This window comes from Castor canadensis, chromosome 11 (assembly GCF_047511655.1).
Source record: "Castor canadensis chromosome 11, mCasCan1.hap1v2, whole genome shotgun sequence".
Lineage (NCBI taxonomy): Eukaryota > Metazoa > Chordata > Mammalia > Rodentia > Castoridae > Castor > Castor canadensis.
The window spans coordinates 77,042,221-77,330,578 of NC_133396.1; the positions used below are offsets into that span (position 1 = coordinate 77,042,221).

Genomic DNA, 288,358 nt, shown 5'->3' on the forward strand with positions numbered 1-288,358 from the left:
GAGGTTCTTATAATGTATCAAATATATCATACCCTCCAATGCTCTCCTTTATCCCCCCACACTACTGGAATAGTTTCAACAGGTATCAATTTTGCATTCACATATATGTGTACACATTGTTTGCTCTGTAATCACCCTCTTACTGAAGGGCAGACTGCAGGAGTTCCCAAAAGGTGATAATTAGCCAGAGAGACACTTCTCCTTCCCAGGAAACATCTGTTTGCACCAGAGAGACATCACCACTGTTGGGCAATTAAAAAAAAAGGCTATAAAACCCAATTTCCAAAAGGAACCCTCTTACACTGTTGGTGGGAATGTAAACTAGTACAACCACTCTGGAAAAAAATTTGGAGGCTACTTAAAAAGCTAGACATTGATCTACCATTTGATCAAGCAATACCACTCTTGGGGATATACCCAAAAGACTGTGACACAGGTTACTCCAGAGGCACCTGCACGCCCATGTTTATTGCGGCACTATTCACAATAGCCAAGTTATGGAAACAGCCAAGATGCCCCAGCACTGACGAATGGATTAAGAAAATGTGGTATCTATACACAATGGAATTTTATGCAGCCATGAAGAAGAACGAAATGTTAGTCGCTGGTGAATGGATGGAATTGGAGAACATCATTCTGAGTGAGGTTAGCCTGGCCCAAAAGACCAAAAATCATATGTTCTCCCTCATATGTGGACATTAGATCAAGGGCAAACACAACAATGGGATTGGACTTTGAGCACATGATAAAAGTGAGAGCACACAAGGGAGGGGTGAGGATAGGTAAGACACCTAAAAAATTAGCTAGCATTTGTTGCCCTTAACGCAGAGAAACTAAAGCAGATACCTTAAAAGCAACTGAGGCCAATAGGAAAAGGGGACCAGGAACTAGAGATAAGGTTAGATCAAAAAGAATTAACCTAGAAGGTAACACACACTCACAGGAAATCAATGTGAGTCAACTCCCTGTATAGCTAACCTTATCTCAACCAGCAAAAACCCTTGTTCCTTCCTATTATTGCTTATACTCTCTCTACAACAAAATTAGAAATAAGGGCAAAATAGTTTCTGCTGGGTATTGAGGGGGTAGGGGGGAGAGGGAGGGGGTGGAGTGGGTGGTAAGGGAGGGGGTGGGGGCAGGGGGGAGAAATGACCCAAACCTTGTATGCACATATGAATAATAAAATAAATAAATAAATAAAATAAAAAAACAGAATGTGATGAGAATTTGGAAAAAAAAAACCCAATTTCCAACCTGATGCATGGGACCACCAATTTCTGGTCCAGCTGCATGCCCCCATGCAGACTTTCTCATTTCTTCTCTACAAATAAAATCTTTCTGACCTCTGCTGCTGCTCAAGTCTGCTTTTGCTTTCGATCTCAGAGTGGACCATGAACCCTCAACACCCAAAAATTCCTGCATATCATCTGTATATCACTTGGCAACTAAGAAGGGACACTTCTTCACCTAAGGTCGGTAGAGGAAGTAACAACTGCAGGGAACTGCCTAAGACGTGGCCATGATCATCGGCACTCCAATGGAGTCTGTCCTCCAGGAGAGCCCCCTCACCAAGGCTTAGCTACAGTGGACCTTTCAAGCCGACTTTCTCTCTCACTCTCTCTCACTCTCTCTTTTGCTAAGCAGGGTTTCTTCCTGGGGAACCTGGGAAAAAGCTTCAAGTCCTCTACAGCTGTTAAGGCAGGCTAGCCTGGGGCTTATACCAACTGTCAATGCTATGTGAGTGGAGCTGAAACCTCAGTGCACCCAGGCTTTTTTTTTCCTCTCAACTCTCAGCTCCCTCCCTCCCTCCTTACACTCTCTCCCTTTCAGACCTGACCCACTAAGGAGGAGATCCAAAAACAGCTGGTGGAAAGGAAGGTTTCTCTTCAAGCTAAAGGGTGCTTTGGCTGGGGCAACTCCCCAGTGGGACCTGAAGGCTGAAGATGCAACTTCCTGACCTGCCTTGAGTCTCCAAAGGTGGCTGAGTATCGAACCCCTCATGTCTTCAGCAAATAGATAATCAGATCTCTACACTTTCTTCATGGTTCCTGTGGTCTGAGAGTGGAGGTCACTCCTCGCTTCCAGTGCTCCAGTACTGCCTCTGGCGGGATGGACCTGGGCAGCAGTGATGACTAATAATCCCTCATGCATTGAGCCTGAGAAATCTCCTTCCCCATATCTTCAGCTTCTCCTTCTTCTTTCCCAAGTAGATCAGGATGAATGGCCTCCCCCTTTTATCCTAGACAGAAGTGGGCTTCCTTTTTCAGGTGACTCTGGGAAAGAGCCCTACAACCCCCATTCAAGACCTAATCCTTAGACCATGTCCTCAAGAGTTCCTAGGTCTCTTCTGCAGCCCCCAAAAAGTACACCAAAAAGTGCTACTCTCTAACTTGGGTGTAACTGTTTTGGTTAGGCATCTGGTTGATCTGGTTAAGCAGGTTACCATAGTCTGCCCTCAGGGGAGAAAAGAGTTCTCAATAGTCTTCTCCATTTTTGTCCCATACCACAGCAAAAAAAAAAAAACAGTAAAAAAATGCCTTCAGATGCTCCCTCTCTTTTCATAGAAAATGTGTATGTCTCACAGGATATATAGGGGGACAAAGTCTACCTCATCAAAAGTCCCCATCCATGCCTCCACAGGGATCCTCCCTCTGGTCATCCAAGCTCTCTTGGTTACTTTAGAGCCCCTCACTAGTACAGTTGTTTTCAAATTACAAGCCTTCAGCTGGTAGAGGAGAACCAGCTTTGCCTGGGTTTCCAGGCAAAGAGGCAAAGCCAAACAAACAAGCAAAAAATTGATCAGGGTCACTCCAGCCAGGTGGCTGCAGCCAGATGTACCTAAATGTCTTCTCCACAACCATAGCCACAGGTGGTGGTGGCTGAAGAGCACAGGACAGAGGAACATCCTTTCCCACATGCAGGATCTCCTCACCTGGGGACGCCTAGGTAAAAGGAAAAAACCCTGTTGAGATGATCAATTTTCCCTTTTTAGATGGGGAATCAAGCTTCCAGGATTCTGGAAGGATTCCCCCCTTGCCTGCTTCCTAAAACATTGGAAAGACCTTGATCCAGAAAGTCTTCAATGGAAGCAACTCAAGTTTTACTACACCTAGGCCTGGCCACAATATCCTCTGGGAGATGGGGAAAAATGGCCAGAAAGAGGGAGCATTAATTATAATACCATCCTTCAATTAGGTATAGTCTGAAAAAGAGAGGAAAAACAAACTAAAGTACCATAGATTCAAGTTTTCTTTTTTCCTAAGAGACCATCCAGAATGGCTGAGCAAATGCAGGCTAGATACCCAGACTATACTGACCCTTTACAGAAAGTCCCCAAACTCCCTTGAGGAACCAGAAACTGAAAAACCACCTAATGCCTATGGGTCCCCAACAATGTCATGAGGGCCTCCCTATTTTATTTAGAAATGAACTCTCCAGGGGAGCCAGGGGATATATCCCACCCTGAGGAGATTGGTTGATGTCCCATCAGCTCTCTCTCTACCCCCTTACCCAGCTACCTCGCACCCCTGACATTCTTGAGTATCTAAGGAGAGCCAAGATAAAACCCCTTAATTACTCCCATGTCACAGCTGTACAGCAAGGACCCATAGAAACCCCAGTAGCTTTCCTACAGAGACTTCAGGATGCTTTACAAAAGCATACCAACATTGCACCAGAGTCACGGAATGAGGAAATCATCCTAAAAGATAAATTTCTAACAGTTAACCCCAGATATTCATAAAAAGCTTCAAAAGCTGGTGGCTGAAGGGAGCAGAGATCTAGACCAATTGGTCAGTGTACACTATACTATTGGTATACTATACAGATGCCACATCTGTATAGTATAATAGGCACTTAGAAAAACAAAAAATAGGATCTGGAGAGGGAAAAGAGAAAGGATAAATGGCAAGTCAGAAAATGCATTCCACCAGTTAAAAAGGCCCTTATGGCAGTTCCAGCACTGGGTCTCCCAGTACAAGACAAGTTTCAATTATATGTCTATGAAAAGGGAGGACTGGCCCTGGAAGTGGTGACTCAGCTCCAGGGCATCACTCCACACCCAGTGGACGACTTAAGCAAAGAGTTAGATCAGGTAGCCAGCAGTGGCCAGGATGTCTTTGAGCAGTCAGTGCAGTTAGCCTTCTAGTCAACTTGTCCTAAACTGGCCCCTGACAGTTTAGACCACACACAACCTTGGGAAAATTTTAAACTCAAAAGAGAGGTTACTCTAATAGTTTTAGGGATAACAGCATTAACTACAACCCTATCTAAAATAAGCTGTGGGGTGATTGCCAATCATGTAACTGCAAAAAACCTAACCAAAGTAGTAGAGGGCGCCTCAGACCAGGTAGACCTTGCCACTAAGGACATGCAAAGGTCTTTGTCGTATGGTCATGGACTACCACCTCGCCCTAGATTTTCTTTTGGCTGAACAAGGAGGGGTATGTGCCATCGCTGATACTTCCTGCTGCACATATATAAACATAAACACTTCAGGCATCATAGAGGAACATGCACACTACATTCTCTAAGCTAAGTGACTCCCAGAACAGTCCCTTGAAACTCAGATATCCACATAAGTATGGGACCAAATAAAATCCTGGTTCCCCTCCAGGACTTGGTTCCTACCCTTTCTGAGGCCTATATTATTCTCTTACTTGTGTTTAGGCCTTGCATTTTAAACTTACTTGTCAAGTTTGTTTCCTCTCACCTAGAATCCATCAAACTACAGATGCCCCTGATGGATATGAAAATGACCTATTATTGCGGTCCCCTCGATAACTCTTCTCGTGGTCTGTCCTGATGCTGCACACCCCTTCAACACCCCTTGCCAGCAGGAAGCAGTCACTGAATAGACTTTTTCATCCCTATTCCTAACAGCAGTTGGGGTGACCGTTGAGAGGAGGGATTTGAAGGGCAGACTGCAGGAGGTCCCAAAAGGTGATAATTAACCAGAGAGACACTTCTCCTTCTCAGAAAACATCTGTTTGCACCAGAGAGACATCTCAGCCCTCAGGAAAAAAAAAAAAAAAAGACTATAAAATGCAATTTCCAACCTGACCCATGGGACCACCAGTTTCTGGTCCCACTGCATGCCCCCATGCAGCCTTTCTCTTCTCTTCTCTACAAATAAAGTCTTTCTGACCTCTGCTGCTCAAGTCCACCTTTGCATTCTATCTCAAAGCAGACCAAGAACCTTAACACCCAAAAATTCCTGTGTATCATCTGCATATCACTACCCCCTTTCCCTGCCATCTTCCCTTTCCCATTGGTACTGACCTCCCCTCCCTCTGCCCTGGGCAGGAGGACCCCCTATTCTCTGATTTTGTTGAAGAAAAAAGAGAAAAGATAAAAAAGAAAACCATGAAATTTTTGCTTGTTTAAGGTAAAGGTAGCTACACAGGGAGTTTCCTTGTGATATTTCCATGTATATATGTATTGTAACCCCAATTGGTTTATCACCTCTAATTTTCTTCATTCTGCCTTAGTCCCTTTCTTATGGTGGTTTCAACTAGTTTAAGATTTCTATGTTCTGCCTGGAAGCGAGGCGGGTGGGTGAAGGGTGAGGGCGGGAGGCAGGAGAAGAGGTAGCTCAAACAATGTATATGAATAAATCTAAAAAGAATAAAAAATATTTCTGTGTTATTTCTTGTACTGAGAGTATATCAACAACATTCAAGTTCTCAGTTTCCCTCTACCCCTCCCATACATGACCTCTCCTTAATGTGAGCAGTATTCTCACATTAAGTTTATTGAGAAAGTCATTGCCTATGCCAATTACTTCAGTTTATTCCCTACTCTTTCCTATACTAGCTTCAAGCTTTCAGGTCTTATGTTAAAGCTCTTAATCCACTTTGAGTCGATATTTGTACAGGGTGACAAACACGGATCAAGTTTCAGTTTTTTGGAGGCAGATTAGGTAGGTGTAACTGTGTGGATTGATATCTGAGTCTTTTATTCTGTTCCACTGGTCTTCATATCTGTTTTTGTGCCAATACAGGCTGTTTTTATTGCTATGGCTCTGTAGTGTAGTTTGAAGTCTGGTATTGTGATACCTCCAGCATTGCTCCTTTTGGTCAGTATTGCCTTGGCTATTCATGGTCTTTTGTGTTTCCAAATGAATTTTAGGGTTGATTTTTCATTCTCTGTGATGGATTTCATTGGGATTTTGATGGGAATTGTGTTGAACATATAGATTGCTTTTGGTTGTATAACAACTTTTACTATGTTGATTCTACCAATCCATGATCATGGGAGATCTTTCCATCTTCTGTAGTCTTCTTTGATTTCTTTCTTCAATGATTTGTAGTTTAACTTGTTGAGGTCATTTACACCCTTTGTTAAGTTTATTCCTAGGTATTTGATTTTTCTGAGGCTATTGTAAGTGGAATTGTTTTCCTATATCTTTTCTCAATTTGTTCATTATTGGTGTATAGAAAGCATACTGATTTTGTATCCTGCTACTTTGCTGTAGCAGTTTATGGTGTCTAGGAGTCTTTTGGTAGAGTTTTTTTGGATCTTTTAGGCATAGGATCATGTTGCTTGTGAATAGGGATAGTTGCATTTCTTCCTTGACTATGTATAATCCTTTTATTTCTTTTTCCTGTTTCATTGCCCTGGCTAGGAATTCCAAGACTATGTTGAATAAGCAGTGTCTCATTCCTTATGGTAGGGAAAGTGGTTTCAGTTTTTCCCCATAGAGTATGATGTTAGCTATAGGTTTATCATAAATAACCTTTTATGTTGAGCACATTCCATGTATTCCTAGTTTTATCAGAGTTTTTATCATGAAAGGATGTTGAATTTTATCAAAGGCTTTTTCTAGATCTATTGAGATAATCATGCAATTTTTGTCTTTGCTTCTGTTAATATGCTGTATTACTTTTAATGATTTGCATATGTTGAACCATTCCTGCATCCCTGGGATGAAGGTGACTTGGTCATGGTGTGTGATATTTTTCATATGCCATTGAATTTGGTTTGCCATTTTATTTTATTAAGGATTTTTGCATGTATATTCATTAACCATATTGGCCTGTAATTTTCTTTTTTTGTTATGTTCTTCTCCAGTTTTGGGATGAGTGTAATACTGGCTTCATAGAATAAGTTTTGCAGTTTTTCTTTCCTTTCTATTTAGTGGAAAAAACTAAGGAGTGTTGGTATTTGTTCTTCTTTAAAGGTCTAGTAGAATTCAATGAAGAATCTGTCAGGTCCTAGACTTTCTTTTTGGGAGATTCTTTATTGCTGCTTTAATTTCATTATGTGTTATAGATCTCTTTAGGTGATTAATTTCCTCTTGGCTCAATTTCAGATGGTCATATGTATCTGGAAATTTGTCCATTTTTTCTCAATTTTCCAATTTATTTGAATATTGGTTTTCACTGTAGTCCCTGATGATGGCCTATATTTCCTTGGTATTTGTTATCTCCCCCTTTTCTGATTTTATTAATTTGGGTCTTTTCCCTCCTCATTTTAGTCAGATTTGTCAGGGTTTGTCAATCTTGTTTATTTTTTTCAAAGAATCAGCTTTTGTTTTGTTGAATATTTTATGGTTTTTATGGTCTCTATTTTATTTAGTTTGGTCCTTACTTTTCTTATTTTTCTTCTTCTGCTTATTTTGGGTTTAGCTTGTTCTTATATTTCTAGGAGTTCAAGATGCAGCCTTAGGTCATTTACTTAAGGTCATTCTGTGTTTTAAAAATATGCACTCATGGCTATAAATTGTCCCTTTAGGACTTCCTTTGCTGTATCCCATATGTTCTGATAGGTTGTGTTTTCATTCTCATTAAATTCCAGAAAGTTTTTCCTCTCTTATTTCTCCTATGATCCACTGATTATTGACCAATGTGTTATTCAACCTCCAATTGTTTGCATATTTTCTGCTGTTTCTTTTGTTGTTGAGTTACAGTTTTATTGCATTGTGATCAGATAAAATACAGGGGGTTATTTCAGTTTTCTTATATTTGTTGATACTTACTTTGTACTCTAATATATGGTCTATTTTAGAGAAAGTTCCATAGACACTAGGAAGAATGTATATTGTGCTGTTGCAGGATGGAATACTCTGTAGACATCTGTCAGGTCCTCTAGATCTAAGGTATCATACAATTCTAGACTTTCTTTGTTGATTTTTTTTTGCCTGGATGACCTATCTATTGGTGATAGAGGAGTGTTAAAGTCTCCCACTACCAGTGTGTTGGGATCTATCTGTGATTTTAAGTCCATTAATATATGTTTAATGAAGTTGGGTGCACCAACATTGGGCACACATAAGTTGATAACTGTTATTTCCTCTTAATGTATTGCTCCTTTTATTAGTATGAAATGACCTTTTTTGTCTCTTCTGACTAATTTAGATTTGAAGTCCACTTTATCTGATATAAGGATTACTACTCCTGCCTGTTTTAGGTGGCCATGAACTTGGCAAATCTTCTTCTACCCTCCTTTCATTCTAAGACAATGTTTGTTTCTGTCAATAAGGTGGGTTTCTTACACACAAAAGATTGTTGGGTCTTCATTTTTAATCCAGTTTGCCAAATGGTGTCTTTCGATGGGGGAGTTGAATCCATTAACATTTAGTGTTAATATTGAGAGATATGTGGTAATTCCTGTCATTTAGTTGTTTTTGTTGGTTAAGGATTTGTGTGTGTGCAGCCAATTCTATGCTACTCTTTGAGTACTTATCTGTTCTTCTCTTGAGGTTTAATATTTCCTATCCTTTTGTGGTTATGTTTGTTTTTATCTTCTGTGTATAGGATTCCTTTCAGAATCTTCTATAGTGGTGGCTTGGTGGTAATATATTGTTTTGGTTTCTGTTTATCATGGAAAACTTTTATTACTCCATCAATTTTGAATGATTGCTTTGCTGGGTAGACTATCCAAGGACAGAAATAGTTTTCTTTCAGTACTCAAACTACTTCACTCCAGGCCCTTTTTGCTTTTAAGGTTTCTATAGAGAAATCTACTTCTATTTTGATGAGTTTAGCTTTAAAAATTATTTAATTTTTCTCTCCTATAGACTTCAATATTCTTTCCTTGTTCTCTGTGCTAGTTGTTTTAATGATAATATGCATTAGAGAGGTTCTAATTTGTTGTGTCTGCTTGGTGTCCTGGAGTCTTTCTGTACCTGAGTGGGTACCTTGTTCTCTAAGTTTGGGGAATTTTCTGCTATTATTTTGTTGAATACATTGTGTATACTTTTGGCCTGCACCTCTTCTTCAATACCCATGATTTGCAGGCTTGGTCTTTTCATGAATTGCTGAGTTCTTGTATATTCCTTTTGCAGCTCTTGAGTCTTTTGTCTAAGAACTCTTCTGGTTTTTTCTTTAATATCTATTTTGTCTTTAAGCCCTGAAATTCTGTCTTCCACTTGTTCTAGTCTGCTGGAGTGACTTTCAACTATATTTTTTACTTGATTTAAGGAGCTTTTTATTTCCAGGATTTCTGTTTGATTCTTTTTTTCTGAGGTTTTTGACATCTTTGTTAAGCTCCTCTTTCGTATCTTGTACTGTCTTCTTTATTTCATGCATATCTTTTTTTATAATCTTCTGAGTTTCATTTTGGAGTTTGTTGAAGTCCTCTCTGAGTTCACTTAGTTGTTTCTTTGTGTTCTCAATCTCTTCATTTGTGTTGTCTTGATACTCTTTGAGTTGTTTTTGTATGTTCTCTTTAAGCTTCTTTTGAAGCTCCTCCATAATTCCCCCTTTGAGATCCTTTCTGAGCTCCTCTTTGAGAATCTCTTTATGGACCTCAGTGAGATTGTTGGACATATTTATCATCATTCCACTATGGTCAGCAACTGGATGTTCACTTCCTTCATGTTATACTCAATATTCTATTGAATTGTTAATCTTTTGAGGGGTTGTATTCCCCTGCCTTCTTCTCTCCATGTTTCTATTTGTGCCATGCTCCTATGTTATTTATTGGCTAGTTGGGAGTTTTAATCACCTGTTATCACCTTGACTTAATTACTGTGCTGTGACTGGCTTAGTCATTAGCTAGATTGATGTGCTATTTCTGTTCCCTGACCTGGAGGTATAAATTAACAATAACAAATTCACAGATTCAGTGCCAGACCAGTTATTTACATAATATAGAGAGAATCCCATGGTAATATTATCTATAAGCAGTGAGAATTGGTGGGGGCGGATAATTGTTGTTTGGATAGAGATAGATACTTAGGCAATTAAAAAGATGGCACTGGGGGGGCAGAAAGAGGGAGGATGGGATGAGGGGGGAAGGTGTGGGAGGTGTGAGAGCTGTAGGGTATCAGGGCTCTTTTGTATGTTAAAGTGCAGTTCAGTTGTTGTGGGGGAAAGTACTTGTGTCAGGGATGGGAGTAATGTGTAGGGTTGGTATGGTAGACTATGAACAAGTGGTGAGTGTGGAGGAGGCAGGGGCAGTGGAGTGAAAGTAGGGGGAGATAAGGAGAGAAAGGTGAAGATAGGAGGAGAGAATGGAAGAAATGGGCAGAAAAAATAGGAAGAAGAAGGGAAAATGTTGACATGAGGGGGCTAAATGGGTTGATATTTGGACAGAGAGGAAGAAGGAGATAGGTAATGATTGTAGCACAAGAAAGGGGGAGGAAAAAAAAGAGTAAGAATAAAGATAATAAAATAGTAGCAATAATATTAAAAATACTAAATAAAAGAGGGAAAAATAAAGAAAATCAGTTCACTGAAAGCTCTGGACTTATTCATTTGGTATCAAATGCACATACTAGTGCTTTTAACTGCGGCTTTCTCAGTGTCCCTGTCCCTTCTCAAGATTGATATGTTGAGCTGTATGGTGATAGATGTCCCTTTTTGTCAGACAGCTTAGGTGGGAGTCAGCTTGGGGTTTTTAAGTCCTGTGTTTCCTTGGGGTGATGAGCCATCTGGTACAGGAGAGATCTCTGAAGTGGTCTCACCAGGAGGTTGCTTTGTGAGCAGTTACTGGTCCCTTCTGCCCACAGGGCAAGTTGCAATTGAGCTCTATGATCACTAACTACCAGATTCTCCAAGGTGGTCAGATGTGTTTTTGTTTTCACCAGGCAGCAACTGAGTTACTCCACAGGTGCTTTGGCTCTGGCAGGTCAGCCACTCCCCCAAAAATATAGGACATTTCAGCATTGTGCCCCACCCACAGTCTTATGAGATACACTCAGTAATCTGTCCCACCCCACTCTGTGAAGTTGGCTCCTCACCCCATCCCCCATCTCAGAGGTTGATTCTGCATTCCACCCCTCCACCACCAGGCAGAAGTGAATTATGTTCTCTGTCTATGGCTTTCAGTTTTGTTCAGGGGGGTTAGGGGGCAGGTTTAAATCTGCCCATGAGCTGTGTTGTGGTTCCCTGGAGGGCGGATGGTATGTGGCACTCATCTGTTGGGGTTACAGATTCAATCCAGCAGAGTTAGGTCCAGGCCAGTGGGGTTTTCTGTGTCCTCGTGATACTGGTCTAATGTATCACAAAATCCATTTCAGTTTGATCCAGTCTACTGCTTTTTCCAAGAAAAATAAGGGAGAAACAGACAGTGGCTTTCCCCAAGGCAGACTGGTGGCTGGGCCAGGACTTCTTCCCTGGCTGCTATGCACAATTAAAAGTTGTTTCATAGGTGAGTCATTGAATTTTATGTGCACCCTATTTGTTGGCAGTAATTTAGTTGACTAAAAAGAATCAGAATTATCTAAATTCTGAGCTACCACAACTCTGAAGAGTTTTTCTGACATCATGGAGCTCAGGATTTCTGTTTTCCTCTGCTATCCAACATCTTAGATCTCCTTTCTGCCATCTTTATTACAAACCGGACATGCCAAAGATTGTTGCTATTCACCATTTTAACCTTTCAAGCAAGTGCTTCATGATCTTCAGTTAACATGCCCATAAATGTGTCATCATCTTTCCTTTTTGAACAATCTTTAAACTGTACATGTTCAGAGATGTGCTCACTCCTAAAGTGCTTGCCTACATGAGCATGGATTAGTTCTTTGAATAAAATGGTCACACTTCCTTTTGTCCAGGAGGCATTGCTTTGGAAATAATTTCCTTGATCTCTTTACCTGCTGCAGGTAATAAATCTTCACTCTGATTTCATGACTGTGCTTGTTGTTGGCTTTGCACTCACCAAGATGTGAACCCTTTGTGTTCAGTTACACAATTATAGAGTTGTTTATTAGCCTTATCTCATTATCAGTTCTGAGAGCTGATGAATCTTATCACTACTTCCATTGATGCTTTTATAATATATAGTATATAGCATTTTGCTTCTAGTAGGTATAACAAAAATGCTAATACCTGAACTAGGAACTAATTGGAGAAGAGCTAGATGACAAAGATCAGCAACTAAATTTCAAACAGGTTTTCTATTTCACCTGTGGAAATATAGAACATAATGTTGCTAGAGAGGCACAGTGGGAACAGACAGGTCATGTTCAACTCTATAGGGGAAATTTCACTGACAAAACAGTATTTCAACTAGATCTAGAAGAACAAGCCAGAAGAGAAAAAATGGTATAAAGGAATCATGAATGCAATTAATGACCAGAGTATGGTGAGGAGTATGCCAGAAGTTTAGGGTGAGTGGAGAAGAAGAAGGAAATCAGGTTGAAACATTGGCTAGGCAATGGGTATGAAGGGCCTCATAGCCCATTAAATACTTAGCCTCCATTTTCAATGTGGAGCTATTCTCCTTCTTATCCTTCTCATATCTTTACTCAGAATCAAGTAAGCAGAAGGTAGCTCAGACTAAAACATTAGGAGAAAGTGATTATTATTTTAAAAAACTGCTTAGTTTGGAACAGGTAATATATTTAGGAAGTGTAGACACAATTTACATTACTGGTTTTCAGCACACGTAATGCATAACATCCTGCCTAAAACATGTCCCTCTCTAGCCAATTGCCCAATCTGAAGTATCACCACCATAGTTTACTTCCCCAGATTAACAAGTATCCTCATTTTAAAAACTAACAGAACCACAGAATGGTGTAATAAGCATGGGAACAAGGAATGTATCTTGGGCTTTATTTCACTTTTGAACAAATCTATTTGGTAGAAACTTTTCCATATTTGGAATCATACTGTCTAACTCTGGAGCAAGCTTTGTCAGCTCCTGCTACTACTGAACTTAACTGGGGCTAACTGGGGGTGACGAGAGATGCAGAAAGGACACAGGATAGACAGACAGACAGAAAGTTGGGGCCAGGTGTGTTGGGCGCTCAGGTGGAGACACATAACAGCCTCATTGTTTCTTATCTAAGTCTTCTTTTCTATTCTTTAAAGTCTCTTTCCTTAGACTCACTGTCCCATGTTTTCTCTTAGTTGTTCTTTAGCATAATCTCTCTTAAAGTCTTTGCCCTCAGACCTACACTGTCCCATCAGACTTGCACTGTCCCATGTTCTCTCTTTTAGCTTTCTTAATGCCTCAGTGCTCAGACTTGCACTGTCCCATATTCTCTTTAGCTTGTCTTTAGCTTAGCTTTTCTAAAACTTATGTATAAAGTTCTTGGTGCAGACTTGCACTGTCCCATGTTCTCTCTAGCTTTAGCAATTCCCCTTTGCCAATTCTTCTTCAGCAATTCTTTTCCCTTCAGCAATCTTCCCTTCAGCAATTCTCCCTTCAGCAATTCATTTTCCCCCTTTAGCAATCTCCCTCTAGCAATTTCCCTTCAGCCAAAAACCCCCATCAAAAAGCCTTGCCCATCCAAAAGCCTCCCTTCATCCAAAAACCTTTGCATCCACCTTCAGTGAGTCTTTTATATCCAGTGGTAAACGAGGTAGAGCAACATTCTCAGGAAGAGACATGATATTGTGACAGGAGAAACCTGCATTAAACAACTTAGGAAAATCAGCTGAGCTGCATCTTGCCTTCTCACTCTCTTCTGCAGCTGGGGCTGTGCCAAATCTCAGCCTACAGATTATTTGACATAAACATCCTAGGAAAAGCAGCTGCTCTGAATCTTACTCTAGCCTTACTCTGTGGCTGGGGCTGTGCTGAACTCAGCCTACAGAACATTGAGTCCAATTGTGCTTCTCCTACTCTGCTCCCCACATAAAATTCTTCTTCCATGGGAAACTGAGCAGTGCTTTTTAATTCCTATGCCAATTCTGACCAGTAGCTGACCTGGGGCATTGAAATGAGCAGGAATCTGAAACCGCGTCCAGATTCTGCAATGAAGAGGACCTTATTCATTGGCCAACTGCCAGAAATCTGGAAGGGAATATGGAGTGTGCATAATATGTTTTCTATTCCAAATAAAACTATATAGAAACAACTATAATAATTCTACTTCTCTGTGTTTGAACACTTAGAATGATCTCAATGAATCTTTTAAATGAACTCAAAATATTGTTTCTAAGACACCTTGAATCACTTTTCCTTAAACATGCTAGATAATGCCTACCCTAAAGCTCTAATGCTATATGCATCTTGTCCTATTGCATTCTTGGCCTATTGGGTTTTAGTGCAGTGTTCTCCATTTGTTTTTGTTAAATTTAATCTTATTAGATTTAGCTTGTTGTAGCATGTGAAAAAATAACTTTTCAAAATACTTTGAAGTTTTAAGGCTTCTTAAACTTATATAAGTCAGTGGACCAATGCCAAAAACCCTAAAGTAAAATTAAAATGCATTGGAGGATATAGAATCCACAAGGAGGTAATAAGCTCATTTCAGAAGAGAAATAAGTTGGCTCCTAAATCCTACTTGAAATTCTACTCATCTTTTAAGTCTCAATCGAACAGCCAATTCTCCACGAAAACTTTCTTAATTACTCCAATTATAATGAGTAACTCGACAGCAATTTTATATATATAATTTGTGTCATTGTCACCTCAAGAGCTGTATTTTCTCCTGGCTTACTAATTTGTAAACTCTTTGAAACAAGAATCAGGTGTTGGCTGGGTACTGATGGCTAATGCCTATTAATTCTAGCTACTCAGCAGGCAAAGATCAGAAGGATTGCAGTTCAAAGCTAGCCCAGGGAAATAGTTTAAGAAACCCTATCTCAAAAAAAACCCATCATGGAATCTTGCTCCCATTTCCTGTGTGAGGAACAGAAAATGTTTTCCTCTTTCTCCCCCCTACGTTTTGTCTATACTTTATCCTGTTATACTAAAATAAATCCTTACTAAAAGTTAAAAAAAAAATCACAAAAAAGGGCTGGTGGAGTGGCTCTAGGTGTAGGGCTTGAGTTCAAACCCTAGTACCACAAAAAAAAAAAAAGACTCAGGTGTCTATCTTAGGTCAGCTTCTCTAGAAAAAGAAACCAAATTGGAGGTTTTTTTGTAAGTGAGGCTCACTCCAGTGAACCTGAAAAGGACAGAAAAAAGGATAATGCAGAGAGAGAGAAACTAGACAAAGAGCCCAGGTTAGTGGAAGTCCTACCTCAGCCTACTCCTACAGAAAACTCTCCAAAGAAGACATCAGAGAAAAGCCCCTATCTTGAGATAAGGAAGCCTTTTTACCCTCACCTCAGTTGGTCACTGGTCACAGGCTTTCCAAGAAGTCATAACCACCCAGCTGTAATCAACACCTGAGAGTTATTTTCAAAAGAATGTGGCTATGGGCTTTTAGCAATCAGTCCTCATAGCCAGGGGGATGGCTATGAGGGGATGTGTGCCAAGTGAAGGAGGCTAAGCAGAACATGGTGCTTGTACAGGTTCCTGCCAAAACCAAGCATGGTGTCTTGCACATGTGAGATACAGTAAATACTTACTGATCTGCACTGTTTAGAGCCCAACCAAAAAAAAAAAAACCCAACTCCTCTATTCACCATTTTTAAACTATTTGCTACTACTTTTGTTTTTTGCCTGTATAGCTAAGGGTGGTGATAATTGGATTTGTAATTTGGTATTAAAGTAATAGAAGGAATACAAAGCCACTAGAATGTTGTAAAACTCAATCTTTGAGTGATTTGGGAAAACTATTACAAAAATATTTTTTAAAATTCTGTGGAATTTTTAGCTGATGATTTATTTCTTAGGCTTTTTTTCAATATAGATAAATTAGCATGTGCATTGATCGACTGTATAAAGAGTTAAATGAAGAAATATGAAGAGAGCCACTGAGGGGAGGGGGAAATAAAGGAGAACAATAGAGGGGGTGAATTCAACCATGATATATTGTAAGAACTTTTGTAAATGTCACAATGTACCCGCAGTACAACAATAATAAAAGAAGAAAAGAAAGTCACTGATTTAAACTACTTTTTTTTTTTTTTTTTTTTTTTAAGGTTTGCCTAACTTAGCTGGGGCAAATAGCTTTTTATTTTTATTTTTTTTTCTTTTTTTTCATTTTTCTTTTATTATTCATATGTGCATACAAGGCTTGGTTTATTTCTCCCCCCTGCCCCCACCCCCTCCCTTACCACCCACTCCACCCCCTCCCGCTCCCCCCCTCAATACCCAGCAGAAACTATTTTGCCCTTATCTCTAATTTTGTTGTAGAGAGAGTATAAGCAATAATAGGAAGGAACAAGGGTTTTTGCTGGTTGAGATAAGGATAGCTATACAGGGCATTGACTCACATTGATTTCCTGTGCGTGGGTGTTACCTTCTAGGTTAATTCTTTTTGATCTAACCTTTTCTCTAGTTCCTGGTCCCCTTTTCCTATTGGCCTCAGTTGCTTTAAGGTATCTGCTTTAGTTTCTCTGCATTAAGGGCAACAAATGCTAGCTAGTTTTTTAGGTGTCTTACCTATCCTCACCCCTCCATTGTGTGCTCTCGCTTTTATCATGTGCTCTTAGTCCAATCCCCTTGTTGTGTTTGCCCTTGATCTAATGTCCACATATGAGGGAGAACATACGATTTTTGGTCTTTTGAGCCAGGCTAACCTCACTCAGAATGATGTTCTCCAATTCCATCCATTTACCATCGAATGATAACATTTCGTTCTTCTTCATGGCTGCATAAAATTCCATTGTGTATAGATACCACATTTTCTTAATCCATTCGTCAGTGCTGGGGCATCTTGGCTGTTTCCATAACTTGGCTATTGTGAATAGTGCCGCAATAAACATGGATGTGCAGGTGCCTCTGGAGTAACAGTCTTTTGGGTATATCCCCAAGAGTGGTATTGCTGGATCAAATGGTAGATCAATGTCCAGCTTTTTAAGTAGCCTCCAAATTTTTTTCCAGAGTGGTTGTACCAGTCTACATTCCCACCAACAGTGTAAGAGGGTTCCTTTTTCCCCGCATCCTCGCCAACACCTGTTGTTGGTGGTGTTGCTGATGATGGCTATTCTAACAGGGGTGAGGTGGAATCTTAGTGTGGTTTTAATTTGCATTTCCTTTATTGCTAGAGATGGTGAGCATTTTTTCATGTGTTTTCTGGCCATTTGAATTTCTTCTTTTGAGAAAGTTCTGTTTAGTTCACCTGCCCATTTCTTTATTGGTTCATTAGTTTTGGGAGAATTTAGTTTTTTAAGTTCCCTGTATATTCTGGTTATCAGTCCTTTGTCTGATGTATAGTTGGCAAATATTTTCTCCCACTCTGTGGGTGTTCTCTTCAGTTTAGAGACCATTTCTTTTGATGAACAGAAGCTTTTTAGTTTTATGAGGTCCCATTTATCTATGCTATCTCTTAGTTGCTGTGCTGCTGGGGTTTCATTGAGAAAGTTCTTACCTATACCTACTAACTCCAGAGTATTTCCTACTCTTTCTTGTATCAACTTAAGAGTTTGGGGTCTGATATTAAGATCCTTGATCCATTTTGAGTTAATCTTGGTATAGGGTGATATACATGGATCTAGTTTCAGTTTTTTGCAGACTGCTAACCAGTTTTCCCAGCAGTTTTTGTTGAAGAGGCTGCTATTTCTCCATCGTATATTTTTAGCTCCTTTGTCAAAGATAAGTTGCTTATAGTTGTGTGGCTTCATATCTGGATCCTCTATTCTGTTCCACTGGTCTTCATGTCTGTTTTTTAAACTACTTTTTTTGAGAAAATCTTCCAACTGAAATTCTATTGCCAAAATATTAAGAAATTTGTAATGTTCTGAAACAATGTCAAGCTTACAGAAAAATCTCAAATGCAATGTGAAAATATTTTCTCTTTTATGAGCCACTTAGATGTAGGTTGCCAGACCAGATATGGTGGTACATTTCTATAATTCCAATTACTTGAAAGGCTAAGATAAGAGGATCAAGATTTGAGGTCAGCCTAAGCAAAAAGACAGCACAACCCTATCTCAAAAACAAGTTGGGTGTGGTGGAACATGCCAGCTATCCAGGAAGCAGAGGGAGGGGTGTCACAGTCCATGGCCAGCCTATAGAAAAGCAGGAGACCCTATTTGAATAGAAAACAGCCATGGGGACATGGCTTAAATGGTACTGTGCATGACTTGCAAGAATGAGACCCTGAGCTCAATCCCCAGTACCACCAAAAAAAAAAAAAAGTGTATAGAAGGATACTCTTCTATATAACCACAATACAAATAACAAAACCAGGATATTAACATTAATATGTTGCCATGATCAAGTCCTCTAATCCCATTCAAGTTCCACAAAGTGTGCCATCCATGTTTTTTGTACATTTGTATTCACCACACAATCACCCATTGTTTTCAGTTGCCATGCCCCTGTAATCTCCAGTCTTCCCTTGACTTCTCTGTTCTTAATAGTTTTGACAATAGAATCACAGATGATTATGCTTAGCACTAACTCCAATTTGGGTTTTCTTGATACCTCTTCACAATTCTTTTCAGGGTATGCATCACAGAACCGATGTTGTTATTCCCATCACGTTATGTTAAATGGTGCAAGATTTCTGTTTGTCCCCTTCCTGGTGATGTTAATTTTGACTACTTTAGCCTGTCGGTTTTCTCTACTTTAGAATTATTCTTCTCCTCCTTGTAATTAAATATTTTGAAGAAGGAAGTGTTTAAAGGTGATGTAAATATCTGATTCCTCATTAATCTGTCAACTTTTCTACTTACAACAAAAGGCAGTATATTTTCCAACATTATTAGAAGGGTCACACTCCACTAAGTTCATTATTTTTAATGTTTAATTTGTCCCAAAAAGTAGCTGTCCCTGCAAGTTGGCTTCTGCATCTTTTTTGACATGCTCTTACTGTCATACGTCTTTGCTCTCAGCAAAGTAACATGATCTAGACTCATAATTTTCCTTTTCCAGTCCGGGTATCAGCCTCTCTCTAATGAGCCTAGGTTTCTTTTAGTAAACAGCAGGATTAAACACCAAGATATTGGAGTCAGGTCTGCTCCTCGCCACTGGGGTGTCACTGCTCCCAGGCCCTCTCACTAACATTCCTATGGAATGTGTCCTCACACCCGTATGTGCCCTTTCATCTCTATTTCTGTGTACTTCTACATACATTAGAAACCACGAACTCACACTCATACCTTCAACTTCAGTCTAATACCACAGAAACCTTCTGATTTTATTCCCATATTTTGAGCTCTATTCTCAGTGAGAAACCTGGATTCCATTACATTATTATATTTAATATTTTTAATTACGTGATCCATCATGCTGTATGTAACCAGTCTCCATTATAAGCTCAACTCCTTCCTCCCCAAGGATGCCCTCTTGACTGCTCAGGGTTTGATGACCCCTGTCATTCCTTACTGCACCATGACCACCACCAACCCCACCTATCAGTTTCCACTTCACCTAATGGGGATCGAACTCAGGGCCTTGTGCTTGCTAAGAAAATGTTCTACCACTTGAGCCACACCCCAATCCTTTTGCTTTTAGTTTGATTTTGAGATAGGGTCTCAGGCTTTTTCCCAGACTGTCCTTGAAATCTAATCCTCCTAACTGTACCTCTGAGCAGCTGAGGTTATTTGCATGTGCTGCTATGTCCCACCTAGAATTAAATTTTTTAGGTAGTAAGGGGAAAAAGGAAGAGAAAATTTTATTCCATAAAATTTTCAATGTGAGAATGAAAGTATTGTCAAAGTAAAATTTCACCTTTTAGAAGGAATGAAATTATAACATATACATACAAGGTTTTGCTTTATTGCTTACCAAAATTAAAAACAAAAAATAAAAATCTGAACTTGGTCAGCTTTTCATGGATGAGTACAAAGCAGGATCTCTGTCATGGGCATTAGCAAGAAGAACATTGGGGAGGCTGTGCCGATATCACAAAGGCAAAGAGTGAGCTCTGGTCACTGCATGGCATGCTGATTATATGGGGGAAGAGAGAGAACATCTCATTCTTTGGGACAGAGGAGGAAAGAAAATGTAAATGCACAGATTTAATTTTTCACGTGTGTTTTTTATCAAATCAGCTTTCTAGCAAACTCATAAATGAAAAAATTGGCAAAGCTGTACTAACCAAGAAGCCTGTTATTAAAGTGAATAAATTAAAAGCATGTCGATAAAGGAAAAAGCAAGGGCCTAGATGGTTCCAGTGTTAAAGCCAGGTGTCTTTCACGCGTTCATCTAGTTCATTTCCAGGGGACACTGATTGTGATATAAAGACCACAAGGTCAAGGGCAGAGGACACTGGTTCAGACATTAACACTGGTAATTTTGAGTAAGTTTCTTAACCTCTCTGTTCTTGTTACTTCACAGGGATATTTGGAAAGGCGAATTAAATATAAAGAGTATTGCCAAGTTTTAAACAAATGAATTAATTTTATGTCTTCCACTTTGTGTTGGGCACACCTGTCCCTTCCTGGTTCCAGAACACATTTGGTATTCCAGAAAACTTCAGGATATCTGCATTTTCTTCCCTTGGGTATTCATAGCTCTGGTTCCCTCAGTTTCTTCATGTTATGACTCTCCAAGACCCTATGTAAAACCACATAGCTCCAACATTTCCCACCCTTCTTTTTCCTTCTTTGATTTTCTCCTTAGCACTTAACACCCTCTGACAAGCTGGATGCATATCTGTTGTGTTTATCATTGGTCATCTCCACTTGTTAAGGTTTGGATATGAAGTATCTCACAAAAGGCTAGTTTATTGACAGGTTTGTACCCAGTTGGTGGTGCTATTTTGGGAAGCTCTGAAAAACTTTAGGAGGTGGACTGAGCTGGAGGAAGTAAGTCACTGGGGTGTGTCTTTGGGGGCTGTATCATGTGCTGGGTCCCTCTCTGCCTCTTTCTGTTTCCTGTACACCATGAGAGGAACCACCACCCTTTCCACAAGTTCCTGTCACCATGATGCTTTGCCCAGAAGAATGGAACTAAGCAACCAGGAACTAAACCCTTTAAAAGTGTGGACCAAAATAAAACTTTCCTCCTTTAAGTTGTTGATGGCGTGTATTTTGCCCAGTGATGAAAAAGTAAATAATATACTAAAGGGAAGAGTGCAGGAGGTCCCAAAAGGTGACAATTAACTAGGTAGACACGTCTCTTTCCCAAGAAACATCTGTTCATGCCAGAGAGATAAACTCTGCCCTGGAGCAATAAAAAAAAAAGCTATAAAACCCAATTTCCAACCTGACTCAGTGACCACCAGTTTCTGGGTCCCACTGCATAACCCCTTTCCTTTCTCTTCTCTGCAAATAAACTTTCTGACATTTGCTGCTCAAGTCCTCCTTTGATTTCCATCCAAAAGTGGACCAAGGATCCTGACCACCCAAAAATTCCTCCATATCATCTGCATATCATCTTGGTGACCATGAAGTGACACTTCTTCTTCACCTGAGGTTAGTACAGATTGCACCAAACTGGAGGGAACTGCCTAGGAAGAGGCCTTGATCATCTGGCACTCCAATGGAGTCTGTCCTCTAGGAGACCCCCCACCCCAAGGCTTAGCTACTGTGGATCTCTCAGGCCAACTTTCTCTCTCTCTCTCTCTCTCTCTCTCTCTCTCTCTCTCTCTCTCTCTTTCTTTCTCTGTCTCTCTCAAGAAGGGTTTCTCCTTTGGGAACCGGAGAAAAAGCTCCAAGCCCTCTACAGCTGTTAAGGCAGGCACCTCAAGAAATCAGGGACCGGCTAGGGGCTTATATCAGACTGCCAATGCTACATGGTGGAGCTAAAATGTCAGTGCACCAAGGCTTTTTTCCTCTCAACCCTTGGTTCCCTCCCTCCTTAAACTCTCTTCCTTTCAGATCTGACCCACTAAGGAAGAGGTCCAAAAACCACCAGTGGAAAGTAAAAGTAAAGTTTGTCTTCAAGTTACAAGGGTGCTCCACCTGGGGCAAGTCTTCGGTGAGACCCAAAGGATAAAGACGCAATTTCCTGACCTGCCCTGATCCAAAAGTGGCTAAGTATTGGAACCCCCCAGTTCTGTCCACAGCACACAATCAGATCTCTATACTTTCTTCACGGTTCCTGTGGCCTGAGAGTGGAGGTCACCTCTCGCTTCCAGTGCTCCAGTACTGCCTCTGGCGGGATTGACCCAGACAGCAGTGATGACTAATAATCCATCATGCATGGAGCCTTGGAACCCTCTTTCCCCCAATCCTCAGCTGCTCCTTCTTCTTTCCCAAGTAGATCAGAACGAGAGACCTACCCCTTTGTCCTAGATAGCAGTGAGCATCCTTCTTCAGGCAAGTCTGGGAGAGATCCCTACATCCTCCATTCAAAACCTAAACCTTAGACTATGTCCTCAGGAGCTCCCATGTCCCTTCTGCAGGCCCCATTTCAGTTGAGTACATCAAAAAGAGCTACTCTCTAACTTGGGCTTAACTTTTTTGTTTAGGCATCTGGTTGATCTGGTTAAGCAGGTTCCCATAGTCTGCCCTCAAGGGAGAAAAGAGAGCTTTACCTGAGAGCTTCCTGAGGAGATAGAGACCTCAATGGGTCTTCTCTGTTTTTGTCCCTTACCACAGAAAAAAAAACACTACATTCAAACATTCCCTCTCTTTTCATAGAACATGTATGACTCACAGGATATATAGGGGGACAAAAGTCTACCTCATCAAAAGTCCCCATCCATGCCTCCACAAGGGTCCCTCCTCTGGCCACGCAAGCCCTCTTGGTTACTTTAGAGCTCCTCACTGATAGAGTTATTTTTAAATTACAAGCCTTCAGCTGGTAGAGGAGAACCAGGCACCTGGGTCACCAGGCAAACAAACTAAGATAAACAGGCAAAAAAAAAATTGAGCAGGGTCACTACGGCTGGGCGGCTGCAGCTGGATATACCTAAATGTCTTACCCCATGACCTTAACCAGTGGCAGGAGAGCACAGGAGAGAGAACACCCTTTCCCATTTAGAGGATCTCCTCACTTGGGGATGCCTGGGTAAAAGGAGAAAATCCTGTTAAAATGATCAATTTTCCCTTGCTTCCCTTTTTAGATGGGGAATCAAACTTCCAGAATCCCAGAAGGATCCCCTCTTGCCTGCTTACTAAAACATTAGAAAGATCTTGATACAGAAAGTCTTCAATGGAAGCAACTCAAGTTTTACTACACCCAGGCCTGGCCACAATATCCTTTGGGAGATGGGGAAAAATGGCCAGAAAGAGGGAGCATTAGTTATAATACCATCCTTCAATTAGATAGAGTCTGTGAAAGAGAGGGAAAATGGACTAAAGTTCCATATATTCAACTTTTCTTTTTCCCAAGAGACCACCAAGAATGGGTGAGCAAATGCAGGCTTGATACCCAGACCATAGTGACCCTTGGCAAAAATCCCCCAAACTCCCTTGAGGAACCAGAACCTAAAAAACCATCTGATGCCCAAGGGCCCCCAATAATGTCAAAGAGGGCCTCCCCCATGACAGAAATGAAATATCCAGAGGAGCCACAGAGGATATATCCCACCCTGAGATTGGGTGATGCCCCATCAGCTCCCCCTCCACCCCATTACCCAGCTACCTTGCACCCCTGACATCATCCCACAGGACTCTACCCCTCCAGTTAATATCTGGAGGTGATAGAGCTCATGTTCCTTTTAGAGTGAGTGAACTTAAAGAAATAAAATAGGATTTAAGAAGTTATACAGAAAACCCAGATCAGTACATGCAGGTGTTCAGAGAAGTCAGCCAAAACTTTGAACTGAGCTGGAAGGATGTAATGCTACTGCTATCTCAGACTCTCACTTCCCTGGAGAAACAGCAAGTACTAGATCAGGCAACCAAGCAGCCGCAACTGGGGATGATTATCACTTAGATAAATGTGGCCCCACAAGCCTAGCTCAGACTGGGCCCTTACAGGAAGAGGAGGGGGAGGGGGAAGACAGAGACACTGGACACGTAAAAGGGAATCCTGATTCCCAATTCCAACAGGAGATCAGGCAGTGCCTGAATATGACCCTAAGTGGGACCCTGAGAATGACAAGGATGAATGGACCCATAACCACTTCATCCACTGCATTCTTGATGGTCTAAGGAGAGCCAAGATAAAACCCCTTAATTATTCCCAAGTCATGGCTGTACAGCAAGGACTCTTAGAAACCCCAGTATCCCTTAAGACCGAAATTAAGGAGGGACTACTCCCATAACCAAACTCTTAAAGAGACAGGGGCTGCTAATAGATTGCTCCAGCCCATATAATACTCCTATTCTTGGCGTCAGGAAGGGAACTAACAAATAGAGGCTAGTCCAAGATCTCTGCCTGATCATTGAAGCATGAGTGCCTCTCCATCCAGTAGCTCTAAATCCCTACACACTTTTAGCCCAAATACCCTCAGGTACTGCTTACTACTCTGTCCTGGACTTAAAGGATGCCTTCTTTTACATTTCCTTACACCCTAAAAGTCAACTTCTTTGCTTTTGAGGACCCCACATTAAAGGCTGGAGAGGTCACCTGGACTGTCCTCCCCCAGGGATTCAGAGACAGCCCCCATCTCTTTGGGTTAGCTCTAACCCAAGACTTGGCAGAGTGGCAATACCACAAGCTACTCTGCTACAATATGTAGATGACCTCCTGCTCTGCAGACTGAATGAGCCTTCATTTCATGAGCCACTGAGTCCTTCCTAAACTTAACAGACAGAGGTTATAAAATCTCTAAAGAAAAAGCCCAATTGTGTCAGTCTAGGGTTATATATTTAGGTCTTCTCCTGGAGAAAGGAGGGCTGGAGGAGAAGATAGAATCTGTCTGATCCTGACGTTTCCTCTACCTAAGACCCTAAAACAATTGAGGGCCTTTTGGGGGGTGACAGGATACTGTACAGTTTGGATCCTGGGATATGCAGTTATAGCTAGGCCTTATGTTAGATCCTTAAGGAAGCACAGAAGGGTCCCCAGTATTTTATTGAATGAGGTGACAAGTCAAAAAAATACATTATACCAATTAAAAAAGGCTCTATGACAGCACCAGCTTTGGGTCTCTCGGTACAAGACAAGTTTCAATTACATGTCTATGAAAAGGGAGGACTGGCTCTGTAAGTGGTGACTCAGGTCCAGGGCACCACTCCACCCCCAGTGGGCTACTTAAGTAAAAATTTAGATCAGGTAGTCAGGGGTGGCCAGGATGTCTTCGAGCAGTTGGTACAGTTAGCCTTCCATTCCCTGAAGGTCAAAAATTTGTCCTAAACTGGCCCCTGACAGTTTAGACCACACACAACCTAGGGAAAATTCTAAACTCAAAAGAGAGGTTACTCTAATAGTTTTAGGGATAACAGCATTAACTACAGCCCTATCTAAAATAAGCTGTGGGGTGATTGCCAATCATGTAACTGCAAAAAACCTAACCAAAGTAGTAGAAGGCACCTCAGACCAGGTAGACCTTGCCATTAAGGACATGCAAAGGACTTTATCTTACCTTGCCTGTATGGTCATGGACCACCTTACCCTGGATTTTGGCTAAACAAGGAGTGGTATATGCCATTGCCAATACTTCCTGATGCACATATATATATAAACTCTTCAGGCATTGTAGAGGAACATGCAGACTACATTCTCTAACAGGCTAAGTGGCTCAGAAAACAGTCCCTCGGAACTCAGATATCCACACAAGTATGGGATCATATAAAATCCTGGCTCCCCTCCAGGGCATGGTTCCTACCCTTTCTGGGGCCTAGAGTTACCATTATTCTCTTCCTTGTGCTTTGGCCTTACATTTTAAACTTCCTTGTCAAGTTTGTTTCCTCTCACCTAGAATCCATCAAACTAGAGATGCCCCTGATGGAGATGAAAATGACCTACTATCGTGGTCCCCTCTAACTCCTCTCTCATGGTCAGCCCTGATGCTGCGGGCCCCTTCATTACCCCCTATCAGCAGGAAGCAGTCACTGAATAGATTTCTTCGTCCCTATCCCTAACAGCAGTTAGGGTGACCACTGAGAGTGGGGACTTGAAGGATCGACTGCAGGAGGTCCTAAAAGGTGACAATTAACCAGGGAGACACTTCTTCCCACAAAACATCCATTCATGCCAAAGAGACACCTCCACCCTGGGACAATAAAAAAAGGCTATAAAACCCAATTTCCAGCCTGACTCAGTGGACCACTGGGTTCCAGGTTCCACTGCATGAGCCCATGCAGCCTTTCCTTTCTCTTCTCTGCAAACAAACTTTGTGACCTTTGTTGCTTGAGTCCACCTTTGATTTCCATCCAAGAGTAGACCAAAGATCCTCACCATCTGAAAATTTCTGCATATCATCTGCATATCAATACCACTAGGATGTCAGGTCCTCAAGGCAGGCACTTTTTGTTTACTTTGGGCCCCCAGACCCTCAGTGTGCCTGGGAGAGTGTAATAGACTCTCATTTGTCATTTGCATCAATCAATAAAAAAGCAAAGCACTTTGGAGTCTTCTCTTTTCCTTTATTACTTTTTAAAAATTTATTTGTTTTTGTCTTTCCTCCTAGGCAAAAATGTGAAAGGCAAGAGGGAACAAAAAGAACAATAGAGAGCTTAAAGAAAGGTAATTCCAGGAAAGAAGATTGGCAGAGAGCAAAAAAAGAAGACCTGAGGTTTGGAACATCAGTCGTGAATCATAGCAGTTCAACTGTGAATGAAATCACAGTTATGTAGTGCAGACTGTCTCCAGGACAAATCTGACACAGACCTTGCCACTCTTCTGGAGTGATCTCTGGAGTCAACTGCCCTGGCTGGTGAATAAGAGTCTAGGATATATATGAACAGAGTAAAATATTTCATTGGAAGTGGTTATATATTTTTATGCTTATTGGTTAACCATATACCACTGGCTGAATAAATTATATATTTTTTTTTAAAAAGAAAGAAAAAACACCATGATTTAAATGTAAAAGTTTCACATTCAAATTCAGGATTAATACCTTTTGTGTTCAAGAACAGTGAATCTGAAAATCCTTCACACCAACAGTATAATATCTCTTTAAAAAGAATAACAAAAACTCGATAATCTTATGTCAGTTTGCATATTGATGAATTTATTTCATACGTGTATATATGCATGTATAAATAAAAAGTAGTGTATCATGGCATGAATAAAGGTAGTCAGTGAAAAACATTCAGACATTGAGATTGAACTATTAAATATTTTTTAAAGAAAAAAACATTTTAAAAAACAGCACATATATGAAGGTTGGTAAGGAATGTTTAAAATACAGTATATATCCCTACTGTTTACATCAGGAAATTCATACTGACAGAAACTATTTTTAATTACATTGTTGCATAATGACGTCATTTATCCACCAAGCAAATTTGTAACAGTATTATTTTCATGTAGGTAAACAGCCACAACTCTTGAGCATTAGCCAGTCTCTTTTATGTTCAGTGCAATTACACTTTAAAATCCAGTTGTCATGGAATTTCAAATGACCTTAGCATCAGACATTGCTGTTCTTTCAGTACACAGACTATGCTGTGGGTTTACTTAGAAACTCCTTGTTGAAAAATCTTCTTGCCTCAACATTACTGAGGGAAACAGAGCAACGAGATGGATTCTGTCTTCTGTATTCAATGCTTTCAACTATGGCATCTTTTATCACCTGTAAATGGAGACAGAAGATACATGTGCTGCTATGAATCCCTGTGAACTCTTATTGGATGAAAACAAAAATCTGGTTATCTTTCTTTAGAGATTCTTTTTGAACTATATTGAGAGAAAACTGAGTCATGCATATAAAATACATTTTGAATTCAACATCCCACTTTCACACTCTTGTTAAGCATACATCCAGCTACTGTACCTTCCTCCACCAAAGAAGTGTTCTAGGAGTGTTCCAGATTTTGTGCTGATAAAGCTTGGAATAAGATGTCTGAAACATGTAAATTTATGTTTGATTCATCCTTCACAAGGAAGGTAGTAATATGGAAAAAACAAGTAATCACTAAATCCATAATTTGTGGGTTTTTTTACAGCTAGTGGACAAGAGAGAAGGAGAGACCCCCAAAGAAGTAAGGCTCCTCCTAATGAGGAGAAAAAGCATTGTGGAAAAATTACCCAACAAATACAGTTACAGAACATTAGTGTCCTCTTCACAGGAAACGCTGTAATTGTGTGATTTCATTGTTGGAAATGAAAAGCTATATTTTGCTCAGAATAATCTTTTATGTATAACCAAATTAATTGTGACCAGAAGAAAATATAGGCAGTGGTACAAACTGTGTCTGAAATTACATAGTTGGGAATTTTAGGAGAAAAGAGAAAAATTGGCATTTGGTCAGAGCAGTTATTGCAGAATGATGAGACTGGACCTTGGAAGCAGAGCCTGGACAGTAATCACGGCTCAGCTGCTCCCTATCAACCTCAGGAAGCCCCCATTCCCCAAGGACAGAACTGTAAGACTTCATGTTCACGACCAACGACACAGACTTTTCAGGGCACTAGAGACAGAGGCAAGTCACAGGGTATTCCACAATCCCTTTATTCTCTCTCCAAGGATTTGTTACAACATTAATGCACTGTCCATATGGTCCTCAGTCCTGTGTAATGGAAAGGAATGCTTGGCGAGCCTGAGCAGCTTCAGGGCCAATGACCTCCTCCCATTCAGAGCTCATGTGGCTTAGCTGCCTCAGAGCATGCGCCCAGGGCTTTCCTAGCTGGGAGCTTTCTGAACATGTGTGACTCATGTCCGGGGGAGAAAGACATGCGACCTCAGTGGTGCTAACACGTGATGGATGTTTTGTGACTTAGTATCAGGCCCAGGAGGGAGGACCTTTATTTTATCAGAGTATTTAACTTTAAGAAATAAACTGTCATATTCTGCAAAGAGGGACTTCTTGCAGAAATGTAATTCTTTTATATACTTTTAAAAAAATACGTGCAATTATCTTCTGGGGCAAGTGGGCTTAAATCTCACTGCTTGTAATAAAGCAGTATTTGCTGACTCCATCTGCCCATCAGTAAGGGAAACAATTCTCTTTTTTTTTATTTTATTGTTTTTACATTTACTCATATGTGTATACATTGTTTGGGCCACCTTCCTCTTCCCCCTCACTTCCAGGCAGACCTGTTCCACACTCTTGTATCTGATTTTGTTGAATAGAAAACATAAGAGATAATAGGAAAGACATGGCGTTTTTGCTAGTTTGAGATAAGGACAGCTATACAGAGAGACTCCTAGCATTGCTTCTATGCACATGTGTATTGCAACCCACATTGGTTCATCTCTACCAGACCCCTTTAGTCCCCTTCCCATAGTGGCCTCTGCCAGATTAAGTTTACTTTATTCTCTCCTCTACAGTGAGCACATCAACCACATTCAAATTTTAGGCTTCCCTATTCCTCCTGTGCCTGTTCTCCCCGTAGTGTGTGACTCATGTCCAAGAATATTACTGCATTTGTTTTAGGTCTAAAGTCCACATGTGAGGGAAAACATATGAGTTTTGGCCTTCTGAGCCTGGCTAACTTCACTTAAGATGATGTTCTCCAGAGGGAAACATAACTCGGCAGCAGGCAGTACTTCAGACCTATGAAAGAGGCATGGACCATAGGTTCTCCTAATACAATCAGTTCTTGATTGTGGGAGAGCAAGGACAATAAACCCTTAAACCTGTTTCCTCTTCTTTAAAATTGGAATAAAGTTATTAATTTTGGATTAGTGGGGATTGGAGATCATTTATATACAGTGCTTTAGACAATGTCTGGTACATGAAAAACCCTCCATAGCTAGCATTTATTAATGTTGTGGCCTTTAAATTATTTGTGATGAAAATTAACTCCAAATTAGAACTGAGGCTATAAAGTTTACAAGAAATAAACACGCCGTACACAGTCAAGAGTATGCTTGCTTATTATAGGGAGCTAGTGAGAAACTCAATTCTGCTATTCGAAGTGCCCTATTATACCTTTTCACCATCTGTCTTTCTAAAGGCTCGTCAGTTACTTTTGCTTTTGCCAATCGGCCAGAGAAATACCAAGCCTCCTTACAGAGAAGTACAAAGCTTCCTTGTAAAAAATCAACTCTTCAAGTGTTTAACTGCATCTGTGGTCTGTCTGCTGTAGTCTCAGCCCAGACCAGAGCCTGACCCTTCCTCAGTAGAATGGGCTGCAGAACGGCAGTGCAGGAGGCAGTCTCTCTCAGGCGTGTGTTTGGTGCCGTGGGAGTTGCCTTGTGTAGAGTAAGTTAGGTAAGCAGGGGGGAAAAGGTGCTGGAGCAGTTGACTGAAGTGCTGGCTGGCCACAAAGTCAGCAGAGGGAGAGGAGCAGGGCCAGCAGCTCAGCACTTGGACTTCATGTCTTCCATGCTGGGCAGTGCCAGTGGACATGTAGTCTACAGAGAAGACTCATTCCTCTCTGGTTGTTCCATGCTAAAACTGGAAAAAGTCTCACTTCTAGGAAGCCACTGTTGATTTCCATGTTGTGTGTGTGGGGGTGGTGGTGTCAGTACTCTCAGGCCCTTTATTTGTATATGCCTGATCTACTGCAACCTTCCTTAGGACAGGTATGAACCAATGTGAGCTAGTGACAACTGCTGTAACCTGCTGTTACTTGAAATGCATGTGCTATGTTGGGAGCACAGGAGTAGGAGGGTGAGGGCTTTGGTGTGAGGAACTAGGTAATTGGGTGACAGCTGGCCCTTAAAGGACTTTGGAATGATGACCTTGGCCTGGTCTCCCACTATGCCAAGATAAAGTGAATGTGATAGAAGAACCAGCCTCCTAGAAAAAAGGCTTTTTGAAGAGCTGCCCCTGTGGTTCCTGTTCCCTCCTTTCCTATTTTTCATTCAGCTGATTGTATAAGCCCCCTTTTGAAGTTGGGAGTGATATGGAGATAGCTGCATGTATCTCTCCAGGGCACATCTGGAAGAATTGGGAAGTCGGGGTGGTTAGAGCTCCCAGATTCTTAGATGTGAGAATCTGGTCAGAGTAGAGCCAAAAGTGCCCTGGGAGCCAGACTGCTCAGCCTTCACCCATGAGCCCCAGAAAAGCATGGCCTGCTTGATGCCCTTGTCTCAGCCAGAAGTGAGGATAAGGGGAACTTTTCTTCCCAAGGTAAGATCTTTCCTTTCCCTTAGCATTGAACCTAGAAATTAGTGGCTGCTTGAAAGAGAGATAAATAGAGATAGTGAAAGAGAGAGAGAGAGAGTGTTCGTTTTCATTTATAGAAGTCTTGCCACCAGTTGAGAATATCTCCACTGGATGGACAGGAATTTGTTTTCCTCTTTATGAGAATGACATGCCCCCTCTCAATAGTGGAGAAAGTTTTGAGTTAGGCATTTTCCCTATGGGAATCCTCTTGGTTTGGTTTGTAGGAAAGTGGAGAATTGATAAGTGGTTTTTATCTCTAGTTGTCAACACAGCTATCCTTATACTGAATTTGTACTACTGCATAGATGTAGCCATCTTTCTTTTCACTACAGCAGTGTTTATCAGTAGTTCTAAATGATTTATTTGCTCCTGGGGAATAAAACCTTTTTTATACAAAAAAAAGAAAAGTATGCCCTACCATAATAGCTTTAGGATTATTGAGCCAAAACAGTCCTCAAGTCCCCATGACATATCCTGTTTTGACATTGGAGCCCTCATGCTCAGCACAGAATGACAAAAGGCCTTGCACAAATGGAAAATAAGTTTTTGGAGAAGTGAGATGGGGTTGAATCACAGAGACAGTTACTGGGGACCCAGATACTGCAGTTAAGAAATAGAGGAATGAGTTGGATTTAGAAAATTGATTATCTAGTCTACCAGAGAAAGAGATCTTTCTTTACATGCAGATTTCCTGTCACCTTTGTCCTTTTTGTTTCTTCTTGGATGTCCTGGAGTAGGGGGTCACCTAGTTTTTTCCTACCTCCCTTCTTGTACTCTGCACATTTTCCCACTCTCATCTACTTCCCAGGAAGCCAGTCCTGCATGCTGAGTTTGTGACATGCCTTCACTGCCATTTCATTCAGCAGGTTTTCTAGGGTCCCTGGAACTACTCCCTTCCCCTTTCCTGTCCTTCCTCTGCAACGCTAGGAGGCATCTGGGGCAGGCAAAAGCAGCCAGCTGTGGCAGGAAGCCATCAAAATATGGTCACAGCTGGACTGTGATTGCAGTTCTCCTGGAGACAGAATATAAGGAAATAGGACACTCTTCATCAGAACCTACCCTGGGTAATAACCTAAGCGCATGCAGCCGTGCTCAGCTGCATTCTCAGCTCCCTAACCAGCTCAGGTGGAGCAGCAGGCTGGTTTGACCACTTAATCCCTGGTATTCCCTTGTGGGACAGACAGGATCCAGGCACTGCTCTGGGGGGCCTGTGATGCCCAAACTGGTGCTGCCTGTGGCACAGCCACTGCTATACATTTTTTGGTTGTTTTTAAGAAACTCCATGATGAGGGGGTGTCATTCTAGGCTCAGTGTGGTTACCACTTCCTCACCAGAAGGGGAGCCACACCCCCTGCAACCACACTGTACTGGTTAGCCACCATGCCCTCCAAGCCAAAGCGTGGCCTGGCTTTTGTCTTCCCATTTAGTTGTCCTCCTTTATTCTCCCTTTTTGTGCTTAATTTATTAAAATAGTTGCTGTATAATTTATTTTCATAAACTATAAAAAAATGGCTAAATGGTTAAAATAGACTTGCAGGCCAATCTTAAATGGGTTTGAGGGAGGGATGGGAAGAAGGAAAGATGTTTTGTTATAAACAAAATAAATGCACTTTGGATGTGTTTTGGGTGTATATGGGTGGGTGTTGGATGTCCCTGTAGATTAGTTCCAGAATAGGCATGTTGAAAATGGAGGTTAGTAGCTGCTGCAGGCCCTGCTTGGAAACCCTATGTACAATTCCCAGTTTTTTGTGTCAGTGCGGGAGACATTTGACTCTTGTGTTTATATCTCCTTTTTATGATTGCTGTACCGACCCATGTCTTTTGGGGGAGGGCTGAAAAGCTTTGAAATAAAAATGTTTAGAAATTTAACAAAATTTCAACTCCTTACTTCTCAAATACCTAAAAAGCTTTAGAATTGAAAAAGCCACAGGGGAAATAATACTGAGAATGACTCCTGTTGATTCATTTATAATGAATTCATGAGCACAAGAAAATAAGCAGTATCAGTAATACAAATTAATTTACCAAAATTGGACTTCAGCTGGCTTTCCTAGTAAATAAGCCATTCTTATGAAGGAAAAAGCATTTACACTTACAACTCAGAGAAAAAAACAAATTCTATGTAATCAGAATGTGCAAGTTGAACCACTAGGTGGCAGAATAACACCAGAAACCATTAAAACAGGGTTTTCTGATTACTGCAGAGTATATCAAGTTCCTGGGTGTTAGTAATTCTGTGATAGAAATCGAATAAGCTAAACTCAGTACTTACCAGTTGCTAAACTTAATATTTTGGCCAGGATACACTGTACAACTAAGTATATCTAAAAAGGCAATAGGTCAAATTTAAATCTAACTTATTATTTATACTAAGAGTAATTTTAAAGTATTTATATCTCTTTCCTCTTTTATTTCTCCTAAATGCATAAAGATACAAATCCTTCCTGTCAGCATTAGCCCAGCAATAGCCCTCATTTCTGCCTTCCCCGTTCCCACTGCCTATCCTATATCTGACTCATGCCATCATTTCCCTGTTCTAGTCAATGGCTTCCTAATTGTTAAAACAGGTCCTTTAATTCTTTAACAATAAGGTAGATAATAAGAAAAAAATCAAGATAAAAGAAACATGTAAAAAATGGTTTGTTCTAAAAAGGAACAAATTTGGAGATGTGAGATTGAGCAATTCAGAAGCAAATATTGAGTTCTCACAATACAAAATTAAAAAATGAGCCCAAGGGAGGAAGTTACAGTGTACTTCGAGAGAAAAGTAAAAAATTACAAATATAGAAGAATACAAGTAGACGTTTTGGTATAAACTGTTGTGAATTTGTTGGCTGCAGTCCCAACAAGATTGAAATGTAGTGAAAACAGAGGTCTTAGTCTTAACATTTTTAATCCTAGGACTTAGAACATGAAGGGGACATAACAAATACTTGTCAAATTAGTAAATGCATAAAAGGTGCTCACTGAAGCTGACTCACCCAGGATAAGGTTGAATTCATGGGGACTGCAGTTGAAGGACAAGTAGAGTTTCATAAGTACAGAGGATAGATAGCCTTCTCAGTGAAAACTGTACACAGAGGGTGAGGATGGAAGGTCATGGCATGCCAAGGCAAAACTTGGTAGCTGGCTGGCCTGGCAGACAGCCTTCCTGGAAAGGACACAGTGTTTGGGGAACACTAGGAAATAAGCCCGCTTGAGAAAGATGGTCCAGAAGTGGGAAAAAAACCTGTGACCTCATCTCAGCACCTCACGTAACTGATCTCCAGCAATCTGCCTAAATAACCCATGGCTCAATCCCCTCACCTATACATTCATTCACACACACACACACACACACACACACACACACTCATAGGCTAGTTTGAGTGTAAAATATTTATGGGGAAATATTTGCCTATCATAAGCACTCAAAAGTTTTCCTTGTTCTTTGTTTGTTTTTGTCTTCTTTTTTTAGGTAGGGCCTTGCTATGCAAGCTACTTGTTCTTTTTGTGTTGTGTATTGCTGCAACCCAAATAACCAAAATAGGACCTGGCATAATTGATAATAACTATGTGTCCAGTTAATGAATAAATGAGGTGGAAAGAGATCACATATAGCATTAAAGGTAGATGAGTTTGGAGCTGTTGGGCCTCAGAAAACAGTGTCCCCAAGTGAAGACCTCAGAAGAGCCTCAGAATCAAAGTCTTCTCCTATCTTCCTACTCCTGTTCTCTTCTCTCTGCCCCCCATACTCTTAGGCAAGTCATGGAAACTAGAATCACTCTTCCTTAAGGCAGGCTATAGAAACTACTTATTTTCCCAAAGGAAACCATTGGGCCTAAAAATATTGTGTTAATTTCCCAGCTTTTCTGCCTTAGAACTAGCCATAACAAAATTCTCTTCTTCTCTTGTAGTGGGACCACTTCTAAGACTCCTACTTCAGAAGAGGTCTTGCCCTATATCCAGAATGAATAAATACTTTAAAGAGGCCAAGAAGAACCTGGGCACACAGGTTGTGCTGGGTCTCCCAGCTCAGCTGTCAGCATTAAATCACACAGCTCCCCATGCCTCAGCAATCCTAAGAATACAAATGGATAGCTCACCCTGGGTCTTCAGTTATCTATTCTGATGGCCCTCATGCCATGTTAAACTATGATCAAACAAATTTATTATGCTTTTCTCTTGGTAACCTGTTGTTTGTTTTAGGGGAGTCAGCCATGACCTATATGATGGCCAAGAAAAGTTCACTTACTTTCTTCTCCTACAGGGGTTAGTAAAAGAGGTCCTAATATATCATAATAAACTTCCAAATTATTTTCAAAAAGACAAGAACCTTGACTTGTACCTAGACGCTGTTATCATGATGATAAACAATAATTAAATTAAGAATTAAGTACCAGTTCTTCTGGGTATGTACTTTCCCTCATTTTATTGACATCTACTATTTAACACTGCATAAAATTTTTGACAAAATGTTAAAGCACCTTATTATATACATTTTGGCATGTGCTGAATAAGACGGCACATAATATTTTCTGAAGATGCCAGAATGTGCCTACTGAGCTAGCAAATTGCATGTGAGACTGAGAAACAATATATTTTCCTATGATAGCTGAACCAATTGGTACTGAAAAAAGATCTCAAAAGGCAAATTGCCTCCAAATCAAAGTGTTGCTTATGAGTTGTGTGTGCAGCTGAGCTACATGTGAGGCATTCATATTGTAGAGCCCCAAGACCTCCGTCTCCAACAAGCAGGACCTTGTGTCCTTACTTGTTACATCGTGACATTTGCAAATCAATCAGGAGAAAGGCATTGCATGTCATGTTAGGTGACAGGGATGTTGATCAGTATCTCGAAGAAGCAAAGAAAGTAAGACATGTCACTGTTCAGAGTTTGTAATTTATAATTAAAAGCAGGAAAGAATATGAATGACATTATTCTATTAGCTTCTTCAATTTCTTCAGTATCTATTACATGCCAAGCCCTTCAGTTATATTATTTTACTTAAACTCCATCCTAATCCCATAAAATATGTGTCATTGTTTCCACTTACAGTTGAGAAAAAGTAAAATTTGGAAAGTTTAACCTAAATGACCAAGGTTACGTGGCTCAGAGGCAGCACAGTAAGGATCTGAACACCCAATTTGGTCTGACCCTGAAGCCTCTACATCCCCCACACACCGCCTACATACCAGCATAAGTCACTATACATTGTTTCTAATAAGGAAACAAAGAAATCCCACGAAACACCGTAATTCCATAATTGTAAAAGCATTGAGCCGATGTTCAGTGAAAAGGAATTTGGGAGGATTGAGTAAGTGCAGGAACCCAATGCTAATGAGAAACTCAGGCTGCTGTCACAAATGAGCAAAAACAGAGCTGAAGTCCGCTAAAGATAAACTAGAATTTAGTACCCACCACCAAGCAGGTCAGCCAGGATATCCTGGGACAATGGAGCAACAGGAGTGTGCAGCTGTTAGAGACAAGGTGGCCTTCTTAGAACAAAGTCATGTCAGAAGTTGAACTCAAGAGGAAACGGTGCCTAGAGCCACACTGGTCATGTCCCCAAAGTTGAAAACTGTCTTCATAAGGACTAGTGGATAAGCGACTTTATTGCAGTGTCTCCTATTTGTAAACAACTCCAACAGTCCATGTGCCCTGTTACTGAAGCAGAAATCAGTATTCTACTCTATTCAAACGCAGTGGGGAAGAGATTTCGCTAGCCTACTGAACTGTCCAGCATCCTAACTTCAGCACAAGTGTGGTGCTCTTTATGCCTCTTCTCTTATCAAGAAGTTTCGGTGATGGCAGAGTGGCTCAAGTGGTAGAGTGCCTGCCTATCAAGTGGGAGGTCCTGAGTTCAAACCCCAGTACCTCCAAAAGAACCCTAAACAAAACAACAACAAAAAGAAGCTTTGGTAATGGTGAAAATGAATTAATTATAATGCATGTGGGAACACACCAGGAGAGACAAAATGTCAGCAAAAATTTGAAGTTTTACCTGTATCACACCACACACACACAAACACACACACACACAAAGCACTTGAACATGAGTCTCAATAGTTATATAATTTAGGAGAAAGCCTGCCTATATTCACTCATTCAAAAAATATTTACTTGCTGCTTAGGCTGTCATTACCTGTACAAAAACGTCTACACTATGAATTCTATACATTTGCAAGGTCTTGGGTGTATTTACCATGGACCTTCAGGGACACAGGATATGGGCATGCATAGCTATTACTCCCATTTCTTAAGTATCTTCCATTTGCAGGGCATTATTCATAAATCACCTGATTACCTATTCACTACTGGTATTATTCATCATCCCTTTGAGATGAGGAAATCAAAGCTCCAAAGGTCTGAGTAGCTTATTCAAAGCACACAGTGGCCCATCTGGGATTTACAAATATTATAAAGCCCCATTCCTACAAAAAAAATGTTATAAAGTCCACAACCTTGCCTCTATATTCTGTGTCACAAATGCCAGTAAAAGAAGTTTGAAAAATGCTTAGTTAATGATTTGTGAAGAATCATATTTAATGATGTCAAGACAGAGATTTTGGAATTCAGTCTATTTTTGCTCAGGCTTTTAACTTTTTCACCTATGTGTCAAACAAGCTACCTTGAAGAATGCTTGTAAAATATATAACTGGAATCACATCATTCCTTACAGCAAATAGTTTAGCAGGCTTTATATAAACCAGAACCGAAAACAGCAAGAGAAACACAGTTGTATAAGATAAAAATGTAAGTGTATATGTCTTCGTGTTTATTCCCAAGTCTAATAGGGTATTTATGTATTCCTGTGATCTAGCTCTTTCCATTTAAGGATGACTTATAAGGTTTAATACACTTTATCCCAAGGAATGCATACTTTTGAGGTTATTGGCTTCATTCTGGACAAAAAGGATTATTGTGATAGTACTCCTTAGCTCTCTTCAGATTTAGAAACATGGAGCTTTACAAAAATTTCTCTCTCAACATCTTTAAATTTACACAGAAATAATATAGTGTGCTTTTTTTGTTGTTGTTATTGTTGTACTGGGGTTTGAACTCAGGGCCCCGCATTTGCTAGGTAGGTGCTTTTCCACTTGAATCACTCCACCAGCACTTTTTTTGGTTGGGTATTTTTCCAGATAGGTTCTCTTAAACTATTTGCCCAGGATGAGAAAATAAATATATTGAGAAAATGACATATATTTTTGATAAGTATGTTTTATATCAATCATCAAATATCTGCAAATGCAGTTTGAAAAGAAAAAATTTTAGGATTGTAGGAATTGATGCTTATTAGGAAAAGTTTCATGTTCATAAAGTGAATGATATCGATTAATAAACATTATGGTGCCACTATCATGACTGCACACAATTTATCACTAGTAGTCACAGAACAAATTAGACAAACAAGCAAACTGGATGTGCCATAGTTCTCTTAGCTCACGAAAATCTAGTTAAATTCCACAATAAACAGACCACATCACATACTGTGAGTTACTTCAAGCCACTCGTACAGTCTCCAAAATGACTGACAAAGCAGACATGATGTCTTTCTCTGTTTAATTTTCTTTCTTTTTTCCTTTATTCTTTTTCATAATATGCAAAATCAAAGTAGGCCAATGAACTTGAGCTTCCACAAGTGATAATCATTTGTCAGAAACTAGGACTGGGAACACAGCCTGCTGATCTTAATTACCCCACAGTGCTCCTCAATGGTGAGTGTGTGGCTAAGGAATCTCACACAGACACAGAATTTTAGCACCAGATGTTCCAGTGATAGGAAGAACTGATACTAGTGAGAATGACTAGTTTTAAAGTCTCTAAAGCAGAGAACATTGGGTATCTCAAGGACTAAAAAGGGGGAAGAGGGGCAGTGTGTTACCTTTGGCAGCACCCTCCAAGATACACAAATAATAAGACACTTGAAAGCATGATTGCTTTCAGTAAAAATCTCGCCATAGTATTTTTGCAGATTAACGACACTCCTGGTTACACTCCCCTTCCTGCTTTTATTTTCATCATTTCCTTCTTACTTATAATTTATTTTTTCATAGGATGAACATACTGGATACTTTGAGAAAGCAGCTGAGTACTAACCATCATCGAATCAAATAGTAATGTAAAATTGGGCTCGGCCAACTTGAAGGCATTAGTCTCATTATTTGTCAATTTTGTGACAAATAATAATATTGACAGATAATTTGTGAGAAGTAAAGCAGCATGTTTGCTGAGTTTGTGTGATGTGAAAGTCATTTGCTATTATTGACATCACAGGAGATACTTACATCGATATTGTTCAGAGTATTGAAGTACATAAGGTCATGTAGCCTTTTGAATGCTTGATTTGGATATTGAAAGTTGAAGGTTGAAAATGGTGATTCTGGGTCATCAAAAATGTCAAAGTCAGCTATTTCTTTCTCTTCTTTAGTTTCTCTTGGAACACCTAAGTACCAGAAAAGTCACCAATAGTGTTATTTTGAAAACTACAAGATAATCCTAAAACCCAGGGAACAAAATATTAAAAGAGCCATGATGCCACCATTAAGAGCACTCAGAGGCTATGCAATCTGTAATATCCCTGGATGTTATTTATCATTTCTGTGTGTCTGGATGCCTTCCAACCACCAGTATCTGTATCTCTGTGCTTGATGACTTTCTTTCTTCTCCCTCTCCCTGCAAGTGTAGAAGGCTGCTTTGCCCACTAGCATCAGGCAGGAAATACTGATAAATAACACTCTTTCCAACAAGCAGCAGTTAACCAGACTCTAGGGAGTTGTCACATAACAGCCCAACTCCCTAGCCTCGTGGTGCGTGGGTGAGAAGGATTCTGGAGCATAGGTTAGGTTCCACTTGGGGTAGCCTCTTAGGGTAGACAGTTTGTCTTCCCTCCCTTTATCACTTCCTCACTCCCTTACTAATAAACAATTTACACTTGAATCCTTTTCTGAGAATCTGCTTCTGGGCAAACCCAAACCAAAATATTACCTAATTGAATTCAGTCCACAGAAATCCCCCTACTACTCCATGAGCTTCTCCTTAAGAATTTACAGTGATGGAAAAATCTCTAGACTTCAGCGTTCTACTACTTGAAAAGTAAAAATTCCAGCCAATTCTTCCTTCTCCTGTCTCACAACCTCTACCTCTATTGTTCCTTTATCTTCCTAAGCAATTTAGAAAGAACATCTTCTTCTCTATATTCCCCTTTCCCATCTTCTCTATTTACTCATCTTTCCATTTACAAAATGGAAAACTACATTTTCTGGTCCTAAAATAATATGGGTTTTAGAGCCTTAAATACCCTGCCTGTCAATCTGTAGATGTCCAGTAGCTTCTAGGACATAGAGAAGTTCACAGACTCCTCCAGATGTGATAAAACAGAATTATCATGCCTTGAATTTGATTCTCATATGCTATGAAACACAACATGGCAACCTGAAAATGTTAGCCTGAAGTTTAATGATCACATTAATTTTGCAGTTAATTAAAATTTTCCAAATCTTTTGCATGATTTGTTCTGAAAAAAGAGCTGTCTTACAGTATAATGGTCAAAAAACTTAACATTCCCTATGACAAGGGCATCGACCAATCAAAACAAACCTAGTGGAAACTCTTGGAGTTAAGCCATGGAGATTTTTGCTGAGGTAGTTAATAACTTTTCAGTTTCTGAATTGAGACAACTCAGGGGACTTGGGGTGAAAAAGAAAGAAAGTAGTCAAGGTTACAAGATAACAGATATTTGTCAAGGTAAGGGAAACATTCAATGTTGTAATAGCTGGTGGAGTAGTGCCAGGGTGAAACAGCTTAATATCAGACTTGGTACCCTACCAGACCCCCATTTTATGGAACAGAACTTATTCCAAGCATACCTGGAGCTTTGTACTTTCTGAAGTTGATGTTGGCTAGAACAAAGTGGATGATAGTAGGACAATCATTCTCCACATCAGGATTCTTGGGTTTAAAGACATAGCACTCCTTCAGCCCTTCCCGATCAAACACATTAGGATCGATCTTTGGAAAGGGGAGCTTGTTCATCCTAGCCCATTTTTCTGCGAGTAGAAGTTCCTAAAGGAACAAGAAAAAGAGAAACGTGCACTTGGAAATTTTCATCTTCATTTGTGCAGTTAGTCTGACCATTATTCAATATTCATTAGGTGTTACTATCTACCAGCAGTGTGCTCTTTGCTGGGATAAACAACAGTCCGGGTCTCAAGGAACTCATAAATCTCAAAAATCTATGAAATTATTCTATAAACAAACCGAGTATCAGTGTGTCAATTCTTGGCACTGGTCTAGCTCCACAGCAGGCATTTGAAAAACTACTGATGAACAGAATTGAATGAAATTACATTGGAGAAATTGCTACAGGGGAAAAAATATTATGGGTGCAAAGTGTTTAAAACTAAATGAACGTGTTTTAACCCTTATCCGTTAAAAAATCTGATACTGCGGAATGAAGAACCCTCTGTCTTTGGTGGGTCATTTTATGTATGTAAAATATTTACATTTCTCTGAATTAGCTTTTTTTGGCTTCTGTTTATAAAAAAGAAGTTGAACTTTTGGCCTCAGTCTGCTGCTAATATATGTGTAATGCCAAGCATAAACCATACAGAGGTACCATGGACTTAGTTAACAAGCGTGGTAGAGTTTGATTACTTTGACATATTAACTCCCTTCCTAAGCAGAGGACTATTCATCCCCACCAGGAAGAGAAGGCAGAGCACCTCAGCTGATTGCAACTGGTGACATGTAACACAACCAAGAAATGCATGTCTGTTGCCAGCCACTAAGATCTGAACTTTATCTTTGCATCAAAGCTAACTAATCTAGTGCATAACTGCAAACGATTACATTTAAACTGGGAAACATAAGTCAATATACAGAGGCATAGGAGATAAACCTCATTTCCATTTATATACAGCTTCAGGGAGAGTTCAATAAATAAGGAGGAATTGCCTAGTGTGAAACACAGATGGGCCAGATGACAGACAGAACCCCAGTTCTGTGGCCTTAAGCATGTTCCTTAACATTTCTGTGCTCACTATCCTCAACTACAGAACATGGATGACAATGATCATACATGTTTCCTGGAAGTGCAATTAGAATTAAATTAATTAATATTTTATAGTATTTAGAACAATGCTTATCACATATTAAGTGCTTTACACATATTTGATAAATAGTGAGTCACAGAGGAAAACACATGGAAGAAAAAGGTAAGGAAAACAAAAGAGAAAAAGAAAAGAAAGACAGACAGGAATCATGTTAGGGAAATTCCTTAGAGACAGGAAGTTTTGGGTTAATCACCATCAAAATCTTGAGTTTCTAAAACTACTCATGTCATATTGATCTACTCAATGACAATCATTCATGGCTGATCTAAGTTTCATGCTGGGGCAAACAGTGAGCAGAACATTCATGGCTCTTATTATTATGGCATTTATAGCCTGGTGGGTGAGAGACAGCAATCGAATAACACTTCATGATGAAAACTGTCATAAATGCCATGAAGAAATCACAGGTTACCAGGAGATTTTGCAGTATACCTGGGGCGATTTCCTCAGAATATTTTTTAATTCTCTCAATAACTAATATCACCATGTCCTAGACATAAGACAGAGACTGTCCTTGACTCTTCAGAGTTTAGAAATCGATGGGAGAGATAGAAAGGTTACAGTACAGCAGGCTAGAAGTAGGGAAGGCAATGGATAGCCACATACCTGGGTTGTACAGCCTAACAGGCCCATCTCAGATAGGTGCCTTAATTCACTGATTAGAAAAGACAAGACAAATTCCTTAACCACCGTAGCTCAGCAGGAAAAAATTATTTGGAGGGGGAGCAAAAGTAAACAAAGACATACCCCTAATGGTACTGTGAGGGCTGATCATGGGGAACAAGAAACAAACAGGTCTAAAGTGTACTCTCTCCCTGAATAACTCCTAATCCCATGTCATCTACAGTTCAGCTGTTCCTTTTTTCTCAGCAACACACTCTCTGCTTCTACAGAACAAAGCTAATAGTACAACTTTCTTCCCAGGATGATTGTGAAGATTAAATGTGATAAGGAATAAAAACCTGAGTAATTTAGACTCATAGCAAACAAATATTTTAACATAGCACCTTAAATTCAGAGAAAAATATAATTTTCATCAAACCTTGACTGTGTTTGATGTTTTTTGGAATCCCATGAATTTTAAGTGGATCAGTCTTTCAATATCATTTACAAAGAAAAATCCAGGGAAACAAAGCATTTAATGGCTAGAATACATTTGCCTCATAAACTGCTATGCTGAATACAACTATGTTTTGTTAAAAATCCCATATATGTATGAATAATTTCCTGTTTTAAAACGTGAGAAAACTTTTATCACTAGTCCCTTTTTCCTTCTCCTGTTTGGCTGAATTAATCAGCTTATAATTTTATGTCTAGCACTGTTGATAGTTATTCATTACTGATTATTCAACATCAAGAGAAGACAAAAGTTCACACACAGTGAAAAAATTGCAATTGCGTGAGGACAAGGAAAAGAGGGAGCTTTCTAGTGTTTACAAACATGACTCAAGGCTATGACCAATGATGTGTGGATGTGTGGAGAAAGAGGAAAGGGAGACTCTATGAGGTAAAAGTCTGGCTATTTTTAGAGAGGTAATTTTACGGTAGAATCAGGAAGAGATGGAAACTTTCCCTTTCCTTCTATGATCCTGATGTGGAAAAGATTAAAAACTGATGACTGTAAAGTCAGTGATTACAAGACGGAAAAACCACCTCCTTCCTGATGTCTCCTTTCTCTCTATAAAGACAGAAACAATGACACAGACTATGAGTAAAGCTGTTAAGTTGAAAAAAAAGAAAAGTTTTATAAGAATGAAGTGAACAACAACAAAATATCCTGTTCCCCAAATGACAGCAGCATGCCAGACTGGGTTTTGTTAGAACCATCGACTGCTGTTTTGTTTGACACCTCGGATACTTCACATTTCCATAGACTGAGTTATAGTAAATTTGCAAAGTACTAACTAAAATAATTTTCTGCAGAAAAAAAATTGACAGAATATTTCAGTGATAATCTGTAAAAACATCTGTGCTTAGTTGTGAGTGCCCAAGTATGACTGAAAAGTTCTAAAAGAGAAGAGAAACAATCTAAATAACGGAAAAATATCCAAGCCATAGTGGGAAGGGCATACATGTCATTTAATTTATTTATACATAAAATATATTTATCTATATAAATACAGGTATAAACATAAGTGTTAAGTATATGATATACTGTAAATATGTAAAATATATTTATATTAACACATATATACAAATAATAAATAATTTTTACATTAGAGGAAATGAGATTTTTAACTCCGTGCAAACCTAGGATATGTTCTTATATTCTATGATGTCTCTCATTACTTAAAATCCATTTTTAAGATTGGGGAGAAAGAAGGCCTTATAAACATATAAATAATGTAATCTTTAAGATAATTCAATGATTAAAAAATAATAAAGCAGCTAATATAAGATACAACAGACAGGCCTGGTATCTATAATCCCAGCTCTCAGAAGACTGAGGATCATGAGTTCGGGACAGCCTGGGCTGCATAGCAAGTTTAAAGTCACCGGAGCTACATAGCAAGATTTTGTCCCAAGGGGGAAAAAAAAATCCTGGGCTGGCACAGTGGCTCCAAGTGGTAAGAGCACCTGCTTAGCAAGCATGAAGCCCTGAGTTCATACACCAGTGACCCTAAAAAAATCTTAATATAAGGTAGAACAAATAGAACAACCACTTAGAATTCATTATTTTGTAGTTATGGTTAGTCTCCCCTCCAATAAAAGGCTTGATGGTGTATTAGTAGTCTTCCAGAGCTTCATAGTACAAGAAACATGAAAATAATTTCCTACTGCTAATGTTGTGTAGAGTTCACATCAGCCTTTGCAGTTCTTCATTAAGAGATTACCAGAAAATCATGAAAATGCTCATGGACAAATTCATACTGGAAACATCTACTCATTACAAAACATCTGACCCTCAGTGCTTGTTACCCTCAGCATGGGCTGGAATGGTGGCCCCCTAAAAGATCTATGCTCTGTGAACATGACCCTATTGAAGGAAAGGATTATTTGCAAATACAATTAAGGAACTTGAGCTGAGATCATCCTGGATTATATGAGTGGGCTCAAAGTCCAGTGACACTTGTCTTATAAAAGATGAAAGAGAACACACACACACAGTGTAAGGCCATGTAAAAATTGAACCAGAAATTGGAACAATGCAAGGCAAGGAACACCTGGAGCATGGAAGATTGGAAAAGGCCAGGAAGAATCTATCCTATAGCTGCAGGGAGTGCAGCCCTGCTGACACCTCAACTTCTCTTTTGGCCTCCAGCACTACAAGAGAACACATTTAATAGTTTTAAGCCACCATGTTTGAGGTAATGTTTTACAGCAGCTCCAGGAAATTACTACAAGAAGTAAACCTGCAGGTACAATATTTGCTGCCACACAGTTCCCTTCATTAGCCCTGGAGCACTAGTGTTCACATGGAGACCGCTAAGACTGGCTTGGCCATGACGTGACCCAACCAAAGAATCACACTGAGTCATATGCAAGAGAACAAAACCAGGGGCCACGCCCTAATGCCAATAGGTAAATCAGGTTAATGTGGAAAAATACAGATTTATTTCCTTTTATTTGTAGATTGAAGTGGATCCTGAATGAAAAATAGGGAGATAAATTTAATCTAGATACATCACCTCTATTATTTGTAAAGGTTGTCTCATATCAAAATTTTCTTCCTTCTTTCTTCCTCCTCTCCTTCTTCATTGCCTCCTCTCCTTTTTGCTTTCTTTTAATTTTAGTGAATTGATCTATTCATTTTTTTGAGTATGAAAAAGGACGCCATTTTTTTTGTCATTAAGCATTTAAGACCAAGCTTATGGCCAATATATGGCCATATAATACCACACAGTTTAGGCTCCAAGAGTAAACTGAATTCTTCTATATTCTTAGTTTACTTTCCCCATAAAACTGAAAACATTCTTTTTTCCATAAATTTATTTTTTTCATGACCAACATTAACACAAATAACATTAGGATTTTTGTTAGATGGACCTTAATGGTAAACTAAATTTACATGTTATATAACTCTTCTTAAATTGTTTTAAAAAAGTTAAACTTGATAAATGAAACATGGGGATGCATTTTTTAGATACTAGGAATAATATTTAAAGTCTCAAGAGCATCTCAGGTTATTAGGGTGTGTGTTATGTAATCTGAAAGATACAGTATCACAATGACATTGCTAACTTTTTTGGGGGCGAGGGCAGCACTGGGGTTTGAACTCAAAGCTTCCTGAACCATTTGCCTGGGGCTGGCTTCAAACTGTGATCCTCCTGATCTCTTCCTCCTGAGTGGCTAGGATTGTAAGTGTGAGCCATGACTTTGTAGGCCAGTTACATCATACATGTGGTTTTCCTTTATCAGAAGCCATAATATTCATCTTTCTATATCTCTGAAAAAAATCTAAGATTTAACTACTTACAAAATGCTAGACTTATCAATAAATGAGATAGTTAATGGTTGTAATTTTACCAACATTTATGCTCTACTCTTTTACCAAAAAAAATGGTGTCCATATTTCACACTCAAAAAATAGAAAAATGGTTCAACATTTAATTTTCTTAATAAAGTCATATTGCATAGATCCAATTATTACATTGGTGCTTTTCCCTTCCTATCAAAAGAACTTCATGAAGACACCTCATCAATTTTCAAAGCTTACTATACTGTATCTAAAGTGACCGTTTTAGCGTTGCGTACCAATGGGAGATAACAGATAAATACAAAAACATAATAATATGTTATATGATAAGGCAATCATCACAAAATAATGTTGGGAAAAATGTCTAAGGGAGATTATGTTATTATACACCCAATATATTTAGAAAGATTACTGATTTAAAATACTTTAAACAACTATCCTAAAAAAATAAATTTACCCATATTTAACGTATGTTCGTGAGAAGTATGAATTTCAACAGCAAAATCAATGGAGAAATCACTACACAAATATTTGAAGCAGTAAATCAGCAGCAGCAACAAAAATCCCCAATGGAAAGGACATATTAGATCAGATTTTCAAAAATAATACAAACTTTAATATCCTGAAGACCTAGAAGAATGTTCCTTATGAATAGCAGCATTATTAATCCAATGGAAAGTAACACAAGCATGACAAATTATTTACTCTCACAAGCAAAGGAAGAAAACCAAAGCAAAAATGTGGAAGGTTTTCCCACCATATTGCAATTTTTTACTGTGTTTTTAATATTTTTTTCATGCTAACAAAGACATGTAAAACAGCGACTCACATATGCATCACATATAATGATATAAATTGGTTCATCTTTGCTAGAGAGCTATCTGGAAATATTTACTAAAAGGCATAAAACTAATAGATATCTAGGAGCCAAACTAAGAAAATAATAAAAGCTTCATTTAACATTCAGGCATAGGCATGAGGATTATTGGGAAAAAAGTGACAAAATAGCAATAATATAAAAATTTGAATATAGAGCAATGTTACAGTCCTGCATGTACATATTTAGAGATGGTATTTATTATCTTTTATATATAATCTCTCTTTTATATTTATCTTATTATATGTCTTTATGTTTTTTAAAATATTTAAATGGCATGGAAAATGTCACAGTATACTTTTAAGTAGAAAGAAGTAGAGGACAAAACTATATGACTGTTGGTCAAACACATACACCCATGCACACACATACACTTGCACACACACTCACACCTGCATGCACACACACACACATACTCACATACCCTAGAAGTGAGATTAGAAAAAGCACCAGCTATTGCCTAGAAGTACTTAGTCTATATTCCAAATTTTCATGTTTTACAAACATATCTTGTTCTTAATCACAAATAATGTGTTAACATTTTATGACTACTGTAAAGTATAATGCCTCTTTTTCAGCAGGGAATACTCTTGAAGCAATAGGTATAGGCAAGGACTTCCTCAATAGAACTCAAGTGACCCAGCAACTAAGAAAAAGGATGAACAAATGGGACTACATTAAAAAGCTTCTGCACAACAAAAGAAATGGTCTCTAAATTGAAGAGACCACCCACAGAGTGGGAGACAATCTTTGCTAGCTCCACAAAGACTGATAACCAGAATAAATGGGGAGCTCAAAAAACTAAACTCCCACAAAATGAATGAACCAATAGAGAAATGGGCAACTGAAGTAAACAGAAGTTTTTCAAAGGAAGAAGTCCAAATGGCCAAAAAACACATGAAAAAATGCTCCCCATCCCTGGACATAAAAGAAATGCAAATAAAAACTACACTAAGATTCCACTTCATTCATGTTAGAATAGCTATCATCAAGAATACCACCAAATGCACATATGAATAATAAAACAATAAAAATTAAAAAAAAAAAGGAACCCTCATACACTGCTGGTGGGAATGTAAGCTAGTACAACCACTTTGGAAAACAATAGGGAGGCTTCTTAAAAAACTACACATAAATCTGCCATGTAATTCAGCAATACCACTCTTAGGGATATGAAGAAATGTGACTCAGGTTCTTACAAAGGCACCTGTACACTCATGTTTATTGCAGCACTATTCACAATAGCCAAGGCTATGAAAACAGCCAAGATGCCCCACTACCAATGAATGGATTAAGAAAATGTGGTATTTATACACAATGGAATTTTATTCAGCCACAAAAAAGAATGAAATTTTGTCATTTGCAAGTAAATGGATGGAACTGGAGAACATCCTCCCTCTTGGGCTTCATGCATCATCAATTCTGGTCTTGTTCACAGTCATGCACTCTGGTGCAGGGCTTTTATACCCTATGCTGGGTCACAGCAAATTCCTCTTCATTGTAACCTTTTGTGCTCTATTCTCCAGCTCGTTTTACTTTCTACTCTCAGGTAAATCATCCTGAAATTCCAATTTCATGATGCCATTTGTCTACTGGAAAACCTCCACTAACACTCTACTTCCTATAATTTAATCTTCAGTTCTTCAGAAGCCTTCCTAGTCAGATCACTCCAGTGTCTCAGATGTGCTCATTGCCATTTCTGTACTGTTTTTATCCTATTTCACTTATTTCCCTGTTCATTGACTCTAGGAAGCACCAATTTGTCTATAAACTGATCTTCTGTAATACACATAATTCATCAATAAGATCTTAACTTACCAAAATTTGTTTCCTTATCTGAATATTACTAACAGCCTCAATAAAGATCAAATATGAATGCAATCTGAAAATGTGAACCTTTATGTATATTTAAGGGTATTATAGCAGAGAGAGGAGGATCACAGTTCGAGGCAGAGATAGGAAGATGATCACAGTAAGAGGCCAGTCTGGCAAAAATTAGCAAGACCCTATCTCAAGGAACAAGCTAGGTGGGGTGGCACACTTCTGAAATCCCAGCTACACAGGAGGTGTAGGTAGGAGGCTCATGGTCTGAGACTGGTCCCAGGTTAAAAGTGTGAAACCCTATCTAAAAAAATAACTAAAGCAAAAAGAGCTGGGGTATGATTCAACTGGTAGAGTACTTGCTTGGCAAGAGCTAGGACTTGAGTTCAACCCCAGTACCACAAAAAAAAAAAAAAAAGAGTTACTATTAGAACCAGTGTTAGTCCTGAGAGCAGACTGTTCATCACTGGATGGAAAGGAAACCAGACATGCTGTCAGAAAACCTGTGTTATCACTGACTCTTCCTCACTGGGAGATCATGAACTGTTTTACTTGAGCTTTAAGAGTTTCTGCTCATTAATCTATGGAATTAAGATAAGAACTACATTCCTTTCACAGAATTTCAGTCATTCACCTTTTAAAAATATCCTACATCCAATGTGGTTGGTACAGGAACTTAAAAAAAGAGAATGTCCTATATAATGACATTTTGACCCACACTTACAAAGCAATTATGACCAAATTATTAAACTAAAACTCATGCACTAGTATTGCAGTCCCCAAGAAATTCACAGACAGTGGAAATTCACAGACAGTGTAAAGTAAGAAACAAATACATAGAATACACTACACCAAGCACTGTGTTCAAAGAACTTGCAAAGTCCTGTGAACTTTAACTACATGTGTGGAAGTCAAGAGAGATCATTTTTTTGGTGCTAGAGATTGAACCCAGGGCCTTGTGCATGCTAAGTAAAATTTATACCATGAAAATACATGTCTGGCCCCAAGAAAGATAACATTTGAGATGAGTCTGAAGGACAGCTGGGGTTTTCCAGGCAGTGAGAACCAATAGCATCACAGTCTTGCTTGGGTGAAGCAAAATGCTGCCAAGCAATCTTTCCAGATTGTTCTGTTCAGAATTTTTCTCTCTTCTTCAGAGGCAGACTAATTCTGCCTCCACACTTACATTCTGACTCCACTACTTCCATTTTCTCCTTCTCAAAAAATGAGCTTGGCTCCTAATTCCTATAAAAGGTAGAAGTCATCCAGTGATTGCTTTACTTCCCTTCTCTGTGCCTAACAGTGACTCTCCACCCATAGCCATTGTTTCTTGCTTGTCTCTTACCCTAAATCTAGATACTTCTCTACTACTTCCCATCCGTATCCTCTCCCTCTCCCCACCCTTTATCCTTGCCACAAGTGTGATTCTACCATGTCTTGTCTCTGCATCTTCTTCATTAATGACTCCTAGTCAACAACATGGAAATATGTTAAGTTCCTTCTATCATGAGACAGATTTCCTCTTCCCAACATCTCCACAGGCAGACTATCTTCTTTGTGCCTGGATAGTCTATAGAATCATCTCCATTTTTTTTTAACTGTCACTCATCTCTCAAACTCCTCAAGTCTGATTTCTGCCCTCACATCCCCAGTGAAAATGTTCTGTCCAAGACTTCCTTGTTCCATATCTTTGACTGGTTTTAATAATTCTACACATTTCCTTTATTTTCTTCCTTTCCTTTTTATATTACTCTCCTTCAAAGTTCTAAGCTATGTTCACTTCTCTTCCTGGGGTTTACCCTCTTCCTGTAAGGTTTTAATTAGCTTTTCCCCCTAGTTCTCAAATATCAGCCTAGTTTTCCTCTAAAACTCAGATCCATTCTGTCATTCTTGTCCTGTTACAGACTCTGAACTTAACTGAGCTCATTGTATTCATTTTAACATTTCTTTATGTAGGGAGTTGATTGAACATATCTGCATCACAAAAAAACACTCATAAAATGTGGAACTATCCAGGCATGGTGGCACACACCTGTAGTCCCAGCACTTGGTAAGCTGAGATAGGAGATTTGAGAGTTCAAGGACAGCCTGGACTACACAGTGAGACCCTATCTCTAAAAATACATAAAATAGTTTAAAGGGATAAGAAAGTGGGATCAAGAGAAATGATAGATCTGTAGGACATGTAAGAGAATATGGCAGAAAGTAAATGCTACATAAAATCTTCTTACCTTGAATGGAGGACTGGTGTCACTTGGCCTTGCAGAAAAGTCAAAAGAGATGATGAGATCAACCCCCCTCTGGGGTCTCAGGATCAAGGGATATGGCAAGTTAAATGTAAGCCCACTGTCCACTACATGAATCTTTTTGCTTTTGACATCCAGTGGCTCATATATTTGCTCAAATTCATCGGGATCTTAAGAAAAAAAAGGCAGAACAGGAATGAATTAAATAATTATTTGACATTATTTAAGATATGAAAATCTTTATTGTAAATTTGAGACCAAATTTCATTGATGAGATCTTCCAGCTCTGGTGACAAATAGAACTAGGTATAAGTCTGACTTCAACAATCATAAGTTAATCATTACCTTTTAGTCTTAGTTGCTTCATCTGCAATATCAGGACTAAAGCAATTATCAAGTAATGTTACTGCGAGGATTAAATGGGACAATACATGGGAAGAACATAGCTTAGGTCCCGGTACTGATCTAAGCTGGATCTCTTTAATTGTATTATCTTCCAAACATAAGCCTTTTCTGGCTTAAAAAATTTTCTCAGTCATTATCTTGTTTAATTCTTATAACAGACAGGAAAGAAGTATGAACAAAACAAATTAAAAGACCTCTCTAAGGTGACATTACTAAGGAGTGGCAGAGTCCAAACAGACCCCATGCTGCCTCTAAGTTAATTGCTCATTCCACCATAAGGTGAAAGCCCAAGAAAGTAGTCCAGTCAACATACTTCGCAAAGCTCCACTGTTACTCTGTAACAATTGTTGGCATGAACAATTCAGATACAACTCTACTCTGATAGAGCTTACATTCTGAATACACTGCCAATAAGTCAGTATGCAAATATATTGACAAGACAGTTCAGACAGTGAAAAATCGCAGTGAAGAAAATAACAGAAGGCAATTACTAAGGAGTGACTATGGTTGGATGCCCAGGAGCAAACTCTCTGGGAGGGAAATCTTGAGCTGAAATAAGAAAAATAATATAGAACTGGCCCACTAAAATTTTGGGGGGCAGGGTGAGGAAGGAGAGTTCTAGGAAGAGGGAAATCCTAGGACAAAGACTTAAGACAGACTAAGGCAGAGAATGTCTGAGGCCCAGCAAGGAACCAACGAGGGAGACAAGATAGGGAGAAAATAGTATGAAATAACACAGGGTCTGAAAAATGGTAGACCCTACAGATGGTTAATAATTAGCAAAAAAGTAATATTGATAGCATGCTACCAGTCACATTCACGTGTGTGCTCCTGACTCACATACTGGGGGCAGGGGGGAATATAGCCAGAGTTGAGTTGGTTTGAATTGGATTGCATGAAATACCAGGCATCTTTTACTGTCTCCTCATCCCACCTCTCTGTTTAGGAGATGTGAAAAAAGCTGGCCAAGCTCAAAAGAGAGTCTGTTACTGTAGAACAGAGTGAAGAGTTTACATCAGGCACATGACATGATCTCTACTTCCATTTGGGAAGCATTTCACACGGGATACAGTAAAAAAATTAAAATAAAAAAAGATATTAGAGAGACTCGAGTTTATAGAATCACCTAGACCTGCAGTTAATATCTATCTCACAGAATTGTGAGATTATATTTAAAAAAATAATAAAAGTATCTAAGAAAATGGTGGACGTATAATAGGAACCCAGTGTTAATATCCTCGATATATATCCTAAGTAAAAATGACTAATTGTCTCACAGACAATTTTACTTATTATATTTTAGGAGTAAGAAATTAAAATAGTGCTTATCTTTAAATTGGTACTATCCAGTTAAATACATAATCTTTTAAAAACACCAATAAAACAAATTGACATGTTGTTTAGATTAGACATTGGTATAGTTACTTTAAAAAGCATAAATATCTAAGTTTCTAAAGTTTGGATTCATGTATTTTTTCATTAAAATGTCTCACCTCTACAATACTGAATAACAAATGAATGTTTCAAACATTCCCCTAATGATGTTTATGAGTAAAAAGGAAAAGATTTTATATCTGAGGCAAACATAATGTTAAGAATAATTGAAGGAAAGAGGGAAGGCATAAACACAGGAGGCAGGAGGGGGGACATGGAAGTGTGACACTATTTGAAGTACTTCATGTGCATGTTTCAAAATACAATAATGAAACCTGTTAAAATTTTTTTAAAGGAGGGGGAATAGGAATGAGTAATGGGTAAATTTGATCTAAGTACATTATATGCATGTATGGAAATATCACAATGAACCTCATTTGTACAATTAATACACTCTAATAAAACAGAAAAAGTCTTACATGAAAAATGCTGAAAAATAATTTTTTGGAAAACAATGTCACATGCCTGAATAATAAAGTCAGACTGAGTAAAAGCCAAAAAAAAAGAAAGACTTGATATTTCTGATTCAAACACCTAGGCCAATAAGGAGAGGAAAGAGAAATCATTCTTTAAATAATTATCTCAGGTTCTCTAATAGAAAGTGTCTCACTTGCATGGCACTGCACTTTGCCACTGCCAAGATACTAAATTTCTCTCCTAGAACTTGGAATCAAAAGATTGTAAAATTGAAATATATAAATATTCTCAAACTCAATTTTCTCTTTTTTGCTTTATTTATCAAACACAATTTTAGCACTCATTCTTCTATTTTTAAGTCTCATAACTACATATTTTGAAGGTGAAAAATTGTAATCTTTGGGTTGTAGTAGCTTTTAAATATTTTGCTAAGAAGCTAGACATCATTATTCAGATATTCTCATTTCCAAAAAAAAAAAGCTTCATTTGTACTGAGTATCTGTTATGTCTTAGAAATCTTGTAAAGGGAGCTGAGGTCCAAAGAGACAAGATGAATTACACAAAACTGTAGAGTTTTACATAGACAGAATGAGAGTCAAAGTTCTAAGCCATGCCCATGGAGTCAAGCACTGTGCAAAATGTCACACTATTGCATCAGTGCCCCGATTCAAAGAATAAGTTTTCAGACACCCCCAGTCTGACACTGTGGACAGTACCCAGCCCTTATATATTTCTTCCCTATATACCCATACCAATGACTAAACTTAATTTGTAAATTAAACACTGTAAGATATAACAATAGCTAATAATAAAAATAGAGCAATCATAGCAGTGTATCATAACAAAAGCTATTTAAAACTTATGAATCATTTATTTCTGGAGTTTTCCATTTAATATTTTCAGACAACTGTTGACCTAAAGTATCCGTCGCCACAGAAAGCAAGACTGAAGAAGGAACTATTGTACTTTAGAACATAGCATTTGTCTACGGCCATACCACCCTGAACGCGCCCGATCTCGTCTAGAACATAGCATGCCCCAAGGAAATGAAAGAATTTAAAAATTTGAAACAGATAACTTTTTTTTTAAAAGTCCAAACTGGGCATGGTGGTGCACACCTTTAATTCCAGCTACTCAGGAGGTGGAAGGAGTAGGGCTTCAGTCCAGGGCCAGCCTGGGAAAACTTAATGTTGAGACCCTTTCTAAAAAGCAAAAGTACTGGAGGCAAGTCTCGAGTGGTAGAGCACTTAGCACAAGCCCTGAGTTCAATCCCTAGTACTGGGGGACCAAAGAGAGAGAGAGGGGCAATTCAAGAAGGCTATCTACAAACAGCCTTATTAAAACCACATTTATAACATTTTATCACAATTAAACATAGCACATTTAAAACCACATTAATGAGAGTGTTTTTAAGTGCAGCAATTTTCCTTAATATGATAAAAACATAATAATTCATAAATATTTTTCTTTGGCTTCACAAACTCAATTTAAAGAAAAAATTAACTAAAAGATTACCCAAAGCAGGTTATTCTCTCACACTCTGTGAGTTGACCTTTCTTATCAGGAAATTAGCAGTCTCCTTTTTTTCCTTTCTTAAGTCTAAGATTTCCCAACTCTGGCATAAGGCTTGACACCATTGTTCCAGTCTTCCAGGTAAATGGACATTAAGTTTCTGTTTGCTTGGTTTGGGGGTTTTTTGAATCAAGATGGGGCTGTGTAGCCCAGGCTGGCCTGGAACTCATGATCCTCCTGCTTCAGCCTCCTGAGTGCTGAAATTATATGTTTGCATCACTATGCCTGGTACTAAGTAAGTAGTGTTTCTTAATTGTGTTGCAAACAGCATAGCTTTGCAAAAACATTAATAGATGTTCCATACACAATATACGTGTTCCATGATCAAGTAGATTTAAGAAAGACAAAATGGAACAGATTAAACTAGTAGCAAATTACAGTGTATATTCCCTAACACACTTGCTATGCAATTGGTGTGAAGGTACCACTTAATCCTCGCTGTAATTCCGTAGGCTGGGATATGACTATCATTCTTACTCTGTAAGAAACTGAGGCTTATGCAAAGTCTCTGCTCAAGATTATCCAGCTCATAAAAAACTTCACTGAAATTCAAATACAAGCCAGTCTGAAAGTACTGTATCTGAGGTACTTCTAAGTAGCATTAAAACTCAGTAGGATGTCCTATTGCTTTATGAAGGGAAGACAGAGCTGTCAGTCTTTCTAAATTTATTCAAACTTGGGAGGATAAAAAAATGATGGAGGGGGTGAATTCAGCTACGGTATTGGTAAATTCAGCATTGGTAAATGTCACAATGCACCCCCAGTACAAAAATAAAAAAGATAATAAAAATAAATTTATTTGAACTTGAAGTCAATTTATTATGACACCTACCACAATGACATAGAAAGTTGGATAAATGTCACTATAGAAAAATAGTCTTCCATAATTTAAAGCATAAAAAATTCCCAAACCTGTAAAGGAGTTCATTGGGTTTTCTGATAGGTATGAACACATAGCCTATGTCTTAAAATCATATAACATTTTCTTAAAGCAGTTCAGCCATGGATATTTGCAATGGTCAATTTGCAAATACATCACACAACTTCAGTTTACCATGTACAAATATTTGGATGTCTGCATGCTGAACGCTAGTCTGTATTAACCGTGTCTTCATTTCTCACTCCAGATACTGTTTGTCACAGTAAATGATATAAACACAAAAGTAAACAGGAAAGAAGTCATGTAAGTGATGAAGAGCTTTTCCAAAATTAGTTTCTCGGGCATTAAACTATTTTGCAGTAAACTAATGAGGGGAATTTTTATCATCCTACAATTTATCTTGTTTTCAAAAGATAGTTTGCAAGATGAAGTAATAGGTACAAAGCAGCGCATTTTCTCATTTTAGATTGAGGGGTTGTTTCAAAATACTCTGATTTTAGTTTGTATAAACAGAATTGCCAGAGTGAACTAAATTTTAAGATTTTTTCCAATGTAATATCTAGATTAAGTAAAAATTTATACCTTTTTTCATGAAAGATGTGTAAAATGAAAACAGAAATAGACTTATTGCTTTAATTATGGCATTTTAGTTGTATAATAAGTAGGAATTTTAATGAAGACTTTTTGAACCTAAATGGTCATAGTTTGTGGCAAACTCTACCACTTTCATTTCAAAATTATTATTATTTTAAAACTTTAAAACAACTAGAGAAAGATAAACAGGCCCTATCTTAGTAAGGGTCATGTCTGCAAAAACACTAATAAACTCAGTCTAAAATGAAATTTTTAGGAATATTTTTACATGAATAATAAAGTCAAATAAATTTGTCCCTGATCTGACTGAATTTTTTAGTGAAATTAGTGCTCACATATTTTTTAAATGAATAAGCATGGAAATAAGCAAAGTATAATTTAAATAAGATATACACAGAAGTAAAAATAAATGTTTTTCCAAAAACCATTAATTTAAAATAATTATAGTCTACATTTCAAAATATCTCAAAAACTTATACCAAAGTTCTACTGTATATTTGGGGATGACAGACAATATTTCATATTATTTTATAAAAATTCCTCATAACTGTTCTTTCAAGAAAGAAATTGGATAAGGTGATGCACAACAAATGTTCTCCAAACCATACTGAGAAGGAAAACACCTATATTCAACCCATGTTTTTCGTTTACAGCTGTATCCTCAATTAAGGTTGCTGTGTCCGCACTGATGTAACAGTTCCATCAAGATCGGGGTGCTGGTTTTTAGTTCTAGTTACTTTTCTATTATTATTAACCAACGTATATAAATCCTTCCATGAATCAAATCTTCAAAGAAGGGTCATCAAATGATTTCATCTGTATACAGGCAACGATCACATCTGTCTTGTTGATGAGTGAATTCCAAGCACAGAGCACATTATAAGTGCTTGTAAATACTGTGCTAACGCAAGAACGAGTGAAAGAAAGATGAAAATGCAGAACACTTTGAAAGAAAGTGAGGAAGGTAAAGAGGCATGCTTCCTAAGATTACCAAATTTGGCTAATGAAAATACAAGATGCCCAGTTTAACTTGCATTTCAAATAAACAACAAATAATAGCTTAGTCTAAGCATGGCCCAAGCATTGAAAGGATTATATATTCATTATTTATGTACATATTATTTAAAATTAAATCTTAACTGGGAATTCTGTATTTTGTCTGGCAATCCTAATACCACCAAATCCACATAATATATTGCAAAACTGCCAGGAAGTTAAAATATGGAGTGTTGGCCACATGCATTGCAGACCACAGAGGAGTTCTATTGGCAAAGCAATGACATAAAATAAATGTAATAAAGTTTACACTGAAAAAACTTCCATTCTTACATCAGCAAGACAATGACTAACAGATGGTTTGTGGAAGACGGGAAGGGGAAAGGTTTAGGAGCAAGGCCAAGAGACCTGTGTCCCAAACCCAAATCTGCTGAGCAATTTTGGATGAAGATGATAGAATTATTTTCTTTGATTTTCCTTTTGTATAGAGTGTAATAACTGATGATTTCTTGATAGATATAAATGTCCTGTGATATAAATTGTTTCTTAAGCCCATCAACATTCTTTATGAAGAACTAGTTTGGAGGAAACACATTTAATTGATACTGCTATCAGTCAGCACACCCATGTGCCACAAAACAAGAAACGTAGTATCACTGATCATAGGGCTAAGAGTATTTTTAGTTTGGATGAATTTAAAAATACACATTCACTTTTCTCCCAATTAGACTTTTATTATAGTTAATATGAAAGGGCTTAGATCACAGATATATAATTGGACACACATCATATACATTAGTCACCAAAACAAATGTAATTTTCAATCTATAACACATGTGCAAGCAAAGAATAAAAGGAATTATTCTTTGGGATTTGGCTAAGTGATAAACATGAGAGTAAGGAGGTTCTTACCAGGCAAACTTAAGAAAATTTCCTCATCTTTCTGAGAACTGCAGAGACAGATTCCCTATCCAGATGGCATAGACTGGCTGACTCAACTTCATTCCACCCACCATGGGTGGGTGCCTCTGCGCCACTGGAGGGTGCCAGATAAGACCAAAATGCACCAGATTCTCTCAAGCTGCAGTTCATGGAGCCCTGGCCTCTGCCAAGGAGGAAAGACCTCCACATGCTAGAAGGAGGAAATGAGACTGTGCTTTCCGTCCAAGCACAGTTCTGGAAGCGTTAAGTGCAGACAGCTCTCAAGTGTTTTGGGAGGCATTCCTGGAAGGTCATCCTGGAGTTTGCTCCTTTAATTCTTGGAACATTTTTTCAAGCAACTAATTCTCCACTCAAAACTATTATTAAGGCAAAGGGTCCCCTATTTTCTACAAGTGAACACTGACCCCCCCCCAAAAAAAAGGACCACTGCTTCTCTTAGTGTTTCAATGAACTTTTTCTGCACTGATATGACGAGGCCATTTCCTGTCCAGTGAAATTTTCTCTTCAGGGAAAAAAAAAAAAGAAACATATACACAGTAATTAAGCGTCTCTCACAAATTAAATGCAGATTCATGCAGTTGGGTATAAATAAATAAACACGAACAGAACAAAGCCATCCTGAATGAGCTCATGCTGCTTACGTTTTGGGTACCTACCTGCCACAGCTGCATCCAGTTCATCGTCATCCTCGAAGGACTCCTGTGTGGTGAAGTCTCTCAGAGGAGACAGTGGGTAGGATGTGTTGAGATTCAAGCCCAGCATGAAGTTGTGCACCTTTCCAGCACGTCCTTCTCTGGTGTTGAATAAAGCCGAATCACTCACCAAGGCCATCAACATACGCTGGACCCAACCTGCTTGAGTATCATTCTGATACTCCCTTTGCGCATCTTCGTTTTCAGTGCCTGAGGAGAAGGCGAAGGTCACTAGACACACTCCAAAATGCGTTTTTTAAGAAGAGGTCTGATTTGGTCAATCAAAAGTTAAGATTAACGATGACACTCTTGATTTAACATATGCTTATTTGTATAAATTAATGTAGTGAATAAGCACTTTTGTTCTTAAAATATTCTAGTTATCTTTTAGCTCAGTCAGTGTAAAAGCTATGTTCTTGAGAGTGCCTCTTGCTCAATTCTTAGATTTCCAGGTAAACTTCCATGTTCCCCTTTTCCTCCTCCCTCATTCTTTTTTCCCTTTCCCTGTCTTGAGGCAAACACAGATGTATACAAACACACAACCACAGAAAATCCATAGTAGCTGGTCCTAGCCTCAGTGTTTCCAAAATTTTTTAAGAGTCCTTATCCTGTTTAATAAACATTAAGGATTATGCAAATCAAGTCCATGCAGCCAATGCATCCAGCACACAATCACTGCTCAGTAAACACCCTCGTGAGTCAGTCACATGACCTGTCATTTCATCCTTCATTATAAAGTTTGTGGATTTAAAACCCTCTAATTTAAACAAATGCTATAAAATGTCTTAAAACTCAACAACGGTCCAAATGAAGTAATTTCAAATGACTTTTTCCTGAAAACCTATGCACGCATTCCTACTCCTGGGAAGCTATCCTGTGTAGCCAGTTAGAACGGGAGTTCCAGGATCAAACTGCCTGGGCTCCAATCCTCTCTCCACTGTTTCTAATTGGTTACCAAGCCCCTCCTCCTCTTTCATTTCCTCATCAGTACATTTCATAGGGTCACTGTCAGGATTAACTGAGTTGGACATCCATGTAATGTTCGTGGAAAAGTACCTGGCCCATACTGAGTTGCAAATAAACACCAGCTAGTAGCAGAAACTGTTGCGGCAACTACTCCAGCTTCGCACCATCAAAATTGTTGGTTCTTAATCAGAGTCAAAGAACACTTGATGGTAGAGTATAACTTCACCTGCCTAAGTCCCTTCTGTTCTGATTTCGAGTAACTCTGTACAAACAGACGTGCTCATAAAAAAAAAAAAAACTGTGTGCATGTGTGTGTGTGTGTGTGTGTGTGTGTGTGTGTTTTGAGAGAAAAGGTAATCTACACTAAAATTTTATACTTTCCAATATATGTATCCTAAACAAATAAAGTCATAGCAAATATTACCTTCTATCTTCAAAAAGATTACCTTAGCTGAGTAAATGCAGGAAACTTTCTTTGGATATCTAATCCTGATGACAACATAGTCACTAAAAACAATTATGCTGTTTTCTACTCCCAGACTGTTCTCATGCCAAATATGACAAAGAAAATAGTTCACTAGAACAAATCAGACTTTGAAATGAGTGAAATCTCTCCACTTGTACAGGATATGAATAAGATGTTCAATTATTTTCAAAGATTTGGGGCTTCTTATTCTTGTTATTTTTTCATTAACAAATCCCAACTTCTGGTCAATGGAGGATCTTCTTTTTTTTTTTTGGTGGTTTTAGGGTTTGAACTCAGAGCCTCATGCTTACTCATCAGATGCATTACCACTTAAGCCAGCCTCAGCACTTTTTGCTTTAGTTATTTTTTTGGAAAGGGCCTTAGTTTTTTTTTGCACTGGAAAATCCTTCTACTTTATACCTCTACCCAGCTGGCATGAAAGCCATGCTCCACCATGCTCAGCTTGTTAGTTCAGGATGGGGTCTTGCTAACTTTTTGCCTGAGCTGGCCTCCTAAATAGCTGGAATTACAGTCTTGCATCTCCATACTTGGCCAGGATCTAGCTTCTTGATGATACATTTAAAAATGGCATCACTTGTGAGACAAACCAAGCAGTCAATAGATAAACAGTATTTTATTACTTATTAGCTACAAAAGCCCCTCTGTACATATCTGTTACTTTGATGATTGCTACAGTTCTTTAAAAGCCAGTAGAGCTTAAGTTGGAAATGTCTAAAGACTTTGCTCAAAATCATATGACTAAAAACGCAGTACCCCCAAAGAATAAAAATACGATCCAAAGACTAAGAGAACCACTTTCCAAAAGGCATATCAGTAAGGTACTATCATCCCAAATGTACAAATAACTATCAAAAACCAACAGGAAGGCCAGGCGCCAGTGGCTTAGTCTGTAATCCTAGCTACTCAGGACGCAGAGATCAGGAGGATCACCAGTCACGGCAAATAATTCTGTGAGACCCTACCTCAAAAAACTCTTCACAAAAAAAGGGCTGGTGGAGTGGCTCAAGATGAAGGCCTGAGTTCAAGCCCCAGTACCACAAAAAAAAAAAAAAGTCAACAATAAGAAAACAACCTGATTTTAAAAATCAGTCAATGACCTGAACAGCTCAAAGAAGATACACAGATGACAGCACATATTTTAAAGACATTCCACATGCGATGGGAGAAATACAAATTAATACAATGAGAAGTTACCACTCACACATTAGAATGACCAAAATCCAAAACATTAGCAACACAGAACCACAAAAACTGTCACTGATTGATGGTGAAAACACAAAATGGTGCAGCCACATTAGGTTTTTCTTACAAAAGTAAACACATGCTAGTCCTATGATCCAGCATCGTGCTCCTTGGTATTTACCCAAGTGAATTAAATTAAAAGTAATGTCCAAATAAAAACTTGAACATAAATGTATACATTGATTTTTCAAAACCTGGAAGCAGCCCAGATATCCTTCAGTAGGTGAATGGATGTAGTATAGCCAGACAATGTAATATTATTTAATACTAAAAATAAATGAGTTATCAAGTCATGAGAAGACAGGGGAAACTTAAATGAATAATGCAAAGTGAAAAACCAACATGAAAAAATTATTTTCTGTATAATTTCAACTACCTGGAAAAAGCAAGACTACGAAGACAGAGCTCACCAGTAGTTCAAGGAGAGGGACAGACAAATGGGCAGAGGACAGATGACTAGAGCAGTGAAACTATTCTAAGGTGATTGTATCATGGTAAATACATCTCATTACACATTCATCAAGACCCACAGAAGGTACAACACCAAATGTGAACCCTAATGTAAACTGTGGATTTCAGGTAATAATGATGTTTTAATAGGGGTTCATCAAGTGTAACAAATGTACCATTCTGGTGGAAAGTGGGAATCATTTATAGTGGAGAAGGTTGTGTGATGGAGAAAGGGGTGACACACAGAGAAATTCTGTGCTTTTCTGTTCAATTTTGTTTTGAACCTAAAATTGCCCTCACATTCTCTACTTAAAAGGAATAGTGAGAGCCAATTTGAATTTTAAAAAACTAAAAAAAAAATCCTAAATAATTATCCTCTTATCTAGGCTAGTACTAAACCCAAACCGCCATATCCACTTCTGAAACTGCAGCAGTGACCAAGTACATGAATCACCTGCAATAATTTACTTACTAGTTAACAAACCATCATTCTGTCCACTTAGTAGTCCTACAGGCAATGTAGAATTAATTCTCAAAATGGTAAGAATGGGATGTCTATGCCTTTGCACCAGCTCGCTTCTTTCATTAAAGGAAATTCAGAGTGAATGCCATGAACAACCAAAAAATGTAGAATTAACAACTATTAAAATGAAGGAGCTAGACTTAACACTAGTTCCTTCCAGGACAAGGTTCTTTCAGGGGTGGAGCCTCACTCAACTCCAGGGCTGCTGTATTTGATTAGGCAAATCACTGGTTGCATAAAGTAACAAAACAGTAAGCAAATCAGGACTGACACAGAGCTGTGCTCCACTAGCCATGCCTTCTTCCTGGTGGAAACTTTGTCTGCCCAAGGAAGGAATTCTCTGTGTTCACAAACCACTGCACACCAGCCTCACCATGGCTCGGTGCATCTGCATTCTCTGGACAAGGTGCTTTTTGTCTACCTTACACAACTCACGAGGAAGCAATAGCTCAGCTGTGAAAAGAGAATTTCAATGTTAGTGAAAGATAAAGATAATGTAGGTTACTCTGCTATTCCTAACGTGCCTGGGAAAATTCGTGACATTTTGGACAAGAAAGCATATTTAATATCTACTGAGATCTAGGTGGTTGCACTCAAACAATAATAGGAAACGTTCATCAAGCTATTATAAAATCTTTTTTGTTGTTGTTTTTGTTGCTGTTTTTCATTGATTAGTTTTCCTTATTTGTTCATTTTACTATTGGAAATATTTTTATAAATGGCTGTGTAGAAAATTGTATCAAAATGTAAAAAATCTTACCATTTTACCACATAACAACAAAATACTATAGTGTGACAAATACCTCTGATCCTCACCTTCTCCCAGCTCCAAACATCACTAACTATCATAATCCACACCAAACTGGCAACGGCCTTATCAAAATGGAAGAGGACTCACACCAAGACATACACGCAACGAGTGCTTGATAATTTCCCCCTAAGTCATCACTGGGTCCTTTATACAGGTAGGTCATGGCATACTTAGGCATGGAGTGAGAATATAATTTCACATGATTTAAGAAAATTTTAAAAGAAAAAATTTTCATTTTTAAAGTCATCTAAAAATATTTCCAATCACAATAACCATGCTGAGCACAGATCCCTAACCAAACTTAAAATAGAATTCACTATTTCAGCCTTCTCAGATTTGTCCATTTGTTCAACTGAAAATATTTTTGAGTGATTTAGGAAAAAAAAAAAAGAGAAGAGTTGTACATCTGCTGTTTGTTTTGTGAGGGATGCAAAATTAAGTCCTCTGAAGAAAAAGATATAATCTTGTCACTTCAGTTCTCAGACCACCATCAGCACCTTTTTTTTGGGGGGGTAGTATTTTAATTTTAATTTTTTTTCTTTTTTTATTACCACATTATTGTTGTACTGGGAATACATTGTGACATTACAAGAGTTCTTATATCATTGTTGAAATCATCCCCTCCATCATTCTTGATCTTCCCTCCCTCCATTCCTAGAACACAGGTCCCATTTCTCCATTGTCATACATGAATACATAGTATTTCTACCATACTCACCCTCCTACACCCTTTCCTTATATCCCCCCACACTGGTACCAATGCCACCCCAGACAGGACCTGTTTTACCTTTCTGTTGAAAACTAAGACATTTCACTGTGACATTTTCATGTATATATGCATTATAATCTGAATTGGTTCATCATCTGAAATGAGAAAAACCAAATAAAGGACTCCTATGCTGTCCTCATGAGTCCCTGCAGGGGACCGCCTGGCTCTCTTACCTTTAGGGTCTTGTGAGTCATCATCACTGTCCGAGCTATCATTACTCACAATATGCTTTGCTGTAATATTTTCTGTGGGAAGAAAATAAAACAAGTGAAGATAAATTACAATAAAATTTACTATAAAGACATAATCCAAGCGAAACCATAGAAGCAAATCTCCTATACCTACATGACAACCTAGATTTACCACTGTTTGCAAGTTTTTCACTGGCAAACAAAACCTCCCAGGACATGATAATTAAATTAGTTTAAATTTATGCATTTCTAATTTTAAGAAGGAAATTCTTGTTTGTTCATCTTATTTCTGATAAGAATAACTATTTGATTATATCTTTAAGAGGTGTTTATGAAGATCTATAAAGGATAAAACCAAAATCTACAGGAGGCTACAGAAGATTCTCCAGAAAATGAATAAAAGACACTAGTATGAATTCTCTCCTGATTTTTAACTATAATGAAAATTACCTGTTGAAATGAAATGTACCTTTTGGTCTCAACAATTCATACTTCCTTCAAAATAACTGAGACCAGTTATGAAAACTAAAACAATAACCATAAACCCTTAATACAAAGATAGCAGTAAAATCTACTAAATAACTAGTTGCTTTTTTTTAGGTAAAATATACCTAAATTATGAAGTCTGCAGATGGTTCTCATAATCACCATTTGTAGAAATAGACTTTATTTTTATTTTAAGACAGATCCATTTTGAAGGGTTTACATTTAGGGAAATTAACAGTTGAGTCTTGAAAAAAGATCAAAGAAATAGAGGTACGACATTTGGCTCCATGTACTACTCTGTGTATGTTTGTTATATTAACATACATGGGACATGCATGAGTGATTGTGTAATGGAAAGATTAAAAAATTTTGAGGCAGTGGATTTTATTTTTACTGGCATGATTTGTAAATTTAAAAGTTCAATAAAATAAAATGCTCACAAGATGATATCATTATTCATTTCACTTTACGACCATGACAGACAGTACTGTTGTAGAAAGTAATTTTGTTGAAATGATCCTCTCCAGATGTCATATATACTGGATGTGTTTCTGGTGCTGCATGTATTTTCTTTTCTTTCTGTAAGCACTTTCTGTTGTTGTTGTTTTGTTGTCTTTTGTTTATTTATTTGGGCCACATTTGATACTCTGGTTCAAGGAGATGGGTCACCAAAATATTGTCTTTATAAGAAAGTTCTCATGGCATGAATTGTTAATATTCTGAACTATGTTTACAGCATAATGTATGTTCTGTCTTTACAATAGCGTGAGTCACTCACATGCAAAACTCTTTAAGGAAGTAAATAATTTCATTTTAAAGTTACTTGATTATGGTCCAATTTACTTTAAAGTCTTTCATCAGAAAGGAGAAAACAAGCAGGCAAGCAAAACCACTCTGAACACCCTTGAAGAGGTAGACCTTGGTCAGCCAAAGGCAGAACCAGTCACCAGGAGTCCTCAAGTCCCCTCTTTCACCTCTTTGGTTTCATTTCTGGAAACCCTTACATAACCTGAAGTAACGGGCATCCTGCTGACTATGGGTCCCAAGTACACAGTGTCTCCCTCAGTCTGACACACAGGACAAGTCTGCTGCCAGACCGCTGGCCTCAAAGGGGACTTCTCAACAAAGAGTCTTCTCAAACCTACTGAGTATAAACGTCTTCCTTTTCTTTGGCTTTTAGCCACTGTCTCGCCCACCTTCGAGTGTGTTATTTCAGTCCTATTCTCTTCCTGACTTAGGAGAAAAAAATAATAAACCCTAGTTATCTGGATTATTCAACAGAGAAAGAGTGCAGGAAGCAGATCTCCTAATGTGATCCCTAGTCCTTTTTCATTTTTTCTGAAATCTTCTTATAATTTACAGAGGACTGAGTGGCTTCTACCAAATTAGAGTTGAAAACAGGGCATTCATCTGGGATATAAAGTTTAATAAACTCAATCAGGAAGATCACATTATCCTTACACACTTTGCCTTGTAGTTTTACAGTTAAGAAAATGTGGTCCACATTCAGGGTAATAGCAGGCTTGGGAGGGTCACTTACCTGAGTGATAGTCAGAGGACACTTACAGGCTCTAAGTGTCTGTGTGTTGTTTGCTTTTGTATTGAAAACATTTGGGGGCTGTGGATAGAGCGCCTGCCTCACTTGTACAAGGCACTAGGTTAGATCCAGCACCACAAGAAAACAAAAACATAACAGACAGAAAAATTTGTCCCTAGTGCAATAATAAAATCACTTTTTCATTACTTACCAAGAACTATTCAAAAGTAAAAATGATTCTCCTAAAGAAAATATTAATATGGAAGTTTACCTATGAATAAATATCAACAACTAAAATCAATTCTTCCAGGAGGAGTGAAAATACTATTTATAAATCACACTTATAGTGTTCTAATTTATTTTAAAATAAATTATTTTTGCTTCTGCTCTAAAGCTTATTTATATCGACTTCCATTGCCTGGTGATAACCAAATGTAGCATGTTAAAAAAAAAAATCCTACAGTAAGCTTTTTACATGAATTGATCATTGAAAAATTCATTACTGTTGTTCTATCAACTTCTCTGTTTTCAAATAACCCTGATATTCATAGACAGAGAAGAAATAGTAGGCAGTTGTCTGATGGCCCATGGGCTTGTTCTAGATCCCTGCTGGTATGGCCTCAAATTCAGATTTAGCTTTCCATGGATTCATCCTACTATTGGTCAAAATAACTGTTACAGAAACCACAGATCCAGATTGCAAGTCTTTGAGGAGATAGGAATGCATGTTTTGCTTTATTTTCTTTCAGTCAAACTTGTGCAATCAAAAAAATGTGGTGCTATGTTATTATTCATATAATGAGTGAAAACAACTGGTCCTTGTTTGAGTTTGTCAACTTTTCAGGCTTTGTAAATACTATTTTAATTTATTATGGGATAATCATTCATTTTAGTTGATGAGAGATGATTTAAATTTTTCTTCTTTTCAGTGTGAATTAGCATTACATAAGAGGTTAAAAATTCTAGTGAATTAGCATTTAAGGGAAAGACAAATTGTTACAGCCAGGAATTTCTCTTTAAATGTCACATGGTGTTCAAGTGTTGACGAATCTAATTTTTAAAAAGTGACCTTTAAGTTTTGTTTTTTTTTTTTAAAGAGTATTCTACTAAAAAGAGTATGTTTAGAAGCAGAATGAGGAACATGAACGAAGATTTCTCTTAGGAACCAATGGTTTTTATGAACTCTACAACTTCATCCTCAGGATAGAACTTAAATAACTTGCAAGTAATTTTTAGGAAATTCTTAGGTTGATTCAACCAAATTATTAATAAATTTACAGACCTAATTCTTCCTCCATTGTGGAACCTTTATTTTGTGAACCAGAAACTCCCAAGACTCTGTTGAACAATATAGAAAAGGCACTTCCCCACACACCTAAAATAAAGCAGAAACAGAAATTAAGTTTCAAACCATCAGGTTTCAAAATGCTCAAACTAACTAGTGATAGATTTTGATCACTTACCCATTAAAAAATGCAAGGGGTTTTCTTCATATTTTTTCACAACTGTTCCCATAAAAAATTTGCTTCCAAACAGGTCGGGAGCCATGAAAGTGCCATATTTCGCCATGCCTATCTCGTACGGGCTAAACTCAACCCAATCTGAAAGCATGGTAAAAATAATAAGACAGTTTATTGATAGGGAGTCGCAACAGAGAAGTATACAGCTCATAATCATCTCAACCATGCTATGCCCAATCTCATTCATTAACAAAATGTTTATTATGTATATGTCACCGTGTGGTAGGGAAGAAAATGTACAGAAGAACAAGATGGGAGAACACAAAAAGATCCCTTCTAAGCCTGGCATGGTGGTGCTCACCTGTTATCCCAGCTATGCAGGAGGAGTGGGTAGGAGGATTGCAGTCTGAGGCCAACCAGGTCAAAAAACACGAGACCCTATCTGAAAAACAACTAATACAAAGAAGGCTGGAAGAGTGGTTCAAGTGGTAGTGTACCTTTCTAGTAAGTATGAGGCCCTGAGTTCAAATCCCAGTACTTCCAAAAAAAAAATCCGTTCTAATTGGCACAGGATCAATATCCTTTCCCATTTAAAAATTCAGATATCTTTTATGAAGTCCATCTTAATTTTGAAGAATGTAAAACTGAAAACTTTTAACTCAAATATAAAGTCCAGGAAAGAAACAGAAGAAATCAAATTCTTTATGACAATGGAAAAGTCTATGAAAATGGAAACAAATATTTTCTAACATTTCCCTTTGCTTTGTCTTCACTTAATTTTGCCTATTAACCATTCATTCTAACTGGTAAAATGAAAGGTTCTTATGCTGATGTCTTAGAAATAAATGGTGAGAGGGACAATAAGGTATTATATTAGCCAAGAGCAGAGGCTCTGGAGCCAGTCTGGGCTCAAACCCCAACCTCCTGCTCACTAACTGGATATATTACTCACTCCACCTATACATCTTAGTTCCCTAATCTGCACAATGTGAACAAAACAAGCAGGTGGCTATTAGAATTGTCTTGAGAATAGAATGAGTTAAGGAATGTAAGGAGCAGGTCATGCATGGTGGCTCACATCTGTAATCCAAGCTATTTGGGAGGCAGAGATAGGAGGATAGTGGCTTGAGGCCAGCCCAGGTAAAAAGTTAGCAAGACCCCATCTCAATTAATAAGCCAGGCATAGTGGTACACACCTTTCAGCCCAGCTACATGGGAGGTATAGGTAGGAGGATTGTAGTCAGAAGTCATTCCCAGGCAAAAACATGAGAGCCTACCTGAAAAAAAAAATAACTAAAGAAAATAGGGTAGGGGACATGGCTCAAGTGGAAGAGTTCTTGCCTAGTGAAAGCAAGGCCCTGAGTTCAAACCCCAGTACAGAATGAAAGAAAGAAAAGGAAAAAGGAAGAAAGGGAAGGAGGGAGGGGAGACAGAGAGAGAGAGAGAGAGGAAAGAAAGAAAAAGAAAAAGGACAGGGAGGCAGGGAGGGAAGGAGGGTAGAAGGAGGGTAGAAGGAAGGAAGGAAGGAAGGAAGGAAGGAAGGAAGGAAGGAAGGAAGGAAGGAAGGGTAATGTAAGGAAAAACACAGAAGACATGACACACTTTAATACCCCAGTCTATAAGAGGCGTTATATCTCACCACCTCCCATGATATAACCATGTCTAATAACTGTCTGAATCTTAACATGTCCAAAAAGATCTCCTGGTTTCTGACTCCCATTCTGAAACCTGTGTGAGTCTTCCACATCTGGTGCCACTGCTCAAGCTACCTTTCATACCCTTAGTAATTCTGTCCCTTGGTACTGCACACAAAACTCAAGTACCGTATGTTCTCTTACCAGATATGTTTAGAGTCTGTCCCTTACCCATTTGGCCATGGTGACCATACTAGCACAGACTGCCACGCTCCCTCCCTGAATTTCCACAGTAGCTTCCTAAAATGTCTCTACTCCTTTCCCTCGCCCTCTTCCCCCATCTCGTTCTCCTTTTTTTTTTTTTTCGTTTTGATAATCTGTAAGCAGAATGAACTTTTATAACAGCGATCACAGCACATCAATGTCAGTTTAAAGCCTTCCAGTGGCTTCTCATTATACTGAGAATAAAAACACAAGGCACAGCAATGTCTTAGACGTTATCCCCCATCTGCCCATTTCTCCTAACCAATCTCCTGCCAGATTTTTTCTTATGTGTTCCATTTCAGGCACATGGACCTTCTTGCTATTCATCAAAGAAGTCAGGTCATTTCCACATCAGTGTCTTATACTTGCTATTTCCCTCTGCAATTGCATGGCTTGCTCTTAATCTTTAGTTCAAGGTCTTTGCTGAGGATTCTCTTACTAAGTCCCACCATCATGCACACCCTGCACCAATACCAAATCCTCTGCCTCCTCTACTTTTTTAAGTTTTCTTTTTTTTTTTTAAATTATAATATGTCCCAAACCTCTTATCTAACAATCCAAAATCCAAACACTTCCAAAGCCCACAAGTTTTCTTGTCATTCATTTGGTGGTAAAACCTCACCAGAACTCATTTAGAGAAAAATCAACTTTGAAACGATGGGGAGGGAGACTTCTCATAGTCTATTTATCCCAGTCAAGGAGAATACTGACATATTGTACTGGAGAAATATCTCTCTGTGTATTACAGGACCCCGCTGGGCTCTTGTAATCCCAGTACCCCACAATTTTTAAATGAATACCTTTTTAAAATTTAAAATCTAAAATATTCTGAATTCCAAAATGCCTGTATTCAAAGCTTCAGCAAAGGAATGTGCATCTATATTTACTTCTTTACGCATTGGTGGAGAACGTTCTAATTTCACGGAGGAAGTTATGTAATCACAATTGTGATAAGATAGCATTGTAGTTCATTTCAAACCCAAGCTAAATGGCACACATCCCTGCATCTGAAAGTGGTATGTATGCCTTATACTGATTTATAGGGAGTTAGTGAGACATGACTAGCAATGAATCAGACTGTTAGGAAAATTCCTGTATCAGTACACATAATTTCCGATCCCTAAATATTACAGCCCTATTTTGGGAACTAAAAAAGATACAGCCTCATCTCTCCTACTTTTCTCTCTCAATTCCTTGTTTACAGTGTTGTGACCTGTACACAGAAAAATTACAGACATTTTCAAGAGCTAAGAGTTGCCCTCTACTGAAGAGCTCATCATGTTATTTAACTATTAGTCTTCTGCTGTTGACTTGTACATTTCAATGTCAGCATCTCTCCTGCATCTGCTAACTTCCAACTTCCTGTTGAGCATTTATACTGAGATGTTCTGTCATCACCACCTACTCTCCTCTGGATAAAAACTTCTTACCTTTGCTCCAAACAAGTTTAACTATTTTGGTAAACTACACTATCATAGCTCAGAAAAATTGCTCATTTTCACCAAAACTCTTCTTCTACTTCATGAAATCCATTATCACCCCCCACACACTGACCTTCACATCCATCTTCTCATTTCCTTCCTTATCAGTATCTCCCTAGCCTCAGACTGGGTCACAAAAACAATTTCCAGTTTCTTTCTTCCACTTTCTTTCTTTCCCAGTCTACCTACATCAGTCACCAAAGTACTTTTTCAAAAATACTGTCAAATAGTTTAATTGTTCAGCCTCAAAGAATTGAATATTTCCTTCTGTGTGGAAATCAAATCTTTTTATAACTTAGAAGTAAACTTTTCCACAAATGTACACCTATTCTTCACCAGTATGTACACAAGTCTCAAGCTAGTTTCTTTAAGGTGATCCTTAAAACAAATCTTTGACTGTCTTCTGAGCACATTCTCACACTTTTCCATACAAAGCTGACTTTTCATCTCTTCTTCACTCTTCCCAAGTTCAATTTGAAACCAAGTTCAGTCACCCTTCTAAAGTCATTCTTATTTACTTAGGATACTAAAGCTCTACCTTTATATCCGCTCCACACAACTTAGCAGATAATATTCTAAGTGTACAGTATTAATTTTTCTATGGCTTATTTTTGTCCCTTTAAGTGGTATTATAATTTTCTTGCGGGAAGTACTATATTTTTACCACTACAGTTTCTGCCAGAGATTTTAACATAGTTGTACATGCCTACAATTCCTTCATTCAGGAGGCAGAGGCAAAAGGATAGAGAATTCAAGGCCAGTCTGGGAGACATAGCTCAAGGCTGATCTAGGTTACACAGTAAGACCCTGTTCCTCTCCCACTCCCAAAAATAGCGTGACGCCAAGTTCATGACTGTAAGTGCTGAGTAAAGACAACTTATTCACCAAAAGAAAAAATTTAGTGATATTTTCAATCCTCTCATCAATGTAGTGGAGTGGAGGAGTCAAAAATACTTAAGGGTTTAAATGCTAATGCTCATTTGTGGAAAATCTTCCAAAGGAAAAGCGTTTAAAATTATTCCAAGGGGGGAAGAAAAACATTCTCTGGCATTTATGAATAAAATTGTTGATAAGACTTCTGTAAACGAAGCTGGTTCTCTGACTTTTTAAAGCACAATTCAGAGATTATTTCAATTTTTTTCCCTAAATGCCACTCTCAAGCAATGAAGTATAGACATTTCCATTCTTTCTCTCTTTCTCTCTCTCTCTCTCTCTCAATAACACCTGTAAAGCTACTTGAATTCCCGTGACATCCCCTTAGAATGGCTTATCTGGGGATAAGATGCACCTAACTAGGAAGACAAAACTGAACCTCCTCATCCAGGAAGCTCAACAATGAAGGCTAATGGTGCATCCACCATCTCAGTATCTCAGGTTGGCAGAGCTCATATCAGACACATTCAGGTCCAAAGACAAGTGAAAACAAAGCAGCCTTTCTTACTCTAGAAGAATCCAGGCCATTAACTTTCTGAAACATTTTTCTTTATTTTAGTCAAGTTTTTCCTTGACAATGGTTACTGACTATAAGTTCAGAATTAATGTAGCCACTGTGAAAATGCAAAAGCAATTATAACAATAATAATAATAAACTATTATATTTTTATGTCTTTTATAATTTTCAGTCTTATGCATATCTCAGTGATTGTCTATATAGTTCCATAAAATAAATAACACAGTTAGTATTTTTTTAAATAATAAGGAAAATGAGAATCAGACAGATTGGATGATCTGCCTGAGATAGTTCAGTTTAGAAGACATGACTTCCAAATCAGAATCCAGTGCTGTTTTGAGCATATCATACTGCTTCCTGGGTGAAAGATGACTTATTTGTCCATGCTCAGATCTGACTAGCCTATTAGTGCTATCTATCAGCCAATTCCAAAGCTTTCATGATTCCACAAGAGAATAGCTTGTGGAATGGCACTTAATATTATTGAAGAAAAAACTCTCAAGTCTCCACTATGAACCCCACTACAGTCAAGGGGGTGGTCCTGGTTTTATCTGAGCATGCTGTGTCTATCTTGGACTCCTGCTGAATGCTTCCCTCCACATTCTACAACCAGATAATTAAATTTACCTTTCATACACAAAATCTTATCTGTCTTTAAGATTTTGACCACTGAGTTTTACAGAAGACTCTACAGCTTACCAGTGTTTAAAGTATTGTGCATGTTTTATCACATTTATTTATCAAAATAGTATGAGAGTCTTATACTACTTACCTTTAAAAGATAAGGTAACTAAGGCTACAGAGGTTATATAACATGACCAAGGTGACAGCATACACTAACAGTTCTGTACTCTCTTGTGCCTTAATTTATTTCATATTTATTATAAATTTCCTGAACAAGTAATAAGGTCTTACTGACAAGAACAATATATTGTAGCAGGGGGAGAGAGGTTAGAGCTCTCCCCCTAGAGCCTTGCATTTGACATTCTAGGTGGCCAGTTGTCAGCAAAATCAATGTAGTGCTATAAAAATACCAAAAGATTCTCAAGGTCACTGAAACTAATGTGGCACTATAAAAACACCAAAAGATTTTTGAGGTCAGTTCTCAGCTCTGTTACTTACTATCTAGGTAGTAATGTGCAAATCAATTCATATTTCTGAAGTTTTGTTTTTTCTTCTGTGAAACAGCTAAAAAATTACTTCCTGTATTATACTAAAATGTGGAATAAAGTAATAAAAATGAAAAGTGCTTTCTGAACCATAAGCATGATAAAAGTTTCAATTATTATCATTAATAAATACTTATTAATCAGTGAATGAATCTTAGGTGTATTGCTTTTATAAACTATTCAAAATTCTTGTCTAAGAGCAGGCAGTCAAGGGAAAAATGAGAGTAAAATAACAAAAGGATTCTGGATTAAATCTGCTAATACATGCCATTTGTGATGAGTTTTTAAGCTCATTATGTGAATGAAGTCACTAAGATACTTTTCCTAAAAATAGAATGACACCCCCCCCCCACCGCCACCAGCCATCATCAGAAATTCAAGGGCTCTGCAGCTTTACACTGGCAGAAGGAGGAACACAGTACCCAAAAAGTGAAGCTACAGAAGAAACAAGTGCTTTCCCAAACCTCAAGATTTAACAAAAATGAGGCTTCTTGTCCACCAGTCACAAGTATAGGTCAGTACTTTTACGGGTTAAATTATGAAAATCAGGATAGTGCTTTGAATGACAGATGTACATCATGTTGCACAATTAATGAAAACATAACCAGCAAGTAAACTAATATTCATTGCCTAAAAGCACTAGACATACTATTTTATCAATAACCACTGAGAAATGGGTAACTCACTTGAGTTACTGACTATATTCATGATTTATTTTTCTTTCACTAAGTTAAATAGAGAGACATTAGTTACCAGTTTCATGGAACATTCTTTCTATGACCAGAAAATCATCTACTTTAATATTTCTTTCTATTTTCAAATTTTCTTATGTTTTATAAAATGTATTAACATAATCAATTTTAATTACTTGTAACCTTCCTTTAAAGAAAACCATTGGAAACCATATGCTCCAGAAAATGCTCTGAGAAAGGAACTGATATACCTGCAAACATCAGCTCTGACACATCAGGTTTGACATGCAAACAAGTGAAAAGAGGTAAAGGACATCGGGCAGCAGTGACCTTTTCCTTCAAACTACTCAAGGTAGTGTTCATTCTCTGTCCACAAAAGAAAGAATGAAATGGCTTTAAATGTATAAACAGACACAGATAAAAGCTTATTTAAAATAGTATTTCCAATCAAAATGCTTAAAACTTTTATAATAAAAATAAATCTTACTACCTCTAGATATTTCTGGGTCCTGAATAAACAAGAAAAAAGAAAACTCTATGAAAATAGTTATCTGCTTTCTAAAACAATCATAACTCTAGGAACTATGTCTACCTTTGAACTGGAGAATGATTTGGCAACTATGGGGTGTGGAAAATATTTATCCCCTGGAGTCCCTGGCACCGGCTTTTCTCTATTGCTCCTGTTTTATCTTCAGATGAAATGTCACCTTGTGGTTATGTGTCAAGTGCCTTTGTTTCCTGTGGTACACTTCCTTTTCTGACTCTTTCCAGGCAACCTTCCTTCTCCTACCTTCAAAATATTAGTTGTTAGGGCTGGCGGAGTGACTTAATTGGTAGAGTACCTGCCTAGTAAGTGCAAGGCCCTGAATTCAAACCCTAGTACCACACATAATAACTAAATAAAATAAATATTACTGTGTTCACCTAAACGAAAAATGTTGAAGAGTTATATCTGCTAGAGAGAATGTGCTCAATGCACATTGTTGAAATAATAAGTTGAGCTGAGTAACTTTTACAAAATATAGCATATTTCCTTTGATTTAAAACAATCTGGAATACATTGTCTACCTATATTAAAAGGATTATAGATTGGACCACGGCTTACATTGTGGATTAGTGTTTCTCCTATTAACATGCCAAAGATATCAGTAAAGGTGACAGGTTGGCCGGAGCTTTTCTTCTTCCACAATGACTCAACATATCGTTTAATCTTTTGTGGTGTGAGAAGTAAAAGGGGGTTGTAGCTAACATTTTTCATTAGTTCTTCATTAATCTCTTCTGGCCCCTTCTCAGGAAAATCGGGGTGAGAGTACAAGGTTGACATATACCTATAAAGAAATTAAAACACAATCAAGAAATTCAGTAAAGGCATTGCACAGTGTCTCCAAAGAAAGAAGGCACTCTCTGTCATCAGAAAAAGAATGATGGATATATTTGATTAATTTAACCAATTAAAGATATTATCCTACTAAGACTACATTGATCAAAGATGGGCTGGTCTACAATGGAAGCAAAACAGAGACAAACAAAGGAGAGAGAGGTCGCACAGTCAAGAGAAAAGAATGCAGTACCAGACCTACTATCCACTGTCTAGTCTGCTAGGAATGAACCATCCTTATCAGGCTGCTAGAGACTAGTGACACAACACATTTGAGTCACATAAGTAGAATGACTTATCTGGCTCCAATAGTGGTCAAGCAATCTGATAGTCTAACTTTCTATGATGGCTACCTACATGGAGAAAATGTACTGTCCCAACTATTGTGACTAGCTAATTCTCCTGACAAGTATTTTTTAAAAAAACTTATTCACTGACCAACTAAACAAAATCACATGCCTTGTCAAAGGTAAGTCTTCTGAACATATGAATCTGAAGGCAAAATCCTAGAGAAGAAAAGGTCATTATGGTAAATGATTTATGAAGCCTCTGGGACACAAGAAATTTCTATACCTCTGTAGATAACTGGAAATCACCATGAATTTGATTTCTTTGCAGTTATTGGCCGACCTCTTGTAAGCCAAAATCTCTAGTGTATTACATCTCATCATGAGTATTATTTCCCCATCAGTAAATAGTGACCTCCTTTAGGAAAAGAATTTTTCTTATTCATTTTTGTTAGTCTCAGCAACTAGCTACTGCCTGATATAGAAAACACAGCTTATTGAACTGATAGGGAAAAAAATACAATGAAAGATACACTTTACCATTCCATTCAACCAAAGGTAAAACAGCACATGTTTTAATCACCTGTTTTCATGGGATTCAAATCAAAATGTTTACCATAATGGCTTATATTCTCTTCGGGAAAGGGAGAAAAACTAATTCTTACTGAGCCTCTGCTATGTTCTCAGCACTGTGCTGGTTAATTGTTCCTAAGAAATTGTCTTGAAGACTACAATGGCTTTCAAATCTTCCATTTTAAAGATAAGGAAAGAAAGTTTTGGTAAGTTTAAACAATAGGCTCATATTCCCTAATTAATAGCAGAGGAACTAGAATTTAAAATTTATCCTATCCTCTGAAAGGCTTTATTTTATTTTTTTGTTTTGCTTTTTTTATTTGTTTGTTTCTCTATGTATTCCATATTTGCCTTGAACTCTCAATCCTCTTGCTTTGGCCTACCAAGTAGGTGTTATTTTATAATTTATTATACAAGATTTCAGATTAGAGATGAAATTATTTCTATTTAGAATTTCTTGTTGGATTTAAAGTTTCTTATAAACAAATTGAGAGAATATTGATGGGTTAAAAAAATGGAGTGACACACCAAAAATAGAACACATACTTAAAACTAACAAACTTCTTAAAAGACCTGAACACAAACCAAATTCATAACTAAACTTAACACATGTGTAATAAAAATCAAATATCTATTAAAGTACAACTTAGAGTACTTGAAAGATACAATGTACATCCATTCATATAGTTCTTCCAAAGTCTACAATGTGATTTACCAATATCAATAAAGATTTTCAAAACCTCATCATAATTTTTAATAAATGCACACATGACTATAATTATGTTGGTTTATATTTAAGGACATTATAAACAGGAAAGTAAGACATCCATTTGAGTTTCTAAGGTGGTCAACTTGAAAAATATTCAGGATATGGTTTATTCTTTATGAGAACACTACAAAGAAATTATTCACTAGTTTTACTATCAAGAATAATTCTACTTCCATGGAATTGCTTTTAAAATACTTAAAATGTGTGTTATTTTAATTTAAACTATGTGCACCTGGTTAGAATTTTTCTTGGATTCCAGAAAGCTTTAATCTAAACCTGTGTCACATGGCTACCAATGCAATATTTACAGAATGAATGTTCTTGTTTCAAACTACATTTTCCCTTTCTGTCATTTCTATCTTTAATGCATGCAATCCAGCATTATTTTGTAATAAGATACATTAAAGCTTTTTCATAATGAGACAGGATAAATGTGAGCAAAATACAAAGATGTAATGTCAGTAAAAAAATCACTGCAGTGGTGGAATGATCTTTTAAAGCCATGTGAAAAGGATTTGACATGATCACTCTGCTATTGAAGTTATTCCTTACTGCTCTCATAATTATATGGTTATTCAAATATTATTTAAGTTATTTTAAGACTTCTCCATTTATATGTAGCTGATCTTTGATTGAACCAACTTACAACTGTAAAAAGTACATCTGCCCAATGAATTGCTGCTAGCAAGATCATCTCTCTTCTTTTTTTCCATTTTGCCCACCATTAATCACTAGATGCAAATTAGGATAATCCTTCCTTATTGATGAGGAGTTGTCTAAAATGTTGGACTGTGTATCACAGTTTCAGTCATAGACCTTTTCAAGGGGGCAAAATGTATACAGATATCAAACCAATTCTTTCTTTGTATTCTATGTAGAATAGCTACCACCCATTCTACTCTCTGAAAGGTGAAGTAAACTCATTCAATTGTAGTCTAGCTCCACCTTTTTTTCCCTTTCTCATAAAACAGTTGGCTTGGGAATATGGGCCCTAGTGAGAAACAGAAAAACTTAGAATACCTCAACCATTGGCATTGAGTTAGTGATCTTTGTTGTTCAACATTTATGAACATATTCCTTAGAATCTACAAATTGATTGAATTGGACATCCTTTCCATGATGTCACTGCAGTTACATCCAAGACTTGGGTTTTGGCTTTGGTGATAGCTAAAAATATAGTAACAGACAACTAGTTCTGGGAAGCTGTTTAAGTTTAAAGAGTTTTCTGTTTCTGGCCTGCACCAGGGCAAGAGTCAAATACACATGACTTCTGTGGATATAAAAACCAACTAAACCACATCAGTATCACCCCAATTTCTTTTTCCATGGTTAAGTCTTAATTTTTGTCTCTTTAATAATCATTGTTTCTCACTTCTACCAATTAAGTTTCCAAAAGTATCATAAATGTATCAGAGTCTCTACAAATATATATAATAAATAAGTCTTACATTTATCTATGAATCTGTAAATATTTGCCTCTAATTTTCAACATATTTATATCATGGGACACTTCACTTTATCTAAATACATTTAAGTGTGAAATTCTCAAAGTTCAATCATGCCAGTGAAGAAGATATTTTCAATTCAGTCCTTTTCTCCATGTTTCAAAATACCAATGCATAGCCTCTAGGACTTACTGAATCAGAATTTTTAGGGGTATCCATTCGGAATTTTTATACTTTAAAATGTGAGGATGTAATTCTCATACCCAAGCAAGATTTGGAATGACTTGAGAAGACCCTCCACATTGTTGCAGGAACTCTTCATAACACTAGATTGAAAATTCTCATTCTTAAATTCTGTTTAAATTAATTCAGTGGAATGGGCCCTACTCTCTACAGATACAGAGATACTGTCATTTCTCTCTAGATAGTAATACCACACAAACATGGCACTGGCCTCTCACAATGCTACAAGATAACAGCTTTACAAAGGAAGACAGCTGTGCTAAAACTCTAAGTAAGAGAACACAGAATTATCATGATTCTTCTACTTCACTCATGCCAAGTCTCCAAGTTGGCTAATACTTACATTTAATGAATCACAAGTATCATCCAAAAATAATTTCAGAAATAATTACCATAATGTTAGTTATAGTTACAAAGGAAGCTTTGTCCTACCCAAAATTCTATTTTGTGATCACAGATATCATTCTGGGAGGTCCAAGGCTTCTCCAGGTATTTCCGTATTACCTCATTAATGCCAAATAATGGTCATGTATCCGCAGAATATAAAAACTTACACAACATAGAAGTGTAATTTGTTTTTCTAAGTCTTTCCGAATTCCTCCCTTTGAACTTTTTACTTTCTCACCTACTGTTTTCAAGAGAGAATTGTGAATCTGACTCATCCCAAGCACATTTTCTTTTGTCTCAGGAAATGCCTCTGCACAGTTAACACTTCCACCTGTACTCTCTATCTTGTGTCATATTTCTGCCTGAATCCCTTTCTACCTCTGATCCTTTTAGTTCATTATTTTCTGTCTACCCTCTGCACTATTTCTTTCAAACCAGACTTCTACAGAAATACAAAAGTCTATTAAACTCCTAAAATAAAATAAGTAAAAACCCTTCCCTGAGCCCTATATTTGCTTCAAACAGTAATTGCTCATTTCTTCCCTTCCTGACCAAACTTCTTGAAATAATAGGCAGTTCTTACAAGAATCACATTCCCACATTTTGCCCTTTCACCTTCTATTCACTTCTTATTCTTTGCAAATTCATGACCAAAAGTACCTTATTTACTTTATGATTTGTTCCTGATAAAACTACTCAAGCACAGCAAGCCCAGCCCTAGGTGCTTCTCTGAGCACCTCCACCCTAACCCTTTGAGATTCCTTTTCTTCATTTCCCTCTCTCAAAGCCTACACTTTTTTTATTAGGTGAGTTTAAGATAGAAAGTCTCTTGCAGTATACTAGTCAATGACAGACAAAAGGGACCCAAAAAAGTATTGAGAAGAGAGAGAAAAAACCACCCAAAGGGTAATAACAAAATGCTTCAGTAAGAGATGTGATTCAAGGGTCCAAGTTTTTTCATCATGTTACTCATTAAACAGGCAGGTGCCTGCTCTTTCTTCAAGGGAAAGAATAATGATGGGTTACACCCTTCTTTCAGAAGAGATAAATCCTTTTGAGGAAGCATACAAAGAAGGTGGCAACCAAGGCTCTAGGTTATTGGTTTTTAACTACAGAATCTGGCTCAAAATAGTTAAGCAATTATAAATTATTGAACTGTGAAACTCTCTTTTGTAGATATAGCTGTCCATGAGAAGATTGTGGTTTAGTAGAAAGAATGTTAGAATAGGGGTTTAAAAGCTTGATTTATAAATGCCAGCTCTGCTAGTATTCCTGGACAAATTGCATGACTTAGCTGAAAAATGAAGAAACTCACATCCATCTCACAGGATGAAATAACATAGATACTTTAAAATGCTAGACATATAAAATATATTATGAAACCAAATTTGCCATGGCTGAGTGACTAAAAATAGCCTTAGAAGTCAGTCAGACATTTTTTAATAAGGTGATACTATTATTGTAAACATTTGCACAAGAACTTTTATTAGATTTTCAATGGGCCCATGTAAGCTAGGCACACCATGTAGTATCTTTGAACATTGTAAGTATATTCATGAAAAGGCAAATCTACAGGGCACAAAAGCTATACATGTTGATGCTGAGCACTAATTTCATATTTAGTTAGATACATTTCAGTGATGCTCATTGTACCTCTGTTTTCAATGCTGCTTTCTCTCTCCTGCATACTATAGTACCTTGCATTTCATTCTATTTGCCCTAAAGAAGAAAATGAATGAATACCTAGTGAATCACATAGACATGTTTGCTGAAAGACTACCAATCAGCAAATTATAGGAAGATTAAATTAATTATGGGTGGAGTATGTTATTATACTCCTGTGATATTTATCTAGAATTATCTTCAATTGCTATACATTTTTATGTTTTAACTACATTTAAAATTACAAACATGTTTAAAAGTAGTAAATTCATGGCCAAAGTCATTACTAAGCATGGACTTGTCTTAATAAGAAGCATTTTTAAGCCAACTGTGGCATCAAGCAGTAAAATGAAGTCAATGTTCAATTTTCTAAATCCACTTTTCTAATATTTAAATTAGATAAATTCAAACTTTTAGAAAAATAAAACTAAAATTAAAAATGTATACTAACCATGTGGAGCCAGAAAGACCAGCAACGTAGGTAGCACAATCCAAAATTCCTGATTCATATAGCGCCTTCATCACACCAGAAAATCCCACCATGGCTCGGAAACCCCCACCTGAGCCCAATATAGCCACCACAGGCACCTGGAATGAGGCAACACACAGACTGTACACAGAGCAAAAATCATAAAATAGGCTTCCTTTTCACCTCAGTTTTTAGGTTATACATTCTATATCTTGTCATAAAGAAAAAGTAAGTTCCTCGTGCTTTGTTAATATCTAATTTTTACAAAGAAAAAATGTTTCATGTAAGAATATCAAGAATCAGCATCAATTAGAAACCAATAGAATACTAATATTGACAATGTAAACATATATTTCTTCAACTCTGCAGTTTTGAGGTTGCTTTTGGTGTATTGATTTATTTGATTCTCTCCAAAATCCTGTAAGGTGAGCAGAAGAGGAGCATTTGCCTATTTTGTAGGTGAAAGCTCTGAAAGATTGATGTGAGATCTGATATCTGGTAATTCTGCAGTGCCAGTAGGCAACTTGCTTTCAAGATACATTTACAGGAAGAATCCTTAATATTCTGTGACAGATCTGCTAGAGTGACAAAAAGGAAGGAGTGTGGTCAGACTGTTATGGTTCACAGCTTTTCTTGTGAGCAGATAGTTCTGTCACTGCCCAGAACAAGGGGCCCAGGGCACAAAGCCAGACTTAGAGGAAATAGTAGCTCAGTCTTAGCACTGCTGATCATACAATGTGAATGCTTCATGTTTCAAGTACTAACCCCAAAGTGACCCATTTACTAAATGATGCATCCATATATTCATTACTTGAGATTATGTAACTCTTAAATATGGAAAAAATTCTGTAAGAGGTGAGGTTTTTATTAGCATTAGATAGGCCAGTGAATAGTAGGCTATCTAGGATTAAAGTCCTAATCCAGTTCTTTTCTAACACCAAATGATCTCAAGTCAAAACACCAGGCATAAATGTAGGTGCAAACTGGAGTCCTCATAATGAAAACACTCTAGTGCTGAAGTGCAAAGGAATAATTTAAGTGGCTCTAAATTTGTGTATATAGAGGTGAACGCAATGATTTCAAACATCAATTTCAAAACTGTAAATGAACCAAAACTTAAAAGTTCTTTAAGCTCATAGGTGGATAAAGCTTAGTAGGGATAAACCCACAAGGTGGGTCACAAAGTGAGTGAGTGGAATGCAAGCATTATTTGCTACAGTAGGTGCAAGGAAACCAATAAGAAATTGGAACAAAGATTAGGAATTTGACTCACTGAGGCCTTGGAAAAGGGTTACATTTATAGAAAATGTGAAAATAATAACAATAACAGTAACAATATTAATAATGATGATGATGAACAGTTATCATTGCTGTATTCCCAGCACTTGGCCTAAGCTCAGGCTGAACAGAAACAGGACAGGGTATACGATTTAGGGACTAAAAGACCAGTCTTTTTATTGCATCTTTAATAATGAATCCCATAGTTTAATTTTAGTTTATATTAAAACTAATTCAATAATCCTTTTGTATACAAACTAAACTTTTCTATTTGTGAAGTAAGCATCTTTTCTCTGAATAAGTATGCCTTTTGTGACAACAACTGTATCAATGAATATATGAACTTTGGTGCATATAGACAATAAAATGTTACTTAGTGCTAAAAGGAAATGAGCTATCATGCCATGAAGAGACATGTAGGAAGCCTAAATTCATAAACCAATTTGAAAAGGTTATAAACTGTATAATTACAAATACACAGCATTCTAGAAAAGGCAACACTATGGAGACAGTACAAAGATTAGTAGACTCTGAAACAAACCCTAACACCTCTCCCTCCCAACCATCACCAGTCCTTAGTCTATAACCTTGAACTGGAAGATACACCATTTCACCTTCTGGTTCTCAGGTCTTTGGCCTCAAACTGAATTGTATCACCACTTCTCCTGGGTCTCCAGCTTGCAAAAGGCATATTATGTAATTTCTCCATAATCACATGAGCCAATTCCCATAATAAATCTCTGAAATATCTACATATATCCTGGTGAGACTGTTTCTCATTAGAACTCTGATTAATACTAGGAGGCTCTGCATGTGTGGGGACAGGAAGTATTACAGGAACACACTCTATCTTCTGCTTAGTTTTTCTGTGAACCTAACACCACTCTAATCATGAAAGTTACAGCAAAAATGAATGCTATATCTGGTATTACCAAATATGAGCACCATTCAGGGTAACCTTTCTCAACGAGCTTTTGGTTTTGAAACACTTACCTTAAAAAACTGAAGGAACAGTGCTTGAACTCAATATTGCCATCTTTGAGTAGATCTTTTGGAGAAAGCACCCCAAAATTATTATTAAATTGTAATAAAACTTGAAAGATTTCCAACTCACCTCACGTGTAGAATATAATCCTTCACTACTTTTTGGACCCAAAAGTTTCTTCATGTTTTCCTTTATGTTCTCTTTTCTCTGTTGTCTGAAAATTTTCTCCTGATCACACAGAGCCATACTAAATCGTAGGTCTGGGCATGAGCTATGATATAAAACAGACACAGTCATGAGACATTCTTCCCACTGGCTTTGTTTTACATCTATCCAGCACCCCCACCCTCACCAAAGCTCCCAGTAGCTACATTGATATATGCTGATTACTTTCCTCAATCCATTTCTCAGGAAGGAACCTAAAACAAGAGCACAAAATGATGGCTATCTTAAATCAGCATGTGCCATGGCATATTTTCTAAAGAGAAAAAATAAAGGAATATGTTATGTTTCAAAAAAAAAAAACCAAACAAGCAAACAAATGACCTCTAATAGATTGTAAGTTAGGACAGTAAAGACTTTGAGAAGTGCTTCAGTAAAGAAACCTGTTTATATTTCACTAGCACAGTGTTTCCCAAGCTTACTTGACGAGGAATTTTTTCCCCTGTCCTTATGCTCCCCACAACTCTACCTTCATAACACTAATACCATCAAGAGCTTGAGGATCGTTCTTGCAGAAGTATTGTCTTGATAAATTGCTTTGTGTAACACACATCCCCCTCTGAAAAAGAAAGGGGCTTCTACCAGCAGAACTTAAGATAACCACAAATGCAGTGCCAGCCAGGACTTTGGAACCATTTAATTATGTACTCTTCCTTCTAATAACAGCAGCAGCAATCTCTCAGAAACCTACACATGCTAAAAACCACAGAGATAGGATCATTGTGACAACTATGGGAGAAATCACTACACATTTTATGTAAATATGATTATATATTACAGCTGTACAAATTAGAAAACCGCAGCAGCAAGACATCAGGATCACTCAGTAGATATTCAATATACTTTCCACCAAGAGTCAAGGACTCACAAATATTACATGTTCTACTATTGGAAGGAAGGAAGGAAGGAAAGAAGGAAGGAAGGAAGGGAGGGAAGGAGGGAGGGAGAGACAGGGAGAGGAAGAAAGGAAAGAAAGAAGGGATGGAGGGAAGGAGAGAGAGAGCAAGAAAGAGAGAGATAGGGAGAGAAGGCTGAGGGAGGGGGATGAAAAGGAAGAGAGAGAAAAAAAAGGACAATAACACCCACGAAATACTGCCTTTTTAATCACTCAAAAGTCTAAGTTCTTGCCTTAAGAATAGATTAAATTTGTCTCATTTTTGTTAGTTCCATATATTTCTTCCTAATAAAACAAAACACTGCAAAACCTCTAGGCTATGCTCTCTATATTGATATATAATCATTACAAAAATATTTTAATTACTACTTCCCAAAGAACAAATTATCTAACTTACCAAAGAAGTATAATTAATAATGAAAAATATAACAATAAATATTTCAGTAGAAAATTCAAACAATACTGTTGCTAAATTAACTAATAGTTTTTTAAAGTATTTTAAATACTTATTTTCCAGTTCTGGGAAAGGTTATATAATATTGTTCTCATACATTCATTTGAGGAATACAAATTTGCAAGACATTTTGAAAACTAAGTAGGCAATGGAGACCAGAAACAATATTGCTTTGGTGGGGGACTCACTAAGCTTCCCGGGCTCTCAGTTCTCCTGCTCAGCCTCCCTAGTGCTGAAATTACAGGCATGAAGCACCACACCTGGCTTGGGCATTACCTTCAATCTTAGTAACACTATTTCTATTTAAATTTGAAAAGATCATTTCACTAGTATTACTTAACACTAAGGAATGGTCATTAAATTATAATTTATCAAAACATTGAATTATATGGTTATTAGATTTGAATATTATGAAAATGATATAAGAGAACAAAAGAATAAAATAGTAAATTTGCATTTTTAAATCTATTCTTGGGCCACACCTTCTTTTATAGTAATGTATTGTGATTTCTTAGTTTAGGTGTCTTCTAAATGCCTTAAGAAATTCAAATCTCACCTGTATTTCTTAAATTCACCCTGTGAACTCTCCTCAATTTTGTTGCTTTTTCTGCTCCTCAGAGGAAACTTACTACTTAAACTTGATCTTTGTCCTTCCAGTGTATTTCATTACAATTTTTAAATTATACATATAAATTGGTATTGTCAAGTTTTTAAAATTTATTTTTATCATTGTACTGGGGGTACATTATGAATTATATTTTACTTCTCTAAATAATATAGAAGGTCATTCTGCAGGGTTTAAATTTTGCTATATTATAAATGATATCTATGCAAATAATTTTTCCACTGAACATTCAATATTTTGTCTCTAAGAATCATCTGTACTTAAGTAAAAAGACAGCATTAAACCATTTTAACCACTGTGGAGCATAGTGGAGTATTTCTTTATAAGGATATATAATAATTTATCCACCAGTGTTAGGGTTACTTCAAATTTTTGTGAAACATTACAAATAGCATCACTATAAGTATGTGTGTGTGTGTGTGTGTGTGTGTGTGTGTGAAAGTTTCTCATATTTTATACTCTTTACAAAGAACAATTTATCTACTCATGGCAGTATATATGCTAAAAGTAATCTTTTCCTATTTTACCAATGAATAAAAATGTTATTAGAAATCTTTCAACCATAGCCGGGCACCAGTGGTTCAGGCCTTTAATCCTAACTCCTCAGGAGGCAGAGATCAGGAGGATCGTGATTTGAAGCCAGCTGGAGCAAATAGTTTTCAAGACCTTAGCTCAAAAAAACCCATCACAAAAAGAGGGCTGGTGGAGTGGCTCAAGTAGTAGAGGTCCTGAGTACTGAGCATGAGGTCCTAATTTCAAACCCCAACATTGCCAAAAAAAAAAAAAATCTTTCAACCATTAATATAATTACCAAGTACTAGATCTAAATCCAGGACTACCCATTCTGGAATCCATGGTCCTTGTAATACATTAAGATGTAATATGCCTTTTTTTTTTCAAAAAGAACCATGAATTAAAAAAACAATCTATGAACAGTATAATGAATCTAGATGTTGAGAAGATATTAGAAGAAAATTCAAAAACTGAGTACTTTTACAAATATGCTACTTATGGTTCATTTCTTCTTTTATATCTTTTATTTTCTAGTTTTCTTTATTAATTTTATATTACATGGAAAAGGTTTTCTTTGAATCTCTGTGAAAAAATCATTTCTATTTCAAAGTCAAGATATAAATTAAGATAGGTGCAGTGGCTAATGCCTGTAATTTCAGTCGCTTAGGAGGCGCAGATAGAAAGACAGCAGTTTAAGGCCCGCCTGGGCTAAAGTTAGCAAGATCTTATCTCAAAGAACAAGCCAGGCATGGTGGTACATGCCTGTAATTCCAACTAGTGGGGAGGCAGAGATAGGACGAGGGAGGTCAAAGGCCAGCCCTGGCAAAATGTGCAAGCCCCTATCTGAGAAAGAACTAAAGCAAAAGAGCTGGAGATTAAGCCCAAGTAGTAGGGCACCTACTTAGCAAACGTGGGGCTCTGAGTTCAAACCCCAGTACCTTCAAAATATATATATAAATTATCATATTAAAAGGTTTTGATTGAATGTCTTTATAAGTTAGTTCTGGACAAGTACATTATTTAGCTAAGGTTTTTAAAAAACATTTATTTAATAGCCCTGTTCTTATTAAAGCCCTTATTATTGCTTTTACACAATATAGTCCTAATTACCTCATGAAAAACATTTCCCATTAAAACAAAGAGCATTACTTCATAGTCAATCAAATCACAGAAATATTTCTTATCTCATCTCAAAATACACCAGTTTCAAGCAAGAATCAACTGAATGCCAAGTAATGCAACACAATAGCTTTCACTGTCTTTTAAGTTCAAGAGGCTGTGGAAATTTATCCTTTACTGAATCAAATCAACATGTTCCAGGGATCAAAATAAGAGAAAGAGATGTAGAAACCCATTCTCAACATTTGGCAAATTACAAGAGATAAGCAGGTTAGACCAATTTGTGTGGCGTTTGTATAAATATGCACTAATAACAGAACAAAAGTCAGCATCAACATGGGAAGTTGGAAAATGCAGACAGGCTGTGGAAGTGGGAGATATTGAACTTGACCTTGGCTGAGAAATTGGCTAGACCAGTCCAGACCTGGCTTACTTCCCATGGTTCACTTTTGGAAGCCACTTTGAAAGAGTACCATGCTTCAGGGAACATTACCATTTGTAGTCCTTGTGAACATTATGAACACAATTAGTGCCACTTTTCACTTTTCTGTTTATTAAACATTATTATAGCTTCCTGCTCATTTTCACTTTCATGTTTGTGAATACCTATCTGAATCAACCATGGGTGATAGGCTTTAAAACCACATCCATTTAAGAAAATGTGGTACATATAGACAAATCATGCTGTTTGCAGGTAAATGGATGGAACTGGAGAGTTTCATGCTAAACGAAACAAGCCAGGCTCAAACATTCAAAGGTCAAATGTTTTCCTTCATATGTGGAAGCTAGACCTATAAGTTTAATGTATATTTAGATCATATATGTGATCATATATATGTATATGCATGATCACATATACACGCACACACATATATAATGAAAGAGAAAAAAAATTGAGTTAGTAAACCTATCTGAGGGGACTGAGGGTAAAGAAAATGTTAGAAAATGTTACACAATGAAAATTATTGAAACAGCTTACCTATATATGAATATAGTATAAAGCACTGTACTGCAAGTTGTTGACTATTACAGGAGCATGGTGATAGAAAATGATTAAGTAACAGGGAGGAGCTAATCTGATTAAAGCATGCTATATACAGGCCTGAAGTACCAAAGCAAAACCCCCTTGGACTATCAATATACACTTAAGAAAATGAAACACAGGAGGGAAAAATAGGTCATTTCCAGGAGAGATACCAACAGGAGGGGGGTGGGCACAAGTAAAGAGGGAATGAAGATAAATATAGTGGATGTATTTTGTATCCATATATGAAAATAGAAGAAAGAAACCTGCTGAAATTGTTCTAAGAGGGGAGGGAGAAAAGAGAAAGCATGGAGGAGATAAACTTAAGATACATTGTAAGCACATAGGTAGATATCACAATGGATCCCCCTGTACAACTACTATATGTTAATAAAATTTTTAAAACTGCATCCATTACTACAGTAATTGATATATTACTAGAGAGAGATTCCTTACCAAAAAAAAAAAACCACTTATTTTTACAACTATTATCAAATACAAAAGTACTAAAAAAGTACTAGCAAAGAATATTAGAATTATGGTTTTTGGAGATTTTAGCTATTAAGAGATAGCTAAAGAAAAGCAAATTTATATGCTTTTATGTATTCACAGCTCTCAGAATTATTTCATACATAAAAAGAACACTTTTTAACAAAAAAATCAGTGAATCACTTGTCCTGTCTCAAATCCAATTAAATTAATAAAACTTACCAAACTTCCAGTGACATTTCCAGGATCATTTCAGTGACCTAAAAAAGACAGGTGAATTAGAATAGACCATAAAATGGATATGTCTTAAAAAGTACAAATAGAAATAAGATTTGAGTGCTAGATTATCCTTCACTTAAAAAACAAAATAGAAATAAAAGTAACACAATTCCACAAAGATCCAGAACTATAGATACATTTCAATAAATATTTTTGCTGTTTTTTGTGATATAAGTCTTCTTCATAAGTCACTTCATTATGCATTAGAACTAACTCTGCCTGGTGGCCTTCCTCCCTCATGTTCTAGTAATTAAGTTCCATGATTACTATTCACAAAATTAAAAAAGTGACTGAAATACAAAATAAGGTATAGGATTACTGTTCTATTTTTTAGGAACTGCCTTGGACCATAAAGTCATAATGAACAAGAAAATTAAAAGGCCTGGGTGAAAGTTCACGCATGTGCATTTGTAATAAGTAGGGTATAGTGAGCTGGGATAGGGGCGTGGCACTTATCTAGGGTGGGTGTCAGGACCCAGGATCCAAGAACCATCTAGTGGAATTTGGTGCTCCAGTTGTTATTTTCTCAATACTTCTTTTTTTTTTTTTTCTCAATACTTCTTGAGCCAACCAAATGTATCAGAGGACTGCATTTTATCAATGAGACAGTTTTTGTTCATTTGTTAACTGAAAAGAGTGACTAATATCCACAGAGCAAAAAGACCTTTCCACAGTGTATATATATATATGTGTGTATGTGTGTATTTCTGCTGTCATTAGTACTGAATAATGTAATTTTAGGTGGTTATGAGAACCAAATGAAAAAATGCTTCAAACATCACTGTATAATTTAAAAACTGTGCTATTACTTTTTTTACCATAAGATCATGGATGGACTGACTTGTTTAGTAACTTCAAACTGACCAGAAAAGGAGATGCCTCTTGAAATGGGAAAGGAATGTTTTAGAACCCTCACAAAATGTTATGGATCACTCAGCTTGTTGCCTTTGGGTTTCAGGGGACAGGAAAAAAACAAAATAGAAGGAGCTTAACAAAAAGTTAAGGTAAGTTCTTTGCTGATAAGACTTGTGTACAACATATTCTGATTTTTAAAATAAATACATGAAAAGCTACCATTAAAATGAGACTAGACCTAATATTTTTATCTCCAAGGGGAAAACCCACCATAAATGAATGAAAATAAAATGAAAAATACAACTCCATACAGAACTTTTCAACGAATGCAAACTTTCAGAGCTGGAGAGGGTTCCTATTTCAATGAACAAACTCATGACAGAAAGCTTTCAGGAAAAAGCCAACTTCACAACCAAGGTTGGTAAGCAATTTACATATTAAAATATTCAAATCAACCATGCCATGATTATAGTCATATTTGTGTTCACAGATGAATGCCCGTTCTACATTTCTTGGCTAAGACATTCATGGTCATGGATGGACTGACAAGGCTCTTTAAACGAAGACAGGATGAGAGAAAAGAAGACACAGGATGTTCCCATCATTTTGAATGTTCCAGGATATGTTGTCATGATTCTTGTCACATGGATTGAATCCTCACTTCCTCATGTTGCTCATGTGTACCACAATCAGGAAGAAAACTTAAACTCTCTTACTTGGTGCACTACGTTCAAACACGCTAAGAAACCTGACAGTCACAATCTCTCTGCACCTTTTACCTGGAACATGTCATTCAGTTAAAATAGTCACAAAAGATATATACTTCCTGTGAGGCATTAAACAATTGCAGTAAACTTCTCACACACTGCACAAAGCAACTCTGCATTCATTAGAGGTATCCACATCTTGCAATACCAGGACAATTAAAAAGGAAGGAGACCAAAGCTGCCAAAATCTCCCCTACCCCATAATACTTAACAAGCAGCCAGAAAAAATGAGAACTCCACCCCCGCCCTAGGAATAATAAATGTAAGAGGTGGACTGTACCCTCTAGGCATTCTTGTGAAAAACAAACCTCTTGCTTGCATTTCACAGTGGAAAACAAATTTGATGCTTTCAATGGAAGATATTCAGTTGGGAAAGGCGGAGTAACTAGAGGAAAGGAGCTCTTTAAAAAATCCATTTCAGACATTAAAATAATTTTAAACTATTTAACCTATTAATTATCTTGCAAACTTTCTGGGTTTGTTTTGAAATAGTGAAGCTAAAAGCAATACTAGGGAAGTACTTTAAAATTATTATTACAAGGCAGGAGCTCTACCACTTGGGCCAGTCCTTAAAATTATTATTACAAAAAGATACATACTGTCAAATAATTTTAAATTTGGCAAACTTATTAGTAAAAATATATTCAAGCTGGCAGAGTGGCTCAAACAGTAAAGTGTCTGCCTAATGGGTGTGAGGCCCTGAGTTCAAACCCTAGTACCAAAAAAAAAAAGGAACTCCCCAAGATATACTCAAATGTATCTTGCTTTCTTTGTACTTCAATATTTCAATGTTTTCTTTCAATAAAACACTATTTTGAATTTTTATTCCTCTGAGCCAACTTACTCTGTTATTTTTAAGGTAGAAACAAACAACAAGTAATTCTTATGTTGATTCAGTAACTTTTTACAGCTTTCAAGAGAATTACAAATTTTCTTCATATCAGTGTCTAGCTAATCTGTGCAGATAATAAAGTGATATTTAACAAGGGTCACTTCTACTAAGAATTGTGTTCCATACAATTTGCATACACCGTAGCTCCATTCTATGAAGAATGGTACAAAACGGAACCTGTCAAGGAAGAAATTCAAGTGCATAGTGATAATAACAACTCTGCCAAATCAAGCTACATAAGTTTTCCGTGTTTAAAATTGAATGAGACATCAATAAAATCATTTTGATATATATAAGTTTTCCTAAAACAAAAATTAGTGCTTCCTACGAGAAATCTTCACCAAAGAATTTAAGATAGCTGTGCCCCAAAATATAAGCCAGGCAGTCTTTAAAGTTGTTTTTGTGTTTTTCCAGTACTGGGGCTTGAACTCAGGGCCTACACCTTGAGTCACTCCACCTTGTGATGGGTTTTTTTGAGATAGGGTCTCATGAACTATTTGCCCAGGCTGGCTTCAAACTGCAATCCTCCTGATCTCTGCCTCCTGAGTAACTAGGATTACAGGCGTGAGCATCTGTTGCCCAGCATGTCTTAAAAGATTTGAAATATTTGCCAGCTACACATCAGACAAAGGACTGATAACCAGAATATTCAGGAAACTCAAAAAACTAAACTCTCCCAAAATCAATGAACCAATAAAGAAATGGGCAACTGAACTAAACAGAACTTTCTCAAAAGAAGAAATTCAAATGGCCCAAAAAACCCATGAAAAAAATGCTCACCATCTCTAGCCATAAAGGAAATGCAAATCAAAACCAAACTAGGATTCTACCTCACCCCTGTTAGAATAGCCATCACTAAAAACACCACTAATAACAGGCGTTGGCGAGGATGTGGGGAAAAAGGAACCCTCTTACACTGCTGGTGGGAATGTAAACTAGTACAACCACTCTGGAAAAAAATTTGGAGGCTTCTTAAAAATCTAAACATAGATCTGCCATATGATCCAGCAATTCCACTCCTGAGGATATATCCAAAGGAATGTGACTCAGGTTACTGCAGAGGCACTTGCACACCCATATTTATTGCAGCACTATTCACAATAGCCAAGTTATGGAAACAGCCAAGATGCCCCACTACTGATGAATGGATCAAGGAAATGTGGTATTTATACACAGTGTAATTCTACTCAGCCATGAAGAAGAATGAAATCTTATCATTCTCAAGTAAATGGATGGAACTGGAGAGTGTCATTCTGAGCGAGGTTAGCCAGGCTCAAAGACAAAAAAATTGTATGTTTTCCCTCACATGCAGTCTTTAGATCTAGGGCAAATACAGCAATGTGGTTGGACTTGGGTCACATGACAAGGGGAGAGCACATATGGGAGGTATGGGGATAGATAGGAAACCCAAAACTTGAAAGTATTTGATGTCCCCACTGCAGAGGAACTAATACAGAAATCTTATAGTGACAGGAGTCAATATAAGAAGGGGATCAGGAACTAGAAAAAAGGACAGTTAGAGATGAATCAACTTAGAATGTAACACATTTATTCATAGAAGCAATGCTAGGAATCTCTCTGTATAGCTACCCTTATCTCAACTAGCAAAAACGCTTTGTCTTCCTTATTATTGTTTATACTCTCTCTTCAACAAAATTAGAGATAAGGGCAGAACAGGATCTGCCTGGAAATGAGCGGGGGATGAGGGAGGAGGGGGGTCAGGAAGAGGGGGGAGAAATGGTCCAAACAATGTATGCACATATGAATAAATGAATAAAAAATAAATAAATAAAAATTTAAAAAATTAATTTGAAGAGCAATGTAGTAATGACAGCTTATGTTAGAAAAAAAATTTGAAAGAGAAATAGACTGTTTACCCTGTAGCTTTGTTCTACTCTATCACATAGTTTCCTCCTTACATTTGATGATAATTTCATGTTCCCAACTTAAGGTCCTTTTCCTCATGTGGACATCAGTGGGTGTCATGGAGAACTGTATAATCACTAGCTTTCATACAATAAACCAATTTTCTAGAACGCTACCATTAACCACATGCTATCCCTTTTTTCTCCAGATGGGAATCCCTTAGTGTCTCTACCTTCTGTTTTTCAAGCTTCATTTATCTTCTTTACTCTTGTCTGAGCAATTCCCAAGTTTTCAGCACTTCACATAGTTCATTCACTTTTTTTTCCATCCAAAACTTATTCAATTATTGAATAATTTCAAAGTATTTTATTTCAGCCATACCTACAGCTGGGTAGCATGAAATGTTACGATTTGACTGTGTCCTACTCCCTTAATAGAACTTAAAATCAACAGAGAACCCCCAAGAATGCAAGAGCATTCTAAAATGTCTTATAATTTAAAAGTTATAGGATATATACTGAAAACTGCTGAATAGTGGGGGGTGGAAGGAAAGGGGTAAGGGAAAGTAACAGAGGGGTTGAAGTGACCAAAGAAAAGCATATTCACAGCTGGGATACATTGAGAAACCCTTTTTGAACATTGACTTTGGAACTAATAATGAAAGGCAGGCCGGTAAAATAGGTACAGTGTGTGAGCAGAGTACTTGTGGGAAGGGGAGGGTGAATGGAGGAGATGAAGATGAAGGAATAAGGTTGATGGGCTTCATATACACAGAGGAAATAGAATGATGAAAAAATAAAATAAGGGTTATAAATTGTTGAAGTCTAAAAAAAGACTCATCCTTTGTTAGTGACCCAAAATAAAAATGTATTCTTTATTAAAGCCAGGAATTGTTTCATACATATTTGGTCTCTGTCTTGTATAGCCTTTACATCTTAGTTAAAGATCTCCCAAACTTTTCATGAAATTATATTCTCAACTTATGTTGGAGTTATGTGTTGATAAACCTCTAAGTTGAAGCTATCATAAATCAAAATGCATTAAATATACCTAAGCTAACAGAATGCCATAGCTTAGCAAAACAGCACACTGTAGAGTATTGGTTCTCTCTCTGGTGACCCTGTGGCTGAATGGAAGGTGCAGATACTTTGAGGTCTTGCAAAATGACAGAGTATCACACTGACTAAAGAACATGTCAAAACCAAAATGTGAAGTATGACTTCTACTGTGTATTGCCTTCATAAACATTGCGTAGTCAGAAAATCCTGAATTGATTCATAACTTAGGGACCATCTGTAGTCTCTTATTGTCCCTCCACACTCCACTTTATCTCCTAATTTACCAAGATTGTAGTCTTTGTCTTTACACATCAATGCAGTGTTCCCCAATGAAATCATCCTCATGCTAACTTACCACTCTGAACTCACCCTCAAAAGTCCCATACTTTTAAAGTTTTCCCCAGATCTCTTCTAAAGAAGTATCTTATTTTCAAGTCATAACCATGACTAAGTAACAATCACAGAAAGAAATCAGCCAAAATTAGACAAATGCCCAGAAGTCATGAAACGTGGCTATTTTTAAGCAATAATAGTAACTTCTAAATAAAGATGGCAAATTAAAACACAGTGTAAACCTAGAGACATGAAGTGTTGGCCAAAGCAAACGTATTTCAGACAGAGAAATAAAGAAGTGTAATCTTTCTGTCTGACATTAAACTTTAGCATTTTCATGGTTCTTTTGAAGCGAGCTACATTGTTTACACAAAACACAGGAATTCTAAAGATTCCATCTGTCCACTTTAAAGTGGGCTCTGTAACCCAAAGCCACATGTGATTTATTCAGGAAAACTATATTCAAGCAAATAGTCACTAAATTAGGCTCTATCTGCATTTAAATAACAAGTTCATCTTGGTCAGTAAGTTCAAATAACTAAGCTTAACACTCATTTAAATCAGTTTCATGAAAGCCATGATATATTTTTATTTAAATCTGATCAGTTACAATTATAATGAAAAAATCTAACACATATTTAGTGATTGCTGGGGTGGATACTGTGTTAATACTGTTCATATGTTAACCTTTTTAACCATAACCGCAACCCTAGGAACCATAGATACCATACACAACCCAGTTTTGCAGATGAGGATACAGGGTAGAGAGAAAAAAATAACATGTCCTAGATCATACAGCTAATAATGACCAGAATTGTGATCCCCAAGCAGACAGCTCTCTGACTCGAGCCTGGAGTGGAAAATGCAGGCTATACCAGCTTCTCTCAGATAACAACTATGATACTCTCTAAACTCTTGACTATAACAACCAACGTGACCTAGGCTTTATAAATGCCACCTGGAAAACAAAACCTTCAGACCCAGCTCTAAGACAGACTTTCTGCTTGAAAGAAAAAGAAATATAAAATAAAACTGAATGATAAATCATCATTTAAGGAAAAGCTGAAATTCTTGCTTTCTAACTTTAGCCAATCCTCCCCACTACTGAGCAATCACTTGATTCAACTCTTACTCTAACTAACACATTAAAGCTATTGTCACACTTTCCTGAAGTCACCCTTCACTCCCCCATACTAGTCACTTTCCACAGAAGCAACTTGCTGGAAGTGACATCCACCTTTTTGTTTTCAATGTCAAAGTTTTCAGGATCTTTGCCTAACTCTTTGCTTGCTAATGCTTCTGAAGAAAAAGCCAAATCCCATTTCCTCTCCGTTCCTCATTACCTGATCACAAATCTGCATGACTCACTCCTATCAGTAAGATAACATTGAAATTCTTACAGCTCACATTACTTGTGCTGTGGTCTGATGTAGGGTACTTGTTCTTCCTTCATGCAAGAACACTCTGCTTCATCACATTTGTCTAGACACTGTTTCTAGCCCATGGCTCCATCAAGCTGTTCTAACTGAAACTGCCTTCCACCCCAAACACACCTATTCTTCAAGAATACCCTTATGCCCTTGATGTCTAAGGTAACTGCAATGGTCTGCACCCCACAGCTGCCTGTCCCTCTATGACCTTGTTCCTGCCACTCTCACTACTATTCTTTCTCTGTTCTCTAGCCATCTTCCCCTTTTTTGCTATTAACTCAGCCTGCTGGGAAACCTGGGCTTCTGGGTTGTATCAACTAGTTGTTCATGCTATAATAACAGAAGCTAAGTACTTCATAAAGTTAACGGGAATACTTAGCTTACAGTTTGGGAGGTGGAAAGTTCAAATTCAGGCAGTCCCTTCAATTCAAGTGCTGGTAAGGGCTGCATGACAGATGGAATCATAATAGTGAGGCCCACACAAGGAAGGGACCACATGATAAGACAGGAAACCAGAGAGCATGAAGGGACTGATCTCGTTCTTTTATAACAACTTGCTCTCCTGAGAACAACCAACTCACTCTGCAAAACAGCATCAGTTGTTTCTAAGGGCAGCACTGTCACTATTAGAAGGCAAGCTTCCTGGAGCTAGGATATTTATTGTCTGTCATGTCCTTTGTTGTTTGTTCAACACAGAGCATATGCCTGAAATATAACAAGTGTCCGATAAATAACTCCTTAAGTAAGTAAATCAAAGAATAAATGCCTTGTGGTACTTCTTGCTAATTACTCATCAGTTTGCATATGAGTGTCTACTTTTCAAACAGATCATTAATTTCTTGAAAATGGAATGTTTTGCAGCTTTCTTAATATTTAGCAAAGTTTTAGGAGTGCAATAAAGACCACATTCTTCTCATATCAATAAATAACACAAGTATTTTGAAAAGTCAGTATTTTGAAATTATATAATACTATGTAAATGAAAAATTTCTGTTCCTGCATGATTTTTATCCCATATCTGCAAAATGGGGAGATCGAAAGTTCTCAAGTCAAGAAGGTCAAATAAAATAATGTTTTCTTTCTGACAATCATAGAATTCCATAAATCAGAAAAAAGCCTGCAAATAATTTAATCCAAGCCTTCATTTTAGAGAAGAAGAAAATAAGACTCAGGGAAAACAAATGGTGATTCAAGCATCTGGAGAGAGACTCATGACAGAGACAAAACAAGAATCCAGTCTCCAAATTCCTAGCTTCTCCTGCACATGGTGGAACAGCCCCTGGGACCTGGCTCATGTCCACTTGGAAGCTCCTGTTGATGTCCCAGCTGTCTCCTGGCCACTCTGTGTTAAGTCAGTATTAACATTCAAAGAGCAAGAGTTTGAAGAAGCTTTTGCAAGTAATGTCTTGGCTAGAAGCATTTGTTCTCCCTTCACAAAGCCAAGTGCTCTTTTTACCTGGCTTCTGATTTGCTTTACTTATGATTGCCACAACCATCTCCAAGATCTGTTTAAGTGTCTGCTCTCCCACCCTTGCCACCTGTTCTCTCACCACCTCTGGTGAATGCTGTAGAAAGACCTCCCACCTAGGAGAGGCTCTGTGGCTTACATAGGGCACTCCCACATGTTCTGAGAAAGACCCTGGTCTCTCCACCCAGCCATCATGCATTTACCCTTCTCCCAGTGGCCAACAAATCAAAGAACTGATGGTCAAATGCAAACTGGAAAGGACTCTTGAGTGCAAAGTGATGAAGAAATGCTGTTTGGCCAACTATTTTTCTCAGGCACGCTAAAGAAAATAATAACGTAAGTTAATTTAAATTCAGGAATGTGGAATGCCTTTTTTCAGAGCCTGGGATTACACAACTTAACCATAGGAAATGACAGAAGGAAAGGAAATAAGCTTTTTTCCCCACAATATCTTCCCTTACAATCAGTTTTTGCATCCGATTGAGGTACAGAAAAAAACCTTGACTTTGTGAAGGCTCACGCATCTTCCGAGGCCCTCCACAGATGTTTGCTGAGAGCTACCCTGCCACAGGGAAGGCAGATCTTAGTCTCTAAACACCTCCCACGTTCTTTTCCCCAGTTCTCACCAGCTGTGCCTGCCAAGTGCTTTAGTGTTTCTTCTTTGCCTGCTGAAATTCTACTTTTTTCTTGCAGTTTAACAACAAAAAAAGCAAGAAGCATTTATATAGTGCTTAATAGGCACCAGGTACTGTTTTAAGCACTATATGCATGCCTGCATAGTATTTATATATTGTTAATCAATTATCATGTGCTTATTATATACTCACTATGTAAACTGCTTAAATGATACGCAACCTATATTTAAGTTATATAAAGTTATAATTCTATATATTTATATGCAATATTTGTTATGTCATATATAAACAAAATTAGCTTGTTTGATCGTAATGACTCCCCTATAAAGTATTATCTCTATTTCACAGACGTGTAAACTGAGGCACAGAGGAGATAGTGAAAAAGATAACAGACTCAGATCTGGAGGCTAACTACCAAATAGCCTGATTTTAAATAACAAGTGCGAATCACAACGTTCACTTTCAACCTGCTCGAATCACCCACTAATAAGGAGCCATCCCTGGCCTCCTCTCACAATCCGGTCTTCCTTTATTCTGCCTCCTCACTACGCTCTAATTGGACCTCATTGATACGTATGTTGTGATGGTTCCTTTTTATCACAATTACATGTCTCCCTACTTTCACCTGCCATCCCAATTGCTACCTCACCTCCACCCTAGATGAAAAAAATGGAGGGAGTACCTTCCTGTACATTGTTCTTTATATTCCTTGCACAAACACAATGGCTGATACGCTGTAGGTTTTACAATGTGACTGAATGAAATAGCATTACAGAAAAGTGAGGAGCACTTGCACAGACAAATCAAGAAGCCCTTTGAGCTTAAGTTGGTTTCTACATAGGTCCACATTTATTACATAAATATTAGCCATGTATTAATTCTGCAGGCATCTGGAATCAGTATTTTGGCTTTCTTGACCTATGGGATTTTAGTTTATAGCAAGAAGTCAAAAGACTGAACAGTACAAATAATTTAGTCCCAATTAATGCAACAGATAATTACCCTGGGGAATCAAATGAGGAAGAGATTATCTGGGTTGGTAACAGAAAAGGCAGCACGGAGATAGTGAGAGTTAAGAGATAAGTAGGTTTGGATGAGTTGAAGGTATTTAACGTCATCCTAAGGATGAGCAAAAACAGTATCTCTTCAGAAAAGAAGATTCAACATATTAACCAACCTTTTGCACACTGGTCACCAGGTGTTTACACTTCTTATCATAAACTACCAAACCAGTTTCTTATAGAATTCAAACCCCACTGAGTTTGTTGTGTACAAAAATAAAACCCAAAACCTAAGCCTTTATTATTCCTAAAAACCTACTGAAATTCAGAAATGCAGCAAAGCTAGAAATACAAAGCTAATAATGACCCCAACAGCATTCTATCTGAACTTTCTCTATTTTGGCCCTAACTATTTGAGAATTATTTGAGACATATCCTTGCAAAAGGCTGAATTTATAGCAATACAGTAAGCCCATTTTATCTGTGGATTTATTACACATGTGGATTTATTACCAAGTATAGTAAAAATAATAATAAAAGTGAAAGAAATTTCCAAAACAAAAATTTTAAATTCCCACACATATATTCCACAGGCCAGTGGACATAGAGAAGTTCTGAGTCAGCCTTGCATTAGCGTCAGCTGTGTTTAAACCACTATGTAATCTGCTGAGTGTCTCCTTGCCCTTCGTGTGAAAATCTGCCTCCCAAAAAGCCAGGCAAAATGAACGTGCTTAATTTAAGTGACCAAGTGAAAATCTGAGATTTGTTGAAAGCCACGTGTCTTTAGCAGAAGGTCAACAGTGTTATGGGAAAAACAAATCAAGCATCTGCAATACAGCAGTGAACTCTAGGCATCCTGACCATTGGTAGTTTTTCCTCAACTGGAACCACAGACCTATGGCTACATCAAGGGTCTACAGTATGTACTATCCTAAATATATTTATTTATAATAGTAATGATAACAGTAAACATATGTTATAATATAGTAACATGCCATTTTGGAATATTTAGGAATTCCTGACATTCGTTTGCTTTTGCTTGCTTTCGGTCGCTGTATCTCTCTCTCTCTCTCTCTTTCTCTCTCTGATTCCCCTCAGATGTTGCATCTCCCTTTGTCATTCCAAATGTATTATATAGATAGACCTTCCAATGGAGTCCCAAGCTGTTGTTTAATCTCAATATTAACATTTGGAACAACAAGAGAAATTAATGTCTCAGTAGTATTTAGTGTAATACGTCAACCATAGTTTATAGGTTATCAAAATGTTATAGTAAAATAAATAGATTTTATCCGACATACAGTTAAAAATAATTTCACTGTATTACTCACTTGGTTGAAAATAAATGGAACTTCTTTCTTCTCTCCTACTTTCATAGAAGACACAGGAAATGTTGCTGTCCCTAGAGTTTCATCCATGACATAGTTGGCATCCATTAACGTGATCTGTAGAGCACAAAGTTTTCCAAGAGTCTTTGGAAATCATATCTACAACCTCTATTACATGTTAAAAAGTGAAAGTTTTCAAGTGATATTTAAAAGTCCCTTGATGTCATCATTTTTTGGTCAGGTGCTGGGGACAGAACCCAGGCCCTCACCCACCTAGGCAAGTGCTCTGCCACTGACTAACACACCAGGCCCCAGAAGTCCTCAATATTTAACTCACAGCAATAATTTTATTTTTTCCTTCTAAATACTACATTTTGCTACTATAACAATAATTTTTACATATTTCTGATTGTCCATTCAATTATCATATTTCCCCAAAATGGAAATTGATGCCCTCTCTATTTTGAAATGGAGAAAGAAATTAATGTAGAAAATAACACAACTACTTTGAAGAAAATCTGTTTTAACTTACCTTTGTGTGTGTGTGTGTGTGTGTGTGTGTGTGTGTGCTACTGGGGTTTGAACTCAGGACCCACACCTTGAGCCACTCCACCAGCCCTTTTTGTGTTAGGTATTTTTGAGATAGGGTCTTACGAACTATTTGCCTGGGCTGGCTTCGAACTGTGAACTGAGATCCTCCTGATCTCCACCTCCTGAGTAGCTAGGGTTATAAGCATGAGACACTGATACCTGGCCTATTTTAATTTATCTTAAAAGAAACTGAAAACATTAATATTCTATTTTACAAGAATTCTCATCTTTATAACAGAGCGTATGTTTTCTACAAAGTACATGAGGAGTCTTCTCCTTGTCTTCTTCAGCCCCACAGAACGTCCTGAATTTCTCAGGGTCTCTCAGATTTTGGATGTACTCCATGTAGAAGCTGGTCCACCATGCTACCCAGCCTGACTCAATCATACCAAACTGATCACTTTCCACATGAATGGCGACCATACAGCCTTGCCCAAGTGAGTCACTCACCTCCAAAATATTTTCCTGATTAGGGTCCAAAATGAATTCAAAGGTCTCATTCCACACAGGGTTTATGTCATTATTGAAGTGTCTTGTTCTCTTCCTGCCGTCAGGGGTCGTGGAGATGAAAAGTTCCACATAAGGATCTGGAGTGTCAACTATAGGCATAATCACAGAGAAGGGGGCAGAAATGTGTCTCATAGTTCCTATTTTTTCATTAATATATGTTGTCAGGTTATTTTTAGTGAATCCACAGTAATGTAATCAAACTACAACAAAATATAATAGAAACACATGATGATATGCTTTTTATATATTTATCCCTGCCCTTATGATAGGCCAGAATGACAGAACCACTTTCAGGTGATACACTCAGAATACCTCCATCCACCTAGGAGCATCTTGGTCCAGCTATGACAAGAAATTGCAGTCTCGCTTAGCTAACCACATCACAACCTCCTCAGAGCACCATGATGGTGGCAAGATTATAGGTTCAAGACCATGAGATCTGGCTACATTAGAAAAATCACCTTGGTTGCTTTGTTTATCAAACAAAGTAGATGGAAGTCATTGGGAGAAGAGTATTGCCTTGTATGGTTGTCCAGGTTATTCACTGAACTACTCTAAGAAGCGGCATTCACATAACTAATCAACATGCATTCACTGTGGCAGAATTCAACAAGATGGAAGTGAGCTGTCTCCAGGAAGTGAAAGCTTAGATTTCACATAAAATCCCACTTGAAGATGAAAGTGTGCCTCAATGGTACAGCACCTGCCTAGCAAGCACAAGGCTCTGAGTTCAACCCCAGTACTGCCCTCCCAAAAAGCCCACTTTAGTAAATACTGATCATTCCCTGCTCAGCAATTCCATTGAATCCTCTCACATCTTACAGCATTGCACACATTAAACTTCATTGTATAGATTAAATTATACCTCTGTCTTTTCCTAGAAGACTATAAACACTTTGAAAGCAAGGATCATATCTTACCTTTATATATTTAGAACCTAGCAGCTAAAAGCTGCTACAATAATACTTAAGGTCTCCTAACTTAAGGGCTTGACTTTTTTCTTCACACATCCTTTCCCATTTGGTCATTATATTTAATAACCACAAAACCAATAACTAAGTGGTCGTTGCTAGAAGACCTTTACACACAGTAGTCTCCTTTAAATCCCACATCACTGTCAGGTAAGTACTTTATTTTAGTATTGAGGCAACAGGAACCGATGTTATGCAATCTGCCCACTTTCACACTGCTAATGAGTACCAGACAAGTCTTGAACCTGGGTCATCTGACTGCCATATTCATTCTCTAAATGACACCCTGCCCCTAAGGGTACCCGTGGCTCACAACTGTAATCCTAGCTACTTGAGAGACCGAGATTGGGAGGATTGTGGTCCAAATCCAGGTCAAATAGTTTTCAAGATTGCATCTCCAAAAATAACCGGAGCAAAATGGACTGAAGGAGTGGCTCAAACGGTAGAGTGCCTGCTTTGCAAATGTGAAGCTCTGAGTTCAAAAAAAAAAGAAGGAGATCATGAGGTATGGGTTCATATGGAAAGAAGAGCTGGACTTACAGTTTTCCAGAAGAGGAGAGAGACAGGAAAGAGAAAGAAACAGCAAGAGTAACAGAGGAGAGAGAAAGAGAGTCACAGAGGTACACACACACACACACACACACACACACAAAATCTGCAAAAATTGAAAGCAAAAGAAAAGTAAAAAATAATAATTTCTGAACTATTGGTTAGATTCAAAGTAAAGATTTTTTTAATATACCTTGATCTTCAACAGTAGCTGAGGTTGTGAAATTTTCTAACACTGCTCATAGTTCTTCTCTACTACCATCAGATTTTTTGATTGTACCTTTTTTAGTGAAATTAGGAAAATGAAGCCTCAGCATTTTCAGTCATCTTCTATTTAATGTCCTTACTTTGAGCTCATGCATCCTCATTCATGGGCAGTGTGTCTCAAAGCTGAGGGTTCCAGACAAACGGCCTAGGGTTCTCGTAAAACACAGGCCTCAGACCTCAACCCCCAAGAGCCACAGTCAACAGGTGTGTGCTGGGACTGGGATCCTCCTCTGCAAATCACTAGTCTAGCTGACACTTATGAGTCATTATCTGGTCACACATTTGATGTCCTATCTGGGAGAAACAGGCAGTTACTACAATTTTTCTTTTTTGATATATGAACTTAACTTTTTTATTGTTGTGTTGGGGGTAAATTGTAGCATTTACAAAAGTTCTCACAATATATCAAATATATCATACTTGAATTTACCCCCTTCACCATTCTCCTTTATCACCCCATGCCACCCTCCTTAGCATTTACACTTCTTTTTTTAGCACTTACATTTTTTTTTCTATTTGTGATTTTTTTTTCCTTTTTTTTTTAATTCTTATGTGCAAACAATGTTTGGGTCATTTCTCCCTCCCTTACCCCTCCCCCCACCCCTCCCTCTTTCCCCCACCCCCTTGCTACCCAGCAGAAACTATTTTGCCCTTATGTCTAATTTTGTTGTAGAGAGAGTATAAGCAATAATAGGAAGGAACAAAGGTTTTTGCTGGTTGAGATAAGGATAGCTATACAGGGCATTGACTCACATTGATTTCCTGTGTGTGTGTTACCTTATAGGTTAATTCTTTTTTTTTTTAGCCAACTCCAGAATCAATTTATTTTACATTATTTACATTCTCCATTTGATGTATGATATGAAATATACAAAAAAAAACTATATGTAAATAAGTCTATGCAAACTATCAATAAATGTAAAATAAAAATTATAAGTGAAAAGACAGCGTTGTGTCATAGGTTACCGGGCAGTAAACTATATTCTTGGTAGTATGTGACATATATTCTTATAAGTGATATCTTGTATTGATAAATGTTATATCATGAATTCATTAGTGTTAACAGAAAATAAGCTACATATGTGTATAAATGTACTGATATTAAATGAATTGAGAAAAGCCTACAAAGATATAAATCATCTGTGAAGAGTTGTCTTTGGGGAGGAGAATGGGCAAGAAGTGAGCAGAAGACAGGGTATTAACATTGAACTACGTGTCTCTGTGTGTGAGTCGTTACAATAAGAATATACTCACAGGTTAATTCTTCTTGATCTCACCTTTTCTCTAGTTCCTGCTCCCCTTCTCCTATTGGCCTCAGTTGCTTTAAGGTATCTGCTTTAGTTTCTCAGCGTTGAGGACAACAAATGCTATCTAGTTTTTTAGGTGTCTTACCTATCCTCACCCCTCCCTTGTGTGCTCTCGCTTTTATCATGTGCTCAAAGTCCAATCCCATTGTTGTGTTTGCCCTTGATCTAATGTCCACATATGAGGGAGAACATACGATTTTTGGTCTTTTGGGTCAGGCTAACCTCACTCAGAATGATGTTCTCCAATTCCATCTATTTACCAGCAAATGATAACATTTCGTTCTTCTTCATGGCTGCATAAAATTCCATTGTGTATAGATACCACATTTTCTTAATCCATTCATCAGTGGTGGGGCATCTTGGCTGTTTCCATAACTTGGCTATTGTGAATAGTGCCGCAATAAACATGGTGTGCAGGTGCCTCTGGAGTAACCTGTGTCACAGTCTTTTGGGTATATCCCCAAGACTGGTATTGCTGGATCAAATGGTAGATCAATGTCTAGCTTTTTAAGTAGCCTCCAAATTTTTTTCCAGAGTGGTAGTACTTGTTTACATTCCCACCAACAGTGTAAGAGGGTTCCTTTTTCCCCACATCCTCGCCAACACCTGTTGTTAGTGGTGTTGCTAATGATGGCTATTCTAACAGGGGTGAGGTGGAATCTTAGTGTGGTTTTAATTTGCATTTCCTTTATTGCTAGAGATGGTGAGCATTTTTTCATGTGTTTTCTGGCCATTTGAAATTCTCCTTTTGAGAAAATTCTGTTTAGTTCACGTGCCCATTTCTTTATTAATTCATTAATTTTGGGAAAATTTAGTTCTTAAGTTCCCTATATATTCTGGTTATCAGTCCTTTGTCTGATGTGCAGCTGGCAAATATTTTCTCCCACTCTGTGGGTGTTCACTTCAGTTTAGAGACCATTTCTTTTGTTGAGCAGAAGCTTTTTAGTTTTATGAAGTCCCATTTATCTATGCTATCTCTTAGTTGCTGTAGCACTTATATTTCTTAATGGAACTATGAAAGACAAGCCCTAAAACAGAATGAATAATCAACATATCAAGATGGATGATAAAGGAAAATGTACCCAGAAAGAAAAGAACACAGTAGGAGGTGACAGCGATGTCACAACCAGGAGTGACTACTTCTTCTCCTTTACGTATTTTTACCATGTCTGCAGTGCTCAGCACTGCAAACCAGAAGCAAAACCACATGTTTAGAATAGCAGCAGACATCAGATTGAAAAGAAAAATATGTTTTCCTCTTTTGAGTAGAAGTAAATATGTGATTTTAAGGAGCATATTCAATTGACACTTCAAATGAAATGTAAAAACAATGTGACTTTTCATCATCTCACAGGGACAGTTCTTTTTCATAGGGCCAATGCTTTTTTTTTTATCAGTTTCCCAGAAATACTGGAAAAAACAATGCCAAACAAAATCCAATCTAAAATATAAAATCTGTAGGGAGGGGAGACAGGCAAATGGTAAGCATCCTTCATTCATTCAACAAACATTCAAGTGACCACTGTATGCCAAGAAATGCCCATCAAAGAGCAGTTTGGCTTTGATAAGGAGCCAAGCCCTGCACTGCAGATTTAAAGTATGAATGTGAGTTAAATGCAAATAGCCTGATTTAAAAGCAAGGTAAATGGGAGACAAGCAGATACACTGCCCCTGTGACTAGTAACTCTGTCACCCAATGATTACACTTGAATCAGGTCAAACTGTGGGTGGAGAAATTGCCCTTTGAGGCATGATGTTTGAATCTTTGATGAGGAAGAGGGAGTGGTCTTCGTAGACCAAGCAAGGAAGAGAAAGCAGAAAGTGAAGTTTCTTGGAAAAAAACAGATAGAAAAAGAAAACAAGTTGGAGTGCCATGTGGCCATGATACAGTCATTTTTCTAGTCATTTTAGACTCTCAATGGCTCATACACCTTAACAAATATTAGCTCTGACAAAACAATAAAGGAAATACCATAGTTATATGCCAAGACACCAACAGGCCATGTTAAAATTAGAACCCTGTATAATAGCATCACTTTATATTTTTACTATTTAGATAAAGTCAATCTTCTAGTGTTTGTCAAGAGTGACTGTTTTGCTAGTTTCTCCTTCGTTAGCAAGAGATTTGGAAGTTAAGATGTCAGAGGGCGGCAGACAGTGGAAAACCACTGACAGCTGTGAACTCTGATACTGTGATCGGCACTGATGCTAATCTTTGCAAGCTAAGAAACATCTGTAGCTGTGGTAGACACTGCTGGATGAAAGGAAGTTTGAAGAGGCAGTTTAAAAATAGATGATGACAATCAGACATCCGAGTTCACTTTATATAACCTATAGTCACAACTGGCATGTGAGAAACACAACTGGCACCTTTGGAAAAGGAAGGCGGTCTACTTTAACAGCAAAAACGTAGGTCAGTGCTTCACAGCAGTTCCTAGAAATGCACTAAGAAAAAAGTCAAATGTAGGAAAATAATTCCCCCCTGTATATTTATTCCATGGCCCTGTGAATTACCACCCCTAGGGCAATTGGGTGCTGGGCCACTGACTCAACCTCGCCTTAATGGCTTCCAGCTAAACAGGTGGTAAAGCAAAGATGTAGTGAGTGGGCAGATACTCTCCAACATTTCATCCTTTTATCTGAATCCTGACAAACAAAACTGATGGGGATGTGGGATGCCCATCTTTCTTATTCCCATAAAGATGACATGAAACTACATGCCCCAGAAAGAGCTACGGAATTCCACAGTTGTAAAACTTCCTCATAAATGTCACTGAGCACCTGCCTGAAGTATCAACAGGCCCATCTGTCAGTCACTCCAGCTCTGTCAGACACAACTGACTGATGGTGGCTTCCACACACACCTCCTTTTATTTCAGATATTCTCCACTGGCTCTCTCACTTCACTCAGGAGCGACTCAAACTCCTTGTTTGAAATAAAGCTGACCAGTAATCTGCTATGATTTTTGTGATTAACAAAAAAAAAGCAAAAACAAAAAAATCCCCACAGAGGCATAGTCAAAATTTCACCAATCTGAATACCTGGGTTCAGTCACAATCTTCAGCATAGGCTCAAAAAAATCTGCATTTTTAACAACTTAATCAGGTGATTCTTATGCACATGTTTGAAAGACAAGGGTTATTAAGATGAACGAAAAACAATAGTATATAGCCAGGAGTGGTGGTTCACGCCAGTAATGCCAGCTACTCAAAAGGCAGAGCAGGGAGTTGGCTGAAGTTCATTCTAGGCTATAAGTTAGCTCAAGACCCTAAACTGAAAAAGAAGTTAAAAGCAAAAGGACTAGGGACATAGTTCAAGTGACATAATGCTAGCTAGCCTAGCAAGTGGGAGGCTGTGAGTTCAATCCCCAGTACCACACACACACACACACACACACACACAAACACACCCACACCCACAGAGACATTTAGGCATGAAGAGGTAACAGGTTTCTCCTCCTTTTTCCTTCTGCCTATAGACCAGAGTAATTCAGTTACCTCGTCTGTTTCTTTCCAACCATTAAGTAGACTTTCAAGAGGCCACATGAAAACAAATCCCAGAATAAAGCAAGTGCGGGTGTGTTGCCTGGAAGTCTGCTTAAGGTGAACGTGAGTATTCAAGTATTTTGTCCAATGACCACCAGAGTAGAACAGCCACAGCGAGGCCAGAAATTAAATGACACTTTGTTGAAGGAAATGACTCTGGGTGGTATTCTCAAATGTGACCGTTTCTTTGAAACAGTTATGATTTTCTGATAATGCCATACAACATGAAGAATTTACAGCAGCTCTTGTGATTACCAACCTTGTTGCGACTACTCACTAACCTGGCTAAGTGGGTGCCACAAGCCCTAGGATAGTGGTATTCAGTATCATCGTCAACATGACAAGTATTGAAAAAATTGTTGTGTTCTTTTTATTTTTCTTTTTATTTTTTTGCAGTATGGGGGTTTGAACTCAGGGCCTCACACTTCCTAGGCAGGAGCTCTACTACTTGTCCCACTCCGCAGGTGTTTATTTTGTGTTGAGTATTTTTGAGATAGGGTCACATGAACTATTTGCCCAAGCTGGCTTCGAACCTTGATCCTCCTGATCGCTGCCCCTTAAGTAGCTAGGATTACGGGCATGAGCCACAGGTACCTGGCTCAATTTTGTTCTTTTTTAATTCAAGTTTTTTATCTGAAGAAGAAAAGTTGGAAGATTGTAACTGTCAAGCTCATTGTAATTTTATAATCTGAACTCACCCATGACACCACCACTCAAATTAAAATATACAGCATCACCAGCACTTCAGAGCATTCCTTCCAGAGACTCTCCACAGGCCTGACCACTGCCCTGCCTCCATTATTACAGATTTTTTTTTTTTTAGTGGTACCAAGGTTTGAACTCAGGGCTCAGTGCTTGCGAGGCAGGTGCTCTACAGCTTGAGCCACACCTCTAGCCTTTTCTGCTCAGGTCATTTTGGAAATGGGATCTCACTTTTTGCCAAGACTGGCCTGGGTGATGATCCTCCTATTTTAAGTTAATAATAACTACAGTACAACACCCACAGAGACACTCTGTGGTGGCACACTCTCCACCATGCCCAGCTTTTTCTGTTAGGATGGGGATCTCACGAACTGTTTGCCTGGGCTGGCCTAGAATCACAGTACTCCTGATCTCAGCTTCCAGAGTAGCTAGGATTACAGGTGTGAGCTACCGGTACCCAGTACCACAAAATATTTTAGTCTTTTTTTTCTTTAATCAGATACACAGTATATACTTCTGAGTCTGACTTTTTTGTTCACCACTGTGTGGAAGATTCATTCATATTAACATAAACAAAATAGTTTCTAAAGGAATTGTCACAGTTATTTATATGATCTTAAAAACACTCCATATGCCCCCCTCACATCACACGGCTCACGACAGCCCTGTAGTCTAATTAATCTCAGATCCCTTAATGTTAATCCTCTCCAAGATTTAAATGGTAGTCAAGATGCATTTCTTCATTTTCCCAAGGCTGCAGGAAGAGGTGTATATGACAAGTATGAAGGTCTTGATTACATGTTCACATAATTTATTGCCAATTAATACATTTTAAATGTTTTCAATCTTTTTTAATCATTCCAAGTTAACTCTGGGTTTTCTTTAGCCCTCCTTTGGCTCTGGCTTGTACATAAATATCATCATCTTCTGATCTATATCTGTGGGCCCTACCTCTATATGGAGATCTATTTTATTTTATTGTTTTATTTTTTTCTGCAGTACTGGGGATTGAAGTCAGGGCCTCCTATGATCTCACACCAACTTTTCCTGGGCTAGCCTCCTACTAAGAGCCTCCTACTTCTGCCTCCTGAGTAGCTGGAACCACATATGTGCACCATGCCAGGCTTGTTTTTGAGATAGTTCTCACTAACTTTTGCCTGAGTCAGACTTGAACTGCAATCTCCTGTCTCTGCCTCTGAGTAGCTGTGACTATGGGAATGTACCACAATGCCTGGCCCTCTGTTGTTGGACTTAAATCTGCTCTTAAATGCCTTAAATATATCTCTAATACCTTGAAGATATATCAAACGCAGTATGTATAAAACAAACTTATTTTCTTCCCACCCTTTTTCTCTAAATGCAAAAAAAAAGTACAAAAAAACTCTAAAAACAAAAACTTGCTTTTCCTGACATTCGTTTTTTAACTTAGTTAATGGTACCATTATTTCTAACTGTGAGAGCTAGACACCTAATAGTTATTTTCTTTTCCACATAACTTTTATATACAAGCTGTCCCTAAGTTTTAGCTTTTGTACTTCTGGGATAACCCTTATATCTGGCTTCTTTTTTTTTTTTTTTTTGATAGTACTGGAATTTGAACTCAGAGTTCCATGCTTGTAAGGCAGGTCCTCTACCACTTAAGCCATGTCACCAGCCCTTTTTGCTCTGGTTATTTTGGAGATGGGGGTCTCACTTGTTGCCCATACCAGCCTGGACCACAATCGTTCTATGCTTCCTAGCACAGTTAGGATGACAGGAGTACACCACCACACCATGCTTTTTCTGTTGAGATGGGAGTCCCGCATATTTCCCTGGACTGTCCTGGAACCATGATCACCCTGATCTCAGCCTCCCAAGTAGCTAGGATTGCTGGTGTGAGCCACTAATGTCAGGTCACATCTGGCTTCTTAATTCCACTCAAAATACAATGCCCCAATTCAGTTAAGTACAACACTGCCCTGGATGGTTAACAGAACCTTGCAGTTGTTAATTGATTTTGGCTTGGTTTTTAAATTTTGAGACACCATCTTGTTCTGTAGCCCAAGGTGGCCTCAAACTCATAGTCCTACTGCGTCAGTTCTCCATTACAGTTGTTTTTAATGCTACTACTATGTCTTGCTACTTGTAGTTGCTACTACAACTGTCTTTCTGAAGCATTTTCATGTTCAGTGTCTTTGAACAATGGCTTCACCATGGTAGAAACGAAAAAAACCTAAGAGGGACCCAACCAGCAAAGCCCGCGTTCTCCTCCTGGTCAGTGACACTCGCTCCTCACACTGGCACCACGCCCTTGCAGGAACTACCTGGGCCAAGCAGCCCTGGGATCTAGGCGTCTCCAGCATTCCACGCCGCGGCACAAGGACATTTGTTTGTCGCACAGCCCCGCTGCACTTCTGCTCATGCACATCGCTATGCTTTCTTTTGTCCCTGAGAACTAAGTTACTTGAGTCACTGTTCCTGCCCTAAGAATGTCCAAGGTCAGGTCCAAAGACTGCAGTTAAGGGATAATTGGACTGAGATGTTCTCTTCAGCTTTCCCTCATCTCCTTTGTACTTTCCTAACCAACTAGTCCGTTGCTGTTTCATATTGGGTAGAATTGGCATCTGTAAAATCACGTCCTCATCCACGTAAAATAAAAAATAAGTGTCAACTTGCTGATTAGGCGTTAGCAATCCACAAGATCATTCAGTTTATTCAGCTCCTCCTTCCTTCCTTCCTCCCTCCCTCCCTCCCTCCCTTTTCTTTCTGTTGGGATTAAACCCAGAGCCACACACACACACACACACACACACACACCCCAGTCCTTTGCTTTCATTTTGGTTTTTGAAACCTTTTGTTTTTATTTAGATTTTGAAATAAGATCTCATTAACTTTGCCTCAAAATAGAGATTCTCCTGCCTCCGCCTCCCAAGTAGCTAGAATTACAGGCGTGCACTAAAATACTGAGCTGAATCCCCAATTTTAACGACCAAAAATGTCTCTCGCTATTGTCCTGTGTGCCTTGAGAGGCAAAAGCACTCACTACTTCAGAACCACTACATTAAAAGAAAACATAATCGTCCCTACCTGATATTTATTCAGTAGCACAGAGTACAAAACAAGCAAAGTTCTCTAAACAACATATATGAGATATACAATGTTATCCCATTTCTAAAATTTTTCTTATGATTTTTTCCAGACTGAAGCACTCCCACATTTGTTCTGCATATTAAGCATGTGCTTAAGTTATAAAGCCTATATCAGTCTCCGTTCAAGCTGTAGAGTGTTCTCTGAAGTTCATTGCCAAGATTTCTCAAAGGGCTCCTGAAGCCCAAGTTATCTGCCCAGCTGGACCACAGCCACTCATAGGCAAAGCAGCTACAGGCAGCCTCAGAGCACACAGACTTGAGTTGTGTCCCAAAACACAGCAGCTCTGGGATTCTACACTATCTATTTACCATCTCTAGCTAAATTTCATGAATTAAAATAAAAACAGCAACTATTTTATTAAAAGAAGTTATTTATGTCACTGAAATGAATAAAGGAAGTATGTAAAGTCCTAAGAACTCTGCTTAGATTTTTAATTTTTAACCTAACAGACACTTACACTGTGCACCCTGTGCCATAATTTTATTTAATCCTCAAAAGAAAACCTACAGCCGGGCACCAGTGGCTCACACCTGTAATCCTAGCTACTCAGGAGGCAGACATCAGGAGGATTGCAGTTCAAAGCCAGCCCAAGCAAATAGTTTGCGAGACTCTGTCTCGAAAAACCCATCACAAAAAAGGGTTAGTAGAGTGGCTCAAGGTGTAGCCCCTGAGTTTAAGCCCCAGTACCACAAGAAAAGAAAACCTACAAGGTAGTTATGATTGTTACCCCCACTTAACAGTTGGTAAAACTGAGACCCAGGAGAGCTAAGGAACTTTCCCAAATTCACATAGTTGATTTAAACAAATAGCAGAAGGGACATCTGAACCCAAGCAAGAAGGTCCCAGAGTCTCTGATCTTGCCATTAGGCAAGTAATACACACTCATTGAAGTTACCCACCAAAGACATGATGACTATTTTTTTTGCACTTCTACAAGGGACTGAATAATATTAAGTATACAGTAGATATGCAACATTTATTCACAAGGACATTAATAAAAGAGGCTTGCTGATAATGGGTTATAATTTTTGAACATTTCTTTTCCAAAGTTAAAAACTCAAAACTGTTATTTCATTTTGCGTCTCGGAATCAGGATTACCTCATGCATCAACTAAAGATAATTTTGTCTGGAATTTTATCTAAACTATTTCATTAAACCTTTTTTGATATATCAAAGTGAAATACAAGAACAGAAACATACTTCAAAGGAGTCGGTCTTTTCAAAAACCTCAATATACCCCGACTATGTTTAACCAGCCATTTCAGTCTCTCGATAATTTTTGTTTTGGAGGAAAACTTTAAAATAGTAAGGTATACTAAAATTACATGACAAATATTTTTCACATAAATGCTTAAATTTTTTGGAGCAGCAAAGCTATTCTCTTTGATATAGAAACTTTAAGACTATAATTTTCCTTGGAAACTAAAATATTTAACCCAATTTTTAATTTAGTTCCATTAGATCTTAATCACAGACTTTCAATACAGAAGTGGTATTAGTTTTTTGGCAAAAGGAATTTACTTAGCACATGAAAACAAGACTGCATATTATTTAGATTTTTAACAGCTTCAAAATTAGTTGGGTGCTGGTGGCTCACGCCTGTAATCCTAGCTACTCAGGAGACAGAGATCAGGAGGATCGAAGTTCAAAGTCAGCCTGAGGAAATAGTTTGCAAGAATTTATCTCGAAAAAAACCTTCACAAAAAAGGGCTGGTGGAGTGACTCAAGGTGAAAGCCAGGAGTTCAAGTCCCAGTATCACACACAAAAAAAAAGTTTCAAAATTAAACTTTTCCTTCACTTTATAGAACAGTAACATATTATTATATAAGTAAAAATATGAAAAGTAATTTAAAATGAAGAGGTTCTCAAATGAGATATACACAATGAAGAACTAAATGAGTAGGGTCCATTACTGCTGGGTGTGAAAATACGATAGAACATGTGTCTTGTATCTCTGCTGATGTTGGTGTGACACTGTTCACTCTGACAGCATCCAGTTTTCATTTAATCACTAACTGAATACACCTCTGTTTAGGCTAGTGAGTAAATGGAGGAAAATCCATGCAAAGGTGAAATAATATTAGTAGAATATTATAAAATGATATTATTTATTGTATTCATTAGACCTAAATTCACCCACACATCCATACAAACAAACAAAAACTAATGAAATTTAAATAGAGAGAAAAACAATGACATGTACTCAGAAAACCATTTCACAGCCAGGCTCTGGTGGCTCAGGCTTGTAATCCCAGCTACCCAGAAAACAGATCAGGAGGATTTCAGTTCAAGGTCAGCCCTGGCAAATAGTTCTCAAGAGCCCTATCTCAAAAAAATTCAACCTAAAACGGGGTTGGTGGAGTGGCTCAAGTGGTAACGTGCCTGCCTAACAAGCATGAGGCCTCGAGTTCAAACCTAATACCACAAAAAAAAAAGAAAGACAACTTTATAAACTATATGACATTCTAAATGGATGAGGAACAAGTTATGTTATGTTATTATCACATTCCATTTCTCTTTTCCCTCTCACACATAATTCTCCAATATATAGAAAATAAAAGATAAAAGATATGTGGTAGGCATATGTAATCGGACACTTTTTTCATCTTGACGTTATCTTCCATGAAAAGCCCATTGGGAAATAATTTCATTAGACTTTGAGTTTTTAAATTTTTGGGTGGATACAAAAAAACATTCCAAAAACATTAGTAAACCTAAGTTCATGTTTGGTCATAACCCAAGGCCAAAACTAAGGAAAGATTTAAATTAGAAAAAAAAATACATGTTAGACAGCAAGTAGCTATATGCCACCAGCAATGCCAGCTACAAAAAAATAAGATTTGAACTCCTATAATCCCAGCCACTCTAGAGGCAGAGACAAGGAGAATCATGATTTGAAGCTAGCTCAGGCAGAAAATTAGCAACTTTGTCTCAAAAGATGGCATAATAGAAGGATCTCAGTCCAAAACCAGCTGGGGCAAAAAGTATGAGACCCTATCTGAGAAATATTGGTACTGTGCCTGTTACTGTTAAAATATTTCATACACTGTCATAAAAGGACATTTTTCCCTAGGGCTGGGAGGCATGGCTCAAGTGGTAACACCCCTGCCTAGAAAGCACAAGGCCCTGAGTTCAAACCTCAGCACTGTCAAAAAAAATTATTTCTTAAACACAATCTTCATGTGAGCAAAAATATTCTTCTGAGTAGTCTGTGCACTGGATTGCTTCACTTTTCACCTTGGAGATAAGAAAATTTTGTTAAACAGATTATTAGACCTTTGTGCAGTACTGGGGTTTGAACTCAGGGCCTCACATTTGCTAGGCAGGTGCTTTTAGCACTTGAAACCACTCCACCAACTGTTTTTTATGTTGGGTATTTTCAAGATACGGTCCTGTGAACTATTTGCCTGGGAGCTGGCTTTGATCCTCCTGATCTCTGCCTCCTGAGTAGCTAGGATTCCATGCAAGATCCTTGTTTCTGAGCTTGAGAGAAAACAATGGAGAAAAGGTGTTGTCTGACCTTCACAAGTTTTTTTCTGAAAGTACATGGCATGCCTGTGCTAACCTGACAACTGCCCAGACTTCTGTTTAACCCTGGTCACCCTGAGGTATTACCGAGTGCTTGTAAAACCGGGGCCTGTGGCGTACTTGCTTCTTAAAACAATGAGTGCTTAGCCCTGAGTCTAGCATGGTCTGAAGACCTCAGGGAATATCAGAAAAATGAATAGAGGAGATTCCAAGATGGCAGCTAGAGGGAGGAAACAGAAAGCGAGCCTCCTATAGTGAAATCTTGGAAAGATGCTGGAGACACACTTTGCAGGCAAAATCACCAAGAAGAGGCAAAACTTTGACCCCTCCACACCTCCAGCCAGCGCAGAGAATCTCCACTTCACATTAAATGGAGAAACAAGGAGAGCCCCCAGGCTGCCAGTCGCCTGCGCCCAGACAGCATGGGAAGACATGGACAAGGTGAGCTTTGCGGTACAGCGGTACTCCCACAGACAACCCTGGGCCAGAGCAGCATAGCCCCCTGGACAGACTGACCTCCACCAGGGAAAAAAGAGAAACTGACAAATAAGCAATAAGAACAATAAAGACACGTGGGAAAGAGGGTGGGGCACACTGAGCACAGAAGATTGGGGGAAGGGAATCCTTCCCGGAACTGTAAATAAACAAGCCGGGTGGGCCACAGAGGCTCAAGCAGGAGCGGGGCACGCACCCAGCAACCAGGAGCAGGAAAGCTTGTGAGTGGTGGTGGGAGGAAAACTGCACAGGAGAGGGGGGAAGACACACTTCCCAGATGAACTGTTAATAAACACACAGGCCTGAGTAAGCAGGTGCAGTGTCACCTTCCCCAGTGTGCTTGGAAAGGGGAAAGCTTGTAGCAGTGGCACTGCGCACAGGAGAACTCTGAGTAAACAAAGCCTGCTGGGCCAGGTGAGTGCTAAACTCACTCCAGAGATCTGCATAAACAACGCCTCCAGCTACAGCAGGCTGACAGCAGCGGGCAGGCAGCCACAGCCGCAGATACCATTCTCAGAACTGTCTCCAGGCTCTTTTATTTTTTTTCTCTTTTTCTCCTTACCTTTGATGAGAGAACAACCAAATTACACTTGCATGCTGAAAAACTTACTGAAACTGTATTGCATTTGAACTTGGGACACTTGGTGGGGGTTTTTTTTGTGTGTGTGTGTACATTAATCACCTGAGTAGACCTATAACACAAAATGAAATTGAAGCAGCAATCAAGAGTCTCCCCAAAAAGAAAAGTCCAGGACCTGATGGATTCTCTGCTGAATTCTATCAGACCTTTAAAGAAGAACTGATATCAACCCTCCTTAAACTGTTCCACAAAATAGAAAGGGAAGGAAAACTGCCAAACACATTTTATGAAGCCAGTATTACACTTATCCCAAAACCAGGCAAAGACACCTCCAAAAAGGAGAACTATAGGCCAATCTCCCTAATGAACATTGATGCAAAAATCCTCAACAAAATAACGGCAAACCGAATTCAACAACACATCAAAAAGATTATTCACCACGACCAAGTAGGCTTCATCCCAGGGATGCAGGAGTGGTTCAACATACGAAAATCAATAAATGTAATAAACCACATTAACAGAAGCAAAGACAAAAACCACTTGATCATCTCAATAGATGCACAAAAAGACTTTGATAAGATCCAACATCATTTCATGATAAAAGCTCTAAGAAAACTAGAAATAGAAGGAAAGCACCTCAACATTATAAAAGCTATATATGACAAACCTACAGCCAGCATTATACTTAACGGAGAAAAACTGAAACCATTCCTTCTAAAATCAGGAACCAGACAAGGATACCCACTATCTCCACTCCTATTCAACATAGTACTGGAATTCCTAGCCAGAGCAATTAGGCAAGAAGAAGGAATAAAAGGAATACAAATAGGTAAAGAAACTGTCAAAATATCCCTATTTGCAGATGACATGATCCTATACCTTAAAGACCCAAAAAACTCTACTCAGAAGCTTCTAGACATCATCAATAGCTACAGCAAGGTAGCAAGATATAAAATCAACATAGAAAAATCATTAGCATTTCTATACACTAACAATGAGCAAACTGAAAAAGAATGTATGAAAACAATTCCATTTACAATAGCCTCAAAAAAAATCAAATACCTAGGTATAAACCCAACAAAAGATGTGAATGACCTCTACAAGGAAAAACTTCTGAAGAAAGAGATTGAGGAAGACTATAGAAACTGGAGAGATCTCCCATGCTCATGGATTGGTAGAATCAACATAGTAAAAATCTCTATGCTCCCAAAAGTAATCTACATGTTTAATGCAATTCCCATCAAAATTCCAATGACATTCATTAAAGAGATTGAAAAATCTACCGTGAAATTTATATGGAAACACAGGAAGCCACAAATAGCCAAGGCAATAATACTCAGTCAAAAGAACAATGCTGGAGGTATCACGATACCTGACTTCAAACTATATTACAAAGCAATAACAATAAAAACAGCATGGTACTGGCACAAAAACAGACGTGAAGACCAGTGGAACAGAATAGAGGACCCAGATATGACGCCACACAACTATAACCAACTTGTCTTTGACAAAGGAGCTAAAAATATACGATGGAGAAATAGCAGCCTCTTCAACAAAAACTGCTGGGAAAACTGGTTAGCAGGCTGCAAAAAACTGAAACTAGATCCGTGTATATCACCCTATACCAATATTAACTCAAAATGGATCAAGGATTTTAATATCAGACCACAAACTCTAAAGTTGATATAGGAAAGAATAGGAAATACTCTGGAGTTAGTAGGTATAGGTAAGAACTTTCTCAACGGAACCCTAGCAGCACAGCATCTAAGAGATAGCATAGATAAATGGGACTTCATAAAACTAAAAAGCTTCTGCTCAACAAAAGAAATGGTCTCTAAGCTAAAAAGAACACCCACAGAGTGGGAGAAAATATTTGCCAGCTGCACATCAGACAAAGGACTGATAACCAGAATATATAGGGAACTTGAAAAACTAAATTCTCCCAAAACTAATGAACCAATAAAGAAATGGGCAAGTGAACTAAACAGAACTTTCTCAAAAGAAGAAATTCAAATGGCCAGAAAACACATGAAAAAATGCTCACCATCTCTAGCAATAAAGGAAATGCAAATTAAAACCACACTAAGATTCCACCTCACCCCTGTTAGAATAGCCATCATTAGCAACACCACTAACAACAGGTGTTGGCAAGGATGCGGGGAAAAAGGAACCCTCTTACACTGTTGGTGGGAATTTAAACTAGTACAACCACTCCGGAAAAAAAATTTGGAGGCTACTTAAAAACCTAAACATTGACCTACCATTTGATCCAGCCATACCACTCTTGGGGACACACCCAAAAGACTGTGACACAAGTTACTCCAGAGGCACCTGCACACCCATGTTTATTGCAGCACTATTCTCAATAGCCAAGTTATGGAAACAGCCAAGATGCCCCACCACTGACGAATGGATCAAGAAAATGTGGCATCTATACACAATGGAATTTTATGCAGCCATGAAGAAGAACGAAATGTTATCATTCACTGGTAAATGGATGGAATGGAGAACATCATTCTGAGTGAGGTTAGCCTGTCCCAAAAGACCAAAAATCGTATGTTCTCCCTCATATGTGGACATTAGATCAAGGGCAAACACAACAAGGGGACTGGACTTTGAGCACATGATAAAAGTGAGAGCACACAAGGGAGGGGTGAGGATAGGTAAGACACCTAAAAAATTAGCTAGCATTTGTTGCCCTTAATGCAGAGAAACTAAAGCAGATACCTTAAAAGCAACTGAGGCCAATAGGAAAAGGGGACCAGGAACTAGAGAAAAGGTGAGATCAAAAAGAATTAACCTAGAAGGTAACACACACGCACAGGAAATTAATGTGAGTCAACTCCCTGTATAGCTAACCTTATCTCAACTAGCAAAAACCCTTGTTCCTTCCTATTATTGCTTTTACTCTCTCTTCAACAAAATTAGAGATAAGGGCAAAATAGTTTCTGCTGGGTATTGAGGGGGTGGGGAGGAGAGGGAGGGGGGTGGAGTGGGTGGTAAGGGAGGGGGTAGGGGCAGGGGGGAGAAATGACCCAAGCCTTGTATGCACATATGAATAATAAAATAATAAAAAAAAAAAAAGAAAAATGAGTAGAATGAGTGAAAATGTGTAATTATTGCTTTCCTCTGGAATGATGCTTCTTTTAGTGCTTCAGTAGGGGAAAACTCTGAAAAATAATTTTGTTGCATTCAATATGTCTTTGTATTTCTGTCCACATTTAATTAGAAGGTTTCTGAGGTACAGCATATGTAAAACCTTATAATATATAGCTAACTTTTTTTAGATTAATTTTGGAGTTTCAAATCTTATTTTTTTATTTTTTACCTTTGGTGGTACTGGTGTTTTGAACTCAGGACCCTGTGTTTACTATGCAAGCATTCTACCACTTAAGCCATGCCTTCAGCCCTAGGAAATAAATGTCTTTTTATGACAGAGTATGAAATATTTTAATAATAACAGGCACTATCTATTGAGCACTTACTACGTATTTCACATGTAAGTACTTTACTATAGGAACTCACTGAATTCTCACATCTCTAAGATGAGGAACAGAAGATGAAGAGGATAAGCAACTTGTCGGAGGACACAGAGCTCATAAGTAATTGGCCTCTGGAGACCAAGCCTTCTCACCCATATGCTCTGCCTCTTTCCTGGAGCTTCTCTTCACTGTGGAGTTCAAGAAAACACCAGAGAAGGGATAATATGTCCTCATGGTCATTTCTGTATGCCTTTGTTGCTGACCGTGCTCAAAAGACTAAATAATGCCTCTCTACACACTTAACCAACAGCCCTCCTCTCATCCCAGCCTTTCAAAATGGGAATAGAGTTCTAAGCTCCTTTTCCCAGAGACTTATTAATTTTTTGTGTTGAAAGAGGATCAAGCTGGGTAGTCACAGAGCTGGGATTGAGAGACAATATGGGAGAAAAGTGAGCAGTCTTTCTTAATATTCTTACATGTCTAAATTTTCCTGCATTTTGACAAGTGCTTCTAGTCCACTCTATACAGAGTGGGGACCACAGGATGGCCATCAGCCTGGACTCTTAGCCACATCCCTCTCAGGATGGTTGTAGGGCCTCTCTAACTTAGTGTATGGACACTGGAGAAGAATGTGTAAGACTAGGATCTAAGAAAACAGGAGGCTGGATGCCAATGGTGGCCAACTCCAATGCTTAAGGGAGGCCCTACTTCTAATATTCGGGCAACTCTGAATGCTTAGAAATCCTCCGGGTCTTTGGAGTAAAGAAAACCATTCACATTTCCCCACCACTCTGGCTCTAGTGGCTCAGAGTCAAATTCAGTGTGATCTAGAAAAATCATGTCACGTCACGTGGATTTCTTGGTCCTGAGTGTGAATATGGAGAATATCCTACCACCATACTGTGATGTGTTAACTTGGAGGGTAATTGTTCCACTGCTACAAAGATATATTTACAGCATAGTATGATTGAAAAACAACTGAGCATTTACAAACATTTCATGCTTAAGAAGCATTTTATATATGAACATGTAGCCAAAAACAATTTGTAAAGGAATTTTCATAGCTATTTCAGATAATCTTCCACATGCTCCATTTGAATCTCTCCAGTCACAAAGCCCACACCAGAACCTCTGCTGACTCATCCTACAGTCTACATCTCCCTGAGGCTGTAAGTGGAGCCATAATGTGCTCCTTTCCTCAAGGACACAGGTAGTACAAACAAGGTTCCTCACGAATCCCCACGTGAAGTCATGTGCTCTAAAGCATTTCAGAGCTGTTCCATCCTGTTTGAATTAACCTGGTTTTGTGCTTCTATGCTCTCTCAATGTGTGAAAGTAATAAGGATTTCAATAGCAACAAGACTTTATCTAACCGTCATGTAGTCAGCAAACTCATGTCAAAGATGTGCCCCATCTCAACCAAAGCTCTTTGAGAGGAAATGGAACATTATTTCACAATATTGTAGTGGTTAAAACAGAGTACCTAGAGCTACACTGCCTGAATGTGTCTCAAATATCTCACAATCACAAATTAAGTTGAGGGAACATTAAACTCTATTAAAATACTTATGGAAGATATCTTTATGTATGAGGAAAATAATGTATTTGTGAATGTGTATGTGTATGTAAGTACCTGGCATAAATTTGACCATTTGACTTTAAGTAAGTACTATGACCTTTGGAATGATAAAAATGAATGTTCATTTTTCATAACCTGCAATGTCTGATCATGAGTTCAGTGTAAAAGAATTTCAGGATTTAATAATGTAATCGCGTTACAGGTTTACAGCATTCGTATTTTCTATCAGTCTTCTCAATGATATTATAGTAAGTTAGGTAATTAAACATCCTTTACAAGTATTAAAAAATAAGCAGTAGTAAGGTGTTCATGCCATGTCATTTTAAAAAAAAATAAAATCTGTAAAAACCAATACCTTAGAATCTTTGTTCCATTGAAAAATATGTAAAGTCTAAGTTCTGCCCACAAGTCCTATGTATCTCAGGGTAAGCAAGCAGAAAATAAAAGAAGAAGCCTACCCTCTGCCTCCCAAAACGTGGACCATGGACCAGCAGCAGTGCCTGCATCACACATGTGCTAGAAATGCAGAATCTACTTCCTAAACCTACTGAATCAGAATCTGCATTTTGAACAAGATTACCCTGGTGACTCACATGGGCATTAAAATTCAAGGAGCACTGTCTTGCAAGGTTAGGTCAACCTCAAACCTGAAATGGCACCACCACTTAAAAATTAGAAATTTTATCCGGATATGCTATGAATTCGTATGAAATAAAACACTGTTTACCCAGAGAGGTTAAAAAAAAATAAAAGTTTGAAGTTATTAAGAAAAATCTTAAAAGAGTATCTTAAGGTATTAAATTGGCTTAAATACAATGAGTTCATAATTCTCCTGAAGATATTTATTTTTTCAAGTTTAAATGTAGGCATTAAACTCTATTGTCTCCTGAATTCTTAAGAAAAGTTAGATCCATTTGCAATCCTACAACTGTCCTCAGAAGCCCTAATATTTATGATCTGCAAGAGGAAAGAATAGAGCTGAATTGGACCAGGGGCACTAGGTATGGATGATACATTTTAGTATCAGCACTCAGTGATACTGAAATTAACAACCATGCCCAGCAAAGGACTGGAGACTTGTTCTTGGCTCACCCAAAGCCCTCAGGTGGTGAAAACAAGGAAGTGAGTGAGAGTTTGTAATTAAAATGTTAGCCCCAGCCAGGCATGGTTGTGCACACCCAGAATCCCAGCATTTAGGAAAGCTGAAGACGCAAAATCGTAAGTTGGAGGCCAGCCTGGGCTACAATAGTGAGACCCTGTCTCAAATGAATGTAATTAATTAATTAATTAAATTACATATTAGCTCTCTGACTCCTCAGAAGACAGTTCATGAGATGCTCCTGATTTTATTAAGATGTTTTAACAGTGCAGCAGGGTATTTCTAAATGTGGCTGATTAGGATAGGACAATTTATCAAGAGATAAAGTTATACATATATATGTATATACAAAATCTCAGTGCTACCTAAAACAAAGCAAGCACATGTAGGTATTTTGCCAGGAAATTGATTTGTATGGCATGCTTAAGAAAGCCCTCATCTACACAAGCAGAACTAAGAACCCCAATAGGATTTTTTAAATAGTTTTATAGTTTTGACAATTTTTAAAATATTTTTATAGTTTTCTATTCTTGTCTATCTTTAAAGAACTGTTATATATGAGTGTGTCAAATTCAGCCTACTAGGTATTTTGTGTAACTCAAGTTCATCAAGCAGTATCATCAACTCTTCTCAGAAGTTTGCCTATGCCTTTTCTCACTGTAACTCCTACAACTTTGTTGGAACTGAATATCATCCCTTCATATGGTTAGACTAACCTTATCATGAAATCTGTTTTTCTAAAGCTCCTTCTTGTTCCTTCTTCCTTGTCTTTTCCCAACTTCCTACAAAATCATTAGCTGATACATGAGGCAAGCAACAACTCCCGACTCTTAAAAAATACAAATCACATATGAACCTGAACAAAACAAACCAAATGGAGAAAATATGAGGCACTCATGTATAAAAATGGAAAATGAGACCTGTTGAAACTATTCTAAGAGTAGGGTGAGGGAATAAAGGAGAATGATGGTGGAGTTGACTTTAACTATGATACATTGCAAGCACTTTTGTAAATGTCACAAAATACCCCTAGTACAGCAATAATACAATAATAAAAAAAAGAGAAAATTCAAAAAAAAAAACCAAACCAAATTACACATGCAGAATAAACATTTCTAACATAATGCTTTAACACTGTCCATTCTCCTATAGAAATTAATCTCCAGTGCCTATTTTTTCTAGAATTGAAGGGTCTAACCTGCATCATAAACACTGTGGGGAGCCACACCACACGCTGCATCACTCTCTTCCCCGTTCTCATTATAGTAAATAATCACTGCCCAAGCATCTGGGGCCTATTAAAGTTGCTAAGGAATCCAACCCACAGCAGTTGAAAAAGTCAGAGTACAGAGTCTGAGTTAGATACATCTTAACATAGTGACACCCACTGTCTGTACATAATAGAACTATGCGTTGATAGAAGAGAGCTATTGTTGCTTTGCCTATATAAAATAACTATATTTTAAAAGTCAAATTAGGTCTGTCTTTTGCATGCCAAGCAAGGCATTGGGATAGTGTTTGGTAGACCTGTTCCTTTGCTTGTAAGACCTGTGCCTTTCCTTAAGGTCGTGGAGAATTCCAGTCTTTGCCAATGGCTTCTAATGTGGCTTTTCTTTCACAAGAGCCTTTCTTCCAGAAAACTCCCATGTAATTGATGAAAATGCTAAGAATGGGCTAAAGCAAAATAAGAAAATTTTTTAAAAATTGGCAAAGAGTGATCATGTGTGTAGACTGAAGTCTAAAATTTATAAACCTCTGACTCACACTATTTGTGACGAGATTGTCACACCTCTCCTGTCATTAGATTCCCATTCTTCTCATTTTTGACATCTACCAACTTACTGAATGGCTTGGGTACAGAGTTCACATTCTTTCTTTTCTTTGAATTTAAGTTTTCCCTCTTTACTAGCCTTTTCACGACATTTCAGCAAGCTCAAGTCTTTCCTATCCTTGGGGAAAAAAAAACCAAAAAACTGTTTTCCACATTCTCTTCCAAAGATTTAATACAAAATGACCAGAACATTTTCAAGTGAGAAACTAATGTGTGACATACTACTTAAATGCCACCTAATTCTTTCCACTGCATATATAATAACAATCTCAGACCTAGACTTTGTCTTACTCGTACTGGTCAAGCTGGCCCTCTCTACCCTCCCTGGGCATTTGATGTCACTTCTAAAGCGATATTGGTTCTGTTCTAGCTTCTGATAAGCACTCTGACTGGGACTTCTCCTTGTTCTCACCGCCAAGGTATTCTTCCCTCCAGTTCTGGTTTAAATGTCACTTTAACAAGTGTGCTATTATGATACATAGTCTTCATTTTTGTCCATGGCTCTTGGCTCATAACCCTTTTCCCAAAGCAGGCTACAGAGACCAGTATTTCCCTTCCTCAAAGCAGGTCACGGAAACTCTAATCTTCCTTCATCTTTGTGTCATGGATCTAGCCATAAAGAAATTCTCTGACCCACCCTTTCGTCACACAGGAGGTCTCCAGACTTGCCTGATTCCAGAAGACTCCTGCCCCATACCCTGGAGCAAGGAATGCTGCAGAGAGACCAAGAAGAATGCTCAAGCAGGCAGACCTTACTGGTTTTCCCCACCCAGCCTGTCAGCATTAGATATGCAGTGATATCTCCACCAAACCCCAAAGGACAAGGTTCGGGTTTGGAGAGCTTGTAGACAACTGAAGGTGATGCCTGGAAAAGACATGGAAATTTCATACCCTTTGCCCTGTGTGCCTTAGATCTTCATCTACATGCCTTGTGACATCCTTCATAACAAAGTGGTGAACGGAAGTAAGTGTTGCTCTCAGCTCTGTGGCCGCTCCAGCAAATTAATGGAACCCAAGGAGGGGTTAAGGGAACAAGGGTGAAAAAACCTGGGACTTGAGACTGGTCTCAAAAGGAGTGGGGAAGGGGATTCTTGGAGACACACAGTGCCCCAACCTGTGGAATCTGACACTATCTCCAGGTAGATAGTTTCAGAATCGAAATGAATGACACTCCACTGGTGTTCTGGTGCTGGCTACAGAGTGATTGCTTACTTGCTGGTGGAGAGAAATCCCCACACATCTGGTGTCAGAGGCTTCTGTGATGATTGTGGTGTGACAGCAGAGGTAAAACAAAATAGGCAATTTGTTTATCCAACGCACAGCAGGGAAGCTTTCCCTGCTTCCCATGCTGATAAATTACAATATTGTTCTGTCTCCAAAACTCATTCTGAGGGTTAGATTGCTCATTCCCATGTTTTGGCAATAATCTAAAACTTCACCATATTCACTGTCATAATGATTTTTGCATTTCTCTTTGCATTCCAACCTCTGTGAACCCCAACCATTTGAATTTTAAGATTAACAGGGAAAACTGCCTAGAGAAGAATACTCCCAACAAGTTAATTCAACATTATCCTCAGGCAGCCATTCACATCATTCTAGGATGTCCTGCCAGTTTCTATAGTTATCCCATACATAATAAACAGACTGGGAGGCATGAGAGTTACATAAACGGCACTTTTAATCCTATAAGAATACTACCTCACAGAGGCAGCTCATTTGAAGTCTTGACTCAGCGCTTTTTCCAAATAGAATTGAGCAGAACTTTGAATTCCAAAGACCTGTGTGTTACCAGAGAGTCATTTTGTCTGATCACAAGTGTTCTCAGTTAATGTAAAGCTGAAGTAAAAGGCTAATCTAACAAGATAACAACATCAGAACTGCTCCAAGTGTTATAAAAGATGACCACATTAAAGGAAGGGAAAGTCCCTGGCTTGTCAAAGAACTCAAGCAACTGAACCTGAGCCAGAACTCAGCATTTTCAACAATGAAGAGAAAAAGATACTTACGCATGTCACCGAAGGCCCCCTTTGTTACTTTGGTGGCATGTAACACCACTACCGTGAATTTATGGGAATACTGGTGCTCTACCTAGAAATAAAATGACAGAAATTTAAAAGAAGCTTCCAATATAGAATCTCATTGTTTCCTTGAGACTAATAAAAACACTCCTTTTGAAAATAAGTAAACACATACCAGAAACATTCTTTGATGCTAAGGTTATTCCTTGTTCCAGTCTCTTCTCTCCCACCATAGAATCATCAAGAAGTTTAGATCATGCTTTAAAACACTACTACAGTTTGACTATTAGAACTTCTTTGCTATCAGGTTTAACGAGTACTTGTGGAAAAATGTAAAGCAGGCCTGCCAGCATTCTAGGAGTTCAGTGAGGCTTTGTACCTGCCCAGTAGGAAGCCCTGGCTTACAAAGGTGAAGGCAGAGCCGTTTGCATCATTCCACTTTGTTTGTTTTTGTTGTTGCTGCTCAATATCAGGAAAAAAGTCTTTTACAATGACATTTCTAGGGCAGTTGTCAAAGTAGGTTGGACCCACACTAATTACCCGTAACCACCCTAATTATCCGTAAACTACTTATATTAATTTCAATGTATTTGCTATATATCACAGTCAGCAAAGTTTCTACGATCTTAATACATTGCATGTGCATGACAAATATTAACAGGTTTTATTAAACACCTCACCAAAAATGGAAATCAGATACCAAACCACCCTACTCACTAAAACAAATGGAGGGGGGAAACCAGGAACGTACATAGTTTCAAAAATAACTAAAAAGATGAAAAATCTTCACATTTGTTTTGCTTTGATCTCAGGATAGTCTGCCTGACTTAATTTAAATAGGCTTGTCTAACAGGATAAAAAGTCTACAATTAATTTAAAAAGAGGCCAAGATAATGGCAATACTATAAAGCAAGTAATTGACAGTATAAAGGCAAAAAGACATTAAAAATTATAAAGAGGATAGATTCATAAGGACCAGCAATAGTAGAATGTTAAGAGCAAAAGTTGTTCAGTACTTAGAAATTTCAGAAGAAATCACTCTATCAATACCACAGTTAATATTCAGGTTAATAAGAGCAATGAAGAGGTGAAATCAATGATGTTGAGCACACCTTGTTTAATGTTTTTTGTGGGGGTTTTTTTTGACAAGACTGAGGTTTGAACTCAGGTCTTCACACTTGAGGTGCTACCACTTGAGTCCCTCCATCATCCCAACACCTTGTTCAAAGAGGGAGAGAAGCATGAAAAATCTTTCAAGATGATGCTTATTCAATTTTATTTTCAAACAAATAATCTCCACATCAAAAAGTTATGAATTGTTAAAGTTCTATTTTGCATAAAATGAAATTGATCAACATTAATAACAGATGAATGCCTTAGAAAGTGCTTCTTTGTACTACAAATAAAAGCCACTCTTGCACTACCTGCTACCAAAATTGGCAGTTTTGCAAATGATGATGTTAATTTTCAATTATCGCTATTTAAACCCAAAATCTACACAAGTTTTCTCCATGAGGACACACATTTGCTTTGTGAATATCATAAAGATCTTATGCTAAATATGCCTGGTTATTTGCTAAATTTAAATAATGAGCCAGGCTACAAGGCATGCCAAATTCCTTTGAACATTTATATTAACCATCAACTCTTTCGAACCATCAAGGTACTTTATATAGTGCAACAAAACTTCAGGTTATACTTGGTATAAACAAGCAAAAATAATAATTATATCCAACTTCTCAGAAACCACACAAGTAAGAAGAGAGTGACGTGAAATACTTAAAGAGTAAGAGAAAAAATGAGAGAATTCTGTATTTTATGAAATTAACTCCAAACGTAAAGAAGAAATAGACTTTCACAGACAAAAATTGAATGAATTTGTTGCCATTAGATCTGCCTTGTAAGAAATGTTAAAAGAGCAACAAGCAAAAAAGGAAGATGCTATAGATAAAAATCAGGTCTACATAAAGAAAAGAAGAGCACTAGAAAAGAAATGAGAAGACAAAATAAAATGTATTCTTTTCTTATTATTAATTAATCTAATAGTTTGTTCAGACTAATAATAGCAGCAATGTATTTGACTTACATGTGTACATGTATATGCACACATGTGCTTATATACATATGCTTATATAAAAATGAAATGAATGACAGCAATAACAAGTAATAAAAAGAAGTAGAAATATTTTACCATAAGATGCTTATAATACCTGTGAAGCTGTATAGTGTTATCTGAAAGTAAACTCAGATTAGTTGCAAACTTATTACAAACTCTAGGACAATTAGCCCTAAAAAGTAGAAGATAAAATTTTTTTGATAAGCTAAGAGAAGAGAGAAAATAGATTTTTTTCAATAGATGTTTAATTAAAATGATAAAAAGGCCAGGTAGCAGTGGCTCGCACAAGTAATCTTAGCCACTCAGGAGGCAGAGATCAGGAGGATTGCAGTTCAAAGCCAGCCTAGGCAAGAGCTCCTATCCCGAAAATACCCAATATAAAAAAGAGCTGGCGGAGTGGCTCAAGGTTTAGAACCTGAGTCCAAACCCCGATACTGCAAAATAAATAAATAAATAATAAAAAATTTGTAAGAGATCAAAGGCATAGAAAGAGTGGAACATGAAATATGAACAAAGAAAAAGAGCAGAGAATACAAAACAGTAATAAATGTGGTAGCAATTAATCCAACTATATTAACAATCATTTAAACATTGATGGTATAAATAAATCAATTTAGAGACTGTTAGAGTCACCAAACCACAAGATTCAACTATACACTTTAAATGTAAAGAAATGGAGAACGAACACCATGCTAACATTAATCACAAGAAAGCTAGAGTTAGTATATTAATTTCAGACAGAGCAGACATTAAAGCAAGAAAGATTATCAGGAATGGAGAGAAATATTATGATAAAGGGGTAAATTCTTCAATAAAATATAATAATCCCTAATGTGTATGTACCAAGCAATAGAGGATCAATACATGAGGCAAAAACTAATAGAACCACAAAAACAAACAGAAGGATCTATTATTACAGTTGGAGATTTCAACACCCCTCTACTAGAAAGGGACAGATACAACAGGCATAAAAACAGGAAGGGCGAAGTTAAATTCAACAGTGCCCTCAACCAACTGCATACACTGAATCTCTATAGGCAACTTTAACAACAGAAGAATGCATATTCTTCTCAATCTCACATAAAATATTCAACAAGACAGACCATGCGAATGTTGAGTAAATAGTGACCTTTGCTTTAAAGAAGAGAATTGAATTGATTTCCCCATTGTGGATTGATTGAAGCTTCAATATTTGTTTTGTGAATAAATTGTGCTTACCAGGAAAAAAAAAAAAAAAAAAAAAAAGACAGACCATGCTCTGGGCCATAAAGCATATCTTTAATTTGTTAAAAAATAAAAATCTTACAGTGTCTGTATTTACAACACAGTTGAATAAATAAACCAGAAATAGAATTGGAAAAATCTAAAAATGCATAAAAATTAGCAAACACACTTCTAAATGGCACAGGAGTTAATGAGATCTCAAGAGAAAAATTTAAATATCTGGAATTAAATGAAAATGAGAGTACAACTTACCAAAATCTGGGGTATGATGAAAGCAGTGCTTAGGGAGAAAATTTTAGTACTGAACATTAAAAAAATAAAGATCCAAAATCAATAAACTAAGATTCCACCATTGGAAATAAGAAATACAAAAGCAAGTTAAGTCTAAAATAAGCAGAAAAAAAGTAGCAAAAATGAGAGCAAAAAATCAATAAAATTGAAAATAGGAACTAGACAGAGAAAAATCAATGAAACCAAAAGTTCATCCTTTGAAAAGATCAATAAAATCAATCAGCCTTTAGCCAGCTAATTTAAGGAGAAAGAGAGAGAACATAAGTTGCTAATTTCAGAAATGAAATAGGAGAAGCCACTGCAGATCCCATGGACAATCTGAATAGGCCCACATTTATTGAAGAAATTAAATCAACAATTGGTAACTTCCCAACAGAGAACATCAAGTTCACATGGTTTACTGGTGAATTCTCCCAAATATTCAGTGAGAAATTATGTCAATTTTCTACAATTTCTTCCAGAAGACAAAAGTAGGGGGAATACTTATTGTTGAGGCCAGTATTACCCTAATTTCAAAACAAAGACATTACAAGAAAATAAAATTAAGGAATAGTAATTTCTTATGAGTATAGATGCAAAACTACTCAACAAAATATTAGCAAACTGAGTCCACCAATGCACAAAAGGGAATCATACACCACGGGTAAGTCAAATTTATTCCACATATACAAGGTCTATTTAACATTGGAGAGTCAATTAATGTAATACATCATATCAACAAGCTAAAAGATAAAAATCACATGACTATGTTAATAGATGCATTCAAGCATTTGACAAAATTCAACATCCATTTATTCTTAAAAAAAAGAAGAAGAACTTTCAGCAAGCTAAGAGAGGAAACTTCTTAATCTAGATAAAAAAAAAAAAAATCTTCAAAAAGCCTAAAGCCAGAATCAAACTCAGTGGTGAGAAAACTCAATGGTGCAGAGATCAGAAACAAGGCAAGGATGCCCCCTCATCACTCTTTCTCAATTGTACTAAAAATGCTAGCTATTGCAATAAAACAAACAAATAAATAAATAAATAAAAGATGTATGGATTTTGAAGGAGGAAAAAAAACTGTCATTGCTCACAGATGACATGATCATCTACGTGAAAACCTAACACAGTCCATTTAAAAAGAACTCCTAGAACAATAAGCATTTACAGCAATGTTGCATGCCATGAGGTTACTAATGTAAAAAGTCTATCACTTTCCTATATATCACCATTTACACAAATCAGAACCTTAATAATTATAAATCTAACAAAATATGTACAGACAGATGAGAAAAACTACAAAACTTGTATGAAAGAAAGCGAAGAACTAAAGAAATGGAGTGATATTCCATGTTCATGGAAAGGAAGAGTTAAAAACAGCTTGAGGATCGGGGGCATGGTGGTACAGGCCTGCAACCCAACACCTCATGGCTGAGGTAGGAGCATTCTAACTTTAGGCCAGCCTGGGCTTCACAGTGAGTTCCAGGTCAGCCTGGGCTACACAGGAAGACCCTGTCTCAAAAAATACTAAATAAACAAATAAACATTGGTTTATAGATTCAACACAGTCCCAATAAAAAAGTCACAGCAAGTTGTTTTTTATGGAAATTACAAATTGCCCCAGAATAGGAAACACAATATTGAAAAAGAACAAAGTTATTCTTCACTAAAACTACCTGACTCAAAACTTTATAAAGCTTTGTTAATCAAGACAGTGTGGAATGTATGAAAGAAAAGACAAATGGTTCCATACAAGAGAACATAGAGGCCAGAAATCAGCCTACATAAATGTGGTTAACTGATCTTTGACAAAAGAACAAAATCAATACAATGAAGAAAAGATCGATTTCAGTAAGAAGTACTATTAACAACTGGATGTCCACATGAAAAATATAGAAATAAATCAAGACAAATGACATCCAAGCTTGAAATTTAAAATATGCCTTTGAAAATCTAGCTGAGATTAGCTTTCTCTACTAAAGAAAGCTTCTCAATAATAATTAATGTTTATAAATTTGCTTCCCTCCCAAAATAATCTAAGCTTTTTCTATATCTTAGAACTTCTGTCATGTGCCTAAGACTCCTTTGTAATATAAAAATTATACCTTTATCTGCCATTTAATAGCTTTTTAATATGGCTGCAAGTATATGCACATATCAAATATTCATTAACAACATATACGAGAAAATGATTGTCAAGGACTTATTGAGTATGAACCATAGGTTGTGCACTCTACTGAAATACACAGTTCTCATTTAGTCTACCCAATGACCTACTACTTATAATAATGAGTCATTACTATAAATAACAACAGCTATTATTTATAATACTAGCTATTATTATTTATTTTTATTTATATTTAAACATGAGTAAAGTTAGATTCTGAGAGGTTAAGTGATTTCCCTGTAACTCATTGATGATAAAAGGTGAAATTTTATTAGATTCCAGTCTTCTTGTCTCCTCTGCCTTTTCTCTTCTTACATTCTTGCTAAGAGAATAATAAGATCATACGAATAACTTGTATAGTAATAAGGACTATTTCCACTAATTAAAGTGGTTTAGAGAGCTACAATCTAGTCTGTGTATGATATTCATAGTTTATCTACCTAAACCCTAGTAATTGGTCTTACTCTTACCAGTACAGCTTTCCTTTTTAACCTGTGTACATTTTCATCAGCTTCGATTCTGTTTTCTTAATTTAATGAATGAAATACTGTGCTGCTCACAGAAAATAAGGATCAATTCACCACTTTTTTGATTGTCATAAATTAATTTGGGAAGTATCATAAGTCTTCAGATCTATAAACTATTTTCAAACAGAAGCGGCAAAAACTCTGACCATCTCTTTCTAAGAGCTGTGAGGACCGATAAAAAAGACCATCTATTAAGTGACAGACTACACATTCTTGGAGAAAGATGTTCAGTTTCAATAAATGATCATCTGAACAATCTTTTGAGAATGACTTCCCATGTGTTCTGAAGCCAATATCACACATCATTTCAAACTAGCCCAGGATTGGCTAGGTTCCAACTTGGATAGGAGACTTTTGGTTGTGGCTCAGGAAGGATGGTGCGAGAGGAAATGACATTGAAAGCACATCCAGTGTTCCCCAGAAGAAACAAATGACTCAGGACACTGCGAGGTGGTAACTGGCAGAGAAAGATGTCATATTTCTATTGAGATGTCAAATCTAAACTCAATCCCCTGGCCTTGCCTGAAGGTCTAGAACGACCTTACTTTGAGTATTTGTCCTCATCCATAATCTTGTCCACAGTGAAATCTAAAACCCCTTTTCACAATTATAATTTATCAAACATTAGGAAAACAGTATTTTAAGTTCCTTCTGGAGAATTATGTTGATATCTGTAACTAAGATAATTGGGCATTGAAAAAGAAAAATTGATTTATAGAAACCAATTTGATGGTCTGCCTATGTTTAAAATTGTGTTGTTACTAGGGCCAAAGAAGCAGTCATAAAATAAATTTGATGGAAGGGAAGGTAGATTCTTTCATATAAATGTTAATTATCAACTGCCATTACCTAACTTTAATCAAAACTAAAACTGAAGATTTTTAGAATTAGAGGGACTACAGAACCTTATTACTGAAGTCAGAGATAGCAGTCACTGTAATCAGCAACCCATAACTTCAAAAAGATTTCAAAACAGTTTTTAAAATATTGTTGCATTGATTCTATCCGTAAATCCATGAAACTTTTTCCTGTTCACTTATTTTCAGTTTCACTTCCCGATATGGAATTTCATTCTGATACAAGTATCAAGCAGAGGCATTACACTATTATTTTCCCACTTTTTAAAAGAATGATCTACATTATATATTTATAGCCTACCATGCTATCTAATGATGCTTAAGAATTCAGCCATGGGTTGATATGGCTGATAGCCATATCATACGCAAATTATTCTCACGCCTCAAACATCTAATTTGACAAGAGAATTTGTTAGCTCTAGCAATCATCAGAAAAATGACTTGAGATTCTTCTCCCCCATGAGCAAAAAAACTTGTCACTTCTTCAATAATTACACACATCAGGTTTGGTCATATGTATGTGTGTCTTTTAAAAGTAAATATAGAATATACTTTCATTGTAATTTTTTGGTATTCTTTGTGAGACAGGGTCTTGCTATATAACCCAGACTGACTTCAAACTCATAACCCTCCTGCCTCAGCCTCCTAAGTGCTGAGATTATAGGTGTGCCTCATTGCAATAAAAATTTTAAGTCCTTACCTAATCAAAGAGACTGCTCTAGCAGTGAAAACAGTACAAGAAGACACTTGATGGTATCAGCTTGGACCTAAAATTCTCATTTAATGACAAATTCACTATGAATTTACAGGAACTATAATAACTATAATATCCTCAAGATACCTCAATTGAAACAATCATACTAAATTAGAAGTTCAGTACATCTTCTCTGATGGCAATTAAAAAACAACTTTTAAAGTCGATAAGCAAGTAAAATATTGATTATGGGGGCTTAGGAAGGATGCCAAGGGATGGAGGAAGATGGGGGAAGAAGGACAGCTGCCTATTAACAATACATGCTGTATGCATTTATGGAATTGTTACACTGAATTCTATGAATATTACAGTTATGTTTTAATTTTAAAAACCTTATTTTAAAATTTTGATATTCAGACAAAAAAGTTTGAATATCAGCCTTTTATAACTCAATATTCCTGAAGAAATCTACTCTCTCCTTGGCTGAGTGAAGACTGAGAAGGACAGGACACCCTCCTGGAGAAGCACAAAGCAGCACATGCATTTCAAACTTTCCCCACACTCTGCAATACAATTTGGGTGAGAGACCTATGTACTTGTTTATAATGACTGGCCTAAATGCAAGGGGCGTCCATGCAAATCTAAGATATATTTGCACTGATGACTTTCAGATGAGAACCTTAAAACTAATAGATCCAACAGCCTTGAAAATATAGATATGCTTACAGATGGTATTTTAGATATTGTATCACTGTTTTAAGGGGCTTCCTAAAAATCTCCTTGCCTTACTTATTCTTTTTATTAATTAACAAGTAAAAGATTCATAACTAAAAGACATAGGTATGAGTCACAATGGCATTTACAATAAAGTATCATATTTTCTCTCAGTTTTTCTACTGTAGTTTCTTCATCTGCAAGATGGTAACTAAAATATTACAAATGAAATAGGATTTTTCTGAGAATGAAATGACAATATATAAAAGATATATAAAAGACTAATAAAAGAAGAGGAACAGTTCGATACCTTGGTCATTACAATCATGACTATTTCTATTATTACAATAAATAATATAAGACTTAGTAAAATGAGGGGTTTTCTTACTCTTATCACTCAGCCTTTGGTGGTGAGGAGCCCTTTCTTTACCAGTTAGCAGAAGATCCACACATCATATGTAGGAAGAAGTGTCAGATGCCAATGTCATAGATTTCCTGATTCTCCCCCACAGCTCAAATCTAGGTTCCAACTTTGGAATTTTACATAGGGAAAATTTGAATGCCAAATTTCGGGAAGAATTTTGCCATCTGAGGAAATTTCTTAGAAAGATATCATTATCTATCTTATGGATTATCTGAGGACACTGTTGGCTGAGTATCACAAGTGGTTAGAGAATTCCACTATAAAGCAGATTAAATAATCTGGATGCCTGTCTTCTACTGAAAATAATTAAAAATTGGATACATTTTTTTGAAAAAAACTAACATTTTCTTGAAAGTAAAAAGAACTAAGAAACCAGGAAAGCATTAACCACTTAACAGAGAGCAGAGATCGAGGGAACCAAAACCCCAGAGAGATGAGCTCAGTTTTGGCATGGGCCATTTGCTGACCCAGAAGGAGAGGAGGCTAAAGACCAAGTCCTGTGGGATCATGAGTGTGCTAAGAAAAGAATGCAAACCAGGCTGCCAGTTTATGCTGAAAACTCCATATGACTCAGCCATTTCTCTCAAGGATATATATCCAAAGGAACTGAAGTCAGACTACAGAAGAGATACCCATACTTATTGCAGCAGTATTCGCAATAGTCTAAGATATGAAATTGGCTAGGCATCCATCAACAGATGCGTGAAGAAAGTAAATATGGCATATGTACACAATGGAGTATTATTCAACCATAAAGAAGAATGAAATCCTGTTTCAAGAAAAATGGATGAAACTGGAAGACATCATGTTTAGCAAAATAAGCCAGGCACAAAAAGACAAGTATCAGTTTTCCTTTAACATGTGGAAAATAAAATTTTTTTAAAAGTTGATCTGGAAGTAGAATAGCGATTACTGGGGTTGGGAAGGGTGCCTGGGGTAGAGGGAGAGATGGTAGAAGAAGGGTAGTTGGATAAGATCAATGCACACTGTGCATATGCATGGAAATATCACACTGAATCCACAGCTAATGTGTTAATTAATAAAACCTTTTTTAAAAGAAAAAGAAAACTTCACAGCCTGAATCACGGGAACAAGGAAGAAGAGTCTTTCCATGCCCTAGCTGCCCACTTTAGTGTAACTTAGGCCTGCCCCAGAGACCCACCAACCTGAAACTAGGATTAACTGTGTCCCAAACTGCTAGCTTCCTCAGGCGCCTGACAAAAACAAATTGTTTCTGAAGGATTATTTCTACAGATAATTTTTCATTATAATGCTCAACACAAAACCAAAACTGATTGGTAACATGGAGATATGACACTAAGATTAAAAACACATACATTTAATCAACAAGCACAAAAAACCAAACCAATTCAAAGAATAGCTGAAGTACACTTGCAAAGTCAGAGAAATGGACATCATACTGGAATATGACCACATGAAACTAGAAACTACAAAAAAAGATGCGTGGAAAGATTTTATAAGAACCAAACAGAAACTTGAGAACTGAAAGATAAACTTTGGTACCCAAGGAATTTCTGATCTATTTCAGTGGTAAAAACTTAAATTTGTGCACTTTTTGCCTCCACAGGGAGAGGCGTGTGTCAGGGGGTGGCTGGTATCATAGGAAAGGGAGAAGCATCAACCTGAGTGGGAGACACGGTGCCCAGAATGAACATGTTGCTAGGTGTGTGTGATGGTGAGACGAGCCTTTGGATGGTGGATTCAGTAAAGGAGACTGTCCTCTTCCATGTGGTTGTCATCACCCAATCTGTCAGGGAGACTTGAATAGAACCAAAGACAGAGGAAGGAAGAATTTACCCCCTTTTTCCTGCCTCACAATTTAACTGAGACTTCCCACCTCATTGTGCCCAGTTCTTGGACTGGGATTTACACCACTCACTCTGGTTCTCAGGCCATTAGACCAGGGCTAAATTACGCCAGGAGCTTTCTGGGGTCAAAATCATGTGAGCCAATGCCCCATAATTAGTTAATAAATTAATGATACTTCTTTTTGGTTTTGTTTTCCAAAGAACACTGACAATACACTTAGGCTTTTTCTTCCTCACTTTCCTAGATTATATTAGTACTCACAAAGCATAAATGATTTGCCATAAAACTCAGCTTTACTTTGTGTGCAGGCCTGCTTTTATAATAACAGTTTACTCACTTCTATATGTATGATGTCCTAGTAGCAGCACCTCATTTTCTAATATCCCTGGAAATAGCTTACTTTTTCAAACTTCAAAAAACTAATGTTGTACACACGACTATCATCTGTAAGAGCCCTGTGAGGTGAACACAGCAGGTACCATTCACTCCCTGTTTTCCGAGAGGCAGACCACAAGTGCTCATGATCACAAACAGCCTCCTCAACACCAGCTCTTTGATTACGGATCCTGTTTTCTTCCCGTTACTACCATAATCTAGAATGATACCTTGCTACACTTTGGTAAACCTTCCAGTCATCCTATAACGCTATTTTTAAAAGGTCCTTGTACTGCAATAGGTAGTCATGCTAGCACGGCCATGTGGCTGACTGTCCCTAATGTGAGGTCAATCTTAGTTTCTGTGGATTTGGGCAGTGGCCCTCCCTTGCTAATCAGTGATAGGAGGAGGTGGGGATCATTTTACTCCAAGAATATGACTCATATTCTCAGAGCAAAAATGATGGAAATTTTCACGATGATTTTGTACTTGCTCTCTCCTAATAAAGACCCTAGCCTGGCTTTCTTTGTAGACCCCAATAACCAAACCCCCCACCCCCCAACCCTACCTCTCCCTTATAGAGATGATGCCTCCCTGTTCAAAGAAAAAAGACCTTCAACAAACTAAAGGCCCAAATATCTTCACAGGTGGAAAGCACCTTTTAAGAAATCTAGGCAAGCAGGAAATAATTCTATCATATTTATCATTATTTTTCTTTTTTTTTCCCAAAAAACATTACATCTTCTTCATTGTAACATCAACAAAAGCAAACAAAAAAAAAATAGAGAGAGAATTACCATATAAAAACATCAATATTTTAGAAATATCGCTGCTATTGGGATGCTAGCTTATCTGGTCATCATTCTTTTTTTATTTATTATTGTGCTGGATGGGGGTACATTGTGGCATGTACAAAAGTTCTTACAATGTATCAAATATATCATACTTGAATTCAGCCCTCCACCACTCTCTTTTCGTTCTGTTCTCTAACACCTTTTTTAAAGCCAGCACCACCGGAAGAAAGAAAGCTTTCTGGCAGCACAGGGCTGCATCAGCCTACACAAGTCCCTGCACCCCGGGTGTGGTGAGAATGAGCCCCATCTCCTGCATCTGGAGGCAGCCAAAACCCTCTTCGCCTGGCACCAAGGATTCATTACTTAGCTAGCCAGCTTGAGTTTTTATCCCCCCGCAACTTCCCATTTTACTGATATTGTTTGGGGTTCAGTGTGTTCACTTACATAGCTTGAAAAATATCTTTTGAGCTAGGTCTGTTGGTACGTGCCTGTAATCCCAGCCTTTGGGGGGTGGGGGCAAGAGAATCAAGAGTTTGAGGCCAGCCTGGGCTATATACTGAGACCCTGCTTATAAATCAACTAATTAATTAAATAATTAAAATACCTTTCTATGAGTGGTTCAAGTGGTAGAGTGCCTGCCTAGCAAACATGAGGCCCAGAGTTCAAATATCTTTCTATGAAATCACAGCAAGAAACTTTTCCATTAAACATGTTATGCCTATACATGTACACACACAGCTCTGTTTTTGTTTTTGATACAGACCAAGACCAAGCAGAACGAAAAAAACTGCAAATCTCACAGGATCTTCTTGATTTAAAAGAGCAATAAATTGGACGACTAAGTGACTGTATAACTGATGTTGGAGAAAATAAAGAAAAATGTGGCTTTGCATATTTCATCATATTAAGATGCCATATAGGTAATTACTGGACCTAAATATTTTGCTGAAGCTAACAAAATTTGCAAAAAAAAATGTGATACTACTACGCTTTAGAATATACAATGGAATTTGATTTATGCATATATATATATATATATATATATATATATATATATACATATTTTTTTTTCTTTCCAGGGTTTGAACTCAAGGCTTTGCACTTGCTAGTCAGGCAATCAGCTTGAGCCACACCTCCTGCTCTTTTTGCTCTGGTTATTTTGGAGACAGGGTCTCGCTTTTTGCCCAGGCTGGCCTTGACTGTGATCCTCCTGTTTCAGGCTTCCAGCCTCACAGGGATGACAGGCATGCACCACAATACCCAGCTTTATTCCATTGAGTTGGGGTCTCACGAACTTTTTTTGTCTGGGCTGACCTGGAACTGTGGTCCTCCTGATCTCAGCCTCCCAAATAGCTAGAGTTACATGCATGAGCCACCAGCTCTCAGCTTTAAAAACATTTTAAGTACAAAATTCATATTGAAGGAAGAACTCACTAGTCAATTCACACGATGATCTGGTGAGAGATGGACAGGAGTGCTCAGCATTTGGTAGAAAGGCAAGCTAGATTAGGTGATAGAGTGAAGGTCATTCAAAATACATTGCTACCTGAAAGGAATTGTGCTCTGACCACCCTGAGCCTCGTCCGTCTTCTTTCATTCTCTACCACTTGAGCTACACCCCCGACCTTTGTTTTCATTGTTTGTTTATGAGACAAATTCTCACTACTTCTGCCCAACCTGGCCTCCAACTTACCATCCTCCTGCCTCTACCTCCAGAGTAACTGGTATTATAGGCAGCACCTCCATGCCTTGCTTGGTGCATATTTTTATCTGGACAATGATTTCATGGGTACATCAAGTTTAACAGGTAAGACATATACTTTATATGTGTTATGCTTCAATGTAAAAGAGACACGGAGAGAGAGCCAGGGAGAGAGAGAGAAAATAGAGGGAATAAAACAAAGAAATCTGAGAAGATTCATAAAACCTGTTTCTAATCCATATAAACCTGAGTCTCATGTGTTGAATTCAGCAAAGAAATCTCTCCTCTGTTTTTGATAAGAAAGAATGATGGAGCCAAGTATGCTGGCTCATGCTGTAATCCCAATACTTAGGAGGTTGAGGCAGAAGGATTGTGAGTTCCAGGCCAGCCTAGGCTATGAGACCCTGTCTCAAAAAAATTCAAAAATGCAGGGGAGGGGGGGCAAGAGGAGGAGAAAGGGAGAATGCATATTTCCAATGGAGTTTGGAAAATTACATTCAATGACTAAAATTTGATTTTCTCAACTCTTCACTAAAACCTAACCAACCACAGGAGTCTGTTCAAACATTTCTAAGGGAAAATTTGCAGAATTAATTGCTTTGGAAATGCATACAAAAAACATGACCCTAAACTCAGAAATTCCTTTATCTTCTCTCCACCAAATCATGTGAATGGATGTAGCTATACAATCCTATAACTGCTAAGTGCTAACTACATTTTTCATTGTCCCATGAAAATTCGGTATTGTTACCGAAGTTTTGGTATGTTTTTCCAATTAAGTGCCTCTTTTCTGAAAACTTAACAGTTTGAAGACGTGAGTACTTTTATTATGCACCTCAATAAGCTCAAGAGTTTAACATTAATAACCAAACCCAAGGAGTTGTCATAGTTTTGCTTTGCTAGCGACAGCAGAAATACACAGAAATATATCGCCTCCCACTCCCAGAAAGAGCACATAAATCTAAATGACTTACTATGATGTGCTGATAAGGATCTATAAATGACATTTTGGTTTCAACTTCAGAAATTTTCACACTTCAAAGGTCTTCTCTGGCACTCTATCTTCTTTAAAACCTGCAAAATAAACAGTCGCCATTGTTAAGCTTCCTCTTGGATACAGTTCCAAGATCTAATTGATGACGAGTTTGTGCCTTAGGAAGGGCACAGATGGATGGAGCTCCGTAACTATGCAGAAAAATGGGCATGCACACATGACTTAGGGGAAAAGTAAATATATTTTGATAGTACTGTTTACTTTCCATGTTTATTTGTTCAAATTTTTCCCGCAATTATTAGGAAATCACAGGGGTTTTCTGTTTTCACTTGCCAAGTGTTTCAGGAGCCACACATTCAAATTACAGAAAATTTAAATTATCTTTGGACTTTTTGTAATTAAATAGTAGATATTGTTTGTTTCCCTCAATTGGTCAGCACTAGACACACTCACAATACGAAAGAAAGATTTTCCATGTTAGCTATTTATTAGGAATTTTTAAAACACATTCATGTTGAATTTGAACTTTACTAGTGGAATTTGACAGAAATATCTTTTTATTCTGAGGCATAAGTTCACACTGGAAGCAATTAAATAAAAATATTTCATGGAAAAGCACTGTATACTTTTTTCTTCTACAATTCATCCACATTATTTAAATTAAAGTAGAAACTATTCAATAAACATCTTTGCTACTGCATCATAAATTTGTAACTTTCAAATTTTACAATATGTACTTGCATTTCAGCATTCTATAAATCATATCTAATTTAGAACACCTTTTCAGATATCTTTGCTATATTTAATGTGTATATTCTAAAATGTCATTCAGAATGACTCAAATTTGTTAAAAGTTTTTAAACTAGCCTCATTTTACACATCACTTTTTAAAAATATATAAAGTTATTTCTACTCATTGGTATAGGCACAAACTGCAGAAGTAAATAAAGAATAAAGGAAATCATTGTTTTCATTTTGATATAGACCTTACCATCAATGAATATTCATATATTTAGAATATTCTCTCTTTCAGGGTTTTTTTTTTTTTTTCAAATGGGATCTCCTCATATGCTTTTAGTTCTTGGTTTTGAAAACTCATTTCAGGAGAAATGGCCCAAACAAAGTATGCACATATGAAGAAATGAATAAATTTAAAAAATTTAAAACCTCAAAAAAAAAGAAAACTTATCTCCTTCATATTTTTATGTGACAAATAAGAAGTAGTGTTATAAGAAAGGTAAAAATCACACACAGGACCTTATTTTAAAATTGTGGAAAATAAGAATCTTCCCTTAGGTCAGCAGAGTGGCTCAAGCCGTAAGAGCACCTGCCTAGCAAGCATGAGGCCCTGAGTTCAAACACCAGTACTGCTAGAGGAAAAATAAAAGAAAGAACCTTCCCTCTTCTCCTCTTCTTCATTTTACCTATCAATCATTTTTACTTTTTTATCAGAAAAAAAGTAAACAGGCTGGCAGAGTGGCTCAAGTGATATAGTACCTTGATTAGCAACCATGAGGTCTTGAGTTCAAACTCTAGTACTACCGAAAAAGAACAACAAAAAAACCCTATTTTTAACATAAAACATCTGTTTACTTTAATCATTTACTTCTTAAGCTCCCAAGGTATGAATATTTTTACCTGTCATTAGGCTGCATATGTACACAGCATTTTAAATCAATTTTTAACCAAGATAAGTCAAACCATTATTCTGATTTTATCTTAATAAATCACTACGATCTTTGTTTTGCATTTGCACATTTGCTAACTTAAAAATAGTAGAAAATTCTAATGGTAATATTAGCCAATCACCAATTACCTCTGCACTATAGTTTGAATGCTTTGCACCTCCAAAATTCATATTGCAGTTTAAGTGCTAATATTACTATATTAGGAGGTGAAGGCTGTTAAGAGGTGATGAGGCCGTGGGCCTTAACACCTTTACACATGGGCTCATGGAGGAAGAATCTCCTGGCTCTCCCACCTTCAGCCATGTGAGGATTCAGCCCTCTTCTACTCTGAAGGACACAGTGAGCAAGAAAATGACTTCTTCAAACACCAAACCCACTATCACGTGAACCTGAGACTTTTCAGTTCCCTAAACTGGGAGCAACAGTCAAGGGTATTCTGATACAATAGCACAAAACCGACAGAGATAGTCAGCGGCCACATTTCTGTCACTTTTTAGAATTGACTGTTATTGCCGTTAACTTCCAGGTTCTTTCCAGTGAAGCCCTCCAAGATCATATCATTTAAAACTGGCAGAGACCCTAATTTTCTTGCTTTATCACCGTGTAACACTGACTGTATCATTTTCCTTACATTTTTGTCTCTTTCCTCCTCCCCTTCATTAACATCAGGTCCATGAAGACAGATGTTTTTCTGTGTTTTATTCATTGTGAAATTTCTGGCTCTTGTGTAGGTACAGAAGGGTACTTAATACATACTTGTTAAATGAATGAAAGAATGAGTGAATTAATGAATGGGAGAATATATTTATATTAGTAAGATGAACTGTTTTCAAGCCTAGTTATTCAACATTTTAATCAAGCCAAAAAGAACCTCACTTAAAAGTTTTATCATCCTTATCTCTAACCATCTCTTCTACACTATCTGTATTAGTTCATTTCTTTGTTATAATGAAATTCTTGAAAACTTATAAAGAAAAGAGGTTTCTTTTGGCTTATGATTTTGCTCCAAGGCTGTAGGTCCGTATCTGCTAATGGTCTTCTTGTAGAGTCCCAAGACAGTACAAGACATCACACGGCAAGAGACAGACAGGGTGTGTGTGTGTGTGTGTGTGTGTGTGTGTATGTGTGTCATCTTCGGTTCTATCTCTTTTTATAAAGCCACCAGATTTCAATCATGAGGGCTCCATCCTATTGATCTTACCTAACCCTAATCACTTCCCAAAGACTCCACCCTTAAATATCACAGTCAAATTAAATTACCACCCTCTTATTACCTCACAATGGGGACTAAATTCCAACCTGAGTTTCAGAAGAGACAAACTCTATTCAAGCCTTAATGCCATTTCTGTCTGTTAACCAATACTGGCATTGGTTTCTCTTTTTTCCTCTTATTATTTTCCCCTAATTAACTATGTAATACTAACACAATAACATGACAATTCATTTACTACTGCATTAATCTTTGCCTTTGGATAGCCTCTAAGTAGTCTTGAAACTACTTTTTGGATCGAAGAAATGACAGCATTAAAAGATACAAGCAAAACTACATATAATTGGTCACTATATTTGTACTTGAATTTGTCATACTATCTACGTCAGGCAATGTGATCCTAACTACTTAGCACTCCCCATTGTCAGGTTTTCTGAGCTATTGTTATTGCATCTCATTTGGAATGATTAACAATGACCTGGCCTACCATTACAGCTGATGTTTCTCTGCTGATTTATTCAAGGTATGCCTACATCAGTTCCAAATCAGAACACACTAATACTCTAGAGCTGCTGGTGGAACTTCTATATGACACAATATAAAAGCTCCCTGCCTCATTCTCACCCTAACCATCCACATTTCCCCAATATCATCATCTCCCCCCAGAAGTGAAGTCATTTCTTAATATGAATCCTTCTTCCTAGTGTGTTATTACAAAGCTCTTGAACTAAAGAACCTTTAGATTGCTGTAAGAGTCATGACCTGAGAGGCACACTCTCCCTTTGAAAAACAACTGGATATGGGATCAGAAAGGCCCTAAATCAAAGGGCAGTTTTACACTCTGAGAGCCAGGTTATTTTCCCATAAATGTAAATGGTACTATACTTTAAATATTATTATTAAAACAAGGACCAGATTAAAGATATCTATCCCATCAAGTAAGTTCCTCTTCTCAGAAAATGATCACGTTTCATCAATAACATCATAGATTTACTTGAAACATAGACTATCTATATGATCACGTTTCATCAATAACATCATAGATTTACTTGAAACATAGACTATCTATTATAAAGATTTTTGTGACGGTGGAAAATAGGAAGAATTTAATGGAGTTTCATCCAACAAATACTTACAATATACTCTGTAGTACTCAAGGTGCTTGGGAGAAACTAGTGAACCCAACAGATGAGCATTATGACATTCTGTGCCCCTATCACCTCTATATTTGATAGCGTCACATAGACCAGCCATACAATCAAATGTTCTAAAGTCATTCAATTCACAAAAAGTAGCTTTGTGAATTGTTTTATAAACATTTGTTTACAAACATCTGTTCATTCATTCAACAAATACATCTTTGCTAACTGTGCAGTCTATACCAGGCACTAGGAATTCAATGGCAAGTAAGGCACAGCTCCTGCCTCTGGAAATACAATGAAAAATCAAGAGGTGATAATAAATGCAGCCTATTTTGATATCCAATGCTCATAGGTTGCCAAAAACAGTAACACTTTCAATGATTAAAATGTCTTCAGCTGGAATTTTGAAACCTCTATTGAAACAATTTTCCCTGAGTTCTTATTCTTGTAGTAGAAAATCAACATGGTCTACACACCACAGCTTTCATTCCTACCTACTGCAAACCAAAGCAGGAAAACCTTTTTCTATCATAAAACAATACAATATGCACAAATATACATACCCACAAACATAAATCAGATATAGAAGCAAGTTTAATGTGATACTTTTTAAGTACAATATTCCCTGATTTATATTTCATTTGTTTAAATGCCAGTAGCAGCATTTAACTGGTTTGAAATATGCTGGTCTGAAAGACTTCAAGATTGTATTTCTACTTCCTCATTCCATTTCTCTCACTTTTTTTTTTTTTTTTAATAGTGCTAGGCATTGAACTCAGGGCTCACACGTAATAGGCAAACTTTCTACCATGGAACTACATTTCCCATCCTTTCTCTTCTTTTCTTTCTATGTTACAACCTTGCTGGTTTTCTTTCCTTTTTTCAAATGTGTGGTGCTCTCTGTAACCAATCTTTTCTATCCATTCACTTATTTAGCAAACAGTTAAGTAATATATTTATTTGCTTTATGTCAGCCACTGTTCCAGGGTCTATGGAGGCAAAGTAATTGATTAGATAGCTTTAGGAAGAAATAATCCAAGAAATAAATGAAACTATTAGAGATAAGTATTTTTTGAAAGGGTGGAAACAAGCAAAAGGCAGAAGAAAAGAATAACATGAGGAAAGGCTCTGGAAAGGAGCTGGCTTTAGAGGGTGAAGAAGGAGTAGGTCTAGAATATAACACAGGCAGGCAGTTGGAGGAAGTGAGAAGACATGTGACTGGCCAATGGTGACCAAAAGCAAAAGTGGCTAATGATGACATTAGAAATGTAGGATCTTGTGGACATTTCCTGTTCACCTAGCTAAATCTGACCCATTCTTCAGAACTCAGCTCTAACACTGCTCCCTCAAAGAAGCTTCCTGTGACTTTTACAACATGTTTGGCCTGCCTCTCACCTGTTCCATTTGTCCTCTGGACTTCTTCAAGCCTTTCATTCCACTTACAAAATGTCTGCCTTTCCTGAGAGAACTAAAGATGCATAAATCCAGTAACCATATTTATCTTATTCATAAAGTTATCCTTAGGCACAGGGCCTAAAATATAGTGACTCAAGTACAGATGTGTTTGATGAATGAGTGATATTACTCATCGCTACGCCAGGTTTATGCATAAAGGAAACCGACAGAATAGTGCTAGCACTCTCTTTGGTCTTCCTCTTGTTTGTTCCTAACGAAGTTTAATATCAAAGGATACTAAATATCTAGCTCTACGTTAAAAAATAAAAAGCAGAACAAAGAAAATTCCAGAGGGCTGAGATGAGTACTCAAATGTTTAGAGGAAATCTGTTGCTGGGCCCCAACGTTTGCTGTCAACAGCTTTATTTCCTCTTTTCATTTCCAGCAACTCCATTCATAACCACTACCTTTACCACCTAACTGTTAGCCATAACTGTCCTGCAGCCAGACTTGGACACAGACTCCCCTGATACTAAAAGTAAAAGCAGGAAATATGTTTAAAATAGTTAATGGTCAAAGTATAATCTCTCCTCTCTCTCTCTCTCTCTCTCTGTCTCTCTCTCTCTCTCTCTCTCTCTCTCTTTCTCTTTCTCTGTCTCTCTGTAAAATTACCAGGTTAGGAGCTACAAGATAACTAGGTCCTAAACTAACACAACTCATGGCATTTAATCCTTTAGTCATACAGCAACTAACTTCTTTTGTTCTTTAATTCCATCTAGGGCTACCCCTTCTCCTGCCTTAGTGAAATTTCCATCCACTTTAGAACTTTTCTGTTAACTTTTGGAATAAAAAATTGAACTCATAAATTGAAATTGCAAGTTCTGCACAAATTGAAACCAGAATCTCTTACAAGGCAGGGAAAGGTGAAATCATTGACCTTTCCTCTCCTGTGCCAGGTCTAACCCTGGGTGACTCTGGCTTTTAGCCCCTCATGGTTAAAGAACAATAATTGGGAAAAAACAATGGGAATGAAAAAGTAATTACTTCACTAGTCTATTATAAACTGGTTTTGTGATCCCTGGGCCCGGCACAAGCTAAAGTTACTTCTTTCTCTCCTGGATGCATTTTGTGAATTCTTCTGAATACTCTAGTTTTGAGGTCTCTTCCCTATGTCTTCTGACTTGTGCAAAGCATCTCTGTTCTAGGTGGGGGCTTTTGTTTACTTCCACAGTCCCTGTGCATCTCATGGTCTATACCCAGTTTCCTTTTTCTGAGGTCCTTTCACTCCACTTGGCAAACCACTTGTAAGATTCCCTTCTCAGGCTTCTCTTTAGCCCACAGAAAACTCATAATATTCCTTTTCTTTCATGGACTTTGAGACTGCAATTATTCCCAAACTGAAACTCTCTATTGTGCCACCTGAGTCCCTTCCTACTTTTCAAGCTTGAATAAACACCAGCCTACTCCAAGGGACATAAATTAAACTTCTCAGAAGCTTTCTGAGCAGTTTTTTTATGTTTCCACGCTAGCTGGAAGGTTTGGAAATATAGTTCTCCCATTTGTACTATAGACATGCTTTCTCAAATGAACAAATAGTAAACAACAATAGAAAACCCTTCCAAAGTTCTCTTCTCATCTCTACTATTTCAATCTTCTAGTGCCTATGAAGTAGGTAAGTTTTAGATTAATATAATGTCTTTGTATGTCTATTTTTACACAAAGTATAGAAGGTGCTAAACAACCAAGTTTGGTATTTCATGTCTTAGGACCTTAGTTAAAGCTTTCACTTTCAGTTGAATACACAGGTGGACCAACTTCCAAAATGACAGAGTAAATAATTTGGAAAAAGGTCTCTCCAAAAAAGTGTTAAAAAAACAGGATTGAATTATCACAAGCAACCACTTAACAACTCTGAAAACTGATCAAATGGCATACAACAAGTGAAAAGCACTTATTTTGCTTAAATATACTAAGTCTTGAGAGCACTGGGAGTCTGTGGCATTTAGGAAGGGGCTGCCCCTACCTGCTCAGTCCTACAGCATGAAGTTCTAACTGGGAGGTACAGCAGGCCTGAGGATGTGTCACTCTGCTGCCTTGCTTGTCAGGGTTGAGTATAACAGTGCTTGGAGCTGAGCATGGAAAATTCCATGCCCAGGGAGTTGTCAGAGACGACAGAGATCACAGAAGCAAACAATCAAGGAAGTGGAATGCTAGCATGGGATCCTACCGGTTGAGGCAAGCAACAAAACAGAGGAGCAGCCAGAAATTTACAGGGGATATCTGCAGAAAGAGGAGAGTAAAGACAGCCTTCTGTGAGGTCGTGGGTTCAATCCCAGCACCACACTAGAAAGACACAGAGAGAGAGAGAGAGAGAGAGAGAGAGCACCTTGCTAAAGCCCAGCTTGTTCCTGGTAGTCTGAAAGGCTATGGATACATATAAGGCTGCTGAATGTAAGGTGTCATGAAGGCTGGAAGTGAAAGCCAGAAGGTCTTGTGAACTCTCTGAACTTTGAAAGCACTCTTCAAGCCACGTGCGGATCAAGTGGCAGAGTGGAAGACACGCTCACTTAAGGCGTTTGAGTAAACCTCAGCCAATCACTGTCTGACAGCAAAGTTATACTGATCCAGGCGTAACCCTTAGGAAAACAATTCTAAAATATAAATAACAATAAAAACAAAACAGACCAAAAAACACACAAAAAAAAAACCTGAGCATATATCAGAAGCTGAACACTATAGAAGACTCCTGAGAATAAATTGAGGAAAGTTACTAAAACAAACAGCAACAATAATTTCCCCAGAGGAAAGATCAAAAACCAAAGATACCATAATACACAGCTTATAACCTAATATATAACCTAAAATTTCCAATTTCCGAACAACAACAAACACAGGACAAACCAAACACAGGAAAGTTGCATAAAGAAAGGAGGCAAAAAACAACAAATAAAGGCTAAAATTTCCCCAACTTTAATTAAATATATCAATTATTCCAAGTGGGAAAAATACAAAAAGATCTATATCTAGATGCATGATAGCCAACCTGTTGAGAGAGACGAGACCCAAGTTTTGAAACAACAAGAGAAAAATGGCTGTTTACATACAAAATACTCAAAATGAAATTAACAAACAACTTATCAGAGCCAGAAGGTAATGGGAAGGCATATTCAAAGTACTGAATGAAGAAAATTGTAGCTGGGCACTGGTGGCTCCTAGCTACTCAGGAGGCAGAGATCAGTAGGAACACAGTTCAAAATCAGCCTGGGCAAACAGTTCTCGACATCCTATCTCAAAAAAACCCATCACAAAAAAGGGGCTAGCAGAGTGGATCAAGGTGCAGGCCCTGGGTTCAAACGCCAGCACTGAAAAGGTATATAGGAATTCTCTGTAATACTTTTGCAATTTCTTAGCTTACATTAGTTACAAATTTAAAAGTTTACTTGAGAAAACTTGGCTGGTCATGGTGGCACATGGCTGTAATTTCAGTACTCAGGAGACTGAAGAAAGAGACTTGAGTTTGAGACCAGACTAGACTACATAGCGAGACCATGTCTCAAAAAATAATAATAATTAATTAAAGTAAAACAAAAATAAAAACTAAAAGAATCCAGTACAAACAGATAGATTTAATTTATCTGTTCAATTTTCAATTACAAATTTATGTTCGAAGAAAATAGCAAAGCAGTCCTATGGGGAAATTGTTGACATAAAGTCACTTTCATCAGGACAAAATCACTGGTTATTATTGTCTTGACTGCAATTTCACTTCCAGTTAGGAAAAGGCATCCACTCATTCTCTTTTTCCCCTTCTATAATTGTTAGCAGTAGCAGGAGATATTTTAGGTTTCTGTGGAATTAAGTCATTTCTATCCAACCATGTACGTTAAACACTAGGCAAATGTTTTTATCCCCACAATTAGCTCAGTCCTGGAAGTGTTACTGCAACTAAATTGCCCAACCATTATAATGAATGGTCATAAAAGAGCAGGGTTTTTTTGTTTGTTTGTTTCTTACAATTAAACTGAATACCCAGTGTTGGTGAGTGTGCATAGACTTTCACATCTGAAATAAGAGATGTTTGATTTGATTTTTCTTTCTTTTTTTTTTCCTGTCCTGTAACTAGAACCTTCCTGAACACTAATGAGAGGAGAATTTGGATGCACTTCCCAACACACACTTGCCTATGCAAAGTTGGCTTTCAGTGAATGCTTAATAAATAGTGTGTGATCTGACCAAAGAAAGCCCTTTTAGACATGCTGTCAGAGCAAGATGGGCTTCTCATAAAAAGTGAATAAGACCCCAAACCCCAGACTACAGTGTTCTGTCACCTCTCTCTCTCTCTTTGCATTGATATGACACAATGAAGGGGCTACTATTGGAGCTTCTGGAGAGAAAAGGAGAAAAAAGGATCCTGTCCTCACTCAGTCTATTCCATGGGTAGAGCAGGAAGGTAGTAAGAGGTTCCCACACCTTCTCAACCTCAGCCATACTGAGTTCAAGAATGTGTCCTGTGTCTATCAGTGAGAACTGGTCCTCAGTTTCCTCATCTGTTAAAAGGGGAAATGGCACCTACAGCTCCTAGCACTGGGAGACAAAATGAGAAAATGTTTGTGAATTCCAACCACAGTACCCAGGATAAGTCATAAGTCAATAAAATAATAATTTCTTATGTCGTTGTTCATGAAACCAATGCTTTTCCCAACACTGACTCAACCTGTGAGGCTCATTTGGCTCTACAGAGATTTCTAAGAAGTTTCAAGAAGGCAAGCTGGCTGAGCACTTTTTATAAAGACCATGTATTTTTCATACTCAACAATGAGGTGAGGGTATTGCCTCTTGGCACCCTCCTCCCCACTCTGGAGCCTCTACTTACTGGAGTTTTGAACTCAGGGCCTCACACTTGTTAGGCAAGCGCTCTACCACTTGAGTCACTCCATCAGCTCAGAAGCTGTTGATTTGAATACTGCTTTTTCAAATTTATGGGTCCCAGATACTTTTCTCAAGTGACTTCTATACACCAACACATTTATTTTTCATAACAAGATAGTAATTCTTATTGACATTTTTTGAGATTAAAATAAACAAATTTAGAAGGTTACATTATCTCCACTAAGGCAGACTCCCACACCAAGAAAACAACTCTCTTTGAACGAGTAAGAAACTTTTCCCACGTCACCTGGCTAACAAGGGTTGAGGTGGCCCCAGAATTGTGACCTCCTGCCTCATATGAATTCTTTCTTTCTATATCACTTTGCAACTCTATAAAAGCTATTGCTTAATAACTTTGTTGAATAATTAGAAAGCCTTCATAGGGAAGTGACATGATGGAATTGCCACTTTGTACTACAATAGAATACCACAGATTGGGTGGCTTAAACAGCAGAAATTCATTTTCTTACAGTTCTGGAGGTTGGAAGTCCAAAGTGAAAATGTGGCAGGTTTGGATTCTTCTGAGTCTCTCTTCTTGGCTCGCAGATGGCAGCCTTTCACTGTGTCCTCACAAGCTCTTTCACTTGTACACATAACCCTCTGCAGACTTCTGAGTGTTCAAATTTTCTTTTCTTACAAGGACATAAGTCTGATTTAGATTAGGGTTTATCCTCTTGGTCTCACTTTAAATTAATCACCTCTTTAAATGCCCTATCTCCAAACACAGTCACCTTCTGAGATTCTGAGGTACTAGGGTTTAGAGTCTCCATATATTAATTTGGAAAGGACATAATTCAACCAGTAACATACTTCAATAATATAACATAGCAGGTCAACAACAAAGTGTACAACTGCTAATGAAGAGAGGTGACGCGGAGGAGGGAGGAACACAGCCAGCCTGAGGGCCAGATATGATATGATCTAAGGCAGGAATATGCACGAGATGCACAGTACCTACTAGATGGGGTGGCCACCCTAATCGGGCTTTTTGAAAAACTCTTTCTCTCTCTCTCTCTCTCTCTCTCTCTCTCTCTCTCTCTCTCTCTCTCACACACACACACACACACACACACACACACATACACACACACACACAAGCATTCTGTATAAATGAAACACATAGTGCAGTCTCTCATACAGCTTGTCAACAGACTGGCCAGCCCAGTTCCACCATGTATTACAAAGAAAACAAGCATGTCTCCCAAACTCCCCAGTCAGTCTGTCTTCTGGTTTTCTCACCTTGATCATTTTGGTTTGCTGCTTTTTCCATTGTTTCACCTCTTGATAGCTAAAAGCAACTGGCCACTCTGGCTGTATTTTAAGATTATGAAACTTTGAAGTTGGAGGAAATATTCCTTATAACCACCCAGAAAGTATATCATTGTGGAAAATTATAAACTGAGGCTTAAAGAATGCACAGCCCAACCTGGTTTACTCAGTTAGGGAAACAGCCAAATACATCTCTTCACCTCCAACCAGGCACTCTTTATGCCTTACCTGTACATTAAAGATCAAAAGGGAAGAATCAAAAGAAAAAGTACCTAAATTCATTTGTTTGCCAAACTCTTTAAGGTGGTCTACAGTAGGCTCAGAATATGAATTTGAGGGTAATGAATAAATTAATTTCTCCATGGGATTTGGTCAAATAAAGCTTTAAAAAGACTCACTTTTATCTTTTATACTCTTCTATGTTTAAAACATAGTTGTTTACTTACAAATATATGATAGATTGATTTAAAAGCTTTTTTCCCACACAGAGTATTTTCAGAAAAATGAAGAATATAAAGATGTTCTGCCTTTTACTTAAAAGAAACTGTCAACACTTTGTAAACATATCTACCAACGTGGCATAAAATACTAAGGAGCGGAATGTGTTTTGAGAACCACTTTTCTTCTCTGGCTTTCTCTCTGCCAACTGGAAGTTTTGCAAATGTGCTCCTCTAGGGAGTGTTTGTTTTGTTGAGGGTTCCACTCCCTCTCTAATTGCTGCCTTTTTTCATGATTTACTCAAGATTGCCACAGCAGGGAAAGTCCTATCTTTTCTCTAGGATAAACAGTACAGGGAAAACCTCCAGCGAAGCCATCGTTCTGGCTTAAATGTTTCCTGAAAGCCATTTTATTTCTGGATGAAGTTATCAGCGTTCTGGGTTTGCTTTGCCTTTCAACTAGCACAGTAACTATTTCAGGCAGTTGGTGAAGTTGAACTTGTGTTAAAAATATGGATGTTGTGGCATAACTCAAGTGGTAGAGCACCTGCCTAGCAAGGGTGAGGCCCCGAGTTCAAACCCCAGTGCCGCCAATATATATATGGATGTTGACTATGATCTTTAAGTGGAACAAATTGATAGAAAAATATAACAGTTGTGGAAGCTCAGAGGGTGCGCCCACCACTCTCAAGGGTCATTATGACATTAAACTATTAAACACGAGAACAGCTTTCTATAGACCCTGGATTGTGCAACAATCAGAAGATTTAGAAATGTGCTTGCAGATACCGTGAACGGCAATTCACTTTTGAAACAAAGAAGAAAGCCAGTTTTTTTGCAGGATTAAGGGTTTCGTAAACACAAAGTATGTATTTGAGGGGAGTATTCTCAAGGATTTGTGTGTGTGTGTTGGTACTGGGATTTGAATTTAGAGCCTCGCACTTGCTAGACAGGTATTCTACCACTTAAGTCCTTTTTTGCCTTAGTTATTTTTCAGGTAGGGTCTCACGTGTTTTTGGTTGGGGCCAGCTTCAGACCACCAACTTCCCTCCCTCAGAGCTGGATCACAGGCATGGGCCACCACACCTGGCTTATTGGTTGAGATGGGATCTTGCTAACTTTTTTGCCTGGGGCTGGTCTCAACCCATGATCCTCCCAATCTACACCTCCCAATTAGCTGGGATTATAGGCATGTGACACCTTGCCTGGCTCATTATCAAGGATTCTTAATCTTTCATATACCCTTTCAGCAGTCTAGTGAAGCTTATGTGTGACCTCCTTAGTACAGCATGACAGTTTAAATTTCATGAAATAAAATATCAGGTTAAAGAAAAAACCAATTATGAAATGCATGGAGTCAGGGCAGTCTGTGCTGTTAAATAATATTCATGTAGGCTTTGGATTCTTTCTAAAACATTCGTCCCCTCTGCTTTCATGCAGTAAGCCAACACAGTTCTAAAATTTAGAACTTTTGAAGACAGAATAGCTGACGGCACTAAAAAGTGTAAAATAATGGAAAATAAGTTATTTCTGTTCAATCTACCTCTGCTAACACTATCATAAACATATACCACACTTTGAATACTTAGGTCTTACATAGAATAAAGACAGATGGAACTAAAAGGACTGTCATTTGCTCCAAAATGTCAAATTAATATTTCCTTAATCTTTGATTTACAAGCTGAAAAAAATGTACTAAGGACATTAATAAGGAGAGATAGATCAAGGAAAAAGAGTCATGGGAAAAAAATGGCAGCCAGAAATTCAGAAATCAACATTGCATTTGTGAATAACTTGATTAAGAACACAGGCACTACTTTCTTCCCTTTAAGCTTCACACCTCCCCATTAACCTGCAACATATAGTCTTAAAAAAGCAGCTCTCTCCCTCTGACCTTGCTCACTTGTCAAATGATCACCACTCTCTATGATCCAACCAAGGATATTTTAAAGAAAGACACTATTCCTGGCAGATGGGGGAGGAGGGGAGAGACAGGAAGAGAGCAATTTGGTAAAATGACTTCTTAGAGCACAAAAGTGTTTATAAAGAAGGGAAAAAATATTTTAAGGTATGACACCTGTCTTGAAGGCATCATCTGCGGAACCCATCATTTGTTTAAAGGCACACTCAGACATCTCTGTCTGTTATAATGACCCAAATTCAATAAACAGACCAGATTGACATTTCTAGGCCCATGCATCCAAAATAAGGGGAAGCCCTCATCCTAAGGGAAATTTGAGCCAAATACCCAACCCACTTTTTCACCAAAAACACTCCTAATGTTAAGAGTATTCACTGCACCTGTTATCAGATGTGTTCAATTGCATTTCTGGGTATGTACCATCTATCTTTCCTTACTATTGCTTTACTAAAAAACTCTCTTAGTCTCTTCCTCACTGTGTCCTGAAATTCTTTCTTGTGGCATCACAAACTCAGTACCCAAGGCCAGATAGAGGCCTTTTCCATTTTGGAGAACTCCCCAAAGACTCACCCATTCCGTTAACAGTTTCAGTTGAGCTCTGCTGATGGGTTTTTTGAAAATACAAAATTAACAAAATGATACTGTTACTCTCTCCTTCATTTACAGAGGAGGAATTAGACAGAAGGAAGTTAGATACCTGGAGCTAACCCATCGCCTAACAAATATGCACAGATCCATGAACTGAGCAAGCAATGGCTTTCCATCTCATGACATGTCTCGTGGAGTAGGGGAAGGAAGAGAAGGAAACAGCTCCTGAGAACTGGCCAGAGCAGCCCGGTGCAGGCAAAGCCAGAAGCAAACCCAAGTGCATCTGAGCACAAAGAGCACAATTCTCTCCTGTCCCCACAATGGGCAGCCTGAGCCCTTCAGATTCCCTCCTGTCCCCACAATGGGCAGCCTGAGCCCTTCAGATTCCCTGCTCCCTTCCATCATGGTGGAATCTGACCGTCATCAGTTAGTGCAAAACCAAGCACTTTATCTTAACAGGGTTTATGAAAAATTATTAATAGGCTTAAGAAAAATAGGATTTTTTTGCTTTGAAGAACTGTGCAAGTCAGTATTTCAATAGTATTATTTTAGTCTTGAAACAATCTCTCCTTGATCGTAGTAACCAGCTGTTCTCTAAAACTTTAATGATTGAAAAAAACAAGAGAAAAGAAAGTGACATTTAGATACAGCATGAAGGGTTTATGTCAGGTTAATTGTTATTATTATTACTGGCTGCTTTAGACATCCTTACATTATTTTTTTTTTTTTTTTTGGTTTTGCAGTGATGAGGATTGAACCCAGGGTCTCATACACCCTAGGCAAGTGCTCTACCACTGAGCAGCACTCTAGCCCTATACTATAACAGCTCAAATTCCGTAAAGTCTTATCTTGAGGGAGCAGTAATTAGCCCTCTGCAACTGGAGAAGTAGACAAAAGGCTCAGGGGTTATGTATAAGAAGATCCAAGAACTTGGTTAGCGATCCAGCAAGGCAGGTGAGGCAAACTGTTAAACATTCAGAACTTGAAATGACAATAGCAATAATTCTACCGAGTAGAATGCAAAGAAAACAGATTCCAGAATGATGGCTTCTGGAACAGCTAAAGCCATTGAGATTCGCTGAAGTGTGGAAGCACTCCTAGCAATTGAGAGGTAATGAATCCAGCAAGAGTTTCAAAAGAACAAAGGCTCCATTCCTGCCTAGCGGAGCTGCAAGTCAAGCCAAGCCATGATTACTCCCTTCGGTCACCTACTACGTTAGTGAAAGCAATCTGCAGTCTAAAAGCTCCCGATTTCTCCACATTCTTATGTAGGTGGTTTTTTCTTTTTTTTTCTTTTTTTTTTTTTGGTTTATTTTCAGGATTCCCAATATTTTTTTCTTTCTTTCCTTCTTTAAAAACCCCATTCTACAGGATGCTGACTAATTCTAATTTTGCAATGTACATATTAAATAGACTTCTTTTAACGATAAAATCATAGATCTCCCAATTGTAATTTCTTCAGAATCAAGAATACTTGGCTAATACAAGAACTTAAAAAACTTACCATTTTAAAAGAACTCATTCGTCTCTCATAACATTTAAACATGGCTAGAAAGCAAAGCAGAACCTAGCAGGCCGGTTTTATTTTTACTTTTTTTTTTATTTTGTGATACTGGGGCTTGAATTCAGGGCCTTCACGTTGAGCCACTCCACCAGTGCTTTTTTGTGATGGGTTTTTTGAGATAGGGTCTCGCAAACTATTTGTCCAGGCTGGCTTCGAACCTCAATACTCCTGATCTCTGCCTCCTGAATAGCTAGGATTACAGCTGTGAGCCACCGGCGCCCAGATAAACTGGTTTTATCTAGGTTCACAGTCTCAAAATATAAAGAGACTGTCAACATTACACAGCATCTAAGTTCTCTAGTGAATTTGCACTACCCACAGGAAGTGACTCTGTTCCCTCTCTCCCAGCAGGCTCTCACCCCACCCCACTCTTAGCATGTGACCTCATCTTTCTTCATGGGAATGATACTGAGAGCACAGAGGGAAGTTTCTAATCTTCCCACCACCAAATCTGCAAACTCTCCTACAAGTTCACTTAGGTTCTCTTTCTTCCTATCTCAAAAGGGGCGGCATTCCTTCTCCTAGTACAGACCTGGTCCCATAGGAGGCTTTCTGTAGGAAAATCCTCTCCTCCTCAATAACCTTACATTGAGGGCTATGACTTTCTTCCCTGAATCATCACTTTAGCTTCAATCAAATTATCTGGCTGGCAAACCTGTTACAGTCTCCACCCAGTCCATGTTCCTTTTCCTTGCTATGTCCACTCTTGTTTCACTGACAGACTTCTCTACAGGATCATTGACTCACCCTGTACCATGTCTTCACCATCCTCACGTCCCACTCACTACCATCCCACCTCTATTTCTTCTCATGTCTGCCCCACCACTAACTGAACCTGCTCTGATCAAGATTGTGAATAACCTCCACCTGTTCACACATAGCAGTCACTTCTATACTGTCATCTTACTCTGCCTCTTGATTCCTCTAGAACACTTGCCTTCCTTCCTTTCATTAATCCCACCCTGAACTCCTAGTTTTCCAGCTGATTGCTTGGTTGCTTCTTTGAAGCTCCTTTTACAAAAAGCTATTCTCTACAGGGGGCCCATCTAGAACCATGCTATTCTTGCTCCATTCACTTCCTATGCATGGCTTCCCACTCCACACATCAGTGCCTACATGTACCTCTCAGGAAGCCCTTGTCATCACTGCCCCTGTGATAATCTCTACTTTTGGAGTCCACTTGCTTAGTATTTGTTTGTTTGTTTGTTTACGTTTTGTCTCTCTCCTCCAAGAGGGAATGAATTTTATCTGCTTTATTCACTCAAGTATGTCTGAATGTAGCACAGTGCCTATCTGGTGGTCAGTATTAATTAAAATTTACTCAACTGGTGAAGGAATAAATGCACACGGCCTAGTGAGCAACAACTTCTGACCAAATGGATAAAGTTCTTAAATGAAAAATTAGAGTACAAACTACCCAAATTGCTTCATACAATACCTGTTGTCTTTCTCTATATTAAAAACATACATTTTCCTATTACTTTTCTAAGCATGCACTATATATTTATTAATAAAATGGAATATATAAATTATTTTTCTCATGAAAAATTGTAATTTATAAGAGCATTCTTTTCATTGTGAAAATGAAAAGTGCAGAAATTCTTACTATGTCTTTAAATTATACTTTTGAGTGACAAATTGGCTTGGTTGATTAGTACCTTCAATACTAATATATGTTTGCTATATTCCTTATCAATACATATTAATGTGTAATGTTAATTTAATTCATATTAATCATTAATGTGTATTAATATATAAGGTGTTATGTATTAAATAATGCATAATTTAAATGGGTTGATTCATAGTTATTAATATGCATGAATATCAGTGATATTTATATATTAGCTAATTAATATTAATATTTTACTAATGTATATTGTTACCTTATGTTAATAAGGTATGTGTTATGTTATAATACAGAAATGCTATGTTTTCTCTTAGAGATCAAAGTTCACAATCTCAACCAATTGTTTTTTTTTGAGCCACTCCACCAGCCATGTTTTTACAATGTGTTTTTTCAAGATAGGGTCTCGCAAACATTTGCCCACACTGGCTTAGAACCTTGATCCTCCTAATCTCTGCCTCCCGAGTAGCTAGGATTACAAGAGTGAGCCACCAGCACCTGGCAATCTCAGCCAATTTTAAATTCATCTGCTTCTTCTTTATAACAGCTGAATGAAAAGGAAATTGATACCTATTCGAGGTCTGTGGTAAACACATTAAGTGACTGGCTGAATATTAAGGAATCATAATTATACACATAGGAGTCTATACAGAACGATCCCACAACTACAAGAATATGTAGGCACTTTTCCTCAGATTGTTTTTCTACAAATTCTGACATAATTACTGTAAATTACTTTTTTCAATACTTTCATAATATTATATTAAATACAGATAAAAACAAGATACCATTTTTTCTGCTCCTAGATGGTCCCAGGCAAGCAACAAATCTTTCTAGAATTATAGATTCAAGAATTCAGAAAGATGCTGGGCAAGGTGGCTCATACCTGTAACCCTAGCTACTTTTGGAGGTAGAGATCAGGAGGATCACAGTTCAAGGCCAGTCCAAGCAAAAAAACTTCTCGAGGCCCCCATCTCAACGATGGATAGGTGTGATGAACATCCTTGTCATCCTAGCTACATTGGGAAGCACAAATAGGAGGATCATGGTTCAAGCTAGCCTGGGAATAAAGCGAGACTCTATCTCAAAAATAACCAACACACACACACACACACACACACACACACAAATAAATAACCAACACACAAAAGGACTGGGATGCTCAGGTGGTAGAGGACCTGCCTAGCAAGCTCATGGCCCTGAGTTCAACACAAGTACTGCCAAAGGGGTTGAGGGGGAGAACTCAGCAAGAAAACCTCTTTCTAGTTTGGTGCTTACTTTCTGCACTCCACTTGCTTATCTTGTCAATGCTGTGGGTGTGAAAGTATGGGGCAAATAGGAAGTGTGCATGTACTGACTGAAATTCAGAAACCACTTACTGACCTAATACTTGTAGTGGCAGAGTTGCATCCAGCAGCCAAACCTGAACTTTCTGTGTCATTTACTAGAAGTTAAATGTAAGTGTACTAGACCATGCTGATAGCTCCTTTTACCCTAAGGACCATCTTCTTTACCATAACCTACTAGATTATTTGGAAAAGTGAAATAGTGATGATTTTTTTCCCCTACAAATTATAAATCCAGGGTCAGAGCAGCCATTTTAATACAAATGGTTTATGCTAACTGCCCAGCATAAGCAGAGCTAGATTATAGCTCTACAGATTAAACTTAGAATACTGTAAGAAAATTCTCTGTGACCAACCTGCAACCAAAACCTTCGGTAAAGTAAGTACTTCTTACAGAACTTATAAAAGCACTCTTTGATGTGTCTGTATTGTATTTTTGATAAATATCATATATTTTACTTTCTTCAAAGCAGCATGCATCTGTAGAAGATACTCTGTAGTTCCAAAAAACAAAATTACAAATCATAAACTTTTTTCAATTATTCTTAACTGTTAGTGCAACTTCCTCTACTATGTCAATCAGTAACCAAGCTATAAACACAGAACAAGTGAGTTATTTTGGAATGCGCTTTGAGATGGTACTTTCTGGACCTTCCTTTCTAGTTTCTATTACCCTAATAGGAGAAGGCTGGCACATCAAAACTGAGAATATAAACAAATCAACTAGTCAAGAGAAACATATAAAATGCATTATCATGAAAATCATAAGACTTGGACAAGAAGCCATTTGATTTTCACCACCTCTTTTCACATCCATCAAATGTGGGTAATAATACATTCTGTTACTCCATATAGTTATTATGAAAATGAATGAAGTTCTTAAGCACTTTTTATAAGTCATAAAGTACTAAGTCAGTGAAAAATATTATTGGTCTTCAGAGTAGATAATAGTGCATAAATTAAGTAACAAAATGAAAAACTAAGCAAGTGTAAGCTGAGTCTTCCAAACACGTAAGTTTTCTATACTGTAGAGGAATACCAAAATTACACATATTGTGGACATTTGCTTTTGAACTCAAAGCGTACTGTAACCTAAAATACCTAATTTTCCTTATAGACTCCAGAAGTCAAGCACATGAGGCAGAAGACTGAGAAAAAGGAAGCAGTGGGAAGAAAACTGAGTACCACAGGGTCATCTTTGACCCTAAGCTGGCTAAACACTAGTGTGAATCACTACAGGTATACACTAAACCTCTCTGAAGTCATTTGAATTCATTTAATACATGACCAGACAAGCAGTGCAGCTTACAAAACTGCTTACAGTGAGCACTGAGTTATTTATGTTTATTTTAGATTTATAAGGGGAGAGGTAACCTCTATTTTAAGAATCTTATAAGCATCATAAGAATCACTGAGAATCAAGAAGTTGAGACTCACATAGAAAAAGCAGCAAAAATATGGTACATCCCCTTTATTTCCCCCCTTCCACAGGCAGATGGTGGTATCAAATGACCAGAATAATATCTGTTCTGTCTATTGTTTTTCCTTGAAAGAACTACAAAATCACTTTAGGTCCGCCCAGCTGTTTGTTGCACTAATAGTGAAGAGGTAGTAGATGGAAGATGAAGAGGCGGCCATTTTCTCTAGGTTTGTGATTGACAAATATGGGCATTCTTTTTACAAAAAAACTTTGTATTAGTAGTCATCACATAACCCTTAGTCTTAAGTCTACATTAAGCAAGGCTGGGTATCCCTGGAGCACTGGGGGATTCTACAAAAATTTTAGCCATCTTCTCTAAACTCTATTCAGTTTCCCCAATTTTCATAAAGTATGACTCTATAAAACATGATTTGCTTTCATTTTCCTATGCATTCTCATACATTGTTAAGGAAAACACTAAAACCAATACGGCCCAAAATGAGAAAAACAGTGCTTATAGAATTTCTATTTCTAATTCAAAATTTCATCTAAATTAAGACCTTTAATATTCACTTAAATTTTTGAGGGTTCCAGAAGGGCCATTGATCACATCAGCTGCATCTACTGATATTTACCACACTGAAAATTAAAACTGAGAAAAATTTTAAATTCCCATTGAAAGAAGCAAGCAGTCGATGAAGTGGTCACTATAAACATTGTCCAGCCAGGTGCTCGGTCGCCAGTGGCTCACGCCTATAATCCTAGCTACTCAGGGGGCAGGTATCAGGAGGATAGAGGTTCTAAGTCAGCCTCCGCAAATCGTTCAAGAGACCCCCTCATCTCAAAAATACCCAACATGGATCATGTCTGTGATCCTAGCTACTCCGGAGGCAGAGATCAGGAGGATCGCCATTGGAAGCCAGCACCGGCAAGTAGTTTGCGAGACCCTATCTCAAAAAAGCCCATCACAAAACAGGGCTGGTGGAGTGGCCCAAGGGTTAGAGTACTTGCAGTTCAAATCCTAGTACCACCAAAAAAAAAAAAAAATTGTTCAATCTTGTTTAGGAAAGAGATGTAAATTTAAATGAGATACTACATAAGGATTGTTTAAATTGTTGGATTTGCTGTTTTCTCTGAGTGATGATAGTGTCCCAGGTTGACTTACAGAAACTAATGGCTTATGCTTCTTGTAAATGTATATACACTTTTTCTCAAAAGCAAAATGTGAAAAATAATAGCTAGCATTCCATGACATTTTGCTAAAATACCCAAACATTACTATTATCCCTATTTTACAGTTGAGGAAACATATTTTAAGAAGATAAAGCAACTGTTTCATGATCTCACAAACTTGAGAGTAGTGAGATTTTTGTAAGAACCATACTCTTTCGCTCATGGACCGATTGGTATCGCTTGCACAGTGTCTGACACAGAGTAGGGATTCCATCGTATTTGTTCAAGATGTGAATGCGGGGGGTGTGACGCAAGCCGTAGTGCACCTTTCTAGCAAGCAAGTAAGTCCTGAGTTCAAAACCCAGGCCACCAAAAAAATATGAATGCATACATAACAATGTACAATTGTTTTGAAAATCATGTTAACAAAAAATTTTATGAATGAAGGAGAAGCACCACATAAAACAGTATGTACATGACCAGGCGCTGGTGCTCACGCCCACGGGGGGGTGGGGGAGGCTGCAGTATGAGGGCAGATGGGTCAAATAGTTCTCGAGACCCCTATCTCCAAAATAACAAGAGCAAAATGGACTGGAGGTGTAGCTCAGGAGGTACAGCACCTGTTTTGCAAGTGCGAAACCCTGAGTTCAAATCCCAATCCCACCAAAAAAACAAACCAGAATGCACGGTATAATCACAACTTTGTAAATCTACACAAGTGTGCGTTCAGAAAAATGTCTAGAAGCATAAGCAGGTGCAAACGCATGAAGTTGTTTGTCTCTGCGCTGATGCACAGGATACTCTAGAAATATTTATTGATTCAATAAATGGATGAATGGCATTGTAAAAATTACCTCTTGGGATAATTTTTTTTCCTTTTGTTCTTTGTAAGTTCTACATTTAGCAAAACTTAAACTACGATTTATCTTTGCAATAATATCATATGATCACTCTGGAAATAATCATTAAGAAGAATGGAATAAAAGTAGAAAATAAACCAGGTGCCGGTGCCTCACGCCTATAATCCTAGCTATTCAGGAGGCAGAGATCGGGAGGATTATGGTTCAAAGCCAGCTAGGGCAAATAGTTCGTGAGACCCTATCGCAAAAAAAAAAATAGTCACGAAAAAGGCTGATGGAGTGGCTCAAGATGTAGACCCTGAGTTCAAGACCTAGTACTGCAAAAAAAAGTAAAAAATATAGATACCCCACAACCCAATCAATTTCTCTATTACACTATTTACCTACTATTACCTATTATGTTTCATTTACTGCATTTAAGCAATAAAAATATTAGATGTTACAGAAAAATTATAAGTCTAATATTCTATAGCTAATTATTATTGGAGTTGAGTCTAGAATTCAGGTTAAAGGGTTTCTAGACAAGAAGTTTTTTTCCATTGCACCAAGTTGTTTAGAATTCCAAAATATAACTGAATAAGTGGCATTATGAATAAAGGACTTAGGCAGTCCCTTGCTCATAAGTGAATTGTTTTGCTAATTAATTATTTTATGTTATCAAAAAACTCTAAGCATACTCCATTCTCATGCTACATAAGTTCCCCAGGATTTGTGAATTTCCTAAATTGTTTCCAAATTTGTGTATGCTTGAAGGGTATATTTGCACTATTCTGGAGAGACATCCAGAGTTGTTATAAGATTTGTAAAAAAAAAAACGGGGGGGGAGGGATAAGGGGAGATAACCAAAACAATATATAAACATCTAATTAAATGTAAAAACAATAAAATAAAATTTAAAAAAAAGAAGGCAAAAAAGGGGAAAAAGAGAAAAAGCTATAAAATCCCAAAGCACAAAAGAAAGGGAGATTGATGGTAAACAGAAAGTCTAAGAGAAGAAAAGGAACCATGATTAATTCTTCCTCTTTTTTATTCCTGGAACATGTTTTTAATATGCAAACGATTCTGTTTTATGACATTGCTTTCTAAGCAGCAGCACTAGGAAAGATATCGATGGGTTAAAAACACAAATTACTTCCATGGAATGAACGTCATCAGGTCCTAAGAAATCTATTTAATAATTTTCTTTTTCCTAATTAAACATAAATGTAAAATACTTCAAAAATAACTTATAATGTTAAAAAGAAGCAGTTTCTTGTCCCATAAAACATGCTTACCCTACAGGAAGTTTGTAAAACTTCTTTGAGCAAATGCAGATTAAACACTTCTCTATGCATTTCACAATTATTGCTTAATTTAAAATTTAACTCTTCCTAAGCTCAATGAAAACAAATACCTAGCCGTGCACCAGTGGCTCACGCTGTAATCCTAGCTACTCAGGAGGCAGAGATCAGGAGGGTCATGGTTCGAAGCCAGCTCCAGCAAAAAGGTCAAGAGACCCTATCTCAAAAATCCCTTCACAAAACTAGGGCTGGTGGAGTGGCTCAAGGTGAAGGCCCTGAGTTTAAGCCCCAGTATCACCAAAAAAAAAAAAAAAAAACCCCAAAAATCAAAAAAAAAAAAAAAAAACTTTCTTATCCCAATTCTAACTTGATTGGCAAGGTCTATGGACTTCTGGCATGTACTTTTGAGAACCTTCACAGGTTTATTTCACTAGGTTCCCTGCAACGTGTTTTAGCTACAATTTCAAATTTATGCAACGAACAGAAAGAAAACAAGATACGAGTCCTCCTTACACCCAAATTATATTTACAAATATAACTTTAGGACTGACATCAATCCAAATGGTGCCCTTCCAATACTGTCCATCTGCCATAGCTGAATGAATGATTAACTCATCAACCAGTTGAAGAATATTGCTTTTTCTAGCTTTTGATATGAAAAATAATTATTTTTAGGACTAAAATCATTAAAAGTTGTAAGAGAATCAAATAGGCTACGCCACTGTTATTTCAAACCCAAATACCTTTTCCTAAATCTTCTGAAAGAAAATTACTAAAATAGTATTCACACTTAGAAATAAACCTTACAACTTGATAAAATCAAGTCAAGTGTCTAGTTTTGAGCTGTTCTCCTGGCACCTTAAATAACTCCAGCAAAAAGTGAATCAGAATCCCAGTCGGTTTACATTTTAGTTTTTCAGTATTAGCTGTCTTTCCCATAACACTGTAACACATTATATACCAAGGAATGCTTTGCATAAGTAACCAAAACGACTGCTTGTCTTTTAAAGTAAAACTTAAATGAGTCTACAAAGTCTGACGCTAAAGATCCTTTAGGGCTGTCAAACACATGCTGCTCCAGTCAGGGACTCTGTAACCATTGGGTGGCATCACTTGGAACACTAGCAAGTGCCACCTCTCTGCTTCTTTGAGTGCTAAATTTCAGGGCTCCATCTGAAAGAAATAACTTATTCTTCTATTCCTGGGTGCGTTTCCACCCAGGAAAGCAAACCTGCATTGGTTAAAGGAGTCTGCACTCCCTGATCTGGGCATCATTTCAAACAGCACAGGACTGCAGACTTTGAAAGCAGCGCGGTTCCCCTCCGTCCTTTCTTCTTCCCAAGTAAGCTACACACCAGCAGATAACGAGGGTGGGAGAGAGAGGTGGAGCGGGGGGAGAGTAAATATATTGCTTACATGAGGATCTTCAGGCTTCTCTATGTCTCTAGCTTTCTACCACGATCCGTGTTCAGCCCGGGACTTCAAGAAAGTCTTATCCTTGGTAGGAGGGGCCGAAATGTGGGCTGGCCTCCCTGACTCTGCAGATGTTTTAAGGTGGAATTAAAAAGAGAAAGAGACATACTCTAAACGCAAAGGTTGACTTTTCTGGTCTAGCCTTCTGGAATCAGATAATGTGCTAAACAGCATGCTTAGCCAAATATTGTTTTAAAACATGCTTACTTTAACCTGTCAAATTAAACGGAGGGTGCGTTTCCGAGTGTGTCTGGAACTACTTCTTGCCCTTAAGCCGTCACTACTTCCTCTTTTTTTCCCAAACAGTAAGAACAAAATTGAAAAGATAGTGAATAACCTTGAGCATTTTTTGCGTCCTTTAAAAAGGCAAAGTTTCTAACAAACCCCAAATACATACATGTTGAAGTTGAAGAACATAGGACCACTTTAAAAATCAAATCTGTTAAAAAAAAAAAAATTCCTCCCCAGTAAATGAAGAGGGTAAAGGAGGATGAATATGCCTGATGTACTGCTACACGTATTTGAATATGGAACATTGAAACCTGTTGAAGTCACTTTGAGGGGACTGGGATGGGAGGAAGAATAAAGGAAGGGATGAACCAAGTATAATGCATGCATATATAGAAATGTCACAACGGACACTCCCCCACCCTCACCTCCCTACAACTGGCATATACTGATAGAAACTGCACTGTTTAAAATTCCATATGAATCCATTCCAACAGAATTAATTATTCCACTTGAATACAAACATTCATTAAGGGCTGACAGTGTAGCTCCAGAGCTATGAACTAGCATGTGAGGCCTTTGCACATGTGAGGTCCTTGCACCAGTGTGGTCCTAGGATTCATCCAGGGCACAGTTTTGGGTTTTTTTTTTTAAAGCATTGCACATTCAATACAGCATTTGCCATGTTATTCTTGGCAACACAAGAAAAAAATATGTTTTGTTCCATGAAATTAGGAGTCTTTTTCAAGTTCGTAAACCCTCTATCCACTTGATACAACACGTACGAGCTCAGCGACCTCAATAAAGTGTTGTTGACTTTTTTGTCCATGAAATTGAGGTCAAAGACTCTGAAGTATGACACCCAAAGATCATTCAACTCAGTACTACCATCTCCATTGTTATTCAAAAGAGAAAGTTTACTTTTTCTGCCCCTCCTACCCTCATAAAACTCCTGGAAATATAAAACTAACTAAAGGCAAGGGAGAAATAGACCCTAATTAAAATATGAATTTAAAAATCAGATATGATTATGAAAGCATAGCCTTCAGAACACAATATTTATGAGCAATAGGACTTTTTTTTTTCAGAGCCTACATCTTGAGTCACTCCACTAACCTGTTTTGTGTGTGTGCGTGTGTGTGTGTGTGTGTGTGTGTGTGTGTGTGTGTGTGTGTAAGGATTTTTTTGAGATAGGGTCTCCTGAACTATTTGCCTGAGCTGGCTTCAAACCAGGATCCTCCTGATCTCAGCCTACTGAGTAGCTAGGATTTACAGGTGTGGGCCACCTACACCGGGCAGGAACTGTGTTTTAAGATCTAAATATTTACCAGGAGTTTCCTGTATACTTGCTTCAATCTTTAGTCCTAAAAAGTAAAAACAATTATTTTTTTTAATTGGACATATTAGGTAGATTATTACTACTTTAATAAACTTCCTCTCCTTAATTTTTAAAAAAATGCATAGAAAGGACTGAGTCAGAATAGATAAATGAGGAGATAGGGAAATTATACTATTTTAATAAATATAGAAAGGGCCAGACTCTGACACTGGAATAAGGAAATAAAGATTGGAAAACCAGGGCTGATGGAGCAGCTCAGTTGGTAAGAGCACAAGTATGAGGCCCTGGGTTCAAATCCCAGTACCACCAAAAAAAAAAAAAGATCGGAAAGCCAGAGCAGCTAGCTCCTACCCATCTTCTTTTAAATGCTGTTACTACATGTATTCCCCCAGCTCGCCAGTAAATGACTACCGATGGGGACCACCATTTAGAGTCCCATTTCCTGTGTGAATAGGAAATGTTTCTCTACTCTTTTTCTCTCCCCTACCCTTTGTCTATACTTTATCCTGTTATACTAAAACAAATCCTTGCTAAACCTTTCACCTTGTGAGACTCTTTGTTATGAGACATCTTGAAATGCTTTTCAACCTTCGTGGATCTCAAAGACCTGTGATTTTGCTTGGAAACTGGGAAGCCATGGGAGCCTCCTCATTTGTCCTCCAGTGACAGGACTATAACAAAGCGTTAGTACTACTCCTTGTTCAAAGCTTGGTGTGTCAGGTACTTTTTATTACCACTGCATTTACCTTATCACTAACCACCATATTTACAAATTTGACATTGCTATCTTTATTTATGATCCTGATATTATGTCAGCACACAAAATGAGCAGTGAAGCCAGGATTTCATCCCAATCTGTCCAACTCAAAGTCTACCATCTTACCAGTATATCAGATTCTCTTATAATGAGTTTTATATTCCCATCTTTTCAGCTAGTCCCAGTCAACCAAATCCCTGACTATTTGCTTTTGGTGGCAGTGGACCTACTAATAGAAAATGGGACTCCCATTATCCTAAATACTCAGATTAGAAACCTCCCACATATCAGCAATAGTTACTGTCTTGCTCCTTCATCCTTCCCCTAAAACTGCTTCATTCATTTTCTGACTTATATATTCAAAATTTTTAAAACCACATTTTTCTTTTCTTTCCATTGTCCTGTCAAAACATAAATCAATACTCCTGTCTCATTATTACTTACATATACCTCTATATGATCTTTACTCCAAAAGAGGGCATCTCTCGCCCTCTTCAATCATCCTAGGTTTCACTAACAGACACACCACCTACCATATGAGACAGATCATTACACCTGCATCCTCTTAACAGCCAGTCCACTGCCTATTAACTTACGCCATTACACTTTAAAACTATTCTCTTTTCATTCACAAGTAGAAGAAAACTTAAATCAGAATTCCTCAATTCTATCACAAATTACATATTTATACTGTATAAATGGAAAGATTCACACTTTTAAAATAAATATGTCAATACACAGTAGCGATTTTTGGCTGCAGAAATATCATGGCTGAGAACTTTTAAGAAACAGACGGAACTAGGAATTAAGCTGTCCTAATTCACTTCACCTATTTATGGCAATAATTTGACAAGTTTACTTTCTGCTTTCCAAGATAACTCTAAATTTGGTAAAGCAAGTACATGCTTAGTTTTAGTAATTCTGTCACAATGGGCATGAGCCCAATTACTAACTTAGAGAATGACTTGCTGGCACTTTGCATAGTTTTTAAAATATGTATGATCGTGGAATTTAAATGCACTGACGACAATGAGCAAAGCTGAGCCATGGTCATTGTGTTGAAGTAATCCTAAGTAGGAAGAGTTATTGCTAAGTGAATTTCCAGTTATTTGAGTAGCTGAACAATAGTACATGTCACTAGGAGGTTTTTATATACAACTTTTGGTTGAATAAACCACTTCAATATGTACATTTATAAAACAAGTAATTCCACAACCTCAGGAATACTTTTGCTGTTTGAGTTTCCAGGTACATTATCAAACCCCAACAATTTATTTGGAAAATCTTTTTTTCCTTCATTGTATATCTGTATGTCTATATAAATACTCACATATTGAAGTTCTATAAACAACTTAAATATTTCTTAATTAACAACCACCTCTGATGGTTGAATTTTCAAGTTGACTGGGCAAAGGGATGCCCTGCATTATTTCTGGGTGTGAGTGTTAGGGGATGTTTAACTGGAAGAGATTAGCACTTGAATGAATATACTAAGTAAAGAAGATTTGCCCTTCACCTATGTGTGCAAGGCATTATTACCCAATCCTTTAAGGACTGGAATTGAACAAAGATTGTCAGACAAGGTGAGTATTTCCATGAAGCTACATCCTAGTAGGCAGGAGAGATAAGTGATAGGATAAGAGAGATTTTTTGAAACACTCATTCCCTGGAAAGGCTTCTTTGAAGATAGGACATTTCACCTGAGACTTGAAAGACGAAACCAAATGTGGGAGGGATTTTCCAGATAAAGAAAACAAAAACACACACAGCAAGTATATACACAGAAACCTAAACTGACGCATGAAATTTGAAAGATACACATGACAATGCTATTATGAGTGCTTTGAACAGCACACACTAGAGTAAAGAAAGAGACAAAGCAGAGCTAAATTAAGCCAAAAACCCAAACTGGGCCATAAAGCTAGCCCAGGAATTTGGTGGGTAGTTGTAAGGCAGGCAAGAAGTAGGAAAAGTTTGTGGCTCATGTAGGCTGCCTGAGGATGGCCAGACCACCCTCACCTGTCTGGAAAGCACCCATGCCTCTCCCCACTCGTTCATTATTGGGTGGGACCTCCTGGGCCTGCCCTCCCACAGGGTAGTGTAGGGTTCAAAGGCCGCTCTGCCTGTGGACTCTACCAGCGCCCACCGTGCCCTCTGCTTCTTCTTCCCTTTCCTCACCTGGGAGAACAGGGGACTCCCCTTTGCTCAATAAGGCTCTCTTACCTCACCCTAGCCACGTGCTCTGCTTGGATTTTTCCATTTGGAGCACAAAAACCAGGATCTCTGATCACAGAGTTCATCAGCACTGTTAACAGTTGTGTTAAATTGAAGCAGCAAAAGCAGAGAAAACTAATGGCTATAGAATTGAGGCAGGAGAGATAGATGAGGAGACAGGGAAATATATTAGTTTAACAAATATTTAAAGGGATAGACCCAGACATTGGAACTAGGAAGTAAAAAGCAGCAAATAGTTCATGAGACCCTATCTCAAAAAATCCTTCACAAAAATAGGACTGATGGAGTGGCTCAAGGTAAAGTCCCTGAGTTCAAGTCCCAGTACTGCAAAAAAAAAAAAAAAAAGAAAGAGAAACATTTCCTGTTTTCCATGCAGGAAATGGGAGCAAAGACTCAAAATGGCAGCCCCCATCTCTTAGCCTTATACTGGAGAGCTGGGGTAATACATGTGACAGATGACTGTTAAAACAGGGAGGGGTCATCCTGGCCCACCCGAATCACAGGGAAAATAGGTGTGCTGTAGAACTTCCCTGTGCTAGATAGGATTATTCTCCACACATCCAAGGAAATTTGCAGCTTGTTAGCATCTCAAAGCAGACGATGGTAACTCGCCTATGTCTCTCTATTCCTGTAACTTAGCATCTAAAAGGAGATGGGAGGCAGAGAACCTGAATGGGAGGAGGCCCACCAAGATGGAGAAGATGGATTAAAACATGGATAAAAGGTGCTAGGCCTGGTGGCAAATGTCTATAATCCCATTTACTTGGGAGACAAAGATCTAAACGGTTGTGGTCCAAGGCTGACTCTGGTAAAAAAGAAAATGCAAGACCTTCCCTGAAAAATAACTAAAGGCAAAAATGGACTGAGGGCATGGTCAAGTGGCAGACCAATCATGACGCTTTGAGTTCAAACCTTAGAACTGCCAAAAAAATAAAAATAAAAATAACCCAACAATAATTAGATAAAGGTCGAGGTCATCCACATGAATAAACCATTCCATACTGTGTGAGAAGATAATTTGTATAAGACTGATGATTCAGAGACTCAACTAACAATTAAGGATTTAATGCCTTATATACAGGTATGTACTTAATACCATTTAATTAAGATGTAAGATGTTTGTCTTCAAATTGCTGTTTACATTGAGAATTTATGCCTAAACAAGTAAGCCAGTTTAATCTTAGTTGGAATCTGTTTTTACCATCTGAAAATTATGAAAACAATGTGGGGAAAAGAGAGGAGATTTGGCATTACAAACTGTGTCTTCTGCTTTTAAGTTCTCAGAGAGTCAGGCATGAGCACTTAGGGAAGGAAGTCCTTCTGGTACATGGCGTCCTATGCTGGTGCTACATGTGATCCTTGGGATGAGCTGGGGGTATACAGAAGTCTTAACAGCATCCCACCCTACCGTGCTACCATTACCCTGTCAGGATGGGAAACCTGGGCCCTCAGAGGGTGGGTGATTTACCCAAGATTGGACATCGGAGGTAGAGTTCAATCCAAATCGTCGACTTCAATTTCTTTTTCTATAACCATTTTTCATTTTCTGTTTTCCATTCCTAGTGTAGGTCTACACAGGGTCAGGACCATTGACTGTCTTCCACCTTCACATCTGGTCCCACTGGAAGGTTTTCAGGGGCAATAACAGGCAAGGAGCTGTTGTCTTCTGTGGTAATAGTGCCTTCCTCTAGAATACCTCTGGAAGGACCTGCCCAAGGCTGTTTAACAGATAACTTTTTTAATAAGTAGAAGGAGTATATTATAAAATAGTGATAAAAAGTATAGCATAGTAAATGCACAAAGTAATGATAGTGCTTATTATCATATCAAGTATTATGTACTATACTTAATTTTATGTGCATTACTTTTACACAACTGACAGCACAGCAAGAGTGTATATATCAGCATTCACCACACACAGGAGTCATGTATTGTGCTGAGACATTACCATGGCGACAGCATCACTACGCAATAAGGTACTTGCAGCTCTATTTTAATCTTAGGGACCAACATTATATATGTGGTCACTGATTGGTCAAAACCTTATTATTAGGCACATGACCATGCTTTTCTTTTGCTTCTTGATAACGCTTATTTCTCAAAATATATTAGAAAGCTAACAAGTTCATTGTTAAGTTTTTGAAAGTGTGTGCGTCATACTTTGATGTTTAGTGCTTATGGCTATGACATTTTTTTTTTCTTGTCCACTCTAAATCATGACTTTGTGTCCCATTGGCAATGTATCTTTTAAGTTTGCAAAATACTAATGCAAAAAGAACAAAGTATGGAGATTGCTACCCTCTCCCCACTCCTCCATCACCCCTCTCAACTCTGTTGGCATACACTAAATTCTTCTAGGGAGTTATGAGAACAATAAATATCCAGATGGGTAGAAAGAATCCAACCTATCTGTGTATTCAAAGAGTATCAGCAATCCTCATCCCTCAGGTTAACAGCATATGGCAAGAGTTCTGGAGAATGGCCACTGGCCACATGGCAAGAGAAGATCATTTGTGTAAAAGCAATGATTCAAAGACTTCATTCAAATAATGCATAGTATTACACCATAATACACAATGGTAATATGTAAGTAATGCATAGCAATGCTATTAAGTAAGCACATAGTAAGATTTATAATTTAATTTTCAAATTGCCACTTACTTTTATAAATTAACGTCTGAATGAGTGAGTTTATTCTTACTGGAAAATAATTTTTCCAAATGAAAATTTGAAAGACAGTGAAGATTTGAAATTGCAAAACACATGGTGCCTGTGGTAACCTTGGACTACCGTTGCAGGAGTTCTGACTCAATCTTGGGGCAGAGGCAAGAAAACGTCTTTTTTTTTTTTAAATAGAGCTTCATTTTTTATAGAGATTTATTTATTTAGAGAGAGAGAGGGTCTCATTGTGGAAGCCAAGCTGACCTCGAACATACTTACATAGCTAGCTTTGAATTCCCAATAGAAAAAAATAGCTCTGAAGTTTTAAGGCAAAATGGTGACTTGTACGTGGGTCTGTCACTGGTAATCAAGATAGATTCTATTTAAAAGTTTTAGACTTAACAAGACCCACAAGACACATGTATCTTGGAGAATTTAAAAATGAACAAAGCTTCACTAATGCCTGAAATTAAATTTCCCATCCAGATGGGGGACTAGGAGTAGTTTAACCTTAACTTATTAAAATAAAAATGTGTAATTTCTTCATCCTGTATTATAGAGAGCATGCTCACTATGCCTAATAATACAAGAGAAAGAATAAAATCACATGTTATCCCACTAGAGGCAATGATGGTCAGTATTTTTGTTGCAAGTCATTTTGATTTTTTATTCTGCATGAATATATAAAATTTTAATAAGAGTATCTACCATTTATAAACTCTTTTTCTCTATTAAAAGTATGTTAGAAGTATCTTTTCATATCAATATGATATTTTAATGTTTATATACTATTGTAATAAATTGGTACATTATAACTTGTTAAATAACAGTTGAAGATGTCATACCGTATCCAATTTTTTCACTATTATAAATAAAACTTTAAGAAAATAATTGCAACTAAACTTCAGTTCAAATCCACGCTTAACTGAAGAAGCAAATTTCAAGTGAAAATAGTAATAATGTTTACATTTGTATATCTCCTTGTGAGAACAATCTGCATGAGAAAGATAATGGAGAAACTCTGAACATCCAAGGGAACATAGATAGGAAGAGGGGACTGGATGCTAGAACTGGGAGAGGGAATCTGAATGGAAAATAGCCATAATTTATTGAAGGTACAGAAAACATACTTAAGCTATCTCATTTAATTTTCAACTGCACAGAAGCAAGGGATTAGCTACATTTTACAAGAGAAAAACTAAGGCATAAATTGATTAAATCACCTGAAGTAACTTACTAAGTATTAGAGCAGAGATCCAAACTCAAGTCTTCCTTATCTCAAAGCCCATGACTTTTTTTTTTTAATTTTCATTTATTCACATGTGCATACATTGTTTGGGTCATTTCTCCACCCTGCCCCGCTCCCCATCCTTCCCCCCTCCCCTCTCAGTTCCAGGCAGGTCCTGTTCTGCCCTTATTTCTAATTTTGTTGAAGAAATCACATAAGCATAATAAGGAAGACAAAGCATTTTTGCTAGTTGAGTTAAGGATAGCTATACTGGGGTTTGGACTCAGCGGCTACACCTCAAGCCACTCTATCACCACCACCACCCCTTTTTTGTGATGGGTTTTTTTAGCGATAAGGTCTCATAAACTATTTGCCCAAGGTCGCTTCAAACTGCAATCCTCCTGATCTCTGCCTCCCAAGTAGCTAGGCACCTGGCTGACTTTTTGTTTATTTGTTTATCTACACATATAGCTTGAAACAAGTTTAATCAACTTGACCATTTTGCATAAGCAGGACTTAACCTACTAATAATAGTATTCACTCTGCTCTAAAATAAGTGAGGAATGAAGAAGGTAGCAAGAAGTTAAAATTTCTGGGAAAACTGATCCTGCAAGCCAAGAGGAGGCGTGCTGGTCCTATTCTTTTCTGGGTTAGTACCAAACTCACAACCTTCTTAAGCCTGCTATGACTGACCAGAGACAGACAATACATTTTCCTATCTTCTAAACTGTCTTTCACCAGATGAGCTCATTAGAAATAAAGCTCAAAAGAAGTCATTTGAGCTAGAGGCATGGTTCAAATGGTAGAGCACCAGCCTGACAAGTACAAGGCCCCATGTTCAAACACCAGTACCATCAAAAATTTTTTTCTCACTACCTAGTACTACTCTTTTATTGGAAAATATAAAATGCAATCCATACCACAGGAAACAAATGTTTTCAAAGATGGTCACTTGACCTTTATTTTCTAAATAGTTTCAATCTAAATTAATATAGACACAGCTATGATATTTCATGTCTATGTTCCTTAGAAAAACACCACAAGTAAGGGAAGTCTTAAAATAGGAGGTTTTCAATTTCTGCTCCTATTCTAAGGCTGCTTTTCAGCATCTTTGTATGGAAACATGGTGACTCATCAGGCTGATCATCAAGACATGATGCTGGGATATATTCACAAGTCCAGTAGCCACAATGCAAAGGAGTATTCCTGAGAAACATCTGCCAGTGCCCACTGAAAGAGCAATTAGAGATTGCGTCTTCTTCTAGTTCACCCTAAAGCACACACCTATGGAATAAAGGTGTATCTCACACTCTAAGAGACTTTCAATGTTTTTGGCTTACAGATAAAGGCAGTACTTGTTCTTATCCTGCCTCTGCTATAGAAAGACCCTGGTTTACAAAATGCAGTCTGTGGGTCATTGTTGATATGATAAAATGCAGGTTTGTGAACATATTAATAAAATCATTGAGGACAATCATTCACAAAATTATTAACTGTTCTCTCAGAAGAATTAGAAGGCTTACTATTTATTGTAAGAGTATGTCCTTAAAGTTTGTTGTTGAAATGCCATTCCATTTTTTTTTTTTTTTGAGTTATTTGGTTGATTGGTGTTGGTAGGTAGGGGAGGGAAGCGATTTCCTGAGTCTTGATATCCATAAGCCTGGGAAGAGGTAGAGACACTTAGTGTCAAAAATGTTTGCCAGCAGTACAAATTTTGCAATCTCATAACATGTGGATCATAAGGAAGGAAGACTTCACCAGAATGCACAACAGTGTGAACAATCCTCAGCCCAAGCTTCCTCCCATTCTCTCTTTGGTTAATAAAGTTTACCAGATAGCATTTCTTGATCAGCCAGATTTATAGCAGGTAGATGTGTTTTTTCATCTTCTCTTCTCTTTTCTTCTCTTCTCTTCTCTTCTCCTCTCTTTTCTTCTCTCCTTTCCCCTCTCCTCTCCTCCCCTCTCCTCACTTTTCCTCTCCTCTTCCCACCTCTCTCCTCCCCTCCTCTCCCCTCCCCTCCTCTTCTCTCCTTTCCTCTTCTCTTTTCTCCTCTCCTCTCCCCTCCCTTTCTTTTCTTTCTCTCTCTCACTGCTTCCCTTCAATGGTTCCTTACTCTCTTTGGGATACCACCTGGTCTCCTTAACATGGGCTCAAATGAGCTGGTCCCAGGCTGACTCAAGTGAGTCTGGCCTGTTTCTGTTTATACAAAGTTACAATGGACTTCTTTCATTTCAAGAATGTCTACTAGCTTTCCTGTCTCATTGTTTTCACGTATCATCCCCTTACTTTTCCAGCAGCCCTGCATTGCTGACAGCCACTTAACTTTCAACTTTCAATTTAAAGATCACTTCTGCCTAGAAGATTTTACCAGGTCAGCAACCCCCTTTCTCAGCCCAAAGTCCAACTTCTCTCCTTTTCCTTGTTTCACTCTCAATTCTCCATCTTAAAATTCCTAATCACTTACGCAGGGCTCACATCCCCCACCAGTTACAAGCTCCAGTCTATAAACTCTGGCAGAGCAAGGACTCTTTCTTGAGTTCTGCTATATAATCAATGCCTGGCATCATGCCTTCATATGTTACAAATTAATATTCAAAAATATTTTCAAATGAATGAGTTTCATCTACTTAGCTTTCTAATCATTTTATTCTGGGTAGTAAACTCAAGAAGTCATTATAAATTAAACTGAAACATAATATGTTGGATTGACATTCCAATTTCCAAGGCTCCATTGCTCTGTATTTAATATGTAAGAAATATGTTTTCCAGCCAGGGGCCAGTGGCTCACACTTGTAAACCTAACTACTCAGGAGGCAGCGATCAAGAGGATGCTGTTTAGAAGGCAACCAGGGCAAGTAGTTCATGAGACCCTAGCTTGAAAAATACTCAACTCAAGAAAGGGCTGGCAGAAGGCTAAAGTAGTAGAATTCCTACCATGAAAGCGTGAGGCTCTGAGTTCAAATACCAGTACCTCCAAAAAAATGTCCTTAATTCTAGTTGCACCTTTATTTACTTATTTTTAAAATTTTATCTTTTTTTTTTTTTCCTGAGGGTACTGGGGCTTGAACTCAGGGCCTTCACCTTAAGCCACTCCAACAGCTCTATTTTTGTAAAAGAATTTTCAAAATAGGATCTCACAAACTATTTGCCCAGGTTGGCTTTGAATCATGATCCTTTTGATTGCTGCCTCCTGAGTAGCTAGGATTATAGATGTGAGCCACTGGCTCCTGGCTTGCACCTTTATTTTTAAAGGTAAGAATTTTGTTTGAATTCTGATTATAATTAGATTGATATGTAGCTGTTTCTCCTATAGAGAAAGGGTTTTCTCTTTTTTGCAATTTATTTTAATCAGTATGAGTTAGTTGTACAAAATTATAGGTTTCATTATGACATTTTCGTATACAATATGTAATGTGCTTGGATCAGAACTTCTTTTTTCAGCACTGGGGTTTGAACTCAGGGCCTACACCTTGAGACACTGCATCAGCCCTTTTTTGTGAAGGGTTTTTTCGAGATAGGGTCTCTGGAACTATTTGCCCTGGGAGGACTTTGAACTTTTAAGTCTCTACAACTTATGTGAGCTGGATGATTGAAATTGGCAGGGTTCCTTGGTCATTGCTGAAGGGCATGTTATGAGGAAATGATTGAACTGGGAAGAACAGAGACATATTTTATCAAATAACTGCCGTAGAGGAAACCGCAAGAGAAAACACATCATCCCATCCTAAGCAATAATAATAAAAAAAGGAAAAGTCACTTGGTTATGTTGAGCAATGCTTCTTAAATCCAAGCAACAAAGTCACAAACATTTTTGGGTCTTAGCAACTAAAAAACACATGTTGTATGTACAAAATCTAGGAAACATTTCTAATTATATCCTTGTATTTATTTATTTATTTTGGGTAGTGCTGTGGTTTAAACAGAGGGTTTCGTGCTTGCAAGGCAGGTTATCTTCTTACTGCTTGAGCCATGTCACCAGCCCTGATATATCCTTGTTTTTAAACATGTTTGGATATCCAGATAATGATTGTTTACAGGCCCACTATTTTTAAATAAGAAGAGAAAAGGAAAGGTAAGTGTTGTTAAAGGAAGGGAATGGTTCCAATTCTCAAGACTCATAAATTTAGAGACGATAGTAATCCTGTGATCTCTGAAAATTGTCAGCACTTCACAGGTGAGTAACTGAAACATGGGTTTCACACTGACCTGCATTCACCTGTTCCATGATATATATATATATATATATATATATATATATAATTTTTTTTTTTGCGGTACTGAGTTTGAACTCAGGACATACACTTTGATCCATTCCACCAGCCCCTTTTTGTTTATGAAGGGTTTTTTTGAGATATGGTCTTGAGAACTATTTCCCTGGACTGCCTTTGAACTATGATCCTACTGATCTCTGCCTCCTGTGTAGCTAGGATTACAGACGTGAACCACTGGCACCCAGCTCCTTTCCATGATTTTTAAGTGGGTGTTAAGATATCTCAAAATTGTAATGAACGTAAGCTGCATTTTGTATCTTCCTCACATTAGATGTCATCACAAATTCCTTGTTGTCCTTAGGTTCCACAAGCTCATAATCTTAAATTTATGTTTGAATGAACTCTGTTATCCCATATCTAATGAGACTTTCAGTTTTGTCATTTTTTTCCTACTCAATATATCCTGAACTATTTTTTCTTTCTTTTCTATTTCTAGGGCTACCACTCTGCTTCTTCATAACTGCACAGCTAGGTGGCTGTGTTAGTTAGGTTTTCATTGTTGTGACAAATACCTGATAGAAAACAATTTCCAAGAAAAAGGATTTATTTTGGCTCATGATTTCAGAGGTTATAGTCCGTGGTTGGCTGGCTCCATTGTTTCTGGGCTTGTGAGGAGGAAAAGCATCATGGCAGAAGGGTGTGAAGGACAAGATGGGGCCCACCCACAATGACCTACTTCCTTCAACTAGGCCCCGCCTCCTAAGTCTCCACCACCTCCCACTAACACCATCAAATAATGAATCCATCAATGGATGAATTGATTGATGAAAGCAGGACCCTCATGGTCCAATCACCTCTCAATAGTGCCACCAGCTGGAGACCAAGTCTTCAACACATGAGCCTTTTGTGGGGACACCTCATATCCAAACCATAACAAGGGCCATCCTAAACTCCTGGTCTTTCTGTACTTCAGCCTTTGCATAGTAGCCAAAGTAGTGAGAAAAAATAATTATCTCAAGGACCATTTCCATCATAACATTATATTTATGCTATCACTCAAAAATCTAAATGTTCGTCCTTGCTTAATAAATCAACAAAGTCCATAGTAATCAGAAATCATCTGCTTCTCAACAGGAAATTTTTCTTCTTGCACATCTGGCTATGGACTTGTCACCATACACTGTTACCTGGGTAAACTAGAGAGGCTAGATAATGTATGCAGAGGAACCCAAGGTTGTTTCCCAGATTTCCTGTTACTAAGTGTGCAACCCTGCTGCCACTCTTTACCAGTCCTGAGCCGCAGTTTCTTCATCTCTGAAAGGTAGATGATTTTACTGTATAGAACAAGGGAGTTACTGAAAGAATTAACGGAACACAAGTTACGTGGATTAGACCTGCCTATACATTTTAGCTACTACTGTCTTACATATTTGCCTTATCTAATTTTACAAAGGATTTGAGTAAGCCACCATCTACTTACTCTTTCATTCATTTATTCAATGAATAACTATCTACTGATCACTTCCTCATGGTAGACATGTTAGTTTCTTGGGATATAAAGATATGAAGTCCCTTACCCTAAAAAAAAAAAAAAAAAAACCCTCACATGATAGCAACATATAAAGGCACAAATATAAACCATGTGACTATGTTGTAATATACTGTGCCACTATTAAAGGGCTTTACTGCATAAAGACTCCTGTGCTCTGTCAAGGAGGGAAAAACCCTGACTTCAACCAACAGGCAAAGCTAAGGAAAAGTTATGAAGTAAAGAGAGGAAACAGGCTGCCACAGGTAGATGAATAAATTATTGTAACAATTATTATTATAAAGGCCTATTCCAGAAAACTTGGCTTCAGCTCCAAGGTAACTTCTGATTACTTCACAGCAAACTGTGTGCTGAATTCTAACTTTGCTCAATTTATCTATGACTGAATCCCCACAGCTATGCCCACCCCTGGCCCTGGCCCTTTCCCTCTGAGCTAGTTCTCTCCTTTCTACATCAGAATTGTGGTTTAAGTTCCTGAGGTCCTTCCTCATAGGTTCCTTACCCATCTTGCTTAACCACTTGTTTTTTGCCCTCTCCTTCCTGACCACACTGGCCTCCCAGGGTTTTGAATTTTTTCTGTCTCATAGGGGTTGCTCCACCAGACTTCCCAGCCATATATTCCTGGGAGCACTTCCCTTCCCACCTCATTGTGTCCAAACTTATTATAAGAACATCTGTCAGCTTCTCTCTCTCTCTCTTCCCCACATTATTCACTTTCATTTTTTGCATTGCAATTATCCAATAATTTTCTTACTTGTTTGTTTGTTGTCTGTTTATTTTCTGACACTTTCCACTAGGATATAAGTGCTATAAGGTTTGGGGCCTTATCTTTCTTTGTTTTAGCACCCACAGTGCTTAGAATATTACCGTGAAACATAGTAAGTGATCTATAAACATCAGATTAATAAATGAATATATATTCATTTACCAATGAATATATTTATCAATTATTAATTTATATATTTATATATTTATTCCGCCAACTGACCTCTGATCATAAATCCCTGCTTCCCAAACTTTTAGAGCTTCCAAATTCCTGTTTTCACTAAACGTCTATTTAAAATCTTAAGAACTGTCCAAATACTGTCACACAAGTCTCTGAATCCACATAGTAATTCCGTGTCTCCCATTGTCTTCCACTTCCTGACCATCAGCTCAGAGTTTGTTAATCAGAAATTCAATCCCCCTACTTTAACTAACTTTAGCTAATTGCTATCCTTCAACCAAATTTCCTAATATCTGCCCTTGTCCCTTAATGTGGGTCACTACACAGACTGCGAATGCATTTTCATCACCACATTTAGGTTCTGGTTGAAAACTCCACTATTTTCCAAGTTTCTTTAATCACCTTCAATGAAAATCCTTTGTAATCACATACTTAATCAGTTAACTAAAATTAGATTTTTTACAGTATTCATCTGAAATATTTTTATTATTTTTGCTAGCTACATTGCATGTATTTTCAGCTACAGATTATCACTTATTTCTTTTTATCTTTATCACAATTTGATAAAGATATTTCTTTTTATCTTTATCACAATTTTTATCTTTCATCACAATTTGATAATTTCTTCTCAAGAAATATAAAGTAAGCATTTTCAAATTTTTTTTTTCACAGGATTGGGGCTTGAACTCAGAGCCTCACGCTTGCTAGGCAGGCACTCTTATTGCTTGAGCCACTCCACCAGCCCTTTTTTTCTGATGGGTTTTTCAAGATAGGGTTTCACGGAACTATTTGCCCAGGCTGGACTGGAACCATGATCCTCCTGATCTCTGCCTCCTGAGTAGCAAGGATTGCAGAAGTGAGTTACTGGTGCTCAGCTAAAGTAAGCATTTTCAAATAAAATCATATTCCAAATATTATTGACAGTATGCAACTTTATTCATTATTGTGACTAGTTAGAATGACTGCATTTCACCAAATCCTAGCTCTCTTCCTCTCAACAATATTTTATGTATACCACAACTCCTTCTTTCCACATCAGTCAAGATAGTGAGCTCCTTGAGGGCTGAAACCATGCATCCACCTGAGCCTGTCATAGCTAGCACACTGCTTAGTGTATAGCATGTTTTTAAGCAAACAGTTTTGAAGACTTACATGAACCATGCTTCCAAAGGTGTTATGGAGCATCATTCAGAAACTCTTACTCCACCAATGGCTTAGAAAGTGACACTGCAGGACTGGTTTCAGTGCTTTGGTTTCTATTGAATAGTCACAAAGAGAACTTTGCAACTGCTCAAAGAGTCAGACACAGTGAGTCTGCTGGTGGGTCCAATGCTTTAATACTAAAATATAGAGAATCCAACACTCCTTTCAACTTTCTCTTTCTTCAGAATCCATTCTTGCCTCAATGGGAAGAAAATTAGGTTTATAATAGTTTAGGTGGTATTTCAACTTATATTGCTTAAAGCGTTGAGTCTATTTTTTCTTATATGGCCTAGGAAGGTAAGAAGAATTGGTTGAATGTAACAAAGAAGAAAAGTAATATATTACCGATTAGGATGCCAAATTAGCTAGTTCTTCAGAGCAAAGGAACAAGGAAACAAGGAGGGACTCAGATCCATCAGAAAGGAGGCAAATCAGAAGTAGGTGAGGCTCTAAATCAGAGAGGTATTGGTAGCATTGTTACTTGAGGCTGAGCCAGCAAACTTTTAAGTTAGGCTCATTACACTTGCTTTCACTTGGCTCCCGAGTCTTAAGCAGAGCCGACATGACCATGGGATCAAGTAGGTCCCAGTATGAAGGTTGGGGAATAGCAGAAAAGGAGGCATCCCCCCCCTCTGGTTTCATTACACTCATTTGGTCTTTCTGCTTATGAGGCCCTTTTCTCTGTCTCTCTCCCCACATACATATTCACACATGTATGCTGCTAGGCTCTTCTCATGCTAGCCTGTTTCAGCTTTATTCTTTTTTTTTTTTTTTTCCCTTCAGAACTGGGGCTTGAACTCAGGGCCTACACCTTGAGCCACTCCACCAGCCCTTTTTTGTGAAGGTTTGTTTTTTTTGTTTGTTTTTTTTTTTGGTTTTTTTTAATATAGGGTCTCTTGGAACTATTTGCCTGGGCTGGCTTCAAAATGCAATGTTCCTGATCTCTGCCTCCTGAATAGCTAGGATTACAGGTGTGAGCCACATGTGCCTGGCTTAGCCTTATTCTTAACCATGCACATTCTCATTGGATCAAAATTTAATCATAGTTGTAGTGTGTGTTTACTGAAGCCAGCATTTTATTGGAAATTTAGTAGCATTTCTTATAATTCTGGAAGCAAAAAAAATTATTAATTTCACCCTCCTTTCCTTATGGTGCCACAATCTTTCATATAAACTGCTAATCCTTCAGTTGATTGACTGGCAGTCATTTAAATGTAAGGATGACTTTAGCTTTAATCTTTTGATCAATTATTTTGTGTAAGAGGCAAGATTCCTTCCCAGAATTTAGCTAAACTTATTTGCTTTTACAGTTTTATTTTTCTTATTGATTCATGTGTCAGTCTCTTCTTTTTTTGGTTCATTCTTTCCTTACAGAATTTTGGACTCATTCTTAAGTGAAGGAATTATGAATGATTTATCTTGGAATCTTTTTAAAATTCTTGTGGTATAAAAGATTTCAGTAGTAAGACTATTTTCATCACTGAGACAATCCGTCACTAAAAGCAGTATTAGTCTCCACTGTGGTAACCTCACTGTCCTGGATTTTTATTCTTAACAAAACAAGCAAATATTACATGTGGGTTACCACAGCCCTCCTAGTTTTTCTCCTTGGGAAAATTCATTTAGCATTCAATATGCCTTATTCAGATTTTTATACATATTATTTATTTAGTATTCAAAAGTAAAGAATGACTCAATACTTACCTCTAATCACTCATAAACTTTTAAGGGATATAAAATATTACACATAAAGTTATGAAACAAAAACATTAATAACAATAGAGTGATAATAATCTTATGCGGAGTGATGGTAAATGTCACGTCAGTTTGCCTGGGCTAAGGAATGCTCAGATAGCTGGAAAAATTATTTCTGGGTTTTTCTTAAAGAGTAATCATATTACATATTGATATTTTGTTTCTAAGTGTTGTAAGAAAGGGAAGACCATTTCAAAGAAAATGGGCTTGAGTTTCAAAGAGGAATGAGGATGGAACACGTAAGTGGAGGCAGAAGAAGGCATTCTAGCATAGAGGGTAAGAAGAGGAAAGCCCTGATTTCAGGAGATGACATATCTTACCCAGAGCAGTGGGAAAGCTTTCCCAGCAGAGGTAGAAGGTTCACAAAGAGCTGAAGTGGAAGATGTTATAAACACAGTCTGTGGACAAGTAGTGGAGTACATTGATGTCCCCACATTCTGGGCTGAGGAATTTTTTTCAAAGATAATGGTGAGCAGCCTCTGCAGACATTTCTGCCTGTAAGTGGCCCCATCAAACCACTGTTTTTGGAAGATTTCTTGTGTGCACATAGAAGCAGAGGTAACTTTCAAAAGAGTAATCAGTATAAATTCAACAGCTGACTAGAAGTAGAAAAAAGTCAAAGACCACACTGAGAGTTCTTGTCAAGGTAAAAACACTAATAAGAACAAAGAAAGATGGCAGTAAAGTTACTCTGCTTTGTAGAATAGAGAAGGAAGTCTAAGAAATTATCATGAAGCTACTAAAAGTTGTGAGCATGGTCTTATACACATTTTTTTTCAAAATTACTAAAGTGCATGTATTGTCCTAAATCTTGCCATGTATAACTGCCCTCATATTGACAAGAACACTAAATAGTATCTTGACAACTTCCTGGGAGAAACTGAGTCATAAAGAGCCTCTCAAAAGCATTTTATTCACTAATTCATATGTATCTATAGTCACAATCAATTGTCCTTTTCTCTTACTTCAAAGCAAAGAGTTTCTAGAATCAAGTTTTCATTGTGTTATTACTATGTTTCAGCTCATTTTCTGCATAGAATTATGGTCTTCATCCTGTCTTCTAGAGTCCTAGACTGAAGAGGGCACATGGTATGAGGAAGTGCACAAAAGAAGTTTTTTCTACACAGTGGTTCTCAAACTCTGGTTAAACACCCTCCCCCCTCTCAAAAATTATTGACAGCTCAAGAGAGCCTTTGATTATATGAGTTAGAGTTATTGATGTCTGCTACATTGTATACGAAAACATACGTGTTTAAAGTAATTACATATTCGTTTAAGGTAATAATAAATCCTTTATAAATTAACCTTAAAATGCATCTTTATGAAAAATTGCATTTCTTTTTTTGCGAGACCCTCCCATGTTTGATTGAAAGGAAGAAAGCTGGATTCTCACAGTGCTTCTGGATTCAATCTATTGCAGTACACTGTTTTGGTTAAGAATCTAAGTGATTCAAAAATCCAACTTCACAAAGATAAAGCATTGGAAAAAGAGTATTTTAAAGAAAATGATCAGTATGTTTCTTTGATATAATATGAAAGAGGTTATAAATTGGTGTGTAGAACAACCACATTTTCAGTGATGCAATGCAAGATTGGTGTGGTAAAACACCCTGTTTATATAAGAACACTTGATTTTTGTGTGCTTGTTTGTTCATTGTTTGATTTTTTTTGAGACAGTGTCTCTCTATTTATCCCAGGCTGGCCTGGAACTTGTGGTCTTCCTATCTCAGCTTCCTGAGTGCCAGGATTACAGATAAGAACCACCACTCCAGGTTGATTTTTACACAGAGTAACCAATTGTCTCAATAACCATAGTTTGTCTGCTGGTTGGACTTTCAATTAAAAATGGTACTCCATGGATAGCACGGGTAGTTTGATTCACAACTCAAATAACTGCATACCTGCTTTTCCTCAAGACATTTTTATGCTTCAGTGTGCAGCACAAGTGTTTTATGCATTCTTCCTTTTTCATCATAGAGAATATTAAAAAGATACCCACACAAGATTTTTTGGGATTTGCAGGGTACAGTGGATCACACTTATAATCCCAGTTACTCAAGAGACAGAGGTCAGTAGGATAACAGTTCAAGGCCAGCCTGGACAAAAAATAAGTGAGACTGCACTCAACAAATAAACAGAAGGCAGAAAGTGCAGAAATGCACTTTCTGTGGTCCTAGCTACAGGGAGGCATAGGTAGGAGGACTGTGGTCTAAGTGTAGCCCCAGGCAAAAACATAAAGAGATTCTATCTGAAAAATAACTAAAGCAAAAATAAAGGCGGGAAGTGTCAGAGCACTTGCCTAGTAAATGTGAGACCCTAAGTTCACCCAGTACCACCAAAAACAAAACAGATGTGATTTCATAAAATTACTATTTTTTACTACCTTTCAAAAATATTCCTTTTTTTTGGCAGTACTAAGATTTGAACTCAGGGCCTTGCAGTGGTTCTACCACTTGAGCCAGTCTACCAGCCCTTTTGCTTTAGTTAGTTTTCAAATAGGGTCTCATGCTTTGACCAAGTCAACCTGGACCATGATCCTCCTATTTATGCCTCCTGCAAAGCTGAGACAACAGCGTGAACCACCACACCCAGCTTTATTGATGGAGATGGGGTCTTGCTAACTTTTTGCCCAAACTGGCCTGGAACTACGATTCTCCCAATCCCAGTTTCTCCCAAGTAACTGGGATTATAGAAGTGAGCCACTGAGACCATCCTCAAGAGTACTCTTCAGTGTAAATTGCTTTAAAAAAAAAGTTTGTTTGATGTTAGAAGATGTGCTGACTGTTAATATTCATAACAGTATTTGTAGCTAACTCAAATTCTAAACCAAGAATATTTCATAAGGGCTATTGGATCAGATGGTCTCCGGTGGAGGTAGGAAGTCAGTATATGTGTTGGGTGGGGGAGAGTGTTGGAACAAAATGTTAGACAAAGAAAATTAAAAAAAAAAAACCTTCTAGATCCTATAAAGACATAAATGGGAGCCAGGTGCCAGTGGTTCATGCCTGTAATCCCAGCTACTCAGGAGGCAGAGATCAGGAGCATAGCAGTTCAAGGCCAGCTTGCACAAATAGTTCATGAGATCCTATTTTGAAAACACCCAACATGAAAAAGAGCTGGCAGAACGGTTTAAGTGCTACAGTGCCTGCTTAGCAGGCATGAAGTACTAGTTCAAATCCCTGTATCACCCAAATAAAGAAGAAAAAGGACATTAGTGGCTTCCAGTCACCATTAATCTAGATGCCTACCCAATAAACAACAAACCTTGAGTTTCCCTGAAGTTAACATATGTCATTTTATCTAAAATGTTTTCTAAACATTTACTAACCTTAGTTTCTGTATCTGTGAAACTGACAATAAAATTGGTCCAAATAATTTACAATAATTCAGGGCTAACAATAGAATGCACTTCTCAGATAGCAAATTTATGCCTTGATTAAATGACAAGACAGTTTTGGTGTTACAGAAGCTAATGGTAAAGGATAAAAATGGACCAAGGTGTCAAACACATTTGGAAAGTTTCCTGCAATTATCAATTCCATAGTACTCTGGAGTGAGGGAATATGATGTGTCACCAACCATCACAGTAACTGATGGAAAAGGCCTAGAGATTGGTCTGTCAGAGCCAATGTGGAAAGCAAAGGACATAGCATTCTCCTGCAGGTCAGCAGGGGGTGTCACATCACCAGCCTTCTTGTCATTCAGTAAGCAGCTCTAATTGCAGAAGACATCTTTAAACAAACAAAACATCCCAGTGACAGTCATCTATGACAGCTGTGACTCTTCTCATCTTGGGTTCTTCCATTCATTTAATGTTTTATTTTCATTTTCAAGACTACCTTCCAAGAAGTCTATAAAAAAAATGTATTGCCATGTAGATATATTTAAAATTCTTAGCTTATATTTTATAAGCATGTGCTTATTTCTGACTGTCAAAATAACCCATGCTCCTAAAAGAAAGGAAAAACAGCAGCATAGGAAACAACTATACAATTTCTCATGTAACAAGGAGCATCACAGAATGCAATTATATAGAGATGACTAGTTGTCTTATGAACAAGCAAGTAAGGTTTTCCTCTGTGAAATTAAAATCATATAGTATGAGGTTTAGGTCAGACCATGCAGTTGCGTGTTGGCCTGACATGTTGAATGCTACCAAAGGCTCACATGATTATAGCAAGCAACACCAGGATTCTCTGGGTACAGAAGGGCAGCAGAGGTGAAGTGAGATAAGGGGTGGGGAACACAAGACTCTAGATTTTTCCCTTCTCATTGTAAAAAAAACAAAGAGGAAAGAAGAAGTTAAAATGTTTTGTTTGAGACAAATATAAAAGGAAATGAGCTATAGTTTGATTTTAAAAACACAGATGAGTGAAGAAGAGGAAGAATAATGGGGAGACCAATGGAAAGCAGGACTTGGGCTAGTCTGTGTTGCCATGTCTTGGGTCTGTACACTTGTTCTAACTTACTATTGGCTTTCCCCAAATGATTACATCTGAATTTTAGCAATTTGTATGTCAAAGAGGAGGTAGACAGAAAGCCACTTACATAATGTTAGTCTTTTACATTTATACATAAAAACAGCTCTGAACCATTTATGACCTGCTTGACTTTAGAACTGTTTTGAGGGTGGAAATAGTTTTCATCAGGTTAGTTATTTTTAGTCTTTGTGTGGGACAGTCTGAATGTTGAGTAAAAATTAATGTTTCCAAAGGAAAGGAAACTATATTAAACAAATTCTTTTTATCCTAATTTTGTATTCAACTATTCACCCATTTACACACAGCCAACATAAGAAATGTGTGTTTTCTGTCTCATTAATAACAAGACCTAAAAAATTGCAGGAGTATTAACAGTAAGTGCTTGGTGGAATTTCAATGGCAATTAGTTATAGATTGTCAAAATAGCTCAGGTAGTGACCAACTGATGTTCACATTCTAGGAACATAGGTATTTCAAAGTATGTTGAAAATCTCACTGTTAAGTATGCTCAGTGTGTATACTGGATTTTGAAAATCCTATATGGAGTTGTGAGTTGTAGTTACTCAAGAGGATATAGTGTGAATAACCTTGTATGCCCTTGAGAAAATGACTGCATAATACCATGTCTTGCCTTGAAAATGAAGTTTCAATAACAGCATAGTTCATTAGGTTTCTGAATACTCTATTCAATTATTTCAAAGCTTATCCATGGTTAAAGAGTAACACCCTGACTGTTTCCCTTTCCCCAAGGGAGCTGTTTAAATTTCAATATCCTGTTGTGGATCTTTGACACAACTGCACAGAGAAATGTCACCCACTCAGAATAATCATGGTACTATAGTCCCATTGTTCAGAATGTGGTACTTTCATAAATGTTCAATTTATAGGTTACTTTGGGAAAAAACTTCGCTTATTAGTTTTAAGTATATTTTATAATGCACCAAGAAAACTAAGAGTTCTGCTACTCATCGTTCATATGATGGCCTAAGCTGTGTTGTATCAAAAGAACCAAATATAAGCCAATTTTTTTTCTCTAGGATATAATGACAACCAACCACAAGCAAAATTGTCCAATTTCAACTCAGGATGTTTGTCTTTAAGGATGTCTAACTCCTCCTTCCTGATTATGCCCTTTCCCTTAGTAACATCAATTCATCCTTTTGTTGCCCATTGGGGTCACATTCTCTACTCTCATCACTCAATAAAGAACAGACTTGAAAATAAGCACGTGTAGAGGGGTATTCATTCACAGCAACCTCTAGCTTCTATGAGTCACCAATTTAACATACAGCTGGCACCCCTTTAAAAAGTAACTGCAGGCAATAAAAAGCAGAATATGAGCAAAGTAGTTTGAGAGAAATCAAATACTGACACAAAAGTATGTCTGGCCAATGCTTTCCCCTCTCTGTCTACCCCTGCAATCTACTCTGCCCCAAGAAGTTGAGAGAGCAGGGGTCCAAAGTCTGTTCTCATTTGAAAACACAATCATCTCTCCTCTGTGCCTTCACGAGTAATCTCACAATCTGCTTTACAGACATTATAGTATTCTACTTGAGAATTGGTTAGGAGCCGAGCTATGCAGTGGCAGTGGGAAGAAAGAAAAAGAGAACAGAGTCTAATAAAATTAAGGAAGTAAAATCTATAGAACTTGGCAAGTGAATATGGGAAATAAGTAGAAGAGAGAACTCTGATCAATGCCTAAGTTGCTAGCTAGACTAGTTTCTAGGTAAATGTCTCCATACTGCAGCACTGGGTTACATCAAGCATTCAATACATACTTTGGTTAGACTGGTGGATAGAGATATGAGTAAAGGATTATTATGTTGCCATCCACAGAGATAATGAATAAAGGAAAGGGACATGCCCTGGTGTGAAATGTATCAGTAAACATTTCCAATTCACAGAAAATCTTTATTGCCTTATAAAAAGCCTATATAAAAATCCTTACAAAAAATCTTAACTCACAATATTGAATCTCTGAACTCATGTCAGACCTTGGAGTCATTTCAAAATTATTAATTCTCACTTCTTAGAAAACATTATTTGCAATTAATGGGATTCAGTGGCATTTTAAAGTTACTGTACTCTAGGAACAGGGAATGTCATTTGCTCTGCCTCCTTTCCTTTCCGGAGTGCCGACCAAGAGGAGATACGCAATTGCATCTAGCTAAGTGAGAAACAAAGCAAGTTTTACTAATCGGTACAACCCCTAAACATAGTCTCTAAAGACCCCTAGAGAACACAGCTGAGACCATACCCTTAACTCTCTCCCCCCTAAATCTCAAATGCTGTGCCACTTTGTCACAGAAGGGTGGAGGACATAATGCCAGAGGCAGCCCACACTCAAGGTTAGAGGAGAGGGGAGGGATCCCATGACTACTGCATGGGATTGGCACGGAACAAGCAAGAAATGACCAACATAGGGCAGATGCCTTTCATACTATGATTCCATTCCCTGAAGAAACGCTGGTCCTCCCCAACTAGGGCATGTCAGGCACTCAGCCACTTTTCCCTGGGAATGAAGAGAGGTCACACAGAGGGATCTGAGTGTTACTTTAAAAAGTTCCTTCTGGGAAGGCAGCTGAACTCAGTGTAGGCAGAGGCTAAAAGAGTTCCCAACTTTCCGATGAGGAACTTGTGGTTCCTACTTTTCTTTTTAATTTTATTTTGAGTACAATATGAAAGAGACAATGATGGAAAAATTTTGTTTGATATATTTTTCTTATATCTCTTAATATTTTGCTATCTAAAACACAAATACCTTTTGAATTTAATAAAAAGAAGGGAGTCTCTCTTGATGTTTGGCCAATATTCTTTTAGAAAGCAGGTTTGTGACTGGTGGAGTGGCTCAAGCCATGAGAGTGCCTGCTTAGCAAGCATGAAAACCTGGGTTCAAATCCCAGTGCCACACACAAAAAAGTCAGGTTTGAAATATTTCAGAAGTATTCTATTGGTCTATTGAGACAAATAATGACTCAAAAAAGAAATACATCAACAATATCTTTTGGGATTTTGTAATCAAAGGTCATGTAGTATCTTTACTTAGGCATTTCTTGTGTTTGCCTGTAATTACCTAAGCTTTTTTTATTACATAATTACACATTAAAAGAAGAAAAGATGATAGACTGTATGGATCCAACTCATTGGTCACCGATCTCATGTGCTTGTATTTAACTTAGTTTGGACATTTAAAACTTTTTCATTGTCACACCAGCAATGTTTCATAATTTTCTCGTTTACTTATGTATTTTTTCAGCAATGGGATTGATCAGATTCCAGAAGGGCAACCAAAAACCAAATAGTAATAAATGACTTTAATATTGTATATTATGTTAATTTTTATATTAAAATGTAACATTGGGTGTTTTATCCCAAAATGTGCTTTAGTTATCACAGATGTCTGTGTCTGAATATTAATATATTACCTATTTGTATAGATTAACAAATCACTTTACATACATTATAAAAACAATATGCTTACATAAAATAATTTTATAGTCTTCAAATCTGAAGTACTCAGGCCACTACTTCAAGAATCAAATATCTTTCCAAATCTCCAAAAACTCAAGTTAGTGAGGTAGGATTTAAAGGAGTTTAATCTTTGCTCTCAGTTTATAATCCTGTCTTGAAACAGATAGTGTCTGCTCTAAACAGTTAGCATGGAAAGGGTTTGTAATGCAGAAGGTAAGATATAATATCTAGACAAAATTCTGCATCAAGCTGTGCGCCTATCTGTCTCCCAAAGATACCATCAAGGAAAAGATTACAAATTAAAAGTAATACAAGTAGGTATAATCTTGTCTGGCAGGAGTATGAAAATAAGAAGAGGTAATTTTCTCTAAAAAGTCTTTTAACTGAACACAATAAGTGTGATAACATTTGCAGACTGGGTCTGGTTGATGTGGATGGTATGAATCCCTGTATGTTCCTATCAGAAATCCCAAAACCAGTAGTGGAACAGAGCTGGAGGATATGAATGAGGCTTAGGGGAATACACCAATGGCATCTTATCTGGATAGTGAATCCGTACACAGTCCCTCCAGTCTAATTGTCTTCAGAATAATAACATAGCAACAATGGTAGTAAGTATAGGGAATTAGGCTTTGTCATACATTGGTGCTTCAATGCTGATCAAAGTCTATTGTGACAATCGCTTAACTATTCTTTGATTGTCAAGTAGTATTTCATGATGTTATCATGGCAGTTTTCATGTAAGTTAAAAAATATTCTCCACCAATCACATTCTGCGTATGGAACTCTGCATACATAGATGGGTTGTGCTAAAGTCTTATGAACTCATTAGATATCACCCTTACCTTGAAACATAAGCATAGAGCAAATAAGAATATTCATTATACTTTAGGAAGGAAAAAAATCTGTAACACAGGCAAAAGGCGTTCTTTTTATCATTGCTTTTCCAATAAAATTTTTTTTCCAATTATGGAGGGAGAAATGTGAGCAGAAAAACTGAATGAGACTCTATGAGTAGACAAATAATTTGACTCACATTGTGATTATAAGAGTAAAATTAACTGAAGAGAAACCGAGGACAGGAAAAAGGAATAAGACCACCACAGGGGCAAATGACAGTGAACTTTTAAAAAATAGGGCCATATCATTATTATTCGACCTAATATATATAGATATATTTTATTTTTTATTTATTTATTTTTTGCAATACCGGGGCTTGAACTCAGAGCCTACACCTTGAGCCACTCCATCAGCCCTTTTTGGTGATGGGTTTTTTCAAGATAGGGTCTCACGAACTATTTGCCCAGGCTGGCTTCGAACTGTAATCCTCTTGACCTCTGCCTCCTGAGTAGATAGGATTACAGGTGTAAGCCACCAGCACCCAGCTTGACCTAACAATTTTATAAATAAATAAAAATAAATTATTTACTCAGTGGTTGAATTATTGAGGAATCTCAGTAATTATTGGCATCATTTGGCATTGTTTTAAATATTTAACAATGAAATAACCAATTATACCAGATTAATATTTTTTATTTATTCCATTTCCTATTCTATTTCTTTCTTTCTTTTTTTTTTTTGTGGCAGTACTAAGAGTTTGAACCCAGGGCCTCCTGCTACCACTTGAGCCATACCTCCAGCTTTTTCACTCTAATTGTTTTTGAGATAGGGTTTTGTTTTTTGCCCAGGCCAGCCCACACTGTGTTCCTCCTGTTTTATACTTCCCTCCATATTTGGGTTGATAGGCCCAAGCTACATGCCCAGCTATTGGTTGAGATGAAGTCTCAAGAATTTTTTCCCAGGCTGGCCTTGAATCATGGTCCTCCCAATCTCAGTCTCCCAAATAGCTAGGTGTTTCTCATGTTTGTTCTAAGAATTGAACATGTTTCCTACATCACTGATGCAGAGTTAAATTGATGACCAAAATGCGCATCTCATTAGCTTAAAAAAATCTGTCATTATCAAAACAGTTGAGGAAAAAGAAACAGTGGATAGGACTGTAATTTTTCCCTCATAATAAACAATCAAATCAAATTATCTTTTTTAATGCAATTTTTATTAGGATATATTCATTATGCAGTGGGGAGGATTCGCAGTGACAATTCTGATTAGACTTATATTGCACATTATTTACATTTCCCCCATCTTCTCTCCCTCTCAACCTCTCCCCACCATCCTTAAAGCAATTGCAAGAGGTTTCTTAGTTCTGTTTCATACTGGTATATGAAGTCCATCTACCATATACTGTCATTTTAACTTCCTTCATTCACCCCTCCCCCTCCCACTAGTACCCCCTCCACACACACACTGTACCTATTTTAGAGTCTTGGTTTTTGTTATTAGTATTTACGTTACTGTTCAAAGAGATGTCTCATTGTGTGCCCACTGTGGGTGTATTTTACTTTGATCCATTCAACACCTTCTATTTGGTGTTTTTAAAATGGAAGACATGTCTCATCCCATATTATTTACAAGGTAATGCTTTATAATTGTAAAGAATGTATCTGTGTTTTTTTTAACCTAGTGAATTCACAGTGAGACTGAAGGTTGTGAATATTGAAATGTGTAAAGGAGAAAATGTTTGAAAGATCCCTGGGAAGTGTTCTGTATAAGAAGTGTAAGGCACGGTGTGAGACAAGGTGACCTGCAGAGTTCCAGGGTCTTTAGTCCCTCCTTATTTCTCTTCACCCATGATGCTGTCTTTTCTGACCTGGCTTCTTCATCATCCTCTCCTGGTCAGAAACCTGTGCAGGCAAATTATCTGATCCCATCAGCACACTAATGTGTATTTGAAGAGTTAGGTTTCTCTTAAGTACCATTCCTGGAAACATTTGCATCAAGAAACAAAAGCTTTAGTATATAGAAATGAAGTAATAGTGGTGATATTTCAAACATGATCTAGGTGAAAGGGTTTGGAAGCTAGGTAGAGGCTAGAAGAGAAGAAGAAATTCTAAGTGTTGACTATTAATGCGTGGCACAGAGACAGTCACCAATAGATAATAGACTCCATAGGTCTCTAAGCTGTGAAAAAAAAAAAAATCTAGAAACAGGTAATACATGCAGTATAAAACAAAAAGAATCCCTCCAAAACAGCTAATGGTAAAGTTCAATAGAGTACTAGACTACTACCTTTTACCTAAACCAGTTTGGTTTCCGAATCTGACCTTGTAAAATTTCCTACTGTCATACACAGTCAGGAGTTCCATTTGTGATTCCAAATGTTATCATTGGAAATGAGTTATGATTTCCTACTCTAACTCCCACAGAGACTTGGGCTGATAATCATTTGAAAGGGATGATTTCTCTTCCAAAGAGACATGGAAGCTAACAAAGAGGAATAAGGCAAGTAAATATTTACTGATGTTTTGGAAACCAGAAAACAAGCTAAGCCTAGTGAGTGGGCAGCTTACCAGGAGCACGATAGCAATAGCACCATTTAGGTTTTTGAGGTACCATGATCTATTGGATCTGTTAGTTTTGCTTACTTGAGAAGTTCTAGTTGTTTACTGAAGAGTCTGTGTCCTATTGATGATTGTGAAATTTCTTTAGTAAATAGCAACCTTTGAAACTCAATGGAAAGTTATAATATAATGAAAAGGTGTAGTGAAACATAAATACACCTGAACAAGCCCAAACTCTGAAGCAATTAAAGTACACCACAAAAATTCTGTAATGGCACTACTGCTATTTTTAATCTGTGTATTTGATTATTTCCTACTTCCTACACAATAAGCTTCATGAGGTATAAGTCTTTTCACTGGCCTTTGTCCTAGACATTTAACCTAATGAATACTAAATACTAGGACTTCAAATGTATTCTGGAATGAATAAATGTATGAATGGATGGATGAATGACTGAAAAAAAGAACATTGTATTCAGATATTAATTAGTCCATCATCTTGAAGCCTGTCACTAAACCAGTCCGTTGTCAGGTTGTATCATTTCCCACAAAGAAAGAGATCCTGAGGGAATGTCATTCTGGGCAACAGCGCAGGGAAGAATAGCGGCTGAGTAGCCCAGGGAATTTTTGCAGTGACTTTTGCTATGCAGAATGTATTCCTTTCCTAAGAGTCCTCTCATTTGGAGACAACACAGAGGAAGATATGGTTCTGTGACAAGAGGAACACTGTGCAATCCAGTTAGTAATGGCAACTTGTCTTGGAGAGCAATAGGGACCTGTACCAATCCCCATCAGAAGGTGGCAGTTGCTCTTCAGTTGTAACAAATTGCTGTGTTGTGGCAATTTCTGACATCAGAAACTTGGAGAAGCCAGAAATCCAGGCTCCGATGTGAGCTACCTCAATTTTTAAGTTGTTGGCAAGTAATTAAAAAATTAAATTTGCAAGTAGATCAACAAGCTTAGTGCTCAACGTTGGCCCCTGTGCCACCATGTAGCTTACTCTGGGACAGTCACCCACCAAGGCCCTGGCTGCTCTGCCATTCAGGAGTGCTGAGAGCTGCTGCAGGTAAGTCGGGTGGGGAGCATGGACCCAGCAGCCTTTCTCCCTGGCACAGACTAGATAGAGTCCTGGCTTCCTGACACTTCAAACCACTGGGTGGCTTGTACACAGTGCCATAAATACAACTCGAAAGATTAAAAATATAATGTGTTTGTTCATAAATTATATGTCTATAAAGGACTTGTACTCATATAAAGAACTCCTACAAATCAATAGGAAAAAGTCAAATAACTCAATTTACAAATGAACAAAGAATTTGAGTAGACATATCTCCAAGAAAAGATATTCAAATAGCCAATAAGCTGGGGAAATGCAAACATAATAGTGAGATGTAACTTCACACAAAATACAATGACTCTAATCAAAATGACAGGCAATAGCAGATGATGCAATGATGTGGAGAAATTGGCACAAACACTGCCATGAAGTATGCAAAATGACACAATCACTCTGGGAAAATTTGGCAATTCTTCAGACTGTTAAACATAGAGTTATAATATAACCTAGCCATTTCACACTTAAGTTATTTATCCATGAAAAAGAAAAGCACGTTCACAAGTATTCACAACTACATTTTCTATAACAGAAAAAAAAAAAATGGAAACAACCCAAGTGCTCATCAACTGATAAATGGATAAATAAAATACGGTAATCAATACAATAAAGTATTTTGGGCCATAAAAAATGAAGTGCTGGTACATGCTACAATATGGACAAATCTTAAAAATATTAAGTGAAAGAAATCTGTCTCAAAAGACCACATAATGTATGACTGCATATATAAAAAATGTCCAGAATAAGCAAATCTATAAAGACCAAAGTTGGATTAATAGTTACCAAGTTCTGGGGGGTGAGGGACAATGAAAAATGACTACTAACAGGTTTGGGGTTTCTTTAACAGATGATTAAAAGGTTCTAAACTTAGGTTGTAGTAATGGTCGCATGTTCCTAAGAATACAATAAAACCGCTGATGTGTACACTTTAAGAGTGAATTTTGTGGTAAAAAGAATTTTATTTTAAGAGAACAGTTATAAAAACAAGCACAATATATTAATAAATGCATAGCTTATAGTAATACCAAATGCAGGAGTGACATGGACTGAGGAAGGGGGAAGAACTGAGAAGACTTCACGGAGAAGACGACATCAAATTGTGATTTTTTTACCTTTTACCCAACCCTACCATCAGCACAGGAAGAGTGAGTTCTGTCAGGCTCTGGCTGGCCAGATACATGAATATTAAAAACAAAAATTGTGTGTGGTTTTGAATGGAAAACATGCTCCAGAACGCTCAAGCATAGAAAATCCCAAGAGATTAAGCTTCAGGCAACTCCAATCCTGTGGCCAGATTGCTAATAAAGTTCATTAGTGCAGTCCAGCTACATCTGAGTTTATTCAATGACGTATTTTTTTTTCCCCTCTTCAGACTCACAAGTACAAGAATTGCCAGAAGTCAAGAACCCCTAAAACAATGTTTTATTCTTACAGGATGCTGAGTGAATTTATGTAAGAATCCACTTGGATAATCTGGTTGTTTAGTGTATAACCAAAATAATCCAGGCTTCCAAGTGTTTGCTCATGCACTCACGATGGAAACAATATCAAGCAGCACTAGAGACAGGACACACCTCCTAAAGCCTGCTGGAGTTCTCAGCACTTGACTGCCACATGCAAACTTCCCTAGTAAATTTAATCAACGTATACATACGGAAACCATAACAAGAAAGTTACTAGTTCTTTTTCTTCCTATATAATATAATCTATGTAAAAATTTTGGAAGGTTTTAGACTTCCAAATCACAGAGTTCATGTGTACTGTTAGCCTCCTGCACAGTTTCTGTGCCTGGCTGCTTATTAGTACTATTCAGTCAGTGTTACAAAATGGTGAACAATAACACAAAAAGCACAATGGAATACACAAAAGAATACTAAGGTGGAGATTTGTTATAACCTAGGAAACCAAAACTTGGCAATCATTTGTCTGCATGTGCCACTGAATCAAAGAGAAAACGGCAAGGATAAAATGTGATTTTAAAAAAAAAAAGCAAATGACATCCTTCTCCACAGATTATACATTAGTTTTTTGATCTTAAAACGTGGAGCAAAAGAAATACCACTTTGTCAAAAAAATAAAAAGGAAGAAATGTATCCTAGCAATAAAGACTCAGTGGCCAACCCCTGAATAATATTGGGAAATCACATTTTGCAATATCATAAAATTTGCTGATTCAGAGCCCAGGCTAGTCTGTAGTGATATCCAGCAGAATCAGAAAGCAATATGCACACGGAAGGTGATCTGCACGTTTCCAATGACTCATGAAGGTTGATTTAAAAATTCATCTCCCTTATGGCGTCAGTCATGCTCTGCTCTGAAGAAATTTCCTGCAGAGTGACAGAAGTAGAAGAACTTAAGATTCAGAAGGGTTTGGGGGTGGTGAGGACAAGGTAGAATATCTACAGAAAAAACAAATGCATAGTGCTACTAATATTAATTTCCCACTAATCTTTAATTTGTACCATTTAGAAAATTATTGAGGTATATGTTACTTCAGTAATTAAAGAAATTTTCAGGGCATAGTATCATCAGTTTTGACAAATGAATAAACTCATGTATCTAATATCCTATCAAAATATAGCAATTCACAGCCCAGAAAATTCCTTTATATCCCTTTTCCAGTCAATGACTTCCTGTGCCAGAAGCTTTGCTCTAATTTCTATCATCATAATAAATTAATTTTTCCTGTACTATGACTTTATATAAATACATTTTTTGGTGGTACTGGGATTTGAATACAGAACATGCTTGCTAGGCAGGTGCTCTACCACTGGAACCACTCTGCACAGCCCAAATATGTATTTTTTAAGTCAGGATTTTTTTTCTACATAATGTATTTATGCCTTTTAATTAATCGAGTATTAATCAATTATATTTTGATTATTCTTTTGTTGATGGCAACGTAGGCTATTTCTAGGTCTTTACTATGGCCATATGTTTTTATTTGTCTTGAATATAAACCTACAAAGGGATTTGCTGGGTCACAGGGTTGAAGTATGTATAAAATTTCAACCCCTCCTCCCCCCACCCACCCTGCCCCCCACTCCCCGCCCCGAATGGTTTTCAAAAATGGTCAAATCATTTTACACTCTCACCAGGAATGTATGACAGTTAAAGTTGCTTTACATCTTCGTTAACATTTAAGTATAAGAATTTTTTTGTTTTGTTCTGTTTTTTCATTTTTGCCTGTCTGTTGGCGTGTAGCGATTTCACATGATCACTTTAATGCAGTTTTCTAACGATAAAGGTCGCCGAATGTGTCGTCACGTGTCTATTGGCCATCCATACATCTTTCGTTCTGCTGTATATATTGGAGGCTTTTATCCATATTTTTGCTAAGTTGGTTGTCTTTTTATTATGGAATATAGAAATTCTTAGTATATTCTGAATACTAGGCCTTTTTAAAAAATATATGGGTCAAAAATATTTTTCTTCCAGTCTTCAGCTTGCATATTCATTGTCTTAGTAGTGTCTCTTCATGAGCACAAGTTTTAAACTTCATCTCAACAATTCCATTCTTTTAAGTTTAGCTTTATTTCTCCCGTATCTTTAAGAAATCTTTTCCTAGCCGGACACCAGTGGCTTACACCTGTAATTCTAGCTACTCAGGAGGCAGAGATCAGTTCCGAGCCAGTCCTGGCAAATACTTTGCAAGACCCTATCTCCAGCTTTCTTTTGGTGCGGATAGCCCTCCCGTAACCATGGTAGGACTTGGGTTGCAGTCACATCCAGTTTCATCCTTGCCCCCACTTTGGCGTTACTTTCCCAGGATGGAACCAGCCCCTTGCGTGGCCCCGATGTACCAAAGAAACCTAATATTGGCGGAAGCGACCCTAAAAACCTAAATCTGGGGCGAGGAACTGAAGTGGTTAACGTTCCTAAAACCCACCGGACTTTCTGCAAGAAGTGCGGCAAGCACCAGCCTCACAAAGTGACACAGTGCAAGAAGGGCAAGGATTCCCTGTATGGCCAGGGAAAATGGCGTTATGACAGGAAGCAGAGTTGCTGTGGAGGGCAGACCAGGCTCATTTTCCAGAAAAAAAGCTAAAACTACAAAGAAAATAGTGCTGAGGCTTGAGTGTGTTGAGCCCCACTGCAGATCTAAGAGGATGCTGGCTATTAAGAGACGCAAGCATTTTGAACTGGGAGGGGACAAGAAGAGAAAGGGACAAGTGATCCAGTTCTAAGCTCCATTTTTTGTTTTTTTATGAAGAAAATAAAATCATGAGGTCAATTTCAAAAAAAAAAAAAAAAGAACTTATCTCGGAAAAAAACCATGACACACAAAAAAAGGCCTGGTGAAGTGGCTGAAGGTGTAGGTCCTGAGTTCAAACCTCAGAACCGCAAAAAAAGAAAGAAAAGAAATTAATCTTTTCCCAGAAAAAAGAAGATTGCAATTATATTCTCCTATATTTTTTTCTAGGAGCGTCATAGTTTAGGCTTCTGCATTCATGGCCATGAATGACCTCAATTTAATATTTGTGTATGACTTGAAGGAGAGATCTAGGTTTTTATTTTTCCCATATGATCGTAGTTCCATTTATTGAAAAAAAGAAAAAGCTCTATAAAGAATTGTTTCATTTCTCTTAAGTCCCTTGAATTTCTGTCTGAATTTTACAGTTATCTTGTCAACTTCTACTTTTAAGAAGTCTGTGAAGATTTTGACTGTAGAGAATCTACACATAAATTTGGGAAATTTGAGAACAATTGAACATCTTATAATTCATGAACATGGTATGCCTCTCCACATATTAAATCCTTCTTTAATTTCTCTCACCACTATTTTATAGTTTTTTTTAAAAAAACTATAAAAAAAAAGAGAAAAACTTGAGCCAACATCTCAGCAAAGACGACAAGCAACTGGTGAGTGAGCCTGTGAAAAGATGCTGATCACATATGACCTTTGGGAAATGCAAGTTAAAATTCAGTGAGCTAGTGCTGCTCATCTATTAACATGGCCAAAACCTAAAGCACTGACACCATGGAGTGCTGCAAGGAAGGTCAGCAGCAAGAATGCTGCAGGAATGTGAAATGGTGTAGGACTTAGAAAGACAGTTGGACAGTTTCTTACAAAGCTAAATGCACACTTACTATCATGATCCAGTAGTTATGAGTCTCCTTATTTCTCCAAATGTGATGAAACTTCTCTCTTTACACAAATGTTTATAGCAGCATGGTTCTTTTTTTTTTCATTTTTATTAGCATATATTCGTCCGTTCATTGTGCCAATTCCCTATTAAGAATTGAGCTATTGCCTTGTAAATTGATTAGCTCACCCCACCATCTCCCCCCGCAACTCCTCCCCACTGTACATAGAGCAATTGCAAGAGTTTTATTGTTCTATTTCATGTATGCATATAAAGCCCATCAACCATACTCCCTCACCTTCATCTTCTCCATCACCCTCCCCCTCCCATAAGAACCCCTGCATACACTGTTCCTCTTTTACAGTCCTGCCTTTCATTTTTAATTGCAACGTCGATGTTCAAAGGTGTCTCAATGTATCCCAGCTGTGAATATGCTTTACTTTGGTCAGCATGGTTCTTAACTGCCAAAACTTGGAAGCAATCAAGATGTACTTCAATAGGGCAATAGCTGGTCCATCTAAACAGTGGACTTTCATGCAATGCCAAAGTAAAAATGACCTATCAAGTCATGCAAAAATGAAGGAAACGAGTATTACTAAGCAACAAAAGCCAATCAGGAAAGGTTGCATACTGCATGATTCCACCTATACACCATTCTGGAAAAGGCAAAATACGAGACAGTAAAAGGAATAATGGACCAGGTACCAGAGGTTCGTGCCTGTAATCCTAGCTACTCACAAGGCAGAGATTAGGAGGATAGCAGTTCACAGCCAGCCTGGGCAAATAGTTTGTGAGACCCTAAGTTGAAAAATCCTGTCACAAAAGTTTGGACTGGTGAAGTGACTCAAGGTGAAGGGCCTGAGTTCAAGCCCCAGTACTGCAAAAAAAAAAAAAAAAAAAAAAGGAATAATGGTTGCCATCGGTTAGCAGAGAGGGAGGAGAGAATAGGCAGAACACACAAAAGATTTTTAAGGCAGTGAAACAACATGTTCACTATTGCCACTATTCTAGGTGATTAATGACATTTTAACAAATGCTTTTTCTGTACCTATTGAATCATAATTTTTCTCCTTATGTTAATATGTAACCAGGTGCTGGGTGCCTAAGGCCTATAATCTTAGCTACTTGGGAGGCTGAGATGAGGAGGATCATCGTTCCAGGCCAGGCCAGGCCAGGCAAAAAACTTCATGAGACCCCATCTCAGTAGAAAACAACTAGGAATAGTGTTACACACCAGTTATTCAGGTCCAACAAGAATCCGAAAATAGGAGGGTCTCAGTCCAGAGCAGCATGGGCAAAAAGTGAAACGCTATTCCCAAAATAACTAGAGCAAAATGAGCTGGAGGTATGGCACAAGTGGTAGAGTGCCTGCCTAACAAGCATGAAGTCCAGAGTTCAAACCTCAGTACTGCCAGTAATAATAATAACAATAATATTAGTAATATGTAAGTTATGTGATTTGACTTTCTGTTAAATCAACAATGTATTATCCTGTTTCTATATTGCTATATTTGATTTATTTATACGTTAGTACTTTTATGTGTATGTACATAAGGAACATTAATTTGTAATTTTTCTTTCATGTAATGTCTTAAGCTTTTTTGGTATCAGGGTTATACAGACCTCATGAAATTTTCTGGGAAATGTTACCTCTATTATCCTTCATCTTCTTTTTTGCTCTCAATTGTACTTTATAAAAAGCTACTTATTTTATAACCAAGAACTCTAGTCCTAGGTAATGGAATGAGCATTTGAGCTGTGAGAAGGAAGAGTCCTATTGCAAGTTTTTAAAAGTGTCTTCCTCTTTCTTTCAAGGTGTGTGTGTGTGTGTGTGTGTGTGTGTTTCATGGTTAGTTGAAATTCTAAATTCTTCTACATATCTACAAGCAATCACAAGCTAGGCACCTGTGGTTCACCTGTAATCCTAGCTACTCAAGAGGCAGAGATCAGGAGCATCGCAGTTCAAAGCCAGCCCAGGCAAGTAGTTTGAGAGACCCTTTCTCAAAAAATGGGCTGGTGGAGCAGCTCAAGTAGTAAGAACACCTAGGCACCTAGCAAGCATGAGTGCCAAGAAAAAGATAAGTAAGTTAAAAAAAAAAAAAGAAGAACTCACACACAGACATATGCACACACAGATTATTTAAGAGGGTAACATTTGAACCTCAGCTCTTTAGTATAATAAAAGTCACCATTTCGGTTTATTTTCTTTTTCCCTGGAAAATATTTTAATCACATAAGTCCTCAGGACATATTAAAGTTACTCTGAGAAAAATTTGTCACTGACTAAAAAGAATGGAACAATTACTACTTATACACCTTGGAAATTAGCGTTGCATTGAAAATTATTGTAATGTTGGCATTTCTATGTTTTCGACCCAATCAATCCCAAATTTCCTTTTACAGAAACAAAGGAAACCACATAAACTAGGAACATCCCCTTACATACAAATAGCAATTTTCAAAGTACCAAATCTCAGAGAGGCAATTCCTTAGCCAAATTCAGACAGTTAGCAAGTTGCAGACCTGAGATTCAAATTCAGGAACTCCAATTTTAAATCCAGTTTATCTTGGGTGCAATATCTCCATATTTTGAATTATTCATGAGTGCTTTAAGCTTTAGATGCTAGAAGGCTTCATCTGCTAGATGTTGTACTTCCACCATCATACCTGTGCTTTGCATATCAGACACAGAAGCTCCTAATCTGACAATAACTAAGAAATCCATGGAAAGACCCGAGTAAGTAAAATTGCATACAAAAATACCACTGGCAAATTGGAACATGTTTATAACACACATTATGAAAGATTGCTGTCATTTATTCTAGAGAACTCTTATATATAACAGTGAAAATCATTCCATAGAAATATGGATGATGGCTATTCATGAAGAAGGTAGACAAATCATAGTAATCACCTGATTCGAAACTTTATCCTATTATCAAAATAATGTAAATTTAAAAGCTAGTTAACGTATTTTTCACTTTTACTTTGAAAAATGTTTAAATAAAAATAAAAAGTATAAGTGAAGCCAGGCACTGGTGGGTCATGCCTGTAATTCTAGTTACTTGGGAGAGAGAGATCAGGAGGATCGCAGTTCAAAGCCAGCAAATAGTTTTTGTGACTCTATCTTGAGAAAACCCATCATAAAAGAGGGGTGGTGGAGTGGCTCAAGTGGTAGACTGCCTGCCTAGCAAGCGTGAGGTCCTGAGATCAAGCCCTAGTTTCACCAAAAGAAAAACAAAATGAGTACAAGTGAAGACATATTTCTGAAATAATTTTAAGTAGCTGTTAATACAACATTACTAGAAAGAAATTTGTAATATGTAGAAAAATTTTGGAAGTTGTAGAAATATTTGACTCAGAAGTTTTACTTCTAAGAATCTAACATAATAATGAGAGATGTGCATTTGCATGCATATGTACACACAAATAAGTACATGGCCAAAGATGAGAGAGTCTAAATATTTAGACATAAGTTTTTGAGCATATTATGGTAGAATTACATGATGAGGTATTCTACTCACCTGACCATTCATTCTATTTGCAGAATTATGAATTTGATTTGATGTAAATGTTCACATTTACATCTCTTCCTACAATTGAAATTAGCCTATGATTTCCATTTCTTGTTTTGGATTTTGATATCAATGTCATGTTTACTTCAAAACATAAATTGAACTATTTCTGTATTATTTTCTTTTCTTGGAAAGATTTTGTTAAATGAGACTTGTTTTTATTTCACCATTTGTTATAAACCTTCAATGAAACAAACTGAATTAAAGATGTCTTTTTTTTTACTGAGTGTCTTTAGGCATTGGCTATTTCTTCACTAGTTAATTTTTAAGTGTCCATCTCATCCAAATTTTTACGTTGTTCATAACATTTTATTTGTTTAAAATGCCTTCAGCACTTTTTCATTTTTAGATTTTTTATTTTTTAACTCTTTATTTGTCAGATGTACTAATGCTTTTATAAAACCAATTTTAGATTCTTTCTTCCTTTTATTTATATTTATTTTCCCCTTCATTAATTACAAGTCCTATCTTTATTATTTCCTTTATGTTTGTTTCTTTCATTATACTTTCTATTCACTTTCAAACTTATTGAGGTGAATATGAGCAATAAGGTAAATTATAGGTAATTATCAAAATAAATATGAAAGACAATTATTACCTTATTTCCTACTCATATGCATTTAAAGATTTATATTTCCTTCAAAGTATTCCTTTAAAATATTCTACAGGTTTGGACTTATGGTCTTTTCAATATGATTCAGTTTGGTGGTCTCTATGATTTCTGTTATCTTTTCTCCTCTGATTCATGGATTATTTAGATGTCACATCCAAATCCACAGAGATTCTATGGTTATCATTGACATTTTCAAATACATGAAGATTCTCATTGACATCCCAAATATATAAAGTTGTAGTCAATAGTCCCAAATATACGGAGCATCTATAATTAGCATTTTAATTTATAATAACAAAGTAATCTTAATATGAGGTCAGAGAATATAATCTAGTATTTGAATTTTTTAAGATGCTTTTTAAAGCCCAGAATGTAGCAAACTTTTTGTAAATGGCTTATGTATGCTTGAAAGTACATGCTCTTCTTTGAATGTTGTATGCAGTATTTTATATTTGTACACTAATTTTCAAATTTTCTGTACCTTTAATAATTTTTTGTTGTTCTCTCTTTGCTCTGATAAATACTAAGAGAGATGTTTTGAATCTATCACTATAGCTAATATCTTTTTTTCTTTAGAGTTTTGACAGTGTTTGTCTTATCTATTTTGAAGTTATAATTTTACTTGCACACAAATTAAACATCATCAAGTTTTTTTCTCAGCCGGATGCTGATCACTCACATCTGTAATCCTAGCTACTCAGGAAGCAGAGATCAGGAGGATCACGGTTCAAAACCAGCCCTAGGCAAATAGTTTGAGAAACCCTGTATGGAAAAACCCATCACAAAAAAGGGCTGGTGTAGTGGCTCAAAGTGTAGACCCTGAGTTCAAATCCCAGTACCGCAAAAAAAAAAAAAAGGTTTTTTTTCTGGTGAATTTAACCAGGACATTCATTATAATCAAAATAAAATGAACTTTTAGACTCTTTGGTAATATTTTTTCTTAATATTCTACCTGGTTGGATATTATTGTAGCTACCTGGGCTGCATTTTGATTATGATTTACATTACATAAAACTGCTTAGAAAACATATGGATGATATATACCCACAAGCTACTTATTTAGAAATAACTTCTGAAAAACTGATAAAAATATAATTATGTCTTTTGGCTTGGAGCAATATTTGCAATACATTAATGTACACATAGATAGCGAAAAAGGATAATCATTATATGTGTCTGGGAAGGTGTGTGTGTGTACACACACATACATGTGTTTGCGCATAGTGAGCACACACTGTTACTGTAAAAAACACATCCAGCTGTCTTCAGGAGGTTGTCCCAGGAAGTGAAATATTGGTGACTTTTATTTGTTTCATTTTCCTTCTCTTTACTGTCTAATTTTCTAACACGAAATTCTATTTTTTTGTTTTAAAAACAACTTTTTAAAAAGTTTAAGGAATGTAAACAATGTGAAATTGTAAATGTGAAATGCACAAAATGTAACTTTTTTTCTAAAAAGGGAAGAATCATTGACTTGGGCTACAGTTATGTATGTGCTTGATATCTTTAATAAGAATGGTTTTAGGAGAAGGCTTGAATTTGAGATGAGATTATAATAAACTTCAGAGTAGGAGAAACGTTAAAAATTTGCTATGGCAATCATAAAAAGATAATGCATGAATGATGTGCAGATGAAATGGAAGAGCTGAATCATAGTTCACTTAGATTGGGAGAAAAGTTAACACATTCATGGTGCAGGGGAAGAAAGAAGATAAAAAACAGAAAGTTTAGTTAATTGGTTAAGGAAGAAGGTCTTGAGGGCATGGGTTGGATTTTCCAAGAAGCAGAAATTGGTTAGAAAAAAATAAGGGCTGCATCCTTCATGTGTCTTTCCAAACCAGGATGTAAAAGGGCCAGTACATGAGGCTTGTAGGTAAGAAGCAAGCAGGACCAGTTCCAATTTGCTTTTTGTTCTGAGAACAACAGCAGGCTGTCCCAAAGGCATGGGCTCATTACAGGAACTAGAAAAATCCCAGCTTTATCTTGTTTTCTTATCAGAATAATTGCACCATTCCAGTTGCCTTTTGTAATTAGACTCAAGATTACTGGTGCTAAAATCTAACCTCATGAAATCTAAGTCTTTATACATTATTTCCCCAAATACATTCTTGGAAGATAAAATGAGGATTCTTTCCGTCAGCCTGCCCTACAATGAAAATGGACAGGAACTGTTAATTCTAGGTGATTTCCCTTTGATTTTCACCCAAGGGCAGCCATTTAAAATGATCATATTTATAACAATACTTAGCTGATTTTGCTTCATTTTGTTTCAAGAATCTGTCAGTAAGGACTTGGAGTTCTGTAATGAGAAACCAAGGGAAAGGAAGGAACTAAAACCTATTGAGTGTATGTAATGGTTGTAATGGTTGTAAATCCTTTAAGGTTTATATTTTATTTATGATGAAACTCAGCCTAAAGGGATAAGGTTATTTACCAAGGCTCACAAAGACAGTAAACAGATGCACTAGGATTTTACTCTGAAACCCAGGCAGCTTCCATTATGCTGGGCTGGCTACAATTCTGTATTTCCACTGGGTGAAACTGGCGTGGTTTGTAGAGGCCAGTGTCCTAGAGTTGTGAAACAGCTGATGGATCCTCACGTGAGATGGGTGAAGAAAAATGGCAGCACTGGAAAAATACTAGCTTTCTGTGAAAAAGCAGGTGTCTGTTCTCAAGTTTGCTGTAATGTTTCTTTGTGACCCTGAGAAAGTCATAACCTCAAAACCTCTGGACCTCATCTAAAGAATGGGGGATTTTTATAAAATGATCTCAAGGATTCCTCTCTAGTTCCAAAATGCAGGTTCTCACTGCAGCTGTCCCCTGCGTTGAAGGCGCATCTTTTTTCCTGACACTTTGTGTGGGTCCTGAGTCCTCAAGAGAGGGGGAGTTTACTCATTGCCCCCACGATGAAAAGATGCACCACAGGACAAGATGCAGTCAGTTAGGTAGAGTTCCTGCTGCAATGAGCCTTAAATAATGAACAAGAAATACCAAGCAGTCAGCTCTGACTGCCTGTGCAGGTTGTAAACTGCATCTGTTCGTATAAGCTCTCTTTCCTTGCAAAGGAATTTTCATTTCATAGCCTCTATGCTACTTTTGGTTACGAGTTTTTTAGCAATTCTCTAATACAATTGTAATGTAAGTAACATTTTTCAATTTATAAGGCAGTTACAAGATAAAAGGAAATATTCTGTACTAAAGCACAGTATGAAACCTTAAAGAAGTACACATTGATGAATTAAGAAGCATATCTACACATATATTGAATCAAAGTTCACTGTAACAATGGGCCATCTTGTCCACTGTCAAGTGAGGTCATTCATGCTCACACCCTACGCAGGCGTTCATATGTGACTTGACCCAGAGTGATAAGGAAGAAATTGCACAGAAGACCAAAGGAAGTGACAAGAGCTTCCATGCTGCACAGCCAGTAGCAGGTGGAAAGCGGATTGAAACACTACCTAGGACATTGTTTTTCCTTTTTTGATAGTTTGGAACACATTAAGTTTTATTTCTATATAATATTCTATCATTTCAATTTGCACATTGCACATTGGCCATTTAGTTTGTTTCTACTTCTTTGGGTTTTTTTTTTGTTTTGTTTTTCTTTATTCATTTATTCATATGTGCATACATTGTTTGGGCCATTTCTCCCCTGTGCCTCCTGCCCCCTCCTCTCCCCCCCACCGTCTACCCAGGACCTTGCGGTAGAGGAATAAACTCCTCATGCAAACACAGCTTCCTGATTTTGGTTCTCTAAAGAGGAATATTTCCTTCCTCTTTTCCAAATGTGCTGCCCAATTATTACCCCTAGACATTTTAATTTCAAATTTCCTATATTCAAATAATAATTTTCAGCTCTGTGCTTTTTACTTATATTGAATAATATAATAATATTGAATATAATAATATTGAACAACATAGTAGTATAATATATATTATTATATATAATAATATAATAAAGTAAGATAAATCTTGCAGATGGAGTCTGTATCACTCCCTAGATCATTCAAATTACACCAACACTAGTTGCATCTTTTATTCATTCTCAGGTTTGGCTTACCTGCTGTGTGTATTACAGAAAGCAAGCTCATGGTGTGCTTAACTGCTTATTTTTACAAATTCATATAATAAACACAGAAAGCAGAAAAGAATTGCAAATTCTTTAGTCTATTTATTCTGGTCTTTTGGTAGGTAAAGAGATAGATAGGTAGATAGATACATATAAATATACACTATGGATAATTGTGAAGGGATACAACATTGTCTGGATTCTGATAACAGTAGTTCTTGACATACTAGTCAGGCAAGCTCCAGACAGGTGAGTGACTTATGCAAGCAGAAAATAATGCTAACATAGACGGCAAACTAAAACAGGAGGTGGCTGGAAGGCAAGCAGCAAGAAGACAAGGCATCACTTGTCAGAATACACAGCGCTGGCAGTCTACTGGACAATTCAGTGAGGGACACTATGGCATTATGTCCATTCTATTTGATTCAGGCAAAAAGAATCAATCCAGAGCAGGAATCTGGAAGAAGCAGAAGAGACTCTTCAGCTACAAAGTGATTTCAGTACTTGGAAAATTGTCAGAAGTAGGGAATCCAATGGGGCCTGCTCACAGAAGGTGTCTAAGACGCTGCTGTGCAGATTACTAAGTGAGTAGACAGCAAGGTAACAGAAAGAGTAAGACCAATAGGCCATTTCTTCAGTCCTTCCTACTCTCTGTGAAGATGGAACTGAGGGTTTTCTGACTTCAGCTCTATGAAGAGGAGGCTGGGAAAGCCAGAATACAAAGCACATAACTGCAGCACAGAGAGCAAGACAGCAGTTTACCAAGAGATTAAGTGGCACATGAAATACCACTGGCCAGACTCTTATTTTTAAGCTCATAAAGCTTTCACTTGATTTATAAACACATTGTATTTTACTTTGGAGAGTAGCTATTTTAATATTTTAAGTAATAATATCATAAACTTGATAAAAAGTTTTTCTATGTATCTACTTTTTTAAAAGGCAATAGTTTCATAGTAGACTTTTGCTTCATCTGATCTAAAAAGGAATTGCACCCCATTTAGAATTGAAAAAATGAATCATACATGGAACAAATGACACATCTTCTACTTTCACATTTTGCAAAGGTAACAGAGACAGCAAAGCATTCTCTGCAAATGCACAAAGAGGTCACATGAGCACACAGCAAGATGGTGGCCATGTAGCAGGAAACCAGCACTCACCAAGACTCACACTGACTGTGCCTTGAACTTGGACTTCTCAGCCTCTAGAACGAAGAAATAAATGCATGGGGTTTTCTGTTTTAGCAAAGATTTATCTTAATATAGCAGGATAAAGTACAGAGAAGTATGAGAAAGAAAGAGAAACATTCCCTCTTCCCACTCAGGAAATGGGAGCAAAGACTCCAATGTCTGTTGTAACTCAGGATAAGAGATTTTGTCATAGCAACCCAAGCCAAGGTACTACAACCTATTCATGGGTAGTTTCTGACTTAAAGGTTCAATTTACAATTTTTCAACTTTATGGTTTGCAAAAAATGATATATATTTAGTAGACACCACACTTTGAACTTTAAACTTTGAGTTTTGATCTTTCCCAGGCTAGAGATATGTGGATAGGACTCTTGCTATACTGGGCAGTGACCACAGCTCAGTAATCAGGAAGCTCTCCACTGACCTGCATTACTGACCTGGGATGTTTAGTGAATTACATGTAATGAATGAATTTTCAATTTGAAATGTTTTTTGACTCACAATGTATTTATCAAGACAGTTCTTCTTTTAATCCCTGAAGGACAAAGATATATGTGTTCACAATGTCCTGATACACCGCAGGACATTGTAAAAGAACAAAGGCATTCAGATCTGCAGCCTTTTGATTGGAACTAGGAAGTAACAACTGGCATCTTTTTTTAATAGGTAAATTTTTTTATTAGGATGTATTCATTATATGGGGGACATTCATAGTGACAATTCCAAATAGGCTTATGTGCATTGGTTAAATCACCTCCACCATCTCTCCCCCGCTATCCCCTCCCTGCCCCACTTAAAGTAACTGCAAGAGTTTTCTTTGTTCTATTTCAAATAAGTATATGAAATCCATCAACCACATACATTCACCTTAATCTCCGTCACTCACCCTCCCCCTCCCACTGGTACCCTACCCACACACACACACTGTACCTATTTTATAGTACTGTAACAACTGGTATCTTTTATGTTCAAAGACCAAAATAGTAATTTCAAGAATAGGAAAATCTCAATCCCTAGGAGCAAAGACTCACCTACTAGTGCTTGGGGAAATTCATTATGTATTCAATGCCAGTTTAGTAATTAAGAAGTGTTCTCAGCCAGGCACCAATGATACACACCTATAATCCTAGCAATTCAGGTGTCAGAGATCAGGAGCCAGGCACCAATGATACACACCTATAATCCTAGCAATTCAGGTGTCAGAGATCAGGAGGATTGTGGTTCAAAGCCAGCCCAAGCGAATTGTTCTCAAGCCCCTGTTTCAAAAAGATCTAACACACTTCAACAAAATTAGAGATAAGAGCAGAACAGGTTCTGCCTGGAAGCAAGGGGAAGTGGGGGGAGGAAGGGGGCAGGAAGTAGGGTGGAGAAATGACCCAAATGATGTATGCACATGTGAATAAATGAATAATAAAAAAAAATCCAGGGGATTCCAAGATGATGGCTAGAGGGAGGAAGCAGAAAGCATGCCTCCTACAGTGAAATCTTGGAGAAATGCTGGAGGCACACCTTGCAGGCAAGGCCACCAAGAAGAGGCAAAACCTTGACCCCTCCACACCTCCAGCCTGCACAAAAAATCTCCAATTCACGTTAAATGGAGAAACCAGGAGGGCACCCTGGCCGCCAGATGACTATGCCCAGAAGGCTTGGGAAGACGCAGACAAGGTGAGCTAAGTGGTACGTGAAACTCCCACAGACATCCCTGGGAAAGATCAGCATAGCCCCCTGGACAGACTGACCCCCACCCAGGGAAAAAAGAGAAACTGAGTAATAAGCAATAAGAATAAAGACACTTGGCAAAGAGGGTGGGGCGCCATGAGCGCGGGAGTGGAGGGAGGGGAATCCTTCCTGGAACTGTAAATAAACAAGCTGGGCCTGGCCAGAGAGGCTCAGGCGGGAGCAGGGACGGCACCCAGCAACCAGGAGTGGGAAAGCTTGTGAGAGTGGCAGAGTGAGGAAAACTCCACAGGAGATGGGGGAAGACCCACCTCCCATGTGAGCTGTAAACAAACATGCCGGCCAGCAGGAGCAGCAGCACATGCCCAGCAATCAGCTTGTAAAAGCGGCAGTGGGAGGAAAACTCCACAGGAGAGGGGGGAAGACCCACTTGCCACGTGAACTATAAATAAACACCCAGGCCTGAGAAAGCGGGTGCAGTGTCACCTCCCCTAGTGTGCTTGGAAAGGGGAAAGTTGTAGCAGCGGCTCACGCATAGGAGAACTCTGAGTAAACAAAGCCTGCAGGGCCAGGTGAGTGTTAACCTCACCCCAGAGATCTGCATAAATAATGCCACCAGCAACAGCAGGCTGACAGAAGCGGGCAGGCAAGCCACAGCTGCAGATAGCCATTCACAGATCTGTCTCCAGACTCTTTTTTTTCTTTCTCCCTACCTTTGAAGAGAAAACAACCGAACTACATATGCAAGCTGAAAAACTTACTGAAACTGTATTGCATTTGAACTTGGGACACTTGGTGGGTTTTTTTTTTCTGTGTGTGTGCAGTTTTGTTCTACTTTATGTCTCCCCTTTGATGAGACAACTACAGAACAACATCTGAGGCACCATTTCTAGGATTGGAGACTGAGGGACGAACACCAAAATTATTAAGACTGAAACTTCATTGCATTTGAACTTGGAGGGTTTTTTTAATTTTTTATTTTGTTTTATTTTATTTTATATATATTTTTTTCTTTCATTTACCCATTTTTTATGTTTATTCTTATCTTTACTCTTTTTATTTTTTATTTTCAATCCTCTCTCTGTCTCTCTAATGCCTTTTCAGCTTGCAGTTGATTAGTACACTGTCTCTCCCTGTTTATATCTTTGAAACTTTTTTTGTTTGTTTCTTTGTTTTGGTTTTCTTTCTACTTGATTATTTGTCTTTCCCTTTTCCTTTAACTTCTTTGCTTTCCATCCCCTCTCACCCTTCCATTCTAAATTTCAATAGTGCTATTATTACAAGCCAGAAAATACTTAATTGCACACAGCACAGGGAAAATAACAACACTAAGGGCAATGACAGGAAGACAGGAAAAACAGGGAAACCAGTTTCCCTACAGCAAAAAATGAGTACAGGAACCAGAGGGAAATGAAGAAAACAGATACTCAGATCCAGACTCAACAAAATGAAGCCAAAGAACCCAATGAAGCCCACAAGAATAATTTAAAAGAAGACATACTACAAGTACTCAATGAGAATTTTATAGAGATGATACTGGATATGGTCAACCAAAATGTACAGGAGACACTCAAGAAATTCCAAGACAACAAAAGTAGAGAATTTGAAAAAGCAAAAGAAGAAATAAAGGGAACCATAGAAGCACTGTATAAACACCAAAGTGAAACAGAGAACACTATTAATAAAGAGATAAATGAACTCAGGACAAAAATAGACAACATTAAAGAGGAAATGACCCAGGATATGGAAAACTTCAGAAAAAAGAATGAAACAGAATTGCAAAACAAAATGGAAGGCCAATCCAGCAGAATAGAACAAACAAAAGACAGAATCTCAGAACTCGAAGATGAAATGGTAATTAAAGGAAAAACTGAAGAACTATTAATTAAACAACTCAAGACCTGTGAAAAGAAAATGCAAGAACTCACTGACTCCATCAAAAGACCAAACTTGAGAATCATGGGCATCGAAGAAGGAGAAGAGGTGCAAGCGAAGGGAATGCGTAATATATTCAACAAAATAATAACGGAAAATTTCCCAAATCTAAAGAAAGATATTCCCTTACAGATACAAGAGGCCTCCAGGACACCAAACAGACCAGATCAAAATAGAACTACCCCATGCATATCATCATTAAAACAACAAGTACAGAAACTAGGGAAAGAATATTGAAGGCTGTAAGAGAGAAAAAACAAATTACATACAAAGGTAAACCCATCAAAATCACAGCAGACTCTCAACAGAAACATTAAAAGCAAGAAGAGTGTGGAGTGAGATCTTCTGGGCACTGAATGAAAATAATTTCAACCCCAGGATACTCTATCCAGTAAAACTATCATTCAAAATAGATGGAGCAATAAAAGTCTTCCATGATAAGCAGAAACTAAAACAATATGTGACCACAAAGCCACCACTACAAAAGATTCTTCAAAGGATTCTGCACACAGAAAGTGAAACCCAACATAACCATGAAAGGACAGGCAGCACCAAACCACAGGAAAAGAAAAAGCAAGACAGTAGAGAGTAACCTCAACTTAGGTACACACAATCAAACCTTCAAAGAACTAAGACAACTAAATGTCAGGAATCACCACATACCTATCAGTACTAATACTTAATGTTAACGGACTTAATTCACCCATCAAAAGGCACCATTTGATGAAATGGATTAAAAAGGAAGATCCAACAATTTGTTGCTTACAGGAGACCCATCTCACTGACAGAAATAAACATAGGCTTAGGATGAAAGGCTGGAAGAAGATTTACCAAGCCAATGGCCCCCGAAAACAGGCAGGAGTAGCAATACTTATCTCTGACAAAGTAGACTTCAAACCTACATTGACCAAACGAGATAAAGAAGGACATTCCATACTAATAAAAGGGGAAATAGACCAAAAGGAAATAATAATTATCAACCTATATGCACCCAATGTCAACGCACCCAATTTCATCAAACATACCCTGAAGCCCTAAAAGCATATATTAACTCCAACACAGTGGTTGTGGGAGACTTTAACACCCCATTATCATTAATAGATAGGTCATCCAAACAAAAAATCAATAAAGAAATCGTAGATCTAAAATATACAATAGATCAAATGGGCCTACTTGATGTCTACGGAACATTTCATCCAACTTCTACACAATATATATTCTTCTCAGCTGCCCATGGAACCTTCTCCAAAATAGATCATATCCTAGGGCACAAAGCAAGCCTCAGCAAATATAAGAAAATAGAAATTATACTGTGCATACTATCTGATCACAATGCAATAAAACTAGAACTCAACAACAAAAGTAAAGACAAAAAACATGCAAAGGACTGGAAACTAAATAACTCATTACTTAATGAACAATGGGTCATTGATGAAATAAAAGAGGAAATTAAAAAGTTTCTGGAAGTCAATGAAAATGAAAACACAACCTACTGGAACCTATGGGACACAGCTAAGGCAGTCCTGAGAGGAAAGTTTATAGCCATGAGTGCATATATTAAAAAGACTGAAAGATCCCAAATCAATGACACAGCCAGGTCAGGAAGGTCACAAAGCAGTAGGTCAAGATAAAGGGATAATTGTCCTTATCCTTAGAAACGTAGTCATCGTGAAATAATCACTTTTTTCCAGCTTTACCATTACACTGTTTCCTCTATTTTTATGGCCATGATCTCTTTTTAAATAAAAGTATCAAAATTGAATTTACTTGTCCTGTGCAATAAGTTGTTTTGATGTATGTATACATTGTGGAATGGCTAAAGCAAACTATTTAACATATGCATTTGCCATATCTACTTATTTTTTAGTGGCAAGAACACTTATAATGTACTGTTTCATCAATTTTGAAGTACACAATACACTGTAACTCTATTCATCACAATGTAGAATACACCTGTTGAGCTTGTGCCTTTCGTCCATCGCCCATTCTCCCCACTCCACCCCACCCAGCTTCATAACTACCATTTTATGCCATGTTCCTATTACCTTGACTTTTTTTGACTCCACACATAAGTGAGATCACATAGTATTTATCTTTCTGTGCCTCACATTTTATTCAAAATGTAGCATTGTAAATGTAGCATTTCCTCATTTTAAAGTTTGAGTAGTATTCCAGCATGTACACAGTGGGATTAAAACAACATAATATCATAAATTTTTTAACAAAAGTTTTATTATTTTTGGTGGCACTGGGGCTTGAACTCAGGGCCTCACATTACCACTTGAGCCACTCTGACAGCTCCTATATCAAAATAGTTTTAAAACTCACCTTACTGAACTTGTGTAGACATTTTCTTTTCATTATTCCCTAAACAATATAGTATAATAACTATTTACATTGTGTTAAGTATAAAAAGTAATCTAGAGATAATTGGAAATATTTGAGGATATGGATAGCTTATATGCAAATAATATACCAATTTATATCAGGAACTTGAAAATCTGTGGATTTTGGTATCCATAGAGTTCCTGAAATGAATCCCCCAAAGATGAGTGAAAATAAATGTATAGGCTACACATTTTGTTCATGTGTTGATGGATATTTAAGCAGATTCCATACCTTAATTGTTATGAATAATGCTTCATTGAACGTGGCAGTGCAGATGTCTCTTCTGCATACTGATTTCATTACCTTTGAATATATAGAAAGAGATAGATAGAGATATATCTATCTCTATATATACATCTATATCCCTATATCTCTATACAGACAAGAGCTAGTGGAATGGCTCAAGTAGTAGAGTGTCTGCCTAGCAAATGAAAGGTGCTAAGTTCAAGCCCTAGCACCACCTAAAATAACCGTACAGATATGTTGGATATTTTCAATAGTTAATGAACTATATTAGTCTAAAGTTTGGAAGACAGGCCTAGGATGGATATGTAGATTTGGAAGAAAAATAAAGAACTTACCATAACTGACCACACAAAGTAAGGAAGAGGATGAAAATAGTGGAACTTTGAGGATAACACCATTTCTTAATTAGCAGGAAAATAAGGAATAATTAAGAGAGAGTTGGAGAGAATAAATAAAAGTATACAAAACTATCAGGAAAAATAGTTTGTAACCAGTAAGTTCAATTTCCAATGCAAACTCAAGCTTTCCAACTTATAATAGTGGATCTCTGGGCATGAGATCTTTGGTAGTGGGAAAAAGTGGGAAGGTGATAATTAAAGTGTCTTGGGCCTATGTAAAAATGTTTCCAGATGATTTCCATGATAGCTATCACAGGGATTTCTGTTGTTGCCCACTGGCATTCTATTGGATCCTGACCATAACCTTGACTCACAGTCTAATAAAACAGTAGAGAATGTACTAACAAATCACATTAGGTGCCCAATTTTCTCTCATCCCTTCCCTCAGCCATGCTCTTCTTGTCTTATCCTCAGTTTTCTCCTCTAGGGACTGAAGGTTAGTGCTGAGAATGAGGGGCTAGCTATAACTGCTTTGATGCCCTAGGGACAGACTGTCCTGCAGTCTTTGGTCCATTTGAATGTGCTGTTTTTCCAGTAATTGTCTCCTCTATCATTTCCAGATGGGCCAGAACACAAATGGCATGCTTTGGTTTCATCCTTTCAAGGACAGAGAGAGTCACGAAGTGCAGATGTTATCAGTAGAAACAGGTCTGTTGAGAGACAAGGAAGTTTGAGGAAATGACTTAGATATATCCATGAAAAGTTGTCACGCCTTCCACAGAAAGATAGGTGGAAGATGTTACATGTGGAAGAATAAAGAAAAGGGAAATAGTGCCAATTAAATAAGTGTGACTGAAACAAAGAAGGGTCAGAGACAGAGGTAAGGTCAAGGGAAATTTTTTAATGCTTTTTATTTGATGATTGGGTCGTTTGGTATGTTAGCAAACGAGGAGAAAGAGTCAAAAATAGGGAAATATATTGGGAAGAGGACAGGCTAATGAAAAAGAATTCTACAAAGAGATGAAGAACAGTAAGAGTACAACATTGGGAGTCAAACCTCACTTCTGTCGAGGAAAGCAAACCAAATTCTCAGTGTAACAAATTTCAGAGATACTTTGCTTAAAAAAACCAGGTGGCTTTAATTTCTTATTCAGCAGATTTTCCTAAATTTCCTTTCACGTTATTTTTGTAATAAGTAGATCAACTAATAAAGCAATTTTGATTTTTATTAGAAGAAACCCACAAATTTCCTGTTTTGAAGAATTTACAATCTTAAATTCCTGTAACCACTTCTTTTCCTATCTAATATTATTTCATGCCAAAGTTTTGTTTAAAATAGTTTACAACTCAAAATCAGGTACATTAACTTAGAGGAAGAAAAGAGATTGATTTATGTTTATGTATATATCAGTCCTGAATATTAAATAGGATATCAAGTATTAAATAAACAAACTTATCTTGAAAACGCACTGTAAAGTTAGTAGAACCATTATTATTTCTAAGAATTGAGATGTCAAAATGTTAAATTCTCAATTATTCTCATAGTTTGAATCAGAATTGAGTCAAGAATCCAAAAGGATAAAAGCAGTCACGGTCTTGTTTCTGGAAGACAGAATGTAATTTATATTTGTATATGGTAGAGTCTAGTGCTTGAGGTCATTTAAACACTTTTCTGAAACAAAGAAGGCAGGTTGTAAGCACCTACATGTTTACTTAGATTTCCTTTAGTGCTTCTGTAAAAACTTACTTATACCCAATGCTCTAGCTCCCTTATTCCAGGAAAACAATTAGCTTGCTAGTTACTGGTACTTAAAGTAGGCAACTGCAGTAACTAAAAAGGGAGTTAGTTTACAATCTTAAAAGCATTTGTTTTATTATGCCAATAAAAAAGTCCCTAGCCAAAATAAATAAATAAATAAATAAACACTTAAAGCATTAACACTGGTAAATTTTACGCATAACTAGAGTTAATTTTAAATTAGTATTGCATTCTTATAATCTCTACAGATTTTCCTTTGTTTTCACTGGGTCCTATGTGTTTATCTATTATTGTATTATCAACACATGTGGAAAGTTCCTTGGAAGCATGTTCTTCTACAAGCTAGGACAAGTGAATTGCAAGCTGCTACTTGGATGGCATAGGAAATATAGCTGACCCAGACATGAAGGGTATGTGAAGGCTTCTAGAGGAAATGGCCCCTTGACAGGGATGTGAGGTATTAGCTTGCTTTTTAAGGAGTTTTGGCATTGGTTAGGGTAGCTAATGAACACATATGAATAAATAAAATAAATAAATAAATAAATAGAAAAGAAAGGGCTGGTGGACAGCACAGCATTGGGAGTGGGGATCTGGCTTTGAGAGCATCTGATCTATCCAACGGACCTCACACGCTAATGTGCCTCATTATGCTGCACTGCTGTGGGAGAGTTGCAGACACGTTTAGATCTTGATGTCTTTATGGGGGATTTAGGTCTTTAGACATGAGCAAGCTTCTTGGTTTAATACAGTGTTATGAAGTAAAAAATATTCTTAGGAAGCACCATTGTAAATAAAGTAGTTGATGTGGCACTGATACGGAGTGAAAATTGCTCTATGAGAAGAAATGAAGATGCAAAGTTTAGGCATGGAAAGAGCAGAAAGTCTGGTCAACAGGCAATGATTTAGTGAATTTAGGCAGAAAACAGACATGGCATTTGCATTTCAAAACCCTTGTGGATACAATAAGAGAACAGATTGGAAGGATGTCAGCCATCGGGCAAGGTAAATTAGTTAATATGTTTTTATAGTAATTCAGGAAAGTTATAGTTACTGACCTGGGAAAAAGGCAAGGGAATAGAGAGTATAAACCAGTTCCTGAATGGCAAGGAAATAGAAACTTCAGAGCTATAAATAATCCCAGAGGGGAGAGACAGGCAAGGGTCAAAGACGACTTGCACTATTTGTTACAGTCAACTAAGTGGATGGTAAAAGTGCTTGATATTTACCGAGCACTGTTTTAAGAACTGTACATATGTGCCTGGCACTACAGATTATCTTCAAGTGTTATACCATTTTATATAAGGCACTTGAGCAACAAGAGTTTTAAGAACCATGGGAAGTCCTAAAATCAATCCCTCACAGATACCAAGGGACAACTGCCTCTGTACTTAATGACTCTGGTGCCATTCACTGGAATTGGGGAAACAGACAATGAAGCTGGTTTTAGTACAAACCTGATATATTCAATCTTGGACTTTACTATACATTGCAAATTCAGATAGTGAAGTCCTAACTCCTAACATAATTATACATGAAGGCTAAAACTTTATGAAGGTAATTAAGGTTAAATGAGATCATAAAGGTGAGACCTTAATGTAATAATATTGTGGCCTTATAAAGAAACATCTATCTATCTATCATCTATCTGTCTATTATCTATCTATCTATCTATCTTATATCTATCTATCTTATATCTATCTATCTATCTTATATCTATATATCTTATATCTATCTATCTATCTATCTTTGCCATGTGAGGGCACAGTTAGAAGGCACTGCCTACAAGCCAGGAAAGGAACTCTCAATAGGTTTTAGCCATGTTGACACCTTGATCACAAACTTCCATGCTGTAGAATTGTGAGAAAATAAATGTCTACTGTTTAAGCTACTCAGCCTTTTCTTATGGTTTTTTGTTATGGCAGCCTGAACAAGCAAAGACAGATGCAAACTTGTGGGAAGTCCAACAGAAGCTACCTGTTTGAATCTGTGACTCAAAAGAGCCACTGGAATAGGCACATAGACTTGAGAACCATCAGCAAATGAGTATATAATGGAAATAAATTAGGTGGGTGAGTAAATGTAATAAAGAGAAGAAGGTTGAAAGCAAAGACCATAGAAGCATTAGCATTTAAGAAATGAGCACTGATCTGTTGATTATGTGTTATATATATATATTATCCAGTTGTCATACTGTACCCTATTAATATGTACAACTATTATGTGTTACTTAATATTTAAAAAAAAAAGTCAAAGAAAAACAAGTTAGCAGAAAAATACTAAGAGAAATTAGTAAGAAAAAAAATGGAGAAATGACTGGGTGCTGTGGCTTACTCCTGTAATCCTTGCTATGTAGGAGGTTGTGATTGGGAGGATCACAGTTCAAGGTCAGCCTAGGCAAAAAGTTCATGTGACCACATCTCAGTGGAAAAAAAGCAGGATATGGTGGTGTGTGCCTGATATCCTAACTATGGCAGGAAGAATAAATAAGAGGATCATAGTCCAAGCCTGCTTGGGCAAAAAGTATAACCAGAATTAAAGAACTGGAGGTGTAGCTCAAGCCTTAGAGCCCCTGTCCTGAAAAGCACAGAGCCGTGAGTGTTCAGTCTCTAGAGAAATCATATGGAGGTTCCTCAAAAAACTAAAATTAGGGCTGCCAGAGTGGTTCAAGTGATTGAGCACCTGTCTAGCAAGTGTGAGACCCTGAGTTCAAACCCCCCGTATCAAAAATAAATAAGTAAATAAATAAAAATCTAAAACTATAATTGTCTTATGACTCTACCACATGGTTGAAGGAGTAAAAGTCGATATACAGGAGAGATACCTGCACTGCATACTCATGTTTATTGCAGCTTTTTCAAATGGAATATTAGCCATAAAGAAAAAGGAAATTATATCATTTGCAGAAAAATGGATGGAACGGGGGCTCACCATACTGAACAAGATAAGCTGAGCTCAAGAGGCCAAATATCATATGTTCTTACTCATTTGTGGAATCTAGACCTGAAGTGATGGCGGTGATGATGATGGTGACATTGGGACATGAATGTACATGGAGAATAGTTGGAAGGTTAGTGGTGGCAGGGAGAAGGAAAGAATATTGGACAGTGAAGAGGCTGAATATGTACATATGAAGACAGCATAATGAAACCCACCAAATACTGTCTAAAAAGGGGGAGATGGGAGTGGAAATGGAGGTGGTGCACTTGTTCAAGGTACACTGTACAGCATGTATGCAATTATCACAACAAAAATATCTCCATATTAGTAATGTATGATAATCCAAAAATAACACAAAAAATTAAAAACTAAACAAAACCCCAGTATTGCAGAACGAATGAAGGGCCAGGTATGGTGGCTTATGCCTGTAATCCTAGCTACTCAGGAGGCAGAGTTCAGGAGGATCTTGGTTCAAAGCCAGCCCAGCCAAAATAGTTCCAGAGACCCTATCTCAAAAATAACTATTACAAAAAAGGGCTGGTGGAGTGGTTTGAAGTGTAGCCTTGAGTTTGAGCCCCAATACCACAAAAAGAAAGCAAGGAAGGGAGGGAGGGAGGGGAAGAGAGAGAAAGGAAGGAAGGAAAGAGAGAGAGAGAGTGAAAGAAAGAAAGAGAAAAGAAAGAATAGAGAAACTTAATAAAATAGAAGAGGCTGAAGCCATACCACGGAGAAAAAGGATTCAAGAGGAAGAAACTGAGGAACAACAGTGAATGCTACAGAAAGTCATGTAGAACAATTATCCATTGGCTTAACTGTAAGAAGTCACCGTAACTCTTGGTGAGAACAATAAGCTAGGATAGACAGAAATTATGCAGAAAAGTTTGAAAAGTGTAGGCTTGTTGGAAAGTGTAGAAGTGAGAGCAGATAACTCATTGAAAGAGTTGACCTTAATGGAAAAGATTCGTGAGTGTAGATGTAAGCATGTATCAGAGAGAGATTTTTGTTGTTGTCCTTAAGGTAGGAGAAGTTTAATGCTAATAGGAAGGAACTGATAGAAAATGTGAGTTTGAGCATATAGAAGAGAGATGCCATCACCCATCAGCAAAGTTCTTGAGAGGGCAGGTGGGATGTATGAAGAAAGCACAGGTAGAGCGATATCGGAGAAGAATTGCTTCTTTTGAAAAAAAAGAAGAAAGAAGGGAAAGGTGAATATGCATGCAAAGGAGTTTTTAGATTCAGAGATGGTTGTTGAGAGGACATTTTTTTTTTCCAGCACTGGGGTTTGAACTCAGGGCCTTCACCCTGAGATACTCCACCAGCCCTCTTTTTGTGAAAAATTTTTTTTGAGATAGGGTCTCGTGAACTATTTGCCCAGGCTGGCTTCCAACCGAGATCCTCCTGCTCCTTGAGTAGCTAGGATTACAGGTGTGAGCCACCAGTGCCCAGCAAGAGGGTTCTTTTTTGATGGCTTACATTTTCTCTAAGGACTAAGAACTGTTTACTCTAAGAACTAGGATAAATATCTAAGAATAAGAAGAAATTGTCTCAGCAGTTTTGGAGAGGAAAAAGGAAACATGAAGGAATAGTAGGCAGAATTAAAGGCTCTTATTGTGCTTAGGAATTACAAAATAAAACATCCAAAACCTTGGTAGCATCAACTGGGGAAGAAAACTATCTTCATCAATGGTAGCCATCAACACTGGGTAAATGTTGGAAACTATTCTTCACCTCTAGGGTTTCACAAGGCAATTTGTGAAACAGATTAGAATCTAGCTTATAGGTAAAAAGAGTGATTAGAACCATGAGCCATCAAATGACAGCTGGAGGGGAACACTGTGACTTACTGGGAAAAAAACTGTCAGATAAAGATAAAGGAAAAGGATTCTGGAATTAGGAGTCCTCATGAGGTATCTTAGCAGGTGGGGAGGTATAACTGACCAGGAGATTATGGCCAGTAAATGGAATAACTGTGTTTAAGATTTAAGTATAGAACTTCTAATGTGACAAGCTCCAGAATGTGGTTATATGGGAATAGAAATGAGAGACTTTCACAAAAGAAACAAGGAAGTGAGTTTATGATTAGGTCAAGTTCTTTTAACAAGTACTGAAAATGCATCCTGAAACTTTCAGGTCAACTTCATCTTGTTCCACTTCAAGTATGCATAATACAGAGAGAAATAAGTAATTTTCCTTCAAAGGAAATTTCAAAATCAGGACACCTGGACCCACACCCTCGCAAAAACTTTGGTGATATGCATATATGTTTTCCAAGTCTTTAACACTTTTAACTCCTGTCAAACACAGCCTTCCCTTAGCAACAAGGTAACTTTTCACTTGTCATCAAGAACACTGTAGAAAAGAAAACCCAGTGAAATCTCTGTGGGCCTTTTCCACAATCTCAAACAAGAACCCAACATGCTGAGACCCTGTGACAGCATAGATCGATGAAAGCCCCATGCTCTTCCTGTTATTAAAATACATTATCTCCTGTTGATGTTACCAAAGAGCAATATCTCCAAAGCTTCTTTGTATAAATGTGTGAAATATCACTTAAAGTAATGGAATGATTCCAATCCAAATATAAAAGTTTGGGAAATGTATGGAAGGGAAACTGATTTTATTAAGTTTTATTAAAACAGAATTGTCAACACAGCCTAACGAACTTTTCCGCCACTATTTTCAAGAGCTGGAAAAAAGATCATTTTGACTAGTCTTTTCCATTTGTAAAGCTCCTATGCTAGACTCATTTTTCCCTGCCTTTCTTCCAGGTATGTATCATTCCTACCTTGAAACTCTCCCTACCTCCTGTGTGAGACTTGCAGGATACCATCTCTAGAATTTCTACAAGGATCCTCACTCTTCCTTATCTTTGAAGTTTAGGTTTTGGGGGCTGCTGATATACATCATTCTCTGCTTTAAATGATGATCATCTTTTCTAAACATTACCGATGTTGCTTTTAAATTCTATCTTATTCATCATATCTTCTCTAGTTACCCTGAACTGCAGGAAAAATTTCCTCCATTTACATGAAGTACAGAATTAGTACCAAATAAGATGCAGCCACTATGCCAGGTGCTGGTAATACACCTGACTTCTGTTAGCAAGTGGCAAAGTACATAGTATTAAAAATAGGTACCTTAGGACTGAGGAGTGACTCAAGAGGTAGAGTGCCTGCCTAGCAAGCACGAGGCCCTGAGTTCAAGTCCTAGTACCACCAAAAAAAGAACTGCGATCTAGCCAGGTGCTGGTGGCTCACACCTGTAATCCTAGCTACTCAGGAGGCAGAAATTAGGAGGATCTCAGTTGGAAGTCAGCCTGGGAAAATAGTTCTTGAGACCCTATCTTTTAAAACCCTTCTCAAAAATAGAGCTGGTGGAGTGGCTCAGGGTGAAGGCCCTGAGTTCACGTCCCAGTACCACCAAAAAAAAAATGTACTTTATAAATCATTTCTGTAGAAGTTTCATGGTGAAAGAAAAAAAATCAATATTTATAAACCCCCTCCATCAGGTCAGTATTTTAATCTTCATAATATTTCCTAAAGTTTTACAGATGTCAAAACTGAAGTCAGAAGAAGTTAGTTCACCAACTTGTGTAAAATTCATGTGACAAAGCAGAAATTAAAAACTTTTCTGATTCCAGAACCAAGCCTCTACCATATTACTGAGGCTGCCTCTGTAAAGTAGAAAGGACAGGGTGAGTATATAGCAAATCTTGCAGTACTTATGTTAAGCCAGGCACTGCATTAAGCACTTTACAGAGCTATTCATTTAACTCTTACTAACCATGAGGTAGACACTATGACCACTATTTCGTAAAGACACTGAGAAATTAGAGATTAAGTAACTTGTGCCCTAAAGAAAATGACTAAGCCAGTGGATGAAGTCATTCTTTTCTTACCACAGAAAGATCTTAACATTTTATCTTATCAACACCTACCGGAAGTCTGGTTGTGGTCTGGCTTGATCCTTATGAGTTGTCTGAACATACCGACCTTCATTCATGAGCTTCAATTTCTTGGTTTTCAAATGAAAAAGAAGTGTCCATCCTGCTTTCTCATGGGGGAATGTGAGACCCAAATGAGCAGTATTTATGAAGTACTTTAGAAACAGTAGATAACAAAGATAAAACTATAGTTTAGAATAGGACACAAAATAGGAACTTATAAAAAGTAGTCTATCACCAAATATATCACTCAAGGAGCCACTTCAAAGTTTAGAAGATACAGGGATAGAGGTATAGCTCAGTGGCACAGCACATGCTTAACATAGAAGAGGCCCTAGTCTCTTGCACACAAAAAAAGACAGGAAGGAAGGAAATGTTTAGACAGAATAATTTATTTTTAGTGAATGTCATCTCAAAGATTTAATAAGAGGTAAGAACAACTTTATTTGCGGTACTGGAGCTTGAACTCAGGGCCTACATCTTGAGCCACTCCGCTACCCCCCCACCCTCCATCTTTTGTGATGGGCGTGTTTGAGATTGGGTCTCACAAACTATTTGCCTGGACTGGCTTTGAACCACGATCATCCTAATCTCTGCCTCCTGAGTAGCTAGATTACAGGTGTAAGCCACTGGCACCTGTCTGAGACTTGGAAATTTTAAGCGGCAATAAAACCACACTCCTATGTCCCCAAGTGCAGTGGGGGTTTCAGATTAGTAAAAAAGTACTATACAGTTTTTCCTTAGTAGTCTCAAGGATTTGATTTCAAGACTTCCCCAGATAACAAACCACTCATGTGTGAGCTGTTTATATGAAACACTGTACAGACATCCTTCTGTACACTTTAAATGATCTCTAGATTACTTACAATGCTTCGTGCAGTACAAAAGCTATGTAAATAGTTGCTATATTCTATTACTTGGGGACCAAATACCCCTCCCCCAGAAGTCAGTCCATGTTCAACACATATGCAATTTTTTTTTTCAAATACTGCTGATGTGTGGTTGCTTAAATCTGTGAAGGTGGAAATTTCAGATAAGGAGATTGTTTTGAAAACTCTGGAATATGGTAGCAGTACAAGAGGAGGTTCTGGTTATGCACTCAGGTTGAGTTGAAAGTCAAGCAGGGTAGAGGTGTGAGGGAGGGCTCTGCCTCTTTTTGCAGTGCCTTGAGGATATCTTCCCAGAAAGACCTTGAGTACCCAGCCCAGGGAGGCCAGGCGCAGACTTGTACCGAGATGCCCTGGTTTCAAGACAGTCCTTAGAGTAATCTTGCATTAGGGATCTTGCTTGAGGAATGATTTCCTGAGAATTTTCTACCTCTGGAAAAGTCAGGTAATCTTCATGGGTAAAATTCTGGGCTATGGAGGCCAACAGATCCACTTTACAGCATGAATCCAAGGAACTGGGAAACTAAGGGGTTTGCAGATGATCCATGTGAGGTCTGGGAACCCCACATGGGAACCTTCCATGTGGAAGTTGCCAGACATTGCTGATCCCAGTTGGCCAGGACTGGGATGAGTTGCTTTTAGCATAAACTAGTCCTGTTGGGGGGTGGATTACTCCAGGTGCTGATAACTTCTGATTGATTGCTTCCTCAACTAAACTGAGGCTACAGAGCATGCTAGGTAATTGAATATGGATGGAATGACAGCAAGGTATTGTGGAATCACCAACTCAGATGTCTCAGCCACATGGGAGACAACAGAGGGGAGAAGAGTGGGATGGGGTGGGGAGGATGAAGCTGGTTTTCAGGACATTTTGGGCTACCTGTTTTCCCTTTTTTTGCATTCACTTTAATAGTAGTAAAGAAACGATGGACAGGCAGGTCACCAATGCAATGGACCACAAAGGTGACACTAACCATGTCCTTCCCATCAGTGGAACAGGAGAGGGGAATGGCATGCAAACAAAGGGTTATAATCCTGATAGCTTGAGTGGCAAAAAAAAGTTTATCCCAGCGACTGAGGGAGACCAGAGGATAGGCAAACACTAACAGTCAGGGAGGACACCAGGATAAGACTTTTGTGGAGAATCCCACATCCCTGATTTGAATCTTTTGTCATTGTCATCTGTGGCCTGGCCTGCGGGGTGCCAGCTCAGGGGATGCCTGTTGAGGTAGTGCTGGGATGAAGAGGATGTTTTCAGGGCCTTCCCAGGCTTGCAGACAAAGGTCTTCCCCATTTGAGTCTCTGTTGATTATTAGGTGGGCAGTAGTCATAGAGACTAGGGCTTAGCTTGTCCTAATTGTCCTCAGTTTCCAAATTCCCCCAAGATAGTCTCTGGTCTCACCTCTGCTTAAAACCTTTCAAAACATATCCCTTTGCCTTTGGGATTAAAGTTCAAATTCTTTAGCAGAGCAAGGCTTTGTATGAACTGAATCTTCTCTTCAGACTAACCTAGGATTTCTCAATCTTGGCACTATTAACATTTGTAATTGAGTAGTTCTTCACTGGGGCTGACCTCTACACACTCTTTGTCCAGCAGCACATACTCCTCATCAGTTGTGACAACAAAAAATATCTCCAGACCCCGCCAAATGTCTCCTGTGGTAAGGCAACATTGCCCCTACTGAGATCACTGGACTGGAAGATGGTCAACCACTCTGAACTTCTCTTATTTCCAGGAATATGCTTTGGGTCTCTTTCCTCACAGTCTTTGCACATGTATCTTCCCTCTTTATCTGGTTGATCCTTACCAGCGCTTAGATTTCAGATACTCCCATCCTTGGGATACCTTTCTGTTTCCCTCAAACTTCTCTGAGCTCCCATAGCCCCTTGGATTACTCCAAGCCTGGCCCACTGTGAATTTTAACTTTCTGGGCACCCGTCTGTTCATCCCTCACAGGACTGGGAGCACCAGGAGGGCAGAGCTAGTACTGTTTTGGTCCAGCACCTCACCACCCACAGGTCAGGCACAGAATAGATGCTCAAAGTTTGTGGAATGAATAGATATTGAAACAGTAGAGCCAAAATGAAATTTTCTGATGATAATAATAGATCTAGGCAGTTAGTAAACGTCCTGGGAAACCTATTTACCTCTGGCCCCCAATCTCAGCTGCCTCCTAGCCCCTTTTAGGGTATGTTCCTGGACATTGTGTATGACATTGGATAACTGGGTCCAAGAGCAGGAATAATGTCTTAGTCACTGCCATGTCCACACCCACCACTATTTTCCTCCACTCTATGAAGCCTATTTAGCAAATACAACAGGTGGCTCCTGGGCCCAATCTCATGTCCTAGCACCTTCAGTCAGGGGTTCAGACAAGGAGCCCACAAATCTGTCATTCATTCCTTCTGCTACTGTTTTGAGCTCCTGTTTCATGTTTGACCCTGTGCTAATTCTGTGGAACCAGCTGTGATAAAAATAGGTCCTGTCCTCTTGGAGCTTACATTATTAGTCCATTTTCCATCACTCTGACAAAAATACCTGAAATTATCAATTTATGAAAAAAAAAAAAGATTCATTTGGGTTCATGATTTCAGAAGTTTCAATCCATGGTCCATTGGCCCTGTTGTTTTGAGCCTATGGTAGCAGAGTATATCATGGAGAGAACATGTGGTCAGGAAGCAGAAAGAGAAACAGGAAGGGACCAGGGTACCAATATCCACTTCAAGGGCACATCCTCAAGGACCTAAATTCCTTCTATCAGTCCCACCTCCTAAAAGTTCCCCTACCTCCCAGTAGCACTATGGGCTGGGAACAAGCCTTCAACACGTGGGACTTTAGAGGACATTTGAGATCCAAACGATAGCAGAACGCATGTTCTAGTTGAGGGCAGGACAGAGAGGTGGATGATAAACAGAGACAAACAATTCAATGAGATAAATAAGAGAAATACATAGGAGGTGAGTGCCCTAAAGAAAAATAAATCCAAAAAGAGGAATGAGTAGGGAAGCTGCAATTTCAATATGGTGGTCTGAGACAAATAGCACAGTCTCTCACTCCTAGGTGAAATCTAAAAAAGTTGATCTCACAGAGAGTAGAATGGTGGTTACCAGAGGCCAGGGACAACGCGGGGGGGCATAGAGAGATGGGCAAAGGTTGATCAAAGGATACTGACTTATAATTAGAGAGTAGCAAGAAGTACTGTTCTATTGCACAGTAGGGTGACTTTAGATAATGATAATGTGCTTTACATTTCAAAAAACTAGAATGATTTTCAGTTTTCATTACAAATAAATGATAAATTTGGGGAGATAGATATATTTAATTAACCTGATTTACACATTACACAATGTATACATGTATAAAAAAACACATGATACTCTATTACTATGAATTACTTTTATGTTTTTAATATATCACTTAAAATTAATTTTAAGACAGGGAGGATGGTCTAGGAGATACAGTCTTTAGGAATCTAGATATACCTAAAGCATGCTTAAATGTTGACAAGAATATAACTTCTGCTTCAAGAGGAATCCAGGAATGGCCTGAGCCAGAGAAGTGTCTCTCTACCTGGCCAGGGACAAAGTCCCACAGTTGGGTGTAGAAACAACTTTCATAGGAATTGCTGAAAAGAGGCAAAAGTCTATGGACTTTAGAGCACCTCTGTCTAGGAACAAATTATAAAGGGTTGGGACTTCATTCCATTATTCCACACCTTCAGAAAAGTCTGATCCATGATCTAGCCCAATTTCAAAGACCTGTGCATGTTGCAGGGAGGGGATTAAGGAAAGGACTTCCTACTTTGGGTGAAGCAAAGGGATGTTGCCTTGTGGAGGCAGAAGGAACACAACTTAAGGACAGGCAGAGGACTGGGAGCCCAGAAAGAGGCTATTATCCTGAGCTAGTATGATGGGCTGCAGATGGTGCAAAGCCAGGCAGGGTCCGGAGAGGGCCAGATGGGCTAGCCAACAGGGTGAATGGAAGATGAGACACCATAACTTTCATGAAAAACTAGGGAATCAGGGGAAGAGGACTAGTGTCCATAAATTAGAATGAAAAGATATTTTTAAAAGAATTACTTCCATACTAGCTATGGTTCTGCATTTGGGAGACTGAAGCATCACGACTTGGAGAAGTTATGTACATTCATCTATAATGATACTCACATATAGAGTACCCTAGCCAGGCATGGTAGCTCATGCCTATAATCTAAGCACTCAGGAAGCCCAAGCAGGAGGACCGCTAGTTCCAGGCCCACCTGGGCTACATAGGAAGACCCTGTCTCAAAAAAAAAAAAAACACACTAGTTATTCTAATTTTGCAAAACAGAGAACAACTTAATAAGTTGTTGCAACTGTGAATAAATAATACATACATACACCCATACATACATACATAGAGTTTTCTGAAAAGACCTCTAGGGGATATTTGTATAAAGACCTGAAGGAAAGGAAGAAGAGAGTGACACAGGTACATGGGCAAGTGTTCTCAACCAGTGCAAAAGCCTCAGGGTAGGGAGTAGTTGGAGCAGCTGAGAGAGGGAAAAACAGAGGGGCAGGGTGGGATCCCTCATACGAGGCCTCAGGGATCGTGGGGAGGACTTTATCTTTACTCTCAGTGAAGTGGGAGCCAAGACAAGACAGTCAGTTCTTTATTGAGGGATAATTACTATACCGTGTCATTCGTCCATTGTTGGCATAGAATGCGATGCACTTAGTTTATTTCTGCAGCTGAGCAGTGCAAACATCACCAAGTCCCTTCTGAGGACACTTGCATCCCCACAGGAATCTCCTTCTCTCCCTTTTGCAGTCACAAATGCTTTCTGCTGCCACCTTCAGCCCCAGACAACCACAGAGGGTCATTCTGTCTTTAGAGTTTTGCCTTTTGTAAACAATTCTTTAAAATGGAATTAGAATCCCCCAAAGTTCATATCTTGTTTAGTATGTTTTTGAATACTCACTCTCCAGTGGTAAATGACAAAAATTAAAAAAAAAGATATAGTTCAAAATTGTCTTACAAGTTTGGTTTGTAAACTGAGGCATAGGGAGGCCAAATGAGTCATTACGGACATAAAATGAGTCATTCACAGAAGAAAAAGAAAAATGGAGGACATAACACTAACTAAGACTTCAAACTCTTGTTCTGCATTGTTACTCACTGGTTAAACTTTTCACCCCATAAAACTATCTCCAATGAAAACAGCCTTACGTAAGAAATCTCTGTGTTTGTAGACTCATTTTGGAAAAGAAAGCTTTGTATGTTTGCATTTGACAACATTGTTATAGTTACTAAAATACCAGCTCATGTTTTGGGATTTGTAACAAGCTTCCCAGTTCAATATTTTCTTACTGTCAGACTGCTATGGGATAACAGATCAGAGAACATCCTTGATATCTAAGCCATTCTAAATTGATTTTCATTATGATTAAATGTGAATGAATAATATTGAACAATGATTTTTCTCCCTGTAAGTTGTTTTACAAAAAAGGACTATACCAATATAATGACACAGGCATATGTCAGAGAGAAAAACAAAAAGAAAAGGGAAAGGATTAAAACTGGTCACCTTAGCAAAATTATTTCATTAAAGGCTATCAATTTGCATAAATTGTCTCATTAAAGGATCTCAGTGAGGGAGGGACAAAGAAGAATGGTAGAGGGCTGAATTTAAGTATGATATATTATAAGAACCTTTGTAAATGCCACAATGTACCTCCACCCAGCACAATAAAAACATAAATAAATAAATAAAGGCCATCATTCTGTACTCTAGTTGTCTCTTCTGTCAACATTCTGCTTTCCTAAGAGAAAGTGACTCCCAGACAGTAGGAAATTCAATGACTATTGGTAGATGGCTGGTTGAATGAGTAGGCCTTGTTTCTAGACATGAATTCAGAAATTCTAAATTTGAATCTAGAACACAGAAGAAATAACATAAAGCAGAAATCCCAATCATTTGTTTGGCTGACTCCTCAGTCTTCACTCTTCCACTTATATTTCTTGGTTATTAGGCAGTTTTACAAGGCATTGCAAAGCAAATCTTCAAATCTTGATATACAAGGTCTATTTTTAAGCAATGTATACAGCTCAAGATACATTAATTTCACAGCCAGAGGGAGACAACACACATATTAAGCTATTAAGTCCAAACAGAACAGGGTCCCTTAAGGTTCTGCAAAAATAGCACAGGAGTAAATCTGAATCATATTTAAAGAAAATCTTACTGGACTATACTACCCATTATGTTTCAGAATGCTGGTGCAATGAAATTTGTTTATGGCAAAAGTATCTGCTGCTGAGTTTGATAGGGCAAAGCTGATTTGTTCTAGCAAGGACAACCTCCAAAGAGCATCATGTTAGAGGAAAGAGTTTGTTACTCAGCTTCTAAGACTTTTCATGGTTGAATAAAGTGAAATGATCAAGACCAAGACCAATGCAAGAACAGATTTATGTAAATGTTCATGCTTCATTCAAATTGGTCCCAATGTTTGGGATCCAGAAAGAATTTATCATTTCACCTTAAGGTACTGAAGGCCAGCTGCCAGAGTGGCCCAAATGGTAGCATGCCTGCTTAGCAAGTGTGAGACCCTGAGTTCAAACCCCAGTACTGGAAAAAAAAAAAGATATTGAAGTCCAGGTCAATGACTTATTCCAATGGAGAGATAGACATAGTACTCTTAAAACAGAGGATTTAAAACATAGCATCAGATCTAGCAAGCACACAAAGTAAAATTGGGGCCATCGGTGGGAGGTTTCTTAAGCAAAAGTGAAGAGTAATGCCCAATGTTTTGTAGGCAGAAATTTAAGTATCCTATTACTAACTATAGAAATCACACCAACAATGGATCCATAATACTACTTTTTCATTTTCTTTTTTTTTTCACCACCAGAGAAATAAAGGGTACACTACACAAACCACCAAAACTCACACAGGATTCATGTAGCTAGAAGGTAAATCCATTTGTTAGCATTGAGGGTACAGCTTTGCACTAGCCCAGAGCTCCCCTTACCAAAAGCAGGATCCTGAGATCCAGAGATATGACAGCAAATAAATCTACAGTACATCTGACTCTGCAATGTGCCAACTAAATTTGCAATAGCCCCATATGGAAGTCATTTCATTCTTTACTGGCAAAATGCAAAATGGAGAGATCTTAGAAAAACAAATTAACTTATCAAAATAGAGAATAGTAAATATTATTAGAAAAAATATTTAGTAAGTCATGGTCTAAATGGCTATTAAAATTTATAATTAGAATTCTAATGAGAATAAAGACATAGCAAATGGACCTGAAGAATATGTTCCTAGGTTATGGTAAAGTACAGATAATTGTCTCTTTTCCACTATAGAAAAAAACATTCTTCTAGGTGACTGGAACATTTGTATTTACTACTCATGTTTGGCCTCCCATTATCTTTTTATTTTAGCACTTGTATAAACACTGATGCATTTTTACCTCTTCAATCTGCTTTTTAAAAGTAGTTATCAAATTATAGGTTGTATTAAGTACGATCAAGGTCATTTTCTTTTTGTGATCTATATTGCATTCATATCTTCCTGATGATATTCAATTTCATCTTGATTGAACTTAGAAAACTCATGGCTAGCACATTTGCAAATTGTCCCTAAAAAGGATGAACTCTTTCATTTTTATTTTCTTACTCACTGACTTTAATATCAGTGGGAGATATTTTTCTGATTTTGCTTTAGCTCCTGCACAACCCAATACAGCTCCATTTCATTGTTTTTTAGGAACTTCACTAACCAACAAGACCATTAGATTGACAGAGACTCGCCAGACTGTTTATCTACAGCTACACTAATTTTTTTAGACACATTTGCAAATAAATTGGCCAAGGGACTGTCTCTCATTGTTAAACGTGGTCTGAAATTTTGTGTACTATTCTTCTTCTATTACCTAGTGGAATGCTGCTGCCCAAGGAAATGTTAGATGCCACACTTTGAAGAACCAGAGTCAAATACACCTGTGACCAGAATGATAGTGTGCAGAAGAACCCTTACTCCTGCCACAGAATGTCCTTTATGTGAGCAAGAAATAATATACTTATTAAATCTGTAAGATTTGAAGGTTTATCTTTTTTAGCCTGTAGTATCCTTAACAAACACAGAAAGTGGCATTAGATATAAGGTGCTGCCACCAGGGAGCCCCAGCTGTGGTTTCATAAATAAGAGGTTAGGCGTCTAAACACATAGTAAAGCCATTATCTGTGATAAGGTCTAAAGGAAACGTTAGCTATAAGAGGGGCAGAGGTTGAACAACAAAACATTAAAACTTGATATGAAAAGAAGGAAGTTAAGAAGGTGAATATGTTTAATGTACTTTTTATATAAAAATGAATATTTAAATGAGTTTTTTAAACCCATTGAAATCACCATAAGGGGACTAAAGCAGAAAGGAGAAAAACAGAGGAGATGAACCAATTTGAGTTATAATACATATATACATGGAAATGTCACAGTGAAACTCCCTGTATAGATATTTTAAATAAACCAAAATGTCTTTTTTCAAAAACAGAGCAGGAAGGTAAAACAGATCCTGTCTGGGAGTTGGTACCAGTAGGAGGGGGGAAGACATAAGGAAAGAGTGTAGGAGGGTAAATATGGTGGAAATTCTATGTACACATGTATGAAAGTGGAAAAATGAGACCTGTTGAAACTATTCTAAGAATGGGGGAAGGGGGATAAAGGAGAATTATGGAGGGGGTGAATTCAACTATGATATGTTGTGAGTACTTTTGTAAATGTCACAATGCACCCCCAGTACAACAATAAAATAATAAAAAAGATAAAAAAGTAACAAACAACAACAAAACCCTTAAACTAAGTGTTTGGCTGTTCCTCTAAGTTTGGTGTCCTCTTGATTGCTGCTGTTAAATTGAGAGAGAAGGTATCAGGGCTATAACCAGAAAGCAAAGAAGTAAGTCTAACAATTCTGGGGAGGAAAGTTACTGGTACATAATACTGACTGGAAGCAAATAGATTAGAAACCTACCATCTGAAAGGACTTACATAGGCACAATCCATGAACCCAATGTAAAAATACCTCTTGTTGCTCAATGCCTACAATAAATGTTCAGGTATTTAGAGTTGCACCACATGAATATTGTGGGAAGGATGTAATCTCCGCAGTGTCTAAGGGATAGCAGAAATGAATTAACAAAAGATAGATTAAACAGGAGAAAAAATACACACATTTATTAATGTGTACAGAGGAGATTGCAAAGTGTAACTACTCACCAGCCCCCATGATCCAGAAGGTCTTGTACCTTTTTTCCATGGAAGAGGGTGGTGGTGAAAGTGTAGATAATTTTGAAGGATTTAAAAAAATGTTTTTAAGGTAAATGAATAGACCTGGGAGGCAGACATTATCTTATAGGCCACATTCTTCAGTCTTCTTTTCACATGGCAGATAATGAGATTTCAGGGTAGTGTTCCTGTTTTCAACTCTGATCTTAATGTAGATAAGGGAATTCCAGAAGGAGTCTGTGCTTGTGGGGGAGGCGGGGAGAAAAAGACAAGGTTAGAAGACCTGGATTCTGAGGAAGTGTCTAAGGCCTTTTACTAGGTCAAAGTGCTAGTCCTTGGGATATTTTCTGAGCCCAACTTCTCCAACAGCTCTATCAGAGGTAGCAAGGAGGAGAATGGACAAGAAATAACTCCAGAAGAGCAGAGCCAGGGATCTGTAGACAAGGGCATTGCTCCTAAGTAAAAGAATCCCACTGTCAAGGGTAACGGGCCCATATTATGGCCACATACCAGGATTTCAGTGTTTATGGACTTTCATTGATTCCATTGCTGACTGGGAGTCTTTACTTCTGGTTATACTTTCCCTGGTCCACCATTGAAGACTGGGCAGAGAGAATGGTGCAGATAACTTGTCCTTTTTACTTCATCATAAGTCTCCACAATGTAGATGCACAACTAGACCAGTGCAAAGGATTAATACTACCTGCTTACTAGGTTTAGATCTTCAGGTAGTGTCTGAATGAGCATCATTTTAAAGTTGAAACAACTTTATCCAAGTACCATTTATGTCCAATAAAATGTACAATTCAGCCAGGCACTGGTGCCTCATGTCTGTATGACCATTCATGTACCAGTATTTTGTGGACATGTTTTTCCTTTATCTTGGGTAAATAGCTAGAGGTGGAATGGTGTTATAGTGATTAAAACTTCAAGAAACTGCAAAATAGTTATCCAAAGAAGCTGCACTATTTTTTTTCTCATCAATAGCATCTATGAATTGGAGGTGTGGCTTAAGTGGTACAGCACCTGCCTAGCAAGTATGAAGCTCTGAGTTCAAATCCCAGTACCATCAAACAAAAGTAAAAAAAAAAAAAGTGTCTGAGAGTTCCAGTTGATCCATGTTCTTGCCAACATTTGGTGTTGTCAGTCTTTTTTTTTCCCCTAGAATCTTTAGTACTTTTTCTTTTCAAATTGACAAATTATAAATTATATATATTTACAGTGCATGATATAATGCTTACATACATGTGTATACATATATATGCATATAGATTCATGCACATTGTGGAATGATTAAATCAAGTCAATTAATGTATGCATCACCTCACATATTTATCATTTTCATAATGAAATCGTTTGAGATCTACTCTCAGTAATTTTCAAGTATACTATATATTATTATCAATTACAGCCACCATGTGGCAAAATAAATCTCCAGAATCTGTTCTTCCTATCTAACTGAAACTTTGTATCCTTTTGCCAACATCTTCCCTTTCTCCTGCCCTCCTGATGCTCCAGTCCCTAGGTATCACTATTCTACTCTCTGTTTTTTTAGGATTTCATACGTGAGTGAAATCTTATAGCATTTGCCACTCTGCGCCTGGCTTATTTCATTCAGAATGATGTCTTTCAGGTCCATCCATTTGTCACAAATACAGAGATTCCTTTCTTTTTAAAGGCTGCATAGTATTTCCTTGTGCTTTTTTTTTTTTCCGGATAGGACTGGGATATGAACTCAGGGCTTCCTGCTTGCAAAGCAGGCACTCTACTTCTTGAACCTCACCTCGTCCTTTCCTTGCATTACGCAATACATTTTCTTTATTCATTCATCTATTAGTGTGCTATTGATTATTCATATATATATTTCTTGTGAAGTGTTTCTTTAATCTTTTGCTAATATTTTACTTGGGATATTTATTTTATTTTTCAGTTGCAAATGTTCTTACCTATTGGCCTACCTGTTCTTTGTCAACTATATATTTTTTCCTCTCATACTGTAGCTCTGCTACTTTTGATGAACCTCAATTTATCCTTTTAAAAATAAGCCAGGCAACAGTGACTTAGGCCTGTAATGCTAGCTACTCAGGAAGCAGAGATCATGAGTACTGAAGTTCAAAGCCAGCCCTGGAAAATAGTTCAAGAGACCCTATCTCAATAACACCCTTCACAAAAAAGGATTGGTTCAAGGTGTAGGTCCTGAGTTCAAGCCACAATACTGCAAAAAAAAAAAAAAAAAGAAAAGAAAAGAAAGAAAAAAGTAGTTTTGCTTGTTCTTCCTTGTCTAAGAAACATTGGCTAGCTCCAGTGACGCTCAGACTTTTTTTTTTTTAAGCTTTTCTTTTCCTTTTAGGTCTAGAATCTGTTTTGAGTTAACATTTGTGTCAGAGGTAAAATAAAAGTCAATGATTATTTTCTATCTAGATATCTAGTTGTTCCAGCACCATTTGTTTAAAAGATTTCCCCTGGACTGGTGGAGTGGCTTACTAGGTGCCTGCTTAGTGAGTGTGAGGCCCTGAGTTCAAACTCTAATACCACACACAAAAAAAAGATTTCCCCTTTCCTATTGAATATTTGTTGCATTTTTTTTCAGTACTGGGGTTTGAACTCAGTGCCACTCCATCAGTCCTATTTTTGTGTTGGGTATTTTTAAAAGAGGGTATTGTGAACTATTTTGCCTAGGCTAGCTTCCAACTGCCATCCTCCTGATCTCTGCCTCCTGAGTAGCTGGAATTACAGGCATGAGCCACTGGTGCCTGGCTCTATTTGCTGCTGCATTTTTATTGAAAGAGAAATGATTGTATATGTGCAGTTCTGCTCTGTTCCATGGATCTGGAAGTCTGCCCTTTCATTCACACTATGTTCTTTGTTACTATTGCTTTACCAGGAGCCTGGTAAACCAGGAAATGTAATCCTTCCAGTTTTATTTTTCTCCTTAGGAATTGCGGAGGGGCCAGACATTGTGTTGTATGTCTATAATCCCAGCACATAGGAGCTAATGCAGCAGAATGGCAAATTCAGTGCCTGCCTGAACATAGTGAGACCCTGTCTCAAAAAAAATTGTCTTGATATACTATGATGTTTTTATTTCAACATAAATTTTAGAAGCTTATCCATTTCTATTTTAAAAACTTGCTGAAATCTTAATAGAATTACATTATGTCTTAATAGCATTGAGTCTTCTAATTCATAAACATAGTAAATTTCTGCATGTATTTGGTAGTGGTATCCTTTAATTTAACACAACAAAGATTTGCATGCAGGTTTGCAAAAGTTCCCAAAACTCTTGCATAAATCAAAATGTTCATCTTACAAGTTTTGGGCATATTTTGTAAAATTCATCTCTCAGTACACCATGTTTTCTAGTGAAATTGAGTGAATGAAAGTGTTACTAGTCCAATAAAAAAAAAGGGTTACTAGTCCATACACAGAAACACTTTAGCTTTCGTGTTCTACATAACTCATCCTGGGCCTATGCTAAAATAATTTGGTGTAGTTCTTTCAGTTCTTTGAGATTTTCTAGGCTCACGGTCATCTACAAATAAAGACAATTTTACTTCTGTATTTCTAACCCGCATGCTTTTTATTTCTCTTTCTTACCTTTTTGCAATAGCTGGAGCTTCTAGAAGAATGTTGAATAAAAGTGGTGAGAGTTGACATCCTGGCTTTGTTTCCAGTCCTAGAGGAAAAGCATTTGACTTTCCACCAAGTATGATGTGGTGTGCATTTTTCCAGGCCATTTATTAAGCTGATAATCTTCCCTCCTACTTCTTTTTTGAATCATAATGAATGTTCAATTTTATGACATATCTTTCCTAAATCTATTGAGATGAACACATAATTTTTGTAAATCTGTTGATCTAGTGAATTATATGTGATGATTTTCAAATGAAAGGAACTTGCATCTACCTGATTATTCTTATACTTATATATTCTTTGTGTGTGTGTGTGTGTTATTTTCTTGGATTTGACTTGCCCATATATTGTTCAGACTGTTTGCATCTGGAATGATGAGGATAGACTGGCAGAGCAGGTCAAGAGCCTCTTATACTGCCTCATAAGCATAAGGTCCTGAGTTCAAACCCCAGTACTACCCCAAAACAAAATAGGATTATTGGGCTACAATTATCTTTTCTGGGAATAGCATTTTCTGATTTTGTCATCAGAGTAAAACTCTCTTAATGTCATATGTTGGAAAATATTCCTCTTGTCATAGTTCCTGAAAAATTGTATGGTATTAGTATTCTTTCTAAAATATTTGGAAGTCAGTCAATGACGCCATTTGGGCCTGGAGCTTTTCTTTGTGGGAGAGCTTATGGTCGGAAATTTAATTGCTTTAATTGGTGCAATCAAGTCTAGATTTTTTATTTATGTTTTTGTTTTGGAAATTTAAGTCTTTCAAGGAATCTTCCATTTCTTAAAAGTTGTTAAATATATTGGCAGAAAATTATCTGTAATATTCCATTATTATCTTTTTAATGTCCATACATAACTACAGAAGATAGTCTTTCTATTATTACTGATAGTTATTTTGTGTCTCCCTATCTTTTTCTTTTTAGTTAGGCTTGGTAAAATTTTATAATTTTATTGTTTTTCCATTTGTTCAGGTAAATAGTTTTCTGTTTCATTGTTCTTTATAGTTCATAATTTCTACCTTACTTATTTCATCTATTTTGTTATTTCTTTCTTACTACTTATTTTGGATTTAATTTGCACTTATTTTCTAGTTTCTTCAACTAAGAGTTTAAGAAATTCATTTCATACTTCTTTTCTAATATAAATATATATATTAAATTTTCCTCAGGGCCTGTCATTAGCTTCTCTAGCTAGATAGATAGAAAGATAGAAAGATAAATAGATAGATAGGTAGATAGATGATTGATAAATAGACATAAATATATATTTTATTATTCAGTTCAAAATAGTTTCTAATTGTATTTGTGATTTCTTCTTTAATCCATGACAAGGAGTTTACAGTGAAATGTTTAATTACATTTGGGGCTTTTCTAGATGGCTAATTGGATTGACTTTTATATTCTATAGAAAATCAATATTTTAAATTCTACAGAGACTTGTTTTATCCCCCATAAAATGTTCTATCTTGAAGATTTTATGTGCACTTAGAAATAATTGTTTGTTCCTTCATTATTGTGTGGACTTAAGAATTTATTGCATCATTCATATCTTCTATATCATTATTGAAGACCTTAAAAAATTTTTTTACTTTTTTTGCGTTTTTCAAATAAGTTCTTGATATGTAGCCCAGGCTGGCCTTGAACTCACAATCCTCCTGCCTTAGCCTCCCAAGTGCTGGAATTGCAAGTGTGTGTCTATAATTCTGAATTATCTTGAATTATCTTGAATTCTACCTAGTTCTATCAATTAGTGAGAGGGATACATTAAAGTCTCCAACTATCATTGTGAAGTCTATTCCTTTCTTTAGTTTAATAAATTTTTAGTTTTTGTGTTTTGAAGCATATATGTTTATTAGTTTTGTATCTTCTGGATGTAGTGAAGCTTTTATCATTATGAAGGCATGATCCCTAGTCATATGTCTTGAACTTTATATCATCTGATATTAAGATAACCATTCTAGTATGCATATGCTTAGCATTTGCACTGTCTCAGGCTTTTATTTTCTGTTGTGTCTTGATGTTCAGGGTGGATCTTGCATATGCAGATAGCTTGCTTTATTATTCAGCTTGACAGTATCTACATCTTGATTGGGATGTATTTTTTATTTGTTTTGTTTTTTTGGTGGCACTGGGGTTTGAACTCCTAGCCTCTGCTTGCTAGCAGGCACTCCGATAGCCACTTTTTTGTGATGGCTTTTTTTTTTTTTTTTTTTGTGATGGGGTCTCATGAACTATTTGCCTGGGGCCAGCTTTAAACTTTCATCTTCCTGATCTCTGCTTCCTGAATAGTTAGAATGACAGGGATGAGCCACGGAGTGGCCAGATTTGATTGCGATGTTAACACATTTAGTACAACTGTAGATATGGTTATTTCTTGTCCACCATTTTGCTTTTTAGTTTTCTAACTGAGTTATCTGTTTTCCTTCCTTTATTCCTCCATTCCTATCTTCTTCTAATCAAATAATTTTAGTATTCTATCTTAATCTTTATTTGTCAGTAGTTTCTCTGAATAGTACAGTATTTCATTTTTCATTTATTCCAGTCTTTTTTAATTTATTGTAATCCACAGGGTTAATATCAAATTATTTCAATCAGAATATATGAAATGGTCAGGCATGTTGTGTACACACAGTGGTAATCCCAGCATTTGAGAGGCTGAGGCAAGAGGACCATAAGTTTGAGGCCAGCCTGGGATATGTACCAAGACTGTGTGTCAACCCCCTTCATATGTATATATTATAAAAGCATCTTATAGATTTTTATTTTATAATATATTTTCATAGATGTAAGAAAATTGTAATTGTGTATTTTCATTAGCTACCTATATCTTTAATGACATTGTTGGCATACATAGTACAACTACATACAAATTAAACCCAACAACACTGCTTAATTTTATTAAGAAAATAAAATGTTGTTTGTGTAGGTGTATTTTTTATAATCCACAATTTACATTTCCTGGATCTCTGCATCTCCTTGTTCGAGCTGCCATCTGATGTTATTTCCATCCACCCTGGAGAACTTCTTCTATCATTTCTGGTATTGAAGACACACTAATCATAACATTCTTTTCAGTTCTCATTTATCTAAAAGTGTTTTGATTTAGTCTTACTTTTAAAGGATAGTTTCTCTGGTCATAATTTTTACATTTTTTTTTTGCATTCAGCATTTTAAATGTGATGCTAAGCTATTAATACAATTTTTATTTTATTTTTCATCAAAATTCTAAACATAAAATTATACCTTCTCATATACTGATATTATGTGTCTTCCCAATATAAATCTTCACCTATAACAACATCATTATGCACGCTAAACTGGCAAGATAGTTTAAACTAGTAAGCTAATAGTCATCTAATTCATGTAAGTTGATCTGTTATACAAGACAAAATTTTTAAAACCTATATGAATAAATCAGTAGTTTTTTTTAAAGGCAAGTGCTTATTACAAATGCACTTTTTCCACACTAGTTGTTAGTTTTCACTATCCCATAAGTTCATATGCAAATGACCTACTTTCTTAAGTGCAGAGCATAATAAACACATATATAGTCTCAGGATCCCCTGACTGGCATGAATGATTCTGACAAACACCAAGCTGAAAGGATGCTGAAAAGAGATTTGGAAAGTGGTCTAATTCTTAATGGCTTCTTTTACAATTTAGAGACTTGTCTATATTGATGTGTTTGTTTTGTTTCTAACTAAATAACGTCTATGTCTAAATCCCTCTGCATCTCCACTTAGCAGCTCACTGCTTTCTGAAATAATCACAGCTACCACTTGCTCTCTGCCTTCTGCTTTGCTGGCAACTTTATCTATTGCTGCTAATCTTCATCCTTATTATGTATATTTAAAATTTGAAGAAACTGATGATCAGAGTGCTAAATAATTTGTTCACTGGGCTATTTTATGGTAAATCCAGGCTTCCAAACCAGTATTTCTAAGTTTAAAATTTGTTCTGTGTCAATAAATCATTCCTCTCTGGGACACTGTCTTTTCCTGGAAACTGCATAACGTACTGGTCTATTTTCTCCTCTGGCTCATATTGTATTTATATCACTCAGGTTAATAACGTACACAACGTGCAATGTGTAGGTGTGCTTGTGTAATTTCTTTTTCACAGAGGAAAAACTCAGTATAAATATGGTACTTCATCTCAGAACTAAACCTCAGGTAAACAGAGTAAACCTTTCTGGGTAGGTCTTTCTCCCTTTCTCTGTCCAGTGGGTACCTGCTCCATGAGAACTACATCAGAAGAGGCCCTGCCTCCCACCTTTTAGATGGGTTAGCCAATAGGAGACAACAGCAGGAAATTGGAAGAAGAAGAAATCGGTTGGGATATTAATTTCTTCATCTACTTCTTTGTCAACATACTATGATATTAGCTAACTAATTCAAGGCTTTGAAATGAAGTTAGACGTTTTCAATAGGAAGTTTTTGAAAGGAAAGTGAGAAAATGAGGCTTGAGAATGTGTGTCTCAGTAAGCACATTACGAGAATGGTGTGTCCCATGTATGTGCTCACTGGAAGAACACCCCTTCACATGACATCAGTCAGCCCCTTTCTACAACACTAGTTTTCACTCAAAGTGTCCTTGTCCAAAGCGGCCAGGATGGCAGGAATGGATACTACAGATAGAATCAACAACATGGACTTCCACTTCCAGTGATAATTTAGCTCTCATTGTTGAGCACACACCTTGCTAATAGCAGAGGCCAGTATCAAGACTTTTATATGACACCATTCACAAGATGATCAGCTGGTTGCATGGTGGCGGATCACTTGTTTTGAATCTCTCCCATTAGGGAGAGGCAGATACATATTCTTGATGTAGCTTGCTTTCCCTTCTCCCAATACTTCTGTTAGGATCATTTGTGGATGCAGATAATACCTTATCCATCATCTTATCAACTGTCCTGTGAGGGACATTATCTTCAACCAAAAAACACATCTCAGCAGTAAAGAAAGAACATAATGGATTTATGTCTAAGAATATCCACTGCTCACCTCATGCACCATTCACTCAGGAACTATCTCAGTGAGTTTATCAGTTCTAGTGTATAAGGAAGGTTGGCTTCCACTAGAAACACAGTAGAAAACATGGCACCCCAATAAAGGCAGGACCACCAAGAATTTATTTTCTTTTGGGAAGAAGTCTTAGGTAATCCCATCAAGTGAAGTACCCTGCCCAGCTGAGATGCTGGCAACAGATATAAGTGGTGGGAAAAGAAGCAATAATTAATAAACTTAAGACCTGTTGGGCTGATGAGTAGCTCAAGTGGTAGAGCACCTGCCTAGCACCCATGAGGACCTGGTTTCAAGCCCCAGTACCACCACCAAAAAAAAGAAGTTCAAAGTGGAAAGTTAAAGACAGATCAGTTTACACCTGCCAATGGCCACCCCAGCTTCTGTACCTGTAAGTGAGCATAGCTCTCATTTCTGAACACTTGGTATTTTAGTCGTGTTAACTCATTTTACTCCCACAAGAAGTAGGACTTCTGATCCCTCCCTGCTATACTACTGAAGAAACTGGATGTAAGTTTAAGTAACTTAACAAGTGGTAGGGTTAACATTTGACCCACAGTAGTCTAACCTCAGAACCTGTGTTCTGAATCATCACACCATGCATTTGTCACCAGAACAGTGACACAGTGGGAATAAGGATCACCAATGTCTCTTTAGGTCCAAGTCTCGTGTTTTTGGATCTGTCTTCCGTTACAAGAGAGCACATAAGTTCCTCATTGACATCTGGAGGACCCTGATTTTTCCTACCATGTGTACACAACCCCATGCCAGTGAATCCCCTGGACTTCTGCTCTTCCTCTGCCCCTTTCAGATTCATTCATCACACTGCATGATCATTTTTACTAACAGCCACTGCTTTTGGTTGTGATCCTCTTGTGATCCTGGGGCTCTTTTCAGTACTGGGCCTTAAGCTCAGGGCCTACATCTTAAGCCACTCCACCAGCCCTTTTTTTGTGATGGATTTTTTCTAGATAGGGTCTCACAAACTATTCGCCCAGGGCTGGCTGCGAACCTTGATCCACCTGATGTCTGCCTCCTGAGTAGCTAGGATTACAGGTGTGAGCCACTAGCTATCCTGGACTACTTTAATCTTCTCTGTATATCACTTCAGAAAATGCCCTTAGACACTATTCCATCTCTGCGCAAAAACCTTGGCATTTACAGAGCTAGAACTGTTGTGATGACAAATTTCCACTAAAGCCTGAAGGCCCCCTAATTCCATGATAACATACATGCCTGTCCTACTTAGTCAGTGCCCAAATGTAATTTCTTTGTTTAACTTAATATTGTTTTGGGTTTTTTTGAACCAGAGTCTCACTGTGTAGCCCAAGCTGACCTGGAACTTGCTATGTAGCCCAGGGTGTCCTCAAACTCACTACCCTCCTGCCTCAATTTTTGGAGCACTGGGATTACAAGTGTGAACCACCATACCTGGCCATTTATTTCTTTTGTGTCATTCAAGTCTTTCCTTTCTAATCAATCTTTTCCTCTTATGATGCCTTCCTTCTACTATTTGATCCGACCCATTATTTCATTATTTCCTCCTCTGGGTCTTTCCATAGCAACCCATGAAACCTTCAGCTCAGGTGAACAAACTCTGCTATCTCTTCAATCTCAGTTTAGTAACTACAGTTTTGAGGTTATCTTTGACCCAAAGCTATATACACAACATGAAAAGCTGTAGCATAATTTCTAGAGAAATTAAACTAGCATCATTGACATTAAGATTTACATGTAATGGACTGTTTTACAACCAATTCAATTTTTCATTAGAATCCAGATTAAAAATAGGTAGTCTACAGAATAAAAATAATTCAAATAGTCCTTTCTTTAATTGAATCATTATTTATACAAGTGTCCCAACTAAAATAACACTCTGGACCTTAGTGCTTCATGGAAAATAAAAATAAGCAGCCAGAACTTCAATCTTATCATTCTTGAGATAAAGAAAACATGCTTTAAATGTGAGCAGATGGGCCTGTTTTGGTTTTTTTTTTTTTAAGTTTATGAACAAAGATTTTCATTGATTTTAGAACGATCAGCTGATGTTCAAGTTTCTTTAGATGTGTGGCCAAGACTAGTCTACCAACTCTGGCAAAAAAATAAGAGCAGCATGTGTTACAAAGTTCAAAATAAAAGTTCATGAAATAGTTGTTCCTCTCTGAGGTCTGTCTGGTTTGGAAATGTCATATTCTAAGAGTGAAAGAAGACTTTTGAAGTCTATCAAGAGCTGTGAGGATTTAATTAACATTCTTCCCCTATTTTTGTCTTGGCTTACTTGAAATATGACATGAATTGTTTGAGAAGTAATCCAACTTCATTTTGTTCAAACAATTTTGTTATCCAAAACTTTTATTCATTTACTGGACTTTTCTCCACAGAGTAGTTCAAATTTGTAAGTTACTGCATTTAATAATATATTGATTTACTACACTAGTTGGTAAATATATTGAAGCACCTGTTACATGCTAAGAATTATAATACAGCCAGGTTCTAGTGGCTCACACCTGTAATCCTAGTTACTTGGGAGCCAGAGACCAGGAGGATCGGGGCCAGCCTGAACTGGGCTGAGACTCTCATCTCAGCAGAAAAATCTTTGTGTGGTGCACTTGTCATTCCAGCTACTGCGGGAAGCATAAGTGGGAGAATTGTCCCTGGTCCACACTGACCAGGTGCAAAAAAGCAAGACCCTATCTCAAAAATTACAAGAGTAAAATGGGCTGGTAGAGCACCAGCCCTAACAAGCATGCAGCCCTGACTTCAAACTGTCTAAATAAATAAATGAAATTATGATAGAGCGTAGTACACAGGAATGAATAAACCAGGATGTTGGGGGTCCTATTGGAAGACACTGACCCACACTTGGTTGGCTGTAATACATTTTGTGAGTGTGCAACAGCAGTGGTTGAACAATGATGATGGATTGATAAGTGACAGTGAGTACTTTAGGCAGGTAATGGAATGGGTGACAAAGTTGCACACAGAACTCAAAGTTTTAGTTAAGTATTGAGGGATAAATAGGATTTTTATGGTTGTCAAAGGGGATAAAAAAACAAAACCAAGGGAAAACTTGGATAAACCCTCTAGCTTCACTTGCTTTTACTTATTTGCTTTCATCCCCTAGGCAGTACTCTATCGTTAGCCTTGTTATAGAAAGCATCTCTCATGTATTCTCTCCTTGTGTGGTTTGTTTTGTTTGTTTTGGAGTTCTTAAGATAAGGTCTCTCTATGTAGCTCAAACTGGCTTTGAACCCAGGATCCTCCTGCTTCAGCCTCCCCAGTGCTGGGGTAACAGACATGCACAGCCACGCCTGGCCTGTGATTAAGTTTTATAGGAACTTGGAAGCCACGTGTGTGTGTCTATATCAAACTGGTTGAAGTTATCAGTCCTCCCCTTGAGCCTGAAAAGGTGTTTAATGTGTGATCTTTTGAAAACAGAAGGCCTAAAATTTCACCAACAGACCATGCCAACACACCATGCTGCCATTCTATGAACACTTTGTTTGAGTACACATGTGCAGACCACTAGTTACTACATGTTTCCTGCCTTCAATCACCTTTCCCCATGCCTCAGACCAAGCTGCTTTATTACCCTAAAATGCTCTTAAACCTTATCCCTGAAGAGGTAGATTTGAGAGTTGGGACTTCTAATCCTTGCCACTTAGTGAAGAAACTCCCTCTTTCGCAGAACTCACCATTTTGGTGGCTAACATACTGTGTGGAAGACAAAACAGACCTTCTTTGAGAACAAAATTCCATTAAAAGGGAACTCCATGCATTCTAGGGAGGCATGTAGGCCTTCTTTTTGATTCATTGAAACAGTTCTCTTTACCAGAGAACCAAGTATTCTAATAAGACAAAAGATAAAAGCCCTTGCATTATGGATCTACAATATCAAGGCAGAAATAATTCACAGGAATGGGGAAGCAAATACTTACTTTTTGCACAGATAATATATATGTTAAATATTAAAATTAGTTGAGACTGGGTTCTCCTTTAACTCAAGACTGCCTTATGGTGTCCTTTGGACCTATCTGCCTTTGCAGACCCCTTCCTCTGTAAAAAAAAAATAAAACTCTAAAAATTGTATTTTACTACTGTGTTGGTAAAGCAACCAATATCTAATGTTATTCATAAAACATTTCCTTCTACCTATACTTTGGCTCAGAAACCACCTTCATCTGGCTGGGAACCAGCCATGTCCCATTCTACTCATTGATCATAGGTTTTAAAGCACCCAAAGAGCAAGAATACATTCTCTTGTCTTCTGGCTTCCACCTGGGCCCCACCATGCTTCCCTTTGTATTTCTCTTCCCTAACTTTTTTTTTTTTTTGTGGTACAGGGGCTTGAACTCAGGGCCTTTATCCTGAGCCACTCCACCAGCCCTATGTTTGTGAAGGTTTTTTTGAGATAGGGTCTTGCGAACTATTTGCCCAGGTTGGCTTTGAACCTCGATCCTCCTGATCTCTGCCTCCTGAGTAGCTAGGATTACAGGTATGAGCACCAGCACCTGACACCCTTCCCCAACTGATCACAGACTGCACCAGTGCCTTTAACACACACACACACACACACACACACACACACACACACACACACACACATAATTGTTACCAAAAAGTTTAGCATTGGTGTATACCTTGGTTCTTATTTCCTGCAAGAGAAGAAATCAGGGGTTGGGATGTACCTCGGTGGTACAGTGCTTGCCTAGCATGCGTGAGGCCCTGGGTTCGATCCCAGCACCAAAAAAGAAAAGACAAAATAAAAAAGAGAAGAAATCAGGCAGGACACAAAAATGTAGTGAAAGTGAGAGGAAAGTTTATTAGGAAAGAAGTTTAGCATAACAGATAAAAGAGAAAAGAAATGGGGTGGGGGGAGGGAGAAACATTTCCGTGCAGCTCCTTCCCATGCAGGAAACAGGAGTAAAGATTCAAAGTGGTGGTCCTTAGCTATTAGTCTTATACTTTCTGAGCTGGGGAAAACACAAGGTCATGTCTACTAACCTCTAATCATTAAGATGATGGATCTGTGTGGCTAAGATGGGTGCTAGGCCCACCCAAAACACAGGGAGGGACAATAGGTGTGTTTTAGAACTTCCCTTTGCCAGACATGCCTTTCCCTCAAGCAAGGTACCCTGCAGCTTGTTGACATCTCAGACAGGAAGGCAGATGCCTTTTCCCTTAAGTCTCCCAGGTCTTGTGACTTAGCATCTAAAAGGAGATGGGAGTGACCAGCTGCTCTGGCTTTTTAGTTTTTACTGTCTCGTTTTAATGTCTGAGTTTTGCCCTTTTAATACTTATTAAAAATAATATAATTTCCCTTTCTTCTCGTCTATCTCTCCTGCCTCACCCATCCACTCACAGCTAACTGCTACCTAATAAAATTACCCTGCTGTGAAACACAGGATATGTGTGTGCCTCACATCGCATTGTAATAACTTGTTTATACATGAGTCTTTTTACTAGATGGAAAAATTTGTACATCACTGTATTGCTTAAGCATTTTTCTTTGACCCACCACAGAGTTCAATGACTAGCATCAAGTAGACACTCAATGCAATAAATGTTTTTATTGAATGAGTAAATGGGTGAACTGACACATGTTCTTAAACTTTTACTTTTTCTCTTCCTTGTTTCTTCTTCAGTGTGCTACTCCAAGGGTCTCAATCCTGCCTGCACATTAAAACAACCCAGGGATCTTTATTAAAAAAGTCTGGGTCCCCCACCAGAACAATTCCATCAGGATCTGAGGGTGGGGTCCAGGAAGTTTTTAAAAGATCCTTATGCACATTCTAACTCCCAGCCAGGGTTGAGAAACATTGACTTTTACTCATTTTCTAAAGACCCTCTTTAAAATCCAAAATCCAACTTTTCCAGGATTCTTTTTCTGGCACTTTTCCACATACATCATTTAGTTTCTGAAATTCTGCTTGTTCTAAAGAGAGAACTAAATAACTTTGGTCTTAATATATTTGTGTTTCATCCATGTGTATGTGAAGCTAGTATGGAGAGCAGGACTCCTACCTTCTTTTTTCTTTTTTTTTGGTGGCACTGGTGTTTGAACTCAGAGCCTCACACTTGATAAGCAGGTACTCTACCACTTGAGCCACTCCACCAGTCCTTTTTGTGATGGGGTTTTTCAAGATAAGGTCTCACAAACTATTTGCCCAGGGCCTAGTTTGGAACTCCAATCCTCCTAATCTCTGTCTCCTGAGTAGCTAGGATTATAGGCGTGAGCCACAGATGCCTGGCTAGGACTCCTACTTCCTTTTACTTTGCTTTTCTTAGAAAGATCAGAACCAACTTGGCCTAAATTCTCCCAATAACCAGTGACTAAAAGGGAGTTACATGGATTTTATGTTAGCGGATCATGTTTCTTGAGCCAAACTTGGTATGTGCTTCAGAAAGTGATTTTAGGCAATCAATAAATTGCTTTAAAAAATTCAACATGTTGTAGCATTTGATTCAATCTCTCAACCAGTCCCTAGTTTTAAAAGCTTTAATTCAAACTGAGGTGAACTTGAGTTTGACACCACACGATACCAGCTCTTTGAAAGGCATAATTCAAATTATCAAATAAGAATCAACAGATTGATTTCAGTTCATAGAAGAGTGAGTAAGGAAATTCAGATTTTAAATTTCATTACCATACTCTACCTTTCTACCTTTGCCTCATCTTTTCTCAGGGGAAGAAAAGATGGTGCAAGAATTTGGGAGGCAACTATTACCACTCACCTTGGACATGTGAACACCTGATTATTTTCATGGCTAGATCAGAGAATATCATAGTGCTTATTAAAAATGCTGATTCATATTACTCAGCATTACTGTGCTGCTGAGTGGTATGAATTTGACAACTTAGCAGTTAATGGATGCACATTTATTAATGACTTGTGAATTAGTTTGGGGCAGTATATTTTATAATATATATTTTAGCTACATATTCTCTTGGATTACAATGTCTTGAAATTTAACCTATTTTTTCCAAATTCATTCATGAGATATCTATTAAAGTAACACATTTCACAGATGATGTATATCAATGGTAGAGTGCTTGCCTTGCAAGCTCAGGGCCTTGAGTTTGAGCTATAGCACCACAAAATAATTAATTTAATTAAATAACATATTTAGAAGAAGTCAATAAATAAATTAACTAAATAACAAATGTAGGGGAAAACAATAAAATACATACATCAGTACTGAAAATTGTATATCGTCATACAAAACATGATTTTATTTTGAGAATACTGATTTCTAATTTGTGGAAAATTTTACTTTCAGAAATAACACCAGCTGGTAGCTGGAGGCTCACACCTGTAATTCTAGCTACTTGGGAGGCTGAGACCTGGTAGGATCTCCGGACAGTCAGGGCAGATAGTTTGCAAGACCCCATGTCAAAAAAATGGACTGGAGGTGTGGCTCAAGTGGTAGAGCGCTTGCTTTGTAAATATGGAGCCTTGAGTTCCACCTCTTCCTCTACCTCAAAAGAAATAAAACTATAGAAAAGTACAATCTAATTCAATCTTAAAGTCTAGCATGCTGGGAAGAGTGTTATTCTCTGCAGGGATTTCTTTTGTTTGTTTGTTGTTATTTGTTTGTTGGTTGGTTTTGGTTCGTCCATGCAGGGTACTCCTCAATATCGGGCTTGGTGGCGTAGCTCAGTGTTAGAAGCAGTTGCTTCTCCTGTGCAAGGTCCTGAGTTGGATTCCCTAGCACCGCAAAACAAACAAACCAAACCCCTCAGCAACAAGGCTCTGACTTTTACAATGCTTTTACCCACCAGAACCAGAATGACAATGCAATCTCATCCTTTCTCTTCAATTACCCCCTTACAGTGAGAGGCCTTGAGTGGGTCCTTCCAGCCACAAGCAATTAGCTTACCTGCAGCAAGGCTTTGAGGCATTCTTTCTCCATTTTAATCACTGCTTTCATCTCTGCGTCTGTTTCTGTGGGTAACCACCATCACTACAGGCAAGCACTGTCCCTTTCCAGCAAGGAAATGACCCTTGGCTCAAGGACTATCGTTTATACTCTTCAGACTTCTCCCCTATTTTTTAATCTTTATTTACCAAATACGTAGTACCCCAGCTAGGAAAGATAGGCATGAATGCCTCGCCTGTATCAGAAAAGGAAAATATGGACAAAAAAAATAGAGAAATTTGGTCAGTTTGTAACTGATAAATGGACAGTATTCCACACTTGGGCGGGGGGGGGGGGGAAGAAATCACACTTTTATAATTGTCTAATGCTAATGCAAATTCTGAATTAATTAGTATAAAAATTAACTTTCCTAAAACACTGGTTAAATAAAGTCACCAGCATGGTGACTTTCACAAACCTCTACAGTCTATAAATTCTCAGGAGTAAAAAAAAAACTAATTATTGATCAGTTTGTCTACTTTGAGTTTTTGAGACAGGCTCTCACTAGGTAGCCCACGCTGGCTTATAATTCATCATACTCCTCTGCCTCAGCTTTCCAAGTACCGCGATTACAGGTGCACCCCCTCCGTGCTTGGCTTGGTTACTTGAGACAGGCTCTTGCTATGTTCTCCAAGCTAGCCTAGAAATGAGCTCAAGGAATTAATCTGCTCCAGTCTCCCTCCCTAGTAGCTGGAACTATGTGCATGTACCATCCTATTGGGTTAGAAACTACTTTTTCAAGAGGAATTCAGTGAGGCTTTTCTTTGTAATTAAGTATACCTGTTTTCCATCCATAAATGTTGTTTTTAAAGTTAGTTTAGTCTTGCTAAGTACAAATTCGTGGAAATTCTGCTTGGGAAAAAAATCACTAAGTACCAAATATTTGTAAAACATTCAAGCCCACACAGACAGACACAGAAACACACAAACACACCCAAAAGAGGGGGTTTGGTTTATATTTTGAGATCCAAATGGAGAAATGATTATGCAATAAAAAGCCTAATTTGGCACTAGGTGTACAGTAGTGATCAAATGGAAATACTAATTCAAATGCCTTCTATTAAATTAAATATTTAGAATTTGATGTCTTTGTAAATCCACAATTTTTATATACCAAAGCAAGTAATGAAAACATAGAGGTTTCTACTGAGTCATCTGTTTTTTTCTGTTTTCTTGAAAAAATTAAGAATGACTGGTTTTGTTTATGATTGAAGAAATTTAGTTATCTTTTTTGTTGGTATGCTCATATAGGTTAGGTGGCAAAAATAACCAAAAAAGATGAGAAGCCAATTTCTTTATTTGTTCTCCTGTATCAACTATATATTGTTTTTGGTTTTGGCAGTTGAACTCAGGGCCTCACATTTGCAAGACAGGTACTCTACCACTCCACCAGTCCTTCTCTGTGTTGGGTATTTTCAAGACAGGGTGTCGAGGCTGGCTTCAAAGCATGAGCCTCTGGATCTCTGCCTCCTGAGTAGCTAGGATTACAGGTGTGAGCCACCAGTGCTAGGCAAGGCAACACATTTTAATTTCTCTGCTACAATCAATACAATACAGTTGTAATGTATTGACAATACAATTTGACTTTCAGATCAAAGCCAGATCACTTCTATCTTACTGCTGATATCTCTCACTTCTGCAATACCTTGAGATGAACTAAACATTTCACCAAGACCCCCAAACAGTCCTAAAATGTTTAAAAAATACAAGCCACCTCTACCTTAGCAATCTCATCAAGTAGCAACTGAGTGATCACTCCAAAAGTCTAGGTAACCTGGGAGCTAAGAAGTCTATGGGTGCTTACTGACAGCTGGTCCTTTCAGTCTTAAGAATTGGCATGAGTGCTCCCTTCAGCAGCACATCTACTGAAACTGGACCAAGAGAGAAGACTAGCATGGCAGTGTGCAAGGATGACACACAGATTCGTGAAACATACCATATTTTTATCAACTTTACTGTTACTTTTACCAAAAAAAAAAAAGAATTGGCGTGCAACAGGCAGTTTCTTCACAAAGTGGTTTTTAATAAGTGTTGGTTCCTAACATCATGATGGTTATAAATGTTAATAAGCTTCCTACAAGGGAAGTAGAAGTGGAAAGTTTTATTTGTCAAACATTTTATCACTCCACTCGGTTAGCATGGACAATTACCCCAGCTCCCTGAGGCTCATATTCCCCAAGTGTTCAGCAGTTAATGAATATAAATAGTAACAAGCCAGTAGTTTTCAAAACCATAAATAATTGTTCCTTTGAAAGTTCATGTTAATGGAAAAAAATTTAAAAATTACTGACGTAGCAAAAAAGATACTCATTAACTAAAGCCAAAATTGAAGTTCACTACCTTATTAACTTGCGCCATCTTAGACATTGTAAATCTGTTCAACTTATTTAGAAATGGATATTTATAAATGTCATGTCAGACTATAATTAATCCCTAACAACAAAATATTATCTAGTGATGACCTGTAATTTTGTCTTGATTGGTAATCATTCTTCACTACTTTTTTGAAGTAAAGATATTCCATTAAGAATCAAGTAAATGGATGGAACTGGAGAACACCTTAAGCAAAGTTAGTCAGGCCCAGGAGGCCAAAAATCGTATGTTCTCCCTCATATGCAGATTATTGACCTAAAACAAATGCAGTAATATTCTTGGACATGGGTCACACGCTAAGGAGAGAATGCACACGGGAGGAATAGGGAAAGGGAAGGAAACCTAAAACTTGAATGTGGTTGATGCGCTCACTGAGGAGTGAATATAGTAATCTTAAATTGGCAGAGGCCACTATGGGAAGGGGAACAGGAAGTAATGAAGAGGTCTGGTAGAGACAAACCAGTGTGGGCTGTAATACTCATGTGCATGGAAGCAATGCTAGGAATCTCTCTGTACAGCTATCTTTATCTCAAACTAGCAAAAACACTATGTTTTTCTTATTATCTCTTGTGTTTTCTCTTCAACAAAATCAGAGAACAGGAGGGTGGAACAGGTTTTATCTGGAATCAGGGGTAGAGGGCCCAAATAATGTGTACACATGTAAATAAATGTAAAAACGATAAAATAAAATTAAAATTAAAAAAAAGAGAGAGAGAGAAAAAAAGAATACAAGTTCAGGCTGGGTGCCAGTGGCTCACACCTTTAATCCTAGCTACTTGGGAAGCAGAGATCAGGAGGACTATAGTTCAAGGCCAGCCTAGGGTAAATAGTTCATGAGACCCTACCTTGAAATACCAAACACAAAACAGGGCTGGTGGAGTGGCTCAGATGATAGAGTGCCTGCTTACCAGTATGAGACCCTGAGTTCAAACTCCAGTATCACCAAAAAAGAATACAAGTTCAGTTCTATCCTCAGCACTACCATAAAAAAAGAAACAAAAAAGAAATGCAAGTTCATGTATCAAATTAAACATCAAAAGAGTAGATAAAGAAAACCTAATCATTTTCTTCCTTCTGTCTCCATCACTAAATGTGTCTGTTGGCTTACCATATCAAAGTATCAAAGAGATACTCAAATAAAATGCTAACCCAGCATTGATGTACAAATAGAGAAATGGCACAAATCAACAAATGCACAAAACCTGGGATGGCAAAACAGAAAATCCTTGTAGAATTTGGAATTCATTTCCTCTAATCTGATGGGCCATTTCTTTTTTCTGGCCTACTGTAGAAGAGAGACAGTTTGGTTCAAGAGATGAAGAATAGAAGGAAGGGAGAAAGGAGAGAGACGGAGACAGGCTAGATATTTATCTAGTTGCTCTGCTCTTTAATGTAAACCCTAATGTTTCAAAGATGCTTTTAGTAGAAAGTACATTCAAAGTGGAATTTGGGAAGTATTGGGGAGCAGAGACAGAAGGAAAAGAAAGCACCAGCTGATATAAAATGAAATCCCTGAGATTATTACTATTATTCTCTAGTATTTTAGAAGCCACAGTAATAATTTGAAAAAAGCAGTAACACTTATAGCATTTTATTTGGAATATCAGTTGAGCATCTATTCCTTTATTTCCTCACTCATTCAACCTATATTTATGAACACATATTTATAGCGTTATGTTGGGCACATAGGGTAGAGCAGGAGCAGAGCAAGTCATAGAAGTCATCTGCTTTTGTGAAAAACAAGTTGTGGGAAAAAGAAAAGTAGGAGGGCCACAGAGACAGACAATAAACAAGCAAACAAATCAAGACATGGAGTGGCTTAAGTGGTAAAATGAGGCCCTGAGTTCAAATCCCAGAGCTGCCTAAAGAAAAAAAAGGAAATGAGACAATCTTGGTAGAAGTCTAAAAGTACTGCCAGGAAAGGGAACTTATATATTTTTTTTTCCACTGGCTTAAACTCTGATGAGAAGGTTATAATTTGGGTTGTTGTAGGTGTTTTGGTTGGTGTGTTTTTTAGTTAGTGGTGGTGTTATTCATGTGTCTTCTATGTTGCTGTGCAAGTCCTAAGGAAAAAGGAGAAAGGCAGATGGGAGGTAAAAGGGCAATGTAAATCCTAGCATGTTCTACCATAGAGCTTCTCAGCCTCGTGCAGTAGAATGATCGGAGTCTACAGTCTCATGCTAAGACTCCAATACAGATGTATTCAAGGAAGTGTAAATAACTAGAAAGAGGCAAAAGATTTTAAACACAAGTATGAATAAGTCCAAAGGAATATTTTTAGAAAAATTAATCTAATAAGTTTATTGAAGATTTATAAGATGATACTCAAAGTTCCCTAAAAGGTCAGAAAATGTTGTATAAACAATGGACTAACTGTATAGTCACTGAAGTCTCTACAGTGGAGAGTACAATATTCACTCAGATGCATAATTTCTGATCATTCATTTTTTAAAAAGTGAATCATTTTATGTTTTAGTGGTTCTTCATAGTTGAGTATAAACCACTTCCAAGCAGTTCTAGAAACCTTTTTACTTTTGTGATTTGTCATCTATGTTTCACTATATGGTTACGCCCAACCTAGCAGAGTTTTATAGCTCTAGCTTTATTATTTTTGTATTATATATGGACAAAGGTAGAGATACAAATACTGGTATAAATTGTGTAAACATGCAATTTAAACCCCTATGCTCAAGATTCTTTTTTCATGAATGTAACTTTGTAATTATTAAGATACGATTTATTTCCAAAATTAAAATTAATTTATTACATACATAAAAGTCGAAAATTAAGAGGTTGTCTCATCCATACAGAGATTTAATTGTATGAATAGTTATAGAATTAGTTTTCATCACTAATGTATATTATTTACTTTGATTAAAATTAAAATGACTTACTAAACCAAGTCTGGTAGCACACATCTTGCAATCTCAACACTTGGGAGATTGAAGCAAGAGAATCACAAGCTTGAGGCCAGCCTGATTACATAGTGAGACCCTGTCTCAAAAAGACCAAAGCAAATAAACAAATAAAAAATTACTTACTATGATTATTATTTAATCATATAATGTTAAATAATTCTATAATTACTAATTTAACTATTAGTTTAACAGCCTATTTCCAAGAATTCCATTTTAAAAAGAAAATGAAAAAAAATTATGTAATTCTTAAGAAATAGTAAGGGAATCAATCTTTGATTTCACCAAAAAATTTTGGGGTCCCTAGGCCAATTTTTCATTAGTAGATGTGTAGATTGGTCTTCACATTGTCTTTTCCATCTCATCTGTGAAAATCTTAGGAAAATTATAAGCTATCCATTGATAAAGTTTTGTTGAGGTGGGCATAGCTGACTAATGACACCTGCTCACTAACTCGCTTAGCTGGCTTTGGGCTGTTCTTTTGCCCTCAGGTACCCGGCACACCTAGATACTCCATTGGAAACCATTTCATCTCAGATTGTCCTAACAAGCTGCTCTAAGTGGGAAGCAAACCAAATGAGGTAAAAACACGAGTCTTTGTCATGCAAGGATGAGTCACTGATACTTGCTAGACCTGGCTACTCCCTGATATCCACCCTTTTTTTGTTTAACCTGGAAAGGGTGACTATCTGGCACAAATGAGAGAATTTAATTAAATTTCACTCAGTAAATATTGTCCCTACTCTGTTACTGTTTGCCAGATATTGTGCAAGTACAACAGGAATCACACTCGAATTTGTCCTTGAGGCATGTATAATTTAGAGGCGTTAGATAAGTTAAAAGGCAATTTTAAAACCTTAAGATGAGTACAAAATAACAGGTGTGATATGGTGCACCTTGATCATTATTTTCATTCAGCTTTGTACAATGGTGAAAGATGATCAAGAAGAGGCAAAGTCTAAGCTGAGACCTAAAAGTAAATAAAATTTAGCAACACAGATCATCATTGTCCTTCACCTTGATAAATCTAATGATCAATTCTCAGTCATCACCTTACCGGAATTATCAATGTCCTTTCCATAATTGCTTGCTTCCACATCTTGGTAAAGCTTTCTTCACCTGACTAGAAAGAAAAAAAATCACACTTTCTGGATCTTCTTCTATGTACGTCACTCAATCTATCTTGTTCCCCAGATATTCTGAGAAATATTCTGAAATAATTGAGCACTTCTGGGCCCAATTTTTGAATTATTTCTCTTTTCCTTGAAGTCTCAATCCCTTGTAGGACATTCGGTTTCAAGATCTTATATTGCATCCTTGTGCTGGTTTCCAAATTTTTATTTCCCATTCTTCTCTCCTGAATCCAGAATTGTCTACTAACCAACATAATCAAATTCTCCACTTCAATTACTAATAGACATTGCAAACGTAACCTATTCAAAAAGAAGCTTCTAATACACCCTCCTAATGTCTGCTCTCGCTATACTCTTTCCCAATTTCTGTTAATGGTAACACCATGCTTCAGTGGTAACTCAGGACCAAAACTTTGATGCAATCTTTGATCCTTCTCTTTATCTTTTATCTCACATAAATCCATTAATGAATCAGATGTACTATTTCCTAAAAATGTATCCAACAAGGATTTCTTACGAATACCACTGTTAGCCCAAGCTACTTTTGTGGCTCATCTCCATTATTTTAATAGCTCCTTAATTTGTCTGCTCACCTTTGTCCTTTTCCATCATCAAAAGGCAGATTGTACCACACTTTTGTTTCACCACCATCTCCTTTTCCTATGGCTTCTCATTTCATGAAAAGAAAAGCCAAGGGATAGTAAGGCCTCTATGGTATGGCCTTACTTTACCTGTCTGATCTCATCTCTTCCAGTATCTCCCCTTTGTTCACTCTGCTCCAGCCATCATTGAGTCTGTTCTGCTCCTGGAATTTTCCAAAAGACAAAATGATTGGTTTGGATATGGAAAGATGAATGCCTGAGCTTGTAATTTAGGCCACTAGGGGAATGGTGTTGCAATCACTGAAAGAGGGAGTATGGGTGGAAGATCAGCTTTGGAGTTGATAGGACAGAGACGCTGAGCATAGTTTTGAAAATGTTGAATTTGAATTACTTCTGAGACATCTATATAAATTTAATGATCATTTCATATATAAGTATGAAGCTCAGAAGCAAGACCTTTGTTGTACATTTACATTTGGGAGTCATCACTATTTGGTAGTTGGAGCTATAAAACGAGATACTGAAGGGGATCTAGCAATGACACAGTTATGAAGCCCTTGTAAGCCAAGGAACAGACAACACAGTCAACCTTCTTTATCTGTGAATTCCACATTCATAGATTCAACCAACCATGGATGAACATTTTGGAGAGATGGGACTTGGACATCAGACTCCAGAGTCTTAATCATTTTGCTTAGGTTGGCAGTGGCTCAAGTGTTAGAGCACCTACCTAGCAAGCATGAGGCCCTGAGTTCAAATCCCAGTACCGCCAAAAAATCACTATGCTTTGCTGTGCCTTCTTTTTATTAATGAGAGTTATCAGAGTTTTAGACTCACTTCTTCATATCGCTTCTAACAGAGTTCTTGTGCCTTATTAGACACAACTGTATCAAGTATCCTCTCCTAAATTAGTCATTGGTAGTGAGAAATTGGATAACTTCACTTGAATACAGTGTCACTTCATCCTTGAAAAAATTTGGGGTCAGTTAAATGAAAAAGGTAGATATTTATGAGGAGACGCTTTTATTATGAAAACCTGGGGAAGACTAGGGAAGTGAAGGAAAATGACATGAAATTTTATGTACTATTTTAAGGTTAAGTATAATAAAGCTTAAAGGTATTATTTTGATTAAGTGGCAAAACAATCACTGATGACCTTTTTGATAATAATTATTGAAGAGGTCAGGATTAGACAGAATTAAGGTGTTTCAAAGAGCTGAGGATAGAGAGAGAATCAAACCACTCTGTAAAATGGAATAGAAAGGAAAACAGAAGACCGTAATGTCGACAAGAACTTTCTTACTTTTGATGAGAAATTTAGTTGAATATATCTCAATGTTGATGGGAAGGACTGAAAGAATGAAACTTGTTGTGAGCTTCCTATGAAGGAAGAGAAGAGAGTGTGAAAGTAATGTCATGTAGTTCTTGAGATAATGGTTTAGGAAAATATATACACACAAAATTAGGTATTTGAGGTTTCTCCTATGTGATAACTACTCTTGTATCTAGGTGGGAGTAGACAAGGTGGCAGGGTGTCTCCCCCATTTGGTACAGACAGTCAATATGCTGACAGCCTATTAAGATTACTCAGAAAAATGTCCATACTCCTTTATCCTAATTGAATGTGGCAGCTCAAATCTCAGTGACTGTGTTATCACAGATAATTCTGTAAACATTCATTTATACCTTAATACCTTAATATTAAGATAGATAATTATAGCCCCATAAAAATAGCTACTCAGGAGGCAGAGTTCAGTAGGATCACGATTTGTAGTTAGCCAGGGAGGTGTGTGTGTGGGGAAGTTAATGAGACCCCATCTCAACAAAAAACTGGGCATGGTAGTGTGAATCTGTCATCCCAGCAATGAGGAACACATAGGTAGGAGGATCACAGTACAAGGCCAGCCCCAGGCAAAAGTGCAATACCCTATCCAAAAAATAACCTAAAACAGAAAGTGCTGGAAGTTTGGCTCAAATGGTAAAGCCTAGCAAGTTTGAGACTGAGTTCAGAGCAAAAAAAGATAAAAATGTAGTTATTTTCACTTTTTTTTATTGTGTGTCACATATTCCTGAATGGATTTGAAGCCTCTTAAAAGTATCAAATGATGGGTGATAGTGAAAATGCCAGCCCATTGATGAAACTCATTTCTTTTTTTGTTGTTGTTGTTGTTGAACTGGGGTTTGAACTCAGGGCCTCATATAGGTAAGCACTCTACCACTTGAGCCATTCCTCCAGTCCTGTTTTGTGTTGGTTTTTTTCAAGATAGGGTCTCATAAACTATTTGCCTCAGCTGGCACTGAACCTTGATCCTCTTGATTTCTGCCTCTCAAGTAGCTAGGATTACAGGCATGGGCCACCAGCGCCCAGATAAGACTCATTTTTTAACAACAATTTTGGGGTTTCTACATAAAGATGAGAGTTTTTATAAAGTTTCCATGCGCAATAAATAAATTCTTGCTTGGTGGTTGTCATAACACGTGTGACTTGAAGAAATTCACATTCTAGACAAAATTAGGAAAAGGAATTCTGAAATGATAGATCACCTAGGTGCAGCTTATTATTTTGAATCACTAAGGTGCCCATCTGAATCACCACGAACCACAAGTCACGTTATGCCTAAGCAGAAACAACAGTCTCCAGACAGCTAGAAGAGGTGGGAGGGGAAAAGTAAAACTTCCCCTATTTAAAACTAATCATTGTTCATAAAAAGTCGCTGGCAATTAATTAAAGCAGGCCCTATCATGTTTGGAATTTAATTTTAGTCTTAACAGTTGGAAGTGAAGCTTATTGTTTTGCTTTAACTGACAGGTATATTACTCCCAATTCTAGAACCAGCAGGAAACAGGACACTCATTCACTCATCTGTTCATTTACTCACATTTCAGCAATTCAGCAGATGTTTGTCAAGTGTCACCTTTACAGCAGTATCCAAGAATTCAGACAAATGTGGACATCTTTGTTTTCAAGCACTCCACCATCTGGTTTAGCATCTCACACAACAGTTGTGAATAATTTTAACTGGATAGTGTCCATCTAATTAAGCATTTCTACTTAACGATCTGTTCCTCTGAGCTTGTGTAATTAGTAAATTCTCCAAATTTTCTGTTCTTTGCATCTTTATGCAAAAGGCAGCAAAGAAGGGTAAATGCAAAATACTGACTTTAAAGGGGTGGGGGGTTTCAATGATTGTCTAATTAATTAAAAATGAATTGCATTCCTATTTAAAAAAGAATGGATAGCCAATGAAAATTGTGCTCATGAATTATTTCAGGTATGCAGTAGGAAATCTCTTGTAAATAAGATTCCTAATGAACGGGGAAAATTTGCAAAGAAAGAATTAAATGAATGGTTCTAGCAGACCCAAAGATTAAAAAAAAATAACAACAACAACAATTGCAGAGTCTCACTACTCTGGCTTATTCCTGGGAAACTTTTCCAAAATCTCTTAAATATAAAGGAGTGTATTTCTGCCAGGCACTGGCTTACACCTGTACACCTAGCTATTTGGGAGTCTTTCAGGATGATCCAGGTTCGAGGCCAACCTGGGCAAATAGTTCTGAAGACCCCAATCTCCAAAATAACCAAAGCAAAATAGACTGGAGGCATGGCTCAAACACTGAAGCCCTGAGTTCAAACTCCAGTCCCACAAAAAGGGGAGCATTTCCATGAATTAATTTGTCTAAACCAAATACATTGATTTGACATCTTGTTTTCTAAGTGAATTAACTTGAGTATTTTTGTTACTTCTGAAATGGAAATAACCATTCATACTTTCTATGGTTAATAGTAATGATAGCTAATTAACTATGAATTAACAATTAGTTAAGCAGGATGATGATTTTCCTCCTGCTTGTGTTGTCATTCAGTTACCTAAAAGTATAACAACCTTATAATCTTTTTATTTTATTGCATTCCTTTGTTTAAACAATACTACCAAGCATTAAATATATGCAAGGCAATATACTAAAAAATGACAAGGTTATAATTTAACAGAGGCAACAAGACATGAAACCACATTGCCACAAAACCCAAATGGAGTACATGAGAAACATAAGAGAGACACGCTCCAGGACAGGAGCCTGGAGCTCCTCCTGAGGGTGAAGCAAGTTAGAGAGAAAGCTCTGAAGAGGTAGGTCAGGTTGTTAGCTCCTACTGGATCTTGACATTGACAAGGTCAGTACAGGCTGGTGGGGAGGATATATTGTGGAAAGATGAAGTGCTCCAATTAGCAAGAATATACTAGAAGACAGAAGAATAGGGCCAAATAATTGATCATCTGTACTGTACACAATAAAATTTGGAACCTAGGCAATAGGTAACAATAACTAAAGAAAAGAGGGAAAAAAATCTCCCAAATTCAATCAAGGAAAGCTATAGATATCTGAGAATTAAAGAAACCCAGCGTCTCTAATCAGTGAACTGTAAACCATCCCTGACCCCCTGTGGGCCACCCTCAACTGGTTTTATATCCTGCAAAGAAAATTTAAAAGGATTGTCACTAATCACCCAGACACACCACTTAAGGTGTGGTTGGGAGGGGTTATCAGAAGTCTCCTTTTTTTCTTGCCAGAAATTACATTCATGCTAAAATTATTTTAAATTGTTGCAGTAGCTACATGACAGGACTCTTCTCAGTGAATCAGTATATGAGTCACAGCAGTTCATGGCATGATTAGGGTATTTCACATGGCAAATAATTTAATACTTCCATCAATCCAGGATATTCCACACAATGGTACGTCCATACCACTGTCTGTTAGGCAGTCATTGGAAACAATGTAGGAGCTATGCAAGTTCACTTGAAGAAATTTCCACAGGGTGAGACAAGAAACAAATACTAATATTACTAACCAATTACTGAGTGTGTAATATATGTCAATGTTTTCATGTATTAGCTTTCTTAATCTTCAATCAAGTCCTGTTGTTATCATTTCATTTTAAATAAAGAAACAAGCACAAAAACACTAAGAAACTTGCCTAGAGGCACACACCCAGCAATTGATAGAGCAGGATTTGAACTTGGACAACCTGCCTCTAGCGCCTAACTTCTTTTGGGGGGTGGGGGTAGGACTGGGGTTTAAACTGAGGGCGCCATACTTCCAAAGCCGACCTCTACCACTCGAGCCACACCTCCATCTCCTAGAATCCAACTTTTTAAACACTACCTGTTTTATATGAAATTGTCTGATTTAGTGTTGGGTTTACTAAAATCCTTATGTCACTGATCATCACACATTGTAAATGACACCATGGCAGTATTAATTACTAGGCAATCAAATGTTTACTTAGTGCTATGAATATAAAATATCAAGATAAGTTTGTTTTTGTTTTTTTTCCATTTTGAATGCTTTTTAGGTAAAGATGTACAGAGATATGCTGTAGCTTTTAGTTTGGACAAGAAGACATTAAATGGTGCTAAGCTAAAGAAATAGCATTTTATTTTTCTATACTTACCTCCATTTTTGCCTTATATAATATTTTCGCTTTTGTTCTACACCATTTGTTGAAATACAGCAGTTGCTATAATTTCCCTCTTGGCTCTTATAATAAGGGTCATTTTTACTACCTGGAACAATTTATTTTAGTAATTAACATGGTCAGAGTTACACAATAGACAAAATGCCAAAGTCTTATGCCGTTACGAAGTGGTCCTTTCCTCCTCCTGCCTGGCTTTAGCACAAGCACAAGAGCCTGTGGAGCTCAAGCAGAGAGGAAGAAAAGGGAAGAAATCATTGTGTTATTAAATTCTGGACTAATTGCACTGTGTTCAAAGGACATTGTCTAAACAATTCTCAGCCTGGACACTTGTTGCAATTTGCTTATGGCCCAGGATTAAGTTGGTTTTTAAAAATATTCTCTCTGTACTAGAAAATAATGTGTACTTTAAAACTGTCAGGTGCTATATTCTGTGTAAGTTGAAGTTTTTGTTGCTTTATTTGTTTTGCTTTGTTTTGTTTGTGACAGTGTCTCATTATATAGCCTAGGGTGGCTTTGAACTCAAGATCCTCCTGCCTCTGCCTCTTGAGTGCTGGGATTATAGATGTCTGCCACCTTGTCCAGCATAAGTTGAGTTTTTAATGATGTTTAAGTCTTTGATGTCCTTTAAGCTTTTTTGTCTGATTCTTCGTTGGATTATTAATGCAGTTATGTTAAAGTTTCTTACTATAATTATGCATCACTCCATTTTTCCTTATATCTCTGAAAACTTTTGTTTTATAGAGTTTAAAGATATGTTACTAGGTGTATTCAAATTTATTTCTTAACAAGCTAAGCCTTATATCATTATCAACTTATTGTCTTCATCCATGATATAGAGCAATACTAAGCATTTTATGTTTTTTTATGATATATATTTATTACATCCTCCTACTGTCAATATTTCTATGTTAATAATTTTTTGCAAGTAAAGCAGGAGAGTTTATTGGGATAGAAAAGTGTAAAGTGACAAAATCAGAGAACAGGAGGGCAGAACAGGTCCTGCTTGAGGGGAGTGAATATGGCACAAATACTGTGCACACATGTATGTAAATGGAAAATGTTACCTGTTGAAACTGTTCCAGGAATGGGGATGAATAAAGGAGAGTGGTGGAGGAAGTGAATTCAAGTATGATATATTTGATCTATTGTAAAACTTTTGTAAATGCCACAATGACCCCCACCCAGCACAACAATAAAAATAAATAAATAAAACTTTAAAAAAGTGTTAAGTGGGAGAGTAGAGTCCCCAGAGTTGGGGGGAGTCCCAAGAGAGGGTACCCTTCTGTCTTAGCATTTTAAGTGTTTCTATTATATACACTATACAGATAGATAGATTTTGTAATTTTATGCTATATGACATTGTCCTTTAAATGTATGTAATCTTCAGTTTACATTTAGTGTAATTATTGGTATATTTGTGTCAACTATTTCATACAAAAAAGACAGTCTAAGATTAAAAATATGATACATGAAGAAAATGTTTTATATATTGACTTAGAAGTAGCATATGTTTTGAAACTTCTTCCAAATTTTTCTACAAACCGAAAGTGAGTTTTCCTCCTGCAAACTAGCTTATTGCACAATGGGTGAATTATATCAAACAATGACTGCCTTTGCCTTTATTCTCTGGATCATGAGATCACAGTGCCTTCTTTAATTTTTTTCATCTCTACTCCTAGGAACTCACTAGTTTATTCCTCATTAGCACATCCGGCATTAACAAATCAAATTTGGGATTGATTTTCTACCTTTAGTACTTATATCCTCTTTCAATTGTCTCTGATCACTAATACAAAACTAACCTTCACAGGACACAGTTTTTAGCATATCACTGTTTAATTCAAAATATTTATTAAGACATTCTACTGCTAGTTATATCTCCTGGAAGAGGGACTTAAGGCCTAATCCACTAATGCTTGACTTGTAAAAATGAATGCCATCCCTGCTAAACCTTCTAGAAAAATGTAGTGTGGTCTTCACTGCATTCTTTATTTTTAGCTCAAGTCTTTTATTCTTTCTGTTTTCTTTTTGGCAGCACTGGGGTTTGAACTCAGGGCCAAGAGTTTGCTAGGTAGGTGCTCTTATGGCTTAGGCCTCTCTGTCAACCCTTTTTTTTTTTTTTTTTTGAGATTTCTTTTCTTTTTGGAGATAGGGTCTCAAGAACTACTTGCACAGGCTGACTTTGAACACCCAGTCTCCGCCGATCTCTGCTTCCTGAGTAGCCAGGATTACAGGTGTGAGCCATGGATGCCTACTGAGCCCAAGTCTTGACTCCAAGTCCCAATAATTCTTTCCTAGTGAACTGCTTGGCCTGGAGTACTCAGGTCTTACAGTATCTATTTTGGCCTCTACTCCAGTTCCTGCTCAATTTCAAAGAACAGAAATACTTAGGAACATACCCATAGTTGCCTAAAGTTGATGAAGAATTCCAGGAGACAAAAGTGCCGGGGAAAGTAGGGCAAAGGTCTCTTTAGAATCCCTCTACTACCCTCATCCAAAGCTCCACACTCAGCAAAGCCCATTTCCCTGAGCAACTAGATGTTGAAGAGCTAGCTAACATTACCGAACGCCATCACTGTTACTACCATAACAAACTCACATTTCTCATGGTGCTTAGAGCAGACTGTGCTCATCCAATCATCACTTGTTTCTACTTCAGTAATGGAAATCCAAGCAAGGTGGGAAAGAAATTATAAAGCTTCAATATGTAGGGAAAAGTGTGACTCATTGTTTCATCCATCCATGATCCAGACATGATTTTTTTTTGGCTGTACTAGGGTTAGAACTCAGGAACTTGCACTTGCTAGGCAGGCATCCAGAAGCCCTTTTTTGCTTTGGTTGGTTTTCATACCTTGATCCTGCTACCTAAGCTTCCCACATAGATGGGATTACAGGTACTACCATACCTGGCCTAAGACATGCTGAGTAAGTATCAGGAAAGGGGAGAGTACCAAAGAAAAATCCTTTAAGACAATGAACACTCCATCATATTCATCAATTTATTCCTTCCTTCTACGTTGTTGAGTGTTTTTTTATGTATCGGGATGCATATGGAATGGGAATAAAACCGAGGACAAGGTTTGGCAACCACCTTCAAGTAGATGACAATCCAGGGATAACTGATAGGTCAGGTGACAAGAAGGGAGTCACAGAAATAACATCAGAGGAGAAAAAAGAGCAGAGCAGGAAGCAAAAAGAGACAGGCGTTCTAGAAGAATGCAACATTTCTGGTGAATTTTTAAAGGCTGAATATAGTTGGGTTCACCGGAGGTTGGGTTCCAAAAGGGCCCTGGATAATGTCAAATGAATGTTTCACAGATGCATCATAGGCCAACAGATAAACTGGAAATTTACATTTGACTCCAATAAGACTTTTATTACAAAACTTTTTTAATGTCAGAGAAAAGAGAGAAAATCCTTCAAATATTTGGCCAATGGCCCAAAGAGATGATCTGAACCTCAGAGGAACCATACTGAGAAAGGATGCAGTAAAGATAAAATTCTATGTAAGATCAAGGATAAAGTGGATTATTGCAACGACTTCTCAAGAACTTCAGAAACATCCCAATTCAATTCCTTCTACTGCCACAACTTTATGAAGAGAGACCAGTTTCCTGTAGAGACTTTAAAAGTCATAAGATTCTTACCTGGACTATGAGAAAACAAAAACCCAAAGAAATTAAGCAAAGTTACATAGGAATGGAGGCATGGCAAGTAAGTGAAATATAATTCAGTGCTGCATCTACTTTGAAAAAATCAAAGTATCATATGTGAGAAAGACTGTGTAGAGCTACATTAAAGTCATTTGCTGACTGGTAGAGTAGCTCAAGTGATAGACCACCTGCCTGACAAATGTGAGGCTCTGAGTACTGAGTTAAAACCCTGGTACCAAAAAAAGGAAAGAAAGGAAGAAAATCATTTGCTCCTACAGTCTCTGCTGATCTTTAAACTTTGTACCCTACGTTTGTAATGTAAGAGCTGCTAGAATATGTCAGTAGCAATAAATTTGTAACTGAGATTACTAAAAGCAGACAACTTTATTAATGAAATATTTAAAAAAACGCTTTCCTAAGATTTAGAATTTTCCACTTTCCACGTTCTCACTGTGCTCAAATAAGGATGGAAAAATACAGATTAGTTCAGAACTTCTTTGTGGAGATAATGCATTCTCATTCAAAATGGAAGTTATGCATTTTGTTTATAGTGAATTTCTGTGAATTATGCAATTATCAAAGATTTGTTAAGCACTAAATATGTGTGAGGATGGTACCAAGTACTAAGCCTAAATCAGGGAAAACAAGCATCCAACAGTGGGATATCTTGTTCTTATGGCAAAAATATTCTAGGGAATAGTGCATCTCACAGTGTATTTTTGGGGTGGTAGGAGGGACTGGGGTTTGAACTCAGGGTTTTGCACTCTACTGCTTGTACCACACCTCCAATCAAAACAGCACGTTTTTAAAACTATTTATTTCAAGCACAAGACTATGCTGATTTCCAATGTTTCAGTAGCTTTTATTAAATTTAAACTAGAGAACCAGCTGCAGATATGGCTAAAGTGGTAAAGCAAGTTTGAGGCCTGGAGTTCAAATCCCAGAACTGCACACACACAAAAATTAAACTACAGAACCAGTTTTACTAATCCTAAACTCATGTGTTCTATATCCTTCCTTTGAACTAGTGGAGAATTTGATGGATACGAAATGGTATAGAATTGGGTCTGCAATTTGCATCTATCTGGTAACTAATAAGGTAGAGCATCTTTTTATACATTTTTGGCCTATATATATTTCCTCTATTCAGTGTCTTATTTTACCAGTGTGTTTATCTTATTGTGTTGTTGATCTTTTCTTATTGTCAGAAAATATTTATATCTGTGGATATCACTCCTTTATTATCATTTATATTTTTCTGTGTGACTCCATCCTCACGTGTGTGTTGGCTAAAGCTAATCTCACTGTTGTGTGCTCAAATTAGCATTTTCCCCACAATGCCTCTGCCCCAAATCTGCAACTTTCTACTAAGAGATGCTCACTTTTTTCCAGAAATTCTGATAACATTTCCATCATGGAGGGAAGTGTCTGACATGGTACAGTTATTTAATAGCTTAGATGAATAAATTAATGATTAGCACTAACTGTCCAGGATCTACACTTCCCAAGGTTGACACCACCTTGTCATTATTTATACAACAATGCTTGGTACTTACTTGCAATAAATAACTTAGAGACTACAAAGATAAATTTAAAACTGGATTGAAAGCTTTGTGAGAACACGACACATTAAAAATTACTTTTTCTTTTTTGCAGTACTGAGGTTTGAACTCAGGGCCTACTCCTTGAGCCACACCACCAACACTTTTTTGTGAGGGTTTTTTTTTCCAAGATAGGGTCTCACAAACTATTTGCCCGGGCTGGCTTCAAACCTCAGTCCTTCTGATCTCTGCCTCCTGAGTGCCTAGGATTACAGGTGTGAGCCACCGGGGCCCTGCTAAAAATTACTACTAGACGGGCAAGAATGATAGTAGAATAGGGCCATGTGTTTGCTTATCTCCAACTTTTCTTCCACAAAAGATTCAAAGGAACATCAGGGAAAAAACTATAATAAAAGTGTAAAATCTAAGTATGAATTTAAAAATCACAAGTAAATTGCGTTGAATAGTATGTCAAAATCAGGAACCCCGGTCCAGAATGGTAATTCAAATTTGTAATCCCAGCAGTCAGCAAACTGAGGCAGGAGGATCATGAGTTCAAGGCCAGTGTGGGCTACAATGTAAAATCCTGACTTGAAAAAGAAAAAAAAAAAGAACAAAAATACCCAAGTATTAAAAACATATATACTTTTTCATATGTGATTTAAAGTTACTAGTAAACACAGCACAAAAGGATATATCATGAATTTTCAGTCTTTCATTGTCAAAATGGAGAAAATAATATACTGTTTAAGGAGATTTTTTTTCCCTAATTCTTAGTACTAAATAATTTCCCAGATGTCCTTTTGTCTTGGAAGCAATGAAAAATGCTCTAAAAAAATGTTCACCACACATTCAGAAATGCACCAAAGAGTTATACACAGTACTTTCTTGTATATATAAGAGGCATATATTAAGGCTTTTTGGAGAATTTGGGAGACTTTTACCTGCTCTGACAACTTCTGTCTTTGGGACAGGAAGGTGGGAGGAATTTTAAAAATAGAAATAAGTTAAAATGGAAGGGTATCAAGAGATAGATCAAGTGTCAAAATCAATCCTAGGGACAGAAGACAGAGCAGAACATGAACCCAGGTTTGAGCATGGTTTCTTACTCCATTTGGGTTGCCAAGCCGAATACCAGAGACCGAGAAGCTAGTGGAGAACAGAAATTTATTTCTCAATCTGGAGACTGGGAAATCCAAGATGAAGGCACCAGCAGATTCACAGTAGGCAGAGGGCTGCTTCCTAGTTCAGGCAATGTCTTCTTGAGAGCTTTACATGGTGGAAGGGTCCAGGGGTGTCTCTTGGCGTTCTTTTATAAGGGCACTAATCTCATTGGCAGAGCCCTCCTGAACTAAAACCCTACCAAAGGCCTTACCTCCTAATACCATCACCTTGGCAGTGAGGATTTCCGGAAGTGGAAGGATGGGGGGGGGGGGGTGTATGGGATGTAAACATTGAAGCCGAAGCAGTGACGAAAGGAAAGGAATATTAGCACAACCGTAAGCATGCACTGGAGCTGTGTGGGAATCCGAGGTTCAGGAAATGATGCATGAGTTATTACAACATTGTACAGGGCAGTGGATTTTTGCTTCAGTCTCCTTCCAAGTCTCTACTTTGTGCACAGCTCACACAAGTCTTACAAATGCAAGCTTCCAAAGCCGTGGGAGTAGCTCAAGTGGTAGAGGACCTAGCAAGCCTGAGGTCCTGAGTTCAGGGCCTCCCAAAAAAATGCAGGCTATAGAACATGGAAGATGTTCCTTCTTCCCATTTTCCACTCCTCAGTACCCAACTGTCCAAGTCAAATAATGTTCAAGAAAAGAGCAGCTGCCTGCTGGAGACTCACACCTGTAATCCCAGCTACTCAGGAGGCAGAGATCAGGAAGATAGAGGTTTGAAGCCAGCCCAGGCAAACAGTTTGAGAGACTCTATCTTGAAAAAACCCATCTCACAAAAGGGCTGGTGGAGTGGCTCAAGGTGAACGCCCTGAGTTCAATCCTCAGTACCACAAAAAAAAAAAAAAAAAAGAAAAGAAAAGAGAACAGGCATTCCTAGTCACTGACTTCCTGTTACTCACTAGGTAGCTTTTATGTATCATAACATTTAATATTCAAAGCATTCCTCTATGAGAATACTATTTTGCAAAAAAAAGAGAAATTATAATCAATAGGTTTTTTTTGAGTTTAAATGCACGTTATTTTTAGCCAACCTACATGACATGTTTTTCTTAGGAAACAATGTCTTCACTCAAATCACAGTCAAGAGAAATAGCTCAAGGTGACATCAGTCCCATTTGTCCTGAGTTCTGGTGTTATGTAGGTGACAAACAGCAGCCAGTTATGATGACAGGTGATGGATCCAATGTACTTGCCCAATTTGTTTCTGTAAGAACAAGGAAGATTACAGAAACACTTTTCCCAGTTAGACTACCCAGCTTTCCTATGCTATCAATGCATTCTCCAATTCAATCTGGGCTGCCACAAAAACAGGCAGAAAGCACAGGGATCATTTTTTTTTCGTATCCTGGTGAATAGTTACCTATTTCTTAAGATTATGATGAAGCATCCAAGTGTGCAAAGTAAAGTGAAAAGGACAAGCTACTTATTCAACGTGAGGAGTTTGTGACCTGGTAGAGCCCAGGTTCAAAACCTGGTCTCACCTTGTTAAACAATCACCACATGGAAACTTGTATCTGTATTTCCAGGAGCAGCGCAGTTTCTCCTTGCTCCATAGCTAAAACCTGCTGCAATTAAACCCATTCTAAACTTTACACACAACAAAACTACCATTTTTTATTTTTCTTACTGCCATATACCAAATCTTAAGGACTATATATTTTCTTAGACATTGAGAACTTCAAGAAGTTATTACCCAGATTAGTAAGCATTTGATAAATATTATGTAGTGAAGCTGATGAGAGACTAAATGCTTTATAGCCCATCATAATCTCCTTTAATTTAAAATTAGTTCACAACAGGAAGAATGTCCACACTCAGCTTTGCAATGTAGTATTATATGTTCTGTCTTTTTTTAGTATATGGAAAATATTTTCTTTTATTTTCCTTGCTAGCTTCTTCCTCCCTGTTGCATCATTTCCAGTATAAAATTACATTTTACACATGTTTTACCTTGGGATTAAAGTCCTACTAGAACATCAAACTGTGGCATGGGGAATTCCAGCTGGTATACTGCACTGAGTTTTCTAAAACTAAATCTTAGGAAACTGGGTGCCTACCAGTTTAGTCAGAGAAATCTTGAAGATCACATTCTAAATATTTATCTAAGTGTAACTTATTCTAAGTGGTTCTCAGGACTCTGTAAGTAGATGTGGGCCTTAAATGATGTTTGTACAGCTCTAGATTACATATAGTTGTTAGATTCCTGGGAATGGTGATAACTGATAGGAAAAACATATTTCTTTATAGAGGACTCAAACCATCTATGACTGCTAAATTGGTCTTTTAAGCATGTCACAAAAGACAAATTAAATCACAGATCTTCCTCTCATATTCTTCATAAACTTCCAATGATTTTTTTTTTTTTTGCAGCATCAGAGTTTGAAAACAAGGTCTACACTTTGAGCCTCTCCACCAGCCCTTTTTTGTGATGGGTTTTTTCAAGATAGGGTCTCTTGAACTATTTGCCCAGCTTCAGACCGTGATTTCCCTGATCTCTGCCTCCTGAGTAGCTAGAATTACAGACGTGAGCCACCGGCTTCATATTGAATTTTAGAGTGGCCAGTGTGAATGTCTAGTGTCCTCTTCCTTCTCTTTCTTTCTCTAGGAAGAATGTGGCTTCTGTTTGTCTCAGAGACAGCTAATGTTCCCAAAAATGAAGATCCACATCTCTTGTTATTTTATCACACTGCAGAAAGTTTAAATTACCATTTCTTTCACTTTAAGAAAGACATACGGACATCCTTACGTGGTAGTTCGAACTTAACTTTGAAAATGATTTGAAAAGTGTATTTAAATGTTAATTTAACCTGCTAATGCCAAAGTCCTAAGACATGTCTCCTGGTGAAAGAATGCGAAGTTGTCCAAAAACTAATTAAAGCACGCACATACTTGTTTTTGTTACTGTACTAAAATAATGCCCGAATAAATGAAAGTATAAATTAGGAGCCATATTATTTGTTTTTATAATTTGCTTTAATGGTATCGCTTTCATTCTTAATTCCTAAGTGAATGATGTGAGACTTCATGTTAACACTGTTATCACAATAAGCCTCATGAGAAAATTCTTGTAATCTCTCCCTCCTTTTCTTTTGTGGTACTGGGGCTTGAACTCAGGGCCTTCACCTTGAGCCACTCTACCAGTCTTATTTTTGTAAAAGGTTTTCTCTCTCTCTTTTTTTTTTTTTTTGGTGGGACTCAAGTTTAAATTTAGGGCTTCATTCTTGCAAAGCAAGCACTATCACTTGAGCCACACTTCCAGTCCATTTTGTTCTAGCTACTTGGAAATGGGGGTCTCATGAGCTAGTTCCTGGGCTGGTCTCAAACTGCAAGTCTCCCAATCTCAGCCTCCCAAGTAGTTAGGATTACAGGCATGAGCCACCAGGGTCAGGCAATTCTTGTAATCTCATGTATTATTTATGTTTTACAATTGAGGAAGCTAAAATGCAGACAAATTGATAGCTTTGCCCAGAGCTACAAAGTTAGAATGCTAGGAGTGAGACTTATTTCTGATATTCCACCCGAAGCCGGCATTGCTCATTCCAGCCTTCAAATACAAGGCAGCCTTGTATTTCCTACTGCCTGGACCAGGCAGGCTCTCCGATATCATCATAGAAATGACACGTAATACAGAAACCTGAGCAAAGTTGCCAAGATATGTTTTTCAATTATTGGGAATAGAGATGCTGTATAAACAGTAATGAAAAAGAACATTAGGATCTATGAACATTCGACTTGTACTCTGTCCCATAAGCCTACTACCTCTGGGATCATACACAAATTATTTAATGTTCCTGTAGCACAGAAATTTCATGTAATTATTGTGGCTAGTGAAAGTAAAATGTCTGGCTCAACACAGACATTCACTAAATGGCAGTTATAAAAAGTGAACTGCCTGGCAGAGGTGAAAAGGTTTGAGTCATCACCAGAATCACCTGTAGAGTTTTGACAGCACTGTTTTCCATAAACTGAATCTGTCAGAAAGAAGTCAGCCCTTGACAACAATCCATCACAGCAGCCCTGTAAGGTAGAAATTATTTTTCCCAAGTTACCAAAAAGGAGGCTGCCAAGGAGTCAGAATTAGAGCTTAAGTCTGCCTAAATCTTTTCACTGTACACATTACCATACTCGTGTGTGTATGACATGTGTTGTTTCTGATGCTCTTTTCAAAGTTAATGTGATTATAGCAATGACGTACTTCTGAACCATAAAATTGTTGGCTCTGACTAATGCCACATGAGGTGACTAGAGTGGAAATACACAGCATTGTGTAAATAGATTTTTTTTAAGAGCCATAGCTATTTACTTGTTTCTCAAGACCAGACTTCTGAATATAGACATTTTAGTTCATTGAATGATTGCTTTCCTGATGATATTGCTATAGATATAACTTGCAAGTAGAAGATTCTACAACCTAACTTCTTTCAATAAAATCATATTTTATATGCAGAGAAAGCTCACCTACATCATCACAGAAGTGTACAGTTATGAATTTGCCTGTAATTTATGCTGTAGAGTATCCATTATTTTGTAAAAAATTTAACTGCTACGATGAGACATTTGTGATATTAAATTTCAGTAGTATAGTTTAATATGCATATGGATAGATGTATTGTCATTTATCACTCATTTAATTATTCATTCACTCATTAACTTCATATACACATTACATTAAGAAGACAATGGTGAGTTGGAAGCATGGGTCAAATTGTAGAGCACCCGACTAGCAAGCATGAAGCTCTGAGTTTAAACCCCAGGTACTGTAAAAGAGGGAGAGAGAGAGAAAAAATAATGTTGACTAAACCCATCAGACTCCTCCTTATAAAGCTTACAGTCTAGCTGGGGGCGGGGGGGGGGGGCTCTTACTTAAGTATTCATATCAATAAGTTTAAAAAATGCAACTGTCACAAGAGACACAGAGAGAAGAATGGTCAGAGATGGAGGAGAAAAGCCATGGGAGCACTGGATCAAAAAGTCAAGGAAAGGACTCTTTACAAGAGAAAAAAACGAACAGCAACTTTTGCTATTGAAAGGTGAAGTGTCAGTTCTGGAAAATTGCCTAACCTGTAGTTTCAGTTCATTTTTTTCCATTATGTAAGTATCTTGTGATTTATTGCTTTATGTATATACATACACTTAATTGCCAAAATAGTCTATGGCTAATCAGGCATGTGAAACCTTTGTAAACAAGGGAATTTTGGGATCCTGGTAGGCACTGACTAGATGAGAAAACCATGCTTTCTACCCATCATTCTCAAATTAAACTATGAATTGCTGTTATTAGATACTAACCACACACACATATAATCTTAGTGTCACTGAACTGTAAAAGCTATGTGTAATCAAACGCATTTTGGAAACCATGGGAAAAAGATTTTTTTTAATTATTGTGCTGGGTGGGAGTACATTATGGCATTTACAAATGTTCTTACAACAGATCAAAAATATCATACTTGAATTCACCCCCTCCATCATTCTCCCTTATCCCCCCTCCCCAGCATTCCTGGAATAGTTTCAACAGGTATCATTTTTCATGGGAAAAAAAGATTTCTTAAAGCTAAGTATATTTGTTGTCTAAAGTAAAAGATGTATAACCTTGGTTAGACTATAAAAACAAAATCTAACTATTTGCACAATATAAAACACATACAAAACAAGAAAGGAAGACTAAAAGTAAGAGAACAGGAAATCATTGATAGGCAAACGTAAAGAAAAAGAAAGTGCTGGTAAAGATGCTAATATCAATCAAACCAGAATGCAAGGCAAAATGGCCTTCAGTGAAAAAAATGTTATGAATCTCCATTCATTGTTAAAAGAATATTAAAACTGGGCACTGGTGGCTCACACCGTAATCCTAGCTACTTGAGAGGCTGAGCTAGGAGGATCCTGGTTTGAGGTCAGCTGGGACAAATAGTTTGTGAGACCACCATCTTCAAAATAAAAAGAGTAAAATAGACTGGAGGTGTGACTCAAGTAGAACACCTGCTTTTATAAGCTCAAAGCCCTGAGTTCAAATCCCAGTCTCACAAAAAAATTGAAATTATAGGACAAATTTAAAATAAATGTAATACAAGGATGAATTTCACAGAAAACAATCTAAAGGAACCATTAGCTTATTTTATTGTATATTAGTTTACTAGGTCTGCTGTAACGAAGTACCAGAAACTGGGTGGTGTCTGAAAAATTCATTATCTCATAATCCTGGAGGTCGAATGTCTGATGTGGAAGTGCCAGCAGGCTTTATTCTTTCTCACAGTTGTAAGAGAAACTGTTTCGGGTCTGGCTTCAAGCTTCTGGTTGTGCCCTGGAAATCTTTGGTGTTCCTTGGCTTAACTGCAAACAGCTCAACTCCAATCTATGGCATTCTGTCTGTCTGTCCTTGTGTCTAAATTTCCTTTTTGAAAGGAAATAGTCATTCTGGATTAGGGCCCATCTCAGCAATTTCTTTTTAACTTTATTTTCTACCCTAAAAAAATTCCAAATAAAGTCACATACACAAGCACTAGGGGTTACGATGTCAATATTTTTCAAATTTTGGGGGGAAAGGACAAAATTCAATCCATAACACTTACTCAACCTATAATAAATAGTCTCAAATATAGCTAAAGACACTATTTAATGTAGCTAAATAACAAAATAACAAAAACAAATTTAAAATATAACCTTTTAAATGCTAATAGAGTATTTGTTTAAAAAAATGAGAAAAACCAAATAGAAAAATCCGTAGCTACATGTGTATAGCTGAATTAACAACTCCAAATTGGAACCATGGGGGTATACATAGAAGAAAGGAGAAATAAATTTGCTATATTCCTACAATGGAATACTTCTCCACAATAAAAAGAAAGAAATTACTAATACATGCAAGGATGTGAAGGAATTGCCCAAACATGCTGGAAAAGTCATGCACCAAAGAACTCATGCTACTGGCTTTCATTTAAAGAATAGGCAAACTAAGCTGTCGTGGAACAGCATCACCGTTGTGGATGCCTCTGGGGTGGGAAGGGGCATGAGGGAGGTTTCTGAGGAGAATGGTTTGAATGTGTGTCCCTCACACTTTGTACACTAACACTTAATCACCCGGGAGATGTATGTGATGGTTGGCGCTTTTGAAGATGATTAAGTCATAAGGGCAGAGCCCTCCTAAATGGGATTAGTGCCTTAGTGAGGGAGGTGTCTGACCTTTTCTCCCTCTCCCCCTTTTGCTATGTGAGGACACAGCGTCAAGACACCACTTTGAAAGTAGAGAGTAACGCGCACTAGACACTAAATTTGTACACACATGGTTCTTAGTCTTTTCCTGCCTCCAGAACTGTGAGGAATAAATGTCTGCTGTTTGTAAATTACTCAGCCAAAAGTATTTTGTTATAGCAACAAAAATGAACTAAGACTGATGGCAACACCTAAATCTTAATAAGGTCTTCATTACACCAATGTATGAATTTCTCAAACTTTAACTGCTATATGCTTCAGATCTTTGGACTTCATCATAGATAAATTTTACTTCAAAAGGAAGAAAGTCTCTGATTAAGTATCAAGCTCTGGTTAATGACATGCATGATGAAGTGTTTAGATGAAAGTGGACTGATGTTTTTAATTCACTTTGAAGTACATGAAAAAAATAAATTGGGGTCATGTGCTGGTGGCTCACACTACTCAGGAGGCAGAGATTAGGAGGATCGAGGTTCAAAGCCATCCTGGGCAAATAGTCTACAAGACCCTGTCTCATAAAAACCTATCACCAAAAAGGTCTGCTGGGGTGGCTCAAGGTATAGGCCCTGAGTTCAAGCCCCCGTACTGAAATAAATAATAAATAAATAAATAAATTGGATCAATGTGTAGATAGATTTACAGATGGGGAAATATGTGAAAAAGTTAGTGTAATGAAATATTATTGATAGAATTTAAATGCTCAACATGTAGGTGTTCTCTGTAAAATTCTGTCAATTTACAGTATGTTTGAATTTTTCCTTATAGAACGTTGGAAAAGTAGACAAAAATCAATAAATTATAAGGTTCAATAAATTATCAAAATACTTATACATTTCCAAATCCAATGTAATAAAATTTTAAAGTAATACTACAAACAAAACATGAAAATTCAGGTAAATTAAAAATATACAAATGAGGAAAAGCGCTCAAAATCAAAATTGCAGAAATCTAGAAAATAATGTAATTTAAATAACATATATAAATAAAAATCTCTGGAAAACAATGAAGAAAAAGAAAGAACAAATTCAAATATGTGAATGTAAATCCAAAAGTTAGGAAAAGATTAATAGCAAAAAATGAGGAAACCCACAGGAAGAAATTAATATGCTAAGGGCAAGAAGTAATAACCAAATCACGGGGATGTATGATAGTTATTTCATGTATCAACTTGACTGGGCTCAGGGATGCCCAGGTAGCTGGGTGTGTCTCTGAAGGTATTTCTGGAAAACACTAACCTTTGAGTCAGGAGTCTGAGTAAAGAGCATCCACCTTCACAGTGTGGATAAGCATCCCCACTACATTGAGGATCCAATTAAAAAAGGTGGAGGAAAAACAAATTCTCTATCATCTTGAGATGGAATGTCCACCTTCCACCTGTCAGCCACTGGAACTCTTGGTTCTCAGACCACTGGACTTCAGGACTTACATGAACTTTCTTATCCCTGCTCCCTCCCTTCTTAGGTATTCAGACTGAATTACACCACAACTTTCCAGATCGCCAGCTCAAGGATGAACAGATGATGTACGTTAGGACTTCTTAGCTTCCACAAGTGCATGGATATATGCATGTATATATCATGTATATATATATATATATATACATTTATATATATATATAAAATTCCCATGATATATATAATCTTTTCCTATTCTTATCTGTTTCTCTGGAGAATCTGATCAGTGGAGGTTGGGGATAGACAGATAAAATAACAGACAAACTTATCACTTTCATAAATAAACAAAAACTATTTAATAAACTAACCACTAGCATAGCATAGCTAACCAAAATAGAAAAGGTAGAAATTTCCAAACAATAATAACAAACATTGGTGACAGGAGGAAACCTTCCTACTAGGAATTGCAGTAATAAAAATTAAATACTTGCATCATTAAACTCAGAATCATCTGAGTGAAAAATCTGTTTATTTTTTGGAAAATATAAATACCAAAAGTGAAATAAAAAATAAAGAAATTAAGACACACTAATTTTATTAGGAAAAAATGACCAATTTGTCAAAGACCTAGTTCCTAAAATGATACATATCTACAGAATTTCACAGATGAACTATTTAATTATTCAAATAGATAATTTCAATTATATTTAACTTATTCTAGATTCTATGGGTCAGGAGAAAGCTTGCTTTCTTCTTCTTCTTCCTTTTTTTAAAAATAAACCCAGCATGACCTAGATTTGTCCAACAATACTAAAACCATCTATGTTGACTAAGGAATTTGCCTTCAATTAGGCCAGTGGTTTATGCTGTAGATAGAAGGAATAACCAGACACTTGATTTTCCAGCCTCCATTGCAATTAAGGTTGAGTACAAAATCTAGTCTCTACCAATCAGATGTGTCCACCCAGACAATGAATCAACCAGCAATTCAAGATCCAGAACTTCTGTGCTAAAATCTGACAATAGGCAGCAGAATTAATAGGTTGCATTAATTTCTGGTCCCCAGAGCCAACAATGGCAGCTCTGCCCTGTCCATTGCACTGGCAGCACAAGCCCTACCACCTGGTGATTAGTGGTGGTGGGAATGCTGTCTTCCCCATGCTAAAGAGGGTCTTTGGGTAATTGCTCTTGCGTGTGTAACCTCCTAATTTAATTTTCAATATTCCCAGAGACTCCCAAATGCTTTCATGAATGCATTTTCTACTAAGATCAGTCAGAATATGTTTCTGTTTCTTCCAATTGAGAATCCAGACTAACATACAACAGAAAATAACAAAACCTGGCAAAGATATTATTTAAAAGTACAGATCCATTTTATATAGAGATATGGGCTGGTAGAGTGAGTGGCTCAAGTGGGAGACTGCCTGCCTAGCAAGTACAAGGCCCTGAGTTCATACTCGAGTATGGAAAAAAAAATAGATACAGGTATCAATGTTACTGAAAAGTTGGCTAGTCGTATGTGGCAACATTCAAAAGATAATTCACTATGACTCACAGGGGTTTTCCCAAAGGTTTTTCAGTACTAGGAAAGCTTTTGCTATAATGAATATAATTAAAAGGTCAAAGGAAATAAGCCATTTAATCATCATTAAAGATGCCAAAAGACATATAAAATTAAACACCCATTAGTGATTCAAACTAAAGCTTTCATAAAACTGGAAGGATAGATTTTTTTTTTATAGCACAAAAAAGTTTTTTCAAACTGCAATTGCATCATGCTTAATAGGGAAACTACATTCATACTTTAGTAAACATCAGTAATAAGATAAGCAGTGTGCCCTCTACCTTAATTAATTACCGTAATTTAAAGAATTGAACAAAGAATTGAACAAAGTATCCTGGTGACAGTGGCTCAAGCCTGTAATTCTAGCTATTTGGGAGGCTGAGATCATGAGGACAGAGGTTCGAGATCAGCTCAGGCAAACAGTTCAAGAGACCCCCATCTCCAAAATAATACAACAAAATGGACGAGAGGTGTGGCTCAAGCAATAGAGTACCTGCTTTGCAAGTGTGAAGTCCTGAGCTCAAACACCAATCCTACCAACAACAACAACAAAAAAAGAATTGGACAAAGTAATTAGAAAAAAGAAAAAAAATGAGTCATAAAAATTAAGGAATACAAGAGAAAACATCATTTATTTCCTATGCTGTGATTGTATATCTGTAAACTCAAGTGGTCAACTGGTAACAATTGTAAATTTCAAAGTAAACTCACTATATACAAATTAATACACAAACATCATCTTTCTCACAGTGAATTCTCTTACAGTTAAGAAAATATGATAAAAGATCTTATTTACAATAACACCACCAACAATAATGAAAATATCTACAAATAAACTTAAATGTGCAAGAATTATGCAATGAAAAGTATAGCCAGAAAGAGACATTTTAGAAGTTGAGTAAAGAAAAACACATTTATTTACTTTTGTAGTACTAGGGTTTGAACCTGGGGCCTCGCACTTGCTAAACAGATGCTCTACCACTTGAGCCACTCTGCCAGCCCACGTTCATTTTTTTAAAGAGGTCAACTGTTACAGTTATGTTTATTTTCCTTAAATCAGTCTATAGATGCAATGCAATAATAATAGAATGCCGATGAAAATACAAATACATAAATACATGGGATATGGTGTGGGGGGTTGTTCTGTTTTTGTTTTTGTTTTTTTGCAGTAATGGGGTTTGAACTCAGGGCTTTCACATTGAGCCATTCCTCTGGCTCTTTTTTTGTGTGTTGAGTTTTTTGAGCTAGAGTCTCATGAACTATTTCCCCAGGCTGGCTTCAAACTGCAATCCTCCTGATCTCTGCCTCCTGAGTGGCTAGGATTACAGGCATGAGCTGCCAGTGCCCAACTTGTTCTGGGTTTTTGAAACAAGTATCTTGTCATATAACCATATCAACCTCAAACTCATGGCCCTCAGCCTCCTGTGTACCAATATATATTTTTTGAGGGAACAAGAAACTTATTACAAAATTCATATAAAAATATAAAAGATAAGAATACCAAGTAATGCCAGATGCCCAGGGCTTACACATGCAATCCTAGCTACTCAGAAGGCAGAGATCAGAAGGATTGAAGTTCGAAGCCAACCTGGGCAAACAGTCCATGCGACCCTACCTTGAAAAAACCCTTCATGAAAAAAAGGCTGGTGGAATAGCTCAAGATGTAGGCCCTGAGTTCAAACCCCAGTACCACAAAAAAAAAAAAAAAGAAAGAAAGAAAGATCAACAGAATAGAGTTCAGAAAGAGAACCAATTATATAAAGCATCAATTTTCAATAATGAAAATGTAAACTATTCAATAAATAATATTGAGTATTTAGAACAGAAAAAAACTAAGCTCTATTTCTACCTAATTGTTCAGGCAATAATAAATTCCAAATGTATCAAATGTTTAGCATAAATTTAAAAAATTCCAAATGGAAAACATGAGAAGATTTGAGTGAGAAGGCCTTTCTTCATATCAAAACATAAAAACTGTAAAAGAATTTGACAAATACAGATGCATTAAAATAAAACACTCCTAAATAATAATAATTACATATATATATAAATATAATAAGTACATAAAAGCTACAAATATAAATATACGTGTATTTTATGTGTATGTGTGGGCACATATACTCCTACCAATAACAATGACAGAAGCAAACCCCAGTAAGAAGGAGTCAGCCTAGAGCTTACCCTGAGATCCAGAGCTACTGCTCATGTGGATACACTCTAGGATACAGCTCCTTTTCTCTCTTCCTCAGGGGATCACATTTTGCAGGGATTGTGACATCACACTGACTATGAGAAGGTGGTACAGTGTGGAAGAGCTAAGAAGAACTGAGACCCATTCCAAAACCTCACCCTCCAATCCTGACTGTATGACCTCCCAGACCAGGGCACCTGCAAATGGCCCTGTTTTAGCTCAGGCTCCAGAGCAAACAGCCTCTGAGATGGAGACTTTCCCAGGGGGAGCTCACCAAAGAAGGAATGCTTGGAAGGCAGCATCCTTCATATGGGAAAGCAGGGAGTATTGGGTGGAGAGGAGCCATTGAGCTGTAGCTAAGGTGTTAGCAGGCAATCCTCCTAACAGTTGAAAAAACGAGTTCCTTAGCCTTAAAGCAGGATCAGAGCAGCTCTTTTCACCATGTACCATAATAAGAGTGTCCGGGCAGGCCTTGACTCAGGGCAGAGATAATAAATGCAGAAAAACTCTCTTCCAAACAGGTATTTCTAGATAAATACATCTTTTGCCACTCATGTCTACTTAGTATCTGGTCTCAGACTTGTATTTTATTTACTGCTGTGTCCACATGGATAAATATATAGATATATAAAACAGTCCCTTAGACTCAACACATGACCAGTTAATAGCTGTTGAATGAATAAATGCATTAATAAATCAATATGACAGAATTAAATTTTAATTTCCTTAAAATACAAAGAATGATTTCAATCAATTGACCAATATCTACCAGTATTTTTACTATCTATAGCCTTTGGTTTCATAACTGTATATTTAGAAGTTTTCTTACAGTTATATTCATCTACATAGATAAACAAAATATATGTGGTAGAATATTTCTTGCAGCATTATTTATTATTAAATACTATACATAATTATTATATATTAAAAGATTAGAAACAATATAAAGTCTATATGTGTAGTACTGACTAGAAAACTAATCAGAAATTGAAACAATGGACTATCACCTGAATCTTCAAAAGGAGATGAAGGTGCTGATAAGAAACATACATTTCATAGTAATAAGGTGTGCTGTAAACCAGTGGATATACCTGAAGTACCACAGCAAAACCACTTTTAGCGATGAATACAGTCTTGAAAATGAAAGGACTTGATTGTAAAACAGGTCCAGGGAGGGGGTGGGTATTTATGGGAGGGGAGATGGTGAATGGAGTGAATAAAGGAGGGTGAATATGGTCATTATTCACAGAATAATGAAACCTGTTGTCATTGTTTTAAGTAGAAGGAGGAGGATGAGGGAGAGAGATGGCTGGGGTGAACCTAGCTAAGATACATTATAAACATATATGGAAATGTCACAATGAATCCCTACTGGACAACTGATATATGCTTTTTATTAAGATATATTCATTGTACAGGGGGATTCATTGTGATAATTCCAAATAGGCTCATATTGTACATTGGTTAAATCACCCCTACCATCTCTTCCCCCTCGACCCCTCCCCACCCCACTTCAAGCAATTGCAACAGGTGTTATTGTTCTATTTCATATAGGTATATGAAGTCCATCAACCATGTTCCTTTACTTTAACCTCCTTCATTCACCCTCCCCCCTCCCACAAGTAGCCCCCTACACACACACACACACACACACACACACACACACACACACACACTGTACCTTTTTTATAGTCCTGTCTTTAGTCATTAATTTCTAAGTCAATGTCCATAGGGGCTTCTCAGTGTGTGCCCACTGTAAATATCCTTTACTTTGGTCCATTCAATCCCTTCCATTACTCTCCCTTACCCCTTCCCTCCCAACCCCCATTTTTCAACAGCTTTCAATACACATCCTTATATCCTCCGCCTTCACAGATGTTGTGTTT

At 37.5% G+C, this 288,358-nt stretch overlaps 1 protein-coding gene, 1 non-coding gene and 2 pseudogenes across 4 annotated transcripts; 2 read left to right on the plus strand and 2 right to left on the minus strand.

Moving 5' to 3' along the window:
• Positions 1 to 27,180: 27,180 nt before the first annotated feature.
• Positions 27,181 to 168,232, minus strand: Pla2g4a (phospholipase A2 group IVA). 3 transcript variants are annotated; one of them, XM_074047234.1, is made up of 18 exons: positions 168,112 to 168,232; positions 142,830 to 142,929; positions 128,150 to 128,231; positions 103,014 to 103,162; positions 101,976 to 102,089; positions 90,283 to 90,320; positions 84,849 to 84,990; positions 82,439 to 82,575; positions 76,349 to 76,571; positions 75,495 to 75,609; positions 68,557 to 68,694; positions 68,376 to 68,468; positions 65,053 to 65,124; positions 59,596 to 59,841; positions 51,685 to 51,869; positions 41,094 to 41,289; positions 39,513 to 39,670; positions 27,182 to 27,757 (listed from the first exon to the last, which is right to left on the minus strand). In XM_074047234.1, exons 2-18 carry the CDS (start codon positions 142,860 to 142,862, stop codon positions 27,626 to 27,628), a joined length of 2,253 nt encoding a protein of 750 aa, XP_073903335.1. In that variant the 5' UTR covers positions 142,863 to 142,929; positions 168,112 to 168,232; the 3' UTR covers positions 27,182 to 27,625. The 3 variants fall into 3 exon arrangements, with proteins under 3 accessions (XP_073903337.1, XP_073903335.1, XP_073903336.1); XM_074047235.1 differs by lacking the exons at positions 142,830 to 142,929; positions 168,112 to 168,232 and adding an exon at positions 128,337 to 128,583; XM_074047236.1 differs by lacking the exons at positions 101,976 to 102,089; positions 103,014 to 103,162; positions 142,830 to 142,929; positions 168,112 to 168,232 and having other exon boundaries at positions 27,181 to 27,757; positions 128,150 to 128,218.
• LOC109685134 (large ribosomal subunit protein eL42-like) lies at positions 164,777 to 202,999 on the plus strand (annotated as a pseudogene).
• Positions 203,000 to 257,084: 54,085 nt separating this feature from the next.
• LOC141414348 (U6 spliceosomal RNA) lies at positions 257,085 to 257,188 on the plus strand. The gene has a single exon (XR_012439401.1). It is a non-coding gene; the product is annotated as a U6 spliceosomal RNA (small nuclear RNA).
• An 18,196-nt stretch (positions 257,189 to 275,384) lies between these two features.
• On the minus strand, positions 275,385 to 275,476 carry LOC141414433 (small nucleolar RNA SNORA31; annotated as a pseudogene).
• Between the last annotated feature and the right edge of the window lie 12,882 nt (positions 275,477 to 288,358).

Bases quoted from the DNA above. Each gene is read 5' to 3' on its own strand.
- Pla2g4a (XM_074047234.1), bottom strand. From the start codon at position 142,862: ATGTCATTTATAGATCCTTATCAGCACATCATA. The intron at 84,991-90,282 runs GTAAGTTTTATT...TTTATATCATAG, and splicing joins GAAATGTCACTGGAAGTTTG to CTCATGCCCAGACCTACGAT. The intron at 65,125-68,375 runs GTCTGTAAATTT...TTCTTCCCACAG, and splicing joins CACAATGGAGGAAGAATTAG to AAAATATTACAGCAAAGCAT.